This window comes from Lynx rufus, unplaced genomic scaffold (assembly GCF_022079265.1).
Source record: "Lynx rufus isolate CCGP_SWC_20201006 ecotype Redwood Valley unplaced genomic scaffold, mLynRuf1.p SCAF_2, whole genome shotgun sequence".
Taxonomy (NCBI): Eukaryota; Metazoa; Chordata; class Mammalia; order Carnivora; family Felidae; genus Lynx; species Lynx rufus.
Window position 1 is genome coordinate 72,377,850 of NW_025814834.1, and position 243,718 is coordinate 72,621,567.

Sequence of the window (243,718 nt, forward strand, 5' to 3'; positions counted from 1 at the left end):
TCCATTTCCATGCCCAAAATCTCTAGTTAGGATTTGGGTCCTCAGTGTAGGTTTGCCTACTAAGGAGAGAATGTCTGATCTCCCAGACTTTGAGTATGTTAGGCCCTAGGAGAGGGGTTGCCTATGATAAAAGAAATGGCTTGTGACTATGAATAAATTCCCATGCACTTGAGAGAAGGTGCTAATTGTGCAAGTACTCATCTTAAATTTCTAATTGTAAATTAACACACTGGCATCGTGATAGCTACTTCAGTCTCCTGTATGATCTTGTAGGATCAATGATGGCTCCAGATTGTCACTGTTGGAGGTGTTCAGGTGTGGAAAGGGAATCTTGACCCAAAGGACTTATCCTGGTGCAATGATGGAAGGAACATGTGCACAGTGCTTACTTAGATGGCAGAACAACCCTAAATTGGTATTATGATTTCTACCTTGGTTTTTGTGGGTGTTTAGTTAGGGGGAACCAAGGCATGACATCCTCTGGTCCCAAACAAGAGTGAGTTTCTCTTAAAATCAAGAACCAGATCCTGGAACACAGTTGTGATCTTCAAGGTCCAACCCATCTCCACTTAGCCTCCATTTTCTGTGATGACAACTAGGCCTCTTCCACCAGCTCTCATTCCATTTATCTCATGGTAGTATTTGAAGGACCACAGACCAAATTCATGCACCTTGTTTACCCTGGTTTCCAAATGATGAAAATAGGTTTAGAAACATTCTTCTATTTGACCACTGAATGATACATGGCTAATTTGTGGCAAAGTTGGATTCAGAACCTGATCTCATGATTACTGGTTCTGAGCTCTTGTCAGTAGTTTGTGCTACCTGCAGTTTGATTAACTACAGAGTGCTACAAGAAAGGTAGAGGCTTAAAGGAACTGGGGGCATGGTAGACCAAGGAAAACTAAAGAGGCCATGCTATTGGGCCGTAAAATCAGAGATGGGCAAATAGGCTTCTCAGCTAACTCAGACAACTGGGAAGGTGACACATAGTTGCAATTCTGCTTTGGAATCCAAACAGGTCTGTGGAGCAGGGAAGGAGCCCCAAGGAGAGCTCTAACAGTGGGGAGCTGAAGGAAAGAAGTATAAAAGAGGGAGAGTTAGGAACCCCAGAGGAGCGCTACAGATTACCTGACAAACAATTAAAAGCAAAGTTACCTATTTGCTTTTTCTGATGAATCTGACAAATGGCAAGACTTCCTCCTGCAGTCCTGGATAGTAGCAGGAATTGGGTTGTTTCTGTCTTGTTCCATGTTCCTAAAGACTAATGCATTCTGGTTAAAAGCTAGTAAGCTGCAATCCAAACTGATTAAAGATATCAGACAAGCAGCTCTGAAAGTCACATAGCCCCAGGAAACAAGAGAATTTTGGGAAATGCCTTTTTATTAGTAATGACTGGAAAGCAGAAGAATGGGAACTGGAAGACCATTGAGTGTAGATTCTAATAGGTCACAACCATATCAGATACAAATGCAGTCTCTTAGCATCAGTCTTGTTCCAGTCTTGTATGTGTGCTGGATATTCCTCCAAATCCACACCCCACCTGTCTTCACCCTGATCTGTGCCTCAGCCTAGATCACTCAGACTTCCTTGTTCTGTAGCTTCTATGGGGTCCAGTTCAGTGGGACACTCCAAAAGGAAACTCAAAGGTAAGAAAAAAGAAAGGTTTGCATTTTAATCTCCTTGGCTCCCTCTTGTCTTGATGTAACATAACAGTGGCCACATTCCTCCACTGAGGCCATAGCCCTCATTGCACTCTGCCCTGCCCCCCCCCCCCCACACACACCTGTAGTGTTTTCCAGACCCAGGAATAGCAAAACTACTTGCTTCTCCAGGCCTCCGTAGTAGCAGCTCCCTGCTGCATGGAGTCCCTGGGTGCTTCCTTTAACCTTACCACACCTTTATAAATAGCCCCTTTGTTAAATTCTCTTCAATTCCACATCTCATGAGCCACCCATTTCCTGGAGGGCCCTGATACAGCAAACTTGCAAACATGGGCCATGCTTTTGATATTGTAGTGGCTCACACTTTAGCAGTCTTTATTCTCCACCTTTCAGTTTCATTTTTGTGTGAAGCTTTTCCAAGACAACAACATAAAATTCCAATTAAACACATGTTCAGCCCTACTAGACTCTAAAAGCAAGCATGGTAAATCACTCCCAAGTAAGCCATTCTTGGGCTAAAATAGGAGTGGACACTGTCAAGGGAAAAAAGGGTTATTAGAAGCCCAAACTGTTAAATTATACTTTCATGACTGAACACAACTGTAATCCATATTATTATTTTAAATTACACTATAAAAAGCATTCATTTATCGCCTTTCCAAAACATAGTGATAATATATTACCAAATTATCAAGGGTCCTTTATTAAAGCTCTTGAATTTGATTTATAATGCATGAGGTAGCTTATCCTTGAGAAAGATCTACTAAAAGGTATACTTAGTCTTAAAGCTAGTGAAATAAAATCTCCCTCTAATCAGCCACCAGAAAGCTTCCGCTTCAATGCTTTGTTGATACTGGTGTCAGCAGGACATTAAAAGCTTGAAGCTTTTTATGTTTGATCAAACACCAACATTATGCTGAAGCAGAAATATTAATTCACAGAGTGAAGCTTCCAAACCTCTACAATTCTCCTTCATCCTTTCAGACCTTCCCCCCACCACCAAAAAAAAAAAAAAAAAAAAAAAAAAAGGTCACATCAAATCAGAGGGTTTGGGAACAAAAAAGAGACGGACATTTTGTGAATGTTAGGTATACACAAAACCACTCTAGAACCCAAGGGAGAAACAAGCACTAAAATATACTTTTTGAAAATGCCAATCATATCTAAGAAAGAGGAAAGTAACTGGTACCGGGAAATAAGATGGTGACATGGTTATTATTCTCATCCCATAATGAGAACTGGAGTACCAGAAGGGGTCAGGCATTTGCCCCAAACTTTCAGCTAGTGTTTGGGGCATGTGGGATCACTGTCAATCAGATCATAACACTACAGTCCCTTCCTGAATAAAATCTCTCTCAACAAATAAATAGGAAGCCTCAGAGGTTAAAGGAAAAAATTATTTTTTTCCTCACAACTTTAATTTTTTTTTCATCACTGTGATTCTGAGCCTTCCAAAGAAAGTTTTTATTATGCTGCCACATTCACAAAAAAACACTCAAGGGAACAAATTGAATTTTAAGTGTGTCTTAGAAGCCTGCAGCAAAGTGTCAACAATAAAAACAACGTTCTCAGAAGATTATTTACACAGAAGAGCCCAAGAAGTATTTACACTGACATCTATGCAGTTGCTATAAATACTAATCTCAATAACTTCCAATGGTTCTCTCCCTCTCTTAAATACACATACATCCCAAAATGTAGAATTACTGTTCTTGCCATAGTATTTAGACACTGTACAACCTGTCATATGCCTACCATTACTGTAATACTACTAAGGCATGCACATCCTAACAGATTAATGGATTTTTTTTGACGGATTGATTAGGAAAATAAGATTTGGCACCCTTATTTCTAACAGGCATACAGGTAAGCTGGTGAAATTAATTGCTGACATGGAGGTACACATATGCACTGGGGAAAAGGAAGGAGGTACAAAAGGACACTTTTGTTTGTTTGAAAATAAAATTTAAGGGCGTTGAAAAAACAGAAGTTGTCTACCTCTTATTGCACAAGTCCTTATTGCCATAAATCTATTGGACGAGGCTAGGCATCACAGGAGTACTATACATCAGACCCGATGAGAAATGGAATTCACCATGACATTATAACCAAACGTCATTCTTAATGAAATATTGGATCTAACTGAATTGTCAATATTAGGGTCCTGGGGCAGATTTTTCCTCTGATCAAAAAAGGATTACAGCCCCAAAACCATACCTGGTAATTTGTTTTGCCATGCCCCTCCCCAAGTCAAAGAAAATGGTTTTCTAAACAGATGGCTTTCCTAGTCAGTAGATGCAAGGCTTGAAATTCAGTGCCCAAAACAACCATCAATGAGTAGCATCTCTTAGCCTAAAGATTTTGGCCCAAAGTTCATTTTTATGAAGTTTTAGAGACTGGTTTTGTTGATAGTAGACAAATATTTTGGCCACCTCTCATCTCTGAACACCTTTCCTGACAAGCTCACTCCTAGCCTCCCTTGCAGCTCAGGAGCAGGCCTGTGATGTAGGCTCCACCAATGAGATGCACATGAGTGAGACTTCAATTCAGAAGCAAACACCATTGCCGTAGGCTGAATAATGACCTCCAAAGATGTCAGGTCCTAATTCCTGGAACCTGTGAATGTTACTGTGCATAGTAAAGAACTTGTAGATGTAATTCAATTAAAGGTATTGAGATGGGGAGATTAACCTGCATTATCTGGGGGGCCCTGCATGAGTCACATGTATCCTTTAAGAGGAGGATGGAGGAAATTTGATATACACAAAGAGGAAAAGACAATGTGAAGACAGAGCAGAGGGGGATTCAAAGATGCTGACCTTGAAGACTAGAATTTTGCAGCCACAAGCCAAAAAATGCTGGTAACCATCGCAACCTGTAAGGGACAGGAATGGATTCTCCCGCAGAGCTCTGGGGGAAGCACTGCCAACACCTTTCCTGATTTCTACCAGTGATATTAATTTCAGACTTCTGGCCTCCAGAGTTGTGACAGAACAAATTTCTTCTCTTTTAAACCACTCAGTTTGTGTTAATTTGTTACACAACAGGAACTAACACCAACATGAAGGAACAGGCCCTACATGGAACCCATTGTGGTGAGACTGGGCAGCCACAGAGAGCTTCCAGAAGCAGTAGCGTCTGAAGTTCCAGGACTACCTTCATGTACAGGGTAAACTGCAGAATCGATGCCCAAAGAAGTGTGGATGAGGAGTCCTTTGGTACAACTTATGCACTGCCTTGGCTGTGTAGTCTCTGACCCTCTCAACAAGTCTGTGAGCTGTTTAACATGCTTTCATAAATTCCTTTTCTGCTTGAACTAGAGTAGATTAGGTTGTTGGCACTTAAGAACCATAGATATAACAATAATTAAATGAGATTATCTCAAACATGCTGGGTTATCCTTACCTACAACAGATCACATATGAAGCACTCTCTTCTTTCCATGTATCTATCCATGTAAAATCCAGTTAAACTAAGAAGTGAGGGGAACCATTGAGTAGAAAAGAAAAGGAGATGATACAAGGAGCACATTTAATTCAGTAAGAATAAATTGATTGAGTTACTGTACTCAACCAAAATAATGAGGAGCTAAACCCAATCCTTGTCTTTGAAGAGGCAAAAGATGTAGTTTAAAGATTATGGAATATTGTAAGTGAAATAACAAATACACAGTTCCTGCCTTGGTGTCTTGCCCTATGGTTTAGTTCAAAAACACTTCTCTCTAGGGCCCTGCTACCCCAAGGGTGGTCCAGTACCCTCCAGCATCAAGGAGGAACTTGTTAGAAATATCAAATCCCAGGAGCTCCTGGGTGGTTTAGTCAGTTAAGTGTCTGACTCTTAGTTTCAACTCAGGTCATCACCTCACGGTTCATGAGTTTGAGCCCTCCACATCGGGCTCTATGCTGGCAGTGCAGGGACTGCTTGGGACGTTCTCTCTCTCCCTCTCTCTGCTCCTCCCTTAGAATAAAAATAAACTTAAAAAAATACAGAAAGAAATATCAAATCCCAGACCTAAACCTTAAGCAGATTTAATGAATCAGAATCTGCATTCTAACTAGATGCCCAGGTGACTTATATGCATATTAAAGGTTGAGAGGTACTTCAAATGGGGACTAGGAGGAGGACTTCCTAGAGGAGGTGGCATTTGATTTGGCACTTAAGGTGATGCTTAGGTTGAACTATGGAGAAAGACACTTCATATAAAGAAAACATGAGGCTTCAACGACATGGAACATGATTGTGGTCATTAAATGTTAAAGAATCCCCCATAAATGGGATAAATAAAGGGGAAGCAGGTTAGAATCAGATTGTAGGTGGCTTGAGAGTCAAGTTCTAGGGTTTTCTCATTAGCCTGGAAGCACTGAAGGGACATGAAGGGGCAGGAGAGAGGATGATATAAGCAAAAATGTGTTTTAGGAAATTTAATCTGACCACGTGTCAAGTTGATTCAGAAGAACAACTAGAGGTACGAGCTCAGTAAGGAGCATGTGACAATTGTTCAGGTGACAACAAGGTAATGACAGCATCAGGGAAAGGAAGAATATGAAATACTGGTCTTGAAAAAAAAAGAACTTGGTACTGTTAATTTGGAGATGTGAGGGATGGCATAGATAGAAAAATACAAAGTCTGGGTGTTCAGCAAGAAAGAGAGAAATTTAGAGGAGAAATGTATTTAGTAGCAACATAAAAGTTGGTGAGTCTGAGTTTTACTCTTGTTCACTTTGATGCATTAGAAGGACATGCAAGGGTGTGCATTTACAAATGTGAACTTAGATCAAAGCTCAGGAGAGAAGTTGAATCTGGAAAAAGATTTAGGAGAAATTGGCATAAAGGTGATTACTGACACACAGGCAATAGTTGAGCTTGCCAGCAGAAAGTATGGATGGTAAGAAAAGACAGACATGGAAAGAGCCAGGAGGAATACCTTCATTTAGGGGGTGGAAGGAGGAAGAAAAGAAAATGTACTCGCCACAGATCTGCAGAGCAAACCACAGAACCCAACGAACTCTGCCTCATCTAAGCAGAAAAGGAGTCTGTTGACAGGATATTGGGCTTGCTTTCAGAGAGCAGGAACAGGAGAACTAGCCTCAGAAAACAAAAAGGAACCAAAGGAGGCCAGCAGCTGCTAGCCAGGACAAGCTCACGCAGGCCACAGCAGTAATCGGTAAGAACACCAACGCAGTGCTGCCCGCAGGGCATGCCCAGCAGTGTTTAGCTGCACCGTTGCTCTGGGTAGGAGACTTTCAGTGCTACTTCCACCTGTAGAAATGATTTCTGACTGTTGCAGGCAGAAGCCTTTGATTGCCAAGGCACAGGCCATGAGCCAGCACGCTAGCAGCTGGGGGGGGGGGTAGGGAGGAAGGGGAGAGTTAGGGCTTCCACCCCACCCCTGGGTTCTGCCTGTTTCCACACCCCTGCCCCAGCGATTTCTCCAAACAGACAGGGGTCAGGATGCTAAGCAGCCAAAAGCTGATGGATGTTCACTAGAGCAACCAGGAAGGAAAGGCAGCAGAGGAATCAGAAGTGCAGTCTCATACGACAAGAGAGAGCAGTTTTCACGTGATCACCAGTGGCAAACAACCGGGGATGCCAAAGAGGATGCGGGCAAACGGTTCCCAGAACAGGCTACTGTGGTCACCTTGAAGAGGAAACAAGCCAGACTTTAAGAAAAAAGAGGAGAGAGACAAGAGTGAAGTGACAACATGGAGGCTACATATAAACATATAAACTATTCTTTTGTGTGTGTGTGCGTGTGTGTGTGTGTGTGTGTGTGAAGATGGAAGGAAAGATAACCAAGAAAGGTAGTTGTAGAACAGGGGATATTTGAGCATATTTCAGACCACTATGAAGAAATCTGTAAAGAGGGTGATTGAAAATTCCAGAAAAAATACAAGAGCCAAATAAGATCCTAGAGGATGTGGGAGGGGTTGGGATTGAAGACAAGCTGGTGGTGATGGAGGGAGGTGGTTAGAAGAGAGAATGGAAACAGGGACAAGCAAATCTTGGTGCAGTTCCTTTACTTCAAGTTAACATTTATGATGCGTCTATCATAAGTTAAGTGTCATTCTGGGAATTGTGGCTACAGAATATTGGGAAGGCAAGCCATGACCTCAAGAAGCAGATAAGCTACCCACATTAAATGAGCCGTTATGTTCATTCAATGTTAAATATGCTGTAACTTTAATAGTTTTAACTGCAAATATCAATGAAAACAAGCTGGAATTTAATAGGGTCAAACAAGATACAAATTGCTAGAGGAATTCAGGGCAGGAAGCAGACACTTCCAGCTGGGAAGGTTTCAAGGAGGAAGCTGGCTCCTAAAGAATAAGTACACACAGCAGGAACGATGAGCATTTGGTGGGTCTGCCAGGCCAAAAAAAAAAAAGGGGGTCTACACCATAGCACACAAAAAACTGGATGCCAGAGTAGACATTTACCAATTATGAGGCTTCCCAGCTTCTGAATTTCTTATTTGAGGTTCCTTCACCTTACAGACAGAGCTGTCACTCTAAAGCTGGAAGTCCAGAGCCTCATTTTCCCTGCCACCTTTATATCTAGGGCAGAGGAGCATGGATTCATCAGTTAGGCAAACTTGCCTCTGAGCTCAGCAACGGCACTGCACTTGACTTTGTGGCATAATTTTTCTTGTTTCCTCTCCACTGTCTAGATTGATTCCCAGAGCCTGGTTCTCCAGCCTTCCTAGCAAGTCCACAAGCTATCTGAAGTCTTTTAAAGAAATTTCTTTTCTTTTAAAAGTAGCTATATTTTCTTGGGGCACCTGGGTGGCTCAGTCGGTTAAGCGTCCAACTTTGGCTCAGGTCATGATCTTGCAGTTTGTGGGTTTGAGCCCCGCATCAGGCTCTGTGTTGACAGCTTGGAGCCTGGAGCCTACTTTGGATTCTGTCTCTGTCTCTCTCTGCCCCCCCGCCCCGCTCATGCTCTGTCACTCTCTCAAATATATATAAAACATTAAAAAAAAGTAGCTATATTTTCTTTATGTTGCTTGCAACCAAGAATCCTAATAAACAGCTATGATAATCCTAATATTGATATGATCATGAAAAAGCTCATAACCTAGCTTAAATGAAGAATGGGGTGGGGTGACATATTAGCCTAGGTTATGTCAGGAGAACAGAAAGCTCTCTAGGCACAAGTAAAAGGGGATTTTATTTAAAAAAATACTGGATTATACAATCTCTTACGGTCCAGGGGAACAAAGGAGAGAAAAGACATTGCTAGAATTTATGAAATTTAGAAATGCATACATTGTAGAAACCACCACTGAGGATGTCAGCACTCAAGTAGGTAGTTCACAGGAGGATGTATGCCTGGAAATCCTGGCAAGGCTGCCTAGATGTCTGCTATCTGCAGATGCTCATATGCTTGTCTGGAGCAGCAGCTGAAGAAAAATGGCTTCTCCTCTTCTACCTGCAAATCTCAACCCAGTGCCTCTCACAGGATTCTGAATTGAAACTCCACAGGGAGTCTGAGAAATGTAATTTTCAAATTTCCAGTGCTGCCATGAAGGAGAGCATTTAGAAGGATGGTCATTGGGAGGATGGGAGCTAAGTGTCCCTGCTGTGAAGGTTCAAATGCCTAAGTGCAAGTCTTTTATCCCTTTGAGATTTGGAACTCTCCTACTCTCCTATATCCGTCAAGCTAGTAATCTCATTGAGACTTCCAGGACTCTGATCCCTCGATTTTCTTCAGTCTATCAGGTCCCTCCACCTTTCTTGCAATCTTTGATTCCCTTGCCGCCTTGTCCACCTTGTCTTTGATTCCCTTGTCCGTCTTGTCCATCACTGTCTCTCTATACAGTATAAAATTCCAAAACTGTACCAGCTCCCATTCCCCACAGCTATTGCTTAAAGCTTAATAATAGTCCTATCAGGTCTGACCATTACCTGTTTTCTCTCCACCCTCCACATACTCTAAGCAATGGCCTTGTCTCCTACTTCACAGAGAAAATAAATAATGTGAACTTGGAATCTCCGCTGCCTATTCTTCCTCCTCCCCACATAAAGCCTCCATACTTATTTGCACCTTATTCCAATTCTTACCACTCTCCTCCCCCTGTAGCGGAGGCAACCTCCTGCTGCTGAACTTCCCCCCTGTGCTCTAGATCCTTAGGGGTTTTGTCATCCTTATTATCTCTCTTGCCTAAATGCCTCAAATTCTCTTTCCTGCCTCATTCCCCTCACCAGATAAAAATGCTCAATTCTCACCCTACACTTGGCCATTTATTTACTTTTCTTTCTGCTTTTATCCATAGGCAAGATACCTGGCTTCCTGTGACAGTAGTTCTCTGCCCTCAGACTCCATCTCCACTAACTAGCCTCATGCCAGGAGACATTATCACACGTTATTTAAGAGCTCAGCTTTTAAAATGCTCAACATGGTTCATATTTTCCTAGGACCACTCAACTGTGTGACCTGGTACAAGTCACTTAGATTCTACAAGTCTTTGATTATTGTCTTAAATTAGAGGCAATCATAACTTCTTCTCGGGATTGTCTGGGAAGTTCTTCATTAGCACAGTGTCTGGTATATACTGTGTGTTTAATGTCACCTGTTGTCATTTACTCCCTGAACTTCTGTGATCTGGCTGCCCCTCTTCCACTGTTGACACTGCCTCAGCAAAGCCTCCAGCGACCAGGTTGTTAAGAGTGATGAACATTTTCCCATTGTTTTAAGATAATATTTTCTTTAATCTGTTCAAGGTGTCCCACTCTATTGACCCCTCCCTCTTAATTTAATCCCAATTTCCAAAGTGGGGCACACAAGATGATTCACTTAGGTGATAGAAGCAAACGTTACAACTTTTATTGTTTATAAAATGCATCATATTTCCTTCTGTGCATCATATGTATAGAGAGACATTGCCAATTAAATATGACACAACTGTCTTATAATTTTGAAGTTCAGTTAATATTTATTACAAGAACTCTTAGATTTAAACTTAAGCATTTATTTAAACTTACAAATAATGGCAATATGATTTGTTGTGACTGAATTCATGTATGTATAGACAGTGATGTCATTTCAGCTCCCTGATAGATATTAAAATGGGGTGGGAGAAATATGCATCTTATTTTATGTACATATATGTATATGTATGTATGTGTGTGTGTGTGTGTGTGTGCATGCAATGGCATATTATTCAGCCACAAAAAAGAATGAAATCTTGCCGTTTGCAACAACATAGATGGAGCTAGAGAATATAATGCTAAGTGAAATAAGTCAATCAGAGAAAGACAAATACCTTATGATCTCATGCATATGTGGAATTTAAGAAACAAAACAAATGAGCAAAGGGAAAAAAAGAGAGAGAGACAGAGAGACAGAGAGAGACGAATCAAGAAAAAGACTCTTCATTATTGAGAACAAACTAGTGGTTGCCGGAGGGGAGGTGGGTGGGGGGTGGATTAAATAGGTGATGGGTATTAGGAAGTGCACTTGTCATTTTGAGCACCAGAAGTGTTGAAACACTATATGGTACACTTGAAACAAATATATGTTAACTGATTGGAATTAAAATAAAAACTTAAGACAAAATAAAATGAAATGTCAATATTATGTTGATAATTGTGGAAACTAGATGATAGCTATGTGCAGGTTCATTATCCTATTCTTTCTATTTTTGAGTATGTTTAAATTTTTCCATAATAGGTTTTTAAAAGTCGAAACAAAAGGGCACCTGACTGGCTCAGTCGGTGGAGCATGCAACTCTTGATTTCAGGGTTGTGAGTCTGAGCCCCACATTGGGTGCAGAGATTAGTTAAAAAAGAATAACTTTCGCTCAGGCTCATGGTGCCAGCAGTATGCGCAAGTGTCGCAGTCTTCATACTGCCAGGAAGCTCCACAGCCACAAGATCAGAAGTGGCATGATAAACACTGCAAGAAAGCCCATTTCAGCACAGCCCTGAAGGCCAGCCCTTTCGGAGGCGCTTCCCATGCAAAGGGAATTGTGCTGGAAATAACAGAGGTTGAAGCCAAACAGCCAAATTCTGCCACATCAGGAAGTGTGTCAGAGTCCAGCTGATCAAAAAGGGAAAAAATCACAGCCTTTGTACCCAGTGATGGCTGCTTGAATTTTACTGAGGAAAATCATGAGGTTCCAGTTGCTGGATTTGGTCACAAAGGTCATGCTATGAGTAACATTCCTGGAGCTTGCTTTAAGGTTGTCAAAGTAACCAGTGTCTCTCTTTGGGCCTTATACTAAGGCAAGAGGGAAAAACAAAGAACGTAAGTTTTGATGGTGACAAATATGACAAAAATAAGTTTTCATATGCCAAAAAACTATAATAATAAAATAAAATGCATTTTTTAAAAGGCAAAAAAAGAAAATATGCATCTTCTGCTAAGTAAAACTTTAAGAAATTAAGTTTTACTAATAGTTATTACATGAGTTAAAATATTACACGTAATAATCCATAAGTAAATATACATATACGGGAATCATTCAAAAAATTACTGATTGAATACACAATTTAAAAGGTTTGGGAACTGGAGCTCCTGGGTGGCTTAGTTGGTCAAGCATCTGACTCTTTATTTCAGTTCAGGTCATGGTCTCAGGGTTTGTGAGTTCGAATCCCGTATCAGACTCTGAGCTCACAGCATGGACCTGCTTGGGACTCTCTCTCTCTCTCTGCCCCTCCTACACTCCTTCTCTCTCTCTCTCTCTCTCTCAAAATAAATAAATAAACTTAAAAAAAAAAAGGTTTGGAAACCACTGACTTAAACCATCTCCCTGTAAGTAATATTTTCTCATTGTTTTCCTCCTCTACTTTTTCTTCTTGACTGTCTTCACGCCTCCTCTCTCTCCTCTTGCCCTGTACTCCTCCTTCCAGGTTAGTATTCCCTACAGTTGTTCATTGTTAAGCCATTCCTCTAATTTTATCTACTCCCTGTACACTGAAGACTCTCAAACCTCTGGTTCCAACATAGATCCGTCCCGAGTTCCAGACTTAAAGGATTAGTAAATTTCTCCAAGTCCATACCATGGATCTCAAATCCATCAAATCTAAAAAGATATTTGTCTACTCCTTAAATCTGCCCCCTCCTCCTGTCTTCCTTATCACAGCACGTGGCAACATCTTTTTCCAGTCACCCACTTCAGAAGCCTGGAATTTATTCTTTCAACTCCCACTTCCAAATAGCTCAAGAATATGTCACCTGCTCTCTTTCTCCACGGTTACTACTCTAATTTAGGTTCTGGCTGCAACAGAAAATATGCTGCATTAAAAGTCAATAGCTCCATCTACAATGTAAAATTAAAATGAAAAAATAATTTGCATCACTAGTTTATCATGCTAGAGTTACTGAGATCATCAAAATTGTCCAAAACAAAGACATCTGCTGTTGGAGGGTATGTGCCAGGACTCAACACAGTATTGTTTTAAGCCAATAATTATCTGGGATGTGGAATTGATTTTTTTTATCCCATAATTTGGTGTCTAGTGACTTAAGTATCTAGCTGTTAGAGAAAATCCCATTACCATTTGGCAAACAATTTCAGACTGGATTGATTAGCCATGAAATGAATGCAAGTGATTTGCACAGCTTAAATATGCACTTAATAGTTTAAATATGAGATGACATTGACAGCTTTCCAAATACTACTGATTCTATTAGAGCAATTCACTAACATATATCAACATAATCCTTACATACTACCATTCCTATTCCATTTTTTTCTTTATACCTTCAGAATTTCCCATTTTTACGTTGACTATATTCATAAATTCTTCATTCTGACACCTTTCAGGGGCAAGGAGCTGCAGCAAACACAAGTTAAGTTACAAGGACCATCGCAGCTTTATCGCTGACTTTATTCTCTGTAAATGCAAACATTTACAATTTAAGTTGAGCCAAGTTTGGTTGGAAAGTACAAAACCCTATACAACAGTATACAGTTTGAAGAGAAATGCAAAGAATCACAATTGTACATGGAATGACAGGCATTAAGTGAGAAGTTTCTTTAGAGTAATTGGGAGGGTCTAATTGTACCACAAATAACAATTATATCTCTAACCCGTTCAATAGCAGCTTATTATATTCTGTCTCCCTGTATGAGCTGCCTTATCTCTTATCTCCTTTGTCCCCATCATTATTGTCCTAGTTAACACTCTCCTGTCTCTTGCCTAGACTTTCCTAACAGCTTGTCCAGTCTTACCAACTTGGCATTTGTCCACAGCTGCCAGAGTCATCTTACCATCTTTTCAAAATGTAAACCTGATTTGATCTCTTTTGATGTTGCTTTTGGCCAAACCCTTTCAGTGGTCTGCAGTGCACAGAGGATAAAGTCCAAGCTCCTGAATGTTACACAGAGAACCTTTTTTTTTTTTTTTTTTTTTTGATATGGTTCTGCCTGACCATCCAGTATCACCTTTGGCTGCTTTTGCAGACAGACCTTGCTCTACTCCTGGGTATCCATTCTAGTTCCCAAATGTACTGTACTGTGTCTCACTACTGGAAGGCTCTTCAGCCCATTCTCAAATGACACCTTCTATCAGTGCCCAGTATTAAATACTATGCCATGGCCTCCTAACTCTGGAAAATCTTCATTACCTACCCATGCAAAATTAACTGCTCCCCCTTTAAAGCCAGGACCCCAGCATTAACATGTCTCTATCTTGATCAAATCATAAACGCTTCTTTACATGTCTCATTTTCCATTAGGCTCAGAGCTCCTTGAAGAAAAGTACTGTATCTTGTCCATTTTTTTTATATCTTCAATACTGACTTTAGTACCTAATAACCATAATCATAATAAATATCAGTTATTGCACAGTAGTACGGCTTCCAGTGCTAATCTCAATGCTTCCCTCATTTAATTCTCACTATACCTTTATGAAATAGGTATTATTACTAGCCCCATAAGAAAAGTAAGACACAAGGTAAGTGCTTAATACATGTGAATTAATATTATTGCTTTTAAAAAAATTAATGTAGTCATATCACCATTACTCCTAAGAGTTCCCAGATATTGTTACAACCGGAAGTTGATACCTTGGTGCAGGTAAAGTGTGTGCAATGGCATGAGTATAGCTATTTGGTTGGAGGAGACATAGGTTGCCTGGCATTCTAAATTCAACTCCATGTATACAGACCTTCAAATTTAGCTGCTTTGTTTTAGTTTTTATTTTTGTGTTCATATGTTATACTGACATTGTAAATCGTTTTCCCATTCCCTGATCTCATTTATACCTAACCATCAAGTACAGAAATAGTTGGTACTAGTATTACTTCTACGTGTCCTTAAAATGTCAGATACAGAAATGAAGCTGCCAAGTCTGGGAAGAAAAAAATGCCCACCTCAATACCACTAAGTGGGCAGTTCTTGTGCTAATTTATTATTTATCTGGCTTAAGTTCTCTCTCCTGCAATCACACTACTAAGACAGATTTGAGAGTTATCCTAGATTGTAAGAAATAGTTTTTCTATGGAACTACAGTTTTGCAATTCTTTAACTGATATGGGTTATTTCCAGAAAACATTTTCATGTTAACAACTCCAATGTGCTGAGTTCGAATGCATAATAAATGGTGGAATTTGGGACTGGGTGTGAGGTGAGAGGCTACGGTATTTGTAGCCCAAGGATTGGTGCCAAATCACAGTTTGTAACAACTACCTACTTGATCACCATGAAGCCAGTGAGGTAGAGAATTGTTACAAACACATCTTTAGTTTCCAGACTAATTCATCAGAGACACCTACAACCCAAACTGAAAATCACAGAAGGATGAGTTCTGTAAATTTTTGTGTCTGTTCTTTTCGACTCTCCTGCTTCGTCTTGCTCCTGGATACTGCACCCTGTTGAATTCTTACTAACTCTTTGTATATGTCATTTCCAGATCCCTAAGAGAGAGGATCTAATTAGCTCCACGAATCACCATAATCCCTGTTGAGCAACCTCTCACATCAGGCCCACTGCCAGGGCTCTATGCAGATCCCCTCCAATTCTGTGTTATGTAAGTGTACTTCAGTCTTGGAGTGCTTTCACTCTCAACAACCAGCAACTGCATCTCACAATCAACAGGCTGCCCTCAGATTGCATGAGGTCAGTTTCTTCTGCATGCACAAAGAGCATATAGTGCCTGGAAACTTATATACCCAGGCTCGGCCCTTAATCAATGACTGATGAGTATGGGAGTATAAACATCCCAGCTCCCTCACCACTGCTAGGATTGCCTGTGAGGTGACCACCTCTCTTCAATCCTCTCTACAGAATTGTGACAGTTATCTTCTGTGGGGTTTTGTTTGACATCCCACCTCTGTCTGTCTTACTTTCCCTTCCCTGCTCCATGTCCCCACAACTCTACTTTTTCTCGGGAACACTTCATATCTCAAGAGTCCTGTGACAGCAAGACAAATTCTAGATTTATTTCTGGATTCTTTTTGCCAGAAAAATCAAATCATCCCAAGATCTGCTTCTGGAGAACCCAACTCAGAAAAGGCCATTTCATATTCTGCTAAACCACCTAAAGATTGGCTGTCTTTGAGGCAAGAGCTCATCCTTGATCTAATCAGCTATGATCAGAGTTACAGGGTCATATGAACAGAGGATCATAACCTGTGCTTACCCCTTAACAGGGGCTTTGGCCATGAGCCATGGCAGCCTCTGTGAGTGTGAGAAGTAGAAGCAAAGCCAGAGATCTCTCCTGAGAGTACACTCATATTCATTTGGGTAATGCCTGCTAGGCATAAATATGACAAGGTGATAACAAGTGAAGGCAACAGTAGCAAACTGTATACGTCAAATCAAAGAACTCAAAGTGCTCTATACACCCAATGTGGAAATGATGATGTGTCATTTGCAATCATAAAGCAATATCTTAAGGTATGTAAAGTAAAGATATAAGAAACAAACTTGGGAGTACAGTATCAATAGGGAAAATAAACCCACAGATACACATGCACACACACACACATACACACACACACCAAAGGCCCCAGAAATCAACTCTTTCCACTAAGAGCAATGTGAGGTTGAACCACATTTAAGAACCTTACGAGTATTTCCTTAGTTTTCTATTAACTCACAAGGGAAGTCTGAACGCCCATGAGGCAAAAACTGATTACAGCTATTTACAAGGTAGGAAAGATACACCTTTATTTATGGTTATATTGTTTTTAATTTTTGAATTGTTAGGTATCTATCTCTCATCTTGTAAATTGTATACAGCGACTTGTTAGATAATTTACAGACTATATTATTTTACTGTAAGAATAATAAAACACTAAAACATCCCTTAGACTCAATAACTACTTGACTCACACAGATGTCACAATATAACAGTAACACTACAAAACAGCCATTACAATGAATGAAATCACAGAACATATAAGGCACCTTCAAAGGAACTGGAAATAGAAATAGCCATAAACATTCTACCCAAACTTTTTTGTGGTAACCTCACAAAACACAGGGGTCCACACTCTATCCACAAAAGGGGAGGGGGGGGGGAAGCCTCAGTGTCCTTTATTAAACAAATGAAGGTTTTAAGTTTTATTCTTGAATTGTCATTCATTGTTTCCTGACAGGATTCTTTTCTTTGCCTTAAAAGGAATTGTACCAGAGAGTAGGGAATACAAACCATTAAGACTTGGTACCTGCTGGGGGCGGGGGGAGGGGATGATGGCATGAACATAATTATAATACAAAGGAAAACCTATCAAACACTCCCATTCAAAGTGAGGGATTGGGGTTGGCTTCAAGGAAGAAACTGTTTGAACTATACTTCAGAGAACAATACAATTTCCAAAAGAAGAGGCAGGGAATAGGAAGCTCCAAGGACTTTTTGTTGTGATTGCCATTTTTCACTACTACAGGTTAAAGTAACCCCTGCAAGTCTTAGCATCTTTCTCTTTCACAGCTTCCTACTATCTTTAAGAAGAGAAGCAAAGGGGGACGCCTGGGCGGCTCAGTCAGTTGAGCCTCCGACTTCAGCTCAGGTCATGATCTCATGGTCTGTGAGTTCAAGCCCTGCATCAGGCTCTGTGCTGACAGCTTAGAGCCTGGAGCCTGCTTCAGATTCTGTGTCTCCCTCTCTCTCTGACCCTCCCCCAGTCATGCTCTGTCTCTCTCTGTCTCAGAAACAAATAAACATTAAAAAAAATAATAAAAAAAAATAAAAAAGAAGAGAAGCAAAGGGGAGCCTGGGAGGCTCAGTCTGGTTAAGTGTCTGACTTTGGCTCAGGTCATGATCTCACATTTCATGGGTTTGAGCCCCGTGTCAGGCTCTGTGCTGACTCTCAGAACCTGGAGCCTGTTTCGGATTCTGTGTCTGCCCCTCTTCTGCTCATTCTCTGTCTCTCAAAAATAAATAAATGTTTTTTTAAAAAGTTGTTTTTTTTTTTATAAAAAAAAAGAAGAGAAGCAGAAAGCCCAATTGGATCTTTTTCTTATGCAGTAAATTGGCAAAACAACCTTGGAAAATAGTATACCATTATCTGTTAATATTTGATGCAGGGGTGCCTAGGTGGTTCAGGTAGTTGAGTGTCTGAACTTCGTTTGGGCCATGATCTCACAGCTCATGAGTTCAAGTCCCATATTGGGCTCTGTGCTGACAGCTCGGGGCCTAGAGCCTGCTTCAGATTCTGTGTCTCCCTCTCTCTCTGCCCCTTCCCTGCTGGCCACTCTGTCTTTCTCTCTCTCTCAAAAATAAATAATAAACATTAAAATTTTTTTTTAATTTGATGTATGCATTCTCTGTGACCAAGCAATTCTAATTCTTAGAGTATACTCAAATGCATGCATTTGTACATCAGAATATTTGTTCAGTGATCAAAGTGCCTTATTTGTATTTGTCAAAAACTGTAAACATGATCAAATGGATAAATTGTGGTGTGCGGTGTGTTCATACAATAAGATATATATAGCAACAAAAATGAAAAAACACAGGCATGCACAACAATGTGAATAAATCTTAAAAGTATAACATCGAGCCAAAGAACTCAGATACAAAAGAATACACAGATCATGAATCCATCTGTATGTCGTTCAAAAACAGGCAACACTAAGGGGTCTACTTGTTAGAGGTCCAACTGTACGTAAAGCAAGGACATTATAACCATAAAAGTGCAAACAGTGGCTGTGTTTAGAGAGGATGAAGGGATGTGTGATAAAAAAGGAACACAGTCGGGGCTTTTGGAGTACTGGAAATGTTATATATTTTCTGCTTAGGAGGTGGTTACATAGATATTTACTTTGAAATTTTTTTACTACACATTTATGCTTTACAAGCTTTTTTCATATACATTGTAGTTCAAAATAAAAAATATATATATAAGATATCTCTACTATCAACAATATGACAGTATTCCTGGGGGACAAAAACATACATATGTGGAAAAATTATTAAAACAATACACAACATATAACCAAATACCAAAGATAAAAGGTACTACTATAGGAGGTGAAAGAGGATAGGCTTTGAAGAGTCAAAATCTTCACAGAAGAGAAAAGTCAGTCATGGTTGGAGGAAAAACATGAACAATACTCCATATTCAAATTTTTATTTGGACCCGTACATTAACTAATGGATGATAAGGTCAAATAGGTAATGTTGGGAATGACTTGGATCAGATTATTGAGACCCCTCCACATGATAACATGCCTACATGTGTTAATGAAAACATTAAATATCAATAGCCGTTATCTATTGGTTGCTCATTTTGTGCTAGGGAATTTAAGGCTTACAGTAATCTTAAGACTAAGTGTTGTTATTTATTCTTTTTTCAGTGAGAAAGCTGAGGCTCAAATTAAGTGTCTTGCCTAAGAACCCAGCTAGCAAGAGGTGGGGTAAGGACTCAAACCCACATGTCTGATTTCAAAACCCCTGATGGAAATAAGGGCCAACCTATCAAGAAGAGTACTCCTAGTACCCAGTTGTGGTCTCCACCATTTCCTACTAAAAAGAAGCAAACATCTTTAGAGAAGTGGCTGATTCCAGGTCTGGAACAGAAAATGTACATGTGGAGACTGAAACATCTTGTCATTCCAGATCACAAGGAAACTGTGAAGACTTCTATGGTCATGTCTCCCCTGGCCAAAGTGGAGCATCAATATATATAATAAATGAAAGGGACTGAAAAGCACCAAATATTAATAAACCATAATTAAAAATTAAAATCTCATTGGTCACCTTCAGAGGATGTTATGAACCACCTCCTTATACTTTCAAAACTGATCAATAAAGGAAGAATCAAGTTTCTTACATGATCTGTAGTTCTGGGTAACCAACTAGTTGATAAGGAAAAGTTTCTCTTTAAAGAAGCAACCAACTAATAAATGAAGAAAAAATGATAGAATTAGAATAGCTTTACTTTCTAATGCTTAGTGATCCCAGGAATGATCAGCAATGGCTGATAACATCACCAAACAATGAGAAAAAAATATCACATTATGGGCCTCCAGACAGAAAAGCACAGCACATATGAAATAGTACCATGAAGAATAAATTGAATCTGAGTCTCATAAAGCCTACTATTAATTTATAAGAGCTACAAGGGATAATGGAACATGTGAACACAATAGTGATGCAATAATCAAAATTCAGACTGAGAAATTCTACAAATGAGCCAGTTTTTTCTCACACAATTACAAGGGGAAAAAGAACGAAAAGACAGGGTGCCTGGAGATTAAAAGATACTTAAGAGAAATCTCAACCTGTGTCAATGTAAAAACCGTATTCAGATTCTGAATGAAACACATGGTAAAAATAAAAGAAAACAAAATTTATAAGATAACTGGGGAAATGTGAACACCGATTGGATATTTAACAGTATTAAGAAATTATTGTCAGTGTTTTTAGGTGAGATAATGTGTTGTGGTTATGTCTTTTATAAGATCTTATCTTTTAGAGATGCATACTGACATATTTACAGATGAAATATTTGATGTTCTGATATTTGCTTCAAAATAATCTGAAAGGAGTAGAGAGTGGGTCAAAATAGAGATGACACAAGACTGACCCTGTATTGGTAACTGTTGAAGAAAGTGATGTGACCTATAAATTCATTATACTATGTTCCCTACTCTGGGTGCAGTTTTTATATTCTACAGTAAAAAAATAAAAACAAAAAATTCAAACATGCTCAGAGTCTCTCTTACTCTGATTCATGGAGAGGGAGAGACTAAAAATGCCAAGGAGGGGAAGATTATGGTCAGGAACACAGAAGAATTTATGTTAAGAAAAGGAGGTCTGGGGCACCTGGGTGGCTCAGTCAGTTATGTGTCTGAGTCTTGATTTCGGCTCAGGTCATAATCTCATGGTTTGTGGGATGGTGCCACATGTGGGGCTCTGTGCTGACAGCATGGAGCCTGCTTGGGATCTTCCCTGTCTCTGTCTCTGTCTCTCTCTCTCTCTCTCTCCCCTCGCCCCTCTCAAAATAAATAAACTTAAGAAAAGGTGGGGGGGGGTGCTCACTTTTCCTCCAAAACTGAGATAAAGGTGAGTAACAGGAAATACAGAGACATGGTAGACTCACATTAGGGAGCATTAGGTTTGCCTACCAGCAAAGAGGCACATTTTGCTCCCTGGAAGAAGTCTACAAGGACATGGAACTGGGTCCTAAAAAGTAAAAGTTTAAACCATCTGCATCATGGGGATATTAGTGAGTTGACAAAAGGTGAACAGATGGTACAGTACTACCTCTCAGTACTAAAAATAGCGTCATATCTCTCAGTACCTAAAATTTTTTTAGGATTCTCTCCATTACACTTCAAAAATGTTTCTAAAAGTCAATCAGCCATCATTCTTAGCTTAACTAAGGTAGATATCTTAACCTTACCCTTAACTAACAAGTTAGGTGGTCCTGAGTTATGAGTCAGCTTTGATGGAGACTTACATCACACTCTGACTTCCAAAGCTGGAAAACTTGACATTCACTACCTTCTGCTAAAGTCAGGAAAATAATTTTTCTAAAGTGTAAGCCTGACCAGTTTCCCCGAGGAGCAAGGACTCCTGGGCTTTGATTATTTATCATTTGAACTATTGTTTTCTTGGAACAGATTTTGGCAACGGATTTAGTTATTCTGAGGAAAGAATTTCCAATTACATAAGTAAAAAGCAAACATATCACCCTAATTCTTGCCTCTTTGACAAAACATAGTGAATGCATGCCAATATAAAAACCAAATCCTTCATCACATTTCCCACATCCATAAAGTCATCTGTACCATTAAAATTATTTCATTATTTTCCAAAGAATGCACTGTTGACAAAAATGATTCCTAGAGAATTCCCACCATGCTTGAGGTGTTAACACTCCTGCTCAGAACATATTACTGATCTTTGCAACCACCAACTACACAAGTCTTACCAACACAAGCATCGTCTTAACCTATGACCCACTTTTTCATCATCACCTAGCACCTAAATTTCACCACAACCACCCCCGCCTTCTATCAGAGGTAGGTAGCCAGCCCTAAGGTGTTCTCACTGATGTTTTGGGAGTCTTCCCATGAATCTCAAGGGTCCACATTGAACCTCACTTATGCTTTTTATATCCACAAAGGTCACTGAACCCTCTGAGCTCCAGTTTCCTCATCCAAAATGTGAGAGGGAAGATAATGGACTCCAAACTTCTCTGTGAACTCATAATTCCATAGTTTCTTGGTGTCTGTGAATGAGGCTAAGCTGAGTAAGTGAATGAGTCAGCCACTCTGGCTCCTTTCCAGTCCCATATGTCAATGTTCTGTAGACCTACTGATAGAACATTTCCTTATCTGACAATTCTACAGTTTAAAGCCTGGTGGGGGGAGTGCCTGGGTGGCTCAGTAGCTTAAGCGTACAACTCTTGATTTCAGCTCACGGCATGATCTCATGGTTCGTGGGATGGAGTCCCGTTGTCAGGCTCTGTGCTGACAGGGTGGAGCCTGCTTGGGATTCTCTCTCTCCCTCTCTCTCTCTGCCCCTCCCCTGCTCACACTCATGCATGATCTCTCTCTCTCTCTCTCAAAATAAATAAATAAACCTAAAAAAGAAGTCTGTGGGGTAAATTCAGTTTATTTTAACAAGAGGAGTTGTTTAATTTTGTTTTTTGTTTTTTAAGTGGATGAATTACAACCTTATATTGGCCCTTTGAGATCTATGTCCATGATTATATAGACCTCACGAGTTTAGTTATAACCAGAAATAAATGCAGATCTTTATTATCACAGTGTCATGGGAATTGTTTAAAATTTATTCTTAGACCAAGCCCTCACTTGGGCCTCCTGAGTCCTCCTTACTACACCGGGGACCATCTGTGGGCATCATCAAAACTGCAGTTTAAATGCATCCCACACTGGCTTTCTTTATGTCGCAACTCCTCATGCAGTTGAATATGCTCCATTTGTAGTTTTTTTTTGTTCACATCTCACTCTGTTTTGAATGTTGTCTCAGGTACAGTTCTTTCACATGTGGAATCAGTATCATCCAGGCCCAGTAAGGAGAACAAAATCCATAGAAGAAAAAATCAATAAAAATAGAAATAGAAATAGAAATAGAAGAATAGAAATAGAAGAAAAAAAATCAATAGAAGAAATTTAATATAGGGAAATAACTAGTTACAGAGATGTTGAAAGACCTAAAAATAAGTGCCAATGAGGCTACCCAGAAAGTAGCAATTACAAGAAGCTACTACTACCCCTGGGACCTGAGGAGCAGAGAAGGACAGTGTTATCTGAATAAGAGCCCAGGCCACCCTGTGGGAGCTAGACCCTTGGAGAAAGAACCACTCAACCATGCTGGAATCACAGCACAGTTGCCTGGTAGGAATTGGACCACAAAGAATGGGGCTTCCAGACAGGAACTGAAACCACAGAAGAGACATAGCCACTGCTTGGCATGCTCCCAAAGCAGAGAGGAGAGAAAAATCTTGGATTCTCCCCCACCCAAACTTCCATGTCCTACTCCCAGTTACTCCCATTGGCTGAACCTAACCAGAAGGCAAAGGGAGCCTGAGAATGCAGACTAGGCCCTGGAGATTCAAAGCAGGGGAGTACAGGGAATGGATCTAAGAGAAAACAGGCAAATAAACAGGCTATACACGAATTGGAAAAGGAAATACAAATAACCAATAAACACAGGAAAATAAGTTCAACTGCATTAGTAATCAGAAAAATGCAACTTTAACCCACCCATAACTTTAACCCACCAAAAATGTTAATATGCCAAGTGTTGAAGATGTTCAGCAGCAGGAATGCAAACCTGGAAGTGCAAACTGGAAAGCATACAGGCAGTGTCTAATAATGTTGATGCTGAACATACCCTGTGTTCCAGGAATGCCACTTCTAAGAATGCACTCTCAGGAAAACCTAGCCATGTGCACCAGGAGACATGTACAACAATGTTCACAGAAGCATCGCTAAGTGCAGCAAATTACCCAGCTGGAACTTACTCCAATGTCCACCAGCAAGAGAATGGATAAAGTATGTTTTATTCTTATAATGGAATATTGCATAAAATGAATAAATTATAGCTACACACATCAATACAGATGAATATCACAGGCATAATCTTTTTTATTTATTTTGAGGAGGGGCAAACAGGGGGAGGGGGAGGAGGAAGAGAAGAGAGAGAATCTCAAGCAGGCTCCACTTGATCTCACAAACCATGAGATCACGACCTTAGCCAAAATCAAGACTTGGTTGCCTAAATGACTGAGGCACCCAGGTGCCCCTATCAGAGGCATAATTTTGAGCAAAAAAGATAAGTGCCCAAAAAAACCTTGAACTGAATCTACTTACATAAAATCCTAAAACATGCACAGTTATATAGTCTGTTTAAGGCATGAACTATATATAAGGAAGCTGTAAAGAAAGGAATGAGAAACGACTCCAAAGAGGTGTTACCTCTGTCTGAGAATAAGGTGGACATGATCAGTAGGAAGCCCACAATCCTAGCTACTCTTTTTCAGGTATGATGCATTTTATAATTAAAAACTTCACTTTGGAGACACCAAAAGCTCATGTTCCCACTTCCTAATTGTAACTAAGAAGAAAATAATATGAATACTCTCATATATTCATGCAAGTTCTATAGTTAGATTTCCATCTTGGTATCCTCATTTATGGCTATTGACCTTGGCCTAGTTATCAATCTTGTCTATGTTGTCTCAGTTTCCACATTCGTAAAATAAGGATAATAATAGTTCCTTCATAGAATGACTATCAAATAAAAGAGCACATTGGAAACTGTCAGCACGATGGCCTGGCACCCAGTGGGTGGCAGATGTCTGTGATTTTGCTCACATCATTCCCTCAGCAATGGAGTATCCTCCCACCACCTCTATCTACTGAATTTTACTCATCGAAGGACATTCAGCTTGGTGCCTGAAGACCCTCACCCACCCACCACAGTTGATTTCTCCCTTTTTTAAATGCCCAGACCTCCTGTTGCCTGCACTAGGCATTTGCCATATATTTATTTATTTATTCATCCAGCAAATTAGGAGATATTTACCAGGTATTTATTTATTCATTCATCCTTTATGAGGCACTTACCATATATTTGTTCAGGCATTCATCCAGCAAATCGTGGGCCAGGTGCCAGGAACAGAGATGTGTCTAAACAGACAGAGTCACCGCCGTCAGGGGTCCTGCAGCCTAGAAAGGGAGACAGACATTCAGCAAGTGAGCAAGTGCATAATTGTTTAATCCAGCTATGCTAAGTGCTATCAAGACAAAGTGTGGGATGTACTCTGAACCAATCACAGAGGAAGTTGACCTAGACTGCAGAGTCAAGAAAGATTTCTTTGAACAAGTGACATTCAAGGTAAGACTTGAAGGATACACTGCTTTCTATTGTCACCACAGACAATAAATAGTTATTTAAGACATATAACCTAGGTGGAGTATCAGTACACATGTAACTGCAGAGCTTAATTTATAACATGTAACTGTAAAACTTAATTTATAAATTAGGTACAATAAGAGATTAATAATAGTAACTAATAAAAAACAATTATAACAATATACTGCAATAAAGTATGTGAATGTGGTTTCTCTTCTTTCTCTCTTTCTTCAAAATATTGTACTATACTCATCGTCCTATTGATAATGTGAGATTGTAAAATGCCTACATATGAGATGAAATGAGCCAAATGATGTAGTGATGTAGATTTAGGTTACTATTGACCTCCTGACCACACATCAGAAAAAGCATCATCCGCACTGTGGTTGACTGAGGGTAACTGAAACCACAGAAAGCAAAACCACAGATAAGGGGGGATTACTCAAACAGCAAGAGGCACTACGTGTTAAATATGAAGTGAACAGAATGCATATTATCCAGATGTTTGGAATCCCCAAGGGTTAGGGTCCTTCTTAGAAACGTTTTATATAAAATGTGAGATTTGAGCACGGCCTTAACTGGAAGGGTAGAACTAAACCAAGGGAGAAGGAAAAGAAGCATTCTACATTGGAGAAAATATGGATATATGGGCAGAGATAGGAAAAGGCAAGACAGATTCAGACAGGTTGACTGAACCAAGGAATGACATAGGAAGGTAAATAAACATAAAGGGTCAGATCATAGAGGGGCTTGCTTTATCCTAGATGAGTTTTCCTTTTGTATCACAGGCTTCTTTGAGACTCTCAGGAAAGCCCTGGACCTCTTCTGCTCTTTCTCAAAAAAAAATTTTTTTTAAGTGCATTCATAAAACTGTATATAATTTCAGGCATTCACAATCCTCCTGAACTCCCACTTAGCACTGAAAGGATGTGAGCAGAAGAAAGGTCATATGTTCCAAACAGTGTTTAAGATTCCTTTGCCTAAGAGGAGAATTGTTGGCAGGGAGGTCAACTGAGAAACTACTGCAACATAATGCAAGCAAGAGCTCATATGGCCCTATGCTAAGGTGTGGCTCTAGGAATTCATTTAGTAAGTAAACTATTTTTTTTTTTTTTTTTGAGAGCTTACACTGGATCGGGTCTGTGCTCAGTGTAGGAAGGTAATAATGAGAAGATAAGAGCACAACTGTCAAGTAGCTCCAAGTTGGGCAGGATCAGAAAGGCAAGCAACCACAAATGCAGACGGAATCAGGGCAGTAGCAGATAGTCTTACTCAGAACTTTCCATTGCCCAGTTCTAGAGAATCAAGTCAAAGTCTTTGACATATTCAAGGCACTTCACGAAACTTCCACAAGTTACTTCTCTGCTGTCATTTTTCACTTAGGCCTCTGCCACAACTACTTTTAACACACACACACACACACACACACACACACACACACACACATGCGCGCGCGCACCCAGAAGGGCAGTCATACTGGACTGCTGTCCTCTGCCCCTGCTTTGCAATTTTCCTGCCATTCTGTTACTATTTTTCTCCAACCAGCTATGCATGGTCAAATTCCTACCCACTACCCAAGACCCAGGTTAAGGTGCTGTCTTCCTTGAAGCTTTGTCCAGTCTCCCCATTCATTCTGCCCTAAGTTAACTGTGTGTGCCTCAGTCTCCCCTAGTACTCAGTAAGCTTGAGCCCGCAGGGATGTTGTCTCTTTATCTTATCCTGGGAGGAGCCCCTCCCCATAATAGCAAGTGCTTAATATATTTACTGAACTGAAGGCCCCAAGTCTGGGGAGAGACCAGAGTCAAGGTTAGGAGTCATCAGCAAAGCCTTGGCAGTTAGAATCAGGAGAGGCAACCTAGATGGTCTTCTCCTCCTGGAAGCATTCACTCTCAGAGGACAGGAATGAAGGTGTTTCTGGGTACACACCATGTGCTTTTATGGGGTTTAAGAATATAGGACATTCACATCCAGGCAACTTAGGTCAGCCTATTTATAATGATTGCAGTTCCCACAGGGAGAGGATAAATATTATTCTCACATTGCTGGTTTGGGGTGCACACTTCCCATTTCCACTGGATTATTATTATTAATTTTTAAGAGAAGAGCTTACTTGCAAAGGTCAGATGGTTATAAGGCCTAAATCGTTGAAAGTATTGATTGTAGGTTCACTCAAATAGCTCTTGCTTTTTCATTCTTTAACAATTGCGGGTGAAACTGCAGAGTGCGATTACCTTGCCTTTGTTTGCACTATCCGAAAACACAAGACGCAACTAAGGACACCTGAATTCCTTGGCTTGATAGCAGCAGCAACACTACGGGTGCAGACTTCCGCCTTTGGGGTATGAGAGGATGTGGGTGCCTCTCCAGCCTAGCCCGCAGTCAAGAGGTCCTCCCAGACAGGTGCGCTAGGCAGAGAACAAAGTCCTAAACGAACCCAACCCACACACCAGGAAGTTGCCAAGTCCCGGCAACTGCCGCGTCTCCTCAACTTTACTGAAGAAGAGTGGGGGCCAGGACCCCCAAGCCTGGTAGTCGGAGCGACACTCTGCAGTCTAGCTCCGCGCTCACTTCCCGTCTCCCGGCGGGTCGGTCCTCTAGAAGGTGCGCGTAACTTCATCTTCCCGCCAAAGAGTCCACTCACTTGCCCCGCCCCACCCCGCCTGATTGGCCGAGGGCGGAGGGGGCGGGGCCGGGATTCCCCGGAGGCTCTAGGCAAAAGCGCCGGCCCGGCCCGCTGGGCGCAGCGGGAGGGGTGGGTCCCGCGTGCGCCCGAGGACCCGGTTGGACTGCTGGGGCCAGCTCAGGATGAGGACGCGCTGGGCGACCCTTCGCCGCGCGGCGGGGCTACTCTTGCTACTTCTCAGGTGCTGCGGACTGGCGGAGCCCTCAGGCCGCGCAGGTAACCGCGGGCGGCCAGGTCGGCAGCGACTAGGGCCCTCGAAGTTGTCAGGTCTGCCGACTTTCCTCGGTTGGGGTTAGGGCGGCGCCCCGGGTCTCGTCACCTCTGCTTTCCTCGGGGGTCTGGAGCCGAACATGTGAGCCGAAGGGGAATTCTGGGGTAGGAGGAGCTCCCTGGCCCTCGGGCGCCTGGAGGATGGAGGGGTGGCGGCGGGGGGGGAGGGGGGCAGGGCCTTTCTGGTGCTGAGAGAGAACAGTCCACCTTAGGGAAGGCGCATGACCTTTTCTGTGCCGGTCCTCCGCCCCTTCCTCGTCCTGAAGCCTCCAAAATCTTGCCTCCTTAGAGTAAAGGGCTCTTCAGCAACCCCCACACCCCATCCAGCGGGTCTCGCCCCTCCTTCGCCTCCTGGTCACCTTGGCCACTCAGTGTCTAGAGGAACTTTCTACCCATAGCGCCCAGAATGATTAATGATGCCCCAACTTAGCTGCACGTCCGCCAACGTGCACGTCCAAAAGGAAGTCAGGTTAAGCCATGTCTTCTAAAGTGACAATGATCGGGGCGCCTGGGTGGCGCAGTCGGTTAAGCGTCCGACTTCAGCCAGGTCACGATCTCGCGGTCCGTGAGTTCGAGCCCCGCGTCAGGCTCTGGGCTGATGGCTCGGAGCCTGGAGCCTGTTTCCGATTCTGTGTCTCCCTCTCTCTCTGCCCCTCCCCCGTTCATGCTCTGTCTCTCTCTGTCCCAAAAATAAATAAACGTTGAAAAAAAAAATTAAAGTGACAATGATCATAACTTCTTTATGATGCCCTCCCCTAAAGCCTTGAGCGGCGATCTTTTCCCCTAACTGCCTTATCAGCTCCAAAACACCCCTGCGAGGCTGATGGTCCCACGTTGAAGCGCAGGTGGCTTGTCCAGAGACCTTCCTGCCTCTAACTGCGGAAGCGGGACCAGGAATAGACTCCCTTCGCTGATGCTCTGGGTAGTGCCAGCCTCACCATGCCCCCTGGCAGCAATCGGAGTTTGCTTTTACTTTCTTTTTGCCTTGGCAAAAGATGCCCCCGAGGACTTTCTTAGTCGGGCTGCATAGCCAGTGGTCAGTGGGCCGTCACCACCTACCACTTCTGTTCACTTTTCCTGTATGAGGAAGTAAAAGATGGGTAAGAACTTTTTTGAAAACCGTAGGCTGCTTGTGGTTCTTATTTTCCTGTAAGAGCTAAACTAAGTTACTGCCAGATTTAGACTTTTTACAGAGCGTGATGTGAAGAAGCTTCCCAGAGTGTGAGTGACATCACCCTATCTACAACAAGGACCTTTTAGTGAATGCTGATCTGATTCACACTTCTCCATTCTCCTTTGACCCTCCCTGTTGGAAACTGCCAAAAGTCCTCTACTGGCTGTGAGAATTCTATTCCACCTGCCCACAATCCAGGTAGAAATATTTCACTGCCACAACTAACCACAGTCAAAACACCCTGACCTTTCTGTCACCGAAGACTTGGTTTCCATCTACTTCTGCTTTAGTCTTATCTGTTTTTGTCTCCCCCACAGAACTCAAGATTTCCTTAATTTTTGCAATCTCTGCAATCCCTGGCCTTTCTCATCACCCCAAAGCAAAGAGCATCAGCTTAACGCCATTCTTCCTGCACTAGGTCCTGACAGGTATTTGATTTCCTGAATCCTTCTTCACCCTTAGTAGCTGCTCTGGTCTGTTTCCTACACCCTCAGACCAGACTTGTGGTCCCATTAAGGGAAGCACTGGAATTTTGAAACCCTAGCCATTTGAGTAATTTGTTTGGCAGTGTGTCAGCTTCACGATGCTGGTAATGGCATGCACTCTGTCACATGTATGCCGTTAGGTTTGTGCAGGAGGCCTGTGTTGCTCAGGTGCTGAAACACCTAATTTCAAAACCTAGTAGTTGCTCTGTACCCTTGGGGAAATCCCAATTGCTTGGTTTACTTTTTGGCCTCCTGGGAGAGCTAATAGCTTGAAGTAAACCAATCCTTCTAGGACTCCTGAGGTTCTCACCAGCCCATAACACCCAATCTGAATGCCATGACTTCCTGACTCCTAGTAGATTGTCATGGACCCAAGGTCACTTCAGGACCTGTTTTTGAACTGACAAACCCAAACTTCTGATTCTTTCCTACTCCACATGTATGATCTGTGTACATGGTGGTGACTCCATGAAATTCTTAACACTGTGGGCTCTAGAAGTTCCCCTGAAACTAAAAATACTGCAATCTTCATCCTTCTTGCCTCTCTCTCCGTCTCCATTTGTCTGTGATTATAAAATGTTGATGTCCAACTTCTCTTTGGAATGTGCAGACCTCTTTTGTTTAGGTAAGACAAGAATTACCTAATGATTAGGCAATAGGAGATAGTTTTCCTTTGATGAATGTGGAATACTAAAAACTCGTTTTCAATATATGATAATACTACTTAGCCATTTCCTCTCAGATACCACTAGAATATTTCTATGAAATGGAGCATATAAAAATGCTACTAGGGATGATGAGGCTTATTTTCATCAACCTCTGCCTTTTAGACTTGCCCAAATATTGTATGTGGAAGTAAACATTAAAATTCCATTTAGGATATATTATAAGATAACGTAAATAAGATGCAACATAAGGTTGTCAATAAAGAATCTTTTATAAGTTGCTGTGTAATTACCTTTTCAAAGTGTAATATATTTCTGAAATATTTTATTTACCCTTATTTAACACATTTTATAAATAAGGAATTATTTTCACACTTCCTCAGTCCTTCCCACCCTTCAGCTCTCTCTACCATCCTGATAGGGTCACAAGACTGAGGCAGACTGAACTGCTTCTGCGAAGGGTAAGGAATGATATGGGGAAACATCATAAAAAGACGACTCTCCCTACCTTATATATTATGTATGAATGCTTACACATACATTATGTATGAAGGCTAATGGCAAGTTTCCTTAAATCATATCAATAATTAATGTATGTGCTAAGGGAACACTATGGATGTCAAACATTGATTGTAAATAGTTAAAAGACAGATTTAAAATGAGGCAAGTATTTATGATCATAGATGTTACAATTAGGTAAGAAGCTTGGCAACTCCTCTTTTACATAGCTTTTCCATGCCATTCCATACCTCTCCTGTAGTCTTTCAGAGTTCCTACAAACTTCTTCAGTCTATGGGTGTCCCAGAAGTAAAACATACAGTAAATGGGAAAGGGTAATTTTTTTTTTCACTTCCAAAGAGTATTTATAAAGCATCACTGTTACCTAAGTGCACATACCTGATGCTAATGGGATTAGGATGACCTAAAATGCTACTAGCATTAGCATGACATAATAAAGTTGTGGACATCTGTTTAAGAACAATACACAATGAACTTGGCAAAGACCAGTAAAACCTGAAAGGCTAGGAAAACTTGTGGAAGCATAGGATATTAGTACTGAAAGTGGCTAAGGTATCTTAAACTTCTCTGCTTTCATCTACATTTGGAGATACGAAGACCCTGGGGAGATTAAGTGACTTCCCCAACATCTCTACCAGCTAACTGGTAGTGGAGGTAGGTCTTCAACCTAGCACCCCTAACTCGTATTCCACTGCTTGTGCCACTATACTAAAAGCTATAGCTAATCTATTGGATTCTGCAAAGGCAACTTGAAAGAACTTTGAAACACTGCAAAGATAGCAAAACTCCTGCTGGCCCAGCTCATCTATCTGGGATCAAAGGGCACAAGAGCAGAGTGCCCACGAAAGAAGGCAGTGAGACCACAGGGCAACAGAGGGAAATGTTCCAGCAAGGGAGGTGGCAGCCTATTCTCCTGTAGAAGCAGACTTCTTTTTTTTCTCCAGTAACTCCTGATACTTTGGAATATGAGATTTATCTTGGAGAAGTGAGAGAATAGTTTGGGAAAAAAGTACCTCATGGGTCTGTGTCGGTATTGAATATGTAGGAGAAGCACACTGGAGAAATTGTGAGCGATAATCTTCTAAGACAGTATGTTTTCCTCTTTTTGTTAACTATCCTCCCAAATGGTGTCCATAAAGCAGAGAATGGCAGAGAAATGTCCAAGAAGGAAGGGTGAGGGATGGAAGTTGCTATGACCAAGACACCTAGCTGCAGCCTTACGTAATATTTTAAAATACAGAGTTGAAAGCAGAAGTAACTTAAAGTTTTACAGGATTTTGTAGTTGTTCCTATTCTTGTTGCTGCTGCTGCTATTTAAAGCAAAAAATTCTGTTCGAAGTTCAAGCTGAGATTTGACTTAATGGTATAGTTATTATTTATATGGTGAAATTTCCCCTCAAGTCCTTCGTATAAGAATTTTTAACTCTGAAAGCCTGTGAATTATTATCAGAAAAGGTATGTAGCGTTAGTAAAATCAATGGTTGTGAAGCTGGCATCAAAATGAAAGTGCCTTTTGGGAACTAAAAATTTACAGGTCCTTCTGCTGAACCCTTTGGTTCACTGACAATGACTGTTTAACTGTCTTTCAGCTTTCCTCTCAGCAACATGAACTTTTGTGCTATAACTTCAAAAAATTTTTCTTTCTAAAGCACTGGCCAAATTGTTCAACTGTAAGTTGTTGTAACAGATGTGAATCCTGTTCCACAAGCTCAGGTGTGCAAGAAACCATGCATTACTTTATTTTCATAGAATCAGATTAAATTTTATTCTGAGCTCCCATTCCACCAAGTTAGCAGAACTTCAGTTTTTGTCATTACTCAGGTCTTCCCCAACTTATGCAAAAGTGGCAGGGAAGCGTTCAGGGAGGTCCCTTCGTTCGCCTTCAGCTTATGCTCATCACTTTGGAGTTTCCCACTGTCCAAACCTCCTGACTGTTGAATTCTGAATCCCAGGTGATTTCTGGAGCTCAGGCTCAGCCTCAGCCTCTGTAGGTGATCCACACAGTCAGCACTCTCCCGACCCCTCTCCACGGCTTCTCATCACGTTCCTGTGGGTGCTAAGGTAGAGCTGATCACAGTCCCTCCTACCCTCAGAATCCAGATCTTCATTTCCTCTCATCCGTTTACCCCACTATTCTACTTCTGCCCCCTCAGAAGTCTCTCCATCTCCTCTGAGACACGTTCATGCCATGTAATAATTTACCCTGCCATAGTAGCTAATATAAGCAAGACAGAACTGTGGTCCTGAATAGGTTCAGGATACTTTTCATTGATCGTAGACCACCTCTCTAAGGAAGATGAAAACGAAGGAGTTTCTTCATCTCATTAAATAAGGGGGGGGCAGATATTTCACGGAACAACAATAAAAATATACATACCATTCTAAGTGCTTTACCTGTATAACCTCATTTTAACCTAATATCTACCATATGGAAGTACTATTTTACAAAGGAGGAAACTGAGGCATAGTGGTTAGATAACTTGCCCTGATCACATGGGTAATAAGTAGCAGAGGCAGACTATGAACCTAGGCAGACTGGCTTATGCTCTTAATCCACACTATACTGCCTCTCTGACTACCACTGTCCTCTGACCTTGTGTAAGTGCATTGCAGTATATAGATGTTGGAGGGTGGGAGTAATCCCGGAGTGCTCAGACTCCCCTCAGCAAGCAGGGGCCAAGGCACACTAACCACACAGTTCAAAATCCTGAAATGTCTTCTTTAACTGTCTGTCTTGACTCAGGCAATGATCCATTCACCGTTGTCAATGAAAACATGGGCAAGTGCATCAAGCCACTAAATGACTGGATAATAGCAACGGACTGTGATGGAAGTAGGGACATGTTATGGAAGTGGGTGTCCCAGCATCGCCTCTTTCATTTGCAATCCCAGAAGTGCCTGGGGCTAGATATTACTAAACCTACAGACTCCTTGAGAATGTTCAGCTGTGACTCCAGTGCCATGCTGTGGTGGAAATGTGAGCACTACTCTTTGTACGGAGCTGCCCAGTACAGATTGGCTCTGAAGAATGGACATGCTATAGCAAGTACAAATTCATCTGACGTCTGGAAGAAAGGAGGCACAGAGGAAAACCTCTGTGACCAGCCTTACCATGGTGAGTATTGGAGAGGGACTTTAGTCATTTGCTGTTGGGTTTGGTAAATGTGACATTGAACCTGCACAACTGATCACAAATAAAGTCATGCGTTGGTAAGGGCAGTGAGCTAGCATTCAGTTTCAGGCACAGTGCAGTAACATTGGGCTACCCATGTGAGGTTGGTGCTGTTTTTCCTATTTTACAGAAGAGGTTAGGTACCTCGTCAGAGGTCACACAGTCACTCTGTAGTAAACCTAGGATCTGAAATCTCTCTGATGCTTGAGTATATGTATTTCCTATGATTACATTCTGAACTCCAGAGGGAAAGAAATGGTAGAGTAACAGGAAATTCTTCATACAGGATAAAATTCAAATGACCTAGTAAAATCAAACTTTTTATAAGTTAAAAAAGAAGAAAGAAAAAGAAAAGAAAAGAAAGAAAAAAGAAAATGTATTTCTCCTTGGCAGACTTTTATGTAATGGAAAAACTTAAAGACCTCGTGTGAGTGAGTTTATTTCTATTTTTGGCATGGCGGTCACACTTTAATGTTTGTGTTTATGATTCAGCATTTTAAGAGTGGACTTTTTCTCAATTGCTTTCAAAAATAAATACAGTTCACCCTTGAACAATGTGGGGGTTAAGAGCACTGACCCCCGTGCAATTGAAAATTTGACTCACCCAAACTTAACTACTAATAACCTATTGTTGACTGGAAGCCTACCAACAACATAAACAGTTAACACGTATTTTGTATATGTATTACATAATGTATTCTTACAATAAAGTAAGCTAGAGGAAAGAAAATGCTATTAAGAAAATAATAAAGAGGGGTGCTTCGGTGGCTCAGTCAGTTAAGCATCTGACTCTTGATTTTGGCTCAGGTCATCATCTCACAGTTGGTGACATCCAGCCCCAAGTCGGAGCCTGCTTCGGATTCTCTCTCTCCTTCACTCTCAGCCCCTTCCCCACTCATGCTCTCTCTTTTTCTCTCTCTCAAAATAAGTAAATAAACTAAAAAAAAGAAAAGAAAATCATAAGGAATAGAAATACATTTACAGTACTGTACCATATTTATCAGAAAAAAATCCACATATAAGCGGACCTGTGCAGTTCAAACCCATGTTATTGGAAGGTCAACTGTATATGAATATTGCCTATGAACATAGCTGATCATGAACTTTGTTCTGTATCTAGAAACTGGATTATAACAACTTTCCAAGTCAGAAGGAGTAGATTTATTTTTTTTAAACCTCTAAATGTAATTTGGTATCACCCAAGCAAATCTTTTTCATCATCTTGTTCTGAATTACATCAAATGTTTATATATAAATATATATTTAATTATCTTATCTAAGGCTTAACCCTTATCTCACCTTTGCTCTTCTTTGTAAATTTATACAGCTTCATAGGGATTTTTCATTTCTCTTAAATCTCACTTAAGCTAAATTTGGCTTTCTGTCCTTCCCATAACACACACAAATTTTTCTCCTGTGGTAACCTATTTCTATTTCCTACTGAAGATGCATCTGCTTCTGAGATGTCAGGTTCTGCTATTAACGGGAAAATATTGGAGAATTAGATATGGGGTTTTCCTTTTTTTAATCCTCGATCCTTGAGTCATTGAACAAGTCTGTTTTTGCTAGCCAGCTTCCTCCTAACATTAAAAAGCAATTGCTAGGGGCGCCTGGGTGGCTCAGTTGGTTAAGTGTCCGACTTTGGCTTAGGTTATGATCTCGTGGTTCATGAGTTCGAGCCCCGCGTCGGGCTCTGTGCTGACAGCTCGGAGCCTGGAGCCTGCTTCGGATTCTGTGTCTCCCTCTCTCTCTGACCCTCCCCCCATTCATGCTCTGTCTCTCTCTGTCTCAAAAGTAAATAAACGTTAAAAAAAAAAAAAAAGCAATTGCTATTTGGATACCACTTAATGGCAAGTTTAAATTTTGTACTTTGAAAGCGTTTCTCCAGTTTGGCAACTAAGAGAAAACATGGAATGACACAAAATGCCTTTTGAACTGGATTTGACTTGTTTCATCGAATTTGTTCAAAGATCAGACAGTATTATTTTCTCGGCAGGGCTCTTTCTGTCTCCTGCTCCTGATTCTTTTGAGGGATGTAGTTGTAATCGTAAATTCCTTAAGTACCCCAAGACCTTAATTTCAGTCTAACTGATTTTCTTTGTAATCCTATGGGGTTTATTTTATGCATTTGTAATATTCTTCTGAGAAGGGCACCTGTGCATTTCATATAGCTGCCAAAGTTATCAGGAGCACAAAAAAAGTTTAAGAACCCACTTGGGGTACCAACCCAGAAAGAACTAAGCAGTGCCCACAGGCACAAAGTGTTTCTTGACCTTACCAAATACAATATTTGGAACACTGGATTTTCAAATAAGAACTTTAGAGATTTCTGAGAAAAGGCTCTCATAGTTCTGACTCATCAGCACACACCTCAAGTTTTAATCTGGACAGAAGCCAGGGTCAAACCTACCTCCTCTTTTCTATTCCTTTCCAGATGATTGGTACCATCCAAGTCGTGTGTGTCAGGAATCTACAAGTCACCCTGGAATTGTCCTGCTTTCCTCTCTTACTAAATTAATCACATATTAAGTCCTGGCAGTTTTACTCTTTTAAATTTATGTAGTCCCTTCCTGCTCTTAGATTAGAGACTACTGTCTTAAGTTAAGGGCTTTCTCTGGCACTACTCTGTCAGACTCTGCATATTGGTCTCTGCCCTGCCTTTTGTCTAGCTAGCTGTCTAGAGATAAGAAAGATAAGACTTAAGAGTCCCAATAGAGTGAAGTCCAAGGTTACCCAAACTTGTTACAGCAAAGCAGTGCTCAACACCATAATTGAATTCCCCAAATATAGCTTTTTTATTTCTCCCTTGTATTTGCAATATAAATGTTTTTACTTATAATATGAGAAAAATTATTTGTCATTGTTTCCTGGGTTGCCTTCCTCCAACCCCCATCCCGTGTGAGTCATGTTCATCTCAGAGAAAACTTTAGTTGTATAAACTTTATGAATGAATTGCCTTTGATCAGCCTCCAGATAAACGTGTATATCATTAAGATATCTTGAGCTCACTAGCAGCCTTCAAATTTTGAATATTTGGTGAATCCAGAGGAAATTGAATTTAGTGGAGAACTGTCTGAATTTTGAACAACTCTTGCGAGCCTGCCAACCTCTTTAACCATTGAAGCTATTTTGCCTCATGTTGCAGAAGAAATTAATGTTAGTTTTCCATGTAAGTGATTCAACTCACCAATTTGTACCTATTTCAGAATAAGCTGTTGTTTTGAGAGTGCGATCATCATAAATTCACACATTCAGAGAAGATTCTTCTCAGGAAAAGGCTATCTCTCTAGGGAAACCCATAGGATTTAAGAGGTCCAGCAGCAGTGAAAAATGTGTGAGAATAAACCTCTTTGTGAACATTTAGCGTAAGTTAGCTGCTACTGATGTGGTGGTTGCTATATCCTTATCATTCTTCAAACGATATTGTGAATAGGAGAGTTTTTTAATTGAAACCCAGCTTTAAGCTATGAAACAGAACTTGAAACCTGAGAAGGCAGCCGTTAAAGTCACAAGTTGTGCTTAACATGTCAAGGACTCTAATGAGAGAGCCAGTTCCCATCCTTGTCACTTACAGTTTAGTGAATGTTTTATTTAACTACATTGCAAAAAATGGAGATTTCACAAAAAAAGTGTAATACATGCCCTATAGATCTCATAGGTTTATGGTAAAAAGCAAGTAAAAGAAATGTATGTGAAAGCACTCTGTATTACAGAAACACAAGACTTTTTAAAAAGGAAGAAACTGAGGGTTCTACAAGTAATAGTTGCTGTGTTCAGGGACTCCTTTTAAGTACTATAATGTTGGAAGAGAAATTGTCATGAACTATTGGGAGCTTTGGTATCATTAAAAATAGAACACAGGTAATCAGCAAATTTATTATAAAATGTAAGGCCAAATTACTCTTTAACAGAAATATCCTGTCCAAAATCATTTATATGTCAGAGGAAAATAAAACCAGTGTCCCTTAAAAGATTGTAAATAAAAGCGTCTGGATTATTCTTACTTTTTGCTGTACTACTGCTTAATATATTCTAAACTGTTTTTTTTTTTTTAAATATAGAATTTAACCATTTTATTACAAGCATATTTATAATTGCATGTTACATAAAAATCACCTAAAATGAAAATTAACATGGCAATTTTTTTTTATATATATATGAAATTTATTGACAAATTGGTTTCCATACAACACCCAGTGCTCATCCCAAAAGGTGCCCTCCTCAATACCCATCACCCACCCTCCCCTCCCTCCCACCCCCATCAACCCTCAGTTTGTTCTCAGTTTTTAACAGTCTCTTATGCTTTGGCTCTCTCCCACTCTAACCTCTTTTTTTTTTTTTTTTCCTTCCCCTCCCCCATGGGTTCCTGTTAAGTTTCTCAGGATCAATCAAGTCTCATACTTCAGTTAACTGAATATTTGAGAATGATAAAGGACGTGGAATCAAATACTATCTTAAGTACACTTTTAAGCAAATCTGTGAGACATTTTGATGGACCCTAATAGCCTGGTAAAGGGTGATAAGATCTGACTATTATGCTTTACCTAATAGCCACTATTTGATCTGATAATGACCTTGGTTTTAAACAAATTAAGGGTATGGAAAAAGGTGACCAAAATAATTACATAGCTAGCTGTTCTATAAAAGCCCCTTTCCAAGAGAACTGTTATCCACATAAATATTGAGCACTTTCTTTAGTATTTCCAGGCATATTTGTGGTTGGAATAATTTTTTAGTTTTTATCCATGCACCAGGGCAAATTATTAAAATGAAACTCAACAGATGAACATAGGGGAAGGGAAGGAAAAATAAGATAAAAACAGAGAAGGAGGCAAACCATAAGAGACTCTTAAATACAGAAAACAAAGTGAGGGTTGCTGTAGGGGAGATGGGTGAGGGGCATTAAGGAGGGCACTTTTTAGGATGAGCACTGAGTGTCATATGTAAGGGATGAATCACTGGGTTCTACTCCTGAAGCCAAGACTCCTCTGTATGACAACTAGCTTGAATTTAAATAAAACAAAATGAAAACCTGGTACTAATACCTCTCTGGCCACCAGCCAGTCCCATGACTTCCCAGATGAAGCTGGTTCTTCTTTTATAACATGAATTACCATGTCCCGCTCTTCTCCAAGAACCATCTCAGAGATCCAGCTGTTCTTTCTCCCACTTCCTCAAAACCCACAGCCTCAGTTCTACCACCAGTCTGTGAGCAATGGGGCTATGCGTCCATCTGCCTAACTACACCTGGTTCCAAAGTCCACACCCACCCTCAGTGACTCCAAGGTATTTTTCTGGCCCCACTCTTACTAAATAAAATAATTTAAAATGTAAATTTAGTCTCAGGCAGAGATCCCCTTCTGGTGAAGTAGTCTTCCACCCATGGTAATCAGTTGATCCCTGCAGGATCAAGCCAGGATCATTTAGCTCTTTATCACACCATAATAAATGATGCTTTACATGGATTATCTCATTGAATCCTCTTGAATAAACCTATTAGCTAGATACTATTATTCCTAGTTTGCAGATACAGAAACTTAGGCTAATAGAAATTAGAGAGCTTGCTACAGCCGCACAGTCAGTCAGTGGGGGAGCCAGCATTCAAGTACAGATCTGACCAGTCAGCTTCCATGCTCTGAATTTCCACACTGTGCAACCTACTTAGATACTGTATTCTCTTTTTTTATTATTTGTTTTTTTAAGTTTATTTATTTTGAGAGAGAGAGAGAACACAAACAGGGGAGAGGCAGAGAGAGAGGGAGAGAGAGAATACCAAGCAACCTCCGTGTTCAGCACAGAGCCCGATGCCAGGCTTGAGCTCAGTCTCACAACTGCGAGATCACGACCTGAGCCAATATCAAGAGTCGAATGCTTAATTCACTGAGCTACCCAGGCACCCTGATAGTGTATTCTCTTAAGCTCAAACAACAATCTTTCTTTCACAGAAAATTTAGGAATTAGTTAAATGAAGGTGATTGTCCAGTTTTTAACTTTCCTTTCCTTCCTCCCCACACCACAGAGATATATACCAGAGATGGGAACTCCTATGGAAGACCTTGTGAATTTCCATTCTTAGTTAATGGGACCTGGCATCATGAGTGCATTCGTGATGAAAATCATGGTGGGCCATGGTGTGCAACCACCTTAAATTATGAGTATGATCAAAAGTGGGGCATCTGCTTAATACCAGGTATGTATGGGCTAACAGGCTTTATATAGAGAGAGACAATGGATACCATTTCTGTGAAGCAAAAGGGACAAAGAAGAGTCCAAGATGACTCACAAATGACTGCAACAAATATTATCCTAGAGAAAAAATATATATTTGAGGGAAGAGGGAAATAATGTGTAGCTATGAGCTTGCTTTTAGGAGTAGGCCAAGAATAGAACCAAGACAGGATGGTATCATGGAAGACAAAGAAGGAGGGAGTGTCTGCAGCATAGATACCTCAGGAATAGGAAGTGGAAAAAGCATGAGCAGTTAGGAAATTGCTGCTGACCTTCATTAGAGCAGTTTCAAAAGACCATTGGTCATAGGAGCTAAGTTATAGTGGACAGGCATGAATAAGAGAGAAAGCTTCTTAAGGTTTATGAAATAGAAAAAGAGCAAAGATGGTGGTTTGTGGGGTAGATAGGTTAAAGAAACACTCTTAGGATGATAGACACTTAAGTATATTTATGGCCTGAAGTAGAGAGTAGGGGACAAAAGAGACCCATATCCCTGGCCCTCTCAAAATTGGTGACACTGTTCCTTCTGCTATTTGTGTGTGTTGAGCAGAGCATTTTTTCTAATTGCTTCTTACTAGAAGCAAACTATTCAGGACATGCTAAAGAGTTTACTATTCTTTAGAAAGAGAGAGAGACCAAAGTAGCAGTTGATTCATTATCTGGCATATAACTGAGACATATTTTATCACCAGTCAGGTGAGAGGTACAGGTGATCACAATACCTGACATGTGATAAGTGCCCCAGAAATATTTTTAAGTGGTCAGTAGTTTGGAAGAATGTATAACAAAGAGAAAGGAAAAATCTCTAGACCTAGGTAATAATAGTTAATGCTTTTAGGGCCTTACCAAGTGTCAGATAACATTCTAAGCACTCAAACTATATCAACTCATTCAATCTTCACACAACCTTATAAGGTAGGCACCACTATTTATCCCCATTTCACAGATGACCAAAGTGAGGCACAGGGGAATTACAGCACTTGCCTAGGGTCACATAACAAATACATTTCAGAACTAGGATTCAAATCTAGGAAACCCAGTTCTGAATTCCTTGACCCAAATAACTATACTATATCATGCCTCATTCAGTAGCCAGTCTACTGGTATTAGTAATGCTGATTCCTCTTTAAGGAAGCTGAGCTTCAAAATGAAGGGTTCTAAGCAACTAGAAGAGGTTATACTGAGAAAATGGTTCTGCAGCAGAATCACTTGGAAAGTTTGTTAGAACAAAGATTTCTGGAGCCCATCTTCGGAAATTATAATTTGGTAGCTTTGGAGTGGGGCCCAAGAATTCACAGTTCAATGAGTTCCCAGAGGATACTGGTCTGAGGACCACACTTTGAGAATTACTATTCCAGGTAGAGGCATAGGCTTTTCAACACCCAGAACCTACTAAAAGATAAACGCTGATGTTTGCTTCAACTATAACTGATATGAGGCAGAGTTTGGTCAACTAGGCACTGATTTCATTTAAACCTCATTATAGTCTGGATCAGAAATTTTAGGTGTGAAAGGGAGCGTAGAGGTTATCCAGTGCAATCCCTCAATTCTCAGGTGAGGGGCGGCAGACCCAGATTGATGACATGGTCTGTCAGGATCAGACCACATTCATATGGAGTCTGGTGGAGATTCCAGGATTCCTGACACTCATTCCCCACATACTTATTCCACTCCACCTTGCTTCCTTGACTGTTATGAGTATCAGTGTCTGTAGCTTCCTTTGGGTGGTGGGGTGAGAATGGGAGGTATTAATGCATTCATATACCTCTCAGAGTTCTTTTTAGGGACGAAGTAAGACTGTGAGTTTCTCAAAGCTGAGGATTCCTAAACCATGTAGATTATATTTTATAGCAGACATACTGCCATCCCCCGGAAGCTTCCGGATTTAAGGCATAGGGCTCCAGTGGTAATAAGGAGACTTGAGGCGATGTACTTGCAAATCTACCTATTTTGTTTTCACCAAATGTCACAACCACCTATATTGCTATTTAGGCCATTCAAAAGTGACTGAAGAAGCCGCGTATGCTGTTCAAAAGATCAACAAGAGTAGATTTAGAGACCAGTGCTCTGATCACAGCTCTGCCACAAGCACCTCTAGATCTTTGTTCCCATCTGTGAAATGAGAGCATTAGACAAGATGACCTAGGAGGGCCCTTCCAGCTTGAAAGGCCATGAGTCTAACATGTGATATGTGACTGATGATGGGAGGCTCTTTGCAAAACCCCCAGAGTGGAGCCTGGGACACATGTGATATAGCCTATATTAGGTTTCCTCTTCTAGACAGTATATGGGAGTCTCTAAGTATGTTTTTGAACCAGCTGTATCAAGATCTATATATCTCATATAAGAAATAATTTGAAGGGTCTTTGTCTGGAATTGTAACTGCTTTTAGATATTTGGGTTTTTTTTAACATTTATTTTGAGAGCGAGAGAGACAGAGAGAGAGAAAGCAGGGGGAGGGGCAGAGAGAGGAGAGGAAATCCCATGCAGGCTCCATGCTGTCAGCACAGAGCCCAACTCGGGGCTTAATCTCGCAAATCATGAGATCGTGACCTAAGCCGAAATCAAGAATTGGATGCTTCACTGACTGAGCCACCCAGGTGCACCTAAGTATTTGTTGAAGAAAATAATATGCACATTATACAACGAACATGTACGTCTGTATACGTATGCACACACGTGTACATATACATATGTAATATTGATTGTATAATATTAATTATATGTCATATATTAAATCCTCTGTTAATATATTAAGGAAAAATTCAGACTGAGTTTTTCAAATAAGGTAGTCACTTGGGTTCTACATTATGGGCATTTAAGCAACATGTCTGCACACACACATACACACAGGAGTTTCACTGCAAACTGTGGCAAACCCCTCTGCCGTCTGCCGCTATCTGCAAGTGAACTTGTTTTTCATCAGCTCAGGAGTTTAACAATGTGAACACAGTTGAAGACTCCTACGTTTAGGCAGAGGGCAGGCAGGGGCTAAAATATGGCATTGTAATTGGTAGGGGATAATGGGAGAGTAGAGGATAGGAGAGTGGAAGCTTTCATCAGCCACGGTCATTTGGTTCCTATGACTTCAAAATTTCTTTGTGTAACCAAAGAATCAAAACATGGTCATTTGAACAATAAACTTCAATTTTAGTGTATCCTAAGAAGACGGAAATTGAATTGCAGTATTGGTAAACATTCTTAGTAATATAAAACATTACGCCCTTACTTCATGATGGCTAACATATCTTTTTATCAACAGAAAATGGCTGTGAAGATAATTGGGAAAAGAATGAGCAGATTGGAAGTTGCTACCAATTTAATACTCAGGCATCTCTTTCTTGGAAGGAAGCTTATGTTTCATGTCAGAATCAAGGAGCTAACTTACTGAGCATCAGTGATGCTGATGAATTAACTTATCTTAAAGGTAGGTTTGCATGTGGTAGACCAAATTGCTGGGATTGTAAAGATGCCATCTGTCTACCTCTATTTTCATACCTGGGTATGTTGATTTGTGTATATATCTTTCTGTCTTTTCTTGGGATCTAAACATCAACACTGAAGCCCTCAAGCAAAAAGGTATTAATAGAATCACATTCTATCCATTGAAACTGCATTTCATGTTGGAGACCGAAAAGAAGTTATTGCTCAGAAAATGGAGTGAGGTAGCAAGATTAAACTGCTACCCTAAGCCTAAGAGAAAAGGTTTTGTAAAAGGTGAACATTAAACAGTTTGAACATTGAAAAGTGGAGAACTCAAGGAAGGTAACGAACATGGCTGAGTCACACTAGATGGCCTCAGTGAAACGTTCTTGTGGTTGGGTAGAGGAGTGCCATACTCAAAGGCAAGGAGAGAATTAAGAAATCTGCAAATGGTTTAATGAATGGACACATAGAGTGGATAGGATTTTGTTTCATTTTGTTTGTGGGGTGATGGTGGTAATTTAAACATTTTTAATTGTGAAAACTTGTACATACAAAAATAGAATATAACCTAAAAGAGACCTGTATAACCACCGCCCTGACTTTACACACTCGTTGTACACTAACATTTGTCATATTGCATTACATGGATTGATTCCGTCCCTCTTTCCTTGCTTCCCTCCCTTTAAAGAAATAAAATGTTAATAGAGTTGAAAACCCATGACCACGTCTCAAAATAACCATTCTTTGAGTGCTTTTATAACATATATATGTATAAATACGGCATATGTTTTCATTATATAGATCTATAATACACAGATATGAAAACATAGATTAAAACAGATATAAAAACATATCTAGGTTTTTAAATGATACAAATACTTATTTACCCATATGTAAGTTTATACGTTGTCAACTGCTGCTGTTACCTTGTATGAATAAACCACAATTTATCCATCCCCCTATTGAGAAACAGGTTGTTTTCAGCTTTTCCTATTACAAATACCACTGTAAGGAACATCCTCATATGTGTCTCATGGGGTAGACATGTATGAGATTTTTACTTGAGTAGGAATTGCTTAGTCATGGGGTGTACATCTCTTCACCTGTAATCAAAATTCCAAATTACTTTCCAAAGTGGCTGTATTCATTTACACCTCTGCAGGCACTTGATGTTGTCAGACTTAGTTGGCCATTGTGATTAATGTGAAATGGTTATTTCATTTGTCTTTTATATTTTCCTGATAATTCATGTGGTTTTGTGCCTTGTGTTTATTAGGCATTCAGGTTTTCAGCTTATAATCTGCCAGGTGATATCCTTTGCCTTCTTTTTGAGTTGTTTTGCCTCCTTTTTCTTATTGATCTATAGTAATTCTTTATATACACTTATCTTTTGCTGTAGGATTACAAATATCTTTTCCTAGTCTTTGGTCTTTTCACTTTTGTTGCTTCTTATTATTTAAAAATATGGTACTTTTAATTTGGTCAGTCAGTCTCTTCCATAATGTTTTGTGCTTATTTATATTATTTAGCAAATTCTTTCTTAGCCCTAGTATGATAAACATAACCTCTCATTTTTCTTCTAAAAGTTTTTAATTTTGCTTTTCATGTTTACATCCATAATCCATTTGAAATAAAATTTCTAGAGGTGGGAATCTAATTTGTCTTTCTCCACATGGATGTTAGTTAATCAAGCACTATTTATTTTACATTTTTCCCTAAAATTTATTATTCTACCTCTAATAAATATAAACTCCCCTATTACATGTGGGTTATTTCTAGGTTCTCCATTCTATTCCTTTGGTCTACTTGTCTGTCTATGTGTGTGTTCCACACTGTTTTAATTATGCCAGCTGCATGGTAAATATGGATGAGCAAGTCCTCTCATTTTTTTTTTCTTGAATTGCCTTGGCTATTTTTTAACCACTTATTCTTTTCTATGAATTTAAGGATCAGCTTATTAATCTCAATGAAAAACTTTATTGGGACTTTGGAATTGCATTGAATTATAGATTAAAGAGGCACCTTTGTCACTACATTATTTATTAAGTCAACTCATCCATGAATATGGTATGCCTTTCTATTTACTTGGGACATCTTTTATGTACTCAGTAAACTTCTCTAACTTTTTCCATCAGAGCATTGCACTTCTTTTACTAGAAAGTTTATAAACAGAAACTTTTTGTATTATTTTTAAAAATCATGAAGCCAAAGTTATTAAGTCTCTGATGATTTGAATGAAAAAATAATCATAACATATGACAGCAATGATGTTTCAGACTGAGTACTAAATAGTTTTCATACATTATCTTATTTAATACTATATAACAATACTATGTAGGTATTTTTATTAATAAGCCTACTTTGCAGATGAGGAATGTGAGGATCAGAAAGGAAATGTAACTTGTTCAAGGTCACCCACAAGTAATTAACAGAGCCAAAATTGGAACACAGTCAATCTGACTTGAAAACACGTTGTATCTGGCATGTGTCTGCATTTACCTTTTTTTTCTTTATAAAGAGAATTTGTTTTTGTTTTTTTTTAATTTTTTTTTTAACGTTTATTTATTTTTGAGACAGAGAGAGACAGAGCATGAACGGGGGAGGGTCAGAGAGAGGGAGACACAGAATCTGAAATAGGCTCCAGGCTCCGAGCTGTCAGCACAGAGCCCAACGCAGGGCTTGAACTCACGGACCGCGAAATCATGATCTGAGCCGAAGTCGGCCGCTCTACCGACTGAGCCACCCAGGCGCCCCTGCATTTACCTTTTTTAAGACTAGTTAAGTTCTTTGCAGGTATAGGTGGGTCTCATGGGTTGTTTTTTCCCTTTTGCGCAAAACTCTAAGCATTATTCCTACATATGAAACAAATACCTATTGACTAATTCAGATAAATCCCATCACACTGCTTTATAATAAGTGTTAATATTTGGTAAATTCAAATTATGAGCAAAACCCTCATGTCTCCAGACAAATTAAATAATTTAATTATCATTACAACCTCATAAGGTAAGTATTTTTACCCCCATTTACAGATAAGGCAATTGATGCTTACTTAGAAATAACATACCCAGCATCACACCTCAGAAGTATCAGAACTGGGATTCAAATATCAACATATATGACTCCAGACCCCTTACTTTTTTACTATACTACTTAATCCTCTTATATATATTTTTTTCTCTTCATCATTTCTTTTCATCATTAAAAGTCTACTAGTCTTTTGTCATGCTCTTTAGCTAAAACTTTGTTCAGCCCTCCTTTCTTACTTCCTTAGCTTCACCCTTTTCCCGTTTTGTTCGATACTTGAATAATCAGAGCTCTAGAAAGGAAATCTATCAAATAAGCCTGATGGGCTAGTGGTTGTCAATGGAATTCCTTTTCAGACCTCAGTGAACCTTATAACAAATATTGTTGAAAGTGAAAAGTACCAATAAATTTAAGCCTCCTGGAATATTGACATTTGGAAACTGATGTTTTCGGTGAAGGAGAAAAGTGTCCAAGTATGACTATCAAAACCCTAACAATCTAATGATGAATTTGGAGGAGTGAATGTTGCATGATTTCTTTATCTATCACTTTTATGTTATAACTCATAAAAGTGAGATAACATATTAAATGACCCTGCTGTTTCCTAGGCCAGACTCTTCCCACATTTTATATATAGCAATAATTTTAGAGATAAACCCTTTCTAATATTCCAGACTTCTCTTTCACTGTGAATGCTGTTTAAGCATAATATAATTATTATAGCCTAATTATAACTGATAGTTTCCCAAGATTCAAGCTGTACTTTAACATCTGAAACTCACAGTATCAAAATCTTGAAAGTTTCTTGAAGTTTCTCTCTTCACTGAAAACTATCACATGTAAATATTAGGCTAGGAGAGGGAGGCCAACAAAAGTGACTCAGAGATTTTGTGATCCAAGTGCTTGATCTAATTGGGGAAAAGAATTGTACATATGCAGAGCATAATGGAGAATGTTATTCCCAAATGATTTCTAGTTTGGTAGCTAATGGTAGACTAGGGAATCTACTGCCAGAAAAAAAGCAGAAGCAGCCCCTTGAAAATAAGTCCCATGCAATCTAAAAGAGCTTTCTTTTTCCTTTCTGCTTGCCCTGCACTTAGTTTTGTTTTGATTTTGTTCTACTAATACACGGGCTTTTGGTGATGGGGGATTCTGGATTTTGTTTGGGAATCAGATCTCCCATGGTTCTAGCCTTCCCAGGGAACCTCTAACCACAGATTCATCCCAGAGTTACAAAAGAAGACCCAACAGTCCATTCTTCCTCATTTGTCTCCACCCTGAGAGGTTGTTCACTTAGAGTGGCCTCAACAGGTGCCCCAAGGCTAGGCTACTTCTAAGTGAGGGCCCCTTGCTGGTTTGACCTTCCTTATACATTAGAAGAGGTTCTTTTCTGGCTCCTTCCACATGCAATTACCATTATCAGGCCTGTAGTCTCCCTTGTGGGGAGAGGAATAGAAATAGAAGGTCAAGTCTGAACAGGTTTTAAGGACAGTGACAAATATCGACTTCAGTGAACTCTCTTGTTTGATTTGATTAGGTATGGGGATTTATGCTATCAATCGTCTGTTTCTTGATGGCAAAGATGGGGTGAGCAAAGTCTCAAATTGGTCAGCTTCTTGCTTGGACAGTATGGAGAAAAAAATCTAGCTTCAGATTGTCCAAGCCATAAAAGAAATACCTGCCTTTCATATTTGACCAACCCAGATTTTTAGAATCTATTTCCCATTCACATTCACCTGGCATAAAACACATAAAGAACATTCCTGTTTGTCAACACAGTCAGTTTTAAAATCCTATAATTCTATTGAAGAATAAGTCACCAATACAGCTCACAAATAGGACAGTGTAATTAAGCAAATTATAGGAACTATCAGCTTCCAAAGTTCATTTAGTTTCTTCATAAATATGTACTTCCCATGTGCAGGTAAGCAATAGGATTATTCAAATATCCTCCTGGGGATATCTGAAAAGTCTTCATGGAAAGAAGGACATTGAACTTGGGAAGGATGGGAAGGATTGGTCCTCCATAGTATCCCCATTAAAAATTAATAAAGGGAATTTGGAATATCCTGTAATGGTTGAGTTGGAGTGCCATAAATATGTCATAGTTTCCAGGACTTCTTTAGGAAGGCTAGAAAACTAATTATCCTAATGAGAAATTTACATTGGATTAAATCCTCACTTTGTTTGCCAGCACTTATGCTAACAAGGTGAAAGAAAAGGATGAATCCAAAGTTCCCTTCAGTATGCTCTTCAAGCCATCTACCCAAATACCCACCTTTTCCTCCCTTAGAGAGTATCCTTACCATCTACTTCCTTGAGAAAAGTGAAGCAAACCCTTAGTTTCCCATCCTAGTACTTACAAACTTAACTGTATCTGTCATCCCTCCAGTTTGTTCAAGGTTAACTCCTTCCCCAAAGCTGTTTGTATCCACATCAGGTGTTTCTTCTCCCTCTTATATTTTCATTGATTCTCACTTCTACTGACTCTTCTCCCAACAGGCCATAAACTTACTAAAATTTCTACCATTAAAAAATATAGTTAGATAGGTGTACATACAGATATCGATACAAATACGAATATAGATATGGATACAGATGTAGATACAGATATAGATGTAGATACAGATACAGATGTAGATACAGATATAGATACAGTTACAGATACAGATATAGATACAGATACAGATGTAGATACAGATATAGATGTAATACAGATTAAGATGTAGATACAGATATAGATACAGTTACAGATATAGATACAGGATACAGATACAAATAAAGATATAGATACAGATATAGACACAGATGCAGATTTAGATACAGATATAGATACAGTTATAGACATAGATACAGGATACAGATATAGATACAGATACAAATATAAGTATGTCTCTCTTCTAGATCCCAAAGACCTGCCTCTGTCACAAATAAGCTCCTGGAAGACACAGGGTATCTTTGTAATTCACTGCTAACTTCACATCTCGTTCTCAGTGGAGTGGTAATTGGGCCTTTGTCCCTACCACCCTCTTTCCAGACTCCTGCCCATCCCTTTAATGCTGGTGTCTGGTTACTGCTCTTGGCCCCTTTCATCTTTGCTGTTGCTATTTCTGCTCTACACAGAGGATATTTTCCATTTCCTGAGTGTCAGTTCTAGTGAAGTCACATGTTTTAGGTATTCACATTCTCAAGGCTGCAGTAAGACAAAAATTGTGTACAGTCAAAATTCCCTCAAAAAACCCTTAAAATATGGATATGCTTTTCTATATGCAAATCATACAGATATATCTGATATATGTAATGGAACAAAATGATACATATCAGGTATATCTGTTTGATTTGCATATAAAAATCCATATTAGGGCACCTAGGTGGCTCAGTCAGTTAAGCGTCCGACTCTTGATTTCAGCACAAGTCATGACCTCCCCATCGTGAAATCAAGCCCCGCATCTGGCTCCACACTAGTCATGGAGCCTGCTAAGATTCTCTCTCTCCTTCTTCCTCTGCTCTTCCCCTGCTCACATTCTCTCTCTTACAAAAAAAAAAAAAGAAAAAAAAAATCCGTATTTTAAGAACCATTTCTTTGTATATAATATACATACAAATCATATAAAATATAATTATATTAATATACATTTAATTATTTTATAAATTTATAAATATTTATAATTGAAATTAAATAAATTAATTTAAATATAATTTGAAATTACATTTTATAAATTTTACATTAAAATTAATGTTTTATGAATATTATAATTATAAATATAATTATATTTCAAATGTATATATATATACAGAGAGATATTTTATATAATATAATAATGCATCATACATAATTCTCTGAGAGGAATTAAGAAATTGTTATCAAGTGTTTTACTGCTGAGAATATATCAACAAATTTATAGAGATTCCAACCTATTAACTCTTCCTATTGGTCAGCATCATCCTTGTTTTCTGTAGGCCATTACGTCAGTTCTTCTGTCTCTTCTATCAGGCCCTCAATATCTTCAAATTCTTTTTTCATGATGTTGATGAAGTCTTACCAGGTTGTTGAATAATTTTATTGACTTTCTTGATACTGGCATAAAAAGCCTTATAATCTTTTCATTCAGTTTACCATATGTTTATGGGCATATGCATATTGAGTGGCATATTTACAACTGGCATCACTACTTAAATTATCTCTGCTTCTCTTTCCCTTTTTTGCTGATGGCTTCTGGTTGTCAAATAATGAATTTGAATGATATATCTCCACTGTCGTGTGGGGTGTGTGTGTGTGTGTGTGTGTGTGTGTGTGTGTGTGTCCTGTTCTGTGTCTTCATCCTAAATGTTTCCTTTGGACTCTAGAACTACATATTCCATTGCCTACCAAACAGTTCCTCTACATATTTCTGAAATAGTATGGGTAACACTTTACCTTTTGAGGGATCCATATCTCTTCCTGTCTACTAAATTGAAATCCTCAGAGAGGCAGGGACTTTGTATTTTTGGTTTTTATATTCTTAGTACCAGTTAAACAATATGTGCTTAATGAATTTACACTGTCAGTCTGGAATACAATCAGTTCTTCAAAACTGAGATATATAGTGGAAATTGTTTTCTTCTGTATTAGTACAAGAGGGCTAAAAATAGTGGAATATCTGTTCTGAGAAGATTCTGTCCTTACCTTAGTAGACAGGGACAAGCTAATGGGAAAGCAGAATTGACTTAACGCATCACCTGCCTTTGTTGGATAAACAGCCTCCTGCAGGATTCCTGCCTCACAATCAAGGCCTTCTGATAATTTTGCTATTAGTAGAAGCTTAAGTCTGACTTAGGTAATAATTTAGGTAATTTTGTCACTTGTTAAAATTATGTGATTCTTACAGAAAAAGAGGGCATTCCAAGAATTTTCTGGATTGGCTTAAATCAACTATACTCTGCTAGAGGCTGGGAATGGTCAGACCACAAGCCATTAAACTTTCTCAACTGGGACCCAGGTAACTGCTCCTTCTTCCATCTATTATGCACAGAGCAAAATCTTCAAAAAAGTAAATAAACAAAAGCATCCCACTCACTGAGAGCTTATAAAAATTTCAAATCTTGGCAGCTGTTACTATGGTTAATTCTAAGAACAATTTTTTCCCCTCATTCCTTCTTTATTGTAATACCATGATAGCCAAGTTGAACCATACCATGGAGAAGTGAGAATTTGTCTGTAACCGTTATGGCAACCCTACAATTTTAGGTAACAGCAGAATGAGCCTCATCACATGGCCTGGCAGCTGTTCTGTATCCTGTAGGGGACTTGACATGTCTATGACTGACCAATGGTGTTTCATCTGCAGCTCAACTCCAATACAGAAATATTCTCTCATTTTAGAACTCTTGGGGTCTCCTATAGTAGTGCTCAAGTACTGACAACCTAATGGTTATATTATATTGCATATGTAGATACCTTAAAGAAAATTTTATAGTGAATAAAACAAACAAAACCCTAGTTAGCCAAAATATTTTTCTTCCCAAAAGAAGTTAGATACCTTTTTATTCTAATTAACTTTTTTGAGAGAGAAAAAGTACGAGCAAGCATGAGCAGAGGAGGGGCGAAGGAGAGAGAGAATTTTAAGCAGTATCCATGCCCAGCACAGAGCTTGACACAAGGTTTGGACACAGGACACTCAACTGACTCTTGATTTCAACTCAGGTCATGATCCCAGGGTTGTGGAATCAAGCCCCACGTCAGGCTCCACACTAAGCGTGGGCCTTGCTTAAGTTTCTGTCTTTCTCTCCATCTCTCTCTCTCTCTCTCTCTCTCTCTCTCTCTCTCTCTCTCTCAAATTAAAAAAAAAATTGAATTTCAGCTTCTGACAAGTGTAGAATCTAAAAGTTGACACTAGCTTCAGTATAAACGTATTCTATACACACATAAGAAAAATGAGTTAAGTGTAATACCAATAGGTCATTTTAGTTTAATGAAATTTCATTATCAGTGAGTAAATTCTCTATCACCTCAGTAAATAAAATCTTTAAAGATAATTTAACCTTTAATTCAAGGTCTTAAGGGTGTTACTGAATCACAAATCAGTATATCTATTGTATAGAGTAGCAGATTAATAGCTACTGACCATAGAGTAAGACACGGATGTTGATTAGGGATAGAGGTTTGGTTTTGGTTTTTGGGTTTGGTTTTTGAATTAACTGTGGTGTATTAGAGTGTTTCACCCTGTATCCTGTATTTTAGAAGGGAGACAGATTTAAGCACATGAGTGTCCATGGAGGCTTTAGTAGAAGGTTTTAACTATTTTATGAGCTCCCATAAAAGCAGAAAATTAGGAATACAAATTATCTTTTCTAACCACCACTCTGGCCCTAACCTCCTCTTTCTAATCATTTAAGACATGCCTAGTGCACCTATGATAATAGGTGGATCAAGCTGTGCAAGAATGGATGCCAGGTCTGGTCTATGGCAGTGTTTTTCCTGTGAAGTTCAACTGCCCTATGTCTGCAAGAAACCATTAAATAACACAGCGGAGTTAACAGGTATCTTTCTCATTTTCTGTGCAAGTAGGTGCAAGTAAATCCATTTCAGATATCTATTTCCACCTTTCCTTCACCCTATACTGCCAATGCCAAAAACTACTTTATTTTGATGCAGTGGTTAGATGTCATCAACTATATATGCATAAAGCTTTGGTTTGATATATCCCCTTAAGATGGCAGAGATATCCTCAGTGAGAAATATATTTCTATTCACAGGTGGTTCTTTTTTCTATAGAGCACTCTTTCTCAGAGTGTGCTTCCTTAGACTAAGAGTATCGATATCAACCATACCTGTTAGAAATCAAATTCTTAGGACCCACCCCAGATCTACTGAATTGAAAACTCTGTGGACATCAACAATGTGTGTTTTAAGAAGACTTCCTGGTGATGCTGATGCACACTAGGTCTTATATTTTACCTGCCTCTGTGAGAACTAAAAATGATGGATGTGGGAACTCTCCTCAGGTTTCCAGTTCCTACCCCACGATGCCCACCCCTGCTCTGTCTTTCTCTGCCGGGCTGCTTATTTAGTTTATTGTGTTGATAAATCAGGTAGAAAAGGTGGGGTGCAGAAGGACGAAATGTGTACAAGTATGGTTTTTTTTCAAGGGGTTTCAAGGATAAGAGAATCGCAGAACAGTTGAAATTTCTGAGGTGCAGAGAAATTTCAGAAGCCTTTGAAAGAATAAGAGGAGTGTCCTTACTGTCTTGCACAGGACCCATCGTATACTGGTATTTGATTAAATCCTCCTGAATAGGAAAAAGTAATACTCAAAACTGGGAGGGGAAAAAAAGGAGGTTTTAAAATGTCTTGCTTAAAGAATGTTGGCGGAAGGGAATAAAATTGCTTATCCATATAGGAACAGAAAGCTATTTTTTAAGACTAGAAAATAAATATATAGAATAAAGATTGTTGGGAGATGTTTATAATCATAGATGAAAATGAATATTCATCTTCCAGGTTGATTCAAACCAAATTTAGTCCATACAACAAAAAGCGTAATAGAAAAGACAGCACAGATGAAAATAAAACAGAATGACTGATGATAGATCAAGTAAATACCCTGTAGCAGAGTAGAATTATTAAGTAAATCATGATGTTTCCACATGATTGAATAATATGCATTTATTAAAATAACTGTGCCAGCAGGAAAATACCATAGCAGAACAAAATGATATGCCTACTTATCATTTTAATCTTGTAAAAATATGTATTCATAGAGACAAAGACTAGAATAGGAAAACATTTGTTCTAAGTTCAATTATGGGTGTTTTTTTCCTCTGTTCCTTTATCATAATTGTAAAATATAATAATAATAATACCATGTCTTATTTCAGAAACTGAAAATTAGTTCAGTTCTCCTGTGTTCTCTTGTTCTCAAGTGTGAGAAGCTAGCTTGACCTGAATTTTATCTATCAGTGAAGAACAAGCTGTTCACATTTTTTAAGATGCTGTGTTTTTATACAACAGACATTCCAAACAGTTCTGAATCCACAAAGTCCGAGTAATTCAACTTAATTTCTAATTCTATTAAGAGGAGTAGAATTATTTTGTATGGTTTTATACCTCAATCTTTTCTCCAATCTTTCTTGACTATCATTTGAGTGTGTTTTAACATGGTGAAAACAAAGAATCACTAATTCTATGAGGATATAGGTCTAGTGGAGGGAAAGAAAGAAGAGGTCCAGAGAGGCCCTGTGCCCTTTCCCTCCAGTACTATCCTCTCTTTCATGTGGAGTTTATAAATGTTTTACTCTGTTTCTTAAATCTCTGTATGTCTTTGTTCAACAGTGAGCATTAATTCACATCCCCTTGCTAATCTGACCATACACGAAAGGAGATTGGACTAAATAACCTCTCAAATTCAGAGACTGGAGGGGAACCTAACAAATCCCATAGCAAGGAAGAGAATTGTCAGCAAATGGCTTATCCCACACCATTCTTCTGTCTACTAGGACTAAGGGCAGTCCCTCCTCAATGAGTCAGAGCCCAATCATGTAGCACATTTGTATCACAATAAAGTCATATCATTACCTGTATCCCTATAGTCACTCTTATGATGCTATGTAGAATGAGGCACCACATAAATCCATGTTCTTGTACTATTTGACATCACGTTCCCCAGTTTTCCAGAATCCTGATGATGTGAGAAAGAATTTAAAATGTTATTGATGTATCTTTACTGGAATATATATGGATGCTTTTCCCCCAGATGTTTGGACATATTCAGATACACACTGTGATACAGGCTGGATGTCAAATAATGGCTTTTGCTATCTTCTGGTAAATGAAAGTGATTCCTGGGATAAGGCACATATGAAATGTAAAGCCTTAAGCAGTGACCTCATCAGCATTCATTCTTTAGCAGATGTGGAGGTGGTTGTCACAAAACTTCATCATGGGGGTAAGTTTTTAAAATATCCTATTTGAAAGGTTTAAAACATTCTAAGGCACCCCTAATTTTCAGACTCTTTTTTTTGTTTAATGTTTATTCATTATTTTTGAGAGAGAGACAGAGAGACAGAGAGAGAGACAGAGTGTGAGCAGGGGAGGGGCAGAGACAGAGAGGGAGACACAGAATCTGAAGCAGGCTCCAGGCTCTGAGCTGTGAGCACAGAGCCCAACGTGAGGCTTGAACTCACAGACCGTGAGATCATGACCTGAGCCAAAGTCGGATGCTTAACCGACTGAGCCACCCAGGTGCCCCCTAATTTTCAGACTCTTAGTGGGAATGAAAAGCTTACAATCATCCCTACAGATCAGCACTGTCCAACAGAAATTTCTATGATGATGGAACTCTTTTATAATCTATGCTGACCAATACAGCAGCCAGCCACCAGCCATTTGTGGCTTTTGAGCCCTTGAAATGTAACTGAGGAACTGAATTTTTACTTTTATTTAATTTTAATTAATGTACAATTAGCAACATTAGCAAGTAGCTGCCAATTTGACTGTACAGGCAGTGATTGAGTAATTTCCCTCTTCTCATAAGATAAATACTATTTAAGTTGTTCCAGATGCTTAAGTGATGATTATTTCACTTTTGTAGTTATTTAAAAGCTAAACACTGAAGAACAAAAAATACACTAGACAGGCAATATTATATCCTCCTCTTAGGATTCACTAATCACAATAACTAATAATAGATACCTATTCTGTATCAGCATGGTGCTAATTGTTTTACCTGGGAAGGCAGCATAGTCATTCCAGGGCAGTGATGGACATCACTCCTATTCTAACTGGAGTATCTATGATTGTATTTGTAGAATTTCATTATAGGTTCCCTTGCTATCCAAAAGTAGACTGTTCTTATGAAACCTTTCATAAACCAAAATGGCATAAAATGAAGAAGCAAATACAATTTCATAGAAGTGAAAATCCTCTTCAGATTTCTTTCAATTAGTGAAAACATGTACATATGTTTTTTGTAAAAGCGAAGTTGTGGAAATCTGTATACCCCATAAAGCAAGGTTTATCTAAACCTGATATCAGGAGCTCCTAACCTACAGATTATAGCATGGCTCTTCCACTGTGTGCTCTGCCTGCATAAGTACCCTAAAAAGCACTTGACTCCTGGCCTTCCTAACATCAATATTTTAATAGATTAATTGTAAATACCATCGAGGCTCTTAAAAGCCCATTATCAGAATGTAAAAATCAGTAACAGTATACATACTGAAGTATGTAATTGAGTAAAACCAAATAAATAAAACATTTTTCTTTTAGATGCCAAAGAAGAAATATGGACAGGTCTTAAGAACAAAAATATACCAACTTTATTTCAGTGGTCAGATGATACTGAAGTTACTTTAACATATTGGAATAAGAATGAGCCAAATGTTCCCTACAATAAGACTCCGAACTGCGTTTCCTATTTAGGAAAGGTAGGAAAACTTCTGTGGTTTATTTATATTCTTATTATATACTAAATAATAATATTAAGATGACTTGGGTTAGGATATTTGTGTATAAGCTGGGAAAGAAAATAAAACGTAAGAGCCCTGTAGATTGTCTTTCCAGTAGCTACTGGAAAAAAGAGGTAAGTAAAACAAAGAATAAATAAGCAGTCCTCTTCCTGTCTAAGAGTATCTGCTCTGGTCTGAAACAGATGAAGAAAATCCTTTTAGAATTCAATTCTTCTTGTGTCATATTGGTTCTAATAAGCTCTTTCTCTCTGGACCATCATTATGATATTTAACATAAAGTCACATCGCTTCTTGGCCTGTTGGCTAAGATCAAGTGTAGTAACATAAAGTCACAACTTAAGCTGAGAAATACCATCTTCTGAATTCATGTTCAGATTAAGTTTTACATTAATCCTACTTTGAGAGTGAAAAAATATTTTTATTTAAAAATTAGGTCTAGGGGTACCTGGCTAGCTCAGTCAGTAAAGCATGCAGCTCTTGATCTCAGTGTTGTGAGTTCAAGCCCCACATTGGGTATAGAGATTAGTTAAAAAAAAAAAATCTTTACAGTAAATAAATAAATGGATCAGTAAAATAAAAAATAAAAATTAGGTCTAATGTTTTTCAGAGAACATCTTCTGTAGAATGCTTAAATATTTATTGACCATGCTTTAGTTAAGAGTCCAAAATAGATTGTGTGTTGAGAGAAAAGACATGTGTATCTCTATACTTTGTATCGCTTTCCTGGGGACTCCTAATTGTTTAAGAGGTTTATGTCACCCAAACTTCTAGAGAGACTTAAGTAGAAACAATAAATGATATGTATATTTAGAAGTGTTTCAAGAGTAAAGATGTATTGAGAAAGTTGTCAAAGATTAATTTAGAAGTGTGTCACATTTGGTGCTCTGTTTAAAAGGACATTTAAGATATCTTTGCTAGAGTATCAAAGATAGAAGTGAGGTTCCATAAGCAAGAGTAAACTGATAGTATATCTAGGTAGCATTCCAGTGCTTAAAACTGACCCTTATCACAGTTGACTTATTGAAATTTAATTTGAAGAAAGCAGCAACTTAATAATTAAGCAAAATTAATCAGAGTAGCATATTTGAAAGAGAACTTTGAAATCTAGGCTGAAGTAGAGTTGGAATAAAATTTTGATTCTGTAATTCTTGGGGAGTAGCTGTTCTAACTACCATTTTACACATGAGGAAACTGAGACAGCATGGGTGGTTGATATGTCCAAAAGTTTTTAACCCATGGGCAAACTTTGGCCACACATATGGAAGAAGACAAGAACACTGGCAACTGTGTGTAGGCTGAGTTCTTCTTTCCTCAACTTCTGTATTAAATGTGCTTTGATGGTTTTATTGTTCATCTTAGAAGAAAATGGAATTCATCTCCACTATGAACTTGAGATGGTTCTGAAATAACAGACTGCAAGCCATAACCTTGCAGGCCTGTTCAGTAGCATTTCCTAGGAGTATGTTCTCAGATTTAGTCATTCATTTATAGTCATCTTCTCTTTCCCTCCCTCTCTCCCACCCCACCCCTTGCTCACAGTTTTGTGAGAAGAAACTACCTTGATTTAAAATGAGTTAGATTTCTCAAATTCCACATATGAGTGAAATCATATTATATCTGTCTTTCTCTGGCTGACTTATTTTGCTTAGTATAATACCTTCCAGTTCCGTCTATGCTGTCGCAGATGGCAAGATTTCATTCTTTTTCATCACCGAGTAGTATTCCATTCATGTGGGTGTATGTATATATATACATACACCACATCTTCTATATCCATTAGGGAAGGGAAGGAAAAATCAGATAAAAACAGAGAAGGAGCCAAATCATAAGAGACTCGTAAATACAAAGAACAACTAAGGGTTGATGGGGTGGGGAGTTGAGGGGTGGGAGAAATAGGTGATGGGCGTTGAGGAGGGCACCTGTTGGAATGAGCACTGGGTGTTGTATGTTATTGATGAATCACAAGAATTTACTCCTGAAGCCAAGACTACACTGTATGTTAGCTAACTTGAGAATAAATTAAATAAATAAATAAATTTAGAGTTCAACTCTAAACATATGGCAAATAATTTCTCTGTGGAATTTTTTTTTCTATTTTTAAAAAGCTAGGTCAGTGGAAAGTCCAATCATGTGAAGAGAAACTTAAATATGTATGTAAAAAAAAGGGAGAACAAATGAATGATACCACTTCTGATAAGATATGCCCTCCAGATGAGGTATGTAAAATCCCTGTGTAAGTTTTTCTAAGCAATATTACAATTTCTTGGCTAAGGATGGTAGGTTAAACTGAAACAATTCAGACTTGGAAAAATAGAAGAAAGGACTACCTCTGTTCATTTATGTTAAAACAAATCAGAGGTCAGTGAATCATAACATTTTGGCATTCTTACATAAGAAAAAACATTATAGGAAAAGGAGTTACCTACTCATGAATTTCTATAAAAATGTATGTGGTTACAATTTTTAATGCTGATATCTTTACTTTCCCCCCATTTATATTTATCCTGTTCAAAAATAATGCGACCAACAACATTATAGTATGATGAGCTATGCCCTAGAGGTAAAGAGAATTAAGACACACTGTCTGTCTGACACAGGCTCACACTCTTGTGGGAATTCTCTGTGAAGTTGTATCCTACCTTCATCATGTGAACGAGTTTACTGGCCATGCCCTTAATTTCTCTAAGTGTGAGATTTTATTAGTGCGGCAGAACCTTGCTTGTCAGAGCAGGGACATCAAGTCTGAAAGACAGTGTGATGATATTTCTCCTTTGATTTAGGACTGGAAAAGACATGGAGAAACCTGTTACAAGATTTACAAGGATGAGGTCCCTTTTGGAACCAAGTGCAATCTGACTATAACTAGCAGGTGTGACCATCAGGAAACATGTACTGGTGAAATTTTAACTCTGGGTCCCTTTGCTAAATAAACTTCCTAAGAAAAAGACGCATCTTCAATTTATATAGTAATTCAGTCGTAAAAAACACCTACTGGTTTGACTCCTGTTTTGTAGATTTGAGCAAGAATACCTGAATGATATGATTAAAAAGTATACTAACTCTCCAGGAAAATACTTCTGGACTGGCCTGAGAGATACAGATTCACATGGAGAGTATAGCTGGACAGGTGTTGGTGGAGTAAAGCAAGCTGTAACCTTTTCCAACTGGAATTTTCTTGAGCCAGGTGAGTGCCTTAGCCTTTAAAGTAATGGAATCTGACGACTAGTGAAATGCAGTATCCCTCCCAGATGTGTTCTTCACTTACCTTGGAAATGTGAGGAAAATGATAATCTTCAGGATGACAGTCTATCTGTGGAACTATAAATAGAAGGAGTGAATATGTCTTCCTTATTAAATTCTTGTGAATAATCTAGTAAAAGGAGCTAAAAAACTCAGTTCTTGGAAACTACCTCTAATGGCTTAAAGCTAGAACCATCAGTGTGAGTTTTTTTTATCTTTTCCATGTAAGTCTCAAACAGAATCTAGAAGCTTCATTTTGAAGTGTTTTACATTTTCATCTCTCTGCTTATTTCTTTCTCCAAAATTGAATTTATGTTTCATAAAAACAAAATTGTGTTTGTTTCTATTATTCCCAATGTGTGGGAATTAAGGAGGCAATATATTGTACTTATTCTGAAAGTTAGTTCATCCTTCTTTAACCAGCTCAAAGCATTGAGCATAATTAGCCATAGAATCAAAATGTTTTGAACAAGAAAGGACTTCGGAAATCCCTTCTCATTTTATAGTTGAGAAGACAAGAGACTTAGAAAGGTGACTTACTTGACAAATGTTACCTGGTTATTGACTTGCTAAAATTCAGATCCCCTGATTTATAATCTAAAATACGTTTTTAAAATGCTTTTTTAATGTTTATTTTATTTTTTTATTTATTTTATTTTTTAATTTTTTAAATTTACATCCAAATTAGCATATAGTGCAACAGTGATTTCAGGAGTAGATTCCTTAGTGCCCCTTACCCATTTAGCCCATCCCCCCCTCCCACAACTCCTCCAGTAACCCTCAGTTTGTGCTCCATATTTATGAGTCTCTTCTGTTTTGTCCCCCTCCCTGTTTTTATATTTTTGAGAGAGAGCGCAGGGGGGAAAGGCAGAGAGATTGGGGGACAGAGGATCTGAAGCAAGATCCGCACTGACAGCAGCAAGCCTGATGCTAGGCTCGAACTCACAAACTGTGAGATCATAACCTGAGCTTAAGTCTGTCGCTCAACCAACTGAGCCACCCAGGTGCCTCTAAAATCCTTTTTAGAGGATTTTGGCTTTCTATAAGACTGGAATTATAAAGCATCCAACTTTTCTCTCTTTGGATTATTTGTATTTTTTTTGTTTTTGTACAGTGTGATCACTAAGATCACTCTTTATAATGCAGTAATTTGAACATACGAGTGTATAATGACACACAAAATTTGAAATAAGATTCTCGCCACCATAAATGTGAATGGTATGGATAGCAAAGTCATCTTTTCACTTCTAGAAAATGGAGGACACAGGTGCCAATCCTGGTTAAATATCACCTTAAATTATAATGTTCTAATATATAAAACACCTGGGATTTCTTTTATAGACATTCAGATACCTTAGGGTCAGTGTCATAATCTTCATAGATAAGCCTTAATGATTGGAGAGATGCTCAGAAAGTAGCTACAATGACATTCTCTCAGTCTTTTGGCCAGAAAGACTACCATTAAGCTCTCTTTACCATAATTACTCCCAGCTTCAGCCAGCTTGGTCCATCATGGAGAAGGCATGGGTAGTGGGCTGAACAGGGTGGGGAATAGCACATTCATTCAGGGCAACATAGCATTTTTCTCCCAGTCCCTTGTTCCAATTGCTGACCATGTATGGGACATTAGACAATGCCTGCTTCATGGAATAGAAATTGGGCCTATTATTTTCCAAACTGTGCTCTTCTTATCTTCTGCCCACTTCAGGCTGTATGGTGTAATGTAAAAGGGAGCATGGCACTTTTCAAGTGCTGACTCTACCACTCACTAACTATGGTTATGGCAAGTCACTTATTCTTTATTTGAAAAATGGATCTGATAATACAGACTGTTGCTTAATGTTGTGAATAAATAAAATTCTGGCTGCCATAAAATAAATAGTAAACAACTGTATGTTACCAAACACCTCCTCCTACCTTTATTATACCAGCTCTTCCTTTGGATCTGAATCTGAAAGAGTTTTGTTTTGAGGGTTACTAAGTTGCCTTAAAACTGTTCAAAGTTGTTAAGCTAATATGAATATGAGCCACTTAGGCTACCCTGAGCAGCATAGTGGTTTAGGGTACAGCTCCACATGCAGAACTCCTGGGCTTTAATTCTGGATCAACCACTTACTAACCATTTACTTGAACAAGTCACTAATCCTCACTGTACCTTAGTATGACAACAGAACCAATCCTGAGGTTTGTTGTGAGGACTGATTCATTTAATCCTCTTAGAATAGTACTTAGGAAGTAATATACACTTCTCTTTATTATCACCATTGTCATCATCATCATCACTATTATAAACCATACATTTCTTTCGCCCATTTTCTTTTTATATTCTTTCTCCAAACCTTGGCTCAAATAAAGGGTAAGGACACTAGAAAATGTTTGGACTTTAATTTTCAAATGTAATGTTTAATTAAACTTTCTGTTAACCCCAGCTTCTCCAGGTGGGTGTGTGGCTATGGCTACTGGAAAGTCTCTTGGAAAGTGGGAGGTAAAGGACTGCAGAAAATTCAGAGCACTTTCAATCTGCAAGAAAATAAGTGGGCCCATTGAGCCTGAAGAGGTAGCTCCCAAGCCTGAAGCCCCCTGTCCTGAAGGCTGGCATAGTTTCCCCTCCAGTATTTCTTGTTATAAGGTAAAGTAACATTTTCATTCAATTCCTCAATGAGGTTATCTTTCTACTATCCTAGTCCATATCCTTGTAGAAATTATGCTCCTCCCCAGACACATATGTAACCTACCAAGATGTTTGGGAGCACCATTGAACCTTTGTTATGAGACAGCTCATCCCCACATAAACTCACATCCTACCCAAAAGAACAAGGCCTGGGTGGCTGGGTGGCCCAGTTGGTTAAGCTTCCGACTCTTGATTTCAGCTCAGATCATGATCTCACAGTTCATGAGATCGAGCCCCATGTAGGGCTCTGTGTTGACAGCGTGGAGCCTGCTTGGGATTCTCTCTTCCTCTCTCCTCTCTCACATGCTCATGCCCTCTCTCTCTCCCCCTCAAAATAAAATAAATACAGTTTAAAAAATAAAACAAAACAAAAACAAAAGAGCAAGGCCAGAGTCAGAACTGGCTCTTTCCTAGTGTTCTTTTGTTCTGAGAAGTTGAGTAAGCTACATGCCACCCTGACGCTTTGCTTATGATTCTCCTATCTCTCTAATCCTTGCTGTCAAATGAAGAATTCTATCAGTTCTTACAATTAAAAAAAATTATTTTAGGGCCCGTATCAGTCAGCTGATGCCATCCCCAGTGACTATGACCACAAACATTTAGTCTCATGTTCACAGATCTCTGGGTCAAAAGGTATTGATTGTTTTGGTTTAGGCTTGAATGGTCGAGCTCTGCTTTCACCTGTCGGTCAGCAGTGCTAGGCTCCAGACTCTGAGCTGGATATACTGCCCTTTGATCTGGGTCTCAGACTTGAAGGGGCAGCAGCTGTCAGGGGCTTGTTCTTATAGTAAATGGCTGGAGCCTAAGAGGCAAGCCTAAACATGTAAGCACATTTCAGGCCTCTGTTCACCTTACTTCCACTAATATGCCATTGATCACTGCAAGTCACATGGCCGGGCCCCAAATCAAGGTATGGGGAAGTATTCTTCCCCAACCAGGAGGTCAAGGCAAGAATGTACAGTTATATCATAGGAATTGAGACTGAAGAATTAGGACTAATAATTCAATCTACCATTGTATCATCTCCGTCTCTTTTTTTTTTTTTTGAAACGACTGTGGTTACTTTGCCATAAAATTAGTTATCACAAACCAAAGAAATAGAAATGGCAAGTTTTGTTTTGCTGACTTCTGTCAATGTTAGACCAGTGCAGTCGGCCCTTTGATTCATCTTCATCAGAAAATAGGCCTGTACTTGGGCAGGTCTCAGTGTATTATGTTTATAATTATTATTTTTAGCACATTTCTCTGCAGAAGTCCACTCCCAAAGTATTCATATATACCCTTTATAGCCTTACCTGCTGGTTCAATTTATTTCTCAAGGTCCTAGCAAAGCAGGAGACTATGGTGTCTTGTTGGAGCTGTTCCCCATATTGGCTGAGGAAGGTCATCCATCTGGCACCTGGGCTGGCCTTTAGTTGACATTTTCAGCGGGTCCTATCTGTGTCACAGTGTATGTTATTTACCTGTTTTTATCACAGGTAAAAATAAAAACATTTTCCTTTTATTATTATGCCTATAAGAATCCATTTCATAAGCCTACACATTTGAATTTACGAAACATAATAAATGAGCAAAGGTGAAAAAAGAGACAAACCAAAAATGGACTCTTACCAATACAAGAACAAACTGACAGTCACCAGAGGGGAGGTGGGTGGGGAGATGAGTGAAATAGGTGAAGAGAATTAAAGAGTGTACTTATCTTGAAGAACACTGAGTAATGTATTGAATTATTGAATCACTACATTGTACACCTGAAATTACTATAACACTGTATGCTAATTATATTTGAATTAAAAACTTAATAAAAAAAGCCTACCGTTTGGCCATAATTAATTTTGAAATTATGAATACTTTATGATTATGCCGCAAAACAAATTAACATTGTATTTTGTTAAGCTGTTTCATATAGAAAGAATTGTAAGAAAAAGGAACTGGGAAGAAGCTGAGAGGTTCTGCCAAGCTCTTGGAGGACACCTTCCTAGCTTCAGTCATATGGATGAAATAAAGGAATTTCTTCACTTTTTAATGGACCAGTTCAGGTAATACTTTTAGAATGAGATCTTCCATGCTAAATTTGATGTCCTCAAGTCAGAAGTGACATGTTTTATTTTCTAAAAGAGTCATTCAGTGCTTAGCAGTCATTCAGCATCAAACATTTTTATGTGCAAGACAGTGTGAATGATTCAAAGGTGAGGAGGATAGACTCCCCATCCTTTATGTAGCATGATCAAGTCCAATAGTGGGGATAAGAAAAGTGTGGTGAAAAATCTAGCACAAAGGTAAGGAGGGGCCATGGGAATGCTAAGGACAGATGAAGTGCTTTGGGGAGGTATAACTGGGAAAAATGTTATGAAGAAGGATGGATCTTGGAAGGTGAGGCAGTATTTTGAAAAATAAGATAGGAGAAGGTGTCAGAGACAACAGAACATTAGCAAGCTTACTGAGACCAGAGTGTACAGATACAGTCAAGGAGAAATGAGCCATAACACTTAGTTGGAAAATGAGATTTGGATATTAAAATGGAGCATCCTTGTTCGCCAGGGAAGGAATTTGACCTTAAGTCAATAAGCAAAAAAAACAGACAACAATGTGTGTGTGTGTGTGTGTGTGTGTGTGTGTGTGTGTGTGTGATACATATGTGCGAAGAGAGGAAGAGAGAGAGAGATTGAGAGATGGTAGGTACATGCAGGGCAAGTAATTCGAAGGCTATTACAGCCGTCATGTGGAAAACTACTTTGAGGATAGACAGTAAGAATGTGAAAATAGGAAAGTAATCAGAGGTGTTATAAACACAGAATCAATAAACCATTGCAATTTTGATGTTACGATGGAAGGATTTCAGGATGATTTTTCTGATATTCTAAGGATGATGTGGAGAAATATGGGCCAAGTGATGCTATCAAAGCAAAAAAAAAAATTTCTCTGAAGCTTTGGGAGCAATCATGAATATGAGGGCCTTCAACTCCACAAATTTATTTTTTTCTTCCCTAAATTTATGAACTGAAAAGAAGACCCAAATCTGTAAATCAAGGATTTAGGGCATACCAGGCAGAACCATGTCAAGATTACCACTTGGACATACCTTAGTGAATACTTGCCTTATTATTTTGACTCAAAAACCTCAAAGAAAAACAGCAAATAAATAAACAAACAAACAAACAAAACAGGTACCAAAACACAAAATCCAACTAGCTTTCTTCTCTAGGACATTAAATGTAAGAAGGCATTTTAAAACTGACATCTATCGGGGCACCTGGGTGGCTCGGTCGGTTAAGCGTCCGACTTTGGCTCAGGTCATGATCTCATAGTCCGTGAGTTCGAGCCCCGCGTCGGGCTCTGTGCTGACCGCTCAGAGTCTGGAGCCTGTTTCAGATTCTGTGTCTCCCTCTCTCTCTGCCCCTCCCCTGTTCATGCTGTGTCTCTCTCTGTCTCAAAAATAAATAAACGTTAAAAAAAAATTAAAAAAAAAAACTGACATCTATCCTGAAACTAACTTTATACTGTATGTTAACTAACTAGAATTTAAATAAAAACTTGAAACAAAAACAAAAACAAAAAAACACCTGACATTTAAAGAGTTTTGAGGTGGATGGGGCGCCTGGGTGGCGCAGTCGGTTAAGCGTCCGACTTCAGCCAGGTCACGATCTCGCGGTCCGTGAGTTCGAGCCCCGCGTCAGGCTCTGGGCTGATGGCTCGGAGCCTGGAGCCTGTTTCCGATTCTGTGTCTCCCTCTCTCTGCCCCTCCCCCGTTCATGCTCTGTCTCTCTCTGTCCCAAAAATAAATAAACGTTGAAAAAAAAAAATTAAAAAAAAAAAATAAATAAAGAGTTTTGAGGTGGAAATGTTTGTAATATATTAATTTTAGTTCTCAACTACATTGCTTTTCATTTGTGAAGATTATAATTGATATAACACTATAGCTTCTTTCTTGAAAAAAAATTCAAAGATACATTCCAGCTGAGAGATGAAAAAAAAATCAAGAACACATGAATAAGTAATTTATTTTAAAAGAATTTGAAGGAAGAATATATAATGTAAAAACAGCCCCAGTCTACATAATGCAATATATATGTGTATATATATATATATATATATATATATATATATATAAAATTATAAAAATAGAAAGAAATTATTCTAAATTCTGAAAGAAACCTAAGAATATTTTAACAAGACCAGGTGTTTAACTCTATTTATAAATAAAAACTGGGATATGCTGAGATAAATGGTGGTAAAAAATGAAAGTATAATAAATTCCTCATTTACCTAGAAGTCATATTTAGAACCATAGATTATGTACATTTTTAAAACAAACTGTGTTCATCTACTGAATATGTAATGGATGAAAAAAGGTTTATATAGCAAACTGTAAAAAAATAAAATAACAAAGCATGAAATCCAATAAAGCAAGGTGACAGAAGACCAAATTTATCCATTATCAGTTATATTTATGTCCAAAACTGCAAATTTGCTCAATAATGATATTCGATAATATGCTGTTGAAAGATACCTCATGCAACTCTTGCCATTCTACCCAGCCCAAAGAGTATAATATTATTTTCCTAGAAGGAAGAAGCTACAAAGTATTTCAAAATAGAAAATTTTGATAAAAATCTGTATTTTTAACACTTCTTTAAAAATTAAACAATAGGACATGTCTTCATATTATAACAGCAATTAGTCCTGAGTAGCCAGTGACCCACCAAGATAGAGCATCACTCTCCAATTTGTGGTGGTCCCTAATTTATTACTTCTTGACTTACTTTACTTATATTCTTGTCCCATTTTAACCTAAATAGCAATTTAGTTAATGATCACGAACTTAATACCACAAATAAAATGGGAAAATTAAAAGAATAAGCAAAATTATATTGTGTGTGAACAAAACCTAAAGTCACAGTATTTTTTTAAAAAAATTTTTAACGTTTATTTTTGAAGGAGAGAGAGAGACAGAGCACGAGTGTGGGAGGGGCAGAGAGAGAGGGAGACACAGAATCCGAAGCAGGCTGCAGGCTCTGAGCCATCAGCACAGAGCCCGATGTGGGACTCGAACCCACGAACTGTGAGATCATGACCTGGGCCGAAGTCGGACACTCAACCGACTGAGCCACCCAGGTGCCCCCTAAAGTCACTATTAGTATTAGATAAAATACACTTGAAGTAAAAATGCATTGAATGGGGAAATGAGATCTATTTCATCTTGAATAAAGGTACATTCTACAATGAAGTTGTAGCAGTCAAAAACCATTACACATTTAAAAATAATAGCATCAAAATATATAAAGCAAAAATATTAATTAGTGAAATTGTCCAACAGATAACAGTAATGGGAGACTTTAACATTTGTCTCATTCATTAACAAGTGAGACAGACAAAAAGGAAATAATGTAGAACATGTGAATAGTATAATTAAGGTTGATTTAATAATATCCTCTTTGTTCCTACATTACAAATTCCATATATACTTTCTCTTAGAGCTTGTTGACTGTATCACTTACAATAATTGATATAATAGGCTAAAAAGCAAACCTAAAATTACTAAGTGATGAAATTATATAGGTAAATAAGAAGTGAAGTCAAACCCTTTTGTGGCAAAAAAAAAAAAAAAAACAAAACTGTATAAATGACAATGACAACACTCATTCTGAAATTCATGGGATAGAGCCAAAGCTATAGTTGTAGGTACATTAATAGCTTTAAGAGCTTTAATAATTGGGGTGCCTGGGTGGCTCAGCCAGTTGGGCATCTGACTCTTGATTCAGGATGTGAGATTGAGCCCTGTGTCAAGCTCCCGTGTCAAACTCTGCATTGGGCTTTGCTCTGAGCTCGGAGCCTGCTTGACATTCTCTCCTTCTCCCTTTTCCCCTGCTTGCACTCACTCTAAAATTAAATTTTAAAAAAGAGCTTTAATTATTAAATTAAAATAAAGAAAATAAGCATTCACCTAAAAGTAAAAATAAACTTCAACATAAATACAAGGAAACCATAAGAACCAAATAAGTAAATAAATACATAAAGAGGGAGAGAGAGATTTAAAATGAAGCTTTAGTAAGGGATTATAAAACTTACTTCATGGAGAAATTTTTAATTGGTAAGACTATGCATAATTCTATGCTGTTACAAATGAAATTGTTAAAATAAATAGTCTCCAGGGAAATACAAATTAGTATACAATTGATTTGATAAGTAGAAACCCAATAATTCAATAGCCATGAAAGAAATGGAAAAAGCTGACAAAGAATTTCTTCTAAGAAAGATAGGAAGTATAACATATGGTTATATATATGAATTTCTTTACATTTTATTTTTTTTTTATTATATGAAATTTATTGTCAAATTAGTTTCCATACAACATCCAGTGGGCATCATCCCAAAAGATGCCCTCTTCAATGCCCATCACCGAATTTCTTTACATTTTAAAGCAGAGATCATTGCCTTGTATTTCAGGAGTACAAGCAAGAGCTTATATTCCATTACATAGAAACTGATGCAGGCATCAGGTTTATTTAACAAACTAGTCTAATTCTGATATCAAAGACTATCAACAACAGCACAAGGAATTACAGACCAACCTCATGACTAGACTTGAAAAAGTAAATACTGGGGCACCTGGGTGGCTCAGTGGGTTGAGCATCTCACTCATGGTTTCAGCTCACGTCATGATCTCACGGTTGGGGGGTTTGAGCCCCACATTGGGCTCTGCTCTGACAATGCAGAACTTGCTTGGGATTCTCTCACTCTCTCTCAAAATAAATAAATAAATGTTAAAAAAAAGAGAGGGGCACCTGGGTGGCTCAGTGGGTTAAGTGTCCAACTTCAGCTCAGCCCATGATCTCACGGTTTGTGGGATCAAGCCCTGCAAGGGGCTCTGTGCTGACAGCTCAGAGCCTGGATCCTGCTTCAGATTCTGTGTCTCCCTCTCTCTCTGCCCTTCCCCCTCTAGCACTCTGTTTCTCTCTCTCTCTCTATCTCAAAAATAAATAAATGTTTAAAAAAAAACTTTTTAAAAATCAAACAACAACAAAAACACACACTATTGTGTTTTTCTCATTAAAGAAAGGGAATTTTCACTACTATAAGCTGGAAACCTGATGTAAAATACAGTACATGTGTTCCATAAATACTCACTTATTAAGCATCTGTTGTAGAAGTTCAGGCATTCTGGACTTCATTTTCCAGCATTAGGAATTAATATACAAGATTTCATTGCACACTAACCTGAGCTAATTGGGATATACAAACTCTTAGTTTCCTTTTGGGGTTAGTGCTTCTTAGCTACTTCCCACAACCTTGTGAGTAGATTTTAATGAATACAAAACTCAGACCAAATCTTTCCACATATATAAACATTTAGTAAATAAACATTCATTGAAGCAGGCACAAAACATTTCATAGAATCTGTTTTGTAACCTTCCAACATCCTATCCAGTCTGTCCTTGGTGTTCCACCCACCATCTTACAAGGAAAGTTCATTTGAGGTAGATTTGACAGTATTCCAGAGACAGAATTCTATTCCCATTAATAGCTGGCATCAGGCAGTTCCAATCACTTGACCCAATGACTGGACATGGGACCATTTAGAGATCAAGCCCCAGGTCCATTTCTTTTTTTAAAAAAAAAGTTCATTTATTTATTTTGAGAGAGAGATAATGTGAGTGGGGGAGGCGTAGAGAGAGAGGGAGAGAGAGAATCCCAAGCAGGCTAAACACTGTCAGCACAGAGCCCCGCAGGAGGCTGAATCCCATGAACCATGAGATCATGACCTGAGCTGAAATCAAAAATCAGAGGCTCAACTGACTGAGACACCCAGGTACCTCAAGCCCCAGATCATTTGTTATGGTACTGGCTACCAGCCTCAGCAGAAAGTAATAACCTTTTATGAAGGGTGAGAGTGTCCCTAAATATTTTAGCTATTCCCAATATCTTACATAATTTAAATTCCACCAATGAGAGACCATTTCTAACATCATGCTGGTGAACAAGCTTCTAATTACTGATCAGATATACACTCATTTCTGATATTCACTCTGCTAATAACCAAAACCTCAGGTGTAGCTTCAGATACCACACATCATTGCGGTGGCCACCTCTAGAACATACTCTAATACCCTGATGATCCTCCCTGAAGTGAGAATTTTGATCAGGGCAACTTACTGACCCCTATATCTCAAGCTTGACATATACAATATCATACTGTCTAAGCTAAAGTATTTTTAAAGCAAAATATTGACATAAACAAACTGGGTTTTGAATAACACCAAGTAAGAGGTTAGAAACCTTTAACTGGAACAGGGAGCCATGGATAAGTAATAAGCAATGAGGTTATAGATATTTATGGGAATCAGTTGATGGAAAATGGAATAACATGTGACATAAGAGCTTTTAAATACAGAATAGATTATACTAAAAAGCAAAACTAAAACGCCAGAGGTAATTAAGGAATTTTTTTGTTTCTGATCACACTTGCTGAGTTTCCTTTCAATTAAAATTAATACATGTTCATTATGTAAGATTTGGGGAATATAAAAAATAACACTGAAAAAAAAATCATCTCAAATCCTAGCTCTGTAAACATAGTTAGCATTGAATGCTGAACATAGCATTTAATGTGAATCCTTTCTACTTTCTCTCATTCCCATGCATATAGCTTATTTTCCAAAGGATGTACAAGAATCAATGTGTAATTTTTTTCTGACCAAAGAAGTAATGTATATTTAATTTAGAAAACAGAAGAGCACAAAGAAACCCCACAAATCACCATAATCCTTTTGTTCATAGGGACCGTATTTTATTTGTATTCTTAAGCCAGCAGCTAATACATGCCATATTAAGGCAGACTGTGTTGTCTGCTTAATACGTGCTCCATTAATAAAGAGATCATTTGCCCATGTTATACTTAAAAAGGTAACATATTCTAAATCCAATTCTGTAACCATGGGTTGAAGGGAAGGAAGGAGGCAAACCCATTTATATCAGAAAATGATTCTAAAGCTTACTCCTCGAACGCCTTACCTTTTTATTGCAGAAATTGACCTTTCTCAGATGTCCATTGCTCATATTGTGTGTTGCATGCCAAGGAGTTAAGTCAGATTACTGCTATACTTCTCACAATCTAAGTTCCACATCTCTATTTGTATTTCAGTGAAAAGGATTCATGGTGCACCAAGTCATTAAGGCTCTAAGATCTTTGTAACTCTTAATGGCAGCCCACCAGGGAAAGCCATTGTAGAGCAAAAATAGTTTTAGGATTAAAGGGGAAAGCCTGTTTGCAATGCTGTTGCTGCTGTGTGTGCTACCTCCTGTGATGTGGCATGAATGGATTTAGATATAAATCTAAGGCTTTGCAGACTAAGCGCCCTCATCAAATAGTATTTATTGTGGTTTATAGCTGAGATACTGTTTTCCTTAGAAACCAGATGCAGCAGGAAATTTGATTGAGTAAGAATTTTAACACAGATACACATATTAACCTTTTGTGCAATGTCTTCTTAACCTAATACCCTAAAACCATATACTTAGTGCTTGTAGTAGAAGAAATTTATAAAGAGAGAGAGAAATTTTCCATTTGATTTAATTCTCCAGTTATGATCCATTTTTTTCCCTCAAATTTTCTTTTTTTATTTAATTTTTTTAAATGTGTGTTTATTTTTGAGAGAGGGACAGAGTATGAGCAGGGGAGGGGCATAAGAGAGAGGGAGACACAGACCAAACCAGGCTCCAGGCTCCGAGCTGTCAGTACAGAGCCTGAAGTAGGGCTCGAACTCACGAACTGTAAGATCATGACCTGAGCCAAAGTCGGATGCTCAACTGCTCAACTGACTGAGCCACCCAGATGCCCCTCCCTCAAGTTTTTGAAATCCGCATTGAGGTGTGCAATAATTAATGTGATTTCCAATTTGTTCTCCTTATCTGCCTATGGATAAACCAGGTCAAACCAGGAATAAGTTACAATTGAGGAAATATGTTCCACCTCTTACCACACATGGAAAAAAAAACAAGTAGCTACTATTTTCTATATTTATAACACACTAATGAATCTCTTGAAGTGGTAGCTGAAAACTATAAATGTCTGGGTTGAAATGAAATTCAGTCTCAGAAAGTAGTGAATATTAAAATTTTTGGACAATGGGGCAAATTGTGTTTTCTAGGAAACTGTTTTCTGAGATGCTACTGAGGAAGCAAAAAGGAGCTTGAAAGGAAAGGTTTCTAAGTGGGAAAAGTTGGGGCTGAGAGAGGACTGGGTGGAAAGGTTAGAGATAAGATGTCTAAAGAGGATTTCTATGGGAGCTGACTATAGAGTAAATGCAGGTGCCAAGTGATCTTTGACCATCTTCCTGGTTGTACTGTTGATTGTGAAAAGAAGAATATCTAAGGCTTACCTGAGGGAAACACAAAATGTTGCACAAATTCCCTAGCCTCAAATATATTATGTGCAAAAATTTGAAAGAAATAAAGTCACGTCTTCAAGTAAATAACAAGGAAGCAAACTTGACCTTCTCTTTATGTTACCTGTCTGACTTAATATTGTATATGGCAATTATCTAGTCTCTGTGTTTTAGAAATTCAACATTTGGTAGGGGTGGCTCAGTTGGTTAAGCACCCGACTCTTGATTTCAGCTCAGGAGTTCAGGTTATGATCTCACAGTTCATGGGATTGATACCCCCACCCCCACCCACTGTCGGGCTCTGTGAGCACAGAGCCTGCTTGAGATTTTCTCTCTCCCTCTCTCTGCCCCTCCCTTGCTGTCTCTCTCTCTCTCTCTTTCTCTCCCAAAATAAAGAAATAAACTTAAAAAAAAGAAATTATACTTTTGGGATGTATGATAAATTTGGAAGCCTGTTAGAAAGCTCTGAATAGTTGAAGACACAACTACAAATTCTTCTTATAGCTGCTAAATTCAAATAGGACTTAATTGTCTCCACTGGATTATCTTAAGTCTACAAATGTCTGTATGAAAGAAAACAGTATAACAATAAAGTCTAAGGGGATTGTCCTCATATTCCACTGCAATAAGTTTAAAAGCTTAAGGCTGAAAAGACGAAAAGTATTTCTTTATATTAAAATATGAGGGACTCCCATCAGACGAGAGTCCAGGGCCAGATGGCTTTCCAGGGGATTTCTACCAAACATTTAAAGAGGAGTTAACACCTATTCTTTTGAGGCTGTTCAAAAAAATAGAGATTGAAGGAAAACTTCCAAACTCATTCTGTGAGGCCAGCATTACCTTAATTCTAAAACCAAAGACTGTACTAAAAAGGAGAACTACAGACCAATTTCCCTGATGAACATGGATGCAGAAATCCTCAACAAGATACTAGCCAACTGGATCCAACAATACATTAAAAGAATTATTCACCACAATCAAGTGGGATTTATTCCTGGGATGCAGGGCTGGTTCAATATCCACAAATCAATCAATGTGATACATCACATTAATAAAAGAAAGGATAAGAACCACATGATCTTCTCAATAGATGCAGAGAAAGCATCTGACAAACTACAGCATCCTTTCTTGATAAAAACCCTCAAGAAAGTAGGGATAGAAGGATCATACTGCAAGATCATAAAAGAAATATGATCTTGAATATATGAAAGACCCACTACTAATAACATCCTCAATGGGGAAAAACTAAGAGCTTCCCTGCTAAGGTCAGGAACAACACAAGGATGTTCACTCTCACCACTGTTATTCAACATAGTGTTGGAAGTCCTAGCCTCAGCAATCAGATAACACAAAGAAACAAAGGCATCCAAATCAGCAAGGAGGAAGTCAAACTTCCACTCTTCGCAGATAACATGATACTCTATGTGGAAAACCCAAAAGATTCTACTAAAAACTGCTAGAACTGATCCATGAATTCAGCATAGTCACAGTATATAAAATCAATGCACAGAAATTGGTTGCATTTCTATACATCAATAATGAAACAGCAGAAAGAGAAATCAAGGAATCGATCCCATTAACAATGGCACCAAACACCATAAAATGCCTAGAAATAAACCTAACCAAAGAGGCGAAAAATCTATGCACTGAAAACTATAGAAACCTTATGAAAGAAATTGAAGAGGACACACAAAAAAAGGAAAAATATTGCATGCTCCTGGATTGGAAGAACAAATATTGTTAAAATGTCGATACTACCCAAAGTAATCTACATATTCAATGCAATCCCTGTCAAAATAACACCAGTATTCTTCACAGAGCTAGAACAAACAATCCCAAAATTTGTATGGAACCAGAAAAGACCCTGAAGGGGCGCCTGGGTGGCTCAATCGGTTAAGCAGCCGACTTCGGCTCAGGTCATGATCTCGTGGTCCATAAGTTCGAGCCCCGCGTCAGGCTCTGTGCTGACTGCTCAGAGCCTGGAGCCTGTTTCAGATTCTGTGTCTCCCTCTCTCTCTGACCCTCCCCCGTTCATGCTCTGTCTCTCTCTCTCAAAAAATAAATAAATGTTAAAAAAAAAAAAAGAAAAGAAAAGACCCTGAATAGCCAAAGCAATTCTGAAAAAGAAAAGGAAAGCTGGAGACATCACAATTCCAGACTTGAAACTATATTACAAAGCTGTAATCATCAAGAGAATATAGTACTGGCACAAAAACAGACACATAGATCAATGGAACAGAATAGAGAACCCAGAAATGGACCCACAAACGTATGACCAACTAATCTTAGACAAAGCAGGAAAGAATATCCAATGGAATAAAGACAGTCTCTTAAGCAAATGGTGTTGGGAAAACTGGACAGCAACATGCAGAAGAATGAACCTGAACGACTTTCTTACACCATACACAAAAATAAACTCAAAATGGATGAAAGACCTAAATGTAAGACAGGAAGTCATCAAAATCCTAGAGGAGAAAACAGGAAACAACCTCTTTGACCTCGGCCACAGCAACTTCTAACTTGACATGTCTCCGGAGGCAAAGGAAATAAAAGCAAAAATGACCTATTGGGACCTCATCAAGGTAAACTATTGGGACCTCATCATAGTGAAGGAAACAATCAGCAAAACTAAAAGGCAAACAATGGAATGGGAGAAGGTGTTTGCAAATGACATATCAGATAAAGGGCTAGTATCCAAAATCTGTGAAGAACGTATCAAACTCAACACCCAAAAAATCCAGTGAAGAATGGGCAAAAGACATAAATAGACAATTTTCCAAAGAAAATATCCAGATGGCTAACAGACACATGAAAAGATGCTCAACATCACTCATCATCAGGGGAATACAAATCAAAACCACAATGAAATACCACCTCACACCTGTCAGAATGGCTAAAATTAACAACCCAGGCAACAACAGATGTTGGTGAGGACGTGGAAAAAGAGGATCTCTTTTGCACTGCTGGTGGGAATTCAAACTGGTGCAACCAGTCTGGAAAACAGTATGGAGGTTCATCAAAAAATTAAAAATAGAGCTACCCTATGACCCAGCAATTACACTACTAGGTATTTATCCAAAGGATACAAAAATGCTGATTAGAAGGGGCACATGCACCCCAGTGTTTATAGCAGCACTATTAATAATAGCCAAAGTATGGAAAGAGCCGGAATGTCCATCAACTGATGAATAAAGAAGATGTGGTCTATATAAACAATGGAATACTACTGTACAATCAAAAAGAATGAAATCTTGCCATTTGCAACAATGTAGATGGAACTAGAATATATTACGCTAAGCGAAATAAGTCAAACAATGACACGTATCATGATTTCACTCATATGTGGAATTTAAGATACAAAACAGATTAACATAAGGGAAGGGAAACAAAACTAATATAAAAACAGGGAGGGAAACAAAACACAAGAGACTCTTAAATGTAGAGAACAAACTGAGGATTGCTGGAGGGGTGTTGGGGGGGGAGTATGGGCTAAATGGGTGATGGGCATTAAGGAGGGCACTTGTTGGGATGAGCACTGGGTGTTATATGTAAGTGATAAATCACTAAATTCTATTCCTGGTATCATTATTACACTGTATGTTAACTATCCTGGATTTAAATTTAAAAAAATAAAAAGTATGAGGGAATATTGAATAGAGGAAAGAGGTAAAGAAAAGCAATTAGTTTATTAAAAAGTGAGAAATTACTTGTAAAATAGTTTGCTCTACACTAGGTGTTGTATGGAAACCAATTTGACAATAAATTTCATATTAAAAAATAAAAATAAATAAAATAGTTTGCTCTAGACTTGATTCACTAGCAAATTCTTTGAATTGCAGATTTATACTTTTTAGCTATACATTCCATATATTCCATACATTCTATTGAGCTTGAGAGTAAGAATTAATTTTAGATTTGGATCCTATCTGTTCTCTAATATGTGTTATATTTATATGTATCAAACATTTATATGTATTATTATGCACATATAACATACACTCATATGTACTGATCATATGTACTACATGCAGTTAGAAGGTTAAATTATAAGGAAAGTAACCAACATCACCAAAAAAAATTATATGTTTAGATAATAGTCTATTTATTAAGGCCTAAAAAGTGTAACATACTTTAGATAATATTTTCAAGTGGGGTGAGAGGTGAAGAAAATGTTCTTATGGTTCTATCACTTCTATTTATATTGCCAATATCTTCCTAGCCAGAGAATAAGTTTAATTGAGGAAAAGGATATTTACAATGTATGTCCCTGCTTCTATGTATTATTGTATATATCCTTCCTTGGAATGTCTTTCCTTTCTCTTCTCAGTCAGTTGTAATATTCGTATGTGCTAAACACTCAGATTATGACTCAAAAGAAATGTTAGCCATCCTTTGAAGACTATCTTTTGTTCTACTGACCTCACAAAATGTATTGTGACTTGCTGCAGTCCACAGTGACCCTCTTTTTCTGAACTTTCGTAATGCTTAAAATTTATACAAATTTTATGTCACTTGGTATCTTTCTAAATGGCCATTATTTTCTTTGTTCATGTATATATCATCCTCCTGACTAGTTTCTATGCCATTTGAGGATAGATACTAGGTCTTGTACTTCTCTGTGTCACCATGGCACCTAGCTCAATGCCTTGTACATAGAAGTATAATAATAAAGAGTGTTAAATATAACCATTTAAATGACTTTAATTATATTGCTGTGGTATATTCATGGGTATAACCCATGAAGTTTGGCACTTAGAAGATACTTGTACTTGATCTTTAAAAAAAGCAGGGGGCACCTGGCTAGCTCAGTTGGTAGAGCATGCAACTCTTGATCTCAGAGTTGTAACTTTGAGCCCCACATTGGGTGTTGAGATTACTTAAAAATAAAATCTTTGAAAAAAAGGGGCATCTGGGTGGCTCAGTCAGTTAAGCATCCAACTTCGGCTCAGGTCATGATATCACAACTCATGAGTTTGAGTCCTATGTCAGGCTCAATGCTGACAGCTTAGAGCCTGGAGCCTGCTTCAGATTCTGTGTCTCCCTATTTCTCTGCCCTTCCCCTGCTCATGCTCTCTCTCTCTCTCTCTGTCTCTGTCTCTCTCCTCTCTCAAAGAAACATTTTTTTAATCTTTGAAAAAAAAAAGATATTTATACTTGTTTACTCTAAACTTAATGGGCAGTGGGAATAAAAAGTTTTTTTAATTTAAATTTAGCCAAATGATTTGTACTACATTAAAAAAAAAAGATATCTAAATGTGTTATAAACACTTCAAGCAAATGCTATTGCTATCTTTGTATCTGAAAACATTATCTAATATTGAAGCTCTCCAGTAAAAGTTTTAGATTATCATGCATTTTTTTTTCCTCTGAAGTTCAAAATGGAAAGTTTTTACCTTTCATATGAAGAACATAACTTAAAATTTAGTTTTAAGAAGTATGGTACTTTTCCCATATTTAGGGTTCGGTTTCATTTCAAAAGATGTCTTTATAGAGCTTAAAATGGTGCTTTTCAGTTAGTGACAAGGCAGACTTCTGTGTCTTAAGCATTTTACTTATTTTTTTTATTCTTAATTTTTTTTTAATTTTTATTTTTTTTAATTTTTTTTTAATTTTTTTTCAACGTTTTTTATTTATTTTTGGGACAGAGAGAGACAGAGCATGAACGGGGGAGGGGCAGAGAGAGAGGGAGACACAGAATCGGAAACAGGCTCCAGGCTCCGAGCCATCAGCCCACAGCCTGATGCGGGGCTCGAACCCACGGACCGCGAGATCGTGACCTGGCTGAAGTCGGACGCTTAACCGACTGCACCACCCAGGCGCCCCTATTTTTAATTTTTTAATGTGAATTTATTTTTGACACAGAGGCAGCATGAGTGGGGGAGGGGCAGAGAGAGAGGGAGACATAGAATCCAAAGCAGGCTCCAGGCTCTGAGCTGTCAGCACAGAGCCTAATGCCGGGATTGAACTCACAGACCGCGAGATCATGACCTGAGCCAAAGTCGGATGCTCAACCGACTGAGCCACCCAGGTGCCCCTGTCTTAAGCATTTTAGACATGTGAATACTAAATATTTTTGCCAAATCTGTGCTCACATTGTTTTTTAATACTTTCTTTTTACATAGTGACCAGCGTTGGCTGTGGATAGGTTTGAATAAAAGGAGCCCAGATTTACAAGGATCCTGGGAGTGGAGTGATCATACACCAGTAAGTTTAAACTTTCTCGTTTGGGTTAATATAAAGGGATTATTTGTTTCAATATCAAGTGAATTGATAAATAATACACCCATAGACCATACAAGTGTTAAAGTTATGAAGAAGTATCTTTATTGAAATGGAAATCCATTCATATATAAGAAGCGAGGGGAAAAGTTACTAATCTCATTTTTATTTTAAAAAATAACCATATAAAGGCACCTGGGTGGCTCAGTCAGTTAAGCACCCTGGCTCTTGATTTAGGATCAGGTCATGATCTCATGGTTCGTGAGAGCCAGCCCTGCTTGAAGGCTCCGCACTAACAGCTCAGAGTCTGCTTGGGATTCTCTCTCCCCACCGTTCACTCTGCCCTTCCCCCACTCATACTTTTTTCTCTCTCTCTCAAAATAAATAAACTTAAAAAAATTAGAATTAAAATTAAAAAATAATTTAGCTTCTCTATAGTCCAAAAAATATGGATATATAGATATAGCGGTCATCTTTGGATAGTAAAGTTTTTTCTTTTTCTTTGTGCTGCTTTTTATGTTCTTTATTCACAATGAGAAGCTTCTATTTTTATTAGAGTTACATAAGAGTTATGTAAAAGAGTTTTACTAGAGTTATGTAAAAAAGAATATGTCTTTATTGGGGGAAATAATTTGTTTGGGGAAACCTTAAAAAGACCTTAAATACTATTTCAAATGTTTATATTATCTTAAAGAGAAGTTTTAGGTAACATTTATAGGAGCAAATTATTCTCAAATGTATTGAATATTGACTCCACATTACCATTGTGTCAATTCATTGTATATTCTTTCCAAATGTAAAATCCCTTGAGTTTCATTTTTAAATGGGTGCATGTCTGAAATTAGTTAACTGAATAACTAGCATTTCAACAGATGCCAAAAAAAAAAAAAGGTCTTTTGTAAACTCCTGATTCTCTGTGATCCCAGATGCAAACTTAATACACCGCTAGCCTCCACTTCTGTAACTATAGCTTCCTTTGTTGGGAAACTGACGACAGTATGATATTTTCTAAGTCATCTGATGATTTAACATCCTGATATTAAAAAAAAAGAGAGATGAAAAGTTTTCCTTCCATGGCATGTGAATGTGTTTGAGTTATTAAAGCTTCCTAAATTACATCTAAATTGCAAATATATATACATCAGTCTTAAGTTCTCAAGCCTCTCTTGTTCTTTAAGGTGTCTACTATCATCATGGAAAATGAGTTTCAGCAGGATTATGATATCAGAGACTGTGCTGCTGTCAAGGTCGGTACAATGCTGGAAAATCTGCATATTTAAAAAATAAATTTGACATTGTGTTCAGTCAGGCAACAGATCCACAGAGTGCCTTTTGTGTGTGGAGCATGATATTGGGTACAGTGGAAGGTAAGAACCAAGCTACCTAACTTACACTTCATTTGAGAAGATAAAATTCATATTCAGGAAAGATGGCTTTTATTACTGTACAGTAATAGGCTCCAAGTGAATGAGCTGAGGAGCACTAATGAAACTCAGAAGAAGTGATTCCTATGGCCTATTTCCAGAAGGAGGTGGGACTTGAACTGTGCTGTTGCACAGGTAGGATAGGGTAAGCCTTTCCAATGGGGGATGACATGAGGAGGTGGCATAAAATCACAAGAGAGTTGAAGGGAGAGGCTAAGGCAGTGAGAACAGAATACAGATCAAGAAGGTTTCTTTGGTGCCGTGGTTGAAAACAAAGTTGAGGGGGGTGGCGCCTGGGTGGCTCAGTCGGTTGAGCCTCTGACTCTTGATTTTGGCTCAGGTCATGATCTCACAGTTTGTGAGATCAAGCCCCACAATGGGCTCTTCATTGACAGTGTGGAGCCTGCTTGGGATTCTCTCTCTCCCTCTCTCTCTGCCCTCTCCCTGTACTCGAGCCCACTCACCCTCTCTCTATCTCTCTCTCAAAATAAATAAACCAAAAAAGAAAAAAAAGTTGGGAAATTACATTGATGGTAAGCAACAGCATTATTAAGGATTTTTGACAAGAAACCAAGGAGGGCGAAGAAGATTCATATCAAGTCAGATTTCAAGATGCAGCAGATAGGATCAGAAGGCAATAAAAGACCAGTTAGGTATCTTCCTTTGCAAAATTCATTCACTTATTGATTCCACTAATGACAGTCCAAGCATTGGACTAGATGATTGACAGTGGTGATAGTGATGATGGTGGCAGCAGCTAATACTTGTGGACTCATGAGCCAGGCACAGTGCTAGGCATGTCACACTTATTATTTCATTTAATGCTTACATGACCTTGTGAGGTAGGTACTATTACCATATTCACCTTATGAGTTCTGAGAAATTTGAGTAAGTATACATGATTATAGAACTGAAATTTAACCCCCCGTGTCTGGGTCCACCCTGCTATATGACTAGGCATTTATAGAAACAGAAAGGATAGGGGCGCCTGGGTGGCGCAGTCGGTTAAGCGTCCGACTTCAGCCAGGTCACGATCTCGCGGTCTGTGAGTTCGAGCCCCGCGTCAGGCTCTGGGCTGATGGCTCAGAGCCTGGAGCCTGTTTCCGATTCTGTGTCTCCCTCTCTCTCTGCCCCTCCCCCATTCATGCTCTGTCTCTCTCTGTCCCAAAAATAAATAAACGTTGAAAAAAAAAAATTTAAAAAAAAAAAAGAAACAGAAAGGATACTGGCTTATGGAGAAAATACTACATTTTAGTTTAGATATTTTGAATTCAAGCTAGTAGTAAGAAATATTCTATAGTAAGTTGAAGTTAAGAGACTGGAGTTGAAGGAAAAATGTATATTAAAAAAGTATAAAGGGCCAAAAGTGGATTTAGGGGAATCATCAATACATAGAATATAAGATGAGGAAGTAGGAGACCTATAAATGATATCTTTGCTATGCATGCCCAAGAAAGAGATTCAAGAAGGTGATTGCCCAGAAGTGCTGCAGGAAGGTTGAGAAAAGAACTGAAAATGTCATTGGAAAACACTATTTTCTAAGCACCTGTTCTAGTAATAAACTATATAGTATCATGCCATTTTTATAGAATTCTATTTAACACATGAGAAGATGAAAACTTCAGAGAAGCTTATAAAGTTTCCAGAACACTGATGCAATAAACTATGTTCTATGTAAGTAGAATCCTTATGTGTGAAGAGAGTCAAAAATCTATCAAAGAACTAAATAAAAGAGATACTGATGCTACCTGTGTCAGGAACAAGGCCAGCCAGGGCAGTGTTCTGGAAGGAGAATCTCACCTAACCTGCCACAGTACCCAACAGAATCTTGGTCATAAGAGAGAGCAGTCCAAAGAATGGTGGCGGTTCCTCCCAGGTCATGCCCTCTCCTTTCCTTTCTTCTCTGCTTGCTGGCTGGGGTTTGTAGAGAGCGATCTTGGATCACATAGAAGAAGCTCACATCCTGGCAGTGCAGAGCAACACCACAGCAGGAACCTAGGCCCTTGATGTCAGCCTCTAATGTCACATTTCACAGATCTGCTTTCATCACAGTCTGCTATTTGGAAGCCACGGAAATAAGCATCTTTTTCTAGCTTGACCTTTCTCAAATTTAAAGGTGCAACCTACAATTTCGTATCAACAAGAACAGAAAAAAAAGCAATAATTTATATTTTGGACATAAACATGACCTGATCGTAAACATGACCTTATTTCCTTTATCAGCCCCTTTGAAGGTTCTTGATTAGGCTGTTAACCATTTAAACACTGTGTTCATTCATTAAACAAATATCTTAGGTGCTAGAGCTAAAATAGATTAAACACTATAGGGCCTAAAGTTTAGTGTTTTATAAAGCTGCATTGACTTCAGAATAGTCTGCAATCCTCTTCCTCCTTTAGGTCATTCACAGGCCAGGGCGAAGAAGCTGGTATTTCTATGATGACAGAGAATTTATTTACTTACGACCTTTTGCTTGTGATACAAAACTTGAATGGGTATGCCAGATTCCAAAAGGTAAGTGGTAGTTATTCCTTTTCACAATCTTCTCATGTGAACATTGTAAATGCTGAGCCTAAAGTGCCTAAGAGAGCATTTTAGTCTATAATCATAATTTTAAAAAGCCTATAAAGACACAGTTAATACATTAAGCTCCATCCTGCTAGACTCCTATCCTGAGTACAAGGTTGGCTTATTGAGATTAGATGGTACCTTCCTCTTTGATCATGAAAGAATGTGTATAGAAAATAAAATTTAAGTTGAATTTAGAGAGATTAGATTTGGAAATGAAAGATTAATTCAACTAAAAGAAGATACATAGTGGAGGGAATCATTTCAATTTTTATTTTGATGCAAAATGAAGATAAACTTGGGAAGAACGAGGCAAGAATCAAGAAATCAAATTTGGCAGGTCTCTGTAACATGTGGAAGCAATCTGCACTGAACTCCCATATTGCCAATAGTTTATGGAATTCAAGTTCAAATCTAGGAGACCAGTTAGCTTGATAGTAGAGGCTTTGGTGACAAAAAGGAGAGAAAGGGGAATAAAGAGATACCTTTTTATTTAGCTTGTTACTAGGAAAATGTTAAAGAATATTAAGGAAAGTGTTAAGAAGATTTTTAACACTCAAATTGTTTTTCAGTAATTTTAAAATAATTTTAAGTAGTTTTATTGGATATATTAAATTAAGTAGTGGTAAATGCACACAAAGCTCTAAAGGAAATTTCTGAACTGAATGTAAATCATTGGAACTAAAGGTAGATCCTCTACTAAGCTCTCAAAGAACCCAGAGCGTCCCTTCATGCAACTATCTATTAGAACATTGTTCTTTTTCCCTAAGAAGGCCACCATATTGCCTTTAAAAGAGCTTCAGACATGATATCCAGTACAGTAACTGGAAAGTCTCTTTCACAAAAGCAATTAATGGCAGGCCATTAATAAAAGAGGGAACTGTGTGTGTGTTGACAGGGTTTTTCCAATAGAGAAATTATACCTGAGGTATTCCTGATTATTTGATTAAACCTGCAAAGGAACAAAGGGAAGCCAATTTGGATACCCTTTAAACAAGCAGAGAAGTAACTAACATATATGACTAATTTGGATAACTCTCTGGTTTGAAGCAGGAGTGGTGATCTTCCCATTAATCTTTAGTATTTGCTAACGTGCCACAGACAGTGTCATTGCTCCCTCCAAACTGTGTCCTCACTGGTATCTACTACCCCACCCCTGTGCCTCCTATCTGAGCAGTGGGGCAAACCCAAGAGTTCACACCAGCATAACTAGAGAAATTACAAACCAGTAAGTACAGGAAATATTATGAAGAGCATGTAGTTGTCTTTTTGTCTTTTTTATAGATTTTTTTATTTTAAATAAAAAAGAAGGGAATTAACAAGCTTAGCAAACATAAATCAATTAACTAACTAAATAAATCTTCTGAATAACTGTACCCCTGCTCTCCTCATGTAGAAATAAATTTAAAAACTAAAGAACTTCCTTAGTCTATTCACAATTGTCTGAAGAAATTAGTGGTTGTTTGATCCAGAAGTTTAAATGATAGGGAAACTTCCCTTTGATAACCCCTAAATTCTAAGTTATAATGTGTCATATTCACCTAGCTGTATGTTTTCTCAGTTAGTAGAGCAGCTAAAGTCTGCTCAACTGGATATTTCTGTATCAATCTGTATTTTTCTGGTTTTGTTAAAGCAGTTTATAAACCTCAGTAGCCTAAATCATCATACCTTTGCTCTAGTTCCTGCCTTTTTTTTTTCCATAAAGAAGTTATCCTACCTATTTTTTTTAATTAATTTATTTTTTTATTTTGAGAGAGAAAGTGTGGGTTGGGGAGGGGCAGAGACAGAGAGGGAGAGAGAGAATCCCAAGCAGGCTCTTCACTGTCAGCATGGAGCCCGATGTGGGGCTCAAACTCAAAACCCATGAAACCGTGACCTGAGCCAAAGTCAGATGCTTAACTGACTGAGCCACCCAGGTGCCCTTGTCCTTTTTTAAATGTTTATTTATTTATTTTGAGCGAGAGAGTGAGTGAGCACACAAGCACAAGCCAGAGAGGGGCAGAGAGAGAAGAGGAGAGAGAGAATCCCACACAGGCTCCACCCTGTCAGTGCAGAGCCCCATGCAGGGCTCAAATGCAGGAACTTCAAGATCATGACCTGAACCGAGATCAAGAGCTCAACACTTAACTAACTGAGCCACCTGGGTGCCCTTTGCTCCTGACTTTTTTAAAAAGGTAAAAGATTTATAAGATCTGAAGAGAAACCAGAGTATTTGCCTTTTTTATTACCTGATCCAATTGTTTCTAATTAGTCCCCCCTTCTCTAAAAGGGATACTTTGACAACCTAGAAATTCTAAATAGCCATAGCCACTATAGATATACATAATTTTAAAATATTCTTTTCTTTAAATTGAGCAAATAGTATCAAAAATAAGACTCATAAAAATGTCTTTAGTAAAATCATCTATAATGCCACTACCCAAACACAAGTAGTATATTATACTTCTTGATAACTTGCACATACATACGTAATCTTGTGAAGAAAAAAAAAAATTTGCATTCTGCTTTTCTCACTAATTTAAAGAAATTTCAAGGTTAGACATAGCTTCCCCCAAGACATAAATGAACAGAACTTTTTGATGAGATTACAAACAAGAAACTATGTATATTTTTAACTGATTTGACCCATTGTTGATAGAAATTACCCAGTATGCAGAGAACAACTCACAGAGAGAAACCAAAGATGTTAGATACATAGACAGTCCTCTAAGTAGGGTCATCTGTCCATTAGGCCCAGATACAACAGCGAAATTAAGAATAGCTATTTTGCCCTGTAATTTATAAGATTCATCAAATTATGTCTTTGCCTTGGAACGGCATGACATATGACCGACTCTTGATCTCAGGGTCATGAGTTCAAGCCCCGTGTTGGGCTCCGAGCTGGGAGTGAAGCCTACTTAAAAAAAAAAAAAAAAAAAAGAAAGAAGTGGGGGAGAAGAAGGCAACAAGCATTCTGGGGAAGTTACTCTGCCCTGCAACTGTCTGGGTACTTTTGAAGGCGTGGTCTTAAGCTGATTTTCACAGTCTTTGTGAGTAAGGTAGCAGAATCTTGTTTTTTTATTTATAGAGTAGAGAGTTGAGTTGAGGCTCAGGGAGTTAAACAGCTAATCCAAAGTCCCACAGCAGTGAAGGGTCTGAGGGCATTTGGAAACTGACCCGCTCAACTTCAAAGACGAAAATTCTTTGTAATGTACTGTATTTTCTCTGTTTCCAACTAGGAATTCTGGGTGATTTTTATTATTTTTCTCCCAGTTTTGTCTCTTAAAAAAGCTTCTTAAAAAGTTCAGTACTGGATTACTCTAAATTGTTTACAAGGATATCCTAAGACAATGAACTCAACCAACCCAGGTTTATGGAACAATTACTCAAATTGCGTTGGATGGAGAAGTAGTTAGCTCCTGAATAATCTCATCCTACAATGATTGTCTTGGTGCCTATTCCTTACTGCTCATATGTAATGTATATGATATACTCATTTGCTTATTCATACTTTCTAATTATTAACTGTATCTTATCCGTCTAGTCTTCCTTTGTGACTTAGTGATATAAGGTAGAGAACTGCTAGTAATACGTTAATAGTAATAGATCTGCTTTTTTGATTGCCACTAAAGCAGCTTTAGCTTAGGCCCCACGAAATTCAAACTGAAGCAATCATAATATGAAAGGTAATGGTTTGGCCGTAAATGGTCAAACTCAGCAATTCTGCAAGTTCTCTTTAGTTAGATTAAAGGCACTTACTGACATTATCTCTAATTAGATACTAATTTTAAGCCTTTTGCTTTCTTTCTTATATAGGCTTTACTCCAAAAACACCAGACTGGTACAATCCAGGTAAGTTAAGAAAACTAAAATTTAGCCAAAGCTGCTTTTACCTTCTCAATAATGTATTTAGTTCATTATTTAAGCCATGGCCTAAGTGCCAGCTTTTCTATCACATCTTCAATGGAGGTGAAGTATCTCCAGGCAGGAAAGGTGATTGGCTGATGTGGAATGAGACTTTGAGGCTGGATTTGTGCTCCTCTGTGAGTACAGAAGGCTGGCTGTATCTCTCACTGGCTCAACAATCCTTGGTGCCTTGGAGACAGCACTGCCCTGGCCAGAGAGAGCCAATAATCTAAGTGGATTACTATTTATAAGTAGTTTTGAACATTAATTTGTGTTTAGAGGCTGCATTTTGATTTGTACATAATTCTGATATTCTTCTTCTTCTTTAGAGCGTGCTGGAATTCATGGACCTCCAGTTGTCATTGAAGGGAGTGAATATTGGTTTGTTGCTGATCCTCACTTAAACTATGAAGAAGCTGTGCTGTATTGTGCTAGCAATCACAGCTCCCTGGCTACACTGACATCTTTGACAGGACTAAAAGCCATCAAAAACAAAATAGCAAACGTAATTTGAGATAATATATTAAATTTTTTTTTCTTATTTTCATTATTTATTCCACTAAAAAATATTTCAGCTTATTGGGGCGCCTGGGTGGCTCAGTCGGTTGAACGTCCGACTTCGGCTCAGGTCATGATCTCACAGTCCAGGAATTCGAGCCTCGCGTCGGGCCCTGTGCTGACAGCTCGGAGCCTGAAGCCTGCTTCTGATTCTGTGTCTCCCTCTCTCTCTGCCCCTCCTCCACTCATGCTCTATCTCTCTCACTCTCAAAAATGAATAAATGTTAAAAAAAAATAAAACATATTTCAGAAATCTTGCCAAAATCTACAAAAGTTAAATGTTCCTTTCAAGTAAAATTTGCCTAACAGCATCCAAATTCATCATTTCATGTTAGAAAAGTTAAATAGAACTGTACAATGTTTTAAAATATTCAAGATTAAATATAAATGTCAATTTATAAGATGAACATCAATAGATAATATAAATTACTCTAATTCTTTTATTTTGTAGTAAAAGTTAATTTTATAGTTGAGTTTCTGTTTCTTCTAATAACTAACTTTGCAAAATATCTTTGTGGGAAAAATAATTTTTATATTTTTAAATGTATAATTCCTTGTAGTATATCCTCTATATCCAATTAACATATGTCTGTTATTACAGTGACCATATTTTCTGTATGCAAAATAGCACATAGTGAATATACAGAAGTTTTCATCTACTTCTTTGGTAAAAGGACCTGGTGTATATAATTTAGAGACCAAAGAATGTCTGGAAATTTTAGTGGTTGTGGTTATGGTAAGATAGGGTATGTAAATCAAAACTCTCTTAAAAAAGTCAACACATGTAAGGATGGGTGATTTTGTTGGTTGGTTGGTTTGTTTTTCAGATATCTGGTGATGAACAGAAGTGGTGGGTGAGAACTGGCGAACAGCCCATAGATCGTCACTTTCTTAAGTATGTGACACAATTGATGCTGCCTTTGTAAAGTCATTTTAAGAAGTCCCAAATTCCCTTTAGAAAAGGGATTGCTATTTACAATTTGTTTTGAACATTAATCTGTGAACTGTGTAGACTAGAGAAACCAAGTCTTTTTGCATATTAACATTAAGAAAAAAGTGGTATAAAATAATGGCATAACATTAAATTTAGAAGTAAAATTACAGTAAAAACCAGAATGGAACATGTAACTACGTTACGAGCTGTGCAATCTCTCCTTTTCTTTCAGCTCACGATATCTATGGCATCACTTTCCTATAACATTTCGGGAGGAATGCTTGTACATGTCTGCCAAGACTTGGTTTAGCGGTAAATTAATTCCAAATCCTTTAATGTTAATTATGTAATATGTGAACTTCAGGTTCAATTACTAGCTTAACCTTGTTTTCCTTTTGATTATATGTTTGGTTGCTTCATCTTGTTTTGGCTTATTGCTAATGACTATGGCTCAAATTCCAAATGCAGATAAAGGTGCTTTTCACTGTGAATATTTTGACTTTATCCTAAAGCAGTTACTTAGAAATAAACTTACCAATTTCATAACTGATAAGCTTATAAACAAATTTGCCAAGATAAACAGGTAACAAATTCTAAATATAGTTTAGGTCTCTTTCCCCTTCATTAGCCTTCGCTTTCAACCTATTTTCTCACCATCAGGAACTGTGGTAACAGAGGTCATTATACCAAATGTGTGCATTTTTATCGGCAACACTGTTATACTATAACCTATGGATAATTATAGAAGATAGAAATGGCTAGAGGAGAAAAGGAATATATTGTAACTGTTTGGGAAAGAATGATTTGAAGAGATTTTCTCTACTACTGGATTGTTTTTAAAATTTGCTGAACAGAAAATTCTCACTACCGTAATCCTGCTTTTCATTTCTCAGACTTAAATAAACCTGCAGACTGTAGTACCAAGTTGCCCTTCATCTGTGAAAAATATAATGTCTCTTCGTTAGAAAAATATAGTCCAGATTCTGCAGCTAAAATACAGTGCTCTGGGGATTGGATTGCTTTTCAGAATAAGGTAAAAAGAGAATTGCTACATTGTACAAATGATGATTGCTTTCATGCTGGTTGTATGGCCTGTGGCAGAATGGCAGCCCATCAGATAACTTCACTAAGATAGCCTCTGCATATTTCAGTAACTCACCTGATCCCTCTGCATTTCAGAAACCAAGTTGACTCTCAAGTTAGGCATGCCTACAGGTCTTTCCAAGTCCTGTGTTCCTATTCTGTTGCTACTAAACTTAAATTGCTGATATTGATCTGTCAATGGATTGTAATACTTTAAATAGACTCTCTCTATAGCATGAAGGAAACTGACAGTTTCTGGCTGATAAATTTTCCCCCTGAAAGAAAACATCCAAGCAGTATCTGTCAATTAAATTAGACCAGCATTCCCCAAACTACTTTTTGGGAACTACACATATGCTAACAAAATGCTCATCATTGATCTTGCTTCCAAAGGGGGCATTCTAGATCTGCCTCTTTTGAGATTCATAATCTGTATTGGTATATGTATCTCTTTGGAAATGCTAAGTAGAGAGATTGCTATAGTATGTTAAAACATCTATCTGTTCTGTTACATAAGAGAAGTTTGATGATAAGCAGGCTGGGGTTGGTGTGAGAGCCCCATGACATCTTCAAAAATGGCTCCTTTTGTCTTTTTGCTCTGCCATCCTTAGCGTAATAAAACGTCCAAGCTCAAGTTCAGAGTGTTCTCTCTCGGGTCTTTTCTAGAAGCCACCCGATGATGATGATTTATATAGCTCATTGGCCACTGCAGTCTGTAAGGAAGATGAACGAAAGCATTTTGTAGAATGTTTCAAGGAACACAATTTAGAGCATACTACTCCGTACTAATGTGATCATAGTATCAAAAAGAAAAAGGAAGATATGTGTCTGACAACTGAAAGCTCTGTACTAAAGCTAAGATATTAATTTTAAAAGTAGTACAATCGTTTTTCCCCAAGGTACTGGGACTAAATTAATTTACATAGTTGGTGTAATTTTGAATTAAAATATCCTGCCAAAAGAAACAGGGATGATTTGTTTTAAAATATCTGTTTTTATATAAGGAGGTGATGATTTGGAATGCAGCCTTTGAAGTCAGATGGAACACAATCTAAATGCTGACCATACCACTGTCTGGCTATTTCACTCATTGGAGAAGTTACTTAACTGCCCTGTGCCTCAGTTTCCCCCCATTTGTTGTGAGAATTAAATGAGATAATATTATGCAAGCTGTTTAGCACATGGGAAGCACTCAATAAATGGGAGGTTTTGGGGCACCTGGGGGGCTCAGTTGGTTAAGCGGCCAACTTTGGCTCGGGTCATGATCTCGCGGTCCATGAGTTTGAGCCCCATGTAGGGCTCTGTGCTGACAGCTCAGAGCCTGGAGCCTGTTTCAGATTCTGTGTCTCCCTCTCTCTGACCCTCCCCTGTTCATGCTCTGTCTCTCCCTGTCTCAAAAATAAATAAAACGTTAAATAAATAAATAAATAAATAAATAAATAAATGGGAGGTTTAAAAAAAAATAGTTTGACTAATAGACCACTCTAGTTGCTTATATTGAGAGCAGAGATCTGCATTCATATAGTACTACTTTGTAAATTTCCATCTCTCAGAGACCAAAAATTAGCAGCCCTTTAAAAGATGAGGTGTTTATGGGTCACCTCGGTGGCTCAATCAGTTAAGCCTCTGACCTTTGATTTCGGCTCATGTCATGATCCCAGAGTCATGGGATTGAGCCCCGCGTCAGGCTCTGCACTGAGCGTGGAGCCTGCTTAACACTCTCTCCTCTCCCCCTGTCCCTCTCCCTGGCTTGTGCTCTCTCTCTCTCTCTCTCATTCTCTCTCTCTTTAAAAAAAAATAAAGAAAAGATGAAGCGTTTACCTACTATGTGAGCTTTCCTATGTCTGGAATCTTATTCTTCATAAGAATATTCTTCATGTTTTTTGTTTGCAGTGTTTTCTAAAAATCAAACCCAAGTCTCTCACATTTTCTCAAGCAAGTGATACTTGTCATACCTATGGCGGCACCCTTCCTTCAGTGTTGAGCCAGAGAGAACAAGGTAGCAGAATTGTTCTGAAAACATGTTTTATTCTGATCTGGGGAGCCAAGATAGTTTGGGGAGGCCGTGGGTAATTAGCATATTAAAAAATCTTATTAGGGGCACCTGGGTGACTCAGTCAGTTAAGCACTTGACTCTTGGTTTTGACTCAGGTTGTGAACTCACAGTTTGTGAGTTCAAGCCCCACATCGGGTTCCTCAATGACATTGCAGAGCCTGCTTGGGATTCTCTCTCTCTCTCCCTCTCCCTCTCTGCCCCTCCCGTGCTCATTCTGTCTCTCGTTCTCTCTCAAAATAAATAAATAAACTTATTTTACAGAATAGGTAAAAGACTATCTTTGTAGATAAGCAAGAGATAGTCATTAACATTTTTAATATATCTTTAATTTGAATAAGTCAAATGCTTTAAAAAAAATCTCTTTCTGACAGATTTTATTACATCCTTGCTTCCGGATATGGAGGCTACCTTATGGATTGGTTTGCGCTGGACTGCCTATGAAAGGATAAACAAGTGGACAGATAACAGGGAGCTGACATACAGTAACTTTCACCCATTGCTGTCTGGTTGGAGGCTGAAAATACCAACAAATGTAAGTTTTTTTGAATCAGAAATCTATATAGGTTTGTGACATACCCAAGTATTCCATAAATTACTAGATTAAGATAATAACAAGGGTCTATTGGGACACCTGAGTGGCTCAGGTGGTTAAGTGTCCAACTTCGGCTCAGGTCATGTATGATCTCACGGTTCATGAGTTCAAGCCCTGCATTGGGCTCCATGCTGACAGTGTGGGTCCTGCTTTGGATTCTCTCTCTCTCTCTCTCTCTCTCTCTCTCTTTCTCTGTCCCTTCCCCATGTGCGCACACTCTCTCTCTCTGTCTCTCTCTCAATATAAATAAATAAGCATATAAAAAAAGAATAAAGGTCTATTTTATGAGTCCACTTATATGAAATGTGCAGAGCAGGCACATCGTTAAAGATAAAATGTAGATTAGTGTTTGCCAGAGGCTAAGGAGGAAGGAAAGATTGGGGGTGATGCCCAAAGGGCATGGCATTTCTTCTTGGAGTGGTAAAAATGTTCTAAAAATTGATTGAGGGTGATGGTTACATAATTGAATATACTAAGAACTATAGAATGTGTGCTTTAAATGGGTAAATGATATCACCTATGAGTAATACGTCAATAAAACCATCACAAGAAGAACAGGAGCTCCCCAGCATTCAAGCAGATGCCCCTGTTTTTCACAGTAGCTTCAGACTCCATGACACTTATTTTACAACCACAATAAGCCATCAAGGAGTGAGATGCAAATAGAAGCAAATATAAATGTTTTATTAATATTTTGGGATTTGGGGGCTGTCTCCTGGGGCCAAAAGTACAAAATTGGTGATTAGTGATCATTCTTCCCAAACAGCTACACACAAAGAAGCTATAGAAGGGAAAAAAGCATTGTGTTAACAATAGTTACCTTATACCATGATTCTGCTGCCCCCCTGCTTCTGTCTTCCCTATTTGCTGGATATAAACCACCCTTTGCACAATGGCAAAGATTAAGAAATTAACTTTAAAGTCAAATTCCAAAGGTATGCCTAGACAACAGTCAGTTGATGTTCCTGATGCAGTATAACTTTGCTCAAGGTAGATGTTGGTGGCAAAGGGAACTCTGAGTCATATGTAATTATGTACAAAGTAAATATTAAAGTAATGCTTGGTTATCATAGAAAATCTGAAAGTTGTAGAAGAGTAAATGCAATAAAGAAAACTGTCAACCTGATTCTACTTATACTTAGGCCAGTAGCTTTCAAGGTTTCAACCATAACCCCATAGTAAGAAATACATTTAAATTACCATTTAGTACATGAATATAAATATAATATTGAATTGAAACAGATGTTTCAAGAAACAGTACTTACCCTTACAGCATATACCCACTGATATTTTCTATTTTATTTTATTCTAGTCTAGTCTAGTCTAAGCTATTCTCCTTCTCCTATCCAATCCTATTTCATTATCACATATGTGAGTCAAGATCTACTGAATTGATGTCACAACCTACTAAATGAGTCACAGACTATATTTGAACCCACATCTAGGAAATCACAATAAGTATTTCAGCATTTTTCCTTCTAAGGCTTTTTCATATATTATCTTTCTGACATAGATAAAATCACAGTCTGTTTACCACTGTATACATATTATTGTATTCTACTTTCCTTATTTAGTATTATATAAGTTTCTTATACCATTAAAAAATATACTTGATAAGCATTTTAATAGTTGCACAATACTTCATGATAGATATGCGAGAATATTTAGGTTGTTTCCATTTTTGCACAATCATAAATAGTGCTATAGTGAACGTTTATGTGCATAATCTTTGGTTATATTTCAAATTACCTCCTTAAGATAGATTTTGGAAGTCATATAGCCAGATCAGAAGATGTAAGTAGTTATAAAGCTCTGATCACCAAATGCTTTCCAGAAAGGTTTATGAGTTTATATTCTTATTAGCAATATATTATGATTGCCATTTTATCCATAGCAGCATGTTAACAATTTCTAACATTTGTTGAGCATCTAATATGTGTCAGGTACTTTGCTAATGCATCATATACATTATTTCATTTAATCTGCATGACAGATGTGAAAAAGACTATTACCCCACCTCTATCTTAGAAATGTAAAAACAGAAGGAATCCTGTAACTTACCCCCAATTGTGCAGCCATGCACATTTAAATGTGTCAGAGTCACATTTAAATCTAGGTCCAAGATTCCACAGAACCAGTGTTCTTAGGTTCTTTACTACGTTGCTTGTAACGGACATTGTCTTTTTTTTTTTTTAATATTAAATTTATTGTCAAGTTGGTTTCCATACAACATCCAGTGTTCATCCCAACAGGTGCAAGGGGCATTGTCTTTTAAAAATTCTTGCTAATTTGGTAATTTAAATATGTCATATTTTTGTTTATATTTCTCTGATATCTAATAAATTGTATATAATAAGTTCTATAAGTTCAGTAGTAATTTGAATTTCATCAAGTATAAATGTTATGTTTTGCCAATATTTATCAAAGCCTTCATATATTTCTTTTTTCTTTCTTGCCTTCATGTGTTTCTTATGATATTATAACTGTAAATATTAAACATGCTAACTCTGTATTTCCTGTGTTTACTAAAAATATTCCAGTACATTTTTAAACTCTGAATACCAAAAATATTCTAGAAATAAGTTTTGATTTTTTGCATGTGTGTATATTCAAATCTGTTTATTTCCTTTTTTTCCTCCATTTCTATTAGATTACAAAGCTCATCATGTAAATGTTAGTGAAATATATGCTTATATTTTCTTTGCCTTTTTTTTCCTGACAGCATGGTACAGCCATGGTATGTTGTGTATGTTGTCAGTGAATACTTAAGGCGTTTCCCTAGTCCTGTCTAACATCGTTTATTAAATATACTTCCATTTGTTAAAGACAATATAGGATGCTTCCTTTATTATATATTAAATGTGTGTGTATGTGATATGCTCTTACATAGCTATAACACTGATCTAAATACTATAATTTTGCCATATTTAAAAAAAATAATAAGAATAGTTATCCTTTATGTATACCTTTAAACAATAGTTTTAGCTATTCTTGTCCATTCTTCCAAACTATATTATTTAGTAAATTTCCAACTAAGCTAATTAAATTAAAATAGCTCTGATGAGAATTTGACAATATTTTAGTGAGAATTAACATCTTTTTATTAACCTTTCAATTTAAAAATATGGTGTACTATATCTCTCCATTTACTCAAGTCTTCCTTCAGAGCCCTTAGTGAAGTTTTTGTAATTCTGTCTCATTGCCTCTGAGAATGGCAGGTTTTTTCTTGATTTTCTCACTGACAGGCAGAAAGCTATTATTTGGGTATATTTATATATGTATTTCACAGGCATCCATCTTCCTAAAAGCCTCTTATTACTTCTCAGAGTTTTTCGCTAGATTTTTTGGGGGGTTTCCTAATCAGATAATCATAATCTTCAAATACCTGTCCATGCTTCACCACATATGGCTGGACTTCCAGAACTGTAGTACTACCAGAAGTAATAACCACCAACCTAGACTTGCTCTGTATTTTCTGGACTGTCTGAAGTCTCTCATTGTTATATATGATGCCTACTCTTTGTTTAAGTTTTATCATTCTATAGCTTATTTAGAACTTCTATTCAAGAATAAGTACGGAATTTTCTGAAGCTTATTTCCAGCATCTGCTAAAATTGTGGTATAGCTATAGTAAACCATTTTCATTTTCTTATCATAAAATCTAGTTGCTCAGAATGGATTATTATTTTACTACTATACTGAATTGGATTTATTAGAATTTTATCTGAGAATGTTTTCATCTCTGTTCACAGAGTTAATTTTTTATGCTATGTGGTCGGATTTTTTTTCCGATTACGTCAGCTTCGTAAGATGAACTGGGTAGCTTTTTGCCTTTATGTTTTGAAATTATGACTCAGACTGGAGAATTTTCTTTCCCTGAAAGTTTGAAGGAATTACCTAAAAAATCATGTGATGTTACTTTTCAGAGATCATTCTTTAATAATAAAAGGATTTGGTGTAGTGGTTGAGTGCTTAAACTCCAGAATCACATTGTCTGCGTTTGAATTCCATCCAGCCATTTAGTGTGTCTTTGTAAGTTCACTTAATTTTTCTTAAGCCTCAACTGTTCATCTGTAAATTCTGACACTGTTACACCTACAATACAATGTGAGGATTACATAGACAATTCATTTAAAGCTTTCAGCTCTCTGACGCATAGTGTTTAAAATGAACTATTAATATTAATTTTCAGTTTCCTCCAAAGTTACTGGTACATTTTGGAATTTTCTGTTTCTCCTTATAAAAATTATGCTAATTTGTAGTTTTCAAGAAAGTTGCCTACTTCATTTAGATTTTTTTTTTAAGTTTTTAAAATGTATTTAAGTATTCCCTACATCCCACATGGGGCTCAAACTCATAATCCCAAGATCAAGAGTCTCATCCTCTTCCAACTGACACAGCCAGGTGCCCCTCATTTAGATTTTCTAATGTATTAGAATAAAATTGTGTATACTATTATCTTTTTAAATCTCCATATCTTTTTTTTTTTTATATATGAAATTTATTGACAAATTGGTTTCCATACAACACCCAGTGCTCATCCCAAAAGGTGCCCTCCTCAATACCCATCACCCACCCTCCCCTCCCTCCCACCCCCCATCAACCCTCAGTTTGTTCTCAGTTTTTTAACAGTCTCTTATGCTTTGGCTCTCTCCCACTCTAACCTCTTTTTTTTTTTTTTTGTTCTTTCCCCTCCCCCATGGGTTCCTGTTAAGTTTCTCAGGATCCACATAAGAGTGAAACCATATGGTATCTGTCTTTCTCTGTATGGCTTATTTCACTTAGCATCACACTCTCCAGTTCCATCCACGTTGCTACAAAAGGCCATATTTCATTTTTTCTCATTGCCACATAGTATTCCATTGTGTATATATACCACAATTTCTTTATCCATTCATCAGTTGATGGACATTTAGGCTCTTTCCATAATTTGGCTATTGTTGAGAGTGCTGCTATGAACATTGGGGTACAAGTGCCCCTATGCATCAGTACTCCTGTATCCCTTGGATAAATTCCTAGCAGTGCTATTGCTGGGTCATAGGGTAGGTCTATTTTTAATTTTCTGAGGAACCTCCACACTGCTTTCCAGAGCGGCTGCACCAATTTGCATTCCCACCAACAGTGCAGGAGGGTTCCCGTTTCTCCACATCCTCTCCAGCATCTATAGTCTCCTGATTTGTTCATTTTGGCCACTCTGACTGGCGTGAGGTGATACCTGAGTGTGGTTTTGATTTGTATTTCCCTGATAAGGAGCGACGCTGAACATCTTTTCATGTGCCTGTTGGCCATCTGTATGTCTTCTTTAGAGAAGTGTCTATTCATGTTTTCTGCCCATTTCTTCACTGGGTTATTTGTTTTTCGGGTGTGGAGTTTGGTGAGCTCTTTATAGATTTTAGATACTAGCCCTTTGTCCGATATGTCATTTGCAAATATCTTTTCCCATTCCGTTGGTTGCCTTTTAGTTTTGTTGGTTGTTTCCTTTGCTGTGCAGAAGCTTTTTATCTTCATAAGGTCCCAGTAATTCACTTTTGCTTTTAATTCCCTTGCCTTTGGGGATGTGTCAAGTAAGAGATTGCTACGGCTGAGGTCAGAGAGGTCTTTTCCTGCTTTCTCCTCTAAGGTTCTGATGGTTTCCTGTCTCACATTTAGGTCCTTTATCCATTTTGAGTTTATTTTTGTAAATGGTGTGAGAAAGTGGTCTAGTTTCAACCTTCTGCATGTTGCTGTCCAGTTCTCCCAGCACCATTTGTTAAAGAGGCTGTCTTTTTTCCATTGGATGTTCTTTCCTGCTTTGTCAAAGATGAGTTGGCCATACGTTTGTGGGTCTAGTTCTGGGGTTTCTATTCTATTCCATTGGTCTGTGTGTCTGTTTTTGTGCCAATACCATGCTGTCTTGATGATGACAGCTTTGTAGTAGAGGCTGAAGTCTGGGATTGTGATGCCTCCTGCTTTGGTCTTCTTCTTCAAAATTCCTTTGGCTATTCGGGGCCTTTTGTGGTTCCATATGAATTTTAGGATTGCTTGTTCTAGTTTCGAGAAGAATGCTGGTGCAATTTTGATTGGGATTGCATTGAATGTGTAGATAGCTTTGGGTAGTATTGACATTTTGACAATATTTATTTTTCCAATCCATGAGCAGGGAATGTCTTTCCATTTCTTTAAATCTTCTTCAATTACCTTCATAAGCTTTCTATAGTTTTCAGCATACAGATCCTTTACATCTTTGGTTAGATTTATTCCTAGGTATTTTATGCTTCTTGGTGCAATTGTGAATGGGATCAGTTTCTTTATTTGTCTTTCTGTTGCTTCATTGTTAGTGTATAAGAATGCAACTGATTTCTGTACATTGATTTTGTATCCTGCAACTTTGCTGAATTCATGTATCAGTTCTAGCAGACTTTTGGTGGAGTCTATCGGATTTTCCATGTATAATATCATGTCATCTGCAAAAAGCGAAAGCTTGACTTCATCTTTGCCAATTTTGATGCCTTTGATTTCCTTTTGTTGTCTGATTGCTGATGCTAGAACTTCCAGCACTATGTTAAACAACAGCGGTGAGAGTGGGCATCCCTGTCATGTTCCTGATCTCAGGGAAAAAGCTCTCAGTTTTTCCCCGTTGAGGATGATGTTAGCTGTGGGCTTTTCATAAATGGCTTTTATGATCTTTAAGTATGTTCCTTCTATCCCGACTTTCTCAAGGGTTTTTATTAAGAAAGGGTGCTGGATTTTGTCAAAGGCCTTTTCTGCATCGATTGACAGGATCATATGGTTCTTCTCTTTTTTTTTGTTAATGTGATGTATCACGTTGATTGATTTGCGAATGTTGAACCAGCCCTGCATCCCAGGAATGAATCCCACTTGATCATGGTGAATAATTCTTTTTATGTGCTGTTGAATTCGATTTGCTAGTATCTTATTGAGAATTTTTGCATCCATATTCATCAGGGATATTGGCCTGTAGTTCTCTTTTTTTACTGGGTCTCTGTCTGGTTTAGGAATCAAAGTAATACTGGCTTCATAGAATGAGTCTGGAAGTTTTCCTTCCCTTTCTATTTCTTGGAATAGCTTGAGAAGGATAGGTATTATCTCTGCTTTAAATGTCTGGTAGAACTCCCCTGGGAAGCCATCTGGTCCTGGACTCTTATTTGTTGGGAGATTTTTGATAACCGATTCAATTTCTTCGCTGGTTATGGGTCTGTTCAAGCTTTCTATTTCCTCCTGATTGAGTTTTGGAAGAGTGTGGGTGTTTAGGAATTTGTCCATTTCTTCCAGGTTGTCCAATTTGTTGGCATATAATTTTTCATAGTATTCCCTGATAATTGTTTGTATCTCTGAGGGATTGGTTGTAATCATTCCATTTTCATTCATGATTTTATCTGTTTGGGTCATCTCCCTTTTCTTTTTGAGAAGCCTGGCTAGAGGTTTGTCAATTTTGTTTATTTTTTCAAAAAACCAACTCTTGGTTTCGTTGATCTGCTCTACAGTTTTTTTAGATTCTATATTGTTTATTTCTGCTCTGATCTTTATTATTTCTCTTCTTCTGCTGGGTTTAGGCTGCCTTTGCTGTTCTGCTTCTATTTCCTTTAGGTGTGCTGTTAGATTTTGTATTTGGGATTTTTCTTGTTTCTTGAGATAGGCCTGGATTGCAATATATTTTCCTCTCAGGACTGCCTTCGCTGCGTCCCAAAGCGTTTGGATTGTTGTATTTTCATTTTCGTTTGTTTCCATATATTTTTTGATTTCTTCTCTAATTGCCTGGTTGACCCACTCATTCGTTAGTAGGGTGTTCTTTAACCTCCATGCTTTTGGAGGTTTTCCAGACTTTTTCCTGTGGTTGATTTCAAGCTTCATAGCATTGTGGTCTGAAAGTATGCATGGTATAATTTCAATTCTTGTAAACTTATGAAGGGCTGTTTTGTGACCCAGTATATGATCTATCCTGGAGAATGTTCCATGTGCACTCGAGAAGAAAGTATATTCTGTTGCGTTGGGATGCAGAGTTCTAAATATATCTGTCAAGTCCATCTGATCCAATGTCTCATTCAGGGCCCTTGTTTCTTTATTGACCGTGTGTCTAGATGATCTATCCATTTCTGTAAGTGGGGTGTTAAAGTCCCCAGCAATTATCACATTCTTATCAATAAGGTTGCTTATGTTTATGAGTAATTGTTTTATATATTTGGGGGCTCCGGTATTCGGCGCATAGACATTTATAATTGTTAGCTCTTCCTGATGGATAGACCCTGTAACTATTATATAATGTCCTTCTTCATCTCTTGTTACAGCCTTTAATTTAAAGTCTAGTTTGTCTGATATAAGTATGATCCCCTCACTCTGAATCTAAAGGTGTCCTCAGGTCTAAAATGAGTCTCTTGTAGACAGCAAATAGATGGGTCTTGTTTTTTTATCCATTCTGATACCCTATGTCTTTTGGTTGGCGCATTTAATCCATTTACATTCAGTGTTATTATAGAAAGATACGCGTTTAGAGTCATTGTGATGTCTGTATGTTTTATGCTTGTAGTGATGTCTCTGGTACTTTGTCTCACAGGGTCCCCCTTAGAATCTCTTGTAGGGCTGGTTTAGTGGTGACAAATTCCTTCAGTTTTTGTTTGTTTGGGAAGACCTTTATCTCTCCTTCTATTCTAAATGACAGACTTGCTGGATAAAGGATTCTCGGCTGCATATTTTTGCTGTCTAGCACCCTGAAAATCTCGTGCCAATTCTTTCTGGCCTGCCAAGTTTCAAAAGAGAGGTCAGTCACGAGTCTTATAGGTCTCCCTTTATATGTGAGGGCACGTTTACCCCTTGCTGCTTTCAGAATTTTCTCTTTATCCATGTATTTTGCCAATTTCACTATGATATGTCGTGCAGAAGATCGATTCAAGTTACGTCTGAAGGGAGTTCTCTGTGCCTCTTGGATTTCAATGCCTTTTTCCTTCCCCAGTTCAGGGAAGTTCTCAGCTATTATTTCTTCAAGTACCCCTTCAGCACCTTTCCCTCTCTCTTCGTCATCTGGGATACCAATTATGCGTATATTATTTCTTTTTAGTGTATCACTTAGTTCTCTAATTTTCCCCTCATACTCCTAGATTTTTTTATCTCTCTTTTTCTCAGCTTCCTCTTTTTCCATAACTTTATCTTCTAGTTCACCTATTCTCTCCTCTGCCTCTTCCATCCGAGCCGTGGTGGTTTGCATTTTGTTTTGCATTTCATTTAAAGCGTTTTTCAGCTCCTCGTGACTGTTCCTTAGTCCCTTGATCTCTGTAGCAAGAGATTCTCTGCTGTCCTGTATGCTGTTTTCCAGCCCAGCGATTAATTTTATGACTATTATTCTAAATTCACTTTCTGTTATATTATTTAAATCCTTTTTGATCAGCTCATTAGCTGTTGTTATTTCCTGGAGATTCTTCTGAGGGGAATTCTTCCGCTTGGTCATTTTGGATAGTCCCTGGTGTGGTGAGGACCTGCAGGGCACTTCCCCTGTGCTGTGGTGTATAACTGGAGTTGGTGGGCGGGGCCGCTGTCAGTCCTGATGTCTGCCCCCAGCCCACCGCTGGGGCCACAGTCAGACTGGTGTGTGCCTTCTCTTCCCCTCTCCTAGGGGCAGGATTCACTGTGGGGTGGCGTGGCCCGTCTGGGCTACTTGCACACTGCCAGGCTTGTGATGCTGGGGATCTGGCGTATTAGCTGGGGTGGGAAGGCAAGGTGCACGGCGGCGGGGGGGCAGGCTTAGCTCGCTTCTCCTTAGGTGATCCACTTCAGGAGGGGCCCTGTGGCAGCTGGAGGGAGTCAGATCCGCTGCTGGAGGTTTGGCTCCGCAGACACAGAGTTGGGTGTTTGCGCGGAGCGAGCCATTTCCCTGGTCGGAACCGGTTCCCTTTGGGATTTTGGCTGGGGGATGGGCGGGGGAGATGGCGCTGGCGAGCGCCTTTGTTCCCCGCCAAACTGAGCTCTGTCGTCCGGGGGCTCCGCAGCTCACCCTCCCTTTGTCCTCCAGCCTTCCCGCTTTCCGAGCAGAGCTGTTAACTTATGACCTCCCAGACGCTAAGTCGCGCTTGCTGTCGGAACACAGTCCGTCAGGCCCCTCCGCTTTTGCAAGCCGGGCTCGGGGACTCTGCTTGGCTGGCGAGCCGCCCCTCTGCCCCGGCTCCCTCCCGCCAGTCCATGGAGTGCGCACCGCCTCGCCGCCCTTCCTACCCTCTTCCGTGGTCCTCTCGTCTGCACTTGGGTCCGGTGACTCCATTCTGCTAATCCTCTGGCGGTTTTCTGGGTTATTTAGGCAGGTGTAGGTGGAATCTAAGTTATCAGCAGGACGCGCGGTGAGCCCAGCGTCCTCCTACGCCGCCATCTTCCTGTCGACTCTTAAATCTCCGTATCTTAATTTGATTGTGTTTTTACTTTTTCTTATTCAGATTTTTACAAAATTGGTGTGTTAATGGCTTCCTCTTCCCTCTTCTCCCCTCTCTACTCCTATTGCTTAAGATACATTTACAAATATTACTACATTTTCTATCCTGTTTTTCTTGGAGTTATATTTTTATTCATTTTCTAATCTCCTGTATTCAATTCTTAGTTCATCTTTCCTTTAAAAACCAGAATACATTTAATAATATATATTTGCAGAATTCCACTATTGGGTATTCACCCAAATACCAAAACACTAATTCAAAAAGATACATGCACCCCTATATCTATTGCTGCATTATTTACAATAGCCAAGATATGGAGGCAACCTAAGTATCCATTGATAGATGAATGGATAAGGAAAATGTGGTACACACACACACACACACACACACAGAAATACTACACAACCATAAGAATGGATGAGATCTTGCCATTTGTGACAACATGAATGGACATAGAGGGTATTATGCTAAGGGAAGTAAGTCAGACTGAGAAAGACAAATACCATTTCACTCCTATGTGGAAAACACTCATGTGAAAAAAACAAAACAAATGAATAAGCAAATAAAAAGGATAGTCAGACCTATAAACACAAACTGAATGTTTGTTCAGAGAACAAACTGATAGTTGTCAGAGGAAGCGGAGTGGGAGGGTGGGCAAACGGGGTGAAGGGAAGAAGAAAATATAGGCTTCCAGTTATGGGAATAAGTTACAGGAATAAAAGGCACAGTATAGGGATTATAGTCAATGATATTATAAGTGGATTATATAGTGACAGATGGTAGCTACACTTGTGGGGAGCATAGTATAACATATAGGGAAGCTAAATCACTACGTGATATGCCTGAAACTAATGTACCTTTGTGTGTCAACTATTCTCAAATAAAACACGTAATAATAATACACATTTGCCTCTGTAAAAAAGTTTTACACATATCCCTGGTGATATTATTCTTTCCTATAATTATTTTATTTCAGTTTTAGTTCCGTGTTTATTGTGTAACATGTGTGTACGTGTTTTTATAAAATTTGTAACTCCTGGGATAAGCCTACTTTTCTTATTTTTCTAAGTGTGTGATATGTTTCAAGCATATAAAAAATATAGGAACAATATACTTCGAAAAAATTTTCATACCTAGTATTATTGATTTGTGATCAGAGAATGAAATCTAAATAGATGTTTATGGATGTTTTTATAGTGACAGATACAGGATCAAAGCTTTAAGGTGAGTACTCTGTTGTATACAGTTTGTCAACATAAAAAATTTAAAAACATCTGATAAATTAATCATCATTACTTTTTTTGCTTTGAAACATCAAGAATGATAGCAGAGTGTTAAATATTACTATAATTGTGTTTTAATCTTACTTGTACCAGTTTTTCTTGATCTGTTTAAATTTTTTTTAATGTTTATTTATTTTTGAGAGAGACAGAGACAGAATGCGAGTAGGGTAGGGGCAGAAGGAGAGGGAGACAAAGAATCCGAAGCAGGCTCCAGCCTCTGAGCTGTCAGCACAGAGCCCGACGTGGGGCTTGAACCTACAAAACTCTTCATAGAAAGAGTTTGGAAGTTTTCCTTCCATTTCTATTTTTTGAACAGTTTCAAGAGAATAGGTGTTAACTCTTCCTTAAATGTTTGGTAGAATTCCCCTGGAAAGCCATCTGGCTCTGGACTCTTGTTTTTTGGCAGATTTTTGATTACTAATTCGATTTCCTTACTGGTTGTGGGTCTGTTCAAATTTTCTGTATCTTCCTGTTTCAGTTTTGGTAGTGTATATGTTTCTAGGAATTTGTCCATTTCTTCCAGATTACACATTTTATTGGCTTATAATTGCTCAAAATATTCTCTTACTATTGTTTTTATTTCTGTTGTGTTGGTCGTGATCTGTCCTCTTTCATTCTTAATTTTATTTATTTGGGTCCTTTCCTTTTTTGTTTTATAATTTCTAAAGTTAATTGCCCTTTTCCCATTCTTTGGAAGTTTTTGAGGATTTTCTTGTGATTTCACAGTCAGCTCCTTAATGAAATTTTTACAGGACGAAAAATCCAATTTGGAATATAAAGTTCTCTTGCTGGGATCTTCAGACAGGTAGTTTCATGATTATTTGTACATATTTGCCTTTTCCTTTAGATTTTTGAGGAAGAGTCCCAATACCACTGTGCTCTAATGCTCAACCTCGAAAAGTCGCCTTATACTGGGACATGGAATTTTACTTCCTGCAGTGAGCACCACACTCTGTCTCTCTGTCAGAGATATTCAGGTATGAATTATCATCTAGATAACTATGGTACTTTATGCTGTTAGATATATACACTACTTTTTCATGAAAATCTTATAAATGAATATTAATTTGTAAACATATAGCTTCCCTAAATTTTCAACATGGCTAAACTCATATTGGTTCAGTGAGTCAGATTATCTCAAATGGAATGTGATTTTTTTTCAAGTGTCATTGCTTTACCTAATTAAATGTCAAAATTAAGTATTGGTGCTGACAGCTCTGAGCCTGGAACCTGCTTTGGATTCTGTGTCTCCCTCGCTCTCTGCCCCTCCCCCGCTTGTGCTCTGTCTCTGTCTCTGAAAAATAAATAAATGTTAACAAATTTTTTTTTAAGAGGTCCATATTTTCAAAAAGATGTTTTTCAAAAGTATCACATTGTTTTCATTGATCACAATGTTCTTTTTTTTTTTTTTTTTTCACAATGTTCTTAATAAATGATTAAAAAAAAAAAAAAACCTTTGGGGACGACTGGGTGGCTCAGCCGCTTAAATGTTCAACTCTTGATTTGTTCTCTGGTCATGATCCCAGGGCCATGGGATTGATCCCTGCGTTGGGCTCTGTGCTGAGTATGGAGCCTGCTTAAGATTCTTATTCTCTCTCCCTCTGCCCCTCCCTCTCTCTCTCTCAAAAATAAATAAATAAATAAATAAATAAATAAATAAATAAATAAATAAATAAAATTTCTAAAAAGCTTTATCATGTAATGAGAACCTTAAGTAGATAATCCACGTACTTCTAAGGAACTTTTTGTTTAATTAACCTATGGTCATTTGTCTCATACTGTTTAGTAACTGCTTTATTCAGGCAAGTACTGTAAAATAATAATTCAATATATCTCTTGTGGGTTGTTTTGTACATTTTTTTCATGGGAGCTCTCCCAGATTAAAACTTTGTAAGGGAATACCTAACACCTCTTCTTGTTAAAGGAGTTCAAACAAAGGAGGTATTTGATACCAATCTGAAATGGTAATCTCATTGTAACCTACTTTTACTTATACCTTTTTTCCTTCCTAAATCAGATTAACAAAAACAATTTTGTTCCAATTTTAGAAAAAAAAAAAAGATGCGGCTCAAACATATTTGCCTAAGGTATACACCAAGACATACCTAGTTCTCCCAACGAAAATCTAAAATAAATGAATAGATAAGTAATATCTAAAGTACTTATGGAGAAATGAAGAAATGTCCCATGCCTTGCAGAGTGGGTGGTTTTTGTGTTTTTTTTTTTTCTTTTACACGCAGAAATTGAAAGCAGACAGACCTTGCAGAATACTTCAGACACTATAAAGTATCTAAATAATTTGTACAAAATAATCCCGAAGAGTCTGACTTGGTTTGATGCTCTGAAGGAGTGTCAGAAAGATAACATGCACCTGGTGAGCATCACAGACCCTTACCAGCAGGCGTTCCTAACTGTGCAGACGGTCCTTCATAACTCTTCTTTATGGATTGGACTCTCCAGTCGAGACGTAAGTTTTCAGTCCCAACTGCCAGGATTGACTGACGAAACGTGAAATTTTTGTTGCACACAGCATTTCTCATACCAGACCAAAAGAACCCAGAGGTTGTAAAATCTTTCTCCAGTGAGTAAATTTCATGAAGTGTATAATTTTTAGTGGTAGTCATCTTTCCACTGTTGAAAGATCTGGTGCTTTATTGTTTAGATTAAGAAGAAGTTCTAGTGGACATATGTAGATGAGCACTTCTTTTTATTCTAGTAAAAGACTGAGCTAGAAGCAGGATGCCATCTCTCCCCAGCCAATGAAAAGAAGAGGGGAAGAGAAGAGTTAAATCAGATGAGGTCCAGTGTGTAGAAGTACTGTGGCTTCTGATGAAGAGTCTTTTTATCCTTTTCAGAATCAGCAGAGTACAATTAAGCCTCTCTAAAAGTGGATTAGAGTAGTGTTTCACCACAGTTCAAGGCCTGATCCTGGATAGATGTCTTAAGTACTTCTAGTTTATTTCACAGCCCAGCAAAGAATACTAGTCTCCTGCTAATTCCCAGTGCTAAGCTACAAACATGTTATATAAACAGGAACATATATGCTTCTGAAGCATTTAGCTATAATTAATAAGTATTTTTCTAAATAAAGGTATAGTAAAAAAATAATAATAAATAAAGCTGTAGTATTTCTGTCAGCATTGTAGGTCATTTTTGTCTCTGCTCTAGGCTCTCTATGTATGCCCACTGAGATGTATTGAAGGGTAAAATATAGGGCTGGTATGTGAGGCTGCATATATTATGCTCTGCATAGGGGGTGCCATTTACAAAGATTGTGATGTGAACTCTGCCCCCTGCATCTGCACAGTGCATGACTGGTGAAGCCCTTGTTAGATAAATGTCCCCTAAACCAGTATTCTTCACTCTCAGAGAGAAGGCAATTGGCAGAGTAGGACAGAAGAGTACCTTACATTGTGAAGTAAACCTAAGTTATATATACCTTGGGGAAACCCTCAATATACCAATGTGGTATATACCAAGATGGTTTTAGGGCTGCATGGAAAAAAATGTGATTGAAAGTGATTTAGTCCTAGCGCACACCCAGAGTTGAACTGGAGAATGGGTGAAAAAAACTTAAAATAGACTCGGAAGTAAACATTACCTTTGATAAATTTTGGATTCATTACCACCAGCATGTACTAGAAGCTCAGTTAAAACTAGTATTTAGAAATTGCTTGAAGAATGTTTTCTCTGAGACTCTCAGAGCCAGATCGTCAGCTTGAACTAGTTTTTAAGACTTACTATATCAATTCTTTCATAACATTGCTTTTATTTATTTCCTCTTCAGTGTTTGGGTTTATGTGAAACCCATCATTGTGTCTCTTGTGAGGGTAGTAATAAGTTATTACATTTCCTAGTTTCAATCACCTTTAACCTTTTGAAACAAAAGCAATACCATCCCTGTGGAAAATCTGTAAATTTATAGTAAACATTTTTTTTTTTTTTTTTTTGGGCAGATCAGCACCTGCGTTTTATTTTTTTTTTTTTATTTTTTTTTTTTTATGAAGTTTATTGACAAATTGGTTTCCATACAACACCCAGTGCTCATCCCAAAAGGTGCCCTCCTCAATACCCATCTATAGTAAACATTTTTAAAAGAAAATTAAGATCACCTATAATCCCAGTAACTAGTGATAAATATGATTTAGTAATCTGGCATATATCCCTCAAGTTTTTTCTATGTACACATGTATTTTTTTTAATGTTTATTTATTTTTGAGACAGAGGGAGACCGAGTGCGAGTGGGGAGGGACAGACAGAGAGGGGGACACAGAATCTGAAACAGGCTCCAGGCTCCGAGCTGTCAGCACAGAGCCCGATGCGGGACTCAAACCCACAAACTGTGAGATCATGACCTGAGCCGAAGTCTGACACTTAACCAACTGACTCACCTAGGTGCCCGCACATGTATATTTTTAAGATAATTAGAATCATACCATTTTGTAACTTTTTATTCACCACTGAAGGATTTTGGCCTTATTTTGTATCCTATTTTCAATCTGTACTTATGTTTCTCTTTTTTCTTTCACTCTTTAACATATTCTATGTAGCTGTTTACTATGTATTTGCATAAGCTGCCTTAAATCTTTGGAGCATGGACAGGATACATTTTACACTGAAAGCAATGGAAGGGTATTGAAAGATTTTAAACCTGGTAGTGACAATATCAGGTTTTTACTTAAGAAGAATTATACTGGCAGAGGGTGGGTAAGGAAGCGAGCAGTCAGGAGATTTCTTACAGAAATTCATGCAGGAAATGATGTTGGCCTGAACTAAGGCTCACAGCAGTTCTGGTTTATATAAAGTTCAGACTGTGGCAGTGGCAGTGGGTCACTCAAGTACACAGAAGTGGAAATACATAGAAAGAGAGGAAGTCAAGAAGGCTTGGGAGCTGGATGAATTACCCACATGAACATTAATGTCTGTAAGTCGATGGTTGGACCAAGAGGACAGAGCAAGACATGGGGTATCTCCCCAGTGAATATCAGGGGGGAATAAGGAGGCAAGTCCTCAGTGAATGTCAGAGAGAGCAAAGAATCTGGAAGCTTGCATAAACCTCAAAGGAAATGACTGAAGGAGATAAAAAATAACCTGCTATCCCATTCTCATAGCCCTGTGGTATCTGAGAATGGAAAAATAAACAGCCTTCCCTTGTGGGTGTTGAAAGGAACTTATTCCCTTGGGAAAGGCAGGTTTTGATTAAGATCAATTAAGGTCAAGAATTTAGTAAAGAGACGCTTATAGTCGTAATAAAGAGAGATCACATTCAGCAGAGAGATAGAAGGTGCGGTGATTTATCTACGAGGAATAGAAGTTCCAAAGACCTGCTGTGAGTGCAACAAAGGTGAAGAAATCCAGGGTAATAACCAAGTGCAAGCAACATCCCATGGCCAAAGGGCACATTTGAGGTCAGAGGCTTAGGCCACAAGGTTACAACTGGAACTCTGGTGGAGAACAGTTTTCAGAATGAAACAGTTGGTGGTATTGAAGCCTGAACATGTTTGTTATTTATGGTTCACTAAGGATACTGTGTGTGGCCTTTGCCCAGTATTCCAAATAAACCAGGGATGCAGAATTGTCTTGGGCCTCAGGACAGCTTAGTTCATTGGGTCAATGTATAAGGGCTAGTGCTCTGACAGCACCATGGGGAAGCCCAAACAGGTCTGTACCCTGGACTTTTGTACCTATTCTGTAAAGCCTCTCTCAAGATAAGTGGGTGGTCAGGCCCTTGTCAGGATGTAAAGACAGATGTTCATAGACTTTTAGTGCACAATAGAGTTTAGTGAATGAGGAAGCTTTTCTACAAAGACAAGTGTAAAAATAACAGTGTGAGAGCCATAAGGCCTGAGTCAGGGTTAGAGGGAGAGAGGCAACACTTATGTAGCTCTTCCTGTGCACCAGCTGGCCATTGAGTTACATGTTTTATACGTTACCCCACGAATTCCAGCCCTGAGAGGTTAAGTGTCATATCCGTTTAATAGATGAGGGGATGGAAACTTGGCAAGGTAAACTCAAAATCAAAAACTAATATGGGACTGAGCCAGAATTCAAAACTAGATATGCGTAGCCCCAGAGCCCGTGTTCTTTACACTACCACATAATTGTTTTTCTGACTTGCAACAACCAACAGTTCCAACTATGTGTGAGGCAGCCTAGCATAATGACTCAGGCCATGGACTCTAGCACCTGATGGCCTGGATTGGAATCCCAGCACTGCAGTATACATTCTATGTGACTTTGGGCACACTACATGCCTTCAGTTTCCTCATCTGTGAAAGAAATATAAAAGTTCCTATCTCATATGGTTGTTAGGAAGATTAAATAAATTAATCTTTGCAAAGCACTTAGAACAGTGCCTGGCACGTGGTAAGTGCTGTGTAACTATGTGCTAAATATAAGATAAAATTAAAAGTTATTAGATTGAGCATGAGGGTTGAAATAATACAAAGGAGATAACATGACGTATTGCCACTTGAACTGTATTTCGGCTGCTTACAGGATGAACTCAACTATGGTTGGTCAGATGGGAAACATCTTCAATTTAGCCGCTGGATTGAAAATAATAATCAACTTGAAGACTGTGTAATCTTAGACACTGATGGTTTCTGGAAGACATCTGACTGTGAGCATCAGCAACCAGGTGCTATTTGCTACTATCCAGGAAGTATGCTAATTTTAAATATTTTAATTTATGGGGGGTGGTTTTGTAAAATCTGGTTTTGAAATTATAATCACGTTCTTTTTCTACAACAAAATTTGTTATGAAAATTCAAGTAGAATTATATATTAAATACTTTGTCATTGATTTGTTATTTTAGACATGTTATATCTTTATTTTTGTCAGCTGACAAGGGTACTTGACCTTTGAGTTTTAACTCCCATTGGTCTCATTTTGTATGTATTTTGTGTTTATGTTCTATAGAAAACTCATATTTGTGAGAATTATTTTTTTGTAATTCTTATGATCAACAACTAATCTTTCTTTTTAAGAGTCACTGTTAAGATTCATTTGTTTGCCAGTAACAGTAACCAGCTCAAGCCAGCTTAAGCCAAAAGGGACACTTAGATCCTCAAAAATGAGGATATCGCTGAGCCTCATGAAGAATGGGAATCAGAAACTGAATGGAATCTGGAACCCAGAGATACTGTCTCCCACCTATCCTTTCTGTTTCTCTCTGTAGACCTGCACTCTTCTTTTTATATACTTTATGCTTCTCTCTGTGCATGGTAAAACATGGCAGCTCTGTAGCTTTCAATGATAGCCATAACTGGAGATGGATTGACTATCCCTAAATTATACTTTCCAAATTCTTAGAATCTGATGTACCTCGCTAGAGTAAGGTACGCAATCTCTAGCTCAGTCAGAGTAAAGTAGTTTTACAACTGCCAGAGGCCCACATGTGTGTGTTTGCAGTAGAAAGAAAAGACTACTTCCCAAAGGGAGTTGTTGCAACCTGGGAGACATGCTGGATGGTCTCTACTGCATATGAAATCTGTTTGTTGACTTTGAGTAGAGTATATCTATATTTGCATCTCCTGGAGTCTATGTCTTTTTCATAATAAAAGCCATAATCACATTTTCAACTATTTCTGTTTGCTTTCATTAAAGCAACAACTTAGAACATCACATATTTCATTAAAATGTACCTTTAATAAATAAATAAAAATTAAAATTTATCTTTAAAATTAGAGAAAAGGGGCACCTGGGTGGCTCAGTTGGTTAAGTGTCCAGCTTCAGCTTAGGTCATGATCTCACAGTTTGTGAGTTCAAGCCCTGCATTGGGCTCTCTGCTGATGGCACAGAGCCTGCTTGGGATTCTCTCTCTCTCTCTCTCTCTCTCTCTCTCTCCCTCTCTCCCTCTCTCCCTTTCTCTCTCTTTCTCTGTCTCTGTCTCTGTCTCTCTCTCTCTCTGCCCCTCCATCGCTTGTGCTCTTTCCCTCTCTCAAAAATAAATAAACAGTAAAAAAATTAAAATTAGAGAAATACCAGTAACCAGAAACTTAAAGATGAGTTCCCAAAGTTATAGTTAGGTGACTATTATTAATATCCTTGTGTAGTCTCTGAGGTTGCCCCTTGTATTTGAGGTTTGGTGATACAAGAATACAGAAACAACATTTAACCTAATAGGACCTATTGTTTTATATTCTCCCACTCATTCCACAGCAGGGGAAAGAAATTATGTTAAATAAACTCCTTCCTACAGAAACCCAGTTAAGAGGTCACATTATATTTGAGTATAAACAGAACAAGCATCATTAAGCTATTATTTATTGGCTTCCTGCATATTCCCTACACATCAAGCCTAATTACTCTGAACAGGATTTAACATTTACATCTAAGATTAGAATCCTTACCATTGTCATTTTTTCAGATGAGACTGAAAAAGAGATCAAACCGGTTGACAGTGTTCAGTGTCCCTCTCCCGTTCTGTCAACTCCGTGGATACCATTTCAGAACTCTTGCTACAATTTTGTGGTAGGAAAGACTAAATATCATGCAGTAACACCAGATGAAGTTCATTCTAAATGCCAGAATCTGAGTAAGTATCTTAAGTGTTCTAGATAAGTGATTATTAAAATTATTGACTATTTTTTATTTAACAGATCCAAAATCACATGTTCTGAGTATTTGAGATGAAAAAGAGAATGACTTTGTTCTTGAGCAACTTATGAGTAATCATTACATTTGTTCATTAAAAAAACAAGTCTCACCTGAGTGTGTTATAAATATTTTTAATTAGCACTAGTGACTAGATTTCAAAAATACTCATCTCCTAATTTCTACATTATCAACAAAAAATTAAAATTTGTGTTTAGTTAAAATGGAGAATATAGGAGCTACTCCTTTACCTATCCGTTAGAGAACCAGTCTGTCTTTACATGTATGAACAAAATGAGTTCTACTTTAAAAGACACAGAAATGACACTAGCAAGCAGAGAACTGGATGTTCAGCCAAGCGAGGCTACAGGCGAAGTGAAAATAGGCAAATTTGCATAGTTGAAAGCTCAGGTGAGTAAATGAAAGCAAAGAAGAGCTCTGCATAAAAGAAATGCATGTTTCACACTTGTAGCTCTCAGGACTCTCCAGATACTGTCAGTGAGATCCACTGAGGCTCTATGACTTCTCAGCAGTGGACCTGGGAACTGTGGGAAGTTCTTATGGAAAATATCAAACCATTATTCCCAAAAATGTAGAAACTAGTCTTGAGAGATAGTCTACAAAAAAGAATCCTTTGAAAAAGAGCAAGGTTGAGAAACACTACATGCCATTGTTTCCTGTTAGACATTATCAAATATATATTAGCATATACTTTAAGAAGTACAGGCACAAATGAAGTAGTTTAACTTTGTTTAATTTATGTTTGTGACATTTTTATCCATCTAGTCTTTTTCTGAGAAATTCCTGCTAATTTCCTGAGGGACACACTTTGGGAAATATTAAACTTTTATAATCCAAATATCAGAGTGATCTCTAAAGAAAAAGATCTAGCATATAGACCATCCAAGAGGTTATATTTATTATAGTCTTTGACAGTGTATCTTTACCAGTGTAAATTTGTACCAATTTGAAACAAGATTTAAATGGAGGAAAAGTGAAGCAAATCAATGTTTTAAATTCTCTACTCAGCTATAATTTTATACTAGGCTATAAGACATCAAAATGTTTGACATCAGAATGTCAAAATTTAACATCAAAATGTTTGAAAACTTATTAATCTATTCATTTTCATACAATGAGATAGTTTTAATTTACACATCTGTCTTATTTTTCAATATTGTTTTAGAGTTTATTAAACTAGGAAATAAAATTTTCTAAATCTATCAAAGTGTTCTAGATAAGTAATTATTAAAATTATTGACTATTTTTTTTAACAGATCCAAAATCACATGTTCTGAGTATTCGAGATGAAAAAGAGAATAACTTTGTTCTTGAGCAACTTCTGCACTTGAATAATATGGCTTTATGGGTCACATTAGGTATAACTTATGAAAGTAAGTTATAAATCTACTGGTTTTCTTTATATTCATACTTCATTATAAATTAATTACCAATGGAGCGCCTGGGTGGCTCAGTCGGTTAAGCGTCTGACTTTGGCTCAGGTCATGATCTCATGGTTTGTGGGTTCGAGCCCCGCATTGGGCTCTGTGCTGACAGCTCAGAGCTTGGAGCCTGCTTCAGATTCTGTGTCTCATCCTCTCTCTGCCCCTCCCATGCTCATGCTCTGTCACTCTCTGTCTCTCAATAATAAATAAATGTTAAAAAAAAATTTTTAAATAAATTAATAAATTACTTATCAAGCTACAAAGGTATAGTTCTTCAACATATGTGTTTATCGATATACAAAATTATAATTATGCACTTAGCAGAACTTACATAAATACCAGACAGTTTTTGTATCTCTAATCTGCCATTAAAATGCCTTTACCACCAAGCTTAGAGTCAAACGGTAGAAAATAATTTCCTTTCTCCACTATTCCTTCTAGCAATTTAAGACTAACTAAAAATGACCACACTGTCACAGAAACCTTCGATATTGACTTTATATCTCTCCTAAGAATATGGGATGAGTGAGAATGGAATTATACTTCTATTAATGTTGCACCTTTCGGTTTACAGCATTGGTTTAGAGTATACGTTAGAAAAATGAGAAACAGTCTGACAGTGGGATAGAATATTTGAAATTGGGACTGAATACCACAAGTCCAAGGTATAATTGCTATGAAATTTTTTAAAGCAGTTTTGCTTTAAAAAAGCAGTTTTGAACTGTGCCAATTTTGAAAAATACTTACTTACAGATGTCCTGAAAATCATAGAAGTTTGGAATTAGGAAAAATGTCACTCTGGGACATAATATATCAAAAGCATACATTTACCCAATAAAGGGGTGGAGCTTACTAGGAGACAAGGGACAGTGATAGCCATAGGCAGAAGCTAAATTACTCAAATATGACCTTTTTTAAAAATTTTTTTTTAACGTTTATTTATTTTTGAGACAGAGAGAGACAGAGCATGAACGGGGGAGGGTCAGAGAGAGAGAGACACAGAATCTGAAACAGGCTCCAGGCTCTGAGCTGTCAACACAGAGCCCGACGCGGGGCTCAAACTCACGGACTGCGAGATCATGACCCGAGCCAAAGTCGGCAGCTTAACCGACTGAGCCACCCAGGCGCCCCTTAAAAATAGTCTTCGCCTTGCTATCTAACCTGACTCTTTCTTAGAGTTGCTAAAGTTTTTCTTAAATATTTATGGCTTGCAGATGAGTTAACAAAAATCAAGCTATCAAGCAATAGGTAAGACTTAGCTTGCCAGTTGAAGATGAATTCATCATAGTAGGACTTACGTGCCCAAATCTTTTCTCCAATGACACTTGAATACCCTTAAAATTAAGGAAGGGGGAAAAAATGGAGAGAAACTAGGTGGAAGTTCCCAGCTGTACATGAAAATGACTGAGGAAACTGATGCCATAGGAACCAGTGGAGACCGTACCCAGGATACAGAGAGTTCAATTTTACCTTTTGATGTACCTTATTAGTTATATTATCAGAAACAACTGAAAATGTATTCTTTATTCCAAAAGCATTTTCAGATCTATAAACTTCCTTTTAATCATCTTAACTTCTTTTATAAATTGTATGAGTAACAGGATTTCTGACTAAAATATGTAGAAATATGAGTGACATATAGAAAGATATTTCAAGCAAACAGCAAATTTAGTTTAAATTTAATTCTTACTGGCTTGATTCACACCCATAGATTTGTTAAATTACTTTAATCTTAAATAATATTTAATTATATATACCACCTATACAAAAGATTTTGTTTTTTAAAAAGTTTGGACTTTTCAAAAATAGGGCCATGAATAGAAATTACTAAAAGAAGCCACTTGTCAACTAAAAGATACTTCAAGCCAAGTGAAAATGTGGCCCTTTTGTATAACAACTTTAGAAATATATCACTGCCCATCATATTGTCCAGAAAATGGTAACTTTAACATTTGGGGAGAAGGAAAGGGTGACTGGGAGACAAGAGGTGATAGAAAGCAGCAAGCAAGAACCAATCATATGTACAGTATTTCTAGTGTATCTTTGCTGCAGGCAGATATTTAGGTATCTCTCCTCAGAAGATGGTAATCAGGAAAGCTACAAACAACCAGGACAACAACGGGTATGCGTACCTTATAATTTACTTCACTCTTTATGCCAATTTATGATTTTAATAGGCCTAGCAACTTGTTTTTCCAAAAGCTTTAATAAGATATATTCCCATATCATACAATTCAGCCATTTAAGATGTACAATTTAATGGCTTTTAAGACAGTCACAGAGTTGTGCAGGTATCACTACAGCAAAAAGAAACATCGTACCCATTAGAACTCCTTCCTCATTCCTTACCCCTCTCCTAATTCCCAGCAACTACTGATCTATTTTCAGTCTTTAGAGATTGCCTGTTCTACACATTTCATATAAATGAGATCATACAATATGTGATTCTTTTTGTGACTAGCTTGTTCTACTTAGCATTTATGCATGCAGTACTATAGTGTGTATCAGTATATCCGTCCTTTTTATGGCTGAATAATATTCTATTGTACGGATATACCATATTTATCCATTCATCAATTGATGGGCATCTAGGTTCTTTTCACTTTTTTGGTTATGAATAATGTTGCTATAAGCATTCATGTACAAGTTTCTCTGTAGATGTATATTTTCATTTATCTTGGGTATGTACCTAGAAGAGGAATTTCTGGGTCTTTTTTAACCCTTTGAAGAACTGACAAACTGTTCTTCTAAGCTGCTATACCATTTTCCATACCTTCCCATTTTTTCCATACGTATGCCAACACTTCTTTTTATCTCTCTTTTTTATTGTAGCCACCCTAGTAGTTATGAAGTGGCATCTAATTGAGGTTTTTATTTCATTTCCCTGATAACTATTAATATTAAACATAATTTCATGTGTTTATTGGCTATTTGTATATCATCTTTGGAGAATACATTATTCAGATCATTTATCCATTGTTTATTTTTATTTGTTTTAATACGGTATTTTCTTAAGTTTATTTATTTATTTAGAGAGAGAGAGAGAAAGAGAGTGTGAGCAGGGGAGGGACAGAGAAGGGGGAGAGAGAAAGAGAGAGAGAGAATCCAAATCAGGCTCCATACTGTCAGCACAGAGCTAGACTTGGGGCTCAATCTCCCGAATCTTCAGAGATCATGACCTGAGCTGAAATCAAGAGACAGATACTTAACCAACTGAGCCACTCAGGCGCCCCAGAACCTTTATCCATTTTTTAATTATTTGTCTTTTTTATTGATCAATAAACATTCTTTATATATTCTGGATATAAGTTCCTTGTCAAATAAATGATTTGTAAATATTTTCTCCCATCACTTTATTTCTTTGAAGTAATCTCTACTCTCAATGTGGGGCTCGAACTCACAATCCCAAGATCAAGAGTTGTAAGTTCTACCAACTGAGTCAGCCAGCTGCCTACTACTACATGTACTACTACTACATCACTTTCTAGATAGTATAATCTGTAGCACAAAACTTTTTAATTTTAATGAAATCAAATTTATCTATTTTTTATCACTTGTGCATATCTAGAAGACTTTGCCTACCCTATGGTCATAAAGACACACGCCAATGTTTTATTCTAAGAGTTTTATAGTTTTAGCTCTTACCTTTAGGTCTATGATCTATTTTGAGTTCATTTTGTATATGATGAAAGGAAAAGGTCAAATATATATTAGATTGACATAAATGTGCACAATTGTGTATGGCTTAGGTCCGGAGAAGAGATTTCTGTCACTAGTTTTATAATATATTAATGTTTAAATGAAATAATTATACTAATTTTCATTGCAATTAAACATATATACAGTAAAAATGAATATTTGGTTAAAAATAATAAGCATAAAGTTATTGCAGGATGGTGAAATTGTAAGTAAATTTTAATTTTTATGTTTATAATTTGTAATTTCCAAATTAAAAATAAACATAATTTACTGTTATAGTCAGAAAATATTTAAATATTTATCTCTTTATGTATAAAGAGATATACATAATTATATAACTTTTTAGAAAGCAGGTAAAGAAGAAAGAAAATTAGTTGAGTTTGAAATATTAACCTCATAACTCTAACTCAAATCTTGATTTAATCTCTAATTGTAGAAAAAAATGTTTCTTCTCTAGATAATTCTCTTCTGTGGTCTGATAAGACCATGCTGTCATACACAAATTGGAGAGGAGGAAGACCAGATATAAAAAATGGCAATTTTTTTGCTGGCTTGAGTACTGATGGCTTCTGGGATATTCAAACATTCAATGCTATTGAAGAAATATTTTACTATAACCAGAACAGCATTCTTGCTTGTAAAATTGAAATGGGTAAGTCTGCTAATGTAGAATTTTCACTCCATAAGGCTAATTAGCTCCACAAGTGGGAATCATGCAACTATATTTTTTGAGTGCCTCCTCTATTTTCAGTCCTGTGAGAGGTACTGTGGAAGTTACACAGGAAGGAAAAGATACAGTTTCCTGGTGTCATGGTCTTGATCTCAAGGAGTAAAATGTAGTTGGGGAGACAGCATGAAATTCTTTATCATTGTTTCATGTAGGTTACTTTTAGGTGATTTGGTACTGGCTTAAATTTGTTGGAAAGTCAAAAGGGATCAATGAAAACAAATAATGACAACAAAATGCTTTGAGAAGAAAATAAAACTTGGTTGGGTCTTGAAGAATGGAGAAGATTTTTATAAATAAGAAAGTGTGTTTGGGTAGAGTTTTGACATTCTAGGCTGAAAATAAATTTCTCTTAAATTTGCCTAATTCCTTAAATAAATCTATTTTAAAATGCATATCAGTTTAAAATTTTTCACAGCTTAAAAACTGTTTTAAGTTTTAAGACCTCTGCTAACATCCAGGCTGACCTTCTCCCTTCATAGTACCACAGAATAACTTTCTGGAACACCATTTCCATCAACAATCTCCAGGGATTCCGTACTACCAATTACTTTGGGTCCATGTAAGCTTTTAAGACTTTCTAGAAACACTGTCTATCCTAAAATTCTAGGCTTTCTTCCAACCTTGATTTTCCCCCCCATTCTTGGCTCAATAAGGCTCTTTTTCTGTGAGGCTGATGTCTTAATTGTCCCATGTACAGTGTATGCTTATCCTCATTTTCACCTTTACTTACGGTGTTTTGTTGACAAGAAGTCTTCCACCTTTGTTTTACTTCTTTAACAAACTTTATATTTTAGAATGATTTTATGTTTATAAAGTTACAGAGACAGTACAGAGAGTTCCCATATATATCATAACCAGTATCCCCTATTGTTGACATCTTGTGTTAGTATGGTACAATTGTCACAACTAAGAAACCCAATATGATGGATTACTTATTCACTAAAGTCTATACGTTATTTAGATTTTTAACATTTTTACTTAATATCCCTTTTCTAGTCAGGATTCTATACAGGATACCATGCTAATATAGTCATCTTGTCTCCTTAGGTTTCTCTTGGCTGTAAAAACTTCTTAGACTTTTCTTGCTTTTAATGACCTTGACAGTTTTGAGGAGCACTTTTTTGGTCATGTATTTTTTTGTTCACGTTTTTTGTGGAATGTGTCTCCCTTCAGGTTGGCTGATGTTTTTCTCATGATTAAACTGGAGTTGTGGGCTTGAGGTTTAGGAAAAACCACAGATTTAAAGTGTCATTTTCATCACATCATATGAAGGGTATATGCTATCAACACGACTTCCCACTGTTGGTTTTAACCTTGATCACCTGGCTCTAGGTGTTTGTCAGCTTTCTCCACTGCAAAGTTATTCTTTTCCCCATTTCCATGCTGTACTCTTTTTAAGGAAGTCAGTATATTTAGTACATATTTACAGGCTGAAGAGTTATTCTCCACCTTCCTGAGAAGGGTGTACGTATGTAAATTATTTGGAATTCTACCGCGCAAGAGATTTTTCTGTTCTCTCCCATTTTAAAACTTATTCAGTTATTTATATCAGTATCAGTTCATGGTATATATTTTATACTTTGGGTTATAATATGATATACTACATTATTTAATATTTTATTAAAATTGTTCTAGTTTGGGCCATTGGGAGCTCTTTCACTTGGCTCCTGTGCCTCTTTCAAGTACTCTTATCACTGTGCTTTTGTTATTGTTACTATTGTAATTTTGTTACTGTTATATTATTCTTCATTTGCTTTTAGCTTTCTGATTACTTTATTTCTTTTTGGTCCTAATTCACCTCACCTAAACTCTGGAAACCTAATTTGATAAGCAGGCTTTCTGACTCTCTTAACTCAGATGAGTCTCTCCTTCTCTACTCAGTCACACATATTAGAGTAGATAATTGTTTTGCCTGAATTTCAGGTATTGTTGTTTAATGTCTGCAATTAATATGTAAGTTCCTTAAATGAAAAACAATGTTTATATCTTTTTTTTAATCAACCAGGCAACTATACTATTTAAGAACCTATTATATGTGTTGTGGCAGTACGAAAAATAAAGTATGCATTTTACCTCCCTTGTTAATAAGAAAAATCCAGTTTTATTTAACTTTAGAAATGGTTGCATGTCCAGTCTTACCCAAAATATATATTTTAAATTATTTAAATTTAATCACTAATACTCTTAATTTAAATATTATAGTTGACTACAAGGAAGAATATAATGCTACTCTGCCACTGTTTATTCCATATGAAGATGGTATTTATAATGTTATCCAAAAAAAGGTAACATGGTATGAAGCATTGAACATGTGTTCTCAAAGTGGAGGTTATTTGGCAAGTGTTCATGACCAAAATGGCCAGCTCTTTCTGGAAGATATCGTAAAACGTGATGGATTTCCACTATGGGTTGGGCTCTCAAGTCATGATGTAAGTCTTGTCTTGTTTTCCAGAAATTTTCCAAATGTGTTAGAAGGTTGGAAATTTGAGCATAAGATATTAATTCAGAGTATAACATCAGAGTAAGTCCTGGGACTCAATTTGCATAGCATAGTGCTTTCTTATCTTTTTGCAACAGAAACCATATAGAAAATTGTATTTGTAGAATGTACTAGGGCAAATGGCCTGGACTGCAGCCACCCTAGACACTGCCAGGCCATCCCAAGGGCCCAGTAGATTAATATCTCAACAACACCTCTCTGTTACCTAGTTGGGGCAGACTAATTGCAAAGCTGGGAAAAAAGAATAGCACCGAATCAGAAAAACCCGAGTTCTGGTATTAGTGGTAGGTCTTCCATTTATGTTTGGTGATCATGAGCAGGTCATTTAATCTTTGGAAGTTAATTTCTTCATTGGTAAAACTGGGGTGATAATATTTTCCTTAATATAGGATTATAGTGAGATTAACACAAAAATTTATATAAGATGTCAAATAAAATTCTTAATATTAGGACTAATATGTGTATTTTCTTCTCACTTTCACCCTACAAATGAGCACTATTTGAGATAATGTTTTGGTAGTAAATACATCTTTTGTGCCACTATTTGAATCCTATTAATTAGTGTATTCATGTACCTATAATAATGTCCAGTTCCTGCCCCCCCCCGCAAGAAATAGGCTACTATAGAGATTAGAATTGAAAACCTAATTTAAATAATCTTTAGAACAAAGTGGAGAAAATTTAAAAAAGCATGACAAATTAGGTTTATAGAATAAAGGAAAAATCAAAAGTAATCTTCCCATATGAGTTTCTTGGGAAGTATTTTCCTCTTCCAAACCCCTGCTGCTTGATGGCTTCTGTAATATGAAACATGTAGCCAGAGACACAAACCACAGAACTATAAAACATAAAAAACAATATTCAGAATAATATGAAGGTTGCTAATATAAATCTGTAATTGTGACAAATGGAAGCCATTTGCACATCATTTAATTTCAAGTATTATATAAACTCATCCTTAAAAAAATAAATAAATAAATCTAGGGACAGAGTATAGTAACTGTCTATAAATTTAAAGTCCTACTTAAATTGCACCAGAGTAAATGTCTCAAATCAATGCATCAAAAGTAAATCCCTGATTTTACAAATAGGTCCAGACCTATAACAATTGTAAGCAAATAATTAACAATCCATTCCAATATTTCTTAAAGTATATATATTCTTCTTACTGTTCATTTTGAACATTCTTTTGTCTGGATTCAGGTTTTCTGTATTATTTTTTTTTAATTAAAAGCAATTCTTATGCTAAAAATGTGCTAAGCTTTTTTATCTCTATTATTCTTAAAACAGGGAAGTGAATCAACTTTTGAATGGTCTGATGGCAGTACATTTGACTACATCCCATGGAAAGATAAAAAATCTGCTGGAAATTGTGTTGTCTTGGATCCAAAAGGAATTTGGACACATGAAAAATGCAAGTCTGTTAGGGATGGTGCTATTTGTTATAAACCTACAAAATGTAAGACTTGATTTTGAATAACTATATTAATTAAAATATGACATTTTGTCTTGTGCACATGATAAATACTCAAAGGAATTTTTTGTAGGTTTTAAATAATGTTTATTCACACATCCTACAAAAATAAATTTGATACTTTGTGAAGAGAGATGAACATGATATACCCATTTAGGGTATGTATGTACCCAAAGACTTTCAGTTCCTCTATCACCAGGTACATACTACTCTAGAATTTGTGAATTTCGGTTTCAATTAGCAATGTTCCTCAAAGGCTGACACTGCTTTTAAAAAAGAATTTGGGGTGCTTGGGCAGCTCAGTCAGTTAATCATCTGACTTTGGCTCAGGTCATGATCTCACAGTTCATGAGTTCAAAACCCTGTGTCGGGTTCTTTGCTGACAGCTCAGAGCCTGGAGCCTGCTTTGAATTCTGTGACTCCCTCTCTCTCTGTTCTTCCTCTGCTCATGCTGTCTCTCTCTCAGAAATAAATATAAATAAATAAAAACAGTAAAAAAGGGTTCAAAAGCACATAAATTTGGGAAATACTTCAGGTCTGATTTATCATATTGACTGCTCTGATAGTTTCTGTAGTAAAGACAGCAGTTTAACTTTGTGTAACTCAGCATTTTCCAAACTTACATGATTCTTAAAATCTAAGGAAAGAGCCCCTTCCACCAGGGTTGGGCTCATCCTGACAGGTGGAGCCTTAATGAAGAACAGAAGAGCTAAGATGCCCCCCCACCCCACCCCGGAGCTGCAGGGCCTGCTGGACAAGCCAAGAGATGGTGGCGGTGGTGGTCTCTGAAGCCTCTGGCTCTCAGCGCTTGCCATGCTTCTGTTCCAAAGAATATTCTAGAGAAGATCCAACATTTGGAATTAAACAGATTCAGGCAGAAGAAAATGTGAAAACCTTATTTAGAGAAGCAAGTGAATACAAGAAAGGGAGAATGATATCAAGAATGAGAAATAAATGGATGATCAAAACCTGACATCCCAGGTGTTAGGTACAAAAAATGAATGTAATGTTTTAGAAAAACAATGAGGATACATGAGAAAATGGAAAGGACATCTGTGTTAGCTAAACAGACTTTATAGGATCAAGTTGAATGACATGAACAAACAAATTCAGTGCCATATTGGGTTGAATAGTGTCCCCCCCCCCCATATTCACATCCACCCAGTCTTAGAATGCAACCTTATTTAGAAATAGCCTTTGCACGGGGCACCTGGGTGGCTCAGTCGGTTAAGTGTCAACTTTGGATCTTGTCATGATCTCACACAGTTCATGAGTCTGAGCCCTGTGTCAGGTTCTGTGCTGACAGCTCAGAGCCTGGAGCCTGCTTCAGATTCTGTGCTTCCCTCTCCCTCTCTCTCTCTCTGCTCCTCCCCTGCTCACACTCATGTCTCTCAAGAATAAATAAACACTAAAAAAAAATTATTAAAAAAATAAATTAAAAAATCGATTCAAGGGGCACCTGGGTGGCTCAGTCAGTTGAGCATCCAACTTCAGCTCAGGTCATGACCTCACAGTCTATGAGTTTGAGCCCCGTGTCAGGCTCTGTGCTGACAGCTCAGAGCTTGGAGCCTGCTTCGGATTCTGTGTCTCCCTCTCTCTCTGCCTGGCTCATGCTCTGTCTCTTTCTCTCTCAAAAATAAATAAACGTTAAAAAAATTAAAAAGAAATAGCCTTTGCAGATGTAATTAGTTAAGATGAGGTAATGCTTGATAAGGATGGGCCCTAAATCCAATGACTGGTGCCCTTATAAGAGGAGAGAAGCAGACAGACCGAGAAGGCCATTGGATGATGGAAGCAGAAATTGCAGTGATGCAGCTACAAGCTAAGGATTGCCAGCAACCACCAGAAGCTGGGAGTTCTGACTCTCCCTCAGAGCCTCCAGAAAGTACCAACCCTGCTGACACTCATTTTTAGACTAGACTCCAGAACTGTGAGAGAAGAAATTTCTGTTGTTTTAAACCACCAAGTTTGTGGTAATTTATTATGGCAGCCCTGGGAAACTAATACGAGAGCAAACATTAAAAACTGAATCCTCAAAAAACAAAAAAGGAAAATAACAAGTGTTGGCAAGGATGTGGAGAAATTGGAGCCCTAGTACACTGCTTGTGGGAATAAAACATTGTGTGTAGCCACTGTGGAAAATGGTATGGAGATTTCTCAAAATTTTTAAATAAATTTACCATAGGATCCAGCAGTTCCACTCCTGGGTATGTACTCAAGAGAAATGAAAGCAGGGACTGGAACAGATATTTGTACAACCCTGTTCACAAGCGTCATTATTCACAATGGCCAAAAGGTGGAAGCAGCCCAAGTTGTCCATTGACAGATGAATGCATAAGCAAAATGTGGTATATACATTCTGTGGAATATTAGTCAGCATTAAAAAAGCAGGAAATTCTAACACATAATACAACATGCATGGATGAATCTTGAGGATATTATTCCAAGTGAAATAAGTCAGACACAAAAGGACAAATGCCATATGACTTGAATTGTATGAGGTACCTGGAGTTGTCAAATTCATAGAATCAGAAAGTGCAATGGTAGTTTCTGGGGGCAGGCAGGAATGGGGAGTTATTATTTAATGGGTACAGAAGCCATACTTAGACTTTTTGTTGGAGACAGATTTTGCTGTGCAGATACACTGCACTGTGTAAACAAATTACCAAATTTTCACTTGTAGATGTGATTTTTAAAAGTAGTTCTTTACATGGCAAGGTAAAACTAGTTATATATTACCAAGATAAAAAGAATTCAAGGAAAGAATTTTAATTGTTTCAAAGTAGTTACAGGCCTACTCAGCCAGCCTGTCTTTGCTTCTTTTCTTATTCTGTCTCTCCAATTGATTTTACATTAAGCTAATTGCATCTTAGAAGGCTAAATAGTTTCTTCTATTTTCTAAGTTAAAAATGGTATTCCAAAAAAGCTAATTAGAATGTGTATTCTTAGGGGTGCCTGGATGGCTCAGTCTGTTGAGTGTCCAACTTCAGCTCAGGTCATGATCCCAAGGTTCATGAGTTCGAGCCCCGCATCAGGCTAGCTGCTGTCAACATGGAGCCTGCTTTGGGCTCTCTGCCCCTATTCTGTTTGTGCTCTCTCTCAAAAATAAATAAACACTTAAAACAATGTATACTGTTAGAGTATGAGCTGTAGCTTTCTCTGGTGTGTGTATTGAGTCGAATGCTTTCTTACTCACAGGCACCACAGTTTCAAACAGGGTTTAGTGAGATTTTAAAAGCCAATCATTTTGTCTGTGCGTGTTTACAGTCATGTCTAACATTTCTATAGCTAAAGAGGTGTCTTCTCATACCTACTCATCAAGATGTCCAGCAGTGAAAGGGAACGAATCACAGTGGATCCAGTACAGGGACCACTGTTACGCGTCCAACCAGGCATTGCACAGTTTCTTGGAAGCTGAACAGTTTTGTTCAAAACTTGGTGAGTTAAAGTCTGTTGATTTTCTGGGACTCAATAATTTAATCATTGGAATTTTTCCCAAGGATGTAATGATTATATTTTTAAAAATATTTTTAAAACACTCTATATCTATAATGGCATTTTATAACCGAATTGCCCAGTGGTGGGGAAATAGTTAAGTATTTTATGATGTATGAGTTAAGTGGAACATTGGAATAGCCATTAAAAGTGACCAATGTAAGAATAAGTACATGGAAAATAAAAGTAAGTGGGAAGAAGTAGAATAAAAAATTTCTTTGTGAATTATTATGTGAAAATAAGGACAAATGAAATGGTTTTAAATATAGTTAGATATGCTTAGATGAAGGGATTAAAGGCAATTTTTTTTTGAAGTTGGTTAAGTACTAAATACAAATTACAGATTTTCCCACTACTTAGTTATAAATAAGTAAGCTTATCACTGACCAGGGTAACAAAATCAAGGAAGAATGGGTTGTTCATCCATCCTGCAATAGAAATGGCCCATATCCTCTGAACATCATAAGGAACAGGACTTTTTGTCTTCAAATTTAACTATTTTAGAAAGAACAGCAATAATTGGATCTCTCCCATAATAAATTTACTCTATAGTCAAACTGTGAAATGACTTCTGGGGAGACCACTGAGAGTATTTCAAAGACCTGCATCCTTGGGTAGCAGTTTGCCAGACTGGTGGCATATCTCTCATTTATTTTGCTAACTGTTGTGGAGTCATTTGCCTGATTTAAAAATCTCCTTGTTACTGCTTGACTACATGATGGAAACTTTTGTTTGGGAACTCCTCTGTGGTGTATGTGTATACACACACACACACACACACACACACACACACACACACACGATGGGAACTATTGTGAACTATGTATGTGTTCTGAAAGTGAGAAGCCTCTTGCTCCTACAGGAGAAAATAGGAAGGGTTACTGTCATTGTAGTGTGGGAGTTAAGTACTTAAGCCTTGGAGGCAGACAGGTCTAAGTTTTAAATCCTACTCCCATACTTACTAGCTGAGTGATACTATAGAAGTTACATAATTGCTTCTCTTTTCTCATCTGAACAGTGAGAATGAAAATAGTACTTATTTCTAAGGTTGCGTTGTTGTAGGAATGAATGAAATGAGATAATATATGCAAATGTAGCACCGTGCCCTGCAAATAGTGAGCAAATTATTCTTATTATTAGAAAATATTGAGATTGTCTCTTTAAATTTATAACTGGTTAGCTGTATAAACCTGAATGATTAATCTCCTTGAGGCTCAATTTCCTCATCTGTAAAATAGTGATATCTTCCCTACAGGATTATGTAATATTAAACAAGCATGTGCACACTGTGGTCTTCTATAAAGGAGTAAAGACTTGCCTTTGCCATTCTCCCAGTATCACCACCACAAAAGAAATGCTTTAGTTCAAGTGTAGATAGGCTTGTCACTGTTGGAGAGTATTTGATTCTACTTAGGATTTATTTCCAAGTCTAGTTATTATTTTATTTTTATCCCTTGCTTGATGATGGTGATAATACTATTTTCTCTGTGGGTTTAGGGCAATTTATCAAACTTCAAGGGTATTCAGTTCCATACTATATTTGGGAACATATAATGGGCATAACCAAGTTCATTTATGTATAAAATAATATTAAAGGAAATGCTAATGCTCCTCAATATCCCAAACCTGTTTGCTTTTATTTTCATTTTATTAGAAGCGAATTTAAAGCTGAGCTATTATATGGAGAGTATGCTGATATGTCTTTTTACAATCACATACCCCACTTCTTCTAACTAGCTGTACATATACAAAGGTCTCATTGGTAGGCAGTCCCAAGGTCAAATAATATTATCAGGTAAACATTTTAAAGAAACATAACATTTCTCTAAATAAAGTTTCAATCTAGAAATATGTCTAACTTTTTTTTGGATCTATTAATGCTATTCTTTTAAAAATATGACACAAATATCAGATTTAAAAAGTATTCTCTATGTAAAGCTTGAATTTCTCAATGATCTTTATCAAGATTGATTTTTTTTCTCAAATGGCTGTTTGAAAATAAGCCATTTCCCTAGTTTGCATAAAGCTCATTAGTTTAGGATTTGTTTTCCTTCAACAGATCATTCTGCAACTATTGTTACCATAGAGGATGAAGATGAGAATAAATTTGTGAGCAGACTGATGAGGGAAAATAATAATATTACCATGAGAGTTTGGCTCGGATTATCTCAACATTCTACTGGTAAGTGACATATTTGTGTGGACAGTGTGCAAAGAGAGTTCCAATTTGTCCTAAATACCAAGTCAGCCTTGCTAAAGAATGTCAAGTGGTGGTTAATTCAAATGCTTCTTATTGATGAATAAGCTAGGTCTGCTGGCTGTTTTGGACATTTATAAAATCCTAATGAATATTCAAGTGACTTATTAGTACCTATGGAAAATACTAATGAAATAGAAAGTCAGATTAAATCAACTGGGGTGTTCTAGATGCTTAAGGTACTTGGATCAATAGCATATTTTTTCTCCTACAACGATATTTGTGCCCCCCATGTCCCACAAAGAACCCATGACTTACTTTCCTTAGAGTTCTAGTGTCTATCAGTCGTATTTTTATAGCTTATAACTCTGTTATTCAGAAAGTTCTCTTATTGTTCTCTTCCGTCTTGAAATATTTTTACCATAGAGAATAATTAATTCTTTTAAAAAAATTTTAATATTGGGGTGCCTGGGTGGCTCAGTCAGTTAAGCGTCTGACTCTCGGTTTTGGCTCAGATCATGATCTCACGGTATCGCATTAGGCTCTGCACTGACAGTGCACAACCTGCTTAGTATTCTCTCTCTCCCTCTTTCTGTCCCTTCCCTACTCACACTGCCTCTGTAATTTTTTTTTAAGTTTATTTATTTGTTGAGAGACAGAAAGACAGAGAGACAGAGCACAAGCAGGGGAGGGGCAGAGAGAGAGGGAGACACAGAATCTGAAGCAGGCTCCAGGCTCTTAGCTGTCAGCATAGAGCCAGAGGTGGGCTCGAACTCACTAACAGGAACTGTGAGATCATGACCCCAGCCGAAGTTGGGCACTTAACCTACTGAGCCACCCAGGCACCCCAAGAGAATAATTAATTCTTAATGATGATTTTGTCTTTCAAACCAGCTTAGTAAAATTGCACAGAATTAAAAAAGATTTGTGGAAGAATTTCTCAAGGAATAATGAATTAATCCAAGCAGTAATGGGTAAAAAAGATTTTAGTGAATTTGAAATGGATAAAGAATGAAGAGTACAGATTCAATAGAAGAATAGGAAGTGTGTTTCACATTTTATGCAAAGTTGAATTCTAAATAATTGAAATACATGTGAATTCCAAAATATTAAGCACTTGTCAAAATGAATGGATTCAAAGTTGGCCATCTAAATGAGTTCTAAATTGTGTTTACACTATCACCACAAGGTGGTGCTACCTCAGCTGGAAAATAAAAATGGAGTCCTGGTGGGGAGACCCTCCTGGACCCTCTAGACCCTTCTTCCCCCAGCACTTCTTTAATGATACGAGTTTTTTAGTAGGAGGTGATGTTGCTGATGGAGATGCAGGTCTTTAGAAATCTATCCCTTCCACAATGAATGTGCAAGCATTCTACTTTTTAATCAAAACACCACATTTTGTATCAGTGCTAATAGAACTTTCCGCAAAGATGGAAATGTTCTATATCTGTGCTGTGTAACAGAGTAGTCACTAGCCATATATGGCTATGGAGCACTTGAAATGTGACAAGTGCAACTGAAGGACTGATTTTTTTTTAAATATTTTCATTTTTAATAAGTTTCGTTTTCAACAGTGGCATAGCATAGTTCTATGTAAATGAGTTATACGAGCCACATGCCTTTCTACCTTAGAAATTTAGAGACAATAAACTTAATTTCTTTCTTTAGATCAGTCTTGGAATTGGTTGGATGGATCAAAAGTGACATTTGTCAAATGGGCAAATAAAATTAAGAGTGGTGATGGAAAATGTAGCATTTTGTTAGCTTCAAATGAAACTTGGATAAAAGTTGAATGTTCACATGGCTATGGAAGGGTTGTCTGCAAAGCTCCTCTGGGTAAGTATGGAACCTGCCCTTAAGGAATATTTTTGCAGAACAGGTCAGGAAGTAAATGTACAACTCAATTATGTGCAATGTTTTGCACTTGCCTCCTGAAGTCCTTATTTAGTCCTTAAAGGATAACCAAAAAAATTGCTTAAGCTACACAGATGCTTTCCCTCAGAAAAATATATTGTAAGAGATAATAAATACCAAGATGTCTAAGACTCCCAGGTGAAACCACAAACAGCCTAAACTTTGTGTAATTATTTCCTAAGAAAAATAGAAGCTGCCAGAATATTAGGGAGCTCATTTCTTTGAATATGTTCTTAAGATATATTTGATTCTGTCGGTCAGATATGTAAAAGGTCAAAGGTCTAATTCTGTAGTTAGCTTGCTTCCTTTCTCCTCATTCCCATAAAACTCATGATTAGCTTAGCAACAGTGCAAAACTGGATTTAATTACTTAAAATTTCCTGGAAGGAACATCTGTAGAAAGTCATAATTCAAACTTAGGTTTCATCCTGAACTGATGCATAGAATAACCAGAAAAAATCTTACCTTAATTTCATTTCTAGAGAAAGGAGCTCTAAGTTTTTCATGGCAACATTTTTAAAGATTTAGCATAAAAGCGTCCTTTTGGTGAATAAATATTGAAGATAAATCGCCAATACTAAGTGATTGGTATCTATATATTCATGCATTGATTCAGCAAATATTTGGAGTGTCTACTGTATGCTGGGTTTTGTGTGCTGGGTATGGGGATGGCTACACTAGATTAGGTTATCAGGGAAGATGTCTAAGAGTAGGAGACACTGAAGCTGAGATTTGAAAGGCCAGCCAAACAAAGATCAGGGGAAAAGGCACGCCAGGGAGAGGTACCAGATGAAGCAAAAAGCCTCAAGCAGAACAAGCTTGACGAGTGCTCAAGGAAGAGCTGAAAGGTAGGCACGTACCAGCCACCTAGGGCTCTGGAAGCCAGGCCGAAGAGTTCAGGTTCTATGCTGAGTGAAATGGAAAACAACTGGAAGATTGTGGGGGGAGCCCAGGAGCAGGGTTAGGGTGATGTAAGCCGAGAGTTCTGATTTGGCATTTTGAACTGTCCATATGGAGATGAGATATTCATATGGAATGTCTAGCATGCAGTTGGACATATGAAAGAGAAGGGAGGTCAGCTTAGAGATGATGTTTAAAACAAGGGGACAGAATGAGTCCATCTGTGCAGCATGTAGAGAAGGGGCCTGGGAGAGCATTTGAAATTGAATAGCTAGTAGCTAAATGAAGTCATCCTAAAGTCGTAAATTTGCTTTAAAGCGAATAACACTTTATTTGGCACTGGGTGAGTCAAACACAAAAATTTACAACTTACAGCAATTTGCTATCAAAGTAAGGTAATATACTGGGAGTAATGTTCTCAGAAAGGATGATGAGGAGGGAAAGTGAGAATAATGATAATGCTCTAAGTTCTTAAGAAGAAAATTGCTAAAGCAATGAATAGGATTTGAATGAAAAGGAAAACAGTTAAATCTGTAAAGAAAATACTTGAGTGTTTGATGATGACTTTGAATTCTGTGTTAATGCTATCAAACAATCAAGTACTTATTGTGTCTAATTCGTACAGAGTTTACAATGTGACACACAGCCTAATGTATTAGATCAATAATGATCGCTTTTATATTCTCTCCTCCAATGCCAAACCTTTCCCTATTCTAGGCTCTGATTACCGAGGAATAACTATCACATTTGCTGTGCTAAGTGTCTTAGCTCTCATCAGTGCACTGATTTGGTTCCTCTTCCAAAGGAACCGTTTACACTGGGCAGTCTTCTCTTCAGTTCGATATGAACAAGGAATGAATGAAGATGAGATTATGCTTCCCACTTTCCATGAATAAATTCTTCTAAAAGTTTGTTAATTTGCACTAACGTGTTAAGGAAAATGAGCCTTCTCAGATTTTCCCAGTGTCAGTATTTACTCTGTTCTAAAGTAGAAGTCATTAGTACTTTTTCAGTTGTTTAATTGCAGTCCTAGTATCTACAGTGAATTATCCACGAAATGCCATGTTTAAAACTTTACTTAATAGAATGGAAAAGAGCCAAAGCTGGGACTAAAGTCCAAGTTATTTGTAGGGTAATAAATTTCATGTGCATTTTCTCTGTAAGAATGTAGTTAGTAACTAGGATATGTATATTTTAATGGTATTTTAACTTAAAATTTGCATGTTAATAAGTCACAAGTCTACCTTTTTGCTTTTAAAAATATCCAGCATAGGGGTGCTTGGCTGGCTCAGTCAGTAAAACATGCAACTCTTGATCTCAGGGTTGTGAGTTCAAGCCCCACATTGGGTATGGAGCCTACTAAAAAAAAAAAAAAATCTAGCCTAATGCAAAATTTGTACCTCAAGGTAAAAACATAACTGTAAATAATATCAACATTGTTTTAAAATAGTCATTTGTAGCATTTAGGAGAAATTATTAATGAGATATGCTTACTTTTTTATACAGCAAAATAATTCTCTTGGCAAGATGCTTCTTATACTATTCCAAACATATTTCATACTAAAATTGATTAAATGCAAATATTTTGTTTTGTCATAGTTATTCATAAAATGATGGCTTTTAAAGAAGATTTAATACTTAACATTTTTCTAAAGTATACAGGAACATTGTTTTTAGATTGATTTAGGTATACTGTAGCAGTGTGGTTTTTGTCTTTTCTTATGTACAATATTTAACTCTTTCCCTCTTAAAGGGAATCAGCTAAGGATATAAGTTCTTGAAAATTTTGCAATTTTTATGCTTTATGTGACATGTCAAATTTTGACTAAGAAGTTTGTGTTACTTTAATGCCTTTTTCTGTGAGCTAAAGAGAAAAGGTGTCTATGTATACGAGAAATTGTGTATCTTGCATTTGTGAAACTGAAAATTTTATAATGAAACTCTAAACTTTGTGATTACTACTATTTTAAGTGATGAGTAATTAAGGAAACACTGTTTGGTGGTTATCACTTTAAGTTTACCACCTAGAATATATTTTGAATGATAGTTTCCACTGAAAATGGTGAATGTTTTATTCAGTGTTTATATTTATACTTTAGAATATTTTTGTATAATATCCATAGATTTATTTTAAAATTTGAGTGTTTGTACTATGATGAACTTATAAATAATTTTCAAAAGACAGTTTTAGTATAGTCTAAAGTATAGTATGGTTGTCCTGAAATATCTTTTACTGAATTTGTTAGACTAGGTCCTCTTACCCTGTGATCTGTACAATTTTAGTTGTTAAAGACTTTCTTCAAAGAACTAAACCAACTTGATGTGAAAACACAGCTATATATAGTAGCGATGCTATAATAAACTTGTTTCATTTTTTTGGTGAAAGTGTTGTTGATCCTTGTTGAAAAAATGTATCTCAAAACCATCTCTAGATTGGGTTTTATTATGTGAGGCATGTAGTATAAGAAAAGGTAAATATACAGCTGTTGTAATGTGAGGTATCCTTAAGATTTTGTGTACATTTTTTAAAGAATAAATATCATCCTGTATCTCTGAATGTTTGATTTGAGTCTCTTTTTCAGATGCCATTGACTCAGCAGTTCTCAGCAAGTCTTTTAACTATTAGATCAGCAGAAATTCCATCTACGATCCACTCTTACTTCTCATAGTGCTCCCTCAGGAGATTCTCCCCTACCTCCCAGCCCAAGGCATTCATCAGCCACTTCTAAGTCAGTAGATTACATATCAAGTTCCAGGCTCATATTTCTAACTCCCACTGGATAATGTACATGAAAGTCCTTCTCAGCATGACCACAACTGCCCATATGGTGTTCACTTCCTCATTTGACCAGTTGCAGATGGATCAATAGAAATGAAGACAGCCTTTTCCAGTCTTCCCTAGCTAATCCAACCCTCACATGCGGTCTGACAAAATTGATCTCTTGAAACCGGGTACCTAAAAAAGCAAGTAGATAAACCTAATGATCAGGTACAGGGGACAAATGTGGAAGTGATACCATTGATCATCCTCTTTTTCGTCCTTTCTCCCCACACACAGCATGTTCCCCTCCCCGATCCTGGGGCAGGATGTTGCCATTATCTGGCAGTTGTCTTCTGCAAATGACTACCATAATGTTGGTAACCCCAAATCCTCAAGCCACTGCTAAATTTATGCTACGGAAAGAGATTCACATTCCTTTATCTTAGGTTCATTTAATCCTAAAGCCCTCTTGGGGAAGTGAAGACTTAATTGTTATTAGTTCAATAATTTTATCTTGTTTAAGAAAACAAATTTTAGCTAGATGTCAAAGACTTATTTTGACTAGACCTCATCATCCATACAAAGTCACCTCTAATTCCCTGCATGTTCTAAATTAAAATGTTCTTACAATTATCTACATTTCAGCAAATTTAGTATATGTGTATTTCTCTTTTTTTTCCAAGCTAAATTAATCAGAAGCAGAAGTTTAGAAATTTTTTTTCCATTTCCCCTAAGTTTTCGTATATTCTCTTTCAATCAATATGAAAACACTACACTCCTTTTCCCCCAAGCTAGAAATTCAGAATTCATCCTCCAATCATCTCTTTCTCATCTCCCTAATTCAACAATTCAGTCAGTTTTATCTCAGGCTTCTCACAGAGTGGCTGTCTCCATTATCAGCTCTTTCAATTCAGGCCTTTATAATTTTTTTTTTTTCTCCCCGGATTGTTTGCACCAGCCTCTTCACTGGTCTTCCTCATCAACCTTTCCTCTTCATCCCATTTTCCCCACTCCTGAGCCTACAGGAGCTGAAATACAGAGGAGGACTCCCTCTGTGTTTTGGTCTAAAATTATCTAGGCCTCCTACCTATCTCAGGCCAAAAGGGATCTCAGCAATCCCCAGCCCAGGGACCTTCCCCAGGAACCTTATGTAGACTGACAGTCTGGGAAGCCCTAGGGTGTAAGTTCACTGGCCAAGTTCACCCTTTTAATGCAATGTAACATCAAGTCAATCCAAACCCAGTTCCTCTTTCTATGGGCTTAGACCTGCCCTTCTCCATCTTCCCCAAGATCTTCTCCCAGGACTCCATCTCTCTTCCAATTGCTAAGCAATAGAGAAACAAAGTCAGATAAAACTGGACTCCAGAAATTAGGAAAACACTGGTGATCTAAGCCAGTGGAAATGTAGCAGAGTGGAGCCAGAATCCAGAGTGAGCTGCAAAGTGAAAGGGAAATTAGAAAATGGGGAACATGAGATTCTGAAAAGTATGGTGGAAAAGGAAAGGAGAGGGAGAAGGTGGGTTGAAGAAGGTTTTTTTTCCAAAGAAGGAGGGAAAGAGGTTCACAAATTAGAAACTGAGAGGAACAAAGCAAAACAAATCGAAAGATCCACAAAGAGTGGGCAGAGAGAAATTAATGATGCAGGGAAGAGAGATGGAGTCATAGGAGAAGATCTTGGGGAAGATGGAGAAGGGCAGGTTGAAACCCACAGAAAAAGGAACCGGGTTTGGATGGGACAGAGAAGACTGCCGTCTTCTCTGAGGCCACACAAGGAAGACCTGTGTGGAAGAGAAAGGGAGAGCAGGAAAGTATTTGAAAATTTTTGTCTAGACCTGATGGCCCCCCTTTCTCTATGGAGTAGAAGGCAAGATCTTCTACTGAGAAACATGAGTAGCAAATTGGGTCTCAGTTTGAAGAGTGTTAATAAAACATTTTGCAATACCCGATTAGAGGAATGGGGGAGGACAATGACCGAGACAAATAAAAGGATCATAGAAAAGGCATACAGGACCCAGATAAAATTAAAAGCCATATATTTGTACTGATGACAACCAGGAAAATTGATCGATTTCCTCTACCTGTCCTCAGTCACCTCACTGAAGTTGAGGAACAGGAGCCTGTGAAGAAGAAAGAAGAGGACCCATCCACAAAAAATTAAAAATAGGATTACCAGAGGCACCTGGCTGGCTCAGTCAGTAGAGCATGAGACTCTTGATTTTGTGGCCATGAGTTCAAGCCCCACATTGGGTGTAGAGCTTACTTAAAAAAAAAAAGAAAGAAAGAAAAGAAAAGAAAAAATATATATAATTATCATGTGATCCAGCAATCCCACTTCTGGGTGTATATTCAAAGGAAATGAGAACAAGATCTCGAGGGGATATCTGTACTCCCCTGTTCACTGCAGGATTATTTACAATAGCCAAGACATAGAAGGAACCTAGTTATTTGTCAATAAATGAATGGATAAAATAAATTATGTATAGATACCTGTATCACACATACACACATAGTGGAATATTATTTAACCACGAGAAAGAAGGAAACTGCCATTTGTGACAACATGGATAAAACTTGAGGACATTATTCTGAGTGAAATAAGTCAGGATCACAAGCAAAAAAAATATATTTTTTTCTTTTTTTAAGAAAAATATGTATAATTATGGCAATGGATGTTAAGTAAACTTACTATGGTGATCATTTCATGACATATACAAATATAGAATCATTATGTTATACACCTGAAATTAATATAATGTTATATGTCAATTTATATCTCAATACAAAAACAAAAAAGTAAGACAGAAAGACAAATGCTGTATGATGTCACTTATATATGAAATAAAAAATAGCTGAACTCATAGAAACAGAGCAGAGTTGTGGTTACCAGGGGCTTGAGGGTAGAAGAAACGGGGAGATGTTGGACAAAGGACAAAAACTTCTAGTTATAAGATGAGTAAGTTCAGAAGGTCTAATGTACAGCATAGTGATTACAGCTACTAATACTGTATTATATATTTAAGGTTCTTAATGTCTTTTAATGACCTGATAGTTCATTTCTTTTTAGTGCTGAATAATATTCCATTGTATGAATGTACCACAGTTTGTTCATCACCTATTGGAAGACATCTTGGTTGCTTTCAGGTTTTGGCAATTGTGAATAAAGCTGCTATAAACATATGTATGCAACTTTTTGTGTGTATGCAAGTTTTAAACTTGTTCAGGCAAATACCAAGAAGCACAATTGTTGCATTGTGTGGTAAGGATGGATATAAATAGTTCTGTTAAGCTGCCAAACCGTCTTCCGAGTGGTTGTACCATTTTGTATTCCCACCAGCAATGATTCAGAGTTCCTCTTGCTCCTCATCTTCTTCAACAGTTGTCAGTGTTTTGGATTTTAGGCATTCTAATAGGTGTATGGTGGTATCTCATTTTTATTTTAATTTGGAATTCTTTAGTGACCTATGATGTCGAGTGCTTTCGTATGCTTTTTACCATCTGTAAATCTTCTTTGGTGAAATGTCTACTCAGACCATTGGTACACTTGTAAATTGAGTTGTTTGTGTTTTTATTGTTGAATTTAGACTTGACTTTAAAGCAGTGTTTCACTGAAGACATGAGGCTATGTCTGGGGTTGAAACAAACAGTCTTACTTGGCTCCTGTTTGTGCTTTGTGTTATCTGGTTCTAGATGCCGTCGCCAGTCAGTTCATAGCTGCTTAGATTATACTTACAGCAAGCACAGTTTTTTTGTTTTTGTTTTTTTCCTTTAAAAAGAGAAATTTATTGTCTCACAGTTCTCCAGGCTAGAAGTTTGAGATCAAGGTATGGGCAGCGTTCGTTCCTTTCAGGGGCTGTGCAAATATAAAGTCCTCAATCCCTGAAGCTGATAACAGATGAAAGTTGTCTGAGAGACACAGTCCACTGGGAGGAGCCTTTGAAAAGGTTTCTGACCACTAGATCCAAAGGAGGAATCTGGCAGACACTTGGACCGAGTGTTCAAAATTAGCATCACCAGTGATAAGACATACTGACGTGGTGTCTCTCCTGGGCAGGACACATCATTTCTGTGGTACTCTCGCCAAAGAAACAAAAACATAACCTGAATCCTGTTCTTCCAACTTCCCTCCAGAGGATACATGAGACACACCAAAACTGAAGGACATTCTACAAAATGGCCAGTACTCTTCAAACGAGATGGGGGAAAGACAAACAATGACAGAGGAACTGTCCCATATTAAAGGAGACTAAGGAGAGAAGACATCTCAATGCAATGTATAATGCCGGACTGGATTTTAGAACAGAAAAGGACACACACACACACACACACACACACACGCAGAACAACAACAAAAAAGACCGTTAGAGGGACAATTGGCGAAATGTGATAAAAGCTGAAGATTAGTTAATAGCATTATACCAGTTTTAATTTCCCGGCTTTGACCATTTTACTGGAGTTATACACGTTGTTAACATTTAGAGAAGCTGGCTGAAGGGTTACGGAAATTCTTCGGACTCTTGCAACATTTTTGAGAGTCCGAAATTATTCCAGTTTAAAGGGCAAGTTCCAAATACAACAGAGACTTCGCAGAGGCGGCGCAAGGGCGGGCTCTCGCGGCCGGGTCAGCCCCCGGCGGGCCCCCTTCCGCCCCCTTGGCCTTTCTCCCCCGCCCCCTGCGACCGGCCGCGTGGGCGGGATTCGCCGCGCCCCGCACTTCCGAGGAGCGCAGCTGGGCGCCCGCACGCGCCGTCATGCCCCGGGCCGCGCTGCCGGCTCTCCTGCTCCCGCTGCTGGGCCTCGCCGCCGCCGCCGTCGCTGGTGAGCTGCCCCTTGCCGCGTCCCCTCCTCCTCCCGGCAGCCAAACCCCGAGCGGTAGCCCTCACCCCCGGCACGGTGGTGTAGCTCCAGCCGCTGGCCGCCCGAGGGTGGCCCGGAGGCGCGGCCTCCCGACCGGGCGTCTAGCCCTACCCTGCTCTGCGCGCCCACCCCGGGCGCCCTCCTGCCCGCCCCCCTGCCCCGGGGCCCTGCGTCCGGTCACCTCCCGGCCCCCGCCCGGCGCCCCCTGGTGCAGCGGGTTCCGAGAGCGCGCCCCAGGGAAGGGCCCGTCGAAGACCCGAGCTTGCCCTTTCTCGCCCACCGTGCGCACAGCCTCGGCGCAGACCCCACTAGCGGGGAGGGGTTCCCAAACGGGGGTGCTGTCTGATGGCAGAGCAGAGGGACTTACAGCCGCACGCCAGGGGAGCTTCAGGGCCATTTGGGGCCGAAATGAGAAGCGGGGAAGTCGGCTGCGGAGATTTCCCCTCTGCGCATTGCGGACGGAGGGTGGGGGCGGGAGGAAGCAGGCCCTCCCGTGCTCGCCGCCTTGTTTGTCCCGCCGCTTGGTGTTTAAGTTGTTGAAACAGGAAAACAGTTCGGCCAGCTAACCCCTGGATCGCGGTGGGACGTGAACAGGCTAAGCTCAGATTCGTCTTACGTCGTGTGATTTTAAAAAGTCTTTAAGTCTGCTCTGCTGTTGTGCAAGTGTCATCTGTAAAAATCACACGTGATTAGTCAGTCATTGCCAAAATGACTACGGAGGAAAATAGACAATTCCGTTGAATATGTGGGATGTTTGTTTGTTTACAAGCTTTTAGTTTACAAGTTTTTTTATACAAGCATGTCAAAAAAATTGAATGGGGGGGGGGAAGACTTCCATCCAGAAACACTATTGATTAAACAGTTCCAGGAATTAAAGAGCAAAATAAACAAGAACCAAGGGAATACTTGTGTGGGTTTGAATAAAATGCTTATGCAAGTGGGTTGTTTTTTTTTTTTTTTTTTTGGTTTTGTGTTTTGTTTTTTGTTTTTGTTTTTGGGTTTTTTTTTCCCCCTGAATTTCGCTCCCATTTTGTAAGTTCTTCCTGGAAGCCTGCTGACAGGCAGAAATAGTTGAACGGATCTCAGTGTTGGAGGCAGCTAGAGTAAGCAGCTCAGAACTTGCTCTCAGAATCAAAGCTCCTTTCCTGAGAGCCCTTGTGGATCAGCATTTAGGACTAGTTATGCCATCTGCTGCCTTTGGAGGGGCAGAAACAAGATGTGCCGATTTTCATACTTCACACTGAGCCTATTTTTTGAGTAAGACAAGGCTGGACTGTTTCGTGACCCCGCCCTCCCCTACACACCCTCATTATGTTTGCCAGTAACATCTAAACGCCTGTGTAACCCACCCTCCGGGCTGCCATGCCCTCATACCTTATGTTAGTCAAAACATACTTTTCCTGTCAGATTTTTAAAACAATCTATTTCTAGATTTTGATATCTGTCTTTTCAGAGAAGTTGTTTTTGATCAGTAATAGAGGACAAGCTATCTTTGGAAAATTTTGTTCTTTTTTCTTTGTTAACTAGGCTTTTCCAAAGCTTAAGAAGGGCATGTTGAATAAATTAATGCTAGTAATTAACCAGCCTCTATCAGTCAGGAGGCTGTAAGGATTAACTTAGAAAGAGCATAAACTTTGGAGTTAGGTACAGATTGTATGGCCTTGATCAAGTTACCCAACTCATTGCACTTGGAGATAATACCAGGAACGACCATCATGAGCATTAAGTGAGAACTCGATGGCTTGTACCTATTGCAGGCATGGCAAATCTTGATTTCCTTCCTTCTGTTCTCTTCATACAAAATGAAGGGTAATTATTGCAACTAGAAAACATCATGAGTGCCACATTATGTGGGTTTGGATAGTTGTGGTTACTGATTACATTCACATACATGTTGATGATACAGGGCTGAAAAAAACCATGTTTTTCATCATACTTCACAATCTTCTATCCAAACACCATCAGAAAATTACATTAGACTTAGAACTAAGTCAAGAAAGAGCTTTTCAAGATTATCACAGAATTAGCTGAATGGCAAGATCTTAACAGAAAAGCACCTTTCATATTGCATGCAGTATAAATTTAACGTTGAGGTGGAAATCATTGTTATTGTTCTCTGTTATTTTGGAATTTATTAGTATAAGTGATCTTATGTTCTTAGTTATTATCTTGAAAATCAAAATAAATAAAACATTGTGTAAATTCCTGAGTAAGGTCCCATGGCATCCCTTTTAGAAAGTTCTTATATAATGGTGCTTTTTGCACACAGTACGTGATCAGTATATGTTTATTGGGTCAATGATTTCCCATCGGCGGTATGAGGTGAGTGAATAAGCATATTCAGAGTAAGTCCTCATTCTGTGGCCATGTGGATCAGTCTACATTACTAATTTTGAATTTCCATGGGCTACAAGCCCTAGATGAGGTGCCCGTGCCCCTGCCTTTCTTTTTGACGTTATCTTTTACCGTTCTTGCTGTTCACTCTGTTTATCCATACTGAGCCCCTGGGGACTCAACCACCTGCTGGCTCTTCTGCCAGACTGCCCTCCCCTTCCCCTATCCTTGGCATGGCTGCCCCCGCCCACGTCATTCAAATCTCTGTATGATCATATGTCACCTCCTCAGGCCTTCCCTGAACGCCCCACATTCTCCATATCACAACCCCGTATTTTATCTTCTTCAAAGCACTTAATACTATCCAAATGCATCTTGTTTACTCATCATCTTCTTGCTTGTTGTCCCCTTACTGAAGAAAGATACATAATAACAGAGACTTTACTGTCTTGTGAATTTTTGTTTTGAGTTGTGTCTCTGTACTTTTGTCTACTTTATAATAAAAGGACCAAAAATTTTAAATGAATGCTTTTTAAAAAGTAAGGGTGATAATGGGATTTCAGTTTCTTTCAAATTACTTTACCTCTTTCCTGAACTGATCCCATAATTGAATTCAAAGCATGAAATCATCTTCATGTATTGATGTGACTTTTTCTAATCCTTGTAGATGGCACAGCGATGTTTCAGGGGAAATTATCTCAGGTATATTTTTGTAAATTTTGAAACATTAATAAATGTTTCTTTTTCTTCTAAAAAGAAGAAAGTGAAATTACAGTTAGGTATTATTTCAAGACTTTTATCATTGTTGAGAAGCATTTAAAAATGTGCTTGTGTGTTGAAAACCAGTTTTGTAACAGGGTCATTGTCCACTTTTTTTTTTTTTTTTTTTTTTTTGAGAGAGAGAGCGCAAGCAGGGGAGGAGCAGGAAGAGAGGGACAGAGGATCTGAAGTGGGCCCTGTGCTGACAACAGTGAGCCCAGTGTGGGGCTTGAACTCACAAACTTGTGAGATCATAACCTGAGATGAAGTCTGATGCTCAACTGACTAAGCCACCCACGTGCCCCGTCTACAGTTTTTTATGATACGTATCAAGTATTTTATTTTTTTGTGTGTGGGTTATTTCAGATTTTGAGAGCAAATCTTGAAACTGAATCTATAAGAAAATGGACCAGTGATGCCCACCGAGAAAGGTGCAGAGTAACACTGGCACCCCCATTCTATAAATAAATCTCATGACAACTCTTCTGCGATGGGACTGGAGGGTGGATGATGGAGGTGGACATCTTGGAAGCTGGGTTAAGGGTTATATGGAGGTGGAGTCAGAGAGGCTGAATTTCCTTGTGATTCAGGGAGATCTTGCAGCCCAGAGTACACCCACAGGCCCTCTGGGTTAGTCAGGGACTTGGAACCCCACTCCTGCCTTCATACATAATAAACAAACAGCTCCTCCTCTTTCTCTGACTCTACCACAGTTGCTCTTATGGAAGGTACGGAAGCTGCTCGTATGGAAGGTACGACTCATATCCTAATGGAGAGGAGCAAAGGTCTTCTTATTGACTGGGAGGAAAAGTGCAGTCCTTGCCTTCACTTTGTTAATATTCAGAACAAGTATTTCCCAGGGATCACTTCCTCTTATGCTGTGCCTGGTTGCTTAAGAAGAGAAATTATAAGGGAACAGAGAGTTCTACTAGAACTGACTGATAATGCCAAATATTCCTGTAGATGTGCCGTTTTATTGTCTTAGCACATGGTAATTTTAGGTAGAGGATCTATGTAGAAACTTTTGGAATCATAAGTACAAGCTGCTCAGGTTTTCATCAGGCTCCTAAATTTCTGTATATATTGAGTCAGTAGAATTATAAAGTTATCAAATCCATAAAGAGTCACATAATAAAACAAGTTATTAATAATCTATCTTTCAAGGCTGCTGTGAGGAAGTAAGAGTAACAGAAAAGTACTTTGCAAAGAGCATTGTGGGCAGGCTGTGTGTGTGTGTGTGTGTGTGTGTGCATTGTTGAAATATATTTGTATAGAAAATATTACAGCATCTGTAATTGAAAACTTCTGGCAGTATTTTGGGGAGGCAGGTTTTTAATGATAACAGGGTTACTGCAAAGATAAACAGCATGGAAGAAGGCTTAGCTTAGCTTTCTGCTCATGAAGTGCTTAAACCTCAACAGCTTTCTGCATAAGAGCTATCCAGCCTCTGCTCGAACACCTTTCTTCTCAAAGTAAAAACATATCTCTTGGTGCTTAAAACGTGTTTCTGGGGCACACACTGACTTGTAGCATGAGAGGAAGGGTTCAGTGCTGAATTAACTGGGGTTACTGCTAATGCTGAAATGAGCCTGAGTAGGAGGCAGTTGAAAATTTTGAGGAAGTGAACAGTTTGTTTTCTATTTTTCTGTCTATAGCTTTCTAAATTTTTTGTTTTGCCATGTATTGCTTATGTAATTATTCAGCAGTGGTTTTTGAGTTGCTCCAGTTATCATTATCATCACTATACTCATTCCCATCTCAGGGGCCCATGTTTGCTATTCCCTGTCTGACCTAGATTTCCACATGGCTTTTTTTCCTTCAGCTCATGCAGACTTTTCATATGTCACCTTTATAATGAGATCTTTCTTAGACTCCTTTCTAAAATTTCTAACCCCTGACCTACATTCAAGATCTTACTTCTCTGGTTTAGCTTTGCTCCTCCGTGCTTATCACTATCTAGCTTCCAAGATGGCCCCAATGATTCTTTCCTCCTGATATTCATAGTTTTGTGTAGCTCACCCCAGCACCGAATAGGGCTGACCTATGTAACCAATAGGACATTGCAGAAGTAAGAGTGTGACTCCCAAGGCTGAATTATAAAAGTTATTGTACTTCTCCCGTGTTCTCATTTGAATCATTTGCTTTGAGAGAAACTATCTGCCATGTCATAAGGAGCCTCAAGCCACCCTGAGGCCTCTTCCCCACAACGAGCATCAACCCACCATCCATATAAAGGAGACTTCTTGGAGGCGTATCCTCCAGCCTCAGTTCAGTTTTCAGATCAATGCAGCCCTGGCCAATAGCTTGACCGCATCTTCATGACAAACTCCAAGCCAGAATCACCCAGCTAGGTAGCTGCTTCCAAATTCCTGACCCAGAGAAACTGTGTGAGATAATAAAGGTGTTTTGTGTTTTCTTTGTCATTTTAAGCTATTGATTTATTACATAAAAATAGATTACTAATGTATCCTCTAAGTATAAAACATCATCTAACATATCTTGCCTTTGTGTATCTGCCTCAACTACCAGGATGGAAGGATTTTTTCTCCTTTTTGTTCACTGTGGAATCCCTAGCACCTAGAACAACTTTCCCACAATAACCCCCTGAGAGTAGGTACTGTTATCATCCCCGTTTTTACAAAAAAGGAAACTGGGGCACAGTAAGGTTAAGTAACATATCCAAGGTCATGCAGTCAGAACCAGACTTCTCCACAGCTTAATGTGCTTAATCAGAACCCTGCACCGTCCTAGTTCTTGCATGCTATCTTGTGTTACGTACAAGACACTATGATAGTTATTATTAAGGGTACAGTTAGATTTAAGAAGTGATCTCTGTTGGGCCCCCTGGGTGGTTCAGTCAATTAAGTGACTTCGGCTCAGGTCATGATTTGGAGGTTTGTGATTTCGAGCCCCACGTCAGACTGTGCTGACAGCTCAGCACTTGGTGGTGTGGAGCCTGCTTGAAATTCTCTGTTTCTGCCCCTTCCCCACTTATACTCTCTCTCTAAAGAAATAAACTTTGGGAAAAAATAAAGAAATGGTCTCTGTTGTCATGCAGTTAACAGTCCAATTGGGAAAACAGGGTAAATATCAGATAACTTTCATACAGAGCAGGATTTGATCAGTGCTATATGAATGAGTGTCGGTCATCAAAGGGTAACAGCCCCTTTTTCCAAGAAGAATGGCTATCTGTGGTTCTTATGCATAGGTCCCCATGTTTTGTGCCATTTTACCCTCACTGCCCTAACCTCAACTAATCAAAAGAGGTAATGAAGGATGACTATTCTAGGCTGGGTAGCAGCTCAAGGGAGTTCCTGGTATAAGAACCCTATGAAGCCTATTTGCTGAGATAGAATCTTCAGATTTCTTATTATCCCTTGTATCCTTATCATGTCTATCATTTGGGGTAACCTGAACAAGTCTTTTGTTCTTGAAACCAAAAAGGCCTCTCATATGTAGTGTAGTGCAAAGTCCTGTAGAAGTTCAGAGGAGAAAGAGGCTACATACAGGAAGATGAGGGTTGGACACTTCACAGAGAATTCACACATGAGCTGCCTCCGAAATGAGAGTATACTTTAATCAATAGATGATGTGGAGAGCAGAATTAGCATTTATAAAGCCTAAGAACTACAAGTATACAAAGAAGTAATTTGTAAACTTACATTACTGGGTGTTGATTATGTTTTTGTGTACTTTAATAGAGTTCCTTTATTCCATATAAACAGTATTGCAAAAACTATTTTTATATTCTTGAGTTTATTATCAGTAGAAAATACTATGTGTAGCTTTGAGTAGAAATAATACGACAGCATTTCTCAACCTGTGATCCAAGAACTTCCAGTGATAGGTAAAGATCTCTCAGGTGTCATCAAATAGGGTAATGGAGTCTGTTTCCATTTAAGGTTGGTTTTTTTGTTTGTTTGTTTTTGTTTTAATTTCATAAGGAGAAAGAAAGAGCAGCAAAAGGAATCAGAAGAAAGTAGGAGAAGGAAAAAAAAAAAGGGAAAAGAAAGTTAAAATTTGCATTTGATAGTACCTGCCCTTGTGACTTTCTATTTGAGTTTCATTCTGGAAATGACTGTTTTGTCTCTCATGTCTTAATACATGAAATATTATCTGGTAGGAGGGAGAGACCTGCCTACTTCATTAATTCAACAAATATTTCACTCCTTTACTGGGTGCTTTTTATGATATTCCCTTTATTTTCGAATTTCTTTCTCTTTTTCTTTTTGTATATGGCAAACTCCTTTATCCTGTGAGTTGTAGCTCAAGTTATTTCCTTCTTTTTAAAATGTCAATACCCAAGCTTCCCACTAGAGTCCTTTCTAGAGGAGGATAACATCATCTAGAGCCTCTGCTTTTTTTCCTACACAGTGTCTGGTAATTGATTTAAAAAATAAAAAACAACAACAGCAACAACAACAAAACACATCCAGTCATGTACCAAGGAATAAGAAACAGGCCAAAAGGGAAAAGAAACAAAAATAGACCAAGACGCAACCCAGAAATTAGAGTAATCAGAAATGGACTTTAAAATAACTGTAATATGTTTAAGAATATAGATCATAAAATTGAGAATTTTAACAGAGACCCAGAATCTATAAAAGTATAAACAAATTAGAATTCTATAACTGAAGAAGCATTGACATTATGAACTCAATAGATGAGTGTAACAGCTGATTTGTTAAAACCTAAGGAGTAGATTAGTACACCAGAAAGAACAAGATTATAGTATGGAAAGCCAAAAGTATTAAAAATATAGAAAAGAGCAAAGGGAACATATGGGACATGGTGAAAAGTCTAACATAAACATAATTTGAGTCCCAGCAAGAGAGGAGAGAGAAAATGGAAGCATTATCTGAAGTGATAGTGGCCCAGAACTTTCTGAAAGAGACCATTGAAAATAAGCCATAGATTCTATAAATGCAATGAAATGTTAGCAGGATTAAAAAAAAAAAAAAAAAAAGAGGGGATCCTAGGTGGCTCAGTCAGATTGGTCATGATCTCATGATTTGTGAGTTTGAACCCTGCATCTGGCTCGCTGCTGTCAGCATGGAGCCCACTTTGAATCCTATCCCCTTCTCTCTCTGCCCTTCCCCTTCTCACACCCTCTCCCTCTCTCAAAAATGAATAAGCATCAAAAAATAAATAAAATAGGGGCGCCTGGGTGGCTCAGTCGGTTAAGCAGCCGACTTCGGCTCAGGTCATGATCTCACGGTCCGTGAGTTAGAGCCTCGCGTCGGGCTCTGTGCTGACAGCTCGGAGCCTGGAGCCTGTTTCAGATTCTGTGTCTCCCTGTCTCTGACCCTCCCCCATTCATGCTCTGTCTCTCTCTGTCTCAAAAATAAATAAACGTTAAAAAAATTTTTTTAAATAAATAAAATAAAAATGAAGCATACCACTGTCAAACTGCTAAAAAACAAAGACAAGATCTTGAACGCAGCCAGGAAGAGCAACAATCAGACAGCTGATTTCTCAATAGGAACGATGGAAGCCAAAACAACAAAATGACATCTTAAGTGAAAGATAAGCTGACAATCTAGAATTCCGTATTTGCAAAAATATCCTTTAACCGTGAAGGCAGTATAAAGATATTGACAGAAAACCCCAAAACTGAAGGAGTTTGTAATAGAATAGACTTGTAGTTAAAGAAACACCAAAGGGATTTCTTCAAACAAATGGAAAATGATTCCAGTTAGTAACACAGAAATGCAAGGAAAAAAGAGGGAGGAGAATCAAGATGGCAGAGTGGGAGGATCCGGAGCTCCGCTCCGCCCATGGACCCGGCCCGGCTATAATGATCTACAGATCCCCTCTCTTTGAGCACGACTAGAGCTAGCAGAGCAGCTCTTCCACAGATAAAGATGGAAAGAAAAAGCCACATTGGGAAGGGTAGGAGGGGCAGAGATGTCATCACCACTCAACCGGCCTTACAAGAAACCTTAAAGGGACTCCATTAGGCAGAAAAAAACATAAATAGAAGAAGATTTTGAAAGAAAAAAATGCACTGGTAAAGGGAAACGTCTAGTATGGGTAGTGGATCAACCACTTATAAAGCTAGTATGAAGATTAAAAGACAGAAGTAGTAAAGTCAGTTATATCTACAATAATTAGGTAAGGGATGCACAAAATAAAAAGTTGTAAAATAAGATGTCAGATATAAAATGTGGAGAGAGCAAAATGTAGTGCTTTTAGAATGTGTTCAAACTTAAGCAGCCATCAACTTAAAATAGACTGCTGTATACATAGGATGCTCTATGTATGAACCTCATGGTAACCACAAACCAAAAACCTATAATAGATACACAAAAAGTAAAGAGAAAGGAATCCAAACATAACATTAAAGAAAGTCATTTCACAAGGGAAGGAGCAAAAGAAGAAGGAACAGAAAGAACTACAAAAGCAACCAGAAAGCAGTTAACGAAATGGCTGTACATACATAGCTATCAATAATTACTTTAAATGTAAATGGTCTAAATGTTCCAGTCAAAAGACAAAGGGTGACTAAATAAATTAAAAAAAAAAAAAAAAAAAAAGACCCCAGGGTACCTGGCTGGCTCAGTTGGTAGAGCATGCGACTCTTGATCTTGGGGTTGTGAGTTCAAGCCTGCATTGGGCATAGAGCTTCAACAAAAACAAAACAAGACTCATTTACAGTCTGCCTATAAGACTCACTTCAGACCTAAAGAAACATATAGACTGAAAGTGAAGAAATGGAAAAAGATATTACATGGAAATGGAAAGAAAGCTGGGTAGCAATACTTAGACAAAACAGACTATTTATTTACTTATTTATTTAGAGCACACAAGCAGGGGAAAGGGGCAGAGTGGGGGAGAGAGAATCACAAGCTGATCCAGAGCCTGACATGGGGCTTGATGCAGGGCACAATCCCACAACCCTGGGATAATGACCTGAGCCAAAATCAAGAGTCAGATGCTTAACCGATTTAGCCACGTAGGCACCCCTAGACAAAACTGACTTTAAAAGAAAGACTGTTAACAAGAGACAAAGAAGGGCATTACATAATCATAAAGAGATCAATCGAACAAGAGAATATAACAATTACAAATATCTGTACACCCAACATATGAGCACCTAAATATATAAAGCAAATATTAACAGATATGAAGGTAGAAATTGACAGTAATACAATAATAGTAGGGGACTTTAACATTCCACTTATATCAGTGAATATATCATCCAGACAGAAAATCAATAAGAAAACAGCGGCCTTAACGTATTAAACCACATGGACTTAATAGATACATACAGACCCAAGGGAAGAATCCACATTCTTTTCAAATGCAGATGGACTATTCTCACCTTAGGTCACATGTTAGGCCACAAAACAAGTCTCAATAAATTTAAAGATTGAGATCATATCAAGCATCTTTTCTTAAATGTTTATTTATTTTGAGAGAGAGCATGTGTGTGAGCAGGGGAGGAGCAGAGAGAGGGAAGGAGAATCAATCCCAAGCAAGGTCCGTGCTGACAGTGGGGCTTGATCTCAGGAATCTTGAGATCATGATCTGAGCCGAAATCAAGAGTCAGCTGCTCAACTGACTGAGCCACTCACGCGCCCCAAGTATCTTTTCTGATAACATAGCTGGTATGAAACTAGATATCAAATACAAGAGAGAAAAAAAAAAAGGTAAAAAAATCCCCAAACCCCACAAACATATGGAGGCTAAACAACATGGTATGAAACAATGTCAATGAAGAAATCAAAGAGGAAATTAAAAATACCTTGAGGTATTATATGATTTCACTTATATGTGAATCTAGAAAAGTTCCTCTGAGTAAGAACCAGACTTTCAAAGAGGGCAGCAAAGGTATATAATGAAAGTATGATGGTTGAGTACTGTTTCGTAGGAAGAGGATCTAAGGGCATTGCTCCTCCACCTACAGACTTTCAGCCACACATTCTGTTTTCAGGTCCTCCCTGAACGCTTCCCCTACAGATGTGTGTCTGGCCTCTCCAATTCTTAAACCTTTCTGGACTTCTTGCTTTTTAACTCCTGAGATCATACTGCACATACAGTTTTACAGCCAGATTTTTTTTTTTTATACTTAATGTTTCATTATATAACTGTTGCTAAAATACCCTACCAACTACCTTTAAGCCACCACAATGAGAAAGTTCTAGATTCCTACCAGAGTTCAAGCCAAGGTAGTCACAGGTGTCATGCAAGTACTTACAGAACAGCAGGAAGGAAAAAACCTGTATATAAAATAAATTGTATCTTGAGACACCTATCCTTATGCTAGTACATCTTGAATGATTTATTTTTTATTTTTAATCTCTACACTGAACGTGGGCCTCGAACCTACAACCCCAAGATCAAGAGTCACGTGTTCTACCAACTGAGTCAGCCAGGCAGGCACCCCCATCTTGAATGAGTTAACTACTAAATGTAGCAGTATGAGGCCAGGAAAAATTCAGGTCTCACCATGGAGGCAATTTTAAGTAACCTGTGGTATTATTTAGAATACTGACCCACATGCTGTACAGTGACCTGAATTAACAATGGCTTATCAAGATAGAAGTTTGTTTTCTGTCTCGTAACAATCCAAGTGTGGTATGATGGCTCCATGTAGGATCCTTCTGTCTTGTTGCTTTCTTCTTCTTAGGCTGTTTCCATTGTTCATATGATTAAAGATGGCTGAGTACACGTTAGCCAGTGGGAAAGGGGAAGTATGATCCAGGGAACACACTTTGAAAGTACTTTTAAAGGCAATTTTGCACCTTTCACTTCAGCTCACAGCTCATTATCCAGAAGTTACTAGAAGACTGGAAAACAGTTTAGCTTGGTGGCCGTGTATTTTGTGCTATATAAGAAACTGAGGGAAATGAAATGAAATGAAATAATGAAATGGAAATGAAATGAAGTGAAATGAAATGAGACAAAATAAAACTCAATAAATACACCAGAAAAGAAATGCTGAGGTTAAGTACTGGGGACAGCTAATGGTCTTTGCTATATTCTGAGCTTAGTAAAGTCAAGTTGTTGAATTTAAATTAACATAGCTCTGAGGTTAAGTCCTGATCTTTGTAGTAAGGGATTCTTTTACTTGTGTATACCAAAATTACAAACAAAACTTAAAAATAAAACCAGGAAAAATCATAGTGATTTTCCCTATAGAGGCTTAAGGAAATAGGGAAGATTAATGCCTTATGCTTCTTTTATTCACTGGAATTCAGTAAAATCCTCCTCCGTTTTCTCCATTCTGGCCAGTGAAATCAAGCTCTTTTACTTTTGCTTCTAATAGTAATGAAATTCCAGAGCCAAGGTTTACAGATGTACACATTTAAATTTTTTTTTAACGTTTATTTATTTTTGGGACAGAGAGAGAGCATGAACGGGGGAGGGGCAGAGAGAGAGGGAGACACAGAATCAGAAGCAGGCTCCAGGCTCTGAGCCATCAGCCCAGAGCCCGACGTGGGGCTCGAACTCACGGACCGCGAGATCATGACCTGAGCTGAAGTCGGATGCTTAACCGACTGAGCCACCCAGGCGCCCCCAGATGTACACATTTATAACGAACAGGAAAAGAGATCAAGAGACGAAAGAGGTGCCACTCCCCTTTGCAGCAATGGAGGAAGAGAGATGGTTCTGTTTCACAGAACTAAGTTCAACGAATCTGCTTTGATGAGGTGTTAAACTAAAAACATTCATAAGAACATCAATCTTGTTTTCCTGTGCAATATGAAAACGTGTCTGAATATTCATAATCTAGCAATTTGTTCTCTGTTCTTGGAAGTATAATTTTTAAGAAAGGTCTTATAAACTCTTGAGACTTTGAAATTGTTACTACATACTGCAAAGACAACCTTCACAAAGAGCTTGTATTTCTATTGGTTGTCTTTCTTGATAGTTCGTTGCCTTGGTAATAATGCTGTAATCTACATGTCTGAATTTCTAAACACCCTAAAGGCTTGTAACTTTGTTCTGTCAAATCAGAAGAGAATCATTGGCACATTTCTCTTCTTCCATATATAGAATGGAAAAAAATAAATTCCCATCACAGCAGTCGATTTCTTTTGACAAAGACTGAGAGCTTTGTTGCTAAATTAACAAGGGATATTGCCTTTCTTTTTCTCTTTGAAAATTTAATATCTACTATCTTTAGGAATTCATGGAATTCTTTTCAAGTTATTTAACAGGGTTTCTTTTTTCCCATATAGACTGTCCTTCATCTACCTGGGTTCAGTTCCAAGACAGTTGTTACATTTTTCTTCAAGAAGCCATCAAAGTAGAAAGCATAGAGGACGTCAGAAATCAGTGTACTGATCATGGTAAGGAGTTCATTCCTTTTTTTTTCACAGTCTTTAAATAGTGTTGACTAATTCCTTGAAAAAATAGTTTTGTCAGGGCACCTGGGTGGCTCAGTCGGTTAAGCTTCCAACTTTGGCTCAGGTCATGATCTTGTTGTCTGTGAGTTTGAGCCCCACATCGGGCTCTGTGCTGACAGTTCGGAGTCTCTGGCCTGCTTCAGATTCTGTGTCTCCCTCTCTCTCTGCTCCTCCCCCGCTTGCATGCTCGCTCGCTCGCTCTCTCTCAAAAATAAACAAATAGTTTTGTCATATCTCGCTTTTACCTGGGTCCCTGTAATAAATGGACCATTTTTATTGTATAATACATAAGCCATAAATGGAATTGGGCATATACTTAACCTTTGAGTTGGGAGACAGCTGTTAGCCAGTACTGTCCAAAGCTTTGTGCCAGAAACTTAGCAACAGCAGTGTCCATTTAATGTGCATACTCGGTGCCAGGCACTGTGCTTAGGCACACCATATACTTTTACCTGGCTTTAATGAACATAACAAACCTGTCAGGTAGTTTTTTTATTATCCTCCTTTTATCAACGGGACAAACTAAGTGCAGTTTATTTGTTCAAGGTCACACAGGTAGTAAGTGACAGAGCCAGGATTTAAACCAGGGTCTAGCAAGGTCTAACAGAACACTCTGTTATTCTGCCTTGAAAGTGCTGTTTCAGGTATGTAGTGTGGGCAGAAGTCAAATGGGACCATGAAGTGAAACTGTGGTAAAGAAATGTATGTTAAACAAAAAGGAGAAGGGCGCCTGGGTGCCTCAGTCTGTTGACTGTCTGACTCTTGATTTCAGCTCAGGTCATGATCCCATCGTTCGTGAGATCAAGCCCCACCTCTGGCTCTGCGCTGACAGCTCAGAGCCTGCTTGGGATTCTCTCCCTGCCCCTCTCCTGCTCATGCTCTCTTTCTCTCTCTCTCTCAAAATAAAAAAAAATTAAAGAAAGAAAGAAAGAAAGAAAGAAAGAAAGAAAGAAAGAAAGAAAGAGAAAGAAAAAAGAGAAAAAGGCTATTTGCTAGCAGATACATTCAGTGTTCTCCAGAAAATATATTTACAACTTCACATTGTGAAATATTTTAAATAAAAATGGTATTTTTAAAAAGGTGTGCTTGGGTGTTCTTTATATGTTTGGCTGTTTGGCCCAAAGTGCATCCTTGTTGTTGTCTCTAACTGTTGTGATACTTGGAAGTTCAAACTGAAACTAGGATGTGAACTAGTAACTTTTTCAACTGAAATACCTGTGATGGTGATAGGAGAGTCCTTGATTCTTTAGAGGTGTTTTTTATTACTGCATGAGATCTAAAATCTCTTGATTATTTCATTAAATTTTATCTTAGACTCATCAGTAACTCCAGCATTTAGAAATGCCCTTTACCTTAAAAAAAAAAAATCTAACAACCGACCAATACAACATTTTGGAAGAATATTAAATCATATTCACTTATCATAGAAGGAGTGAATGTAAGCATAGAGATTTTTAATCCTGGTAAGTGCCATGTAGTACTCAATGCATATTGTTTCCCTTTGAAAAACTCATACCTGCCAAATGGTGTTGAACATTGGCTCTTTGAAAACAAGACATTTCGAATCTACCAGTATGGTTTCATTTTAAGGAAGTTGAGGGCTGCCTGGGTGGCTCAGTCGGTTAAGCATCTGACTCTTGATTTCAGCTCAGGTCATGAGCTCACGGTTTGTGAGTTTGAGCCCCGAGTCAGGCAGGCCCTGTGCTGACAGCGTGGAGCCTGCTTAGGATTCTCTCTCTCTGCCCATCAGCTGCTCACACACTATCAAAATAAATATTTTTTCAAAAATTGAATAATAGGCATTTTTTCAAATGGGACTTCCCCTATAACAATTTTCTATCTTTTTAAAAAATACTTATATTAGGTATAATGTAGATTTCAATAACAGACATTATTGAAATGTCTGTTATTTCAATAGAATTTTGAAAAGACCTATTACACTCTTACTAGCCTGTATGAACCACTATGTCAGAATTCACTGTCCAGTTTTACTACTTATCTTTAGCAATTAAGCAAATGCTTACTTTACAGAGGCAAAATTACTACTGGTTGCCATTTTTTCTTTAGCAAAGCAAAACAGAATTGGAAACAGCCAGAAACTTTGTGATTTGACCTTGATTGCTTGTTCTGGAGTCCATTAACTCTACTTGTTCAAGCAGGGCAGCCACTAAGGAATTTAAAATGTTTATTTATTTTTGAGAGAGAACACAAGCAGGGAAGGGGGACAGAGAGGAGACACGGAATCTGAAGTAGACTCCAGACTCTGAGCTGTCAGCACAGAGCCCGATGTGGGGCTCGAACCCACAAACCATGAGATCATGGCTTGAGCTGAAGTCGGATGCTTAATGGACTGAGCCACCCAGAGGCCCCAGGAATTTTAAATTGTTATATTCAAATTTGCTTATAAAATTTATCTTGTGTCTAAAGAAAAATATCTCTTTTCCCCAGTTAAAAATCTATAAATTCAGTTTGTCTTACTGATGGGATTTTTAAAAATTTCTCATACATTTCTCTTTACCTTACCATTTATTTGAAAATCCTCTATATTTGTTTCTACTCTGGAAATACCCAGTTCATTAATGAATCAGAAAATTAGCTAAAATTAGTTAATAACACTGGTATTTATTTTTGGCTACACCAGTGTTTTGGTTAAGAGTCGTAGGTAGACATAAATTCAGTGTTTGCTATGTATGAAGAAGAAAAAGCATAAGGTATAATACTACAGTATTTACATTGGGATTTATAAAATCTTGCCAGCTATACAAAATCGTATGTTAAACCCGTCATTAGGGGTTTAGAAAACAAGTGATTTGTTACCTTTTGTGCTGCAGTGAGCTATCTTTGGAAATATTCCCAGTGTTTTGTATAATTTACTTCATATTACCTCTCCTTATTTTTGGTATCCTTATTCATTTAGGTAAATAATTGTGAGAGGCTAACATTTTTCTTATTTTGCAACATTTACCTTTAATTTATGTTATCATTATAATAGAAAAAATAAATATTTTCAATATTTCTTTTTTGTGATTTGTGAGATATGTCACTAGCTATAAAAAGAATTGAAGACCCATATTATATCTCAGCAGGTAGTGTCACTGGTAATGCACTGTAAAAAAATTTTTCTTGAGCACATGCATTCTCCAGGGACTTACCCTGTCATTTGTTAAAGAAAATGAAAGTGTGTCTTATTTGCCTGACACAGTAATTTAAGTTTATACAGTATTTAATTAGATTACAATGTTAAGAATCATTAAAGTTCCCTTGGCTTCCACAAGGTCAAAGAAAAGGATGAAAAACTCCTCTCTGAACACTTAAGCCAAAACTATAACCTAGTTAAATACTTCCCTTGAGAATTTTTCTAGAGTGGTATTTTGGTCACATTTTACAAGTGAGTACAAGTGTCAGGGTGAAACAAATTAAAAGTCTGTGCGACATTGAACAGGCAGGCAGCTGGAAATGATAAGAAAACCATCATAGAGTTTTTCAAAATGGAGATATGACTCAGAGAGCCTTGCCGAATCCTAACTTTGGATTAAAGTATTGTTATCTGATTTTTCTTTTAAAAGTTCTTTGTAATATGCACAATCACTATTAAAAAACTTAGAAAAATACATGAGCAAATATTTTAAACATATAGCAAAATCACCCTAAATCACACCACCCTAATAAGGAAATGTAATGATTGTTAACATTTTGGTTAAATATCCTAGACATTTCACCCCAGGCAAATTTATATTAATAAATACTTTTTTCTTTTTTTTTTAAATGCAGTGTGCCTTTTAATGTTTGTTTTTGAGAGAGAGTACCAGAGGGGGAGGAGCAGAGAGAGAGGGAGGATCCGAAGTAGCTCTGTGCTGAGTGTGCAGAGCCCTATGCAGGGTTTGAACTCACGAACTGTGAGATCATGACCTGAGCTGAAGTTGGGTGCTTAACCTACTGAGCCACCCAGGCGTCCCAGCTATTTTTTTAATATGTAAAAAAAGGGATCATATTTGGCAAACTGTCCCGTAATTTGCATTTTCCATTAAAGATGTCTGTGGCAGCAAAAATGTAATGCATATTTCCTAATAACTGTGTATTAATCCAGTATATAGAAATGCCATAATTGATTTAATTAATCCTTTAATATTGGCTATTGAATTATTTGCAATCTTTCAGTGTCACAAACATGTGGTGAACATTAATGATTGTGTCTATTTGAGCACAGAGCCAATGATTGCTGGGTCAAATACGTGCCCTTTTAGGGGCTTTTGACACATCTTGCCATATTGTTTCCAAGAAGGTTGTACTAATTTTTACTCCACCTAACCACTTATGAGTTTCTATTTTGTTATACCCAGGGCCAACACTGTTTAATCTAGAAGTCTGAAAGGCTGCTTAATTTAATTTTCATTTCTTTACCAGTGAGATTGCATTTCTCACACATTTCTTTTGTTAGATTTCCTTCTGTGAGGGTGAACTGTCTTTTACAGTCTTGAAACAATTATTTTTCTTCCATTAAGGTGTTGGCTTCTTTATTTATAATAGAGCTGCAGTCTGCCTGGTTTGTGATTTTCTTCTCTAACAATCCAGTATGGTTTAGGGGAGACTTTTTGGCCCTATAGTAATTTTCTTTTCCCCTATTGTTAAATTTATTGGGGTTTTTTTTGGTAAGCTTCTTTTAAGATATAAAAGTAATCATTTAATAAAAATTTTTCTTAGTATATCAGTACATAGTAGCTCTGTCTTTTCCATTTAACTGTTAACTTATTACAAAGGATTATCAACTTTAGAGTGATGTCATATAGTAGCCTACAATTTAAGCCACCTGTAATTCTCAAAGGATGGTCCCTGGATCAGCAGCATCAGCATCACCTGGGAACTTGTTGGGAATGTAAATTCTCAGGCCCCATCTCATTCCAGTTGGAAGCCCTCCAGATTTTGATGCATGCTCAAGGTGGAGAACCACTGAACTAAGACAATATTCTGGAATTTTCAGGAGACTTTGTTAAGTTTGGATGATTTTGGAAGAATGTAATAGTAGGCAAGAGTACCTTATTTCTCCATGTACTTGCATTAGTTATAGTACAGAAAGTCTCCACACTGTAAAATATACGTAGGACCAACATCATTGGAAAATGGGAAAATTGTTACCTCTAAATTACTGAGGCTGAGAAGTCCTATGTTTATTATTTTTGTGTTATATTCCATATTTAGCTGAGTACACCTGAAAGGCTGTTACATTATTATTATTATTTTTTTTTTTGTCTTACACCCAGGGATTAGATGTATCCTCCCTGCCAGCTTTCTGGCTGCTTTGAGCACAAGCCTTGATGTCATCATTTATTCAACTGTCTTCACTTGAAAAAACAGAATATCATGAAAGGAACTAACTCTACTAGCATTTTCTCTAAAGTATTATCCAATTAAGACAGTGAAATGCTTTTTAATTTGCAAGAGAATCTTTGTCTAGGTAAGGAAACAGGGTTAAATATCTCTTGGAAAAGTAGTTACTCCTGATATTTATAGGATGCTTGTATGTATATGTAGCTTATAGACTTTAAGAACCACAAAAGCTAATGTATGGGAGATATAAAATATAGATCGCTGCTGCTCTTTACTCTTGAATCACATGAAAGTGTGATTAACTATCCAATGATAGACCTCTTTTATTGATCATTTTCCTTAACCAGGAATTTTCTAAAGACCACAGAATATGTACATGTAAGGCTTTGGGCAGCAGGCACACGAAGGCCAGTTAAATGAGGCAAGTCAGAGACTGTTGCTTAATTTCACATCTTGCAACTGTTCTGGCAAGTTGACTTCATAGTTTTCAGTTCTCCTAGATTTGGTCAGAGCTTCTCCTCCCTACACTAGTAAACAAAGGAGAAACCGTGGTTGCTTGAGGAAGAGGTGATGGGAAAAAGGAAAGTTGAGAGATGCAGAAAATATGTTCTATTGCTGAAGCCTCCCGTGATGTTTTGTTCCCTTGTCTGTAAATTACCAACTCTACATAAATGAAATGAGAATATAAAATTGTTGTGCTCAATTTATCACATCACTTTACTCATGAATATATTGTCTCTTCAAAACTCTGCATATTCTCAAGCTGAAACTTAAAAAGGTGTGAAAGTATAATACATTATGGTAAATGTATTATAATGCATAATTTTTATATAATTCCTGTGATCTGCATGGATTCTGGAAACATGGTAACTTTATTTCTACCTAAAAATAATTTCAGGAGCAGACATGGTAAGCATACATAATGAAGAAGAAAATGCTTTTATACTGGAGACTTTGAAAAAGCAATGGAAAGGCCCAGATGATATCCTACTAGGCATGTTTTTTGACACAGATGGTAAGTAATATTTACCTTGTAGGAAACCACTTTTTTTTTTTTTTAATGGTAACAAAACTGGTAACTTTGAGATTCTTCAGTTCTGTAGTTCAAGTTGATGTTTCCTGTAGTCTCTGGGTATTCTATTTTCAGTTTGCACCTATGACCTATACTGCAACTCTTTCCTGAGCAGCTGTGTTTCTTTTGTCCGGATTAAAATATGGTTCTAGGCTCAGCATTTTTGTAATATGGTAGTGTCATAAATGTGTCAACTGTAGGGTATCGCTAGATTGAACTATCAAGGTTATATTATGTAAATGTATTTATTGTCCCTGTAGGAAACAGAAAGTACATGCATTATTAATGAAATGAAACTACTAAGGTTACTATTAATATTTTAATTTTCTTGGCTATTTCCCCCAAGAAAATGTTTTTATTATTTTCAAAAACAGGATCTTCCATAGAACCTCTTTGAGCCAGTACCTCTCATTTGCTGGTACACAAGATATATTCCTCCTAATTTAAATGCTACAACTAAAAGTTTTGAGCAGACATATCTTAGTAATTTTCCACCTTTAATCCCAGATCCTTTTCTTAGGCTTTCTTTTTAACTCCATTTAACACTGTCATAATGATAAAAATATTCTTAACTGACAGATGCAAGTTTCAAGTGGTTTGATAAGTCAAATATGACATTTGATAAATGGACAGACCAAGAAGATGGTGAGGATCTAGTTGACACCTGTGCCTTTTTGCACACCAAGACAGGTGAATGGAAAAAAGGAAATTGTGAAATTTCTTCTGTGGAAGGAACCCTTTGTAAAGCAGCTAGTAAGTATAACTGAAAACTTTTTTCCATTTCTAGAGGGGTGGGGAAAGTAGGGCTGGTTTTAAAATAAAAATTTTTGAGACAAGTATGCCTCAATAAATTAGAGGGAGTAAGAAAGACTTCAGAATATATTAATTAGGATGCTATGCTCCCAAATCTTTTGGAAGTCCAATATAATTCTCATGTGAACCAGGCATACTTTCATTCTATCTGCTTATTCTTAGAGCCTGCAAGAGGTCAGAAATTTCTTCTCTTGTTCAAAGGAATTATCATAGCCTCCTTGCATGTTATTGGATTCGCTACTCATGTCTGATTCCAGAGTTCTAGCTAATGTTTAAAGAATTTGACCTTGTACAGGTACTAACATCCTTTGTTTAGGCAAATGAAGAAAAACTGCATTGTAGTCAATAACTTACTCTGGACTAAAATGTAATTTTTCTTCTGACCCATCAGAATGCTTTTTCTCCCCACCACAATCCTGAGGTGCAAGCTCTGAACCTGGCCCCTGCCCTTCCAACCACCACCCCTGGGCTCTGGCCGTCCCCTCTTCCCCTTCAGAATGCTTTCTAATGGACAAAATTATTATGTCCCACAACAGTATTTTGATGTTATTGTTAAACATCAAAGCATGTTCCAAGTTTCAGAAAAAATTTATTAAAAACATTTAAAATTTCAAAATATGATTTTAGGATACTTGAAACATGACAGCCATTTCTCCACTTTGCATCTTTAGTATTTCCCCCCTTCTACTTCAACTGTAAACCAAAATTATTTTCCCCTTTTGATTTTTTTTTGTATGCCTCAGCAGAGTTCTTAACTACAGTTGATTATATTAAATTTATCACAGTTTTATGGTAGTAGAATTCCACTTCCAATATTTATTGGATTAAAAAAAATTTTTTTTCATGTACTAAGTATCAGGGCACATTTATATAAACCAAATTTTTAATTAAACTATAACTGAAACATCAGAAATAGTGAGCAAATCCATACTAATGGGGTCACAGTTGTATACTTCAATTTTATTAGGTTTGTCTTCTATAGAGCCTCTAACAAAAATTATTTTCCTCACCTCATCACTTTGAGTTTCCTTATTATTTCTCCACCAACCAAGCTAATACACTGTTAGACCTCTACATCTTTAAAAAAAAAGAAACAAAAAACAACTTTGTTCAAAATGGAAAACAATTGACCAAGCAATAGAAATAGGGATATTAAGCTACTAAATTTCATTTTCAACTATTTTGAAAGTGTTTAAAGGCAAACTTAGAATAAAGTATACATGCTTGAATTTTAATTTTCATTTTCTTTTGCATTTTAGTCCCATATGAAAAGAAATATTTATCAGGTAAGTAATGGTCTTTTGTTAAAAATCTTCCCACAAGTAAAAATACATTAAGATTCTAATGTCAAAATATTACTAAAGACCTCCTTAAAATTAATTATATAATTTTATAAAGTGGAACAACTTTTATAAGAATTTAGAAAGATCTCAACTTAGTAATAAGACTTGACATCCTAAATATGGTAACTGCAAATATGTATGAATTTTTTAAAATCCCAAATTGTATTTGCCCATTGAATTCCCTTTTTTGTGGGAAATGAGTCTGCAATCTTTTGTTTAAAAAACTTTGACCTTATAATTATAGTTCTTTAAGGATCTGTCTTAAGGGTTTACTAAATGCATTTTTTTTTAAAGTTCATTTACTTTGAGAGAGCCTGTGTGCATGAATGGAGGGGCAGAGAGAGAGGGGAGAGAGAATCCCAAGCAGGCTCTGCTCTGTCAGCAGAGCCAGATGTGGGGCTTTATTAGGAACAGTGAGATCATGACCTGAGCTGAGATCGAGTTGGACACTTAATTGACTGAACCACCCAGGTGCCCCTAAATGCATATTTTTTTGAAAGAACAGGTAATATATTAACATGGTTGAAAAAGCAAAATAGTAAGGCAAATGCTGAAAAGTCCGTCTCCCATCTTGCCCCTGTCTACATTATTCTACTTTTATCCTTATTGGGCACCAGCTCAGTTTCTTAACTGTGTTTCTTTTGCCAAGATCAGCAAATTGAGATATAAGACTTACTTTGCCCTTTTATTCACTAATAGATTCTAGGTATCGACAACACATACTCTTCCGTATATCTCTTTATGGATATAAACCAGCTCCAGACCCTTATTGGCTGGTTTCCAAACATTACAGTGCTGCAGTGAATGAATCTACTTGCACAAATACATTATTTAAAGATTAGATTCCCTGAAATGCAAATGTTGGATTTGAAAAGTGGATGTAGAACTTTGATCGATAACATGGTTTTAGAATTGTACTGTTTTGCATTCCCAGAAACATGTCTATTAAAAATTCTGTATTTTTTTGCCAATTGGTAGCATAATTTTTAATCTCTTTGAGGTGTGAATAAGATGCACAAATCTTAAGTGTACAGTTTGATGGTTGCCTCTGGATATACCTGGGTAACTACCTCTCAAATCAAGATAGAGCAAGAACAGGTTACACCAAAAAATTTCCTTCATGCCCATTACCAATAATTGTATCCCCTACCATCATCTCTCCCAGAGTTACCCACTATTTTGAGTTCTATCACCATAGGTTAGAGTTGCTGGTTTAGAACATAGATAGAATTCTACTGGCTTTTTTCACTCAAGAATTTTTTTAGATCCATCCATGTTACGTATATATTGTACTTATTCTACTGTTGTATAGTACTTTGTAAATGTATCACAATTTGTCCAATTTCCTATTACGTATATATGCATCATTTCTCGTTTGGTATTAAAATGATAGAACAGCCTATGAACATCCTCATTTGGACCTATTTTCTCATTTTCCTTGTGTATATTCCAAAGAGAAGAACTGCAAGGTCAATAGGGTAGCTAATATGTTTGGCTTTGTTAGAAACTACCAAGTAATTTTTCAAAGTGGTTGAACTGCTACATTCCTACTGCACATCCATCCCATGGAAATTCCCATCTAATTTCAGCCATTCAGGTGTGTGTAATCATTTTGATTTTCATTTCCCTGGTGAATAATGTTGAGCACTTTTATTAGCCATTTCATTGTTTTGCGAAATGCCTATTCAAGTCTTTTGTCCTTATTTTTTATTGGGTTACCTTCTAAATTGGTAGTTTTTTTGTTTTTAAAAATTCTGGATTGGCATTGTCAGATGTAGATTTTCTAATTTGGGGCTTGCTATAACTGTGATGGAAGAGGAAAGGAGTGTTTGAGAATTCGTGTGTATATTGGAGAATTAAGTTCTCACTCTTCAATAGGAGGAATAAATACCTTAAAGTATCAACCAAAGGGGCATCCGGCTGGCTCAGCTGGTAGAGCACTTGGCTCTTGATCTCGGGGTAGTGAGTTGCCCCATGTTGGCACAGAGCTTAAAAATAAAATCAAGCAGGGTGCCTGGGTGGCTCAGTTGGTTGAGCGTCCGACTTCGGCTCAGGTCATGATCTTGCGGTTGGTGGGTTGAAGCCCTGCGTCGGGCTCTGTGCTGACAGCTTGGAGCCTGCTTCCGATTCTGTGTCTCCCTCTCTCTGCCCTTTCCCTGCTCATGCTCTCTCAAAAGTGAATACACGTTAAAAAAAAAAAAAACTAAAAATCAAGCAGAGTACCACTTCACATCCATTAGGTTGGCTACCAAAAAAAAAAAAAAAATATATATATATATATATATATATATATATATATATAACACACACACATACACACACAAACATATATACACATAATAACAAAAAACAGAAATCAAGTATTGACAAGGATATGGAGAAAATGGAACAGTTGTGCCCTATTGATAGGAATTTCAAATGGTACAGAAAACAGTAATGATAAATTCTCAAAAAACTAAAAATAGAAATACCTACGATGCAGCAATCCCACTTCTGGGTATATACGCAAAAGGAATGAAAAGAGGTATCAAAGATTTGTACACTCATGTTCATAGCAGCATTATTCACAATAGCCAAGAAGTGGAAGGTGCCAACCCAAGTGTCCATCAACAGATGAATGGGTAAGTAGAACATGACATATACACTATGGAACATTATTTAGCCTTAAAAAGGCAATTCTGACACATCCTACAACATGCACAAACTTGGAAGACATTAGTTAGGCTAAGTGAAATAAGCTGGTCACAAAAGTACAAATACTTGGTGATTCCAGTGATCTGAGATACCTGGAGTAGTGGACCTACAAAAGGTAGAATGGTGGTTGACAAGGAATAAAATGAGGGAAGAATGGGGCATTACTGTTTACACAGTTTCTCAGGTTTGAAAGATGAAGAATTCTGTGGAGAAACAGTGGTGACAGCACATCAGTGTGAACGTACTTAACGCTATAAAACTATGAACTTAAAAATGGTTAAGATGGTATTTTGTTATGTGTATTTCACATTAAAAAATTAAATCAAGAAAAGCCGTGTAAGTATGTTATTTATAAGTATGGAGGCAAATAATCTTAAAAGGAATGGCTTTGATGAATGGGAATTCAGGGTGAGTGGCAGTGGGACAGGAGGAGCACAGTATTTTCTGACACATATCTTGTAGAACATTTGCACGTGTATATTTGGGTGAGGGGGAAGGATATTTACCGAGTAGAATATAAAAGGATACATAGAGATTTACGTACAAAAGTGTATGTAGGTTTATGATGGTTCTCAAAATCTTATCAGGAGTTGTTGAAAGAACTAGCAACAAAGTTGTCTTTGAATTCATTAAAAAATAATATTTCATAAGACTGTGCAACTATTTGCCTGGCTTTCTTGATACGTTTTCATCTAAAGGTCCAACACAAATAATACACCCCAAACCTTACCAAACTGTGACTGCTACAAACTTTAAAGATCAAAAAGGAGAGAATTTTCCTTTTAGTGGCCATTTTCTTCCTCCTAACTCCTAAACTGAGTTAATTTCCCTGTACTGACTGACTTATGGAAAGTTTATGAGGGTTTTCAGTAGCCAAGGACTGCAAGGTTGTAATTACTTCAGGAATACACATATATATATATAGTTACTTGAATAGAAAAAGGGAGATAATTCACTGCCATTCTTGTTTTTTCTCAGTGATAAATTTTAAATGCCAAAAGCCAGATGAACCAGTAAGTTTCATTAATGTAAACAAGTATCTAAAGACAACTAGTCTTGAAAAGAGCAGTAAATAGGAAGTCTTAGACTAGGAAGTAAAATACAAGGAAGACACGTAGAACCGTGATATACCTTAAGTGTAGGTAATTTCCATTTTAGAATGGAGAATTATAAAACTTAAAATCTTAAGAATGGCAGTCATTCAAGCTAACAAATACAAATCCGAATAAGTGTAATTTTTTATTTTTCTCATCAGTGTGGGAAATTCTAATAGGCAAATATTTACATGATGAAACTGTATTTATGCCCCCCCCCCAAGTGCAGTTCTAGCAACTGGGTGTCCTGATTTCCATATATATATATATATATTTTTTTTTTTTTTGTCTTTTCCTTTTCAGATAACCACATTTTAATATCAGCTTTGGTGATTGCTAGCACAGTAATTTTGACAGTTTTGGGAGCAATCGTTTGGTTCCTGTACAAAAGAAATTTGGATTCTGGTTTCACCACAGTGTTTTCAACTGCACCCCAATCACCTTATAACGACGACTGTGTTTTGGTTGTTGCAGAAGAAAATGAGTATGCTGTTCAATTTGACTAAGATCTTGGAAATTTCAGATTAAGACATCAAATGTTGACAGCGATTTCCTGTACAGGATTTTAATGTAAAATTTGATCAAAATCAGTTTTCATGGTATATTTCCTTATTCCAGTAACATTCATTATTCTCATGTAATCGTGACAAAAACTGATCTTTAGGTTCATCATAAGAAGTTTTTAAAAAGGAATGATCATAAATACAATTTGGTAGTTTTAACCACCTCCCTAAATGTACCTTTCACTTAAAAAAGTTTAAATAAAGCCCAAAGTAGTAAAGTAGATAAAAATAAAAACCCAGTCTACTGCTCTATCTTCCTTCCCATTTGGTTGAACCACCTTAGGTTAGAATTGGGAAAAAAAACAAAAACAAAAATAACTCTCACCTACCACTGTAGTTTTAGCAATCACCAGGTCTTAACCAATTTCTAGGTCTTGCTCTTTTATTAATAAACATGAGAAAACATACCTTTATTTTTTTTTTTAATTTTTTTTTTCAACGTTTATTTATTTTTGGGACAGAGAGAGACAGAGCATGAACGGGCGAGGGGCAGAGAGAGAGAGGGAGACACAGAATCGGAAACAGGCTCCAGGCTCTGAGCCATCAGCCCAGAGCCCGACACGGGGCTCGAACTCACGGACCGCGAGATCGTGACCTGGCCGAAGTCGGACGCTTAACCGACTGCGCCACCCAGGCGCCCCGAGAAAACATACCTTTAAAAAGATCCTGTACGTTAAGACGTCACACATTACAATTTACTGTGGCAGACAATTCCCCTAATATTTTTATCTTCCCTTTTGAGTTAGATGTAGAACATTTTTTAGATTTTAACCACCCCATATTTCACATTTTAAAATTTCATTACTTTTAGAACATCACTTTGGACAAGAAATCTTATTTTGTACTAATAACAAATGGTTAGAATGTCAATGAAATTTTATAAAGTTTTTGAAGCAAGAAGGATTACAGCCATACCAGGAAGGTGTGGAAGTGGATGGCAGTGAGGATAATGCTTTGATCACAGAGCCCCTTTATTTAAGAATATTTCTTCTCTACCTCCAGATCTGTTCCTATATAAGGTGTGTCAGTGCTCCCTGAACACTGATGAACTATCATTCAAGGACATGAAAACTAGGTTAGCAAAAACTGCAGAAAAACACTACATACTACTGTAGTTGTGATGTTCAAAGTTCTCAGTACATGTTCTGTACATCTTAAGACAAAGGTGAGAAGAATCTTTCTGGGGGTAAAAAATGAAAACGAGAGCTGAATCAAGAGTGATTTTCCTTAGCATTCTTTATAGCTTAAAAATACTAGAAAAGATAAATATATGGAGTTCACATAAAATTATATTTACTGTATTTAGAAACCCTGAAAGCTCAAAGTAGTAGTCTCTCTCCCTAACCAATGTCTCATCAATTATCTTATGGGAAAAACTTTTCTTATGGGGAGATACACTATCTCAAGCTTGACCAATGGCAACAAAGTCCCAGCTTACACGATGTGTCCACTGGCATTACGAATAACCTCCTTCATCACAATTAATGGCACTGTTGTTTAATGACATAGGAAAAACTACAAAGTGCTGACAAGACTATATGGTATGGCTGTGTGGTACTAAAAGAACAGATGTTACACTAGCCTTATTACACAAAACAACTACACTCTGTAAGAGCTTTACATTTCTAAGTTTTTGGATACTATTTTATTCCTGGTAAGTTATTAATAGTGAACAGATTGGAATTCCTTCCTTTTCTATTCAAATTCTACCATTTAAAAACAAAGATCTTAACTCTTCCTTAAAACTTTCTCTAATAGTCACAGATTTCTACAGTATCCAATATGGTAGCCACAAGCTACATGTGGCTATTTATGTTAAAATTAAATATAAAGTTCAGTTTCTCAGTTGCACCAGCCACACTTCAAATGCTCAAACACATGTAGCAGCTACCGTAATAGGCAATACAAACTACAGAGCATTTCCATTTCCATCATCACGAAGTTTTACTGGACAGTGCTGCTCTAGAATCTCCCCTTCCACTTAACTCCCATACAACTAATTTTCTTGTTCATTTTGATCACTTCTACCCAATGGCAGCTCTTACAAAACAGCTACATTAAACTGATTTAATTTTCCATATTTGATTTCACTTTTCAAGTAAGTCCTTAGAGGTCCCTGGTTAGTGAAGTGTTAAATCTTAATTTCTTCATACATCAGAACATCTGTAACAGGGCCTTTGCATCTATTCAGTGGTCAACAGCAAACTGGGTCATTCAAGTCTGTATGTATATTTTTAATATTATCAACGTAACCATGCTTATATTCAAAATGTATAAATTGCTTTCTTCAACATCTTGGTTTTGGTTAATAAGGACAGTATAAATTCTTACGTTTGGCAGGTATCTAGAGAGAATAACATTAAACTGCATTTTCCTAGGAATTTGCATTCTCTGTAGTGAGTGCTCTATGGTCTATTTCTGTTTATATGGTTTTAAAAGTAATTCACACGTACAGGGTATCAGAAGCTTATGCAATATTGAAATATGAAATAGTAAGCGGTACTACGGAACTGAAAGTATACTATAAAGCTCAAGCCACTGTATCTCTGGCATTAAGCATTTAATATGACAATAAACTGCATACCAATGGAATGTTTTCTACTAAATAAAAAAAAAAATAACATTTATTTTTGAGAGACAGCGAGTGAGTGGGGGAGGGGCAGAGAGAGAAGGAAACACAGAATCCAAAGAAAACTCCAGGCTGAGCAAGCTGTCAGCACAGAGCCCGACGCGGGGCTCGAACGCACAAAACAGGAGATCATGACCTGGGCCGAAGTTGGATGCTTAACCAACTGAGCCACCCAGGCGCCCCCTACTATTTAAATTTTTAAGTAAGTTTTGTGGGTTAAGTAGAAGATACTTAACTTTCATGCTGAGTCTATTAAAAGTGTAAATGTTTGAAACTCAAAGCACCCCTTAAGGGCCCACAGAATAGTGAAACTGGTATCCTTAATTTTGTATTTTTCCTTTAAGGCAATGCAGAGATAACAGGTAAAAGTTGAGCAAATGTTTTACATTTAGGGGCGCCTGGGTGGCTCAGTCGGTTAAGCTGCCGACTTTGGCTCAGGTCATGATCTCGCAGTCCGTGAGTTCGAGCCCCGCGTCGGGCTCTGTGCGGACAGCTCAGAGCCTGGAGCATGTTTCAGATTCTTTGTCTCCCTCTCTCTGACCCTCCCCCGTTCATGCTCTGTCTCTGTCTCAAAAATAAATAAACGTTAAAAAAAAAAATTAAAAAAAAATTTATATTTTTGTATGAATTGGGATTTTACTTCTTAAAAAAGCTTTAAGGTTTGAAGTTCAAAAGGAAACATTTCAAACTATAAAGTAAATCAATCAGTATGCATTTTATTTCCAGCCAAGGTTTTACATTAAGACAAACAAAGTGTGGCCAAACTGTTGACTCACATTTGAGAAATTACATGGTTTCTATTTAGGTTCTGAAAATGTAGTTAGTTGCCATAACATAAGACTATTTAAATCTGAAACCACCTGAAGGTGTTTAAAAGTATATCCTAAAGGGTGTTGACAGAGGAAATATATACAGTGTTATGAAACTTTATACACAACTCCTGACCATGGTGTAGATCTATTCATTGGTGAACAGGTGATGTTCATCTGTTCTCCAAAAGTGGTGAAAAATATTAAGTCAGTAAATAAATGCTCAGAATTACCAAGGAACAGTTAAAAATGACCAGGATCCAAACAGGTTATTTATATCGTATTTATCTATAAAGAAGTGACAACACTAAAAAACACATTGAAAACCAGTGTTTTAAACTTTAAATGTGGGATTTAAAAATATTCCATTAACTTGAGATTGCAGTAATTTTTTTTCCCAAATAGCATTTGATGGGCAATTCCGATATAATTTACAGCTGTAATACTCCTAAAAGGAATATCTACATACTATGGCTTATCAAATATAATCTGCATTTTGCAAATCAATACAAAAATTTATCCATCATTTATACATTTTATATACTTCTTAAAAATTAGATTTTATTGCTAAGTGAATTTAGGATTCATATTAACTTTGGGAACCTAATATATAATGCTTTCATAACTTCCCAATTATTTTTTTTATAAACACTGGAAGCAAATGATCATGAAAATGAGACTGTAACTTAAGGCATTTTTGAAAAGAAAAATAATTAGGTGCCATTTTATTTCAAAAGCATATTTTGTCCCACTTTTTTCACTAGCAAGAAACTAAAAACATGAACCATTTTTTTTCATAAATATGACTACAGTAATCAAAACACAAAAAAGGTCATCAGCATTACTTAGATATTTAAAACAAGGATAACATTTTCCCACTCACCGAAAAGAAAAATACTTTTGATGACCAGTTTATAAACATCAGATTCACTGGCCATGTTAAAAGGTCCAGGAGAATTTTTAATTCAGCAATACTTGAGAATATCTAAATTATATATATATATATATATATATATATATATATATATATATATATATATATCCAATAGGCATTCCCCACAAAATTAAATCATACGTAATTGCCAGTTTTAATAAACACTTGTTCACAGATCATCCATTTGTCTTATATGAAGTTAGGCAATATCAAATGTTCTGTTATGGTCTCCATCTTCTTCGGAATCATCCTCTGAAGCTGTTGAAAGAAAACAGGATGATCAAGAATGATTTTAAGGAGGATGAGAATGGATGTGTAAATATGAAGCCAGAACAGCAATGACTTGTAAAATAAAAAAACCCAATTTAGTATTCTGTTTGGTCAAAATGATAAGTTATGACAGGGTTAGGGGTGGTTTGACTGGGTGATGCCCATCCATAATGCTCCCACCCCCACATCTTTTTATGTTAGTTTTTATAAAAATGAGAATGCTTAAAAATGTGCTTCAAGAACGTCTTCTAAAAAGCTTCTGAGCTCAGCCTGTGTTCACAGTAGCTAATGATTTAGACACTAGAGAAAAAAATGAACTTAAGGCAAGTGCTCTCACACACCTGAGTAGAATCTGGTTTATTACCGCTGCATGTTTGATGCATCCGATGAGAATGAAAAAAAATGTACACAGAATAGGTTATGGGTATTCTTGCAATTTACATCAAAGCTATGTCTATACAATGCCAAGAAAAAGCTCTATTTAGTCCAAAAAGCTTTTATATAGACACAGCCTAAGTTAAAACAATTGGATTTAGTAAAAAACTTTTGAGATTATTCCTATGCCTCTACATTGTCAGAAACATCATGTTTGTAACATTTCTGACCTCAATTTAAGAGCCATTGTAGTAGCTCAGAAGTTTAAAATAAACATCCTGGAATGTCTATAGGAGGGACCTAAGTATAAAACTATGGATTCTCTAAACTGTTATGTGTTGAGGAAAATGGAATTCACTAAAATAAACACCCAACCAGCATTTCCCCTATTATCAAGGGCAGAAAGGTTAAATGTATACTCTTCTTGTATTAATATTAGACCCAATATTTAAGAGCACCCAACAAATGGAATCAACAAAAACATCCTGCATGTATGGATGAAACTTAAGTTTTCATGTTTCAATTTATCTTGCAGAAATCTTCAATCCATTTTTAGTAAATGATAGCAAGCATATACTTGGCTCATGAATGAGTAAATCCTATGGTTAAGTTTTATGCTATATTATGGAGAAATATCAAACTAAGAAATAAAACAGTTTTTCAGAGAACTTCTCATGTTTTCTGTTCAATTAACTCCACAAGAGAAGAAAATTCAGTGAGAACCAACTTTTAGAATACATTAATATTCTGGTACTTAGGAGTAAGCTTGTAGCACCCACAACAGCTTTTACTCTCAGCTGAATCTGGGTATATTTCACCTCCGTCTTTCTTACATGTTGGCAGTAGACATTGCCATGTTTAGGAAATTACTAAATGTTAGTTTAAAAAAAAGTAAAGCAATCTGGGGAAAATATTACTATCAACTAAAACAAATTACTACCATCACATCTGGCAAAGTATGAATTATAATTTGCTAAAAGAGATCTTTGTGTTAGGTAACATAAGGGATGTGAAGAAGTTTATATAAAAGAAAAAAAAGATGTACACCAAATGAATTCCCACTTTATATACCAGACTCCTTTATATACCATTTTCACACATACTAAACTGTGAAAAGGCATCTGGTTGTACCTCTAATCCTTTCAAAACTTAAAAATAGTACAAACTTAATGACAACAACCCATGTCTTAGAATATTCTAGGAACTAAAAGGCTCTCATGAAGACCAAGTCCTTCTCAAACTTTACTTCAAAGGATGCTGAGCTTTCCCTAAAGGTAAAAAAACACGCACACTACAGGTAACACTCCACAAGTGTTTCTAAGACGAGTACAGAAAATAATCAAGTGGAGAATATATATTTTAAAACACTTCAAAGAGTGTAATGGAATCTGATTGTGGGGAGCCAGTTGCTTTGGGTGAAAAAGTACAATAGGTAGGGTAATCTTGAATTCCCAGGAACTGTTTCAGAGCCACCAATATCTGTGCCCACCTGGTACGAAGCACCCTGGAGGTTGTAGGACTTTGAGGTTAAGCTGTGCAGATGCCTGTAAAGATTTGGGCATTAAGTGCCTTCACATGGGAGCCCAGGCAGAAGTCCTAATGCTGGAACGTGATCTTAAGAGATTGGAGTTGCTGTCGGAGCTGGCTGCCTATTAAAGGTCCATGAGGACCTGAACAAGGAGCAAAAAAAAAACTATGGCTTCTGTTACGGACTCAGAACTAGGAATCTTTCATCCCTATTTTCCTAGAACTATATACAAACCCAGGGAAAACTTTTAATGATCTAACAAAGATGAATAACAAAATTTCTCTCTCTCTCTTTCACACACACACCTAACAGACTTAGAAGTGTGGTTTGACCAGAAGTTTTCTTTTTGATTAAAATTAAGGCGATCAAAAATAAAAATTTTAAATAAAACACTAGTTAAAATATATCCTTCTGTACCTTAAAATTATTATTTTTTAAAAATATGCTTTGAAAAAGGTCAGTCGCCCAACCCATCTTTCCCAAATCAGTTATTATGGTATTACTACGCCTATAAATGAAGCTCTAATTTGGTAGAAAGCGTATACAGTAAGGTTTTGGTCTGTGGATTTAATGTGCAAAAGAAATTCAACAAGTCTGGGAAGGGGAAATTCCACCTACTTTCGAGATCTTCCATATGTGCCTGAAGAGTTCTTGCAAGGTTAATAAACTAGAAACAATGCAGAAAGAAATATAGTAGTTTAAATGTTGCAAATTGATCTAAAAAGAGAATCAGTATAGGAGATTCATTTCTACTTTAAAAAGTCAACCACCATTTAAGCCTTTAAAATAGGGGTCTTTCTACCCCCACATCAAAAATTACAAGCTTAAAATATTTTTTAACTGTTGTATATAATCACCATTATATAAATGGTCATGTAGAAATCATGAATCACGTAGAAACTGAAAGCTGCTATAATAAGATAATTTTATCTAATGGCATTTCTGTCTTGCATAAATACAACACTTCAAAAAATTATGGAGAAAAAATTAAAACCATTACAATGTGGACACAAATGAACACTCTTAGTGGTCAAAAAAACAAAACAGGAACAATTTTATCTTCCTGTCTAAATTTGATAGCCCCAGATGTATTACATTTATTTCAATACTTAAAAAAAATTTGTGAAAATGACTTCCACTTTAATAATTTGTACCTTTTACAAAGGCATGAATTATATGCTTTATATAAAGGTTTATTCATTTTGAAAAGATAAGTTACCTTTTAGGAAATCATCTTATGGCATCTACTATATTTAGGTACTACGATTTCTAAAGTACTTTAAAGTCCAGAGATCTTTGCTCAAATTATAAATGCTCTGGATAGTTCATTCTCTTTTCTCTCAATGATAATAATCTATCAAATGGCTTACAGGAATGTTCACATGAGGATTACAGAAAAATGTTTTACCAATTTCCAAACTGTATATATTTGGTAATTTTGATTATTTGGTTATTTGGTAATTTTCAAGATAAAACAAAAACATTACACCTCACCAGAAATTTGGCTCCATTTTTAACAAAGTGAATATTTAAAAAATAGTCTGAAGTATATGTTTATGAACACATTTCAAGATATGAAGTGTTCACAATACTACAGTACTGATGCAGGCCCTAGCCCCTGCCACATAAACTGGGCAAGGCAGAGAGTATAAATTTCCTATGGTACACTGAGATAAGTAGTATCCTACACTCATAAGCACCTAAGAGACAGCCAGCTCAAGTGTTAACATTAAGGTAAGAGTGTACAGAGTAAACACACATTAGTCCATATCTTAAGTAGTTTCTAGTAATATGAATACTTAAAAATTAGTACACTGCTAATCTTTTACAGGATAGTAACAAATGAAATTGAAGTTAATTTCCCATACTCTTGGTTTTTGGAGTTCAATTTAATAATGAGTTGTTTTTTTCCCCTCCCAAATGAAAAAGAGCATTTTCCCTAGGTATTTTCAATTCCATCCCTGTTTTTCACTAAAATATATTCCAATTACCTTCAAGAGCTAGAAAATTACTTCTTTAAAAATAGCTTTTCGAAAAAATTAGCCTGCTTGATAAAGAAGGAAGAAAGCAATTCCTATTAAATCTACATTATCTTTATTTTCAAGGCACATTTTAATATAAGAGCTCCCTAAAGAAAACAAAATGTAAACATGTAAGACAATCTGCTTTCCAAAGCGAACACTTGCTGCATCACACCCTCCCTGCTCCCCCAACTCCAATATTACTTACTCGGACACGTGTGCTTGGTTCATTTGTATTTCCCATCATATCAGAAAAGCTTTGTTCGCACAAGTGCAATAACACAACTAGGTAGAGACCAGAGCTGATAAACTCATACTCAGCCTTCAACAGGAAAGCAAACGAGAAAAAAAAAAAATGAAGAATGAAAAATTAGTAGAATTGAGATTGATACTTATAGCATACTGATAAACTAGAGGAAATGTATTTACATCCAGCTCCTAGGAAGAGTATAATGCCAATTATTGAAAAAGAAAGAGCTGTCTTTCATAGTTTCATAAAAGTTCACTAATTGCCATATAATGTATTCAAATAGGTGTGTGAATAACCTTTTCATTCTCATATAGTCTTCCTTTATGTAATGATTTATATAAAAGTGGGAAAAATCATTTGATGGTGGAATGAATGCTCTGGTTCCACATAAAGCTGAAAACTGATTTCATTACACAGATAGCTATAACTATTTGCTTAAAAATTACCATTTCATCTACAGCAAAAATCAATACATTACGTGACTAAAATCCTATTGACAGGTTGTTCATGTAATTTAATTAACTTAAAGGCAACACTAAATATAAAAATGAACTAAAAAAAAGGTAGTAAAGTAACTTCCTCATATCACTCACATAGAAATTTGCAATGGGTAAAAATAGATCTTTGGTTCAATGCTGTTCTGTTGGTTTTGAAGCTAAGAAAACAAATCATGAATATAGTGCTATTAAAAAATCTAATCTGTAACTGTTACACAGTGATCTCTAAATTGTATCATATTTTGATAACTTAAGAAATCTATGTTCTTAGTAGCAACTTCAGCAACTGGTTATAGATTCTTCAGAATACTCAACAAATTTGAAATTAAAAGTTTCTCTAAATGCTTCACTTCATTAACTTTGTTTTTAACTTAAAAGAAAATCATGCATCCAGATTATTAAAATGTATTATAAACTAATCATTTAAAATGAGGGTATCTGTCAGACCACTAAAATCCATGATTCACTAAGAACAAAGATGTTAAAGCCAGAAAGCTTCATCAAGACTGTCATTTTCCACCTAATATTTCTCAATGCCTCTCAATTATTTAAAAGGTGGATCATTAAAATCCTTGAAGAACAAGAAAAATACTCTTGGCTGTACTGAAAAGCCAAAGAACCACCTTCAAGAGACATGATGGAGTACCTACAGAAAGAATGGAAGGAAAAAACCATTCTTTGAAACCTACTCTGATTTTGAGGAAAAAAATAAAAATTTCTTTGCATCTTTCCATACTATTTCCTCTTGTTCTTTAAAATACCACTGTCTAGGGGCGCCTGGGTGGCTCAGTTGGTTAAGCATATCACTTCAGCTCAAGTCACGATCTCACGGCTTGTGAGTTTGAGCCCCTTGTTGGGCTCTGTGCTGACAGCCTAGAGCCTGGAGACTGTTTTGGATTCTGTTTCCCTCTCTCCCTGACCCCTCCTCCACTTGCGCTGTGTCTCTCCCTCTCTCAAAAATAAATAATAAAACATTTAAAACAAATTTAAGGGGGCGCCTGGGTGGCTCAGTCAGTTAAGCGGCCTCGGCTCAGGTCATGATCTCGCAGTCCGTGAGTTCAAGCCCAGCGTCGGGCTTTGTGCTGACAGCTCAGAGCCTGGAGCCTGTTTCAGATTCTGTGTCTCTGTCTCTCTGACCCTCCCCCGTTCATGCTCTGTCTCTGTCTCAAAAATAAACGTTAAAAAAAAAAAAACTTAAAAAAAAACCAAAACTTAAAAAACTTAAAACTCTAGCTGTCTAGAGAGAGACTCCTTAAGAATTTAAGACAATTCCTTATTGAAAGTGGTACTCCTTTTGGACAACTGGCTTCATTAAGGAATAAAACAATAACTAGTATTAGAGTAGCATCTGTACTATATCAACTCATTTTTTTCATTCCTTAGATCAGTGATTCTTAACCTGGATCTAGGCAATTAGCTTCAAGAGATCTGGGAGTCCCTTAAATTATATGCAGATTTTGTGTCTATGTATATTTTGTAAAGAGTGTTCCTTGGTTTTAATCAGATTTTCAAAGGGTATCTATATTTGCACATTTAAAGAGAGTGTCCACAAAAGATCATATATTGCATGTTTCAATTTATATGAGATATCCAGAATAGACAAAGTCAAATAGAACACAGATTGGTGGTTGCCAGGGGATGGGAGAAGGGGGAAATAGGGATCCACTACTTAATGGGTACAGGATTTTCTTTTGAAGAGATGAAAATGTCCTGGAACTAGAGAGAGGTAATGGTTGTGCAGTGCTCAAGTGTACTAGTACCAATAAACTGTTCACCTTAAAATGGTTACATTACATAAACTTCACTTTAATAAAAAAGGGAGAAACGTGTCCAAACACTTCATTTAAAAGGTGTTTTTCAAGCATTCATGCATTCTGTCACTATCACCTCTCTTTTTATCACAAATATGCTAATAAGCACACTTGGATAGTATGGCCCTAGAGTTATCCTCATAATCTTTCAACATCTCCCACCTGAATTTTCCTTTAAAAAGGAAAAAATACTGAGCTCTAAGTTTCAAGAAAAATTAGTGATCCAATCAATGGGGGGAGAAGGGAAGGAGAGATCAATACATACCAAAAAAATCTGAGACATGAGAGGATAATATATGAAATAAAATTTTAGTATCATCAGAGAAATCCTGACATTATGTATTTGTAGTGATACAAATACTAAAGGAAAGAAAAACAATGTGAACTTGGAATAAATGATTTCACATAAGATAACTCGTTCAACATATAGATGGAAGCGGAATGGGGAGGGTAGAGGGAATCAGACATGAGGAAGAACAGGGGATCATATAGGCACATAAAAAATTATTCCTAACATAAAAAAAAAACCAGGATGCAGATCTGGGGTTTGGTGTTTCAATTATTTTCCAGTACTCAGAGGCATTCACAATTGAGACAGCTCTGGGGAGAGAAGGTTGGCATGCCTACTTTGGGACCCATTTCCTAAGCTTTCCTTATTTTTAGGTTTATTTAGGAAGCATATGATGAATTTTACCTTACACTTAAAATTTGTGACTTTGTTATGTGCCTTAAAAAGTTAGGGGGAAAATGAAAAATTATAGAATCATATAATACCTAATGTGGTAACAGAATTATATTAAAAACATTATTATTTTAATGCAGGTTTTCTGACCATGATTTAATCTTTTCTTCAAGAGTTGTCCTTTAAGCATAGAACAGACACTTACCAAATTAGGCAAAATATACTAACTTGTTCATTTGCATGAGCTCTATGTAGTTCATGAATATCAAAATCCTCCAGGTTAAGCTGCAACTTCTCTTTACAGAGTTCACAGGTGGTTACAGCCTCTAATGAAGAACCTGGTAAAATTAAAAGGAAAACTTAGTTTGCTATGTATCCACAAAATACTATTCCTTGTAAAATTTTAAGCTTAGAATATAGAGAATCAAAAGGGAGAAAGGAAGGAAGATTGCATTACTGCCATAACCGGTAAGGTCTCCTAAAATAACAACTGGTTAACACTAATGTGGCTTGTCAGGTCCTAAGCTTATATCCATTATTTAGGTGTCCATTTTTTTCCTTCCAGAAATGCATGCTACCCCATCCTTGATGGTGGGAACCTGACAATGGAACATCATCTGTACTTCCCGCTTCTTATTTAAGTACCTTGGCAAGATGCCATGAAAACAATGTTAAATAATGTATCCTAAACAACTAGTTACCTATATCCAGGCCAGTATCTCTGATGTGACAATATACGCCTAAGACCTTTTGTCCTCTAAGAAATGTGCATTCCCTGTAAGCTAGGAGGGAAGAAAAGGAATCCACCTTTCTCTAGGTAAAAACAGCTCCCTTCAGTCATAAAAGGAACGAAGTCTTGATACATGCTACAACATGGATGAAAGTAAATAAGTTACCAGGGATTCAGGAGAAGGGGAGGTGGGAGCTGCTGCTTAATGGATGAAGAGTTTTTGTTTTGGGGTGGTAATAAAATTTTGGAAGTAGATAGTGGTGGTGGTCACACAACATTCTGAACATACTCAATGACACTGAATTACACATGTAATAATGGTCAAAAGGGAAATTTTACTTTATATATATTTTATCACAAAAGGAAAAAGAGTTCTTTCTGTCCAATATGCAGTTACTGGTTACTCCTAAGCTTCTGGCTCCAATTAAATCATTGGTAATTTTGTCTAATTAAACATATAGCCATTCTACCCCATGCTTATTTTTAGACAGCTTTAAACTAAAATATACATATATATATATATCCTAAAAGTGTGTGTATATATATATGTATATATATCCTAAAAAATATATATATATATGTATGTGTATGTGTGTGTGTGTGTATATATATATATATATATATATATATATATATATATACATACACATACACACATATCCTAAAAGTAGAGAAGTCATGTGATTAACAGGGTAGAAGTTTAGATTCAATTAACATTTGTTGACTGTTATATGCCAAAATTTAGAAGGAAAAAGAAAAGTAGCAACCTCTGCCTTCAAGCTCTTCAACAGTAAAATCTGGCATAAAGTCTAAGACAGCAGTAATTTATATGCATTTTCTTTTGAAAATAGTTGAACAGAAAGTGAGTGCTATTCTGAGGTAGTATGTTCTCTGTTGTCTCAAAATGTCCTGTAGTCAAATTACATTAAGATAGTCACTATATTTCCAGTATATGATTAAAACCAAGTTGTTGTTGCTGTTTTAGGAGTCTAACATACATAGAGATACTGAAATTAAAATGCATCTGGAATATTTGAATTAAAGACAATTAATATTGTACCACTGAACTAAATTCAGGATAAGTCCATACTATGACTGATGGAAAACAAAGAACGTGAAAGACATTTATCAGACATTTGTTTTTAAAATTTTTAATGTTTATTTTTGAGAGAGAGAGAGAGACAGACAGACAGACAGACAGACAGAGAAAGAGGGAGACACAGAATCTGAAACAGGCTCCAGGCTCTGAGCTGTCAGCACAGAGCCTGAGGTGGAGCTCGAACTCACGAATGGTGAGATCCTGACCTGAACCAAAGTTGGACACTTAACCTACTGAGCCACCCAGGCGCCCTACATTTATCAGACATTTCTTAGAACTATTCTCTGATTCAGAAGCAGGAGAAGTGTGATTATAAAATACGGGCCTTTGAGATCATTTAGTACAAATTCTTTCACATTTTAGTGCTTCATGTTTTTTCTTCTAGGAATTAAGTGACTTATAGAACAACGTTCAGTAGGTCATATACAGCTCGGAAAAGCCCATTTATCCCTACATGTTTAATCTAGGGCTCTTTCCATTAAGACCCCACCTCATTCAGTAGGCCTTGACTGCCCTGACTGCATTCGCCTCAACTTGTACTAGACTTGCTTTATTCATTTTCGCATACCCTGAGAGTTTAACAGTCCATACGTGGCAGCTGCTTAATAAATGTTTAAAATCAATCTCTACCAGAATGAATCTTCTACTAGATGGGGTCTTTTCGTATGAGAAAGCCTTTGTAAAAATTTATCAAGAAGGTTCAGTTCTTGAGATCTTTACATTCATCTGATCATATTTTAGAAAGCTTATTAATAACCTGGTAACACCCTCTAATTGAGTATTTACCACATGCCCAGTACTGTGAGAAACTATAAATGTCATCTCATTTGACCTTCACAACAACCTTATGTGGTAAGAATTACTCAGTTTTACTCATAATGGATCTGAGGCCCAATCGCAGACCTACTTAAGAACATTCAAAAGTAGATCTAAGGCATCAATGTTTTTTAAAACTCTAAGGGATAATTTTGATCAGCAGCCAAGGTTGAGAACCAATGTTAAAAAAAAACTTACTCAAGATCCTTCAGTTAAGTTTTAGTGCCATTATTCCAATCTAGGCCTAACAATGTTCTTAACACACTGTATCAACTGTTTTCCTGCCTACACAACACTAAATGTCTAACTGCAAAGGTATTAGAAGGTGAGTCAACTTGTTTCTCATTTTGGTAATGGCTAACACATTGCTGGGCCCTTACTAAGTGTCAAGAACAAATGCTACCATGCTGAACATTCATTTAATCTTGATAATGGCCCAGGACATGATAAAGCCAAGAAGCTATCATACCACCTTACAGCTAAGAAGAAGCTGCAACAGGTGAGATGGGTCTTCCCCCACAGCACTGGGATTAGGCTAGTTTAAAAGAAAACATAACCTCCCTACCCCAAAGGAGGCCTTGGCTACCTAGCTACCAACAAATTTTTCCCAGGAGCCTCATAATCTCCAGCTTGAACAGGTTACCCAAGTCTTCCAAAATGATGATTAAAATCAGTATTAATGGGGCACCGGGGTGGCTCAGTCGGTTGAGCGTCCGACTTCGCCTCAGGTCATGATCTCGCGGTTCATGGAGTTGAGTCCCGCATTGGGCTCTGTGCTGACAGCTCGGAGCCTAGAACCTGCTTCTGATTCTGTGTCTCCCTCTCTCTGCCCCTGCCCTGCTCATGCTCTGTCTCTCAAAAATAAATAAACGTTAAAAAAAAAAAAATCAGTATTAATGCCATCCTACCTCACAAATTATTTTCCTGTCACCAACTATTATCAGACCATCAATCTCATACAACAGCATACACTGGTGTGCCTAGGTGGCTCAGTCAGTCAAGCATCTGGCTCTTCTTATCAGCTCATGATCTCACGGTTCATGTGGGGCTCTGTGCTGACAGCATAGGGCCTGCTTGGGATGCTGTGTCTCCCTCCCTCTCTCTCTCTCTGCCCCTCCCCTGCTTGCTCTCTCTCTCAAAACAAATAAATTAAACAAATTTTTAAAAATTGTGCACATTTACTAATCTCATCTAATTTCCCACCCTTCTCACCTTAGGAGTCATTTTTACTTATGTCCTCTGGTACTCATGGTCTAACAAATTTCTCTCAACTTTAAAATTAAATTTCACTCTCTCAAAATAAATAAATAAACATTAAAAAAAGAGGGGTACCTAGGTGGCTCAGTCAGTTAAGCGTCTGACTCTTGATTTCAGCTCAGGTCAAGATTTCATGGTTTTGAGTTTGAGCTCTGCATCGGGCTCTGCACTGACAGCTCAGAGGCTAGAGCCTGCTTCTGATTCTCCGTCTCCCTCTCCCTTTGCCCCTCTCCAACTTGCACTCTCTCTCTCTCAAAAATTAATTATTTATTTATGTTTATTTACTTTTGAGAGAGTTTGAGATCATGACATGAGCCCAAGTCAGACACATCATCGACTGACACCCAGGCGCCCCAAAAGAAGTAATATTTAAAAAAAAAACACAGTACAATACATTAAATTTTGAAGCAAGATTAATGAAGTTCATTAATGCTTTTGCTTCAAAAATTAATTACCATATTTTTGATAAGAGTATGAATTTGACAATCAGTAAATTATAATCAGATTTGGTAACTAAAACGTATATGTACGTGCATCTCTTGGAAAGATTGCAAAAACAAAACACACAAAAAGGCAAATCTTACCAGAGTTAATTTTGGCCTGTAACCACTTTTTCATACAATCTTGGTGAACATACTGCAAGCTTCCTGTGCACTTGCACGGCTCTATCAGCAAGTTAGATGATGATGCAGCTGCCATCTGACAAATTCTACATAAGTCACCTTCTTCTTCTTCAGAGTCCTCTAAAAGGAGGCTAGAAAAGAAGGAGCATCTTGTAAATACAGCTATCAAAACTTCTCCTGGTCATTTCAAATCATACATAATCTCAAACAATATTTTTGTTATTTCTATTCATGTTCTAAGTAGAAAAAAAGCAAACAACCATAAAAAACTCCAACCACCATTAAAAACCAATTCAATGAGAATGAAAATGACAATAACTGTTTTAAAGGTAAATGAAACAGGATATCCTAGTATTTACCTTCAAAGGCTTTAAGTGATTTTGTCTTTGATATCACACTTATTTCGTATCACACTTTATTTTTCACAATCACTTTACAAATATCCCAAGAAATTTTAATTTCTACAGTATCGTAGACTACTTCAGTTCCAACAGTATAAAGGTAATGTACTTACATACTTAGCACTTTCCTCCCCCATCTCCAAAAAAACATTTAGGTCAACTTCAAAAAATTAAATATGGGCTTGTGTTTTTTCACTTACATGCTATCAGAACCACATAGGGTTAAACTGATAAACTTTTTGTGCTAAATCACAGTAAAAGAACAAAGACTTTTATTCATTTCCCCCACCCCTAGCAACATTATTTATTTAATCATCCTTATTTCAACAGAGTAGGCTTTTAAAGTGTGAAGCAGTTTTCATTAACCTATGTCCTCTAACAGGCCCACATGTACTGCTTAATTTAAATGCAGAATGATAGCCATTTATATATATTTTACAAATATTTAATGTTTGTTAAAGTGCATATTGCCTTAGTCCACTGCTGGCATGAAAGAAGTAACTCAGTAAATTACAACTGAATGCTAAACTGTTACTAAAATATAACCTGGATGATACAGGTTCCTAATGAATTCAGCAAAAAGATGTATGGAAAGAGGATTAGATATACAACTGTTAGGTGATTATCATGGTCTGGTTAAGCCAGAGATATAACCTCAAGCATAAATATTTATGTTTTACCTTCAGATTTAACTTTCTCTGGCTTATACTTTCAATTATTTTTACTTAAGAGTTTCAATTTTTTAGACTCGTATTAATTTACTTGTGGAGTGTCTTGAAATCACATATTAGCAAAAAATATATAACGAAGGAATACCCACACACTATTTCTATGACAAAATAACCAACAAATACTGCTTTATAATCTAACCAGACACGGTGGTGCTGGCTTAATTTGTTTCTCTGTGGAAATTACCAAACTAATGCTTTGCCCTCTGTTGAACCACTGCCCTCAAATTAACCTAACTTTGAACACAGGAAATATAATAGTTACTACATTTATCAGCAGACAGCTTATAATCAGAGGGAGTTACTATGACATTAAAGCTAAGACTACCAGGGCATCTTTTTTCAAGAAAGGAAAAACAGCAAACTTCAAATGCGGGAAGAGAATAGTCCCATGCTACAATTTGTCCTACATAAGGAAAAAAGGGAATGTAGTAGCCTAATATCCAACAACCCAGACTCTCTTTATCCCCAGAGAGTTACATTTTAATGTATTTCTTCTTAAAAAAATAAAAAAATCTAAAATAGTAAAAACTATGCTTCCCAACAATCCCATTACATTAGTTATTTATGAAGAAAAAGCAACAAGTTAAAATACCCCACAACCTTAGCTTTACCTAAGTCTTGTCTTCCTATATTTTACATAAACTATCCTAATCCATTTTACAATAAAAATTATTTTAATAAATGGAAAAACTAAGTACACTAAAATGACAAAATAAACAATCAAGTTGGGACTGAAATCTCTGATCTTTCATCTTTTCACTCTTACCAGAGATTTTTAAATAATCAACTGTACAAAGATTGTATCTGCATAAAAAGATTCTAAGTCCTATATTTAAACTACTATTTCTGTCAAATCAATACACAAAGAATATTCTGTGTACATGTACACGTCAAAAACAAAATTTGTGCAAATGATTTTATTTTATCTCATTCCAGAAGAGTCTGAGATGAGATATACAAATAAATGGTAAATAAATCTTAACTAAAGGTAAGACAGATAGTTTTGATAATTTATAAACAACTGGGGTCCCTTTATCAATTCTACTTAGCAATGGTCTACCAAGGAACGGGGTGAGACATTAAGGTTTTTTGCCTTTTTATGCAAAAAGCTGTATTGAAAGCTGGTTAAAAATAATCTTCAGACTATCTTGATGCAATCTACACCCCCAGTGCCTATCTTCATTATTAATTCTCATCCACTTTACCTCTGAGAATTTAACATCTTAGTGGGTATAAATCTTAAGGAAAGAAATTTCCGGTATGTTTCTTGTTATGAGAAGCCATTTTAGAAATAAAGATTCCTGGGGCACCTGGGTGGTTCACTTGGTTGAGCATCTGACTTCAGCTCAGGTCATGATCTCACAGTTCACGACTTTGAGTCCCACATCAGGCTCACTGCAGAGCCCCCTTCAGATTCTGTCCCTCTCTCTCTCTGCCCCTTCCCCACTCGCATGCTTTCTCCCTTCAAAAATAAAAAAAGATTTCTTCCTCTAATCTGCTCTTGCTTTACAGACTTATGACAGGTATTCAAATTTACCTCTCTTTTATTTTCTGCAGTTTTTCTGGGTCTCTTGAAGGTGCACTTTTAGTTTTATCACTTTTTCCATCAGATGAACTCCAACCTGAAGGAATAATATCTACAGTGATCATGACATTGTCGGTCAAATTATTTCCAAGTGCTGGGGGGACTGCGAATCGAAATAAAGAACCAGGAAGGATCCCTGTTATTCCTGTATTTCTTCCACTGTGAGCTGAATCTGATGTGGAGCCACCCGTAGCAGCACTACTCGATGCTGCAGATGCTTGTGATCTGTTGGCAGTAGCCCCAAGGGGATCACTCTGTGCTTCAAGGTGAACCACTTCATTTGATTCTCTTCTAAAAATATGATGAGATCTAGATGGTATATCAGAGGTAGGTATCCTTGAAGATTCATCTCGTCCCTCTCGTCTCCTTCTAGAGAACAAAGGTGTGCATCTATTTCTAAGTGAGGAAGATAACCATGGTCCTGTATTTCTACCTTCAGATTCTTGGTTAAAATTTTCTGAATCAGGCTCAGAGCTATGATTTTGGCTAAGAGATGACAAACCCCATCTTCGCCTAAGAAATCGAAATCCCTGAGAAGCTTCAGATGCCCTACTATCGGGAACATCAGAAGCTGATGCTGCATTGCTACGAGACTGTGAAGCTGTCAAGATTCTTGGAGAAACATAGGAATTTTCAGAACTCAATGATCTTGTATTCAAGGAATCCTGACTAGATCTTCGGGGAAAGAAGGTAGATGACATACTAGAAGCTATACGTGACAGCAATCTTCTGGTTGAACGTCTACCTTCATTGTCAGAAGATTCTTGAAATGATCTTTGAGATGAACCAACCCTATCTGAACTGCTTATGGTTGAGGCTTCATCTCTATTTGAAAGATAAGAAAATCTAGGCGGTGTACTGCTTTGGGGAGATTCCAATTCTCTTGGAGAAAAATTTGACCGTAGAGAATTTCTATTAGAGTCCCTAGAACATGGTACAGTCTGATGTTCAGAAGGCATCTGGTGGTTTGTGGATGATGTATTCAACTGTAAAGTGCTCATTGAGTTATCTTTTGGTCTTGCTCCCTGTGAATATGAAGAAGGAACTCTGTCTTGAATATCTATTTTTGAAAGAAAAGAAAGATAACCAATTACATGAAATATTCTGAGTATTAAATTTAGAATTATTAACTAATATTTGCAAAATGAAACACTGGATTCAAACCAATACTGCTATTATTATGAATACACAGCTTAACTACTATTACAGAAAAAAACATAAATGTATTTCTCTTTTTATACTAAGTTAACACTGCAAACTGAAAAGAAAGAAATGTATCATGGCTAATGAGACAAACATCTAAATCTACTAAATTAATGAAGGTATAACACTCTGAATTTGTTAATCAGAAATTGATATGGTAAATATCTAACATCTAAATGGATAAGGAATTTTATTTTATTTTTAAATGTTTATTTTTGAGAGAGAGCGTGTGTGGGAGAGAGAGGGAGACAGAGGATCCAAAGTGGACTCTGTGCTGACAGCGGAGAGAATGATGTGGAGCTCAAATTCACAAACCATGAGATCTTGATCTGAGCCAAAGTCGAATGCTTAACCGACTGAGCCACCCAGGTGCCTCTAAATGGATAAGAAATTTTCAATGAGCCAAATAATTCACTGTAAAGGACTCTTACAATAAATAATGGCAAAATAATCCTAGGAAGACAGTGTTTTGGAGATTCTTCCTACACTGCAAGTATAAAAGTTATTTCATACAAATACTATCATCTTTAAGATTTTACAGCAAACCTTGGTTGACAGCTAAAAATTCCTCCACTCTTTTTTCTTTCAAGTTCTTATCTCTGTTACTTATCAGACATAACTCTACTTTTCAACACTTGCTAGAAGCTAGGAGTCAGAATAGAGCCCACTACTGGTGGTTCTACACCTTAAAATGGGATGAGAAATACTACAGCATTCCTTTATAAAGAATTCTCATCCACACACTTAGCTTAAAGAGTGAGATTGCTACTGTGCTAACACATGGACCTTCGTGAAGGGATAAACTGTTAGTGGTTAAATCTATTCTACCCTATACTTTTAGACGTTCAAACCTAGACGCCACTGATACTATATACTAGAGCTCATACACCTAAAACCAAACAAATAAAAAGAGGTCTTCATTGGTCATTGGTCAAGGCAAAGACTGCCCCAATAACTTTATTTAAAATAACCTACACAGGGTGTGCCTGGCTGGCTCAGTTGATGGGGTTGTGAGTTTGAGCTCCAGGATGGGTGAAGAGATTACCTAAAACAATTTTTTTTTTTTTTTAGTTTATTTATTTTGAGAGAGAAAACACAAGCGGGGGAGGGGCAGAGAGAGAAGGAGACAGACAGAGAGCCCCAAGCAGGTTCTGTGCTGTCCACACAGAACCCAACACAGGCACTCGATCTCAAGAACCCTGAGATCATAACCTGAACCAAAATCAAGTCAGACGCTTAACTGACTGAGCCACGTACGTGCCCCAAACAAATGTATTTTCTTTCTTCTATGTAAATCAAACTCCACTTCTGCCTGCTAGATCTGTCAACTTCAATAAGCACTTTTTTTTAGTATTACTATTTTATGACATTTAATTTTGAAAACCTTAATACACTGACAGAAATAGTGTGGGTCTTTATTTCAACTGAATGAATAAAGGCACATTCATGTTAAACAAAAGTAATTCTAAATTATGCCTTAAAATGTTGATTTCAAGCTTTAGTTAGGTCAGAAATTTACCATTAAGTAGTTATTACACTATACAGTTAATCCCGGAACAACATGGATTCGATCTGCATAGGTCCACTTGTCCACAGATTTTTCTGGTAAATACAGTAGGCATTATATATGTATTTCTCTTACGATTTTTTCTTTTTTAACATTTTTAATGTTTATTTATTTTGGGGAGGGCGGGTAGGGGCAGACAGAGAGAGACAGAGAGACAGACAGACAGACACAGAATTCGAAGCAGGCTCCAGGCTCCAAGCTGTCAGCACAGTGCCCAATGCAGGGCTCGAACTCACCAACTGCGAGATCATGACCTGAGCCGAAGTCAGACACTTAACCAACTGAGCCACTCAGGCACCCCTTATGATTTTTTTAATGACATAATTTATTTTCTCTAGCTTACTTTATTATAAGAATTCATTATGTAACACATACAGGTATATGTTAACTAACTGCTTACATTTTTGGTAAGGCAGTAGGGTATGAGTAGTAAAGTTTTAGGGGAGTCAAAAGTTATATATACATAGATTTTCAACTGCACCGGAGGAAGGGGCAGATAGGGGCCAGTGCCCTCACCCCTGCATTGTTCAAGGGTCAACTGTATAACGCAAATGATATTGGGGTATGCTAAAATTATTTAGTATACTTTACAACATAGTTTTTAATAAAATATTTTTCAATATTTATTTATTTTGAGAGAGAAAGAGTGGGGGAGGGTCAGAGAGGAGAGAGAATCCCAAGCAGGCTCCAAACTGACCGCACAGAGCCCAATGCAGGGCTTGATCTTACGAACCATGAGATCATGACCTGAGCTGAAACCAAGAGTGGGAAACTTAACTGACTAAATCACCTAGGTGCCCCAACATATATTTTTAGAAAATTATAAGCAGGCAAAATCCAGATACGACTGTACATCTATTTTAAGCTTTTTATTTTTTAAAGTATAAAAACAAATAAGCTAGTATACAGTATAAAAACATACTAAGCTATTTTGAAATCTCCGTAAGATGCACTTCATGTATTCGTTTCTACTGTCATTTTAATAATACATACACAGAGGAAAATGTAACATTATTAAGCTATACATAATAATACAATTTATACATACATGATGAATTTGTGAAATCACCACTTCGGTGACTATAATCCATAAGATTACTAATGGAAGAATCTGTTCTTCTCTCTAAATCTCTTCTCTCTCTCATCAAGTCAGTTCCAAATGATCCAAGTACCATTGATGAAGATCTAGGAACTTGATTATGCCTCCAAGAAGATTCTTAAAATAATGGAAGAAATTTTAATTCAGAAAATGCTTTCAAGATTTCTGATGACAGTTCTGTGGTATTATACAGGGAGGTTAATCATGATTTGTTACATAGTTGCAATCAGAAGCAAAATTCAGCAAAACATAAAATTATTCACTAATGAACTCATCACTTATAAAATTGTTTCCTACTCAAATATTCTTCTCTAACACTACAATTTACCACCCATCCATGATGCCAATGTCTCAGTCACCTTCTAGAACACCTGACCATACCATGTGAGCTTGATGTAAAATAATTACAGAACAAAATGCAAAGCTGGTCAAAGATGCAGAATTTCCTGAAAAGTCAATGAAACTGATATTGGAGAACAGCCAAAATTAAAATCAAGCCATGTCAAAATGGAAGATGTTTTACTATAGCCACTGAAGATATTTTATCAGAAATATTATCATTGCCATCACACTTGCTTCACTTATTGTAAAAATTAATGTACTCTTGCAATCATAATCTAAATTTTTAAATGAAATCATATCTAACAAAATAAATTAAAAATAAGTCTGATAACTTTCCCCCCTAACTATTTACCTTGAAATTTTGTTTCTTCCTTTCCTAGTCCCAACAGCCTTATTGATTCCTCCTCATTAAGGGAAATGGCCCAGGGTATTTAATGCTATGCCTTCACAGAGTAGAAGAGACCAAAAGTATCTGTGCACAATGGTGTTTGTCTACAATGTTAAGGACAGTCTGCTCTTACCCATCACACTACTCTTAATATTCTTCAGATGGGCAGTGTCTTTCCCCAGGCGGTCCTGCCTATCAAAATAGAAAGGAATCGCTTACACTAATTCAAATGATAATACAAATGCATTTCAAGAATTTTATCTCCAATTGTGTCATCACAAACTCTGTCTCACCTTAAAACTATTTCAGGCATTTCCTAGTGTTTCATTTGAAGAGGAATCTAAGTGAGGAGGGAGCCTCCTCTGCCCCCTCAAGGAAAAGAAAAGATGTTTTCAATTTGTGCAATAAATGTATGTCTGTGAGTACAAAATACCATGCATGGAACTTTATGGATAAGTCATCTAAATCCCAGAATGGTTAAGTGACTTGTCCAATGCCATACAGAGGTCTAGAATTGAATCATCGCTTTCAGATTCCTTATATATAGAACTCCAAATAGAATACCATCAACTATTTTGTTTAAAGAATTTCTATTTTTTTCTCAATATAAGTATATAACACAATATTCACCATTTATAAAAGATACACTTAGGTTAGGGAATGTTAACATATCAGTACATTTGGCTTCCCTAGTATAACAATTAAAAAAAAAAAAAAGTGACCTCCTATACAATAACCAGCAAAATACATGTCATTTTTACCAATTTGATTACCAAACAGATCAGCTATTCTAATTAACCAAAATATGTTAATCTTGTTTGTACAGGAAATTTGTATCAAATTTAGAAAGAAAATCCAAACTGAGTTAATTTTAGTTTCAGCACTAATAAGATTTTGAAATCTCCACTACATTTCTGACCCACTCTTGCATGCAGAACTTGTTTAATAACACTAAGTTTTGGTAAAAGGGCTTTAGTCCATAGTGCATATATAATAACCCTTACACAAATTTAACTCTTACCTGATACAGCATTTAAACCATGTCCAATATTTCTCCCAGCAGAGGTAGATGTACAGTTTGTACAGGAAAGTTTAGGTCTTTTTGAATCATGATCCCGTTGCTGGTTTTGTGATCTTGAGCGTGCTCCCTGAGTTATCTCAGATTCACTATACCAAGTAGACTGAAATGGTGATGCTGATGCTGATGTAGACTATCAGTAAAAAAAAAAAAAAAAAGGTTGTAACGGAAAAACAAAATGCTTGTATTCAGTCTACTAAATTTATTCCGAATTCAATTCATTCCTCACAAGCATACATTTTTCTACTATGTAGGTTTTTCAGTTTTTTGTTCCTTTCTACTCACATGTCCCTTTACTTTATACTGTAATTATACTTTGCTAGGTAATCAATCTGATACAGATTAAATCTACTATATAACTGTATATAAATACTTGTGTTAGAAAAAACTGAAGAACAAAATTCTTACAATCATTTTGTTTTCCTGATTTAATATTTCAAACTCCTGAGAAACCTATGTCCTTTCCTAAAGGTGAACAGAACACCAAGAAAATAATATATAAATAAATTATGAAAACTCTACTATAAAAACAAGATTTTTCAAATAATAAAAAATGCATCCTGGATCTAATGCCCAGAAATATTCTGTATTTTTCTCAGAATGTAAATGGTATTAAAAAAAAAATCCTAGTATCTGGATTTTTTTCATCAGTGAAGCAAGAAACAGGTAAACATATACATAGTAAACATAGTATATATTAAAACTCTTAGCTCAAGGTTTTCTCTTTGAACACAGAAAGATACACACACAAGTTATAGCAACCTGTAATACAAAAATTACTTGGAATGTACAAACTATTTCACTTCCTCCTAATTCTTTAATTGGTTAAAGCAGTTTATTCTATGCAAGGCATAAAAAGAAAAAGGATTAGTCTATCCCTTTAAATATGTAGATTTAAATAATAAGAACATATTCCAACATAATTGTTGAAAGTGTCCTTTTCGGGGCGCCTGAGTGGCTCAGTCGGTTAAGCAGCCGACTTTGGCTCAGGTCATGATCTCGTGGTCCATGAGTTTGAGCCCCGCATTGGACTCTGTGCTGACAGCTCAGAGCCTGGAGCCTGCTTCTGCTCCTGTGTCTCCCTCTCTCTCCCTCTCTCTCTGCCCCTCCCCCATTCACGTTCTGTCTCTGCCTTTCAAAAATGAATGTTAAAAAAAAATTTAAAAAAAAAGTGTCCTTTTCTATTATGCTTCAATTACAAGAAGCATACTGCATGGTTTCAGGGAACTATATATTATTCGTTCAGGGTACCTGTACAGAATAAGCCTTGCACACATGGAAAAGTAGAAGATGCAAAGCTGAATAAGTAGGAACAGGCCAGATCCAGAGTTCATCCATTCCTTGCCCATCCCTACTGCAAACTCAATGTGGCTTCAGCTTAGTACAAATTTGGTCTCACAAGCCTTCTGCACCAAGTCCTCCACAGAGCCTCAATGAATGAACTGGAGTAGCATTAGAGACGAAATTCATTAGATATTTCACAACCAAACTATTATGTGCCATCATCAGGGTATTAGGGACCATGTGTTATATAGACCACTGATTCTAAGACCTTCGGATTTCAGAGACCAAAATAAAGATGTTTTAACTTAAAATTTAGAAAGAATTGCCAGGCTGACAAGCAAGGAAATCTAAATTAGCAAATACCACTTAATCCCACTCCAACTTTTAAAAGGGACATTTTAGGGGCGCCTGGGTGGCGCAGTCGGTTAAGCGTCCGACTTCAGCCAGGTCACGATCTCGCGGTCCGTGAGTTCGAGCCCCGCGTCGGGCTCTGGGCTGATGGCTCAGAGCCTGGAGCCTGTTTCCGATTCTGTGTCTCCCTCTCTCTCTGCCCCTCCCCTGTTCATGCTCTGTCTCTCTCTGTCCCAAAAATAAAATAAAAAAAAATAAAAAAAAAAAAATAAAAGGGACATTTTATATACTCCTCAAACATGACAACATAATAGAATAAAACAGACTTTTAAAGTGAATAAACTTTACTCGTATAAAATCTTTTCCTTATTTTTCTCCTCTTGCATGGACCAAATTGTTACTGACTGGCACTTCTGTAAATTGGACTTTTGTAACTACTAAAGGAGAAAATACCATCAGATCAACCACTTCTTAGATCCTTAGAGCATTGTGGAAGATGAAAAAAATGGAATAACAGAAAGTAGGAAAATCAACTATGAAGTCATTGAAATAGCAGGAAATAAGTGCTTGCAACAAAAGCAATGAGAACAGAATAATTATATGAGATGAAACACTCATCAAATTTAGAGACATTGTGAGAAATGAACAAAAAGTTGGATATCAATTCTGTTTTCAGGCACTGGCTACTGGTGGGAAAAGACACACTCACTGCTCAGGAAACAATTTTCATGACTTCCCACTCTAAAACGCAGCCCATGCAGCCTATATGTCATCCGAGAGACAAAAGTGCTTGTTAATATCAATATATGGAAAGGATAAACAGAGGTTCTGACCAGTATTTCTGCTGGTTTAAAATCAAAATCAAAACAGTTTTGGGCTCCTACCAACTTGGTCCACCGTTCAAATACCTTCAGTCTGAATTTTTTACCATTGTTAATTATTTTAACAATTTGGAACTATTGGTGGGCAAATAAAATAGGAAATGAGTCTATCTCCAAAGCATACTGCCCTTCAGATAATGGATGCTTTAAAAGTAGTTTTGGGGTTGTTTCCATTTTTTTGACTATTACGAATAATGAGAAAAAAATTTTTGTTCAAGATTTCTAAGGTCTAAAAAACACTGCTGACACAACTGATCTTACTAAGATGGTGCAGTAAAAAAAGAATATTAATGAAAATTTATTTGTAAATCATATATTTAATAAGAAACTTGTATCCAGAATATTTTAAAAACTCTCACAACTCATAAATTAAGTCAATACTTAAGTTTCCAAAACAGGAAAAACAAGGCCCACATGGGTTCACTGGTGAATTCTACCAAACATTTAAGGAAGAAAATACAACAATTCTCTCCAATCTCTTGCAGAGGACAGAAGAGAAAATACTTCTTTATTCATACTATAAGGGCAGCATTACCCTAATACCAAAACCAGACAAAGACATAACAAACAACAAGTAAACTATAAACCACTATCTGTCATGAAGACACACAGAAGTCCTCAATAAAATACTAAAGCACTGAATTCAGAAAGTACAAGACAAATCATATACCACAATGAAGAGGGATTTATCCCAGATATGTTAAGGCTGGTTCAACATTAAAAAAATCAATCCATGTACTCCATCACATTAAAAGGCTAAAGAAACAAAAATCATGTGACCAACAGATGAAAAAAAAGCATTTAATAAAATCCAACATCCCTTTCTGATAAAAATTCTCAGCAAACTAGAAATAAAAGGTAATTTCATCAATTTGGTAAACAATTATCTGTAAAAAAATACAGCTACAAAGAGAAACGTAAAAAAAAACCCATTTACAATTACACCCAAAATAATAAAATACTTAGGAATAAACTTAACCAAGGAGGTGAAAGACTGTACAATGAAAACTATAAAAACAATGATGAAAGAAACTGAAGAGGACACAAAGAAATGGAAAGATATTCCATGCTCACAGACTGTTAAAATGTTCATAACAATCTACAGATTTAATGCAATCTCTATCAAAATGCCATTTTTCACAGAACTAGAATAATACTAAAATTTGTATGGAACCACAAAAGACCCAGAATAGGCAAAGCAATCTTAAGAAAGAAGAACAAAGCTGTAAGAATCACACTCCCAGATTCCAAACTATACTACAAAGGTACAGTAATCAAAACACTATGGCACTGGCACAAAAACAGACAAATAAATGGAACAGAATAGAGAACCCAGAAATAATCCCATTTTTCAGGTCAACTGATCTATGACAAAGGAGGAGAGAATATACAATGGGGAAAAGACAGGGGCACCTGGGTAGCTCAGTCGGTTAAGCATCCAACTTTGGCACAGGTCATGATCTCACGGTTCCTGAGTTTGAAACCCACGTCGGGCTCTGGGCTGACAGCTGGGAGCCTGGAGCCTGCTTCGGATTCTGTGTCTCATTTTCTCTCTGCCCCTCCCTCACTTATGCTCTGCCTCTCAAAAATAAATAAAAGTGCAAAAAAAAATTTTTTTTTAAGAAACAATGGAGAAAAGATAGTCTTTTTAACAAATGGTGCTGGGAAAACAGGTAAGCTACATGTGAAAGAATGAAACTGGACCACTTTCTCACATCATACACAAAAATAAATTGTTTAAAGACCTAAAGGTAAGATCTGAAACCATAAAACTCCAAGAAAAAAATACAGGCAATAATTTGACATTAGCTGTAAAAACATTTTTCTAGCTATGTCTCCTCAGGAAAGGGAAACAAAAGCAAAATTAAGCTATTGGGACTCTACCCACCCCTGCCCCCAAAATCACTTCTATACCTCAACAAAACAAAAAGGCAACATACCAAATTGGATATTTGCAAATGATGTATACAATAGGGGGTTAATAACCAAAAATTATATAAAGAACTTATACAACCCAACACCACCACCACCACCACCAAATTAAAAACAGGCAGAGGACCTAAATAGACCCTTCTCCAAAGGAGACATACAGATGGCCAACAGGTGCATGAAAAGATACTCAATGTCACTAATCATCAAGGATATGCAAATCAAAACCACAATGGGGTATCACCTCACACCTGTCAGAATAGCTAAAATCAAAAACACAAGAAATATCATGTGTTGGGGAGGATATGGAGAAGGAACCCTAGGGCACTGATGGTGGGAATGCAAACTGGTTCAACCTCTGTGGAAAACAGTACAGAGATTCCTCAAAAAAGTTAAAACCAGAAATGCCATTTGATCCAGTAATTCCACTACTGGGTATTTACTGAAAGAAATGAAAACATTAATTCAAAAAAATGTATGCACCTCTATATTTACTGTACCATTATTTACAATTGTTAAGATATAGAAGCAACCCAAGTGTCCATCAATAAAGATGTGGTGTATATACACATACACCCATACATACATACATACAGGGGACTATTAACCATAAAAAAGAATGAGAGCTTGCCATTTTTAACAACATGGACAGAGCTAAGTGAAATAAGTCAGTCAGAGAAAGGCAACTATATGATTTCACTCATGTAGAATTTAAAAAACAAATGGGGATCAAGAGTACACTTATCTTTTAATTTTTTTTTTTAACATTTATTCATCTTTCAGAGACAGAAACAGACAGAGCATGAGCGGGGAAGAGACAGAGAGAGGGAGACACAGAATCTGAAGCAGGCTCCAGGCTCCGAGCTGTCAGCACAGAGCCCAGCGTGGGGCTTGAACCCACGAACGGCAAGATCATGACCTGAACCAAAGCCGGACGTTCGACTGAGCCACCCAGGCACCCCAGGAGTACACTTATCTTCATAAGCATGAAGTAATCTATAGAACTGTTGAATCATTATGTTGTATACCTGAGACTAGTAACACTGTACAAATAAGGCAAGAATGTCCTCTGTGATAATGTGGATTATACTTTCAGTCCTACGTCACTCCCCAACCTCCAGAGAGAACGGTGAAGGTTTAAGTATATAATAGCAAATAGCTTAGGTAATTATGACTATGTAATGACGCTTCCATAAAAACCCAAAAGAACTTGGTTCAGACAGCTTCTAGATTGGTGAACATGTGGAGATGCAGTAGAGTGGCATGCCTGCAGAGGGCTTACAGAAGCTCTGCACCTTTTCCCCATCCGTTACCCTATTTATCTCTTCATCTTATTCATATTATTTAACAAACCGGTAAACATAAAAGAATTCCCTTGACTTCTGTGAGCCACTCTAGCAAATAAAAAACTTAAGATGGGGGGCACCTGGGTGGCTCTGTGAGTTAAGCGTCCAACTCTTGATTTCAACTCAGGTGATGATCTCACATTTCGGGAGTTCAAGCCCCCACATCAGGCTCTTTGCTGAGAGCATGGAGTCTGCCTGGGATCCTGTCTTTCCCTCTCTGCCCCTCCCCTGCTCTCCCTCACTCAAAATAAATAAAATAAAAAAGCAAAAAAAAAAACCAAACAAACAAAAAAAAACCTAAAAAAATCTAAAAACTAAAAGCTAAGGTGGATGTTGATAGAACCTACAATCTGTAGCCTGTGACTGGCATCTAAAGTGGGGGAGTGGGTAGAAGGCAGTTTTGCAGGATTTCCACTAATCTGTGGAATCTGATGCTATCTCCAAATAGATAAGTGTTAGAATGGAACTGAATTCTTAGACACACCAATGGTGTCCAAGAATTATGTGGGTTGTGTGAGGGATCCCACCCTCTCCCACTTTGGAATTGGGTTGGAGAACCCAAGGCCCCCTAACATCAGGTATAAGGCAAAGATTTATCCCTCAGCACTGCTTATCTTTTTATATCCTCTTAAGAAAACAAACAAACCTTAGATGTAACTGCCATATATAACATTAGTTTCAGATGTGTCACATGATTCTGTGTATCATAATGATGAATACAGTCATTCTAGTCAACATCTACTACAACACAGTGATAAAATTTCTACTCTTGTGACTGAGAACTTCTAAGATCTACTCTCTCACCAATTTTCAAATATACCCCCTGGTATTATTAACTATAGTCAATATACTGCCCATTATATCCTGAGGACTATTTTATAACTGGAAATTTATACCTTTTGGCCACCTTCACCCACTTTGCCCAACCCTACCTCCCAGACTCTGGCAATCACCAATTTGTTCTCTGCACCCATAAATCCAGAATTTTCTTTAGATTCCATATAGAAGTGAGATCTAATTAGGGATTTGTTTCTGCCTGACATATTCCACTTTGGCATAATGCCACCATGCTGTTGCAAATCGTAGGATATTTTTAATTTCTATGGCTGAATTATATTCTACTGTAAATATACACACAACATTTACTTCACCCATTCATCCATCAATGGACACTTGTTTCCATGTCTTGGATACTGTAAATAATACTCAATTAACATGCAGGTGTACTTATCTTTTTGAATTAATGCCTTTCAGATAAATACACAGAAGTAGAAATGTTAGATCATATGGTAGTTGATTTTAATTTCTGGAGGAACCTTCATCATGTTTGTGATAGTGATTACACCAATTTACATTTCCACCAATAGTGCACAAGGGTTTTCTTTTCTCCATACCCTAGCCAACACTTGCTAATTCTTGTCTAGCTATTCTTGAGGTGATAGGTCATTGTCTTCTCTAATAAGTGATGTTGAATACCTGTTCAATGTACCTATTGGCCATTAATGTGTCCTTTTTGGGAAAATGTCCATTCAGTTCCTCTGCCAATTTTTTAAACAGTTCTTTTGTTTGCTACAGAGTTGTATGAAAATTTCTTTATATATTTGATGTTAACCCCTTATAAGGTATATCATTTGCAAATATTTTCTCCTGTTTGGTAGACTGCCTTATCATTTTGTTTTGATGGTTTCCTTTGCTATGCAGAAGCTTTTTAATATGATGCAGTCCCACTTGTTTACTATTGTTTTGGCTGCCTTTGCTTTTGGTATGAAATCCAAAAAATTGCCAAGTCCCCTGTCAAGGATCGTACAGTCTATATTTTCTTCTAGTTTTATGGATTCAGATCTAACGTTTAATTCTTTAATCCATTAACTTGATTTTGTGTATTGTGTAAGATAGTGGCTCATTTTAATTCCTTTACATATGGCTTTCCCATTTTCCCAACACAATTTATTGAAGAGACTTTACATTCCACACTGCACATTCTTGGCTCCACTGTGGTCCATTAATTAACCATATATGCGTGGGTTTATTTCTGGGCTCTTTACAGTGCTCCACTGATTTAACTGCTTTTTATGCCAGTATCATAGTGTTTTGATTAGTCTTAGGATTGTAATCTAGTTTGAAATCAAGGAGCACAATGCCTCCAGTTTCATTATTCTTTCTCAATATTGCTTTAGCTATTGGGGCCTTTTGAGATACCAAACTTTAAGACTGTTATTTCTGTGAAAAATACCACTGGAATTTTGGTAGAAACTACACCCAATCTGTAGACTCTTTTGGGGAGTATGGGATTTTTTTTTTCAATGTTTATTTATTTTTGAGAAAGAAAAGGGGGAGGATGGGGAGGCAGACAGAGAATCCCAAGCAGGCTCCACGCTGTCAGCACAGAGCCTGACACGGGGCTCAATTTCACAAACTGTGAGATCATTACCTGAGCCAAAATCAAGAGTCAGACACTCAGTTGACTGAGCCACCCAGGCACCCAAAGCAATATGGGCATTTTAACAACATTAATGCTTTCAACCCAAGGGCACAGGATAGCTTTCCATTTATCTGTGTCGTTTTCAACTTCTTTCATTAATCAATGTCTCATAATTTCAAGTACACAACATTCACCCCCTTGCTCAAATTAATCCCCTGTAGGTATTTTACTTTTTGATGCAGTTGCAAATAGGACTGTTTCCTTAATTTCTCTAATAGTTTGTTATAGAAATGCAACTGATTTTGTTGAGTACTGACACAAAGTACTGACTTTGTATCGCACAGCTCTACTGAATTTTTAAATTAGTTCTAACAATTTTCTGGTGGAGTCTTTAGGGTTTCTGTAAGTATTATGTTATCTAGAAAAAGGAGGCAGTTTTACATGTTCTCTTTTGATGTGAAAGCCTTTTATTTCTCTTTCTTGACCAACTACACACTGGCTAGAGCTGCCAATGCTATGTTGAACAAAAATAAAGAGTAGGCTTCCTGTCTCTAGTTTGATCTTAGAGGAAAAGCTTTCAGCTTTTCACCATGGAGTATGATGTTCCCTGTGGACTTGTCATATATGGTCTTTACTATGTTACATTCTCTCTATACCCATTTTGCTGAGTTTTTATCATAAATGGATGCTGAATTTTGTCAAACTTTTCCTGCATCTGAGATGATATGATTTTTAGCCCTCATTTTGTTAATGTGGAATATCACATTGACTGATAATGTGGATGTTCAACCATCCTTATATCCTAGGGATAAACCCCACTTGACCATGGTGTAGGATCTTCTTAACGTATTATTGAATTTGGTTTGCTAATATTTTATTGAGGATTTTACATGTGTGTTCACCAGGGATACTGGCGTATTTCTTTTATTATAGTATTCATGTTTGGTTTTGGTATTAGGGTAATGTTGGCCCCATAAAGTAAACTGGGAATCTTACTGTTTTTTTGAAAGTTTGAGAAGTTTGGTAAAATTTATACAAGTGATCTGATTCTGGACTTTCATTTGTTGGGAGGTTTTGATTACTGAGTCAATCTCCTTACTCATTATTGATCTGTTCAGATTTTCTATTTCTTTATGATTCAGCCTTAGTGGGTTATGTATTACCACGAATTTATTTCTACAGGTTGTCCAGTTTTTGGCATATAATTGTTCATAGTTGTCCCTTATGATCCTTTGTATTTTTTGGTATCATTTATTTCTGATTTTGAGACCTCTTTTTCTCTTGGTGAGCCCAGCCAAAGGTCAGTCTATTCTGTCTAGCTTTAAAAAACAAACAAAAAAAACCCAAACAGCTCTTAGTTTCACTTATTTTTTCTATTGTCTTTTTTGTCTCTTTTATTAATCTTTTTAATTTCTACCCTTTTAACTTTGGGCTTACTTGGTTCTTCTTTACACCACTCTTTCCTAACAGTGCACTAGAAGTTTTAAGTAGTGCAGTGCAGTAAGGCAAGAAAAGTAAATGAAATGTACAGATTGGGAAGGAAGACATAAAAGTATCTTTATTTGAAGATGACACCCTCAATGTGGAAAACCTTACAGAATCAACAACAACAAAAAAATACCTTGTGGAACGAAAAAAGGATTACAGTAAGGTTGTAGAACACACGGTTAATATGAAAAAAAAAAAAAAAAAAAAACTTGATCACTTTCCCATATGCTAGTAATGAAAAAGTGGAATTGAAAATAAAAAACTTTTACCACTCAATAATAAAGCAACAAAATAACCCAATTAAAAAATGAGCACAGGATCTGAATAGATGTTTCTTCAAAGATATAAAAGTAGCTAATTATAATTAGCAAAAGATACTAAACATCAAGAGTCATCAAGGAAATCTAAATCAAAGCTGCAATAAGATACTTCACACAGGATAGGATGGCTAGAATCAAAATGTAAGATAAGTGTGTAGGCAAAGATGTAGCAAGATCAGAACCCCATACTTAATTGCTGGTAGGAATATAAAATGGTCCAGGTGGTTTGGAAAATAGTCTGGCAGCTCCTCAAAAAACTGAACACAGAGTTATACCATATGACTGAACAATTCCACTCTCAGGTATATACCCAAGGTAACTGAAACCGTAAGTCTGTACAAAAACTGTACATGAATATTTATGGCACCATTATTCATAATAGCCAAAACATGAAAACACAAATGTCCATCAGTGGATAGATGAATGGATAAACAAAATGTGACATATCCACACAATAGAGTATTATTTATCCATAAAAAAAGTATATCCAATTCAATGGAATATTGCTCATTCATAAAAAAGGAATGAGGTACTGATATATGCCACAACACAGATGAACCTTAAAGGCATGCTAAGTGAAAGCTAGTACAAAATACCATAGCGTATACTTCTATTTCTGTAAATGAAAGTCCAAAATAAGGAAATCTACAGAGACAGAAAGTAGACCAGTGGTTGCTTAGTGCTGAGGAAGAAGGGCAGTGCAGTGATAGCTAAAGAAACTAGGTTTTTTCCCTAAGGAGATAAAAAGGTTCTACAATTGATTGTGGTGATGATTTGCACAACTCTGCAAATATACTAAAAACCACCAAATTGTAGGGGTGCCTGGGTGGCTCAGTTGGTTAAGCATACAACTTCAGCTCTGGTGATGATTTCATGGTTTGTGGTTTCAAACCCTGCATCAGACTCTGTACTGACAGCTCAGAGCCTGGAGCCTGCTTTGGATTCTGTCTCTCCCTCTCTGCCCCTCTCCAGCTCATGCTCTGTCTCTTCTCCCAAAATTAAAAATAAACATTAGAAAAAAATTAAAAAATAAAAACCCCCCAATTGTATACTTTAAATGAGTGAGTCATATGCTATGTGACCTATACCTCAATAAAGTTATTCTTGAAAAAAAGAACATTAACAATTGCTGCAAATACAATCAATGTCATCCACTGGACAATGCTTAATCATTTAATGCACTGTACCAGAACCAAGTCCAGAATGACTTGGCTCCTCATTTCCATGAATCAATGCTATGACTGGGATGACTGCTAATTCCTGCTTTGAAAAATTTCCAGACCAAAATTATCTCAGCCGTAAGTAACAACTTGGGACTTTGACCCCTTCTAAATATTCATGTGTTAAGAGTATACATTACCATACTAATGTGAAATCTCACATTCCAGTTTGTATTCTGAATGAGTAGTCTTCAATTTTCATAAAAAAGACATTAGATGATTTTAAGATTTATGAACTAATTCATGCCCAACTTTATGATAAATCCAGCTAAGAAATCTTACAGAATACAAAAAAGGATTTGGAGTCCACTGATCACTCAAAATTCCCCAATACCTATATGAAGACTACCAGAAAATTGGTATTTAGATCACTCTGTTGTCCCTTTATGGAAGTGATTTCACTGAGCTGTACTGTAGCATCACATCCTTTGCTAATGCTTAGGTTTACCATGAAACAACTTGACTAAACTAGGAATATACTAATAATATGAACACTAAAGACATGGTCCACTGTATTATTCACGGTCCCCTTCCAAACCAAATTGCCAAGCATTGCTTTGAGGAATTGGTTACTTGTCCTTATGAACAAAACACCTTAAAAGCTGAAAGCTGACTGTATTTCCCTGTGACCTTTCTGAAGCCCAAAACAAGAGTCCAAGTTTAACATTAAAACACTACAGGACTTATAAATGCCTGCAGTGTTACAACTTTGATCCACTTTCAGTATTTTATCTGTATTTTTCCTGATTCCATTTTAAAACTATTTTCATTTTCTTGACTGATTATATGCATACTTGCATGTATTTAGTTCTCTGGAAGTGAACCTTGTAGTACATAAACACATATTAATGACTATTCTTTTAATTCTTGAGATAACATAGTATGCAAAATATGCAAATGGTACTGAGCTCTCTAAATTGATCTACAAACTAGAAAATATGTAAACAGAAAGCCTCTCATTTTATCGTTTCACGTTAAAAGTAATCTCAAAGCTGGATGTTACAGGGGACGAATCACTAGAATCTACTTGAAATCATTACAGCACTATAGGCTAAGTAACTTGTATATAAATTAAAAAAATAAAAATTTAAAAAAATTAAAAAAAATAAAAATGAAAAAATAAAAGTAATCTCAAAGTAGAAGAAAGTGTAGTGGGATTATGGCCACTTAAATTGAGTTATAGAAACATACGTAAAACTGAGGCTCCTGGGTAGCTCAGTTGGATAAGTGTTGGACTCAGTTTCAGCTCAGGTCATCTCATGGTTTATGGGATCAAGCCCTATGTTCGTCTCCTTGCTGACAGCACGAAGCCTGCTTAGGATTCTCTCTCTCTCCCCATCTCTCTTGCCCCCCCCCCTTCCCGCTCACATACCTGCTTTCTCTTTCAAAATAAATAAAAATAAAATAAAATAAAAAAAAGAAATATATGTGAAATAATTATTACATATTACAAAATGCTACCAAATTCTTATTACAATATGAATTATAGGAATTATATTTTTTCAAAAATATTTAAAATTCTACTTACTGTTACCAAATAAATAAGATGATCATTCAAATTGTTAACAAAAACTTCAAGATGAAGTAACAAAAATTTCAGCAAGATTCATAAGAGAGGAAGCCCAGCTTACAAATGGCTGAAAACCAAAAGATCTTGAGAAAATCAATTGATTGGAACTTAGAATCTATATTTTCCCAAAGAAACAATGCTATCCCTAAGTCTTAGATTCTTAGGTACACTATCCTAATCATGAGACTGGGGAAACCACTTCTCTTTCCAGATTGCAGATCTTTATGCATGAAATGACACAAGTATCCACCCTATGTAAATAAAGTTAAAAGGAAACATTATTCTATAAAATGTTAAGCACTATATAAGGTGTTTCCCTATTATTTAATCCTTAATGTAACTGAAATTGATCTATCATGCCTATCTTTTTGAAGCTTCAGCTTTACCAAGTGTCTGAGATAAGGGGAATGCTAGGTTGCAAAGAGGTGTGAGAAAACATGAGTAATTTTTAAAAATATTCCCTTTGATATTTAAATAGAATGTAAATGTAAATGTAAACATACATTTTGTTGAGTAGTATTAAGATTATATAAAACTAAATATGTAATATGTAATTTAAATATTCTGGTAACATATTACACTGTACCTTAAGGGTATTATCTATTTAAACCAAAATAAAGCCAGGAAATAATGAATACAGTAACAATCACAAACATCATCATAAAATGGAAACAATAATCATTATAAAATGGAAACATCTGAACCCTAAGCTCCAACCACAGTTGTTGTAAGTGCTTTCATGTGTTATTTCTTTCACTTGATCCTAGTAATAACTGTGTGAAAAGCTATTACCACCATTTTACAGAAGAAACCCAGATAAAAAATAATTTACACAAGAACACAGAAATTTCAGTTTCTAAATCAAAGCTAAAGAGCAAAGCAGGCTAGGAGTAGTTGATTTAAGACTGGAAATGTTCCTATAATCCATTAGAAAAAAATGGATGCCACTTAAAGCAATTGAAAAACATTAAGAAAAACTCCAAAGCTGATTTATCTTATTAACAATCAATGAAAGATATAAGTGGTTTTTCATGGTTGCATTTGTTGAACTTCCACCATGAAAACTGAGACTTTTAGAGTAATCTAGTAGGACATTAAGAAAAAGAAGAAAAAGCCAGAAGGAACAGTATTGTAAATATGTTTTAAAGTGGATGTCAATAAATTTTCTAAATGTAGTTAAGACTTTACACTTAATATAATTAGCTATAACAATTATAATGAAAACAAATGTAGCAGCTAACATTTACATAGTGTTTATCATGTGGCAGGCACTATTCTCATTCAGTGTAATAATTCACCTAACACTAATAACCCAACTGACTGATATGGAAAATAAGAAAGAACAATGTAGAGTAACTTGCCTAGGTTGACACAGCTAGCAAATAACAGAACAGGACTCCAATCCAGGCAATACAGTATGGTTTCAGAGTCTTTGTTCCTTACTAACAAGCTATATGAAAAATTGGAAAAAAACAAATCTGTGCTCTTAATCAGTAACAATCATTTAACCCAGAACTTTTCTATAGAATGAAAATATACAATTCTGCACCTCTGGGCAAGTGTCCTTTTTGTCTAGCAACAGAATAAAAAAATACATTATCAACCAACATTTAAAATGAGACTAAGTTGGGGTGCCTAGGTGGCTCAGTCGAGTGTCTGACTCTTGATTTTGGCTCAGGTAATGATCTTACAGTTCCTGAGATCAAGACCTTCATCGGGCTATACAATGACAATGCAGAGCCTGCTTGGGATTCTCTCTCTCCCTCCCCGGCTTATGGGTGGTGCTAGCTCCCCTCCTCCCCCTTTCTCTCTCAAAATGAATAAACAAACATTAAAAGATAAAATAAGGGTGACTGGGTGGCTCAGTCGGTGAAGCATCCAATTTTGGCTCAAGTCATGATCTTGTGGTTCATGGGTTTGGGCCCTGCAACAGGCTCCATGCTGACACTGCAAGAGCCTGCTTGGAATTCTGTCTCTCTGCCCCTCCCTCACTTGTGCTCTCTCAAAAAAAAAACTTTAAAAACACAAATAAAATAAAATGAGAGTAAGTAAATAGTTCGTAAAAAGTGAGGAAGTATGTACTAGATTAGGCACTTTAGAGAAATATTTTACTTCAGTCTTTCTCTGAATATTTTATAAAATGCTTATTACTATGTAGAAATATTTTAAAATGAGACTCTGTCATATAATACACATCACATGATATACATATTTTTAAATAACTTAAATGGAAATTCTCACTAAAGGATTTTTAGATTCTAGTTACCCAAACAGACTTTTGCACATCACTTATGATTTCATTAGCTGTTCAGACAATAATGCAATAAATTTAAATTTGAAAGATCAGCCATATGAATTGCATTAAACCTAGAAATCATGCCTTTTGAAATTTATACTGTTTTATACTACAACTACTGTGTTTATATCACTAATAAGCCCTTTCAAAACTCTGCTGTCAATCTAAAGGAAAATTAACTACATAAGAGTAGCTTATGTAGGTTTATGTAGATTATGAATCTGCAAACTCTTAACTAACCATAAAAATAAAACCCTAAAGTTCGTCTAAAAGACAGTCTATTAATAATCACCTACCAATAAAATCAAAATATTTAAAAGCCATACTGTGGAATAAAAACACTTAACAATCAGGGGTGCCTGGGTGGCTCAGTTGGTTAAGCATCTGACTTTGGCTCAGGTCATGATCACACAGTTTGTGAGTTCAAGCCCTGCGTACAGCTTTGTGCTGACAGCTCAGAGTCTCGAGCCAGTTTCAGATTCTGTATCTCCCTCTCTGCCCCTCCCCCGCTCACACTCTGTCTCTCTCTCTCCTGCAAAAATAAACATTAAAAAAAAATTCATTATTCCACCACTGCTTTGCGTACGTGCAGAGAAAAGTCAGATAAATTCATAATATGTTAAAGAAAGGATGTAGTTTTTGGTCCTTTGACCAAGTCATCCACATTGACAAGTTAAACTTACACTTAATTGATACTTATGTTTTTAAGTAAACAGGTTTCCAAGTCTTTGAAATACAGTAAAATTATTTTACATAAGAGCATCAAGGCCGCCTTTATTTTTGTTGAGGGGCGGACGCAAGGGCAGGCATATGAGAAGGGGAGAGGAGCAGAGGGAGAGAGAATCTTAAGCAGGCTCCTTGCTCAGCATAGGAGCCCAACCCAGGACTCAATCCCACCCATGACCTGGGATCATGACCTGAGCCAAAATCAAGAGTTGGATGCTCAACTGATTGGGCCATCCAGGTGACCCAAACCACAATGTCTTCTTCATAATTCTGAAGTCCACAAAGTTGGAAAAACACTGAGTTCTTAATACTTGGTGTAAATGGTCATTCACTTTCCTGCAGATATATTAATGGGTTTTATTACAGGATGTTTCAGATCCAGCTGAAGATCTTAAAATTACACTTTTCTAAAATCTAAAAAACATGTGGCCCCAGGAGATTTTGAAAAAGAGACTGTATACATATATTCTAAGTTGTTACCTGATATTCAGAATCCAGTCTAAATGAAGAGTCTCTTGAGTGATAGGTATCATTTAAACTATTTCCTCTGCTTCCAGACATCATCCTAGCACTTAAAGAGCTGGATGGTTGAACAGAAATTCTTCTTGGGATCCTTGAAGGTTTAGACTCCATTCTTAAAGTTTCCTGCAAAATGTAAATTTTGATTAATTGTCTTTGGAAAATCATGGAAACCTTAGGTTCTTTCTTTCTTTCTTGGGGAGGGGTGGGGGGTGGGCAGTGAGGGGCAAAGGGAGTGGGAGAAAGAAAATCCCAAGCAGGCTCAACCCTGAGCCTGATGAGGAGCTTGATCTTACGACCCTGAGATTATGACCTGAGCCAAAATAAAGAGTCAGATGTTTAACTGACTAAGCCACCCAGGAGTAATCATCAACTCAAATCAAGAATTAACCATGCAAATTAACTGTATCAGGCATGGGGAATTATGAGACTATCAAAACTCTTCTTCTACAAGGCAGGAGTCTAAAGTCCATCAAAGGCTTCCTACTGCCCATAAAATGAAGCAAGCTGATAAAAGTGGGATGAGGAACTCAGGTTGTTGCCAAAGCTTGGGCTCTTTTCCTTAGTAATTTCTCTCTATAGAATCCTACACAAATTTGTAGGATTTTTCAAAAATGAGAATGACTTCTAAATTTTCTTTACTAAATATTCCTTAACCTACACCAAGAGTCCCAATAGCTATGCATGATCTTTTAACTATGCAGGTATCTCCTACTTTTCAAAAGTCTATGTTATGCTACTTCACCTGTTTTCACTAACCAGAAGAAATCCAAAGAGAATTTTTGCTTTTATAAAAAGAAGGCAATGGGGTGCCTGGGTGGCTCAGTTGGATACACATCTGACTCTTGATTTTGGCTCAGGTCATGATTTCAGGGTCCTGAGATCAAACCCTGTATTGGGCTCTGTATTGGGGTGGAGCCTGGGTGGGATTCTCTCCCTCTCCTGTGATGCATGCACACAGGCACACTCTCTCTCAAAAACAAAAAAAGGTGAAAAGTGAAAAAAAAAAAACATTCAGTATTTGTTTTGCAGCAAGCCATTACAGAGGCAATGTGTACTGAGTAGCAAGTGACAACACCAACCTCCTTTCCCAGGAACTACATTCCTGGTCTTGGCATCAAGTTCCCATGACTTTAAACTGTGTCTATGAGTTTCTGTGCTTTATCTCAATGTATTTTTTTTTTTCAACGTTTATTCATTTTTGGGACAGAGAGAGACAGAGCATGAACGGGGGAGGGGCAGAGAGAGAGGGAGACACAGAATCGGAAACAGGCTCCAGGCTCTGAGCCATCAGCCCAGAGCCCGACGCGGGGCTCGAACTCCCGGACCGCGAGATCGTGACCTGGCTGAAGTCGGACGCTTAACCGACTGCGCCACCCAGGCGCCCCTATCTCAATGTATTTTATGCAACCATTAACAAGATGTGGCCTAAGGTGCCAGAAAAGTCTGACAAGAGGTTATTTTTTGGGCTGGGAACATTCAATAGTTTTCTCACATAAACTAATGGTATTTGCTTCTTCTCTTTACACGAATTTCAGCTTACAAACAGTTTCACAGAAATGCTCTATTTTTGGACAGAGGTGGACACCTGTGTCTATATGAACAGAAACATACAACATGTACTCTTCTATGTCTGGTTTTATTTGCTCAATATTGTATTTGTGAGAGTCATTTGTGTTGTTGTATGTAGCTGTTGTAAGTTCACTTTAATTGGATTGTACGGTATTTTACTATATCAATGCACGTAATTGATTTTCCTATTCTACTGTGGATGGACACTGAATTGGTTCCAGTTCTAGGCTATTACAAGTAGTACTGCTATAAAGACTTCCAAACATATTTTTTAATATTTATTTTTGAGAGAGAGAGACAGACAGACAGATAGACAGTGTGAGCAAGGAAAGGGTAGAGAGAGAGGGAGACATAGAATCTGAAGCAGGCTCCAGGCTCTGGGCTGTCAGTACAGAGCTTGATGTGGGGCTCAAACCCACAAACCGTGAGATCATGACCCAAGCCAAAGTTGGATGCTTAACTGACTGAGCCACCCAGGCGCCCCTCACATTATTTTTATAAATTAATAAACTTTAAAAATTTTCTGGGGAAAGGATTTAGAAATCTAAATCCTCATTTAGAAATGAGGCCACTAGATAACTGAGAAACCACCAGTCTTGAGAGGAGAAAGAAGAGAAGGGCAAAAGAAAGTCGCAAATAAGAAATAATAATCTCAACTTTTCCCTCACTTTCAATGTCAAAAATTCCCTTATTGTTCTGGTAATGGGTTCAAATTAAAGCAACTATAAACAGATGCACTTCACTTTCCTGACATGCTGCTTGCATTTAAAGAATTTGCTTTACCAAAATATTCAAATTTAAACATTTAAAGTAAAAATACCTAATTTATTTTTGGCATGTAACCTTATTAACTTACCTACCTTGGATCAATCACAACTTTCTACCTTAAAAGTTACTACAAAAGAACTATCAACAATAGCCAAAGTATGGAAAGAGCCCAAATATCCATCGATGGATGAATGGATAAAGATGTGCTATATATATACAATGGAGTATTACTTGGCAATCAAAAAGAATGAAATCTTGCCATTTGCAAGTACATGGATGGAACTGGAGGGTATTATGCTAAGTGAAATTAGAGAAACACAAAAATCATATGACTTCACTCATAGGAGGACTTTAAGAGACAAAACAGATGAACATAGGGAAGGGAAACAATAATATAAAAACAGGGAGGGGGACAAAGCATAAGAGACTCATAAATATGGAGAACAGAGGATTGGGAGGGTGGGTGTAGGAGGGGGGATGGGCTAAATGGGTAAGGGGCACTAAGGAATCTACTCCTGAAATCATTGTTGCACTATATGCTAACTAATTTGGATGTAAATTTTAAAAAATAAAATTAAGGGGCGCCTGGGTGGCTCAGTCAGTTAAGCGTCCGACTTCGGCTTAAGTCATGAACTCACAGTTTGTGAGTTCAAGCCCCGCATCGGGCTCTGTGCTGACAGCTCGGAGCCTGGAGCCTACTTCGGATTCTGTGTCTCCCTTTCTCTCTGCCCCTCCCCTCCCCTGCTCATGCTCTGTCTCTCAAAAATAAATAAATGTTAAAAAAATTTTTTTTAAATAAAAAAAATAAAATTAAAAAATAAAAATAAAATAAAAGGTAACAGCACACAGAAAAAAATATTACAAAAGAAATTTCCTTTGCTGATCATATTTACTTTAAAAACATGGTATGAGGCAGTAACAGAAAAGATGAATAGAGGAAAAAACAGTAGGAAATATACAACAAACATGAAAACACAAATGCATGATGAATTAAAATGATTCCACTAAGAGTATCTAGCTAATGAGAAACCACAGTAAAAATTATACTGAGATATGATTAGATCAAAGAGAAAGATTATTAAAAAAGGTCAGTTTTGAACTTTCTGTTAAAACATGACAGGTTATCCTAGGGGCACCTGGATGGCTCAGTAGGTTAAGCCTGGACTTTGGCTCAGGTCATGATCTCAAGGTTTGTGAGTTAGAGCACCACATCAGGCTCTGTGCTGACAGCTCAGAGCCTGGATCCTGCTTCAGATTCTGTGTCTCCCTCTCTCTTTACCCCTCCCTTGCTCACACATTCTCTCTTTCAAAAATAAATTACTATTAAAAAAAAAAAATGACAGGTTATCCTTATGCATCTATTTGCCCCTCTTTCCAAAACCTTTATAAGACAATAATTGAAACCAAAAGATTTAACCATGAAAAAAGAACAGGAAAGGGGGCCACAAAAAGCAAGAGATCTTTTTTTAAAATTTTTTAACGTTTATTTACTTTGAGAGACAGAGCAGGAGAGGGGCAGAGAGAGAGAGAGAGAGAGAGAGAGAGAGAGAGAGAGAGACACACACAGAATCTGAAGCAGGTTCCTGGCTCTGAGCTGTCAGCACAGAGTCCAATGTGGGGCTTGAACTCACAAACTGTTAAGATTGTGACCTCAGCCGAAGTTGGAGGCTTAACCAACTGAGCCACCTAGGTGCCCTGAAAGCAATAGATTTCAATGTGTATTTGGAAAATCTAGAGGAGAAGGAGAGGTATAATAATTAAGCAGAGAAGATAAAACTATACCTTAGGCACTTAGAAAGAGATAGAAACTAAAAGCAAAACATTTGGCCTTAGCACACTAAAAAGAACCAAGACCTGAAAAGTACCATTAAAAAAGATGCATGGGGTTGAAAGTGAGCTGAATTAAAATCTGTAGCTGGAATGGTAAAACTCCAAATTCTTCCCCTAGCTTCATTCTTCCAAAAGTCGGAATAAGGCTTCTACAGAATAAGGATTTCACAGGCAATCCACCTCACTTAAGCATACAATCATCTTTACAGGGGTAAATGTAAAAAAAAAAATAAAACAAAATCTAAACATGTTCAATATTGAGACCTGAGAACTTTTTCCTGGTCCTATTTCTACAATATTGCCATAAAATTAAGGGATTTTTACTGTTGGATCACCAAACAAAACACCAGAGCAGTAAGATTTCTGGACACTGACATTTGGACTGCCCCCCCTTACAGAGCTAGTTTGCCACATGAACATCCTACTCCACAGCAAAGTCTACTAGTCACCAAGAGTTTCTAATCAGTGGGTTTGTTTTGTTTTGTTTTGTTTTTGTTTTTTGGAGTGAGGGAGTGGCAGAGGGAAAGGGACAGAAAGAATCTTAGGCAGACTCCATGCCCAGCGCAGAGCCTAATCTGGGCTCTATCTTAGAACCCTGAGATCATGACCTGAGCTAAAACAAGAGTTGGATGCTTAACCAATGGAGCTACTCAGGCGTCTCTCTAAACAGTTTTAGTGTTTCCTTCAAACAGATAAACAATAAGGATCACTAAGTAAGTATCCAAAGAAATCTTCCAATTTGAAAGAGAGACCAGAGTAAAAAAAAAAAAGGAACTTGAAGAAAATTTAAGTAAAGGAGATAACTACCGTCCTCAAAGGGATCAAAAGACATCTATTCATTAAATAACAGTCCTTAAGAAAGCAATCAGATGATAATAAAAATCTTGTGTGGCCCATTTAAAATGGGATATGCTTTTTAAAAAATGTGATACATTAATCTAAATTCAATATAACTATTAAGAATAAATTGAGAAATCCTCCTAGAAGTAGAAAATACAACCTTAAATTAAGAGAATTAACCAGGCAAATTACCATCTGACTTAACCATGGTGAAAAGAGAAGAAAAATTACCAAAGAAATAGGAACCTTTCTATTAATTTAAAGATATAAATCTCCACATTGAAAGGGCTCTAGATTACCCAGCAGGATCAAAGAAAAAAAGACCAACACTAATCACAATTTATCATCTTGAAATTTGAGAACACGAGAAATGAAGGGAAGACCCCCTACTGGCTTCTTAATTACAACTTTAAAAACGCTTAAGACAATGAAGCAATTGCCTGTAGTACTGAGAAAAAGGTTTAGCCTTGAATTCCAATCTAGCAACTAAGTGTAAGGTGGCGAATAGGACACATTTTCAGACATTCAAGATCTTTAACACAAGATAAAAAAAAAAAAAAAAAACAAGAAAAAAGTCAAAGGAAGCTAAATGAAGAACATATCCTAGAAAAATGAGAGTGTAAAGAAACAGACATGGAACCCAGGAAATTTAAGTAAAAGAAACTCCAGACACAGAACACAGGAAACAGTTCCAAAGATATATAGGAAGCACAGGGAACAGCTAATCCAGACTGGAGCAGGATCCCAGATAATGAAAGCAAAGTTCTAAGGGGGGTGGAGGAAATCATAAGGAAACTATTTTGGCATGTGTCAGAGACCATTATAAAATTGGGAGGGGCGCCTGGGTGGCTCCGACTCTTGATTTTGGTTCAGATCATCTCATAGCTCCTGAGATGGAGCTGGGTTGACAGCGCTGAGCTTGCTTGGGGATTCTCTCTCCCCCTTTCCCTTCGTCCCCCCACCCCCAAATAAATACATAACTTAAAAAAAAAATTGGGAAAAAAATGCTGAGCACAAAGAACAAATGGAAAATTAGTTTTCTGTTAGGAAAACAGTTATTTTTCAAAAAAGGGGGTGTTTGGCAAAGTGAACCTTAAAATTTACATAGTTATAATAATGTAAACATAAACTACTGAATCAATAATTTTGCTACAAACATGCTGTGGAATACAGGTGATTGGAGAAGACAAGGGTGAATAGGAAAAATACATATAATAGTGAAAAATTATTAAAGCGTATAAACACATTATTTAGAAATATGAAGATAAATTCTAGAACAGCTAAAAAGTTGAGGGTCAGTGCCTTTGGAAAGAGACTGGGAATGAAGGGTGGGGCAAAAGACTTCTCTCCTTTTAAGTAGGATGACCATATTTCCTGGTTTGCCTGGCATGGCCAGAAAAGTCCTAATTTGTGCTCATTATCCCAAGACAACTATTAATAGTCCTTGGTTTGTCTTAAAAGTGGCCTGGTTTGTATAATAAAGCATACAGTCACCTAACAAATCTTTTCTACCTTCAGTTTTTTATAAACCATTTACGTTATACTACACAAATTTTATTAAAGAGGATTATGAATTTGACCTTTAAAGAAGGTTTGCATTAGTAGTAAGAATATCACTGGTTAAATACAGACATTCAAAAACCCATAAATGATTTAACAAGTACCAGATTTATCATTTTATTAAGAAGTCTTAAAAAATACTAAACAAGGGACTATATTTGTGATAAGTATAGAGACACAAATTTTGTTTTAAGAGATACAGGCCTGCAGCCAGTTCTTTAACAATTATGCTTCTTAATCATACCTTATAGTTACTTTGTATTTATACCAATTCTTACTTGCAGACTTACTTGCAGAATGAAACTAACCTAGTAGGAAATCTGCTCAAAACAAACCTCTTGGGAGAAGGCAAAGAGGCAGAGTCCTCTGAGATATATAATTTATACTGCATAAAACTATTTTTGGCAACTCCTCTACATAAATTGATTGAATTCTGACAATGTAGGTGTTACCAGAAAACTTACATAACTTGGTTGCATAAGATGTAGGTTGAAAGCACAAAAAAACCGTAGAAAAAAATAAAATGTGCAGGTCCTTGGAAGACTTCTACCAGACCACCTACAATGTGGACTGCTACCAGACCACATACAAAGTATTATGGAGGCATCTTTTCAAGCCTAGATGCTTAGTGTGTGTGCTAGGCACATTAACACTAAACAAAGGTATGCGGTCAGAGGATAACATCGAATATGAACACTGAGATAGTGACTAAGAAGATGTTGTAGACAGGTAGAAAACAAACCACATAAATAACCATATAACTTAAATTGTTGTAAAGTGCTATAAAATAAAGGTGTAAACAAGAATGGACTATCGGAAAAAAGGTATTTGAAGCTTTAACCAAAACTTAAAGAGTACAGCACAAGAAAGTTCATGTGTACAATCTTTCCTCAACGGTCAGTGTAATAGTTTCTCAGGTTTTTCTAACACTATTATGCCTTTAAATCTAAATTTCTTTAGATTTGATTCCAGAGTTACACAGCTCTCTTTCTGTATGGTAATAAAATAAACATATCACCAAGGTGTGAGACACCTTTGCACAAGTATAGGACCCTGAAAGCTCTGATGCTGACACACTGAAATTCTTGATAATTTCATCCTCGAACTCCTGTTTTATAAGTGAAGTCAGGAGAGCAGAGCATGAGCGTGAGCTGAAGGGGTATGTAACTATCTGGAATACCTTCCTACTGAAGTTGCATATAGCACTGATGACTACTATGAAACTTCCACAACACAATTTATACTCTCTTTAAGCCCCATGCAAGTCCTAGGCATCACGGGTCTACCCACATTATGTGTTCATGTTCCTTATCACCATATTTGACTAGTAAGCTGAAGCACTGCTAGCTCCAAGGGGCTGATTTTCCATTTTCCAGACTTGGTTTGAATGCAGAAAGAAGGAAACGAGCCACAAAAATCTTTTGATCAATTTGAGAGTTTTACTTTATTGAACTTTTCAATTTTGGAAATCAGAGGTCTCTTAGGTGAAGATTCTCTAGAGCAGATATTTAGCTGCTAGTTTACCTAATTAGTTGTGATTTTACCCTGTTAAGTGTACCCTCACCTTGAGGCATTTTAATAATGACTGACATAAGCAACAGGAGTGGAATACAGGCGTTCATATCAACTCCACAATTTATATAGTACGTTCACTTCATAAACCTGTAACTTGTTAGCTACTAGAAAAATTGACTATTTTTTTGTAGATAATATCATTCTGCTAGGTTTCCTAAGAAACTCTCTGAAGAGCTTTAAAATTTTTTTTTAACGTTTTTTTATTTATTTTTGAGACAGAGAGAGACAGAGCATGAACGGGGGAGGGGCAGAGAGAGAGGGAGACACAGAATCGGAAGCAGGCTCCAGGCTCTGAGCCATCACCCCAGAGCCTGACGCGGGGCTCGAACTCACGGACTGCGAGATCGTGACCTGAGCCAAAGTCGGACGCTCAACCGACTGCGCCACCCAGGCGCCCCTGAAGAGCTCTTTAAAACAAGTTCATGTTTTCCAGTGACCTGCTGAACATTTTAAAATATCTTTAGATTTAAAAAAAAAATGTGTTTTCTACCTATAAACAGCACAATTCAAATCTATTCTGTGGCAAAAATAATTCCTTACACCTTCTCTTAGTTCAGATAAAAAGCCTAAAAGAATTCCATGTCATCACCTGACATGCAAAATTCTGTAATTCTGTATCTTGATGTTATCTGCAAATTATCAAGATTTCACAATCACATGTTAAATGCAACTGAAAAATTTTCTCACAACTTACACTGGAATACAAACAAATTAAAATTGAATTTTACAATGTTTACCAGCAAGACTTTACTTGGACATCAAGGGTACTCTGGGTGAACCAACAAAGTCTCTATAAATACCATAATAAGATCTGTCTAAGGCAAACTCATCATTAATCCACACACCTTCTTTTGTATTTCATTCTACTAGTAATGCACCATTTCCAACCAAACTTTTTTTTAATACCTTAAAAAGAAAAGCCTAAACTCTTTGGCTCAGCATCCAGAACTCTAACCTACTGTTTCCAGTTAATTTCCAATTACTACCTTAAAAAAAATTCCTAGTTTCAGTTCATTCAACTTTTAAAAGTTACTGACTACTGAGGCGCCTGGGTGGCTCAGTCGGTTGAGCGTCCGACTTTGGCTCAGGTCATGATCTCACAGTTTTTGAGTTCAGGCCCCAGGTTGGGCTCTGTGCTAACAGCTCAGAGCCTGGAGCCTGCTTCGGATTCTGTGTCTCCTCTCTGTCCCTCCCCCACTTGTGCTCTGTCTCAAAAATAAATGTAAAAAAAGAATTTTTTTTTTAAAGTAAGAATACTTTTTTTTTCCCCTGAGTACTTTCAATATGCCAGGTGGGGTGCTAACTTCTCAAAATATAAAAAAAAAACCTATCTCCTGAACTCATACTTAAGGGGTACAGGGAGTGAATGGAATAAAAATAAATAAATACATAAATAACTACAATAAAATACAAATACCAAAAATATACAAAATGCTATGGAAGAGAATCATAAGTTCTTGATAGATTATTCAAAGCAATCTTCCCTCAAAACAATGAAAAATATTAGACTGAAATATAAAGAACATCCTCTTAAGAGCAATGAAAAGTTGACAAGATAATAAGGAATTACTAGGTCAACAATGAAGGGGAAATGGGACTCTAAGAGATATGAAGATACAAAAGCTACTTCTGCCCCTGGGAGCATTTGTAAATTCCCCAAAATTTAATTTTCATTTTACCACTCTTGTGGAAGAAATCAAAGCCCAGGATACGCACAAGGCATGGTCGTACACATATTAATTTCACTAGTCTCCCAACTTTTCTCTGCTTATTTTTTAATAAAGTTTATTTATTTGGGGGGAGGGGGCGGGTGGAGAGAGAATCCCAAGCAGGCTCCATGCTATCAGCATGTGCCTGACACAAGGCTCGATGCCACGAACCTTGAGATCATGACCTGACCTGAAATCAAGAGTCTGACACTTAACCAACTGAGATATCCAGGCACCCCTCTGCTTGAATATTGTCAAGAAAAGTCAAACTAATCAAATAAAATTGGGATTAAGTGTTCCCCCCACTGCTTCATGGAAAGCCACAAGAGACGATCATTCCAACACCTAACATATCAAGAATGAGCCAGATAATCTATAAAATCATTTTTCTTAAGTCCACCAAAGCTGAGGCTACAAGGCAAACAGACGAATTGAAATACAAAGAATGGTAAGCCCCTCCAAAAGAAATAAAACAAAGGAGGCCATCAAAAAAGCTGGTAACACAATAGCACTGCTAGGAATTTACCCAAGGGATACAGGAGTACTGATGCATAGGGGCACTTGTACCCCAATGTTTATAGCAGCATTCTCAACAATAGCCAAATTATGGAAAGAGCCTAAATGTCCATCAACTGATGAATGGATAAAGAAATTGTAGTTTATATACACAATGGAGTACTACGTGGCAATGAGAAAGAATGAAATATGGCCCTTTGTAGCAACGTGGGTGGAACTGGAGAGTGTTATGCTAAGTGAAATAAGCCATACAGAGAGGGACAGATACCATATGTTTTCACTCTTATGTGGATCCTGAGAAACTTGGTGGAAACCCATGGGGGAGGGGAAGGAAAAAAAAAAAAAAAAGAGATTAGAGTGGGAGAGAGCCAAAGCATAAGAGACTCTTAAAAACTGAGAACAAACTGAGGGTTGATGGGGGGTGGGAGGGAGGGGAGGGTGGGTGATGGGTATTGAGGAGGGCACCTTTTGGGATGAGCACTGGGTGTTGTATGGAAACCAATTTGACAATAAATTTCATATATTGAAAAAAAAAAAGGCTGGTAACAGCCAAAATTTATCAAATTCTTAAATACACAAAGACAAATATTTGTTAGTGTAAGACACTTTAGTAACTCTGGGAGCCTCAACACAAGGTAAGTCTTTTACACAGGCCTCCACTGAGTGCTCATAACAAAGAATGAGGACAGACAGGAGACTGGAAAGTCTTACTCTCTGCAGCATGACGATGCACGACCTGCCTATGTTTAAGAAAATAAAAGGAGAACTTGAAGAAGCTCGTCCATGCTCCAGATCCTGCAGGAGTACAAGGTGCGAGTGGCTGTTGCTAATAAAGGGTATGTACTTCCAGTACAGATTCTAAACTGATACAAGGCTGTGGTCTGTATGTAGCTACTACAGAAAGACTATGAAACCTGCTTGCCCAAGATCCTCCATCAATACAAGGCAGAGATCAGTTGCTTTTGGGGTGGGGTAGGGGAGATGGCAGAGTTTTGCATGCACTCTAGACTCTAGAAGGCAGCAAGAAGGACAGAAATCTGAGGACCAGGCACAGAGAGCTTGTCTAAGATTAGAGAAAGATGTACAGAACTAAGTACACTTCCTTTTGCCCCAAGCTTTGCTCCAAATAAGAAAGGTAGCTTACTGCTGAGAGAGTTGTAACAAATAGAGAGACCCCTTAATGCTAGATGTGCAGGGCCTGAAGGAAGTTGAGGCTAGTGAAAGAAAACTTATGTCCTCTAGTATCCAAGGCCTCACACTAAGAACTATGTAGTGACAGTCTACTACTGGAGTACTCTAAAGGTAAATAAAGTGATAATAAATTTCAAACCTGACCCAACTACAGACTAAACCAACACAACCCATCACACTGTCTGATAAAAGTGGATTATGTCCAATGTCCACATTCAGGCTTAAATATTATTTATTTCAGTCTCTACTTTTCTTTTACTTACAATGTTTGGCATTTAAACAAAAGTTATAAGACACAAAAATACAAGGGAAAAAAGAACCCACCGCTAGGAGATAAGAGAGTCGGACAGAACCAGATGAATATGGCTCCAATGTTAGCAAAGTGGAAAACTGATGCATTTAACAGTAAACTAAGCAAAACTAAAAACCAGGGATCTGGAAAATAGGCTAGAAGAAAATTATCAAGCATGAAGCATAGAAAAACAGATGGTGGTAAATATAGAATAGAGGGCTTCAAAGATACTAAAAGAAGACTAAGGAAGTCTACCATATGTTTAGGTGGAATTACAGAAGGAAAGGACCAGGAGAGAGAGAAAAAAAATTGGAGATACTGGCTGAAAGTGTTGCAAAAGTGACAAAGGATTAGTCAGAAAGCCCAGCAAATATCAACTAGAATAATTAGCAAGTACATCAATACTCACTGAAAATTATGCTTAAACTGAACATATTATGCTCACTAAAAATTCTGCTTAAAAACAACAAAAACCTGAAAATGCCATGGGAGCACTGATTGGAAATAAACAAAAGTTCCAGATGAGAAAGACTTCAGAGAAGGGAATGTCTGTCTTGACCTTTGAAGAATAATAGAAAAAGGAGGATGCATAAAAATGCTAAAGCATGTTGAAGAACTGGAAATAGAAAATGATCTGAGTGCCAGAGTGAAAGGGATGGTATGGGAGAGATGAACAGAAAGGGTGCTAAAGGGAATTCATAAAACAGATTATATCCATACTGTAAAGGCAACCTTGTGTTCTCTGCTCAAGAGTTCGTACTTTAACAATACAATGGTTTTCAGGGAGCCTGGATGGCTCAGTGGGTTAAGTGTCCGACTTTGGCTCAGGTCATGATCTCCCAGTTCATGGGTTCAAGCCCCACATCAGGCTCTGTGCTATTAGCTCAGAGTCTGGAGTCTGCTACAAATTCTGTCTCCCTCTGTCTCTGCCTGTCCCCTGTGCACATACACGTGCTCTCTCTCAAAAATCAACATTAAAAAAAAAATGATAGTTTTGAAGCTTTTACCACTAGTAATTTGTATATTATTTTTCTCTTAGGATCCCATAAATTATGTTCCTGACAAACAGAACTTTCAAAGATGAAAAAATTAGTAACCCAACAAAACTTTGTCTAGTTTTGCCTAGTCTTTTTTTTTTTTAATTTTTTTTTTTCAACGTTTATTTATTTTTGGGACAGAGAGAGACAGAGCATGAACGGGCGAGGGGCAGAGAGAGAGGGAGACACAGAATCGGAAACAGGCTCCAGGCTCTGAGCCATCAGCCCAGAGCCCGACGCGCGGCTCGAACTCACAGACCGCGAGATCGTGACCTGGCTGAAGTCGGACGCTTAACCGACTGCGCCACCCAGGCGCCCCTAGTTTTGCCTAGTCTTAAGAATAAATTCATAAACATCTTCCTGCATTTCTTATAATACTGAAAGTAATTAATTTAAATACCTTTGTGGAATAAGGGAGCACAATCTAATGCTATGGACTACAGGCTCGGGAGCTACTGAAGATTTTGAAATACCATCAGCTAAAAACAAACACCCCCCCCCCCCAACAAGTTTCTCCCCAATTAAGGACAAGTTATCAGAAAGAAACACACTGGCTCCAAGGCAAATTAAAGAGGATCCAAAAGTAAATGGATAGATGGCAGGGAGCTGGGAGTGGTATACAAAAAAAAAAACAAAACAAAACAAACAAACAAAAAAAACAAACACAAGCTGAGTTTTAAAGAAATGAGTAGCCTGAAATATATGGAAGAGATCTAGAAGCACATTGGAAATAGTTTTGAAAACACAGGACAGCCAGCAGCCTGGGGTGATAAGAGATTTTAAATCACTTACACACTGATCTACTTACTTTTCCTCATACACATAGGCTATCTCCCTGCCCTTTGATTTCACTGTACCTTCTATATGGTAAGCCTAAGTGCTTGCCTCCACTAATTATGTCTAATAAGTAGAATTTGGGGCACTATGAAAAAGTAAACTGAAAAGCTTCAGGCAGTATAGGAAAACACTTAAGACCAAAGGAGTCCTACCTATTACCCTACTTAACATAAAGTTTTCTTTGAGCACTACCACAAATTGTTTACCAAGTAGGGCTTGGATTTTTGGTTACCAAAGTTGGAAAACTTACTAATTCCTAAGATCAGAGAAATGATAGCATAATGTTATAGTTTTTCACTGATTCTGCCTATAAAGGCATCTCTTAAATAGCATGTATTCTTTGTCACCACTCTTAAGATTATGTTAACAGTCTGTTCAGGATCTGTCAAAAATCACCAAGTAGTCAAAAACCAAATAACCAGACTAACATAAAGGCCCCAGCCTGATCTATAGTAACAAAGTACAGCCCACACCTAAGACTTTTCCTTTCAGAAATCAAGATTAAGATACTAATTAAGATAGAAATAAATAGGAACCTGAGGCTAAGCACAATAAATTAAGCATTGCCCAATTTTTAGTACAAAAGCCAATTTCTAACTGTTTGCAGAAATATGGTAGTTAAGGGGCCTCTGGGTGGCTCAGTTGGTTAAGTAACTCTTAATTTCGGCTCAGGTCACGATCTCATGGATTGTGAGTTTGAGCCCATATTTGAGCTCCGGATTCTGTCTCACTCTATGCTTCCACCCCCAACTCGCACTCTCTCTCAAGAAATAAACATTAAAAAAAAAAAAAAGTTAAGAATGCAAGCTATGAGGTCTGTCCTTGGTGCGACTCTAAGCTTAATTTCTCTAATGTTTAATTCTTTATCTACAAAATGGGGATAATAATAGTACCAACTTCAAAGGCATATGGTGAACTTTGCTGGACATAATATGTATTCAGCAAATACTCCCCTATTATTGAGCAATGCCATCATCTTTAAAAGATTTTCATACAGCTTTGTAGACATTCTGTTGGCTATTTCATTACTTGAACTTTGTTTTTAACACAGTAAGACTTTTAGTGTCATGCAGATTTATTACAGGAGGATAATTGCTACAGGATAAAGAAATACACTTTGCCCACTGGAGTATGTACATAAATATTGGGAAAAATAAGCATTATTAACATTTTTTCCTGTTATCTCTAACTGGGTTTTGTTTTCTTTATATTTAGTTTTCGAAATTTCTTTAATGTACTTGCTCTTCCTTTTATAATTATGGGAAGCAATTATTTAAAAATGAAAGACATGTTTCTTTTTTAAATATAATAAACTCTAGAGAACTCCTAAGAATAATTCCCTAAATTGCAGCACTACTGGTCTACCCTCTTTAGTATCTACAGACCACAAAAGAAAGTAAAAAAAAAATTAAAGTACTATTCTAGTAATTACTAAGTAGAAAATAAGGTTAAAATCACTTCACAAAACATTTAGAACACCTGAGTATGCTTTAAAATTTTTACTATAAAAAATTTCAAACATATACTAGAGACAATAAACTTCCACATACCAATCAACAGTCTCCAATAATTATCAACATCTGACCTATCTTATAGTCTGTTTTACCATCCTCTATTTCTTTAACATTTTATCTTTAAGTAGTCTCTGCACCCAACATGGGGCTTGAACTCATAATCCCAAGATCAAGAGTTCCACGGTCTACGCTCTACCCACTCAATCAGCCACGCACCCCATCATTCTCTATTTTAAAGCAAATCCCAATCAAGATATCTATAAGAGTGCCTATTCTTAAACTGTTCTAAGCAACCTGTGGTAAATTACAAAACATGGCTCTAAATCCCTCCAAGTATGCATACCTCCTTGCATTATCATGTTGCCTGTCTGCCCAAAAGAGGCAGACTCTTATTTTCCACATCCCTTGAATATGCGCTAGTCTTGCGAGACTTACTTTGATTAAGAGAATGTAGTGTAAGTGACATCATATGATTTGCAAAGCTGTAAGCCTTACAACTTCCTCTCTCTCTCTCTCTCTCTCTCTCTCGGAATGCTGTCTTGAGACCCCCATGTCATTAAGATGACGACATGGAGCAGAGCCTACATGTTAACTGATACCAACTGTCAGAAATATGAGTGACACCATCTTGGACCTTCCAGTCTGAGAAATCCTACAGCTAAATACTGGTATGTAAGTGAACCCTAGCAAAACCAGAACTGCCCAACAGGCACATAGGGCTGTAAAACAGTAAACAGTAATTTTAATCCACTAGGTTTTGAGATGGTTTGCTATGCAGCAACAGAGTAAAGCTTCACAATTCATCCTAATTTCTATTTTGCTATAATTATCATTATGTACCCAGTTTCTATGAAAAATCTGATTCTATTACAGGGTCTAATTTAGAATTTGTCTTAAATATCTAGGGGAATTGAAGTTAGTGAATTATCAAGAGCACAGTATTACTACACAATAAATTCATGGCATGAAGGCCAAAGTTATCACACAAAATACCAATGTATTTCAATAGCCAGTAGTCTCACAGAATTGGATAGTTATAATTCCATTATTTACATCTATTTGGTATAGTCTTTTAATCAATCTGCTTCTGGGGAAAAAATAATTTTTTTTTGTAAGTGGGAAATCCTAGTGTTTTATGGGTTCTAGTGAACATGGAAATGTGGAAGCTATTTCATTCACACTGGGTGGTCACATCAGAAAGCCGAGAACTCTTTGGGTCTTTAAAAAACAAAACAAAAAAAACTGCCTCTGGGTTTGTAGCTGACAGATACTTAAGACACAAACATACCCACGTCTTAAAAAATAATCAGAAAAAGGTTTAACATCTTCACGAGAAAACGACTATAGTCTATATACTACCTTATGAAATAATGTTTTCCTTTAAAGTATGTATTTAATCTGCTGGGGTACCTAGGTGGCTCAATCGATTAAGCATCTGACTTCAGCTTAGGTCATGATCTCATGGTTCTTGGGTTCCAGCCCTGCATGAGGCTCCATGCTGACAGCTCAGAGCCTGGAGCCTGCTTCAGATTCTGTGTCTCTCTCTCTCTGCCCCTCTCCCACTCATATTTTCTCTCTCTCTCTCTCTCTCTCAAAAATAAACATTAAGAAAAAAATTAAAATGTAAATATCAAGTTTCAATCTTTAGAGTGGCCACCATTTTAGTTAGTTTTTTTTTTTTATTTCTGGAAGGTGAGAGACACTTTATACTAAAGTGCAATAATAATAGAAAGATGAGAACCTAGCTTTTAAAGTTCAGAAGTTGCCCTCTTTTAAAACTGTTGACAAAACTGGGTGGAGAACAGTAGGTGATTTCAAAACCAGGTATTCAACTTATGTAGTCTAACTGGTAGAGCCACAGAGAAATACACTTGAGAGCAAGAAAAACCAGCTTTGATCGATGGCATGACTTCAGACCAGAATAGAAAAGTTAAGATCAATGAAAATTAAACCACAGCCAACTCTCAAATTATAATTTTATCCCTTGCCCTTGGGTTCATCTTACTATCAGCAACTTTTTAAAGACAGTATTTCTATAAAATAATGATTTGTGAGGAGATAAATTATTTCACTATAACAGAATTTTGCTTTAGTGAATTCAATAGATCTTACAAGTAATTCAAAATCTTACTCATTTCACATTGTAATCCTAATGGGATCAGTTGTTAATCTGTTATTTAGGAGTTAAAAGTTAATTAGTTAAGTTTAATTTGCTGGTTAAAAATAAGGTTTGATGCAAACATTTCACTGCCTTCCACTTAAGCATTTCCCACTGTTCTTTATTACTGACAATTATCTGCAGTAACAGAAAGATGCTGTCAGTAAAGGCAATCTTAAAAATTACTTTTATTGGTCTTAGGGACATAATAGCTCTCCATTTCCAAAGACACAGAGCACTTTCTCAAACAGTAGAGGTTTTTCAAGTCATCTTCCATTCAATTCGTTGCAGCTATGGGAACAAACTGTCCATTCCTAAAACAAAACGGGATACCATGACTTTGCAGTTTCCTTATCAAACTCCTATAGTCTTCTCCACATCTCAGTTCAAGCAATACTTTCTGTACAAATTTCCCCAAAGATTAAGCACCCCTCTTCTGTCCTCCCACAGTACTACTATGTACCTACACTAAGATAATAGCAGTAGTTGTTTATACATTAGTCTCATGACTAAACTGTGAGTTGTAGAGGGTAGATGAGGTGTCCAGCTCATTCTCGTAATGTGAAGCCCTGGTCTAGCAGCTGGAATACAGTAAGTTATCAAAAAATGTTTTACATAATTTGATAATTTTGCACTACCATTTTCCTAAAACATAGTATTAAAATGTGAGCAACTCTTGAACATAAGCCAGATGAAGAGTTGTGTAAAATGGATATAGAGCTCTTTAGAGATTGGCTGCATGTGAGCCACGGATGAGGTCTCACTTGATTACCTGACATCTTCATGTAGAACATATGTGCATGTCTATATAAGGGAATCTTTGTACTTTATCTTGGAAAATAAGCACTCTTACCAGCATAGCAGAAAAAGTAATCACTTGTATTTAAGTAGGAATTTTTAATCATTCTTATTCAAGACATCTGACCCTGTGTCCAACTTTGAGAAAAGCCAAGACTATGCATATCCACAGGCTGACATCTGAGGCATCATTTAAAGCAAAGGAAAAGCTGTAAAAAGTTCTTATCTAAAAACACTTGCAGCCATTTGCAACTACATGGATGGAACTAGAGGGTATTATGCTAAGCGAAATTAGAGAAAGACAAATACATGACTTCACTCATATGAGGACTTTAAGACACAGAACAGATGAACATAAGGGAAGAGAAGCAAAAATAATATAAAAACAGGGAGGGGGACAAAACAGAAGAGACTCTTAAATATGGAGAACAAACAGAGGGTTGCTGGAGGGGATGGGCTAAATGGGTAAGGGGCACTAAGGAATCTACTCCTGAAATCACTGTTGCACTATATGCTAATTTGGATGTAAATTAAAAAAATAAAAACATTTGTATTATAGAATTTATATAAATACAGGTTACTGGGGGGAAGGAGAAATTACAGGCAGAGTAATATTTTAAGGTTATTCTGACTGGAATATAAACTGGACTTGTATCAATTCCAATTGCTTTTATATACATTAAAAATTCACTTTGAGAGTATTATGTCCCCTAGGTGTTGATTACTACAGGCGACCTCATCCACTTTGGTCCTCACATCAACTCTAGGAAAACTGCTGTTTTTAAGGAAATCTGAAGAGATTTAAAATCGGCAAAATTAAGACTCAAATCCAGGTCTTCTGACTCTAAATGCCTCATACACCACAACTGTTTCACAAAAGGCTGTAGACCTGTAAAGGAAATACTGACCTCATTTCTGAAACAAAATCTTTATCTTCACCAAAAAAATCTCGTTACACTTTTCTTCTGCCTTGTTAACAACATACTGTTTGGTTTTTAAAACAAAAATTCATTTTTAACCTTACCTCTTAGTTGTAAACAGAAAGGGAGTAAGGGGAGGTTTAAGTAAAAATAAAAGTGCTACAAAAAAAAAAAACAAACAAAAGACATCTTACTAAATTCAATTTCACTTTGGCACATTTACTCTCAATAGTGCCAAACGACACTAGTGAGGAATCCATTACCGGGATAGATTTCCCCCGTATATTACTATCTATTTGTGTACGTACGAAAAAAATAATTGTAGTATTTTATGGTGCGTGTTTGTATATGTTCATCTTCACTACGCAGTTCCATCAAAATGAGGGAATATTCTACAAATCGTGCCTTCCATATTTTTACTTCTTCTACCAACAGGTTCGTTTTTTTTTTTTTAATTTTTTTTAATGTTTATTTATCTTTGAGACAGAGAGAGACCGAGCACAAACGGGGTTGGGTCAGAGACGGAGGGAGACACAGAATCTGAAGCAGGTTCCAGGCTCTGAACTGTCAGCACAGAGCCCGACGCGGGGCTCGAACCCACGGACCGCGAGATCATGACCTGAGCCGAAGTCGTACGCCCAACCGACTGAGCCACCCAGGCGCCCCCAGGTTCGTTTTTTATACATACCACCAACTATTTCAACTCGAAGAACATACAAATTTATCACAACACAAAGCAACTCTCTAAGTATCACGATATTCAAGAAACAGGGCGATCAACGAGCAAAGCGCCACCACAACTTAAGGGGCTTAGCAAAGTCCCTTCAATTCGAGACTGGGTTGGCAGAGGCCCAAACTTCCCCGCCTTCCACACCGCGCTCCTTAAATACTTCACTCGTGACACGCCCGGCCCGCAGGGTTCTGGAGGACCCTCCTTACCCCGAGTCAAGAGCAGGCCTCCAAAGGCCAAGATAGGGCCGAAACCCTCAGCCCTTGCTAACAACACGTCCTTAAGGAAGACGTACAATCTGCCCCTCCATCCGTCACAAACTCCACCACGAGATGAAAGACCACCGGCAGAGGCCTGCGCCCAGTCTCCCTTCATACCCGTGACTCCGTATCACGATCCTCCGCCCCAAGTAAAGACGGAGGAAGCAGCCTCCGCGTCCCCAAGCCTGTACTTCGTTTTCTCCCCTCCCCCACGCGGCCTAGGTTAGAACCAACTCCCAGAGAGAAAAAAGCCCGTGCGCCGCAGCTTATTACCCCTGCTCCCGAGCTGGCAACGAATAAGGCGCGTCCCTCTCGCAACGACCGCAGCACTGCCTTCCTCCTCGGAGTTCTAGGCCTCTAACTGAGGCAAAGCAGTCCGCAGAGAAGCACAATGGCGACCGCCCCTCTCTCAGATCCGGCGCAGAACCAGCCGCCACCGTTAAAAGCCCCTCCCTTCTCTTCCCCCCACTTCACGGACTCCGCCGACATCTCGCGAGAGGGGCGGCGCTGCCGGGGACCCGAGAGCTGCGGGCGGGCTCGACGTACCCTACCGCGGGGTGGTGCTCTGACTGCGGCAACCGTTGAAGGGCTGCCCCCAGGGAGGCAGCAAGGCGCCACCGGTAAGCAGCTGCGGCTGGTGGGCCGGCGGGCTGGCGGCTGGGCCGGCAAGGGTGCGGACGCCGGGAGAGGGGTGCTGGAGGCCCAGCCCTAGTTGGCCGCCTCGCTTACTTGGCTAGAGGCTCTAATTCAGCCTTGCCGGCCCCGGCGCCCGAGTCCACGCCATCGGCTCTTGCCGCCTCTGGCAAACCAGTTGGACCCACTGCTCGAAATACCGCCCAGTTCCTTTTTTTTTTTTTTTTTTTTTTTTTTTTGGCGCTTGGTAAGTGGCGCAGTGAATGTTTATTGACTTGAACCAAGCACTGCCTCTCCCGACCTCCCCTCCTCCCACTCTCTGCCGGTCCTGCCCGTGGTCTGAGAGCCCTCACCTTTCAGGGTAGGAGCCAGTTGCCCAGGACCGTTTCTTGCTGGTGGTCATTCAGCCTTGGTGGTGGTGTACTTTTACAGTCGTGTCTCTTAAAATCGTGATACTGATCTTTGATAGTGTAGCTACAGATTTTGCAGTAAAAATTCACTTGGAGGAAAATTTTAAGGTAAATGGTCCTGTGAAAATTAGGCGAAACATTTAAAAACCCTGTAAATGTGGTAAGCTTAGTATGTAAATGATTAGTAAAAAATAAAAAGGAGTAAGAGAAAACTGCAATTGATGTGGATTTAGATTACATTAAGTGAATTCAGGTGATATTGTACTTATTTTGAATGTATCAAACATAAAAGTTCTTTAACGGTAAAGATAAGTTACTGAGACTTGTAGACTTACTCAACGGCATCTGTTAAAGTGACTGTTTTATTAGGTTTTAAGCGATGCATTGTATTCAAATAATTCCAATACATGAAGTATGAAGTTTCTATGAATATCTTTGTCATTTCATCTGAAGGGAATGCACTATCACTTCTCATCCCCATTTCACTCTGGGAGACAGACTATCCATGCTTCGTTCACTATTATAAATTGTAAAATACTGTAAATTTTAAAGATTCAAAGTTTATTATTTAAAACTGTCATATAAATGCCAGTCTAGCTTTTTAGGATTTGAGTTAAAGATTAAGCGTGTGGTATGGGATAAAGTGAACATATTAGAGGAAATTAACTTGCCCTTTTTAGAAAACACATTTTTTTTTTTTTTTGCAGCCTAGTTGAGTATACTACTAGCATTGTAGTTATGGATATGCACATCTGAAGCACCAGATTGCATGAGTTCATATCCTAGTTCTGCCTCTATCTTACTACCTTTGTTGTGTTGAGCAACTTTTTTTAAATTTTATTTAGGACTTACTTATTTTTGAGAGAAAGAGAGCGTGAGTGGGAGAGGGTCAGAGAGAGGGAGACACAGAATTGGAAGCAGGCTCCAGGTTCTGAGCTGTCAGCACAGAGCCTGATGCGGGGCTCAGACTCACGAACCCTGAGATCATGACCTGAGCTGAAGTCGATTGCTCAACTAACTGAGCCACCCAGGGGCCCCAGCAATTCTTTAACCTTGATAAGCCTGTTTCCTGTAAAATGGGATTAATAACAATACCTGTACCCCACAGAGCTGTTGAAAATATTAAATGGGTGGGGATGGGAGGGAGGGGCGGGTGGGTGATGGGTATTGAGGAGGGCACCTGTTGGGATGAGCACTGGGTGTTGTATGGAAACCAATTTGACAATAAATTTCATAATAAAAAAAAGAGAAAATATTAAATAAGATAATGCATTAGTTCCTGGAACACAGTAAGCATTCCATAACTGTTAGCTATTATATTCCATGTCTAAACCACCACTAATATTGTCTTTCTGGGGCTTAATATTATATAGGTCCCTTAAACATCTTCTGAAGTATATTCTACACTAAGAGGAATGACTGCACCATTTTTCTGAGCTATGGCAGTCAGACCTGGTACCAGTAACTTCTCTACAGAACCCCCAAACCTGGCAAGAATGGATCAGATTTTGACAGATTGTGGCTTCATCCACACCCAGAACTGATGATATCAGCAGAGGTGAGTGTGACACCAATTTTCTATGCTAAACATACTTTCCACACTCTATTACTGATGCTAGTAATTGCATAAAAACCACTGATAACTGTGTTTTTATTCCTTAAGAATGGTTAGTTTTCATTGTTTTTAAAGTACCTTCTCTGATTTGAGTTTCCATGAGTTTTTAATGAGTTTTCATTATCAAAAATTTTTTGAAATTTTCCTATGTTAAAGACAATTTGATAGAATTGTGGATACAGATGGGTAAAATGGTGACTATATTTTCTGATCTAAAAATCAGTACAAAATGATTTGACAGGAAAATATTTGGAATCAGAACTGTTCTGATCAATTTAGACTCCATAGTTGTTTTTTTGTGTGCAAAATTCCCCTAATTAGCCTTCTTTTGCTAAGTTTTTTATCCTTACGACCAACTCTGACGTACCTTTTTTTATCTAAATATCTTGGTTCACCACTTGGCCCACACCACTTAAATTAGTTTCCATACTACTAGTAATTTTTTCCCTTCTACTTTGTAAATTTGCCTGTCATTTGGTCATGGTCATAACAGTCCTTTCCTCTATGTTAATAGTTCTTCAACTAGCTGATAGCTTAGAGAATTCTCTTTCAGATACTGAATTTCAAAGTTCCAATTTTTCTTCCTTTTTTGTCATCCCACAACCTAACTTTCTAAGAAGCTTCTCTATGTAAAAGCAATCTTATAGATATTTTTCACTTTGCATAAGCTATGTGGTCTTTAAAAGGTGTGGTCAGGGGCGCCTGGGTGGCTCAGTCGGTTAAGTGTCCGACTTCGGCTCAGGTCGTGATCTCACGGTCCGTGAGTGTGAGCCTCACATCGGGCTCTGGGCTGACCGCTCAGAGCCTGGAGCCTGTTTCAGATTCTGTGTCTCCCTCTCTCTCTCTACCCCTCCCCTGTTCATGCTCTGTCTCTCTCTCTCAAAAATAAATAAACCTTAAAAAAAATTAAAAAAAAAAAAAAGAAGAAAAAATAAAAGGTGTGGTCATATTTGCTTTTTGTAAATCAAATCATTTTTAAATGCATTTTTAAAGTTTATTTTGAAAGAGAGAAAGAGAACGTACAAGTCAGGGAGAAACAGAGAGGGAAAGAGAGAGAATCCCAAGGCAGGCTCTACACTGTCAGCGTAGAACCCGATGCGCTTAACCAACTGAGCCACCCAGGTGTTCCTAAATCAAATCATTTTTAAATGTAGGTTATTTCTTAAGCTTTGACTAACAGAAGGTAATACCTGGGATGAGAAAAGAGTGGCTATAGAGAGGTCCCTGAGTTGCAAACAAAGGATGCCAATTTCTTCTCAGATGGGAATCTTATTAATCCCTGGAGAAGGGAACATTGTGGCATTAACCAAATTTAGGATCTACTATTTAAAGTTATAGGTAATTTTAGGGGTGCCTGAGTGGCTCAGTCAGTTAAGCATCTGGCTCTTGCTTTTGGCTCTGGTCATGATCTCACAGTTCGTAAGTTCGAGCCCTGCATGGGACCCTGCCGTGACAGTGTAGACTCTACTTGCAATTCTTTCTCTCCCCCTCTCTGTCTGCCCCTCCCCTGTTTGCGCGTGCACACACACACACACACTCTCTCTCTCTCTCTCTCTCTCTCAAAAATAAATAGTTATAAGTAATTTTAAGTATGTAATAATAATAATAATAATAGTCTACAGATTGAGGACTCTTCCTTCTTAAAGATCCTTTGCTTTAAATCTTTGATATAAAGAATTCCATTCATTCCAAAAATGATAAGCCCCAGATTTAGTGATTTTTGTGAATTTTTCTCCTCTAATTGAATGGAATTTTAGAAATTTGAGTTTAATTAAAAGGTGCCACATTTAATAAACATGCAAGACACCGGTTGACTTGTCCTGCAATAATTTTCAATCCCCAGAGCCAATAGATGAAACAATATAAAAACAAAGAGAATACCATCTTGAATCCCTCTCTGAGAAACACTTTCTTACACCTAAGCTCATGGTCTAGAACTCATTAGTTCTAGGAATATCATTCTTGCTCATTTAGCTCTGGAATACATGAGCCGAATAGGAGCAGTTCCCAATTTACAAGGCACTTGGAATCTATATGTGAAGTGCATTTCACACTGCCTGAGACATAGTTTTAAATAAAAGCAGCTTTTATTATTAATAATACTAGGGGTTGGAAAAATATCGTACACAGGCCAAATCTGGTTCACTGTCTGTTATTGTAAATCGTTTTATTGGAACACAGCCAGACTATGTTTATGTATTGTCTGTATATTAGAGTTGGCCAGAGAAACAGAACTATCTATCTAGAGAATTGGCTAACATAGTTGTAGGGAGTGTTAACATTGAAATTTGTAGGGCAGGCCAGAAGGCTTGAAACTCTGATAGGAGTGGATAGTGCAGTCTTGAGGCAGAATTTCTTCTCCAGAAACGCTGTTTTTACTCTCAAGGCTGATTAGATGGGGCCCATCGTATTATCAAGGATAATCTCCTTGACTTAAAATCAGCACACTGTAGATACTGAGCACATTTACAAAATATCTTCACAGCAATGCCTTAAATTAGCATTTGATTAAATAACTTGATGCTTTGCATTGGCTAAGTTAACACTTATAATTAACCATCACAACCTGTGAATGAGTGCTTTTACCCAACAGTGGTGACTAGTTGTGATAGAGACAGTATGGCCCAAAAAGCCTAGAACATTTACCATTTCTTTTTTTACAGAAAGTTTGTTGACCCTTGGAGTAAACTGTGAAACCAGACCGAACTGACCTTGTTCTTTTAATAACAACCAAGCTAAACATACACACATCAGAATGATAATAATAGGCCTCCATGGCCACTTCAGATTACATTTTATGAGACTATAAGCAGAATAACATCCAATTACTGATAGAAATTCCTTGGGTATTCCCTCTGGCAAGTTTGGTTACTATACCTTTCTTAACTTAATTTTTCTTCATGTGCATGCTTTTATAACAATGTAGGTATGTGATTATTCATAGTAGCTATTTTAGTATTTTTTCCCTTTTCCTTCATAATTTGTCTCTCTTACCACTATACAAATATCCTTGCAAAATCAGTATCTTTCTGCACTTTTTTCTGCACAACTACACAGTCTTAAAAGAATAGTTCTATAATACACATATATACATGCACATACATGTGCACATGCACTCTCTTTTTCTCTACACACACACAGAACTACTTGGAGTTTTTTTTTAAGCATTTATTTTATAAAATAGCATCATATGCATCTGGCTTTTTTCAACCAAAAGTACCTTTTACCTAAATCCCTATTTGTATTGATTATTTATCCTTTCTTTTCAATTTGTGATGGCTGTTACCACTCTGTCCTGTCTTCACAGTGTTTTTTCAACTCTCTGATCTGTCTGTTGACTTGCCATTTAGTATCTTTTGCCAAAGATACGTTCATATGTTAAAATGTATCTGTGATTTCTTTTATGACTTTTGGGTTTATAACTTAGTTTAATAAATCTTAACCTCTCCCTGGATTGTATCATGTAGTATCCTAGATTTTCCAGATTATGTTTAATTAAACTCAGATTGGTTTGTGTGCTGGAATAAGATCATAGGATCCAGTTTCATGTTACATTCAATGGATAGCCAGCTGTGCTAGTAGCATTTCTTAAATAATCTTGTCTTTATGTATGACCTTTGTCACACACTGAATTTTCAAATTTATACTGGACTTATTTCTGGATTTTATATTGTGAAAACTAGACTGTTCCAAACTATATAGAGTGCTATCGTTTGGGTCCCTTTTGAATCTTTTTCACATATTGATACTGTTCTGCATTTCAGTCACCTGCCTGTTTCAGTAATAAGAAATGGTAACTGTTTCTTCCAGAATCCCCCAATACACCTAACTGACTTTGTATTATACAGTGCATGTTATGCTACTAGCCTGCCTAGGAATTATCTAATTTTTTTCTCACTATTCTTACTTCCTTTTCTCAGCAGTTTGCTAAAGCCATTGAATATACTTAATTATTTAAAAATACCTTATTAATATTTTTATATATCATAATAATTTTTTTTAATTATACATATAAATACATATATACTACTTAGCTTCTTTACCCTGTTCCCTATCCAAGAGTCTTATCTCAATTTTCACTGTGTAGCCTTGTCCACTCTTGACAGCAAGTTGCCCATTTGTACCAAGGACAATACAGAAGAAATTCTACATTTTCCACTATTATGTCATCATAAATGTTATGATAATAGTGACATACTTTAAGTATTTCATTTATAGTAAATGTTTGTAATTCTTAATTTTAGTATAGTACGCAAACAGTGGTGGTAGTTGTCGATTTTGTTGTGTCTTGAATATTATTCTCTTCAAAGCTGAGAACCCTCTAGTTTAAAAAATTATATTTTCAGTTTTTAGAGATACTAAATCAGTATTTTTGTTTGTGTATAGCCAATTATGATAAATTATGGAAAGGCTTTTCTCAGGAAAGTGATTACTGTTTGGAACTCTATTAAGGTATTTTTTTAATCTTATGAACTTTATCTCAAATATTCTTGAATTGAAAGTTTTAAACATGTGTTTTCATATTAGGGTCTTAGGATGTGAATGAAAATAAGAAATACAATTTTAAGAAATATTTGGTTTCCTTTAACAGTTTTATAAATACATATATTGATGTGACTCTTTTGTTTTAGACATTGTTTCCTTAGGTTGATAACCAAATGTTTTCTTGGTACATAAATTTTGCTATTAGTCATCCTGTTACAAATTGCTAGAGTACTTCTAAAATACAATTATTTTTATGAAATTATATATCACGATTTTAATAGGCCTTATTAACAATCTTTAATCTGAATAAATAAAACACTAATCAAATTATAGCATTAAGAAATTAATTGGGTAGATGAAAATTTATATCTAAAAAGTTTGAGTAAAGAGTTTAAATTTTAATAATTCTTTCTTACAATGTCCAGAAATAAAAACTGCTAGTGTTTAGTCTTATCGATGCTTGGAAGTAAGCCATATAAAAAACTATTAGCATTTATTCTCTTTAATGAAAGAAAAATGTGTAGAAAGACCTAAATATACTATTGCAACACTGCTTCTAAATCAAAGTGAGAGAAAATCAACTCCTAGGTGCCAAATAGAAGTTTTTAACACCCTTTTTAGAAGACTTTTGTTTTCTTGCTATCAGAACAGTGTGTAGAGTTTAAGTTTTATTCACATTAAAATTGGCATGAACTATATTTGCAATATTTCTAACTTATTTTGTTCAGGAAAATGTTGTGGAAAAGAAATGAACAAAAATTAATACAAGGTAGATTAAAAAATGCTTTTAAGAATAAAATGTAAATTCTTAAAATACAGAGTCAACTATTAAACATTACATTGTTACTTTTAAAGTAGGAATAAGGGAACATTTCCCTTTGTTCCTGAATTTACAAAAAAAATTTAACTTTTTTTAACATTTATTTTTGAGAGAGAGAGAGAGAGAGAATGCTTGCAAACACAAGCAGGAGAAGGGTGGAGAAAGAGACACACACAGATAGAATCTGAAGCAAGCTTCAGGCTCCAAGCTGTCAACATGGAGCCTGACTCGGGGCTCCAACACACAAACCGCGAGATCACAACCTGAGCCAAAGTCAGACACCTAATGAACTGAGCCACCGACGCACCCCCCCCCAAATATTTTTAAATTAGCATTCCATCAATTGATACAGATAAATAAACTACCTTTATTTATGAAAAAAATCAATGATATAGGCACTTAATGCTAAAGAATGGGACCATCTGTTCCTATTAAAGATCAATGACTAGTGGTTCCACTTTCTGGTTACACATTGAAAGAGCTTGAAAGTCCCTATTCCATCCTAACAACAAGTAAAAAGCTAAACAGACTTAAAAATCAGCAGCTGCTCTTGAATTCATAAGAGAGAGGAGGACACAAAACAAACACTATCCCCAAGATTGGAGAGACTAGCCAGACAAATACAGTGAGCTGTGGCTTATAGGAGTGGAGAATCAGGAGCTGACCACAGGAACCAGTGCCTGGGTAGTAAAACCTGAACTATAATTGATGAATTACTGGAGGCTTAGTGTAGACAATTCTGAGACTTAAAAACTCCAGTGAGACCTATTCATGGGGTGGGGGGGGGGGGGCACCACAATATTGTGAGATTCACTTTCAGGAACTAGACCAGATTCCCAAAGTAAGTATCAAAGAAAACTCTCTTTGGACTTCTGGCAAGGGAAGGAGGAAAGAAACCACTTTGAAATACACCAGATTACTCTGTTCTTAAGAAACCCTGCCTTCAGGGGAAACTACTTAGCCAAAACCTAACCTGCTGAGGTATTATCAGAGCCTAACTGGTCTGGGTAAGAGAAGTCCCCAACTAGAGCAAGCTCTATCCTTCCTTGCAGAAGAAGAGCAGTGCCCAACTGTAGCCAACTCTAACCATCCTGTCCCACCTAAGGCAGTAGGGGGAAAAAAAAACAACCTGAAAAGCTATTGTGAAGTTCATAGTCCATAGGCATTGGCTCACTAAAAGACTGAGACATAATCATGGAATTATACAATGCTTCCCCTCCCCCCATATCTCACCATTATATCACTAAAAGTCTATTTTTAGCAGTTCCTTTTATCCCAATAAATTATGTCTGGCTATCAAGAAAAAATTAAAAGCATAACAAAAAGAAAAAAAACATAATTTCAAGAGATAAAAGCAAGCATCAGAACCAGACATAGCAGAGATGTTGGAATTTTTTTGTTGCTCCCATCATATATTTATTTTTAACATAGCACCCCAGTTTAACACCGTGCACATTTTCCCATTTGAGATTCTTAACATACTATGTTCTTCATAGAATAGGAATTTACAACAACTATGATTAATTAATATGCTAAAGGCTCTAATGGATAAACACACAAAAATAGCTGAGCAATGTAAACAGAATCATGCAAATCATAAGGAAGAACAATAACAAAAAAATGCTACAGGTAAAAAAAAAAAACACTGTTACAGAAATGAAGAATATCTCTGATGAGTTTATTAGATTAGACATGACTGAGGAAAGAATCTCTGAGTTAGAGTATATGGCAATAGAATCCATGAAAACCAAAAGTCAAAGAGAACAAAAACTCTCAAAAAACAACACATTTCCAGGGGCTGTGGAACAACTAGAAAAGGTGTAACATAGGTTGATGGGGCTATCTCAAAGAGAAGAAAGAAAAGAACAGAAGAAATATTGGAAACAATAATGACAGAATTTCTACCAAATTTTTGTCAGACACCAAACCAGATATCCATAGAACACCGAGCAGGATAAAATGTCCAAGAAAACTTACACTTTAGCATATCAGTTTAAAATTACAAAAAAAATCAAAGACAAAAGAAAAAATCCTGAAAGAGGCCAGAGTTAAAAATACCTTATCCAAATAAGAACAAAGATAAGAATTACACTAATTTCTCCTCAGAAGCCATGCAAGGAAAGAGAGTGAACTAAAATATTTAAAATGCTGTGAAAAAACCCACTAATGTAGAATTCTGTGCCATGTGAGATTCCTTTCAAAACTGAGGGAGAAATTGACAAACAGCAGTTGAGAAAACTTGCTGACAGTAGACCTGCTTTACAAAAATGTTAAAAGAAATTCATTACAGAGAAGGAAAATAATATAGTTTAGAAATTCAGATATGTATGAAGAAAGGAAGAACACCAAAGAAGGAAAAAATGAAGGCAAAATAAGAACTTTTATTTTTCTTCTTAATCTAACAGATAGCAGTTTTTTTGTTTAAAATAATACCAACAATATATGCAATTATGTATATGTATATGTGTATATAAGTGCTTCTGTATGCTTATATATAAGCAAAATGACTAACACCAATGATACAAGAGCGGGAAGGAAAAAATTAGGATTATTTTGTTATTATAAGATACACTACTTGTGAAGTTGTGTAATATTATTTGAAGGTGGATTTGGATTAGTTGCGAATGTATAGTGAAAACTCTAGGGGCAGGCAGTAAAAACAGCAAAAAGGAACTAAGATTGATATGCTAAGAAAGAGAAAATAGAATCATATAAAACATTCAATTAAAACTGTAAGGCAGAAAAGAGTGAAAGACAAAATTAGGAACAGAGAACAAGGGCAACAAAAAACAGTAACAAATGTAATGATAGTAATCCAACTATATTGGTAACTAAGTTGAATATCATTGGTCTAAATGTACCAGTTAAAGGACATCATCAGAATGTATGAAAAAATAAGATCCAACTCTATGTTTTCTACAAGAAACTCATTTTAAATATATATGTAAAATGTATATAGCAGACTTCAAAGTAAAGAAAGCTAGTAGGGATAAAGAAGAGCATTACATAATGATAAAGGGATCAGTTCTCCAAGAAGACATAACAATTTTTTAAACGTATGCATCTAACGACAGAGCATCGAACTACCTGATACAAAAATGATAGAATTGCAAAGAGAAATAGATGAATTCACTATCATAGTTGGAGACATCCATACTCCTCTCTCAGATGGGTTAATTCAGCAGATAGAAAATCAGTAAGGACATACTTGAACTCAACAATGTCTTTAATTGATTAGATATAATTGACATATATAGACTCCATCCAAAACAGGAAAATTAATGTTTTCTCAAGCTCATGTGGAGCATTTGCCAAGATAAACTATATTCTAGGACATGAAACACATTTTAACAAATTTAAAAATAGAGATACAATGTGTGTTCTCAGACCATAATGGAATTAAACTAGGAATCAATCACAGAAAGACAACTAGAAAACATTAAAATACAGGAGATTAAACAATACCCTTCTAAACATAGGGGTCAAAGAAGAAATCTCATAATAAATTTTAAAATATTTTGAACTTAATGAAAATACAACTTAATCAAAATTTGTGGGAAGCAGTAAAGCAGTGCTTAGAGGTAAATTTATAGCACTGAATTCATATGTTAGAAAAGAAGAAAAATCTAAATTCAATAAGTTTGCACCTGAGAAAGCTAGAAAAGGAAGAGAAAATTAAGTCCAAAGTAAATAGAAGAAAAGAAATAGTAAGAATTATGACTAAAATCTATGAAATTAAAACCAGGAAGTCAATAGTAAAAATCAACAAAACTAAAAGCCAGTTCTTTGAAAAGATTGATAAAATCAACAAATTTCTAGCCAAGTTAACTAAGAAAAGAAGAAAGGATACAAATTAATAATGGCAGAAAACAGAGGACATCGCTACAGATTCCATGGAAACCAAAAGGATTACAAAGGAATACTATGAACAACTTTATGCCTACATATTTGATAACCTAGATGAAATGGGCCAATTCCTTTAAAGACACAATTTGTCGAGGTTTGGTGGAAGATGGCGGCGTAGGAGGACGCTGGGCTCACTGCATCTTACTGATCACTTAAATTCCACCCACATCTGCCTAAATAACCCAGAAAACTGCCAGAAGACTAGCAGAATGGACTCTCTGGCGCCAAGTGTAGACAAGAGGCCCAAGGAAGAGGGTAGGAAGGGCAGAGAGGCGGTACGTGCTATAGGGACAGGTGGGAGGGAGCCGGGGTGGCGGAGGGGCAGGCCGCCTGGTAAGGCAGAGCCCCCGAGTCTGGCTTGCAAAAGCACAGGGGTCAGATGGAGCATGTTCTGACAGCCAGTGGGACTTAACATCTGGAATATTAATAAGTCAACAGCTCTGCCCTCAGAGTGGAGAGGACGAGAGGACATTGGGAGGGAGAGTTGTTGAGTCGCGGAGGACAGAGCTCAGCTTGGCGGGGAACAAAGGCGCTGGGAAGTGCCATCTCCCTCGCCCATCCCCCAGCCAAAATCCCAAAGGGAACCAGTTCCCATCACAGAACTTGCTTGCACCGAGCAAACACCCAACTCTGTGCTTCTGTGGATCCATCCCTCCAACGGGTCTGCCTCCTGCCTGGTACCACAGGGCCCTTCCCGAAGCGGACCACTGAAGGCAAAGTGAGCTGAGTCTGCCCCTCCCGCCCCTGTGCACCTTGCGGATCCACCCCGGCTAATACGCCAGATCCCATAGAAGCAGCACAACAAGCCTGGCAGTGTGCTAGTACCCATACAGGGGCCACACCACTCCACAGTGAGTGCTGCCCCTGGGAGAGGGGAAGATAAGGTACACACCAGTCTGACTGTGGCCCCAGCAGTGGGCTGGGGCAGACATCAGGTCTGACTGAGGCCCTGCCCACCAATGCAGGTTACTCTAGACAGCACAGAGGAAGAGCTCTGCAGTTCCACGCTACTCCAGGGACTATTCAAAATGATGAAACAGAAGAATTCTCCTCAGAAGAAACGCCAGGAAGTAGCGACAGCTAATGAACTGATCAAAAACAATTTAAGCAATATAACAGAAAATGAATTTAAATAATAGTCATAAAATTAATTGCTGGGCTTGAAAAAGGTATAGAGGACAGCAGAGAATCTATTGCTACAGAGATCAAGGGAGTAAGAAAACGGTCAGGAGGAGCTAAAAAATGCTATAAATGAGCTGCAAAATAAAATGGAGGCGACCACATCTCGGATTGAAGAGGCAGAGGAAAGAATAGGTGAATCAGAAGATAAAATTATGGAAAAAGAGGAAGCTAAGAAAAAGATACAAAAATCCAGGAGTATGAGGGGAGAATTAGAGAACTAAGTGATGTGATGAAATGTAATAACATATGCATAATTGGGATTCCAGAGGAGGAAGACAGAGAGAAAGGTGCTGAAGGTGTACTTGAAGAAATCATAGCTGAGAATTTCCCTGATCTGGGGAAGGAAAAAGGCACTGAAATCCAAGAGGCACAGAGAACTCCCTTCAAACGTAACTTGAATCAATCTTCTGCACGACATATCATAGTGAAACTGGCAAAATACAAGGATAAAGACAAAATTCTGAAAAAGCTAGGGATAATTGTGCTCTAACATATAAAGGGAGACCGATAAGACTAGTGACGGATCTATCTACTGAAACTTGGCAGGCCAGAAAGGAATGGCAGGAAATCTTCAATGTGATGAACAGAAAAAATATGCAGCCAAGAATCCTTTATACGGCAAGTCTGTCATTTAGAATAGAAAGAGAGATAAAGGTCTTCCCAAACAAACAAAAACTGAAGGAATTCGTCACCACTAAACCAGCCCTACAAGAGATCCTAAGGGGGATCCTGTGAGACAAAGTACCAGAGACATCACTACAAGCATGAAACCTACAGACATCACAATGACTCTAAACCCGTATCTTTCTATAATAACACTGAATGTGAATGGACTAAATGCACCAACCAAAAGACATAGGGTATCAGAATGGATAAAAAAAACAAGACCCATCTATTTGCTGTCTACAAGAGACTCATTTTAGACCTGAGGACACCTTCAGATTGAAAGTGAGGGGATGGAGAACTATCTATCCTGCTACTGGAAGTCAAAAGAAAGCTGGAGTAGCCATACTTATATCAGACAAACTAGACTTTAAATTAAAGGTTGTAACAAGAGATGAAGAACGGCATTATATAATAATTACAGGGTCTATCCATCAGGAAGAGCTAACAATTATAAATGTCTATGCGCCGAATACAGGAGCCCCCAAATATATAAAACAATTACTCATAAACATAAGGAACCTTATTGATAAGAATGTGGTAATTGCAGGGGACTTTAATACTCCACTTACAACAATGGATAGATCATCTACACACAGAATCAATATAGAAACAAGGGCCCTGAATGATACATTGGATCAGATGGACTTGACAGATTTATTTAGAACTCTGCATCCCAAAGCAACAGAATATACTTTCTTCTCGAGTGCACATGGAACATTCTCCAAGATAGATCACGTACTGGGTCACAAAACAGCCCTTCAAAAGTATACAAGAATTGAGATTATACCATGCATACTTTCAGACCACAATGCTATGAAGCTTGAAATCAACCACAGGAAAAAGTCTGGAAAACCTCCAAAAGCATGGAGGTTAAAGAACACCCTACTAAAGAATGAATGGGTCAACCAGGCAATTAGAGAAGAAATTTAAAAATATATGGAAACAAATGAAAATGAAAATACAACAATCCAAACGCTTTGGGATGCAGCGAAGGCAGTCCTGAGAGGAAAATACATTGCAATCCAGGCCTATCTCAAGAAACAAGAAAAATCCCAAATACAAAATCCAACAGCACACCTAAAGGAAATAGAGGCAGAGCAGCAAAGACACCCCAAACCTAGCAGAAGAAGAGAAATAATAAATATCAGAGCAGAAATAAACATTATAGAATCTAAAAAAACTGTAGAGCAGATTAATGAAACCAAGAGTTGGTTTTTTGAAAAAATAAACAAAATTGATAAACCTCTAGCTAGGCTTCTCAAAAAGAAAAGGGAGATGACCCAAATAGATAAAATCATGAATGAAAATGGAATTATTACAACCAATCCCTCAGAAATACTAGCAATTATCAGGGAATACCATGAAGAATTATATGCCAACAAACTGGACAACCTGGAAGAAATGGACAAATTCCTAAGCACCCACACACTTCCAAAACTCAAACAGGAAGAAATAGAAAGCTTGAACAGACCCATAACTAGCAAAGAAATTGAATCAGTTATCAAAAACCTCCCAACAAATAAGAGTCCAGGACCAGATGGCTTCACAGGAGAATGCTACCAGACGTTTAAAGCAGAGATAATACCTATCCTTCTCAAGCTATTCCAAAAAATAGAAAGGGAAGGAAAACTTCCACACTCATTCTATGAAGCCAGCATTACTTTGATTCCTAAACCAGACAGAGACCCAGCAAAAAAAGAGAACTACAGGCCAATATCCCTGATGAATATTGATGCAAAAATTCTCAGTAAGATACTAGCAAATTGAATTCAACAGCATATAAAAAGAACTACTCACCATGATCAAGTGGGATTCATTCCTGGGCTGCAGGGCTGTTTCAATATTCGCCAATCAATCAATGTGATGCATCACATTAATAAAAGAAAAAATAAGAACCATATGATCCTGTCAATCAAGGCAGAAAAAGCATTTGACAAAATTCAGCATCCTTAATATAAACCCTTGAGAAAGTCAGGATAGAAGGAACATACTTAAACATCATGAAAGCCATTTATGAAAAGCCCACAGCTAATATTATCCTCAATGGGGAAAAACTGAGAGCTTTCTCCCTGAGATCAGGAACACGACAGGGATGCCCACTCTCACCGCTGTTGTTTAACATAGTGTTGGAAGTTCTAGCATCAGCAATCAGACAACAAAAGGAAATCAAAAGCATCAAAATTGGCAAAGATGAAGTTAAGCTTTCACTTTTTGCAGATGACATGATATTATACATGGAAAATCTGATAGACTCCACCAGAAGTCTGCTAGAACTGATACATGAATTCAGCAAAGTTGCAGGATACAAAATCAATGTACAGAAATCAGTTACATTTTTTATTTTTTTTTTAATTTTTTTTTTCAATGTTTATTTATTTTTGGGACAGAGAGAGACAGAGCATGAACAGGGGAGGGGCAGAGAGAGAGGGAGACACAGAATCGGAAACAGGCTCCAGGCTCCGAGCCATCAGCCCAGAGCCTGACGCGGGGCTCGAACTCACGGACCGCGAGATCGTGACCTGGCTGAAGTCGGACGCTTAACCGACTGCGCCACCCAGGTGCCCCAGAAATCAGTTACATTTTTATACACTAATAATGAAGCAACAAAAAGACAAAGACAAAAAAAATCCCATTCACAATTGCACCAAGAAGCATAAAATACCTAGGAATAAACCTACCCAAAATGTAAAAGATCTGTATGCTGAAAACTATAGAAAGCTTATGAAGGAAATTGAAGAAGATATAAAGAAATGGAAAAACATTTCATGCTCATGGATTGGAAGAATAAATATTGTTAAAATGTCAGTACTACCCAAAACTATCTACACATTCAATGCAATCCCAATCAAAATTGCACCAGCATTCTTCTCGAAACTAGAACAAGCAATCCTAAAATTCATATGGAACCACAAAAAGCCCTGAATAGCCAAAGTAATTTTGAAGAAGAAGACCAAAGCAGGAGGCATCACAATCCCAGACTTTAGCCTCTACTACAAAGCTGTCATCATCAAGACAGCATGGTATTGGCACAAAAACAGACACACAGA

The 243,718-nt window shown here is 37.4% G+C and overlaps 2 protein-coding genes and 2 pseudogenes across 11 annotated transcripts; 3 read left to right on the forward strand and 1 right to left on the reverse strand.

The window, feature by feature from the left end:
- Window positions 1–11,485: 11,485 nt before the first annotated feature.
- On the forward strand, window positions 11,486–11,913 carry LOC124516593 (40S ribosomal protein S23-like; annotated as a pseudogene).
- A 16,269-nt stretch (window positions 11,914–28,182) lies between these two features.
- LY75 (lymphocyte antigen 75) lies at window positions 28,183–166,177 on the forward strand. Of its 3 annotated transcripts, XM_047085054.1 has the most exons (39): window positions 28,186–28,346; window positions 33,987–34,358; window positions 40,435–40,605; window positions 43,906–44,070; window positions 51,965–52,075; window positions 53,472–53,615; window positions 55,829–56,020; window positions 57,343–57,500; window positions 59,648–59,758; window positions 60,323–60,411; window positions 60,557–60,726; window positions 63,212–63,411; window positions 65,350–65,492; window positions 79,961–80,042; window positions 81,236–81,304; window positions 83,879–83,993; window positions 87,843–87,878; window positions 88,262–88,437; window positions 89,318–89,385; window positions 89,657–89,736; window positions 90,318–90,457; window positions 92,401–92,506; window positions 92,935–93,095; window positions 105,698–105,827; window positions 107,091–107,317; window positions 111,349–111,514; window positions 113,223–113,390; window positions 114,727–114,843; window positions 119,051–119,245; window positions 121,526–121,752; window positions 123,114–123,282; window positions 126,586–126,735; window positions 128,852–128,974; window positions 130,658–130,825; window positions 152,699–152,809; window positions 159,090–159,206; window positions 159,843–160,016; window positions 161,336–161,362; window positions 165,511–166,177. In XM_047085054.1, the coding sequence occupies exons 1-39, from the start codon at window positions 28,253–28,255 to the stop codon at window positions 165,711–165,713; spliced, it is 5,625 nt and encodes a 1,874-aa protein (XP_046941010.1). In that variant the 5' UTR covers window positions 28,186–28,252; the 3' UTR covers window positions 165,714–166,177. The 3 variants fall into 3 exon arrangements, with proteins under 3 accessions (XP_046941009.1, XP_046941010.1, XP_046941008.1); XM_047085052.1 differs by lacking the exons at window positions 152,699–152,809; window positions 159,090–159,206; window positions 159,843–160,016; window positions 161,336–161,362; window positions 165,511–166,177 and adding an exon at window positions 132,521–134,360; XM_047085053.1 differs by lacking the exons at window positions 128,852–128,974; window positions 130,658–130,825; window positions 152,699–152,809; ... (2 more) ...; window positions 161,336–161,362; window positions 165,511–166,177 and having other exon boundaries at window positions 28,183–28,346; window positions 126,620–126,726.
- On the forward strand, window positions 57,826–58,029 carry LOC124516657 (uncharacterized; annotated as a pseudogene).
- Window positions 166,178–169,095: 2,918 nt separating the features above from the next.
- On the reverse strand, window positions 169,096–227,727 carry MARCHF7 (membrane associated ring-CH-type finger 7). Of its 8 annotated transcripts, none has more exons than XM_047082219.1 (10): window positions 227,228–227,347; window positions 206,809–206,973; window positions 190,439–190,628; window positions 188,637–188,804; window positions 184,771–185,878; window positions 182,063–182,232; window positions 177,805–177,914; window positions 174,545–174,658; window positions 172,934–172,982; window positions 169,096–172,457 (listed from the first exon to the last, which is right to left on the reverse strand). In XM_047082219.1, the coding sequence occupies exons 2-10, from the start codon at window positions 206,959–206,961 to the stop codon at window positions 172,384–172,386; spliced, it is 2,136 nt and encodes a 711-aa protein (XP_046938175.1). In that variant the 5' UTR covers window positions 206,962–206,973; window positions 227,228–227,347; the 3' UTR covers window positions 169,096–172,383. The 8 variants fall into 8 exon arrangements, 5 of the variants coding, with proteins under 5 accessions (XP_046938175.1, XP_046938176.1, XP_046938174.1 ...); XM_047082220.1 differs by having other exon boundaries at window positions 169,096–170,400; window positions 227,228–227,345; XR_006962597.1 differs by having other exon boundaries at window positions 170,316–170,400; window positions 172,277–172,982.
- Between the last annotated feature and the right edge of the window lie 15,991 nt (window positions 227,728–243,718).

Excerpts from the sequence above, each read along its gene's own strand:
- LY75 (XM_047085054.1), top strand. The coding sequence starts at position 28,253 with ATGAGGACGCGCTGGGCGACCCTTCGCCGCGCGGCGGGGCTACTCTTG. Across the intron at positions 113,391-114,726 it reads TTCTAAATGCCAGAATCTGA|ATCCAAAATCACATGTTCTG; the intron begins GTAAGTATCTTA and ends TTTTTTTAACAG. Across the intron at positions 161,363-165,510 it reads TGAAAAGAAATATTTATCAG|ATAACCACATTTTAATATCA; the intron begins GTAAGTAATGGT and ends TTTCCTTTTCAG.
- MARCHF7 (XM_047082218.1), bottom strand. The coding sequence starts at position 206,961 with ATGGAGTCTAAACCTTCAAGGATCCCAAGAAGAATTTCTGTTCAACCA. Across the intron at positions 190,629-206,808 it reads GACTGGATTCTGAATATCAG|TCTACATCAGCATCAGCATC; the intron begins GTAACAACTTAG and ends TTTTACTGATAG. Across the intron at positions 172,983-174,544 it reads AACCAAGCACACGTGTCCGA|TTTATTAACCTTGCAAGAAC; the intron begins GTAAGTAATATT and ends CATTGTTTCTAG.